General features: G+C 34.8%; 4 protein-coding genes and 2 long non-coding RNA genes across 10 annotated transcripts in view; 1 reads left to right on the top strand and 5 right to left on the bottom strand.

Moving 5' to 3' along the window:
• CHRNA6 (cholinergic receptor nicotinic alpha 6 subunit) overlaps positions 1 to 4,860 on the bottom strand; it is a 20,099-nt gene extending 15,239 nt beyond the window's left edge. Inside the window, exon 1 of the mRNA XM_051973571.1 lies at positions 4,734 to 4,860. Coding sequence (XP_051829531.1) covers positions 4,734 to 4,860 — 127 coding nt within the window. The remainder of the gene's footprint in view (positions 1 to 4,733) is intronic.
• A 16,741-nt stretch (positions 4,861 to 21,601) lies between these two features.
• Positions 21,602 to 29,043, bottom strand: LOC127548284 (uncharacterized). The gene is made up of 3 exons (XR_007950344.1): positions 28,751 to 29,043; positions 24,875 to 25,015; positions 21,602 to 24,382 (listed from the first exon to the last, which is right to left on the bottom strand). It is a non-coding gene; the product is annotated as an uncharacterized LOC127548284 (long non-coding RNA).
• A 5,519-nt stretch (positions 29,044 to 34,562) lies between these two features.
• LOC127548285 (uncharacterized) lies at positions 34,563 to 37,037 on the bottom strand. Its single transcript, XR_007950345.1, has 2 exons — positions 36,938 to 37,037; positions 34,563 to 34,911 (listed from the first exon to the last, which is right to left on the bottom strand). It is a non-coding gene; the product is annotated as an uncharacterized LOC127548285 (long non-coding RNA).
• An 11,602-nt stretch (positions 37,038 to 48,639) lies between these two features.
• THAP1 (THAP domain containing 1) lies at positions 48,640 to 63,693 on the bottom strand. The gene is made up of 3 exons (XM_051975620.1): positions 63,387 to 63,693; positions 53,751 to 53,946; positions 48,640 to 53,408 (listed from the first exon to the last, which is right to left on the bottom strand). Exons 1-3 carry the CDS (start codon positions 63,455 to 63,457, stop codon positions 53,034 to 53,036), a joined length of 642 nt encoding a protein of 213 aa, XP_051831580.1. The 5' UTR covers positions 63,458 to 63,693; the 3' UTR covers positions 48,640 to 53,033.
• A 19,796-nt stretch (positions 63,694 to 83,489) lies between these two features.
• On the bottom strand, positions 83,490 to 139,354 carry RNF170 (ring finger protein 170). 5 transcript variants are annotated; one of them, XM_051975617.1, is made up of 7 exons: positions 139,264 to 139,354; positions 121,818 to 121,958; positions 111,558 to 111,633; positions 109,270 to 109,381; positions 94,759 to 94,832; positions 88,182 to 88,292; positions 83,490 to 86,699 (listed from the first exon to the last, which is right to left on the bottom strand). In XM_051975617.1, exons 2-7 carry the CDS (start codon positions 121,949 to 121,951, stop codon positions 86,430 to 86,432), a joined length of 777 nt encoding a protein of 258 aa, XP_051831577.1. In that variant the 5' UTR covers positions 121,952 to 121,958; positions 139,264 to 139,354; the 3' UTR covers positions 83,490 to 86,429. The 5 variants fall into 5 exon arrangements, with proteins under 5 accessions (XP_051831577.1, XP_051831578.1, XP_051831575.1 ...); XM_051975618.1 differs by having other exon boundaries at positions 109,270 to 109,378; positions 139,220 to 139,305; XM_051975615.1 differs by having other exon boundaries at positions 139,220 to 139,305.
• Positions 139,355 to 140,193: 839 nt separating this feature from the next.
• On the top strand, positions 140,194 to 235,068 carry HOOK3 (hook microtubule tethering protein 3). The gene is made up of 21 exons (XM_051973572.1): positions 140,194 to 140,356; positions 150,143 to 150,228; positions 166,063 to 166,135; positions 172,064 to 172,114; positions 172,433 to 172,565; positions 182,870 to 182,937; positions 183,824 to 183,886; positions 186,397 to 186,437; positions 197,191 to 197,331; positions 199,441 to 199,642; positions 200,708 to 200,818; positions 205,951 to 206,038; positions 207,610 to 207,679; positions 210,489 to 210,629; positions 211,387 to 211,474; positions 216,493 to 216,527; positions 219,119 to 219,201; positions 219,670 to 219,770; positions 221,848 to 221,952; positions 222,264 to 222,335; positions 225,417 to 235,068. The coding sequence occupies exons 1-21, from the start codon at positions 140,300 to 140,302 to the stop codon at positions 225,555 to 225,557; spliced, it is 1,950 nt and encodes a 649-aa protein (XP_051829532.1). The 5' UTR covers positions 140,194 to 140,299; the 3' UTR covers positions 225,558 to 235,068.
• Positions 235,069 to 243,793: the final 8,725 nt, after the last annotated feature.

Raw genomic sequence — 243,793 nt, forward strand, 5'->3', positions numbered from 1 at the left:
TCTTACAATTATCATTGAAATCAATTAATTTGAAGTTTTGCAAGAATAATAATAATTTAAAAAGGAAATACAGAAGGTATTATTACTTTTAAAAACACATTTTCTAAAGAGATTTTTAAAAACCTGACATCTACTTATTTTGAACAGTAGTTTCAAAAACTCATTGCTAAAGGCATTTTTTCCAATGCATATCAAATTTCTTAGTTACTGTCTTCATGATGAGGATGGGATGTGTGGTGTAGATCTATAAATTTCATTAGTATAAGAAATTCCCACTGAGGAAATTCTAACAATGCAGATCTGGTATTCTGACTAAGAGATACTTGAGTAATTAAGTACAGGTACTAAGAAGTTAAGCACCTCCTCTCTTTCCCCTCCCCTCATCTCCCTTTTCTACCTCCCTCTCCCCTTTCCTTCCTTTCTCTTCATTTTCCCTTATTTTCCCCCTTTCCACTCTTCTCACCTTCCTTCCCCTTCTATCTTGCCTCCTCTCCACTCCCTCCTTTCTCCTCTTTCCCCCACCTTATTTCCTCTTCTCTCTTCTTCCCTCCTTTCCTCTCCCCTCTCTCCTCTCCCTTCCCTTGTTTTCATCTCCTTTCCTCTCTTTTCATCCCTTCCTTTCCACTTCTATCCTTCTCCATGAACTCAGGGATTCCTGATTATGAGACTGACTAATGGATGGAAATCCATTACTGCACATGAAAGATCATATACCAAAAAAACAAATAATTAATTTTAGCTCTTCTTTTGGCTTGATTAATTAATTTTCAGTTATCTCCTTTAAGATGAACCTATGAAATATAATTTTTACATGTTATTATTTTATGAATGTATCAATGTGATTATACATATGTATAATAAATAACTCAAAAGTAATCTTACTTATAAGCTCATAAAGTTTGTTGATAAAATGAGCAATAATCACAGTCTAGCTGATAACTTGCCAGCTGTGAAGAATCAGGCGCTTCCAAACAAAGAAAAACTCTATAAATACAGTGTTTTCCTTATTGTCATCATAAGTAATGATGAGGATGAAGTTTCCAAGTTGGAAATTAGAAGAAAAGGGAAACTCATGATTACTTAGAGCAAATACATCTTTTTCTCTACAAGACTGTAGGAAACCTTCATTGGTATGAAACAGACATTCCTCAGCAAATCTAGCAACACATGAGATTACAGCTGGGCTCATTGCATCCTATTCATTTTCTTTACTAATTTTTAACTTTAAAAAAAGGTTCACCTTGTAAGGGTGAAGGACTTCGGACACAGATGATCATGCACAAAACTGATTGAGTGACAACTGGATAATGGTTTTTAACAAGAACTAGAATCAGACCAGCAGCAAATATATCCCATGAGAGACATCAATAGGAAACGTCATTCCTAGCTTGTGATTTTTTAACTCTTGGAATTAATCATCCTCTCAGTGCTATATTCCCAGAAGATAAAGCTTTTTAAAAAGAAAATTAAAACTAAAAAAGCAATAAGCATACTATTCCATTAGATATTACAGTTTTCCCCAATTCTGTCCCAACATTTGGCTAATTAATAGAAATTAATACATATTTGGAAATAGATACAGCAATGATAATTCTTTTTCTTAAATTGTAACATTCTAAATTTTTAAATGCTTCATTCATCTATGTATAAATAAAACACCTAGAGAAAGGAGAGATTAAATACATTTGTTTGAAACCAGGGTCATGAAACAAAGAGGATTAATCCGAACCTACCTTTAAAGAAAGATATGAATACGTACAACCAGAGATACAGACCAGAGAGCAGACACATCTGCCACGTATCCATCAGCATTATCAAAGCACTCTCTGAATTCTCTTTCTAGGTAAAGATATATGACTGAGAAATGGCAGGCAGCTACTTGTACCAAATCATCCAACAGCCCTACTCCAAGCAGACTATAAACCCCCACTGCCTCCTTGGAAATCATAACATTTACAAAACACACACAGTTGTCTCTGATTTCAGAGAGTGAAGCTCTCATTGAGGGCAGCATCAAAAAAAGTGAATCAAACTGATGTCAGATGACTCATCACGTTTCCAGTCACCCTGGCTCTCCTTTAGTGCCTGGATGGGGAAGGAAGGCAGTAAGAGCTACAGGATAAAGCAGGCAAGGAGGAATCCATCTACTTACATAGCCAAACTTCCATTTTCCGAATCATCTAGGGAGGTGATCAGTTAATAGATATTTATTGACCACATATGGTATGTACAAGTCTGAAATATGAAGTTTTGATTGTTTTTCAGTTAACTCTTTCACAAGCTTTCCCTGAGAAGTTTTAACTAAAGACTTAAGAGGAAATCTTCTGTTTTTCAACATGCATTTTTGAAAGCCTTTCATAAATTCTTTAGCAAATATAAATTCACAGTTCCATTGGGGTGGATAATCCCTCCGCTAATAACCTCTACTGATCTCAGAAAGTTCCACCATCAACTCACTCATCACTCTACAGCCAACCTGATCTTAAGCCTCTCCATGCTAATTTATCTTTATAGGACAAATAACTACAGTCCAGTCTGTTGCTGGAGTCCTACTTCAAGCATTTCTAGCTTGGTAGGATTTGTTAGAGTTCGGACACCAGTAGAGTCTGGACGGTCACTTGTTGAGCGTGTCATAATAGGGAATCTTTTCAAGTATGAGTTAGATCAAATGGCCATTGAGATGGCCCTTCCAATTCTAAAAGTCTATGATTTAAGAACCATCACACCATGATAAAAGCTAGGAGAGGATCATAGATTGAGAGCTGGAAGGAACATTAAAATCTGATTCAAAATTCTTATTTTTCAGATAAAGACATGAGATCCAAAAAGATTATGTCTTATCCCTGGTCCCTTGGTGAAGAAGTACAATATAATAAATAGTGTTTTCTTTGATGTTTCAAGGTTTTGCTGTGCCTCAAGATCACCATTTTGAAGATAGCATATTAGAGCTCCTTATTCTTATTCCTTGTTATTGGGAAATAGACCCATAAATATGAAATTACTTGTTTCATCTCAATGATTCTTTACCAATATTGTATGAGGATGTATTTTTATGGAAGTGGATTTCTTTGACAAAGAGACCTAACTGAGTTTCAATTGATAAATGATGGACAGAAGCAGCTACACCCAAAGAAAGAACACTGGGAAATGAATGTGAACTATTTGCATTTTTGTTTTTCTTCCCGGGTTATTTTTTACCTTCTGAATCCAATTCTCCCTGTGCAACAAAAGAACTGTTCGGTTCTGCAAACATATATCGTATCTAGGATATACTGCAACATATCTAACATATATAGGACTCCTTGCCATCTAGGGGAGGAGGTGGAGGGAGGAAGGGGAAAAATTGGAACAAAAGCGAGTGCAAGGGATAATGTTGTAAAAAAGATTACCCTGGCATGGATTCTGTCAATATAAAGTTATTATAAAATAAAATAAAATAAAAATGATTCTTTATCCATAAAAAACCCAGCTCCCTCTCTCCTATCCTTCTCACCCCTGCCCCCCTAGTAAACAATGTTTTTATCTCTCAGGCTGCTCCATGTGGTGGGGCACTAAATAACTCTAGAAGACTTAAAAATGGGGTTGTTTATATAAAGGGGTCATCTTATATAATATTGTTAACAATTCCTCCTAAATTTAGAGAAATAGATGACAATTTTGTAAATTAATTAGCAACTATACTTTTTGTACCTTAAAGTAATAAATTATATAACTTATATGTGTGTGTCTGTGTCTGTGTGAGCTAATCAACCACATTTTATCAGCATTTTCTGATGTCATCAATTTTCTCTATTCTTAAATTGTTCTGTCCGTAATGTTGTTTTTTTTTTTTTTTTTTTTGTTCCAGGTAGTTGTTTATTTGTTTATTGTTCATTCATCCCTGGTAAGATCTGATACCTTCCCATAAACAAAAATATCTCCCCCATCTGTATTCCTGGATGCCTGAAATTATCAACATTCTCTCACTCCTCAATGATTAAGGTAATGTGTTAGTAACCACACTTGCATTCTGCAGGGACGACTAGTTTCACCTATTGATTACTTATTATCAAGTAGCACTGTCCTGAAACAAAGGAAATAGGCTGTCTTTGGAGAATGTCAGTTTCCTGGAATCAGAGGTACGGATAAAACAAATAGTCATTAGATAGGGCTATGTGATACTATTGGGAGAATTCTTGCAAGGTACAGGACATTGGACTTGAGTCTAAGGTTTCTTCTATTAAGTCGGAGTTCTGCGATCCTAAGTTTTGTTTGGAGGTCAGAAACATGGAGTTGTATCTAGAGCTGGGGGCAGGGAAAAAGTGCTTCTGGAGGAGGGCAGAGCTAAACAGGGCATGAGGGGACCAGATAGGTTAGCAGGTTTGGGAAGGTATTTGATCTTCTAAAGAGCAGACAGAGGAAGAAAAGGAGTGATAGACATTTCTTGCTGGCTGCAGAATTCTCTTTAAGGCTAGCAATCACTCATCTACTATCACCTTTAAAAATATTCCATTCTAAAAAGCTGACAAAAGCACAAAAGGGTAGGGGGCTGGAACTCTGGAGAAGTATACTTGAAACAAGGTGTTAACTCAATGGAAATGATGAGATGATATTCTCTAGTTCACATATATACTTAGTACTTAGTATGGTGATAGTTCTCTAGTTCACACATAATCAGTATGCTATAATGATGTAATCATACCAATGTATTTAAGGGCTTAGAAGGACAGGAAATGAAATCTTCCATCTTTGACCATCCTCCTGGTGGCTCTCCTGCCTCCTATACTCCTGCACTAAGCTCAAGGTTGGTCTCCGGGTCCCGTAGAAAGCGAGCCCGAACATTACAATATATGACACCTTGTGGGTGACACAGGGAAACATGATGTTTTGTTTCAACATTTATAAGAGAGCAGGTTAGTGCCTTGACAACCATGCACATTCTGGATTTTACTAAATCCAGAGATAATAACAATAACTCATATTTCTCTAAAGATATAGAGATGGTTTATCATCCAATTTTCACTATTTAAACCATTCCCTAAATGAAATTCAACCACATATCAGGTTCCCAAGGGAAGTTTTACTTAGATTCTTCTTATTGGAAGAATGTTGAGTTATGTTTAATTAGAAAATCTGTTACATTCAGCTTATTTCTTTTCTGGGGGAAAATTTAATTTCCAGCTAATACCTTTTTCAGGAGGAAAAGACTAAAACAAATGAATCACATCAAAGCTATTTCTGACCAGTTTGACACCTGGGGCAAGTAGCCAAAAAGATACCTTCTAATAACCTTTTTAAGAAATAGTCCCTGAGACACTGCAAGCCTGCTACTGAAGAGACATACAGAAGGAGGGGATTGGAAGTAGTTTGAGAATCTGCTTCTTTTATTAATTACTCTTGCTAATCAGGCATTAAGCTGTGCCTCAGAAGTAGTGTAAATGTTGTCAGAATTTTCTGAGTTTCAAGACTAGGACAGAGCCCTGGTTATCCCTACCCTATTTGCAGCTCCTGCTTCCATAAAACTGAGCTGAATGTATTGTTACATAAGAATTGCTTTGGGTCATAATTACTTTTTTTTTTTTAACAGGAACTCTTTTTTCCTACATGAATGAACATTTTGGTGACCTTTCCATAACTGTCAGTTCTCTTCAATCTCAAAAGGAGAAGACTTTTTAGTTGTCCCTAAAGAAATGTAATGGAAATAACCTTGAAAACATGTATTATTTATAAATCCACTATGGAAAAAAACCCAACATCAATAATTTAATGACCCCATATGCTTATTTTTTTAACAACTGCTTCCTTTAACCCTCACATGTTCAATGTCTCCCATCACTCATATTTCACACCTACCACATTTGACATTTCCCACACAGGAAAAACAAAACAGCAGTAGGTTAAATATGCAAATAAAATGCAAGGTGACATTTAATGAATAGCTAGTTAATCATGGCAGAAACTCAGGTTAATCATACAGGGCCCATCACTAATCATTTTAAGGTGTAAGCATAAACCATAAGGCATTATATGTTGTTAAATGGTGAAATATGCAGCCAGGATTGTAAAACATTATGGGAGAAAACAGAATTTATTGCTAGAAAATATTGTACTTTTAATAAGAAATATTAAGATAAGAAAACTGAGGCCAGGGAGAGAGGATTGTCCTTGGTTCTCTGACCATGAAATCAAGGAAGTGATGCCGTGACATGCAGGTGAATTGGATTTAAGTAAGGGAGGGTTGTACAAGGTGACCTGCCTCACTTTCCCTTCCAGAGCCAGACATAGATCAGGTTGACTAGAGATGGCCCAGATGCAATGGGAGAGCTTGATCTTTTTAAGTGAAGGTCTTCAATAAGTCTCAGTTTGACTGAGGCAGGACCCATTCAGTGGTTAAGGTGAGGCAAAGAATTGAGGCAAAGAATCTCCTCTTCATCCTGTCCAAAACAAACAAACAAATGAATGAATGAATGGATGGATAAATCAATAAATGGATGAATGAATGGTTAAATAAAGGAATGAATAAATAAATCTAGGAAGAGAAGACCTCAAGGTTTCTGACCAAAGCAGAAATAATTGCTTTGGAAGAGAGAGAAAGTAATTTGCTCAATGTTGTACAGTAAGTAGAGGGACCATAATTTGAATCTAGGTGTCTAATTCCAATATTAATTCTCATTTCACCATACCATGATGCCCATTTTCATGGATATCACATATAGCCAAGATATTATTATTGTTAACTAATTATTATAAAAGGCATTTAGATGATATAATGAATAGAATGTTGGACCTGGAATTAGGAAAACCCGAGTTCAAATCCAGCCTCAGATATTTACTAACCACATGATTCTGAGCAAGCCACTTAACTTTTGTCTGCCTCAGTTTTCACATCTGTGAAATGGGGATAATAATAGCAACTACCTTTCAGGGTTGTTATGAGGATAAAATGAAATAGTATTTTAAACCAGTTTGCAAACTTTGCAATGCTGCCTTGCCCAAAGGAAGCTCCCCATCAGTGCCCTTATCAAGGTATGGTAGACTTCCTTTTACTGGAAAAAGAACATAGATATTAGACACATACTATTGGTGATCCTGGTCTGCCCATTTGAGAGAGTGTCAAATTAGCTGATAAGTGAAATTGGAAAATTAGATTTTGCCTAGAGGATCATAGGATTTAAAGCTATAAAGAAATTTAGAAATTATCTAATACAAGAAACTTATTTTACAAATAAGGAAATTTGTTTGAGCTAAAAAAAAAATTAAAAAAAAAAAGTAACTGCATGAGAGAATGTGACGAAAAGACAGGTCATTTGACAGTGAACTGGGGGGCAGCTAGGTGACACAATTGATAGAGCACTGGCACTGGAATCAGGAGAACCGGAGTTCAAATTCAATCTCTGACACTAGCTATGTGACCCTGGGCAAATAACTTTACCCTGTTTGCCTCAGTTTCCTCATCTGTAAAATTAGCTAGAGAAGGAAATGGTAAAGTATTACAGTATATTAGCCAAGAAAACCCCACAAGTTTGTCATGAAGAGTGGGACATGATGAAATGACCAAACAAAAGAACATGATGCCAAAACAGATGACATCTGAGAACTCTCCCAACTTTTAATATTCTATGATTTAATCAAGAGTATACATATGTAAGAACTGACTATAAATTTCAAGTTTCATTTTTCAATAAAGTATCTTCCTTAAGTAAGATTGTGCTTTGGGTGACAGTGAACCCTAGAAGGAAGGAGGAGATGGATGATTTTTTGTGAAATAAAAATTCATTACCATCATGCACGAAAATACTATGATCAGCTCTGAGGAGAGAGGCAAGAATAAATAAGACAGTGGTTTCTGCCTGCCCTCATGGAGCTTTCAGTCTCATAGGGGAAATGAGACATGTACAAAAGTAAATAAACTAGAAAATAGAGTACAAGTTCATAGAAGAAAGAAAAAAATGGGTCATCCATTAAGGGGAAATTATCTGTTATTTCTCTGTCTCTTTTTCTATCTCTGTCTCTTTCTTTGTCTATCTCTGTCTCTCTCTCTCTCAGAAATGCTGTAATTTCAAGTTTGTTTATATAATGGCTCCCAAGAGCTTCAGAAAGAAAGTTCTAAGATCAGGTAGTGCATGATTTTGTGAACATCATAGAGTTAGACATTTCTGGGGCAGAATGGCCCACAAAATTCTTGTGCCCCTGGCCAAAAGTGTTAGCTTAGATTTAGAATTCATTTTAGGCAGAAGATAACTTTTGCTCTTGTTTGATCTTAGGTGTAAAATTTAAACCAGATAATCCATCTAAAGTCAGAAGAAAGTAAAAAAACAAATAATAAAAACAAAGGAACTAGAAAGTATATAGTAACCCTAGGGTAGTTAAGAAAGTACTGGCCTGGAGGGAAGGGTCAGAAGATTAAGGTTTGAATTCACTCTCATTATAGAATGCTAAGCAACTCACTCCCTTTCTCTAGGCCTCAATTTCCTCATCTGTAAAATGAAAGTATTGGTATAGAACCTAAATTCAAATACAGATTATGATGTTTATTTCCTTTGTGACCTTGGACAAGCCACATCTTCCCTGTGCCTCAGTTTCCCAATTTGTAAAGACTTAGACTAGATATTTCTGAAGATCCTTACAATTCTAGATATATAATCCTATGATTCTATGACTAGATGATCTCTGAAGAGCTTTCCAAATCTGACATTTCAATAATAAAAGCTGATATTTATATAGCACTTAAACTTTTATTAAGTTTATACATACATTTTCTCATTTCAACATTATCACAAATATAGTAGGTATATACAACAAGTATTACTATCCCCATTTTACATGTGACATTACGAAGACTCAAAGGCAAAGTAACTTGATCATCACACAGCTTATATTAGAAGTAGGAATTTTTAGCCCTGGGCTCCCTTGACTGTAAAACAGTTTTTTTGATTCTACCACACTGCTATGTATACTAGTGAAACAGAAAATTTTTAAAGAAAATTTCTCATGATTCAGACCATTCCAATGGTCTGTGATGAAGACAGCCACCTGCACCCATAGAGAAAACTGTGAGAACTTAGTGGGGATCACAATATAGTATTTTTACTCTTTTTACTATTGTTTGCTTGCATTTTGCTTTCTCTCTCAGTTTTTTTCTTTTTGATCTGATTTTTCTTGCACAGCATGTCAATTGTGGAAATATGGATAGAAGAATTGCTCATGTTTAACATATATCAGATTACTTGCCATTTAGGGAAGAGGGTGAGGGGAAGGGAGGTAAAAAAAAATTTGGAACACAAAGTTTTGCCAGGGTGAATGTTGAAAATTACTCATGCATATGTCTTGAAAATAAAAAAGCTTTAATAAAAAAATTTCTCAGAGAAATTTTCAATTATGCCCAAAGGGCTATCAAACTGTGGATACTCTCTCTACTGAGTTTGTATTCCAAAGAGATCATTAAAAAAGGGAAAGGGAACCACATGTCCAAAAATATTTGTACAGACAAACTTTTTTTTTTGACAAGAAACTGGAAACTGAGTGGATGCCCATCAGTTGGGGAATGGCTGAAGAAGTTATGGTATATGAATACCATACCAACAGAATATAACAGGATGATTTCAGAGAACCTGGAAAGACTTACATGAACTGATGTTGACTGAAGTGAACAGAACCAAGAGAACAAACAAGATTATGTGATGATTAATTGTGATGGACTTGACTCATGAGATGATTCAAGGCAATTCCAATAGATTTGTGATGGAAAGATCCATCCAGAGAGAACTATGGAGACTGAATATGAATCACAACATAGTATTTTCACCTTTGTTGTTGCTGTTTGCTTGCTTGTTTTTTTTTTTTTCATTTTCCCTCCTTTTGATCTGACTTTTCTTGTGTGGCATAATAATGTGAAAATATGTTCAGAAGAATTGCACAAGTTTAACCTATATTGGATTACTTGCCACCTTGGGGAGTGAGGAAGTGGAGAGGGAGGGAAAAAAATTTGAAATATAAGGTTTTGTAAGAGTGAATGTTGAAAACTATCTTTGCATGCATTTTGAAAATAAAAAGCTATTATTAAAAATAAATTTTAAATCCCCTAAAAAATACATGCAAATATAGTTTTCAACATTCACCTTTGCAGAACCTTGTATTTCAAATTTTTCTCCCTCCCTTACCCTCCTCTCCTTCCCTAGACAGGAAGTAATCCAATATATGTTAAACACGTGCAGTTCTTCACACCAGAAAAATCAGCTCAAAAAAGTTAAAAAAAAAAAAAAAAAGAGAGAGAGAGAAAGAAAGAAAAGAGCAAGCAAACTACAAAAAGAGTGAAAATTCTATGTTGTGATCCACATTCAATCCCCATAATCCTCTTTCTGGATCATTTTCATGTATTTTGAAAAATAAAAAAAATTATTATTATAAATAAAAAAGAAAGAAAATTTCTCAGAGTTAAAAACAAGTGACAACCACTTCTAACCCAGATTATTGCATTTATATAATGTTTTAAACTCTGGAAAGTACTTTATATTCTTATCTCATTTTATCCTTTCCATACTCTAGAAAACTATAGTAAATACTATTCTCCTCATTTTATAGAAAAGGAGAACTGAGACAAAGATAAAATGATTTGTCCAGGGTCACATAGTAAGTTGCCTGAGCTGGATCTTCCTGATTCTGGGTCCAAAATTCTATTGCTTTACCTAGCTGCCTGTCTTCCCTCTCTAGTCCCACATTCACTCCCACAGCTGCCAAATTAATCTTCCTAATGCACAACAAATATGACCGTGTGGGATAGGACCAGTATCTAGCACGGTCTTCTTCTTCTCTCACAATAGGCAGAGAAAAGTAAACAAAGCTGTCCTCCAGACTTGATTGTCCTCTCTTTACTCCAATGATTCTTTTTATTCATGTAAAGGCAGAAAAAGTTTCACTTATTTGGAGTCAGGATTTCTCCAATTTGGAAGATATCCAAAAACCTTGGGGTCACCATATCCTGGACCAGTGACTTGATGAATTTCCACATGTAAGGAATGAAGAAGAGACAGGGGTATATAGAGAAATGATTAAGAATACTGTGCCATTGAATGTTAGATGCATTTTTAAATTTAATCTGCATTATTTATAATTTTCCATCACTTTTTTTAGGATCAGATCAGAAGTGTTAAACATAGGGACATTAAGCACTGGCCTACAATGTTCTAGAGTGAAGTCTGCAATTGGAAAATAATTAACAAAATAAGTAAAAATCCAGTAGAACACAGATAATATTGATAAGTGGGTTCTAAGTCAATATATAGCCCATGAGAACTCTATAGTGACCCCATTTCTATTTGATTTTGATACCCCTGATCTAGACAATCAATAAAACAATAAACCAAGCCCTGGTTTGTAGTTTGTCAATTCCCAAGGTATCATCAAGGCTCATGCTGAAAATTTAAGAATCGGCTCTCCATTTCTAGAGAAGAAAAGGACCATGTCTGCAGAAACTAAGAACTTGGGGCAGCTAGATAACATAGTGATTAGAGCAATGGCTCTAAACTCAGGAGGACCTGTATTCAAATCCAGCCTCAGAGACTTACTAGCTGAGTGACCCTGGCCAAGTCACTTAACCCAGACTGCCTCAAAAGAAAGAAAGAAACACAGTGCCCTTGTAGCCTTTCTGTAATTCCTTTCTAAGTTAGGGCAAAATAAACCTTCATTTGTTAAGGGTCCAATGCTTATGGTATCCTCTGCAACTGAACCTGGATAGATGCTGGTGTCTTTAACATATTGTCAATCCTCTGCCCCACTTTTCATATCTTCATTGGCTCTATTACTTATAGGATAAAATATATTACTATCATTCATATACTTTTCAGTCCATTTAAGTTGTGTTACTAATTGCTCCCTGATCTTGTCCTATACTTTCCCACCTATTCTATCTTCACAGGCTATTTCCCACTCCCGGAATCTACCCAATCCTCATCTCAACCTGTTGAGATCTTGACATTCTAAATTAATTTTATGTCTTGGGGAAAAATGAAGAGGAGCAGAAAAGGGACAGAAAAAAGCAAAGTGAACCTTCAGCGTAAACAGGGTAGAAATACAGCAGTCACTGTCTCTCTGAATACAAGAAGCAGAAGAGAGCTTCCTGCTTAGGTGACAAGGGTGGAAACTGGGTGCTCATTTAGGACCTTTACCTCCCAGCTCAGAGCCCAGAGGAAGGAAGGAAGTCTCCAGAAGAGAAATTATCTCATTCTGACTAGATTCAGGCTGCCCCACAGTAGCCACATCCTCCATGGACAAGGGTGCAACAGACTTCTGGAGAGGAAACAAAAAGTCAGATGTCAAGATCAAGACTACTTTTATTCCTCTTAAATAAACTCAACAAGCATTTATTAAGTGCCTACTATCTGACAGATACTGTAGAAGTGCTGAAGATAGAAAGAGAGGCAAAAATTAGTTCCTGTCCTTAAGAAGCTCATAGCCATGCAAACAACTATGTACAAACACTTATATACAGGATGAACTGCAGATTATAATAATAATAATAATAATAACAACAACTAAAATTTATGTAAGTATTTTAAAGTTTACAAAGCACTTTAAAAGTACCATTTCATTTTATGCTCAGAACAACCTTCAGAGACAGGTACTATTATTATGACCATTTGACAGATAAGGAAACTGAAGCAGACAAATGTTAAATAACTTGTCCAAAATCAAATAATTAAGAAAATCTGACGTTATAGTTGAACTGAAGTCTCTCTGATTCTAAGCCCAGTGCTATTCATTGAGATCCCTAGAAGGAAGGAACTAAAATTAAAGGGAAAGGAGAAAAGTGGTCTTTTTCATAATCTACCTTACCTTCCTCCAAATCTCTGCAAAATAATCTTAGTAATCCTGAAACTTCCAGAGTTTCTCTCCAAAATATCCAGTGCTGTGCTTTCTGGGAATTCCTGTTTCAACCTAAAACACATCAGGAACATAATTGAGGCAGAGCTAGTTAGCACAGTGGATAGAGTACCAGCTCTAGAATCAGGAGAAGCTGAGTTCAAATGCAGTCTCAGATATTTAACAATCCAGTCTCATGCATTTAACACTTACTAGGTCTGTGACCCTGGTCAAGTCACTTAACCCCAATTAATCCTTCAATTGCCATAATTGAAATAATTGCAGCTTGTGGGTCAATATCTGTTGCAGAGGAAGGAATTAATTGCATCTTTCTTTTCGAAAAAATTATAATTTTTTTATTTTTTCAATTAACACGTATTTTTTTAAATAGCTTTTTCTTTACAAGTTATATGTGTGGGTAATTTTATAGCATTGACAATTGCCAAACTTTTTGTTCCAATTTTTCCCCTCCTTCCCTCCACTTCCTCTCCCCATGGCAGGTAGACCAATACATGTTAAATATGTTAAAGTATAAATTAAATACAATATAAGTATACATGTCCTAACAATTATATTGCTGTACAAAAAGAGTCGGACTTTGAAGTCGTATATTATTAGCCTATGAAGGAAATCAAAAATGCAGGTGAACAAAAATAGAAGGATTGGGAATTCTATGTAGTAGTTCATACTACTATCTCCCAGAGTTCTTTCCCAGGGTGTAGTTGGTTCAATTCATTACTGCTCTATTGGAACTGATTTGGTTCATCTTCATTGTTGAAGATGGCCACGTCCATCAGAATACATCCTCATACAGTATCGTTGTTGAAGTATATAATGATCTCCTGGTCCTGCTCATTTCACTTAGCATCAGTTCATGTAAGTCTCTTCAGGCCTCTCTGAAATCATCCTGCTGGTCATTTCTTACAGAACAATAATTAGCAAGTATTTTTAAAAGTCACTTCCTCACATTGAGCAAATTAAAAAGAAAAAGAAAGCCCTCAATACATAGCTGCATAGTTCAGAAAATCAAATTCACACATTAGTCACTATTCAAAAATGTGCTATTGCTTTCTGCATTTAAGTTTTTCACCTCTCCATCAGGAGAAGAGAGGAATGCTTTGTCTCCATTCTTATGGATTTACCATTGGGTCTTTCAAATTCATTTTTCCCTATAATGTTATCATTGTATAAATTATTTTCTTAGTTCTGATCACTTTGTTTTGCATCATTTCATAGAGATTTTCTTAATTTCTTCTGAAATTATCCATTTCATCATTTCTTATGGCAAAATAGTTTTCCATTACATTCATATATCACAAGATAATTTAGTCTTCCTAACAAGATTTCCAATTTGGGGCAACCTATGAATATATTTGTACTGATAGATCCTTTTGCTCTTTCTTTGATTTATTTCTTTGGGGATATCTAATAGTGATATAGCTAGGTCAAAGGGTATGCATAATTTAGCAGCTTTCTGGGAATGGTTCCAAATTGCTTTTCAGAATTGTTAAACCTGTTCACAGCTCCACCAACAATGCATTAATGTACTTATTTGCAGAAGGAGGAAATTTTTCTAAACATTTTCCTAAGACTGTTCAACACAAATCAATAAATATTTTGATACTCACTGGGGACTTGAAGGCAAAAGACAGCACAGGGGAAAACACCTCATGTTGCCACAATAGAAAATGTGTTTCAAAATCATAAAAGAAATGGAACAAAGGCTTGTAGACTATTCATAAAAATCATACCTGTACAACTTTCAAGAAAAGAAATAGCAGGTAGTAGTTGTAATAAATACTGAATTATAAAGAAACAACTGGTCTCTGATGTAGAAAGCATTTCAAAATCTGTATCATTCAGATTATGAATTGCAGAATATTGCTTTCAAAAACCATAAAAAGTGCAATTTGTTTACCCTTTTTGTGTCATGGCTGCCTTTGTAAGTCTGATAAAAAGCCTATGGGTAATTTCTCAGGATAATGTTTGTTGCCTACATTTATAATTGAAAGTAATATTAAATTTCAGTTAGTAAAAATAAAGATGTATTTTTCCACTGCCAAAGTTCATGGACCCCTAAAATGTATGCGTGGATCAATTAGCCCCAGGTTAAGAACTTCTGCTTTAGAATAATAAACTTGGCAACTAAGTCAAGAACCGAACAGAGTAAGGACACACAGAAGGCAGGGAGATTTCTTAGACTATTTTTTAATAGTTTAGGCAAGAGAGGTGAGTGGGGGCTTGAACTAGGTTTGTGTTTGTAATTTCTTAATTCATTTGATTCTGCCCCTTAAAGGCAACAACAGATTTTGTATACTATTTGATTGCTTTTGTTGATAAGGATTTAGTAAAGGGACAGCTAGATGGTACAATGGACAGAGCACTAACCCTGAAATCAGGAGAACCTGAGTTTAAATGCAGCCTCAGATACTTAACACTTATTAGCTTGTGTGATCCTGGGCAAGTCACTTAATCCCGACTGCCTTGCCAATATATTAATAAATTTTCATTAAGTTTATAAGTTGAGAGGCGAGTAAGTTTTTAGGAATGAAGAATATCAAAATGCAACTGTATTTGAACCAAGACCACTAAATCACCCTGAATTTAAGACTTAAATATGAAGATTTTGCTCCAGACATTATTTTGATGCAGTTTTGTTTTTGTTTCTGATCTGGAGTACCTCTCACTCACTAGCTTTCACTGCCATCTACATGCTGGATATTGTAATTTCATGGATCCACTTTCATCTCTCTAGAATTGGTGATTGTCAAAGTACAGCTCAATAGAGGAAGTTTTTTCACCAAATAGCTCATTATTCCAAGAAAAAAAAAAACCACTGAATCTTAACCTTATCCAAAATATGAGGAGGTTTTAATGGATTCCATTTCAAAAAAGGAAAAGTTAAAAAAAAAAAAGGAGTAATTGTGTTAGTATTACAAAGAGAAGCAGCTCTGGACTAGTAAGTGGAGAGCTAGATGTTCAGTCAGGGAGATGTGAGTTGAAGTTCTTTCTCTGACACAAACTGCTCTTATGATCCCAGGCAAATAAGACAACTTGCAGAAGACAATTTGGTGATCTGTCTGGATAGAGTGAATATCATCATAAATAGCCCTTTGAATTACCAACTCTGATGCCTCTTCCTTCTTCCTTCCCCTGCCCCAGCCAGTTTTCAATTAGTCTCAACCATTTGGGTCACTTATGTCTTTTCCCTTGTAACAAAAAGTCAATAGACCTTAATTAACTGCACTGGAGATACAAAAAGAGGTGAACGATATTCCCTGCTCTCAGAGAGCTCACAATCTAGTGGAGAGACAACAAACAAATATATAAATATACACAAGCAAGACATATACAGGATAAGTTGGAAATAATTACAGAGGAAAGGTGCTAGAATTAAGAGAAGGTAGGAAAGACTTCCTGTAGAAAATGAGATTTTATCTCAGAATTAGAAGGCACCAGAAAGACTGTCTGCTTCTGTAAAAGAATCCATCTTACAAAATTCCTAACAAGTAGTTATCCAGTCTCTATTTGAAAACTTCTGCTGAAGAGGAACTTATTTACATCCAAAGAAGCCCATTATATTTCAGATTAGTTTCAATTATCAGGGAGTTTTTCAATAGTTATATTTCAGTATTTTTCATTGATGTGTGTCTTCCCTTTATTGCTAAAGATCACAACCTATAAGAAAAAAAACAAAAATGAGATTTTAGTTGGAATTTAAAGAAAGCCAGGGAGGTCAGTAATTGGAGAGGAGAAAGGAGAGCATTCCAGGAATGGAGGACAGTAGAAAATGCTCAGGGTTAAGGGACGGAGTATCTTTTTCATGGAATGATCACAAGGCCATTGTCACTAGATTATAGAGTATTGTTGAGGGAATAAGAAGTGAGGAAACTGGAAAGATAGGAATGGGGTAGGTTACAAAGGGCTTTGAATAGTCAAAAAAATAATTTTGTATTTAATCCTGGAAGAAGCAGTAGGAAGACATTGGAATCTATTACATGCGTTTGCATGTGACATGATCAGACTTGGATTTTAGAAAAATCACTTTAGTGGCTGAAAAGAGAATGAACTGAAATGGGAAGAAACTTGAGGCAACCAGAGCCACCAACCAACTATTGCAATAATCCAAGCATGAGATGATGAGGGCCTGCAACAGATCGAGGATAATGTCAGGAAAGAAGGGGACATATTTAGAAGATGCTGCAAAGGTGAAATCATCAGACTTTGGCAATAGCTTAGATATAGGGAGTGGAGATGGGGGTGCAGAATGAGCAATGTTGAGGAATTGAGGGCTATTCTTAAGTTCTGAACTTGGGGGACTAGGAGAATGGTGTTTTCTACAAAAATAGAGAAGTCTGGATCAGAGAGGATTTAGGGGAAAAGATAACGACTTCCATTTTGGACTTGTTGATGTAGGATGCCTATGGGACATTCAGTTCAAGATGTCAGAAAGGAGTCAGAGATGCAAATTTGGAAGACAGTAAAATGGATAGAACAATATAGGTTGATTTGAAAACCATTAGCACAGAGAATCCAAATGAAGCAATATAGAGGAGGAAGAGAAGAGGACCCAAGACAGAACTCTATCCTATTATAAGAAAGTATGATCTGGGCTGAAGATTCAGAACAGGAGACTGAGAAGGAGCAGTAAGAGGAGAACCAGGAGAGAGTAGTGTCCCAATAATCCAGAGGAAAGAGAATAGAAATGAGAGAATGATCAACAGTGTCAAAGACTGCAGAGAGGTCAAGGAGAAAAAGAAGTGAGAAAAAAGGGTTTGTCAATGATGGGATTACTGATAACTTTGGATAGAGCAGTTTCAATCAAATGATGAGGTTGAGAAGATGGATTGTAAAGTGCTCAGAAGACAGTAGGGGAGACAAAAAAGAGTCACCTGTTGTAGGTGACCTTTTGAAAGGTTTAGCCACAGAGACAAAAGAAATGGGGTAGGAACCATAGAGAGGGAGAAATTGAAATTAAGTGAGTGGGTATGACAGAGGGGGCAAACGGAGGAGACAGGATATAGGCATTCTCATGCAAGAAGAGGGGTTAGCCGCAAATAAAACAAACCAAAAACAACAACAAAAAAAAAAAAAAAAGAAAGAAAGAAAGAAAGAAAAAGGTAACTTTTTCATGTGAGACAGAAGTGAAGGAGAAGAGAGTTGAAAGGCATTTGATGTGAGTTGAGCAAGAGGGGAGATGAGAACTCATGGAAAATTGGCATCTATTTTCCCCTTTAAAATAAGAAGCAAGGTTCTTAGCTGAGAGGGTGGGGGAAGGAAAAGGAACTTGGGAGGCTTGAAGAGTGAAGAAAAGGTTTGGAAGAGCCATTGTGGAAAATCAAGTTGATAATGCAGAAGGATTGTCTAGCAAAAGCAAGCACCCACTTGAATTTGTGTAGCATAAATCTGTAATAGACTCAATCAAGATCATTGTATGATTTTTCTCTACTTTGATAGGGAAATTTCTGGTTCCCCTTTCTTGCTATCATTTACTAAAGTTAAGTAGTTCATGAGTCTGTAAAATCAAACTAAGATATCAACTTGTAGAAATGGTTAGTTTGCTTCTCTCAGGTCTCTTTGGTCATTTCTGGCTTCTAACTTTGAAACAAAAGATGGACAATGCTGACTCAATGAAGGGGAAAATAAGACTTGAGAAGAAACCAACATGAGAGAAGCTGTCAGTCTCCATTATGTCCTTACCCCCTAACTAGGTACACTAGTAACTTTAGGAACTTTTCCCTAGGTGATCTCTCTGTCTCTGTCTCTCCATTTTTCCCTCTCCTCATTTTTTGTCTCCTTGAGCTACCCCATTACCAATAGGAGGGTTCCAGATCTCTGAATATATATCTTATATGTAATACATAATCTTATATGTATACTTTTTCTGACTTATGTTTTGCTATTCACCTGGGTAAAGGAGTTCATTGTGTAACTGGTATTCTATGGGAAGGGATCAAATCTAATATATAAAGCTTGGGATTCTGCTTCCATTAATGAATCAGTCATTAGAAATTAGATTGAACCAGAAATCACATCCCCTCAACTAACAATTTTTAGGGGAGCAGATTGATAGAATTTTAGCTCAGTATCTCCTCTCTCTGAGAAGAGCAGGATGGCCAAGCATCCGGCCCAAACTTCCTATTTCCCCTCCTGGTAAGGATGAAAGTCTTCCTTACAAGGGAATAGGGGAGAAAAAGCCCACAATACCCCCATGCTCCATGTGGGAAACAGCTTTCTTACATCTATATTGCTGAAACTGTTGTTCAGGGCTCATCAATTTTTGTATACAGTAAGTCTAGCATATGATAAATTCATTTCTAAGCATATGATAAATCTTTTTTCCATCTCTTTGTCATTGAGAGTTATAATGAGTAGCAATATCTATCAATAGATCTCTAGACAATTTCTATCACACCATCTTCTTTGAGCCCAGTGTTTCCTAAGTAGCCTCATTGTATTAAATCTTTCACTTCTTTAATCCCTTTTTCACACAACTTTCAAACTGATATTCTTAAAGCATAGTTCTAATCAGTCACTCTTATGTTTAAGAAGCTTTAGTAAACTCCCTCCGGCGTTTAGATTAAAATCCTTTGTTTGGCATTAAAAAATAAGCTTTAATTTTCACTTAGAGTTCATCAGTTTTCTATCATGAGTTCTCTGGAATTGTGGTAGATCATTCCATTGATTAGAGAAGAGTCTTTCACAGTTGACTATCATTATAACATTACTGTTAATCTTTATAATGTTCTCCTAGTTCTGCTTCCACTTGACTTTGCAACAGTTCATATAAGTCTTCCCAGGTTTTTCTGAAAATGTCTCCTTTGGCATTTATTATAGCATAGTACTATTCTATCACAATCATATGCCATGACTTGTTCAGCCATTCCTCCCCACTCATCTTTCATCTAGACAAATTGCTTTGCTTGCGCTTCCCTCATATGACATTCTATCTCCCATATTTAAGCCTCTGCCTACACTGTCCATTTTTTCCTTGTACCTTGAATTTAATTATTATTATTATTATATATTTTATGTTATTTTTATTCTGAGCTTAAGAAATAAAACAAGCATTTTCATAACACAGTATCGTAGGAAAAAAAGTGATTGCATGTGAAATTACAAATCTATTATATACAGCTTGCTATTCCCTTTAAATATATAATAAAGTTATCATATAATTTTTTCTCATCCCCATCCCCATTAGAGGCTCTAAATTTCATCTGGGTAATAAACAATCTTTCCTAAGGCCTATGAAGTTTCCAGTTACTCCAGGAAAAAAAAAAAAAGATAAAATTAGTATTTACATTTGAAAAAAAAAAGGATAGATAAAATTTTACATTTCAAAGATGAGCTTGTAAAACTTATTCCAAAGTTATAGAGAAGAAGGAGGCTTACATGTCAAAAGATAACTGAAAGAAAAAAATTATATCAGAAAAATAGATTAACAAACATAGAGGGAAGCAGTCTAACAAATACAGAACTTTTTTACTAACCAGTTTCCTAACTAGGTTAAAAGAATTGGAAGTCTCAGCTAAATTATACCATAAGGGAAATCTCAGTGACCTATGTGATTTTCCTTATAATTAAAATAACCATGCTGGAGCCAAACAGAAAAAAGATGAAAAATTCTTATTACTCTGCCTCTCTCTTTCAGTCTCTCTGTCTCTGCCTCTCTGTCTCTGTCTGTCTGTCTGATACATATGTACACACACACAACACAAACGTGTGTATTTAATTATAAAAATACATACATATATCTTATTTTTTCTGTGAATTTATTTATCTTTGAATATGTGATCTAGTTTTCTCCTAGAAGAAAATAAACTCCTCGAGGGCAGAGACTGACCAATTTTTGTCTTTATCTCCAGTGCCTGGCAAACTCCTTGACACATAAAAAGTGCCTAATTGTTATCTTCCATTTTTGAAGAGGAGCAATAGGTGATGTCTTAATTCATGAATGAATTGGATTTAAGCAAGGTAAAATTGCACTAAATCATCAGCCTCACTCTCTCTTCCTGACTCGTTGAAGTCCAATTGCAAGACAAAGTCAGAACAATTGGTGATGATCCCAAAGGAAGTGGATGACTTTGGTGTCTTTGACGTCTGATGAAGCTGTAAGCATTCCACAGCCCCTGCTTCAGCAGCCTTCAGTAGCCTTTGGGACAAATTGTTCTTATCCACCTTTTCTGTGGAGGAAAGTATTCATATGGTTGGGGTACACACTTCCCCATTCACCAGTGGGTTTGAGGTCCATAGGTTTATGGTTTCATCTGCCAAAATGGTTTACCAGGGGATGATCACTGCACATGGTATATTTTGTTGGAGCCACAGGTGAGAGATGAATGCCAGATAGATTCCAAAAGTGGATGAGCTTAATAAGTGTTTATTGATTGTTTCCTAGCTTTATTGCTCCCAGAAGAAAGCACCAGGCATTAAAGCATGCAGTTGCATTTCCCTCCAACTCAACCTCTTCTAAGGTATAACCATGTGTGTCAATTTCTGTTAGCTGCTCCACAGTTTTAACTTTCTCTGTTTCTTTGCATAATGTTTTGCCATCATTGTAGGGAATCAATGCAATCAAATTCAATAAGCATTTTTTTCAGTTCTTGCTATGCACAAGATACTAGAAAGAAAAAGGTAAAAATGTATGTAGTAAGTAGAAAAGTCAATGTTCTAAAGAGTTTGTTTTATTGAATTATCTTTACTTTAATCAATCAAAAAACATTTATTAAGCACTTACAACAGGCATTTTAAGAATAAAAATGGTCCCTCCCTTTAAAGAATTCATAATCAAATGGGGAAAAAAAAATAATAATCAAATGGGAATATATGAGAATTGAATGGAGTTTCCGAGTTATGAAAATTGCATTTAAGAAAAACAGAAGAATTGTTAGAAATCCACTACAAAGATTAAAAAGGACTCAGGGGGTATATGAAATTAGTTTATTTACCATTCTTGGAAGGCCTTGGGAAGATCTACCCTAACAGAAACGAGAATGAGCCTTTAATTTCCTGTCTTGAAGCACATGGTCTCTCCTTTATTGCCCCATTGGCTAAGGATTGTATGGGATGGAGTGTTACATTCCCTTACCTAAACTGACTATTCAAAGGTATCTTCAGATACAAACGGAAAACATTTATTTGGTCCTTGCAAGGAGAGGTCCAAACCTTCCAGCTGAGCAGTCCAGAATGGCATGTGACCCCAGGCTGGAAACAGGGAGTGAATTATGTAGTAAAAGACTTGGATTCATTGGATGGGCTGAAAAGGAAGTAACCATTGACCAATGGTCAGCAATTCTGTCTGCTTCCTGTGGGTGATATAACTTCATGAAGCTTAGGCCTAGGTCTGACCTTTTCTGTCCTACAGACTGTAAATTATCATTTATTACTTAACTCGATATTTTACATTGCCAGTCTCTCCTAATTCCCGGGCGTCAGAAAACTTCTGGCCACTGACCCTGGCTACGATTTCTTGAATCGTAGTTTAATAACCGATAACATGCTCAAGAACAGCCACGTGCAAACTTAAAGCCTTTATTATACTTGCTCACATAATGCTCCAACTTGTTAACCCCGAGTGACCATGTGGTCTGCGAGAGATCCACGTGTTCACTCTCAAGCCCCTTACCTTTCTTGGCTATCCATCAGCTTGGCTCAGCTACTCCAGGATAAAGTGATCGACCTCCTGCTGTGGTGGGCTTAAAAAGGGTCTTTGAGGTCACCCACAGCCAATAAGAGCAGGAGCTGTCTCCCATTACAAAGCTACATCACTATAACAAGAGTCCTGCCCATGGGGCAGTCCCTAGCCACAGAAAATTACTTCCAGGCCACTCAAACTTCCTATTGCGCTGTGCCGGCCCATTTAAAGGACCCTTATAACAGACCTCTGGGAATAGGGATCCAATGACTTCCTGAAACTTAGGCCTGGGGTCTTATAGCCTCGGAGAAGTCTTCCCCTGGTCCCATTCAGTCCCTCCTCTTTTTCATACCTTTGAAGGTTTCTCACCCCAATCCTGATATATTTCTTCTACTAGGGCATCTTTGTGATCTGGGCCTTCATGCTGATCCCTCTTCAGTACCAACTGTAACCTGCCCTCTACCATTTAGAACCAACCCAGGCACATCAGTGGAAGCTTTCAGGAGCCATTTTAGCTAAGAAATCTCAAACTATTCTAGTGACTAAGTGCATAAGCAAGCAGGTGACAGCATATTGCTACTTTTTTTATTATAGCTTTTTATTTACAAGTTATATGCTTGGGTAATTTTTCAGCATTGACAATTTCAAAACCTTCTGTTCCAACTTTTCCCCTCTTTCCCTCCACCCCCTTCCCCAGATGGCAGGTTGACCAATACATGTTAAATATGTTAAAGTATAAGTTAAGTACAATATACGTATACATGTCCAAACAGTTATTTTCTGTACAAAAAGAATCGGACTTTGAAATAGTGTACAATTAACCTGTGAAGGAAATAAAAAATGCAGGTGGACAAAAACAGAGGGATTGGGAATTCTATGTAGTGGTTCATAGTAATTTTTCAGAGTTCTTTCCCTGGGTGTAGCTGGTTCAGTTCATTGATGCTCTATTGGAACTGATTTGTTTCATCTCATTGTTGAAGAGGGCCAGGTCCATCAGGATTGATCATCATTTTGTTGAAGTATATAATGATCTCTTGGTCCTGCTCATTTCACTCAGCATCAGTTCATGCAAGTCTCTCCAGGCCTTTCTGAAATCATCCTGTTGGTCATTTCTTACCAAACAATAATATTCCATAACATTTATATACCACAATTTATTCAACCATTCTCCAATTGATGGGCATCCATTCATTTTCCAGCTTCTAGCCACTACAAACAGGGCTGCCACAAACATTTTTGCACATACAGGTCCCTTTCCCTTCTTTAAGATTTCTTTGGGGTATAAGCCCAGTAGAAACACTGCTGGATCAAAGGGTATGCACAGTTTGATAACTTTTTGAGCATAGTTCCAAATTGCTCTCCAGAATGGCTGGATGTGTTCACAATTCCACCAACAATGTATCAGTGTCCCAGTTTTCCCACATCCCCTCCAACATTCAGCATTATCTTTCTCTGTCATTCTAGCCAGTCTGACGGGTATGTAGTGGTATCTCAGAGTTGTCTTAATTTGTATTTCTCTGATTAATAATGACTTGGAGCATATTTTCATATGGCTAGAAATAATTTCGATTTGTCTGAGAATTGTCTGTTCATATCCTTTGACCATTTATCAATTGGAGAATGGTTTGATTTCTTATAAATTAGAGTCAATTCTCTTTGTATTTTGAGGGTATTGCTACTTAAAGCAATGAGCAAGAATCAGAGACTCTGCTTCTACCAACTCCCACCATCTCTCTTGGGAACCCAGTCATCACAGAACAGACTGGCGTCAGGCAGCCATAGAACTCCAGCACTGTGGAAGTCCAGGGGCTTCAGGGCCATTGTCAGGAGCATCTGGTGCTGAATGTCAAAATCAGGTCTCAGGTGATTTTAGGTTGACCAAGTAGTTGTAGTTTCATGTCTTGGAGTCTAGAAGAAAACAACTCTAGCAAGTAGATTAAAAATGCAAGGACTAAATAAGAGCAAAGGAAAAAGAATAAACAAAAGTGGAGTTAATATGGGGGTTACTAGGGACAGTAACAAGAAACCCCACCCTGAGGAAGGCTTGGGGGGAGATGAGGCTATCATAAATGTCTCTCATCCAGACAGCTTTTTCTAGAATAAATACCAAAGAACATTTTCCCCAAATTCCTGCTTTTGTTTCCTCAAAGAAGATAGGGCAATGGGTGGAATATTGTGGCCTTAAGTGAGTATGATCTCTGTTAGCAAAAATTCTAGAGTCCATTCAGTCTTATAAAAGAAGATTTTTACCCAATTAGTACAAATGTCAACAAAAACCAAAAGCAGTTTTAAGGGACATATATGCAAAATCCATCTGTTACTCCTCCTCTAAGTTTGTATCCCTTCTTCATCTAGGCTTCAGGATAGGAGGGTTTAATAGCCCTTTCAGAATTTACTTACCTGGGAGCTACATAAAGGAGTGTAGGAGTCAGTAGTTGGGGAATTAAAGGTGCCATGATCAGGGGCAACGGGCAGCAGCACGGGCAGCTGAATCTGCAAGTCTTTTTCCCTTGGTCTGATGTGAATCCCCCTTCTGTTGTCCTTTATGAAACAACAGAAGCCTTTCTAAGTCCAAGGACAGCTTACAGTAATGACAAAAGGACCCTGAAAACTCCTTCAAGGAGAAATTCTCCTTGACTCCTCCTCTGTGAGACCCACCCCCAAGGAACCAAGATAAAGTGGTTTATCTGGGTGAGACTAGTTGAAGTATTCCATTCCAAGATTTCCTACCCCTATTGTTGGCTCAAAACCACTCCCAGTAAGTGGTCTCATTTAGGCCTGGGGGCAGTGACAGCATTGAGGGAATCTCATTCAACTGAAACTTCTGTCTCAGATTTCCTTATAAAAATGGCAACTTGAGGCTCAATCCTTGCAGAGGACCTAATATGCCATGCCAAGGAAACTCTCCTTCTTCCTGGCATAGCAGCAAACTCTGCCCACTGAAATATTCTCTTTCATGGTTGCCCTCTTTTTATCCTCACCTATATCCCTAACAAGACTTTATATCTCTTGTCGGGATTTCTCTACTAGAAACTTTACTTCTCTGCTAGGATCTTGCCACTAAGGAATTCAGCCTTTCTATTCATGCATAGCAAAGGCTGACTTTCCAATGCCAATAATAAACTTCTTTTTATCAGTCTAGCTTTTCTGATTTGTAAATTATTTTACAAAGGACCTCTGTGCCACCAGAAGAGGATTCCCACAACTCTCTACCTTGCACTTGTTCCCAAAGAGAATTTAGGGGAGCCCAGCCTCTTCATTTGGTTCCCTGAACCCCGAACCCACCACTAACCTCATCATTTAACTCCCTGACCCCCAGGAACTCTAACCTCCTCATTTTGGCTCCCTGAATCTAATCTCATCATTTAGTTTCCTGACTAGGATGAATCCCAAAATCTAGATCTCATCATTTGGTTCCCTGACCGGGAATTGAGGGGAGACTACCCTGATTCATATCTTAATATTCTGAATCTAATCCAAATCAATAATTGTTCTCCTATATTCTTATTGGGGGAATATTTGGTTGTCAAAATAAATAAATCCCCTTTCTTTCCATATAGCCCCATGAGCATGCAAAACATGAAAGTCATATTTGGAGTCAATATAGATATTCACTCTCATCCCTTTCCCCAATTCTAAAGCTCTGATGAGGGCAAAAATGCTTTGAAATTGCTAGGGAGCAGAAGCTCCAACGATTGGCCCAAAATGAGCTTAGGGGCTTCCTCGATTAGAAGGGCTATGGAAGCCACTGCTCTAAGATGGAAGGGTCATCCCAAAGACACCAACTTTCCTTGAGAAGTAAGCAAAGAGTCCGGGATCAGGTCCCAGAGACTGAGTCAAGACCCCTTGGACCTGGCCCCATCTTTCATCTACATATACAGTCAAAGGCTTTAGGTAGGGTTAAAGTAGGGGAAAGGTCAGTTTAGCTTTCAAGGGCTTAAAAAGCCTTGGCCTGATCAGGGCATGATAAACTTGTCTGTTTCTTCTCAGCTATGAGCAAAAAAGGAGTTAATTCATGGTCCAAATACTTAACAAATTGATAGGCAAAATGGGCCTTCAAACAAATTCTCCCCCAGAAATCAAGAAAGTTAAGGGTTTTTATAGCAGCAGCTAGAGAAGCCTCCAGGGCTGGGCTGCAGATCAAGATATGATCTATATACTTGTATTGTGCTCATGTCTTCCGCTGACCACTTTCTCTGATTACAGAACTTTTCTATAAGAGGAAAAAGGAGGGACATGATTATAATAGCATCACAACTGATCCTTCAAGGCCTCAGCCTGAGAGCACATACATGGCAGGATAAAGCATCCTTATCTCTGAATAGCAATCATGCAGTAACAATTCCATCTCATAGCCAGACTCAGGAATAATCTGATAGGAACCAAAGAAACAGAACTGGGAAACTGACTCAGAAAGATCCCATCTTAAGCAGAGACTTAGGTTGTCCTCCCAACTCTTATCCAGAGAAGACATCCACCTGTTCAAGAAGGCATCTCTCTGAGTAACAAGGGGTGGGTAACTGACTTAATGGCAATCATACTCAAATTCGAAACTCAAAATATTAGTTACAGTCCCAAGAGATTTCATCTCAATAGCAAGTTTCACCAATCAGAGGCATCAGATCTCTGTCTGTCTCTGTCTGTCTGTCTGTCTCTGTCTCTCTCTCTCTCTCTCCTCTCTTTTCTCTCTCTCCCCTCTCTCTTTCTCTCTCTCTCTCTCTCTCTCTCTCTCTCTCTCTCTCTCTCTCTCTATATATATATATATATATATATATATATATATATGTAAACTTACAAATCATCATGCATAGCCTATACCATTATGCACTTAAAGATTAAATAATTTTGTTGAAGACAGATGGAGACCTTGGTAGAAGTAATCATTTTCAGAGAATCTGCAGTTCTAACAAATCTCTTAAAAGTTTCTTGCATTACTAGGTAGTAGAATCTTTCATACAGCATCAAAAATGACTTTACTTTCATGCAAATAACTAGTATACTGTTTTCAATCAGCAATTTTAGATTAACTACTCAAAATCCCAATCAAAAACTTCCAGAAACCTAGGGGTGAAGAGACTAAAACTCTACATTCAGAACCCAGCTTTTTCCAAACCTGGCAAGTGCAAAAAGCAGGAGCTGTAGTCTACTTCCCCTGACTGTCCAACTAGAAATCCCAGTCATGTTTCTGAGGCCAAATCCCCCTCACAAAATCTACCCATGGGCCACCCCATGGCTGCTGCCATAGTCAGCCCACCAAGGCATTCCACCTCATGGTGTTTTTCCCCTTCCCCTATGCCACGTGATATCTCCCCTAACTCCATTGTGCTTTTCAACCCTATTTCTACTCATAGCTAACTCTTTTAGGGTGCTAAGTCCCTTTCAGGATTTAGCCTGCCAGCTAAGGACATGCCTCAACCTCCTTTCTCCTAGCAAATGGCAAGTTCCTTCCACTAAAGAACTTGCCCTTTCTTTCCATCATTAACTATTAAAAGTACTTTCTATGCTCTCCCACTCTATTTCATATATACCATTCCTGATATCTATTCTATCCCTCCATTTTTGGGTCCTAAAACCATCTTTTGGTACCAGCCAAAATATCTATATCTTCCCCTTCCTCTCCGCTCTCTAAAAGCTATCAAATCAATAATCTTTAACAATTTTAGGTTTCATTATTATGACAATAACTCCTACTTAATTAGCAATTTTCATAAATGATGGACAAGTAAACATTGCATAGCCTATTACAAAAATAGATAGGAATTTCATGTAATTTGCAGTCATTTTCAATTTTAACATACCGATTTTTAAAAGTTATTTAAAAAATCAATATTTTACCTTGTGATATTCTAACTAGATGTTTCATTCAAACTGTTGATTGCTTTTGCAAATCAATCTTTCTTGTCATTTGTTTTTAAAATCACCTTTAAAAAAATTTTAAGATTCTCACTATAGTTAACATCTAAATAACTTGGACCTAATTTCTTTTTTTTTATTACAGCTCTTTATTTTCAAAATATGTGCATGAATAATTATTCAACAACAATCCTTGTAAAACCTTGTGTTCCAAATTTTTTCCTCCCTTCCTCCCATTGTCTCCCCCGGAGGACAATATATATTAAGCATATTAAAAAATTATATATTCTAAACCTAATATATGTATTCATATTTATACAATTATGCTGCACAAGAAAAATCAGATCAAAAAGATAAAAAATGTGAAAGAAAAAATACAAACAAACAACAAAAAGAGTGAAAATGCTATGTTATGATTCATACTCAGTTCCCATAGTCCTCTCTCTGGCTGTAGATGGCTTTCTTCATCAGAAGATTATTGGAACTGGTCTCAATCATCTCATTGTTGAAGAGAGCCTCATCTATCAGAACTGATCATCATATAATCTTCTTGTTGATGTGTACAATGATCTCCTGGTTCTGCTCACTTCATTTAGCATCAGTTTATGTAAGTCTCTCCAGGCCTCTCTGAAGTCATTCTGCTGATTATTTCCTACAGAACAATAATATTCAATAACATTAATATACCATAACTTATTCAGTCATTCTCTAACTGGTGGGCATCCACTCAGTTTCTAGTTTCTTGCCACTATGAAAAGGGCTGCTACAAACATTTTTGCACATGTGGGTCCCTTTCCTTCCTTTAAGATCAGAACTTTGTTTTAATAACCTATTTTTTTAAACTTAATATCAAATCAAATATAGATTTTAATTTCAAGTAGTAATGTTTAAAACATTACTTTAATGTTTAAATGTTTAAAACATTTGCACACAAATTTCTAAGATCTTGTGCTTCAAGTAAACAAATTTACAATTCTAGTACATAGTGATTGTCTCATATAATTGTAATAGTGAGAGATTCATCATATAAAGTTTACAACTCATTTTGATATCTAAGGAAGTGGTCCATCATTCCTGGTGTAAAAGCCAATCATTAGAAATTGTTCTTAACAAAGTTGAAGATTATCAGTAAATTCATCCTTCATGGGGACTTATATAACTCAAAACAAGTTATTTCTCAGAGATAACAATCTTACAAAATAGTTTTAAGAAGCTTAACAAATTTACAATTGAAGAGGAATTCCAGAAAAACATTCCACTGTTTACTTTCTTTCTTTGACATCTGCTTTCTTTGTTCTCTTTTATTCTCTGACCTTTCTGCCCCCAATTCAGAGCTGTATACTCTCAAGTCTCCAGACTTTTAATGCAAACTTGATCCAGACAAAAGATTGTCCTTCCCCCTTTCCCCCTCCCCCAGATATAAACTTTTAGTTACAAGCCAAATCTCAGTTCTACAATTTTAGAAGGAAACTATTATCTTTCTGTTTTTGCCAGTTCACACATCTTTTTCTCTTTCCTCTGTAAATCAGAAAAGGCTTGCAGACTAGGCTGTTTGCTGCCAGGTTTTAAAAGCAGTCAGGAGTTTTTCTGTTTTCCCTGAAATTCCCAAACTCTTAAATCTTCTGTTAACAGTCGGTGCAAAGAGATTATAATTTACGGAAAACTGGTTTTACTGTCACATTTCAAATAACAAATTTCACTGAAGTGAGTGAGTGTATTTTCTTACTCTCTCCCACTTCTTTGTTCATGTATCCCTGCTGCAGTCAGGGAATGGGGAAAGAGGGAAGAAAGAGAAAAAGGCTCTCTTTATTCTATGCACTATCTTCCTCTTGGAGGCCTTAATTTACTTGAATTTGCTTCCAAATTACTTTACACATTTATCTCAACATTAGCATTGTATATTGGTCACATCTAAAAACCCATATGAAGTTATCAAATATGAGGCAATTAAATCCAATAAAGAAGTTAACACTCATAGAGCATTTGTTTTATGTTAAGCACTTGTGCAATTTTGAAATGACCAATTGTCAAACTCCCCAATCATTTTCTCAAAAATTAGCTAACTTTATTTCTGTAGTCCTCAGCTTGGCCAGAGCTGGGGTCTCCAGAAAAGAGTCAGGCTTTTTTTTTTTCCCCAAATAAGGTGGGAGTTAATAAGGGTATTAAGAAATCTTTGCCATTGTTCTAACTGCAGCATAGAAGTTTTTCTTCTGACTGCATTTTAAATCTTTCCAGGTAACAAAATCTAGCTCACAGAACAAACATGACACAGACATTCTGCACAAAGACACCAACAGAGACAAAAATTACATGAAAGAGGACCATCCCTTCCCCACACAAAACAGCAATATTTCATCAAATGCACTATCTGGTGGTATTTTTTATTTTTGCTCTAAAGATTTGGTTTTAGACTACTCTTTCCCCTTTCCCTCTGGGGAGAGCAGCTCCAGTCTCATGGCTTGTGATCCTGTAATGCACAGAGCAGACCTCTCAACTGGGATCCTCAAACCCAGAGGGGTTGCCCCGATCCAGCAGTCATCCAGAGGGCCCCTGCTCTGGGGGCCTTTTATGAGGACTTCCTTTTGGCTTATTAGGCACTACCCCTTACCTTGGATCCCCAATCCTTGATGATCTCTTCAGTTTTAGGACAAGCCAAGGGCACAGACAGAGCTCTTACCTCTGGATTATGCACATACAAATTACCTGACTGTTCTCTGTGGCTTCTTCAGAGGCTCTGCTTCTGTTTGTTTGGGTGCCTCTCTTCTGGCCCATACTTCACAGAGGAGTCTGAGAGTCTGATCTCAAGGACGATTAGAGAAAATCGGAACCTGGTTCTTGTCTTGCACCAGAACCCAGCCATCTCTCTGAGAAGTCACAGATCCCACAGTGAGTCCCCATAAACTGTGTGGGAGGGGGTGCTAGATCCCCTTGCCCAAAGTGACTACTCAAGATATCTTCATATACAAACAGAAAATATTTATTCAATCCTTGCAAGGAGAAGGCTAAGCACGTCCATTGAGCAGCCCAGAATGGTGTATGATCCTGGGACAGAAACAGGGAGTGAATTATACAGAAAAAAAGACTTGAGTTCATTGGATGGATTGAAAAGGAAGTAACCATTGACCAATGATCAGCAATACTGTCTACTTCATATGGGTCCTGGGACTTCCTGAAGCTTAGGCCTAAAGTCCTATAGCCTCTGAGAAATCTTCACCAGGTCCCATTCAGGATGATGAAATTAATAGACTTTCTAGTTCTACATTGCATGTTCCTCCTTGATATGTTCCCCCTCTTTCATCATACAACCCATATTCAAAAATGGCAGAAAACTCCTCATTTGGGGAAAATTAATATTAACTAACTCATTAAGCTTGCACATTCAGTGCTTGCAATTACCTTTCACCTACTTCTTGTTTTTGAATGATTTGTATCAGTTTATCAGTTCAGTAGCATAACAGTAGCTTTGTATAACTAACTACATCAGCTGGCATAGCCTTAAGTCTTTATCTCTACATGAAAATACAATTCTATTGCTCATAAAATGAAACTTAAATTAGAAAATTGAAACCTAAGAAATGGGAGGCTGGGATTCAAAACAAAGAATACAATCAGGGGTGGGGGATTTAGATATGAAAAAGAACCCTCTGGACTTTGCTCTCTTTTCTGGTCTCTTCATGTGTTATCTTCCCTCATAAGAATGTCAGTCAGTTCCTTGAGGGCAGAAACTGGCTTTCTTTCTGCTTGTATTTGTATTCCCTGGGTTGGTTTGGCACAATTCTTGGTACAAATAACAGGATATAATCAAGGGTGGAGAATTAGAATTGGAAATATTTGTGAGATGTAATGAAAGGTGGAGATTCATACTCTATAACATCTGTAATATCCAATTGGCAGTTTAGTTCAAGAAAGGACCTCAATGTCTGCATCTTATACTACTAGGTGATCTTCAGAAACTTTCTAAGACAATTCAAATGGAAGCAATTCAATTTCCTGGCATAATGCTGGTATACTGTCACAGTATACCAGAGGCATACAACAATAAGATTAGCATAAAGGCTCTGTAGACCTTCAATTTTGTAATTAGTCTAATACCTCTCCTCTCTCACTTTCCTTTGGAGCTTGGCAAACGCTGAGCTAATTCTTTTTTTTTTTTAAATTTTTAAATAAGTTTTTATTGACAAGAACCCATGCCAGGGTAATTTTTTACAACATTATCCCTTGCACTCTCTTCTGTTCCAATTTTTCCCTTCCCTCCCTCCACCCCTCCCCCAGATGGCAAGCAGTCCTATACATGTTAAATAGGTTACAGTATAACCTAGATACAATATATGTGTGCAGAACCGAACAGTTTTCTTGTTGCACAGGGAGAATTGGATTCAGAAAGTAGAAATAACCCGGGAAGAAAAACAAAAATGCAAACAGTTTATATTCATTTCCCAGTGTTCTTTCTTTGGGTGTAGCTGCTTCTGTCCATCCTTGATCAATTGAAACTGAATTAGCTCTCTTTATCGAAGAGATCCACTTCCATCAGAATATATCCTCATACAGTATCATTGTTGAGGTATATAATGATCTCCTGGTTCTGCTCATTTCACTTAGCATCAGTTCATGTAAGTCTCGCCAGTCCTCTCTGTATTCATCCTGCTGGTCATTTCTTACCAAACAATAATATTTCATAATGTTCATATACCACAATTTACCCAGCCATTCTCCAATTGATGGGCATCCATTCATTTTCCAGTTTCTAGCCACTACAAACAGGGCTGCCACAAACAGGCTGAGCTAATTCTAACAATGAGTGTGTCAATCTTCTTATCAATGTTGGATAGTATACTGCCAAGATAAGAACTTATCCACAGCATTCAAAATTTCGCCATTTGCCATAACTGATGGTTCTATATATGGGTGACGTGATGCTGGCTGATAATGTATCTATGTCTGGCCACGTTGTTCACATGTCAAAGGTACACTTGCCACAAAAATTATTTTATGAAGAACAGGATATGTGCTCAGAAGGTGATCAGAAAAAGCATTACAAGGATACTCTCAAGGTATCTTTTTAAAACTTTAGAACTGATTATATGACATAGGAAACATTGGCACAGGACTGTCCAACATGGTGTGTCCTCATCAGAGAAGGTTCTGTGCTTTGTTAGCAAAATAGAATTGAATTAGCTCAGGAGAAATGTGAAATGCACAAAGTTAGAGCGTCTACCCCAAATGTTCATAGGAACTATCTGTGTTCAACCTGGGGCAGAGCATTCCAAGATCCTGTTGATCTGATCAGCCACAGATACACTGTAACTAGACTCTAATATAGTGATGTCATTTTGGTCCTCTTCAATTTATGGAGGATCAGGAAAGGAACTTGCTTCAGGATAGGAAATAAGAGTGGCTTTGTGGCTTCAAAAACGTGTCTCCTAGCTCACTGTGGCAAGAATGTAAAATAAAATCCTTCCAGGATTTCTCAGTCAGTCAGTGAAGTTCTGGCTAAAATAATTTGCTTCTTATAGGATAGAGATAGTGGTGCTGGGGGCAGGGGGGATGCAACAGGTAAATAACTAGGAAGACAATATGTACATACAAGATATATACATAGTAGAGAGAATGATATCTTAGGTTGGCCTGGGATGCTGAGAGGTTAAATGATTTGCTCAGTCACTAGCCAGTGTGTGTACGTCAAAGGCAAGTCCTGACCTTCACTTCAAAGCCAGTTCTCTACTCCACCAGGTTGCTTGAGCCATTTAAGTTTTTTTGGAGCTGAAAAGTGACAGGTCATAGGATTATAGTTTAGAGTTGGAAGGGACCTCTTTGAGGCCATCTCCAACATTCTCAATTCATATATTAGGAAATTGAGGTCTAGACAAATTAAGTGACTTGCCTAAAGTCACACAGGTAGCAAGTATCAGAGCAGGGATTCAAAACCAGGTTCTAGTGAGTTTCCCAGGAAGTTGCTAGGTAGTTCAGTGGATGAAGCACTAAGCCTGTAGTGGAAAAGAAGGGGTCAAATATGGTCTCATATACTCACTAGAGGTGCAAACCTAAACAAGTTATTTAATTTCTGTTTACCTTAGTTTCTTCAATTGTAAAATGGGGATAATAGCATCTACTTCCCATGGTTATTGTGAAGACCAAATGAGATAATATTTGTAAACTGCTTAACACATTAGGGCATGTAATGTTTGTTTCCTACCTTCCTTCTATTAGTCAAGAGAATTAACCCCAAAATATGAAATAGTTTTAGAAAGCAATTTATTAGATTGTTTGATAGAGAAGAATGAACTGGAAGATGGTTGACTCCCTCTCTTCCAGGCTTTGAAAGTAGGCTTTAGACAAGAGAACCCAAACCCAAACCAAATATACACAGTTAAGCAATCTTATCAAAAAGGCATCTTGAAAACAAGATAGACTGAGATGGACATCAGTAAATACAAACATTTAACAAAATTTAAGCAAAGCTAAAGCACAAGAAGAACCCAAAACATAAGCTTAGGTAGACCAGAAGTGACATCTGGGTGAGTGGACTCAGGACCTGAGGAAATCCCAACTTCTCTGTATTCTTCTCTGGCATTTCTGAAGAGTTTCTAAGGATAGAACAACATGCAGTCACTAGTTACATACTGTCATTCTAGTCACTAAAGCTAGATTTCAAAAGTACAAAAACAAGTTTTCTGAACAATATAATAAAGTATTTTCCATACTTCCTTCCATGACTCCCAAGGACATGGTTCCTTCTATTAAATGAACTCCATGTCTTCTGGATATCTGGTGCTATATACACAATCAACAACTGAACCAGCTTTAAAAAAAATTTTTTTTTCTAGCATTTGGATAGTGTCTTAGGCAAGCCAAATAATTATCTATTTTCATAGCCCTCCCTAGAACTCCTAGTGTACTTGAAGTTGAACTCAAGCCTGGACATATCATCCTGAATAGTTTCTCCGCTAACATCTAGAGCAGCTAGATCTCAGTCAGATTTCCTGGACTTTTTCTGGACAGTCTTCCACACCCTCTCAATAGCAGTCCTAAATCATAGTCTCTCTCCATTCTACTGTGAATTCTTTCTAGGGTTCTCTATTGACAGAGAGGAAGGGCACTGTATCATCTTCCCAAATTAGAAAGCAAGCTCTTTGAAAATAGGAACTCCTTTTTTGCTTGTTTTTATATGTCCAGTACTTGGTAAAGCATGGAACATCCAGTAGGCACTTAATAAACACGCATCTTCTAGTAAAGGAATTTGGACAATGCAATAGGAAAGGGAGTCAAGAGGTGTTTGAGCAGGGAAATAACACTATGAATAAAGATGGTTTGCGAAACCATCTTTACTATTTAATTTACTATTGAATAGAAAAATGGTTAGGAAAGGAGTTTTTCAGTCTGAGTCCTTGAAAAAACACAAGGAAAATCTCCCTCACCAGTGGGTCTCCTAGACTGGTGGTTAAAGTAAGTGATCCAGCTGACAAGAAAAAAAATTAATTAATGCTACTATGAAAGAAATATCTCCTCTCTGGATTCATATGGTATAATTGCTCAGCTGCTAAAGAAATATATTTATCATCACAAGTCAGAAACTATAGAGTATAAAAAGCTAGGCTTTTAAAATTATGCTCAAATATAGATTTGGGTCTCAGAGAAAACAGGAAACCTGAACAACCAAGATAGGATTCCATCAAGGCAACTTAAGGCAAAATCATGTCAGAGTGACAGGAAAATAATAATTTTACATATTTCAATCTTATATATACCTTTTAGGCCACAAAATACATACCTCTTAGGCATAAAAGTTAAAGATTGACCCACAACCCCATGCTTCCACTAATATTAAAAAAGTTGAACAAGCTTAGAGTTATAATTTCATAATTAACAAACCTAATTAAATACTCTATAGATAAACTAAGTCAGGATAAAGGGACTGAGAGGGAGTGATCATTTAAGCAAGAACACTAAGAAACAGCAAAGTTGCAACAATCCAGAAAAGGGTCATTAGTGGTGATATCAGTATTATTAGGTACTGTTGAGTGGTCAAGAAGTTGAGGATACAAACTTCTTCAAATTCCTTTAAATAATGACTTTAAAATTGTAGAGCATCAGAACACTCCAGAAAATGGAGTAGAACATTTTCCAGTGGAAGGCAACTTAGAAGTCAGCAGAAAAGATCTTAAACCAGGATGGGAGTCTAACATGCAGACCCAGACTCAGAGCCAGACCCAGACCAAGACCCAGCCCTGGCCTAGGCCCAGCCTCTGAATCAGCAATAGTACTAGTGTTTTCCAGACCTCTCAGCCCAGAGACACCAAACAGGAACAGGAAGGTCAGCAGAAAAAGTCTGTGGAAGCAGAGTGGGAACCCAGCAATCCCAGCCCAGGCCCAGCCTTGGCTCCAACTCCAACCTGAACCCCAGCCTCTGTGAGGCAAGACCTCTGAATCAGCAGCAATGTTGGAGGCTTCTGGACCTCTCAACCCAGAGGTTCCAAGGAGAACTTGGAAGGTCAGCAGAGAGGGTCTGTGCAAATGAAGTTGGACTCTGGTGTATAATCCTAGCATAGCCCTGTTCAACAGAGTTCCAGTCAGCACACTAGATCTTACAGCTACAGTGGGATGGTGACATACCTGACAGCTCCAAGACAGAAACGACTGCTTGTGATCAGATTCCTAGAAGGATTTCTGAAAACAGTTGCACAAAATCCATGATGTTTACGCCAGTGCATACTCCACCCTGGAAACAGAGCCCTACTTTAACCAAGAGTTAAAAGCAGAGTAATAGGCTAGAAAAAATGAGTAGAGAACAAAAAAAAAAGTGTCTGACCATAGAAAGTTATACTGACAAGGAGGATCAAAACACACTCAGAAGACAATAACAAAGTTGAAGCTCCTACATCCAAAGCCTCCAAGAAAAATAAGAATTGTGTGCAGGCCATGGAAGAGCTCAAAAGAGATTTTGAAAATCAAGTTAAGAAAGATAGATGAAAAATTAGGAAAAGAATTGAGAGAGAGGCAAAAGGAAATACAAAGCTAATGAGGAGAAAAATGCTTTAAAAAGCAAAATTGGCCAATTAAGAAAGCAAATACAAAAGCTCACTGAGGAAAATAATTAAAAAGTAGAATTGAGTGAATGAAAGCTAATGACATTATGAGAAATAAAGATACAATAAAGCAAAATAAAAAAAAATAGAAAAATAGAAAAAAATGTGAAATATCTTATTAGAAAAATAACTGACCTGGAAAATAGATCCCAGAGAGATATATTTTTTTTCAAATTTATTAAAGCTTTTCATTTTCAAAACATATGCTTAGACAGTTTTCAACATTCACCCTTGCATATTCCTGTTCTCCAGATTCTTTCTTTTTCCCTCCCTTTCTCCCATTCCCTCCCCTACGTGACAAGTAATCCAATATATGCTAAACATGTGCAGTTCCTCCACACATATTTCTACAATTATTATGCTGCACAAGAAAAATCAGATCAAAAAAAAAGAGAAAGAAAACAAAATGCAAGCAAATAACAAAAAAAGTGAAAAAACTATGTTGTGATCCACACTCAGTCTCCATAGTCCTCTCTCTAAGTACAGATAGTTCTCTCCATCACAAGACCATTGAAATTGGCCTGAATCACTTCATTATTGAAAAGAGCCATGTCCATCAGAATTGGTCATCATATAATCTTTTTGTTGCCACGTCCAATGATCTCCTGATTCTGCTCATTTCACTTAGCATTAGGTCATGTAAATCTCTCCAGGCCTCTCTGAAATAATCCTGTTGATCCTTTCTTATAGAACAATAATATTCCATAACATTCATATACCATAACTTATTTAGTCATTCCCCAACTGATGAGTATCCACTCAGTTTCCAGTTCCCTGTCACTACAAAAAGGGCTACTACAAACATTTTTGCACATATGGGTCCTTTCCTCCTTTTTATGCTTTCTTTGGGATACAGTCCCAGTAATGGCAGTGCTGGATCAAAGAGTATGGATAGTTTGATAGCCCTTTGGGCATAGTTCTATATTGCTCTCCAGAATGGTTGCATCAGTTCACAATTTCACCAATAATATATTAGTGTCCCACTTTTCTCACATGCCCTCCAACATTCTTTTGATATTTTGCTATTATCTTAGTCAATTTGAGAGGTGTGTGATAGTACCTCAGAGTTGTCTTAATTTGCATTTTTCTGATCAATAGTGATTTAGAGTTTTTTTTCATATGACTAGAAATGGTTTTAATTTCATTTGAAAATTATCTGTTCATATCCTTTGACCATTTCTCAATTGAAGTATGCTTTGAATTCTTATAAATCTGAGTCAATTCTCTATATTTTTTAGAAATAAGGCTTTTATCAGAACCGTTGGATGCAAACGTTTTTTCTTCCCTTTTATTCCCTTCTTTGCTTCTAATCTTGTCTATATTGTTTTTTTTTTTGTTTGCACAAAATCTTTTTAATTGAATATAATCAAAATTATCCATTTTGCATTCCATAATGTACTCTCTAGTTCTTCTTTGGTCACAAATTCCTTCCTTGTCTGTATATCTGAGAGGTAGACTATCCTTTGTTCTTCTAATTTGCTTATGATATCACTCTTTATGTCTAAATCATGAACCCATTTCAACCTGATCTTGGTATAGGGTGTTAGGGGTGGATCAATGCCTATTTTCTGCCATATTAATTTCCAGTTTTCCCAGAAATTTTTGTCAAATAGTGAGTTCTTATACCAGAAGCTGGGGTCTTTGGGTTTATCAAATACTAGACTACTATAATCATTAACTATTGTGTCTTCTGAATGTAACACATTCCACTGATCCACTACTCTATTTCTTGGCCAGTACCAAATGGTTTTTATGACTGCTGCTTTATAATATAATATAATAATAGAAGCATAAGGAGATAATCAGCTACACCACATTCATTAACATTTTTTAATTAATTCCCTTGAAATTCTTGACCTTTTGTTCTTACAGAGGAACTTTGTTATTATTTTTTCTTGCTCCATAAAATAATTTCTTGGCAATTTTATTGGTATGACACTGAATAAGAAGATTTTTTTAGGTAGAATTGTCATTTTTATTAGATTAGCTCGGCCTATCCATGAGCACTTGATATTCTTCCAATTGATTGGATCTGACTTTAATTGTGTGGAAAATGTTTTATAATTGTGTTCATATAATTGCTGATTTTGTCTTGGCAGGTAAACTCCAAAATATTTTATATTATCTACAGTTATTTTATATGGAATTTCTTTTTATATCTCTTACTGCTGGACTTTGTTAGTAACATACAGAAATGCTGATGATTTATGTGTATTTATTTTATATCCTGTACTGCTAAACTTGTACAACTTTGTTAAAGTTGTGAATTGTTTCTATAATTTTTTTAGTTGATTCTCTAGGATTTTTTTTTTAAATCGTCATATCATCTGCAAAGAGTGATAATTTGGTTTCCTCCTTACCTACTCTAATTTCTTTAATTTCTCTTTCTTCTCATTACTAAATTTCTAATGCAATGTTGAATAGTAACAGTGATAACAGACAAACTTATTTCATCCCTGATCTTACTGGGAATGTTTCTAGTTTATCCCCATTATAAATGATGCTTGCTGATGGTTTTACATAAATGCTATTGATCATTTTAAGGAAAACTCCATTTGTTCTTATACTCTCTAGTGTTTTTAATAAGAATGGGTATTGGATTTTATCAAATGCTTTTTCTGCATCTATTGAGATAATTGTATGATTTCTGTTAGTTTGGTTAGGGGAATCAATTATGCTCATAGCTTCGGCAGAGATAATTTAAAAATCATTGGTCTACCTGAAAGTCATGATCAAAAAAAGAACCTGGACATCATCTTTCAAGAAATTATCAAGGAAAACTGTCCTGATATTCTAGAACCAAAGCATAAAATAGAAACTGAAAGAATTTACTGATCACCTCCTGAAAGAGATTCCAAAATGAAATTCCCAGGAACATTATAGCCAAATTTCAGAATTCCCAGATCAAAGAGATAATATTGCAAGCATCCAGAAAGAAACAATTCAAGTATAGTGGAACCACAGTCAGGATAATGCAAAATTTAGTAGCTTCTACATTAAAAGACCGAGGACTTGGAATATGATATTCCAGAGAGCAATAGAGATAGAACTGCAACCAAGAATCACCTACCCAGCAAAACTGAGTATAATCTTTCAGAGGAAAAGATGGTCAATAAATGAACTGAGAACTTTTATGCATTCATGATGAAAAAAATAGCTGAATGAAATTTTGATTTTCAAACACAGAACTCTGGAGAAGCATAAGGAGATAATCAGGAAAGTGCTTTGAATGTAACTGGGGGAAAAATATTAAACAAATAAGTAATTAAAAAGCAAAAAAGAAGTTGAGGCTTGAGAAAAAGCCATAAGTTTTGACATTTAACAGATCATATTAAGAGTTCACAAAGAGGCTGACTGAGGAAAAATATTTATATGTCACCATGGAATCAGACATAGTTGAGATTCTTCCTCTGGCTTCTCATCTAAGGAATGTTTAAGACCTTAAGTAAATCTTCACATCTTATGGGACAAGTTTTTGGTTAGGTGAGGAGGTTAATATTAACAGAAGATAAGTTTTTGTTTAACCAAAAGTTGCAGAAGGAAGGGCCCTTATCTCCAAATAATAAACAAACATTAATAAAATTCATAAAATTAATGTTAATAAAACAAAATTCCCTTTACAGTGACAAAAGGAGATTTCTTGTTGGTAGTCGACCTGGTGGTCACAAGGTCAGTCAATAAACATTTATTGTGCCTACATGTAGCCAGACAATTTATTAAGCATTAAAGATCTAAACCTTCAATCAGAGGAAAGAGGACAAGTTCTGAGTACCAAGAGTATAAATTATGAGTATCATCTCACAGGATAATGAGTTTTCAGATAACAAATAAGGTTTTAGATATTATTGATTCTTTCACTTCAATTGTGTAATAATAATTTTAAAAAATCTAATATGAGAATCACTAGAAATGTTGGGTAATGAGAGGAGAAAGAGAAAATAATAATAATTTGACACAACTGATCTAGGTTTTCATCATGCCTAGATTTTCTGTGTAGAGGGATAACAGCACCATTTTAGAAATGTTGCATGTGACCGAATCACTATGCTAACCCATAGCGGGATGACAAGGACCATCCACCACTTTAAATAATTCTATTTAAATAAGATGAAAGTTTTCTATTCTTTTGCAATAAACTTATTTTTAAATAATATTTTACTTTTTCCAAATACATGCAAAGATAATTTTCAACATTAACCTTTGCAAAAACGTGTTCCAAATTTTTCTCCTTTCCTTCTCCCTTTCTCTCCCAAGACAGCAAGCAATTCACTATTGGCTAAACATGTGCAATTCTTCTAAACATATTTCTATATTCATCATGCTGTGCAAGAAAAATCAGATAAAAAAAGGAAAAAAAAGCATACAAACAACAACAACAAAGTAAAAATACTATGCTTTGATTTACATTCAGTCTCTATAGTTTTCTCTCTGTATGTGAATGGCACTTTCCACCACAAGTTTATTTGAATTCACCCACTCGTTCTTTCAGATTAGATTATATTCTATTTTTGGTCTATTTTTCCATAGCCCTTCATTACATGTAAATTTCATTGCATCATGATCTTAAAAGGATGCATTTACTGTTTTTTGCCTTTCTGCATTTGATTGTGAGGTTTCTATGCTCTAATACATGGTCAATTTTTGTGTAAGTGCCATATACCTCTGTGAAAAAGGTATATTCTTTTCTACATCCATTCAATTTTTTTCAAAGGTCTACATACCTAACTTTTCTACAAATTCTTTTCACCACCTAAACTCTTTTCTTATTTATTTTGGGGTTAGATTTATTTAGTTCTGATAGAGAGAGGTTGAAATCCCCCACTAGAATAATTTTGCTGTCTAGTTCTTCTTGCAATTCACTTAACTTCTCCCCTAAGAATTTGGATGCTATACTACTTGGTGTATATATGTTTAGCATTGATGTTACTTTTATTATCTAGGCTATCCTTTAGCAAGATGAAGTTTCCTTCCCTATCTCTTTTAATTAAATCTATTTTTGCTTTTTCTTTGTCTGAAATTAGAATGCTTTTTTTTTACTTCAGCTGAAGCATAATATATTCTCCTCTAACCTTTTATCTTTATTTTGTATGCATTTTTCTGCTTCAAAAGTGTTTCTTGTAAACAACATATTGTAAGATTCTGGCTTTTAATCCATTTTGCTATCTACTTCTGTCTTATAGGAGAGTGCATCCCATTCACATTCACAGTTAAGATTACTAACTTCATTTTCCACCATCCTACTTTTCCCAAATTATACTTTTCTCTCTCCTTTTGCCCTTTCCCTTCTCAACAGTTTTTGAACTTTCTTCTTAACTTTTTGAACTCCCATAGGCATTTAGCCATTATTGTTCTCTTCTGGGTTTGTGTTCTGATCTTCTCTTTCTCTATAGTAGTTCCCGATGATCAGGGTTCTTTTTGCTTTTCTGCTCTCATCCTTTTACCATCAACCCTTCTCAAGGTGCTTCTGACCACCATCTCTCTCAATCTGCCCTCTCTTTTTTCAGCCTCCTCCTTCTTATACTTTTTCCCTTCTACTTCTGTCCTCTCTTCTATCAGCCTTCCCTTTACCCTCCAACTTCCCTATAAGGTAAGACAAACTTCTATATCAAACTAAGTATGTATGTGTGATATTCTCTCTTTCAAACAATGCTCATTCCCCCTTTCTTCTTTCCCTCTACTCTAATAAATATTTTGTGCCTTTTCATGTGACATAATTTACCCCATTTTACTTTCTCTTTCCTCTTCTCCCAGTACAATCCTTTTTCCACCCCATTTTTTTTTTTAATATCATCACATTAAAGTTAACTTAAACTTATACTCTAAGTATATCCCTTCTAATTGCCACAAAGATACAGTTTTCAAGAGTTACAAGTATCATCTTCCCATGTAAGGATATAAACATTTTAACCTTTAAAAAATAAAGTCTTTTTCCCCCTGATTACTTTGTTATGCTTTTCTTGAGTTTTGTATTTGAAGATCACATTGTCTATTGAGCTCTGATCTTTTTATAAGAAATGATTGAGAATTCTTTATTTTATTGAATGTCCATCTTTTCCCCTGAAAGATAATGTTTAATTTTGCTGGATAGTAGATTCTCTGTTGTAGTCCAAGCTTTCTGATTTTCAGGTAATACAATAATTCTTTAATTGTTTCTCCTGGATCTATTTTCCAGGTCAGTTGTTTTTCCAATGAAGTATTTTACATTTTCCTCCATTTTTGGCCAATTGTATTTTTAAAGGAGCTGTTTTGGTCAATGGATTTTTCCCCCATTTCACCAATTCTATTTTTAAGAAGTTTTTTTTTTTCCCCATTTTACCATATTTATTTTTTACAAGTTATTTTCTTCAATATATTTTTTCCTTTTGCCAAATTTATTTTTTAAGAAGTTTTTTCTTCTGTCAATTTCTGTGCTTCCTTTTCCAAACTGTTAGCTTCCCCCTCAAAACTTTCATAGTTCTGATGTATTTCTTTCCCCCATTTTTATTCTATTTCTCTTTGGGAGATACACACACACACACACACACACACACACACACACACACACACATTGTATAGTCCATCTTTTGGATTCTTTCCAAGAGAACTTTTTGAACTCTTGTAGGCCTTTTGCCATTATTGTTCTCTTCGGGGTTTGTGTTCTGATCTTCCCTGTTCTGTAGTAGTTCCCTATGGTCAGGGTTCTTTTTGCTTTTCTGCACATTTTTAAAAGGAGTTATTCCTAGGGCATTTGGGAGATTATCTCAAGCATCTTTTGCAGGGATTTAGGGACCTCTCACTGACTGCATTGGGGCTAGAGGTGCTACAGGCTTTCCCTCTGCATTGGATTGATCTGGCCAAGTCCCACATGTTATGCTTGGATTTAGGGTCTCACAATTTGCTTTCTGTGGTTGCCTTGGAGGTCTCACAGCTGGCCAGCTGATCCACTGGCCCTCTGAACTAGGACACAATAGTCAGTGCTATGGTACTTTGGCTAAGATCCTTCTGCTAAAATTCCCCATATTGGGTTTCCTTATATCACACTACACTAGACTATGTCCTCCCCTGTCCAATTGAGACAGACTTTTTCTAAAGCCTTTCCAAAATATTTTAAGCTGGAAAATAATTATATATTGAATGTTTGTGAGTTCTATTACTCAAAATCTGTTCAAAGGCTTGTTCTAACATTAATTTTGAGGGAATCTGGAGAAAGCTCAGGCAAAGTCCTGTCTACTCTCCACCATCTTGGCTCTGCTCTTTGCAATAAATTTATGACCACTGGGTCTATCACCTAATGCTTTCCTGCCTTTTCTTGACAAGGGGAACCCAGAAACTTTAAAATTCCTTGAAGGACAAATTCTCTTTGAATCCTGGCCTCTGTAAAAGATCCTGAGAAATGGTACCACCCCCATAGATAACACTCACTATTGATTAAGCTTCCCATGGAATTAAAGATCAAGTCTAAAAAGACTCATTCAATTCTATTCAATTCCAGCTCAAACTCCACTCACCAACCCCCATCAGATGCAAGCCTCAGCGTGTAGCCAAGGCTTTCATTATAAAAAGAGCCAATTTTAAACCCAGAGGACCTAATATGCCATTCCTGGCATAGCAGCAATCTCTGTCCACTGAAATGATATTCTCTTTCAGCATTACCCCCTCTTTATCCTCACCTATTTCCCTACCAAGACTTTATACCTCTCTGTTGGGATTTCTCTACTAGAAACTTTACTTCTCTGTCAGACCTTGCCACTAAGGAATTCAGGTTTTCTATTCGTGCACAGCAAAGGCTGACTTCCCATTGCCAATAATAAACCTCTTTTTATCAGTCTGTTTTTTTGGGTTCATAAAGTCCTTTATGAAGGACCTCTGCACTGCCAGAAGGGGGTTCCCACAACTCCCTACCATGTACCAAATCCCAAAGGGTATTTAAGGGAGCCAAACCTCTTCATTTGGTTCCCTGAATCCTGAACCTGCCATTAATTTCATCATTTAATTCCCTGACCACCAGGAACCCTAATCTCATCATTTTGGTTCCCTGAATCTAATCTCATCATTCTCAATAACTTCAAATCTCACCTGTTTTGCACCCTTTTTGGACTGGATTCCATTAGGATTGTCCAACCCAATATATTCATCAGGCACTGTGCTAAGCACTAGGGTTAAAAAAAAAAAAAGGCAAGAGAGTGTTCTCAGAAAGCTCCCAGTCTAATGGTAGGAAATTATATGCAAACAATTATGTACAAACAAAATTCATGCAGGACAAATTTTTTAAAATAACAAAGGAAAAACATTAGACTTCAGTTAGGGTATCATCCAATCTTTTTAATCTGCTAATTTTCTTAAGGCCCAGTTGAAGCCTCCTTTGTTGTGTACTTCCAAAGCAGAAGAATTTTAACCCCCAGAGCCCAGCTCTCTGGAACAAAGAACAGGAAGTAGAAAGTCAATGCTCTTTTCTTTCCAGCTTCTTTCTTGTTATAGATTAGGTCCCCATGTAAGAAGCCACACTAGGGCTAAAAGAATCCAAATCAACATCTAAATTTGCATCTCTGTAAATTAGACCATACATAAGACTGGTTTTATAGCCCAATAGCCATAGAACAACTTCTATGTTCAAGGGCTCAGGATTTCTCAGGTGTTTTAAGTTTTTTTGCCAGCTCTCCTAAATAAGCAGGTGCACCCTAGGTAAAAAAAAAGCAACTTATTTCCAGGAAACAGTTGACTCTGCTTGTGGTTCAGTTAATCTCTGACCTTTTCATATGCAGACAACACTACTCAACTACATCTCTCCAAAATCCATCCCAGACCCGCTTAACCAATTTTCCTCTTCCTGTTCAGAATACAAATCTTGGTATCACCCTTGATTTGTCACATTCATTCTAAATGTTGTCAAATCGTACCCCTTCCACCTTTATACCTTACTCGGAGCATTTTCACTGGCTGTTCTCTCTAAATGGAATACCCATAACTGAAATCAAATCTGCTTTAATTCCTTGGCTAATTCAAGCTGAGGTCCTACTATTAACCAGAAATCTTTTCTAATTCTTCTTAATCTTAGGGCCTTTCCTCAAGACTATCCCACCATTTATTCTGTGTACGTGTATCCTTTATACCTAGTTGTTTCCCTGATGTCTTTCTCACAAAAAAAAAAAAAAAAAGTAGCAATAGGTTTTGTTTTGCTTTTCCTTTGAGCTTAGAACAGTAAATGATACATAGTAAGTGCTTGTTGAAAGCGAGATTTGATGAAAAGGTTAAGTGATTTACAAAGTGTCACAGAGCAAGTAAGAATCAAAGGCAGGGCTTGAACCACCAATCTGACAAAGTAGCAGTGACATGATTGAGTTGTGGTAAGGATACAGAAGTTTAGGAAGATGAAGCATTAGCAGAGATGAAAGCATGGGATGTTATAAAATTGTTAATATAATTGTCAATATGACAGTAATAGTGATGAGGTCTTGGGCCATTGGCAAAGAAAGCCTGAAACACTGATAATGATGCGGGAAAGCTTCCTTTCTAGATTCCCACCCTCTCCTAGTTAATAATGTAAATTGCCCTTTAACTCACAAATCCTGGTCTCTTTGAATTCCAATAGAAGATCTGACCTGTTCCCAGCCCCACCCGGATATGAGCCAACTTTGGGGCTACACCCGAAAGCCCCTCGAGCTAAGTCTCCTATTATAAAAAGGCCCCGCTGGGAACCCCTCTTTGCAGATTCCAAACATGGCTGCCATGTGAGGACCCTCTGTCCACTGGACCCTCTGTCCAGTGCCCTCCTTATCTCTACCTTCGCCTATACTTTAACTTTGCTTATCTAATAATAAACCTCTTTTATCAATCTAGCTCTCTGGGCCAACAAATGCTTTTATTGGGAACTCGTGCCGCTACTAGACCCCTTTGTGCCGAATCTGTACCCCAAACCTGCCACTAGACCTTAAACCCTAATTTCATTTAGGTACCCCAAAGCTAAACCTCGACAAAACTATCATTAGAAAATATGTAACAAAATATATTAAAATGCAATTTTCATTCTCTTGGAAAAAAACAAGATATGCATAGAAGTTAATGCAAAATGTACACAAAATAATTTATGGTATTAGAACACTAACGTGAGGAAATCTAGAAAGGCTTCGTGTAGGTGGCCATACATGAGTTGAACTTAGAAAAGAGGTAGGAATTCCAAGAAGTAAAGGTAAGGAGGAAACACATTCCAGTAATCGGTGGTTAGCTAGCACAAAGTCACAGAAAGGAAACAAAAATATTTTGCACAGAGAATAGAAAGTAGAATAGGTATTTAGAAGAGAGTACATGAAGAGTGAATGAGATCAATTTGGTTGAAGCCAGACAATAAATGAAATTGAATGCTTTCGGAAGCATTTCTATTTTATCCTAGAAGAAAAGCCACAGAGGTTTCTTAAGCAGAACTCATTTGTACTTTAATAACTTCTAGTTATTAGATTTAGGCAGACTATTTTAGAGCTAGCGGAAGTGACTACTAATCTGTGATAGGGGTCAATGAGACCTGAAAAAATATCTCCCTATAAATAGTGAAATAGGGAGTAATCTGCAAATCACATATGTCAGGAAGGTTAGAAAAATTCTGTAGCCAATAAGGCTATTAAGAGCAAGATCTTCTTCTGGGTCCTCTCTTTTCCTCTATGCTATTTGTGAACTGTTGTCAACCTAGTCCTACAAAATTTAACATCTCTCCATCCTCCCTCTTTGTATGTGGGAGAGATATTCTTGCCAGTCATTTCCCTGCCCATAAACAGCAGACCCATCCTTCAACTTCTAATATACATCCCCCTCTCCTAAGAAAACATGGAATTCTTTTTTTACAGTTGCACTCTGGCAAAAAAAACAAACAAACAAAAAAAAAAAAAACACAAACACATAGTTCCAGCTTGTCCTTTCCTCTTATAGTAACAAATTCTAGTTGCCACAGGGAAATTGTTGGTATCAGGATTTATCAAGCCTTGTTTTAGAGTTTGAAGGAAATTTAGAAGTCTGTAACCTCCCCTGGGACCTGGTTCCTCATTTGTAATAAATTTAGCAGTTTAATGACTGACTTAAACTTACACAGATAGTTGGTGACAGAGCTACCAATTGAATTCAGATTTCCTGATGCATTTATAATTATTTCCTATCATGAAGTTTCTTTAGAGCGCACTTTGGAATGTTTTCTGTTCTAAAAATAAAGTACTATTAGAGAGGAATGGTATGCCATTAATTATATGAAGTAAATGACTAGTTGAATGCTTGTAGCCAAACATTTTAAAACTTTTTTATTAAAATATTTAATTTGCTATTAAAGTAGTTTTGAGCATAAGCAAGTATTTCATTTGGTGAAATTTTGTTCTTGAAAACAATGTAAGTATCAAGTCTGAAATTTGTCAGCAACAATCTATTTTATCACCTAAAACACTTTTATTCATTGAATACCACTAATCCTGACACAACTCTAACAGTGTTTATTAATTATGAAACCTTGGCTTAAGAACTAAGACAAGAAGTATAAAATTTCAAGACAGTAGAATTAATAAAATTAAGATTGTCAGCAGGTGGTTATAACTTTAAAAATATTTATAAGATTCCTTCACATGAAAAAAATCTTTTCAATTAAATCCCACACATCTTAGAAAAGGACATTTATTACTTAAGTGCAACTATTTTTGCTTTTTGTATAGTCCATCTTCACTTCTTAAACCATTGTGCAAGTTCTTTGGCATATTTATTGTCACATGAACATTTTAAAATATTTAAACATAGCACTATACATAATACTGACCTGGAATAATATGGTTAAACCAAAAGCAGGACTCTTCAAGGTCTGTTTATTTTTACAAGGCCTCTAGAAAAAGCTGGATGGGCAGCAATGCAGGTACATATCTGTCTGTGGGTCTTGCCTTTATAGATGCTAATGTTATCTATTGGTGACATCTTTCATTTAAAAATTCTGGAATGCCTTATTTATTTTTAAGTAAATCACTTTTTAATGTGATTTATGTTAAAATGAGAATGATGGCAAAGTAAATTTTCGGGAGCTTGAGGAATTGCTGTTTTTAAAATATAATAAATATTCCCAGAATTTGAGCAAATCTCAATCTAGCTTCACCATCACTGCATGACACCACAGGGGAAGGAATCACACATTTGTCTTGTTAAAGGTTTTTTTTTTTTTTTTTTTTTTTTTAACAAAATATAAACAAAACTATTTCCTTCTTTTTTTCGAATAAAAGGAATTGGCCAATCAGCTGACAATTTGTAAACATCATGCTTCCCTATTGTAAGGAGAAAGGGAGCTAATTTTTAGTACATATAACATGAATTCAGTAAGTAAACAGCTAAAATACTTTTTCTAAATTGGATTACAGTAAAACCTCCTTGATTTGGACTAATCTGGAAGATGTTTATTTGAGCTATGCGTTAAAATATAAAAGACTCTATCAGCAAATGTTATATAAGATTATAAAGGGCAAATTTAACTCAAATGAACTGTTAAGAATTTTATTAAATTGCTTACCTGTAAACGATAGTGATACTTACAAATCAATTATATATTCAATGAAACAGATCTAGTAGGTCATTTCTAAGATAAAGGACCCACAGAACATAATAGAAATAGTGCGTACTTAAAAATTTTAACACATTTCTTGAGTCTGAGTCTTCCATCTAGTCCAGTTGGAAGAGTAGTATCCATTGACAAGTTGATCCATTTATTAAGCAATACGAGAACTTTCACTCATTCTTGATCTGGCCCTGCACAGTCTGGTAACCCCAGTCTCTCCCAATACTGGCACTGGACTTACTGTGGAAACCTGATTGACTTTAGCCTTACTGCTGTTTTTAACTCTCAGAGTCAAATGATCCCCCTGAATCAGTCTCCTCTACTAGAAGGGATTACAAGGATATACTACTACCATGAGTGACTGCATCTGTTTTTAAGATATTTTGCAATTCATATTGGTCTCCTCAAATTGTCCAAATTAATGAAGTTTTACTGTATGGTGCTTTTACAAAAACTTTTTCTGACTGATTTTTCAGTCCTATTCTTCTTTGACATCAACATAACAAAGTTTATATCAGCAATTTGCATTTTAATAGCTATCTCAAATCAGAAACAATCAGATGAACTCCAAATTCATCCTATAAATCAAAGATCAACCAGGGTTCCATGAACTTGTTTGGCTAGAAAATGTTTTTATAACTGTATGTCAACATAATTGGTTTCTTCTGTGATCCTTTGTATTTTATTTCATACATTTAGAAACATTATTCTGAGGAGCCAATAGGCTTCACCAGACTACCAAAGGAGTCCATTACACATAAAAAAGAAAGGGGGTAGGGAGTAGGGGATGGAAAATTAAGAATTCCTGCAATAAAACACTAATAGATTTTAAAGATAAATAAATGTTAATAGTTCAGTTCTCTTTCAATTGGAACTTATATCTGGTAAGGCAAGAGAGTTAAAAATGTCATGTCAGTATGGTTTTTATCTCTCTATTAAATTGAATCCTTAGTCCTAATTTAAAGTGAAGTTTGAGAGAAAATACTGACTGAAAACAGTGATAGATTTTTGCATAGACACAATCTCAAGTTGATGATGTAAAGAAATTAAGAGTAAATCATTTACCATCCAAATTCTTTAACAAGTATGGAGGGGAAACACATGAAACAAATTAATGCTTAGCAATGGTTTTTACTTAATAGCCTAAGGTCCAAGCATTGCTAGAGATAGTTTCCTAATTTCAATTCAAAAGTAATAATAACTACCAGAAAAGAATGAATGTCGTTTAAACAATTAATTTTTAACACTTCTAATTTTTTGATGATTCATTAGAAAAATTAAACCATCATGAATCCAAGTCCAAAAGACTAGACCTGTTTAAGTCATTTAGAACTTCTAATTTCCATATTTTAACTGGGCAGTATAACAAAGTGCATAGAGTTGGTCTAGCTGTGTGATTCTGGATTAAATCATTTAACTTCTCAGTATTCTAGGCAATTAAAACTTTAAGTTATAGGCAAAATGCCAAAGTGCATGGGTAGTTTCTTCAACTTCCAAATTCCCTATACTAATGAAGTAACAGCTCTAACCCCTATCCAGTCCAGCTCTAGCTCTAATAGCAAGATAAAATGCTAGAAAGTATCACTACAATATACCTGTTAAGGAGATGGGTAGTCCTGGAAAAGGACAGTAAAGCTGAAGAAGGACTCTCAAATTTTTTACTGCATAACATCTCTTAAATGCTTAAACATATACAAATCTTTCCCAAATAAAAGGTAAGTTCCTTGAGAATAGGGATTTCATTTTTGTTTTTAAATCACCAGCACAATGCTAGGCACACAGGAGGTACTTAATAAACACTTGCTGATGGTCTGGCTGCCCAGGAATGCAGCTCCACTTTATTTCATGAAATGACCCTTGTCTTATTTCACCAGTCTTCTTTATGGACAAATCTAAGTCAAATTTTAGTTCTTAAAAGTTCTACTAAGAATCTAATAACATTTAATTAAAAAAAGTGAATGAAGATTATCAGATTACCTTTTAATCTATTTCCCCTCATTTTTAGAAGACTCAACATGAAGAATTTAGCACTTATACCAAGAAAATTAAGTGCTAGATAAAAAAGTGGGCTATTATAATTCTACTTTTTTACAATAAAGTAGGGAATTTGAAAAACTTTTTTTCCTGTTTGAAAGGAACTTAAGGGAATTTTAAATTACAGTCTATAAAGATGAACTACTTCCTGAAACATGATATTACTGATTAGCACTATTAACACATTATAAAAATCAGCCTAAAAAAGGATGAGGAGAAATGATCTAAGATTATGCTATGGATCTAGTTACCATTTTTACCCCTTCCTTGCCAAAAAATTTTAAGTTTCCTAAAAGGTTGGTTTTTTCCCTTACAGAAATGTGTTATAACAGGAATGGGGTAAAGGAATGGAGAAATAGAATCCTTAAAAAAATTCATTTTATGGTAAAGAGAGTTAGAATATTATCAATCTTGAAAAATTCTTGAATCATTAAAATGAAAAAAAATTATGCAAAAGTATGCAGAGAATGGAAAACAAAATTAACTGTCAAATTCGACATTTTAATATTTTTCTTCCCAGAGACAATTAAACCTTTTATACAAAAACAGCCTGGCAACTGATGCAGAATGATGAATAAACTCTCTAATTTTAAAATATGGTCAATTTATGCTGGCAAGGTATGTTCCATGATTTGACCCATACTTTTTCTATATAAATCATCACTAATTCTTTCAACCAACATATTGCAATAATTTTTCATTTTAGACACATAATTTTTGCTGCATGAATTTTTTTCTCTTCAGATTTTACACTATTTCTATAAATATTGAAAATAGAAAAAACCAAATCCTCTATCTTAAAACAGGTATTAAAACTTATGTCAACTCTGAGGTTAGTCTGTAAATTTTAAAATTTGTCAAATTGTAAAAAAACTAAAATTACTATGGACAAAAAAATTTACATTTTAACATTACATATCAATTTTATTGTTTTAAAGTCCTGAAGTGCTTTTACATAAGGAACTAAAAATAGTTAACTTTTCAAATGAATCTCCTGTTCTTCTGATGAGGCCTTATAATCCTGACCCATCAATGTGTATGGATGTTTTCATGCCGGAACTTCTACTATTTCATAGTAGTCATTGGGCAGAATTACATAGCCCCTTCCAGACAATGCATCCTTTTCTTTCTGAAACTGAACAACCTCCTTAAGCTTTTCAAGCTGCCGCTCTTGTCTTCTGCATCGCTGCTGTGCAGTCTTGAGCTTCTTTCTAAGTTTTTCCACTTGTTCTTCAAGCTGCTGAATCCTTTTCCTTTGATGCACTGTATCTTCTACAGTATAATTGTGGTCACAGAAAACTGCAAGGTTATTAGGGGTGTGAAGAGGTGGCATCAATAATCCAAGAGCAGCATCAACTTGGGAAACTGGAGGCGTTAGAGGAGGGGGCGGGAGCTGTTCTTGTTGCTCCAGAAGGTCCTCATTCTAAAACAATAAGGCAAAGTAATTCAGTCATTCAAAATAAAAGTGACTGCAATAACTAGTATGAATCGCCTAAATACCATTATCTGAAGCACAACTAAGACTTTTCTCTTGAAGGAATTGAAGTTTTTAAAATTTTAAGCTTGTTTTTATTATGTAAAGTAGAGTATAAAATTAAAGATTCTTGGACAATCATTGAAGAAGGAAAAGATATTGAAGTATAGCATCACATTTGTTTAGGTATATAATCTCTGGAGTAAGAAAAAAATGGAATAAGGAACTAAGCATAAAACCATTTAAAATTAATAAATACTTTTTTTTTTAAACTTTAAAAGTCATTATTACCTTGTCATGTGGTTCCGTAAAACAAAATATCGTGGGTACAGCATTCTCCTTCAGTAGCTTATTGTTACACTCTCTCTTAAAGCAGTCAGGAGTAAAGTGTTCTGAACAAATACTGCTGTATTTGCTGGGTTTAAAGTTTTTTCTTCTGACTGCAGCTTCCCATTTTTTACAAAGATCAGGTCGTGTAAGAGGAAACCTACAAAAGAATAATTCAGTTCTGTAATCTTATTCTTCCTGTTAAGGTTTTTTTTTTAAAGGAATTATGAAAATTATCTTTTAAATTTTAAAAGCTCCAAGATTTCATCATTGATACTTCCTATCCAACATTTCATGCAGTTGAAAATGAGGTAATCTAATATGCATTTAGTTAGGCCAGCCCTTGGACATATATAAAGTTTATTTTTGAATGCCATAACTAGTTTAGTTTATGGTCCACTGGGAAAGTCTTCAAGAACCAGGAATCAGTCACCTCCAAGCTAAGAGAAAGTCAATAGGAATAGGGTTTCAGAGAGGAAGAAAATAACAAAGCCAAGGTAGATAGCCTAAATGCATTTCTCTACATTGCCTTTTAAAAGCTTGGTTTTATTTTTTAAAAGGTTCACAAAAAAAAGACTCTCCCCCACCAAAACACAACTTACATAAGAACTAAAATGCATTTGAATAAGTAATAATTAAATTTAATTCCAGAAGAATGTAATTATCTTTCAGAAGACATAAAGGGGGGAGAATTTGAAGTAAAGTATCTTCAGAGAAAAAGAATTATTATTTAACAATCTCCTTTTCCCAAAGATTAAAAAAGTCCCAACTCAGAAGCTAAACATTCTCCAAAGAACTAAACATGTGGAATTATTAGTGATAGTAAAAAAATAAAAAAAGACAACCGAAGCAGCAGGAAATCATTAGCAGTTTCATTTATCAAAATTATGGTGAAAAATTAGTTTTTATGCAATAACATAATGTAAAACATTCAGTTTGATAAAAACTATAAACTCAGAAAAAGCACTGAAAACAAAAAAAAATTTTAAAGCATATGTTTTAGGGATATCATTGATTGTACTTAACTTGGTAATTAGATGCATAACAGCTAGCTATTATTGGCAATGTAGCAAACAATTTTCTAGCTCAGTTATATTGCACCCAGGACAATGAACAATAGGAGCCAAGAAAAAAAAAAGTTATATTATTCTCAAATTATAAAATTTTTCAATACTCATATTCCATATTGCTCTCTAAAGACTTATAGAACATAAGCTCAAGAATGGACAGAACTAAAAAATTTATATTTGTGCTCTTAGAGTAGTTTTTTAAATTTTTTAAAAAGTAGTTTCTTAACAAGTTTCTGTATAAGGATTTTCTCTAGCCAACTTTTAATCATGGCTAGTTATCACTTAAACAGGAAAATAGTAGGAATCATCTAATGGAAAGTAAAGATAAATCTTATGGGACTAAACATACAATGATTGCCTGTGTATTACAAATGCCTTTGACTATCCCAAATCTATATAAACAAATAAGAAAAAACAAACAAACAAAAAAAAACTTCTTGGAGTAGAGTGGGATCTTAAAGGCTATGTGATCTAACACCTCATTTTTAAAGATGATGAAACTGAATCAAGAACTAGTGATTTGCTCAAAATCACATAGTAAGGCATGACTAGAACCAATCTAAAGCTCTTTCCATGATCATAAATTTCTAAAAACTGGAAAAGAAATTATTTTGCCACCTAATTCATTCCTAATCCACAAGAAGAGAATAAAGGCCTTTCAGAATCATTCTGACTACTACTGTTCCTACAACAGGAAGAGTAGCAGAACCAGAAAAACATAACTCCTTTGGCTGATAAACTCTGTTCTCCTGAACTCCTTTCCTTCCATGTCTTGGCCAACCTGCCAGCAGGACTCCTAGGAAAGTAGATTTAAGTTTTCCTATTTTTCTGAGGCCTATCCAAATTTGGTTTCTACTTCCCCAAACTGAAACTCATTCTTGAAAAGTAGAAAGTTTAAAAGCTCCTTTGAAAATGAATATGAAATGGTTGAAGGTTTCTTTACTCTTGGCTTAATTGATCTAATTTTCAAATTTAAAATTCTGGGTGATTTTTTCCTCCACAAATACCTAAAAATCTGTGTTTATGTAAAGGACCAATCTGCTTTAAAAATTTGTGCTGGAAAAAAAAAAAGAAATTTGTGCTGGTATTAAAGGGCATGAAACATTTTGGACACTGATGTCAAAATGTTATCCCTAAAGGCCGAGATTAGATTTTATTCAACTGGTAATTTGTTGACAATTTACTATGTCTAGATTAAAAATAAAACATCTAGTAACAAATCAATTTACTCATCTGTAAAAAGAAGGGGACTGGATTTAAGAGGCATTTTGACATAGTGGATAAACAGCTAGACCTAGTGTTTAAAAAAAAAACAAAACACCAAAATAACCTGTGTCTGACATTAACTACATCATCATGGATAAGTTAATATGTTTCTCAATTTCCAAGTGTATGTAATACCTGGAACATTTCCTTTATAGGATTGTGGTAAAGCTTAAATGAGATAATGCTCATGAGCATTTACAAATGTTTTATTTGCTATGTAAATATATGCTTTAGACAAGAAGATCTTAGATTACAAACTGAATATATCTTGGAGTTCATCTAGTCCAACCCTTTCATCTTAAGGGAAAGATTGAAGGTCAGAGAGATAAATGATACAAGTAGAGCTGAGCCAAAATCTGAATTCAGGATTTCTGCCAAATCCAACATTATTATTTTTTTAATTTTTAAAACTTTTTATTTTCAAAACATATGCACGGATAATTTTACAACATTGATCCTTGCATAGTCTTGTGTTTCAGATATTCTTCTCCTTCCCCCACCCCCTACCCTAGATGGCAAGCTATCCAATATATGTTAAATATGTTAAAATATATCCAACATTATTTCTACCACATAATAACCTTTAAGGTTTCTTCAAACTGTCAAGTTTCATAATTTTATGGCCTTTCCTAAAAAGAAAAAAGAAAAAAAGGAATGAAATGAATCTTGGAGATCATACTTATTTTACTGATGAAGTCACTGAGGCCCAGAGATTGTATGCTAAATTACCAATAGTGAGAAGATTAAACTTCCGGACTTCTGTGCCACGGTCATGGATTAGCCTCATTAAAGTTTCCCTTTAGGATATGAGTGGTATCATATGTGTATTTGCTCATAATTAACATATCTCAACAAAGATTGACACTTGCCAATATGGTAGAAACAGCCCTGAATATGGAGTCAGAAGAAACTTAGTCATTCTATCTGCCCCCTATAGGATTCTGGACAAATTCTTTTCCCTTGCTGAGCCTCAGTTGTCTTGTGTGCAACACAAATGGGAAAGCTGAACAGACCAAAAGCTCTGAGTTAGCAAGCTAACAACTGGTCTCTGTCTGATGCTTCAAAATCTCCTCAATGCTGTTAGTTATCTCAATCTCTCATGTGGAATATACAGTACAGGTAATAAACAGCAAATCTATTTTACAGAAAACAAACATAAAAAAGTATTTGCTCACAGTCCTACAGCCAGCAAGTATCAGTCTTTCTGCCTCCATTACTGACATCATTGACAACATATCATTCAGTAGGACACTGAAGTCAGTTGGGACCTGATTCAAATCCCAACTGGGATGTCACTACTGTGAGCCTAAATTTTATTTATTTATTTTTTGAACTTTTAAAAAATATATACATATATTTTTAATAGCTTTTCATTTTTCAAAATACATGTAAAGATAGTTTTCAACATTCACTTTTGCAAAATCTTGTGTTCCAAATTTTTCTCCCTCCCTCCCTCCATTCTCTCCCATAGACAGCAAGCAATTCAATATAAGTTAAACATATGCAATTCTTCTAAACATATTTCCATATTTGTTATGCTGTGCAAAAAAGTTCAGATCAAAAGATCTGAATCTTCTTTGAATCTGATCTGAATCTGAAAAAGAAAAAAAAACCCACAAACAAGCCACAAAAACAACAACAAAAAGTGTAAATACAATGTTTTGATCCACATTCAGTCTCTATAGTTCTCTCTCTGGATGTGGATGGCTCTTTCCATTACAAGTCTAATGGAATTGCTTTGAATCACTCCATTGTTGAAAAGAGCCAAGTCCATCACAGTTACTCATCATACAATCTTATTGTTGCTGTGAACAATGTACTCTTGGTTCTACTCAATTCATTCAGCATCAGTTCATGCAAGTTTTTCCATGAGCCTAGATTTTAATACCTATCTCAGTGGAATGTTGGGGCTAAGTGGGATCATGAAAAGTACTTTGTAAAATTTAAATTACTATTTTATATAAGGATTAGCTAGGCTGTCCAACTAGTGCTAGAATTAAGAATCAAGACCTTGAGTACAAATCCTATCTCAGAGACTTATAGACGTATGATTCTGGGCAAGTCCCTTGTTTCCTGCCTCAGTGTCCTCATCTTTAAAATGGATACTATGCCCCACATACCGTAATCCCAGCTGCCAGGGAGGTTCAGGATTTGCTGGGGAAGAGAGGGTGTCTGGAGCTGGGGAATTCAAGATATTCCAGGCTACAATAGTGTGATGTGGAGGAGAAGGGAAAACAAAGAGAGGGATGGAAGGTACACATTGCCCTAAGAAGAGCAAACCATTCAGTTGGAAATAGAACAGATCAAAACTTCTGTGCTGATCAGTGTGGAACTTGCATTTCCAGCTTGGATGAAATGGAAAGATTCATATCCAGTCTTTAAAAATAAATGGATGGATAAATAAAATTGGGATAATAGCAGCTACTTCCCAGGATTGTGACGAAGATCAAATGTGAAATATAGAAAAAGGGCTTTGGGGGCAGCTAGGTGGCACATTGGATAGACCACTACCTCTGAAGTCAGGAGAACCTGAGTTCAAAGGTGATCCCAGACACTTAACACTTCCTATCTGTGTGATCCTGGGCAAGTCACTTAACCCCAATTGCCTCAGGGGGAAAAAAAAGAAAGAAGAAAAAGATAAAGGGCTTTGCTGACCTTGAGATGTATAAATATTATTTGCATCTTCATGCCAAACTAGCTATGTAATTCACTACAAAATGTTTTGATCTCTGTCTTAATAACTTTTATAATAACTTAATAACTTACTTTTAGATATCACATAACCAAAAGAAAAGCATAATATGCTGTACCCATATCATAAAAGAAAAACCCTTAAAACATAAAATTTGTCAAAGTCCCTGAAATTCTGGTAATGCTTGTTTTCCTCTCTTCATAGAGGTAACTATTAGTAAAGCTTTAGCAAATATATTCTATTTTGTTATCTATTTCAAATTTCCTTCATTCTTGATAGTCAAGGAAAATTATGTTCTTTTCCCTACATGAAGCCTCTAAAAACAAGCTCCAATACCTTTAATTAACCTTTGCATTTAAACTTCTACAGAAGTGTAGATATTATACAATGACTTACTGTTTTACAGTGTTCTACTATTGTTTCACAAGTAACAATTCTTTCTAACTAGATCTGAAAACCTCTAAAAGCCTACACTTCTGTATTCTTCATAGTGCTGAAAATCTACATAGTATTGTACACACACATATATAGATACCATCAGTGCATGTTGGTTGGTTGATTTCATCTTTTGAACCTTCTTACTAATTGGAGTGTACATGTATTTGTACCCAGTCTGTGTCAATCATAAATTCTGCATATTAGTGAATCTAGACAGTTAAAAGTTTACTTAGGTAGAGCTACCTTCATGTGATCATGAAAACACTGATTTCTGGACAGTAGCCAAAACACATACTTGAAGGAGAAAATATAATGGGTAGGACCCTTTTTGAAATTCTTGTATAGATACTGTTCTTTTAAAGTTAATTATAAAACAAGGGATTTGGACTGGATGATTTCTCAGGTTTCTTCCAATTTTAAATCTTATAATTCTTTTAGAATTCTCAGTTTATTTTTTAACAGCAAAATGAAATACTTCACTAATTTTTTAAATTTTTCCTCCAATTCTTTGTTTGTTTGTTTTGGTTTTGTTTTGTTTTTAGTGGGGCAATTGGGATTAAGTGACTTGTCTAGGGACACACAGCTAGGAAGTGTTAAGTGTCTCGGGCTGGACTTGGGTCCTTCCGACTCCAGGCCCCATGCTCTATCTACTGAACCATCTAGCTGCCCCTTCCCTTTTCCCAGTTTTAAAATATTTTTATTTAAAGTTTTAAGCTCCAAATTCTATCCTCCCTTTCTTCCCACTACCCTCCCTGAGAGGATAAACAATCAGGTATAGGTTATACATGCACAATTATGTAAAATATTTATATTTTGTACAAGACAACTCGAATAAAAGAAAAAAATGAAAGAAAGTGAAAAATAGCACTCTTCAATCTACATTCAGACAACATCAGTTCTTTCTCTAGAGGTAGATAGTATGCTTTATCATTAGTCTTCTAAGATTGTCTTGAATCATTGTATTGCTGAGAATAGCTAAGTCATTCAAGACCATAATGACAAATGTTGGGACACCAACAACTAATATCACATTGTTGGTGGAATTGTGAACAACCGTTCTGGAGAGCAATTTGGAACTATGCTCAAAAGGTTATCAAACTGTACCCTTTGATCCAGCAGTATTTCTACTGGACATGTATCCCAAAGAGATATTAAAGGAGGGAAAGGGACCCATATGTGCAAAAAATGTTTGTGGCAACCCTTTTCATAGTGGCAAAAAACTAGAAATTGAGTGGATGCCCATCAGGTGGAGAATGGCTAAATAAGTTATGGTATATGAATGTTATGGAATATTATTGTTCTACATGAAATAATCAGCAAGATAACTTCAGAGAGGCCTGGAGAGACTTATATGAACTGCTGCTAAGTGAAATGATCAGAACCAGGAGATCATTGTACATGGCAAGAGCAAGATTATAGGATGATCAATTCTGATGAATCTGACTCTACAACGATGAGCTGATTGATGCCAGTTTCAATGATCTTGTGATGGAGCGCCATCTACACCCCCCAGAGAGAGGACTATGGGAACTGAATGTGGATCACAACATAACATTCTCACTCTTTTTGTTGCTGTTTACTTGCATTTTGTTTTCTTACTTTTTTTTTGTTTATTCATTTTCTTTCCTATTTGATCTGATTTTTCTTGTGCAGCAAGAGAACTGTATAAATATGTTTACACATAATAGATTTAACATATATTTTAACATGTATAACATATTGTATTACTTGCTATCTAGAAGAGGGGGTGGGGGGAAATTTGGACACAAGGTTTTACAAGGGTCAATAGTAAAAAATTATCCTCGCATATGTTTTGAAAATGAAAAGCTTCAATTAAAAAAATAAAAATTAAAAAATAATTTATTGAACAAATCAAATTCAGTTAGCTGATACAGTAAATATAAAATCTAAAAAATAATTTTAACCATTAGTGAAAATGCCTTTCAAAGAAGCAAACTTTCTCATTTAGAAAGAACTTTTTAATCTGTTTTGTGAACTTAAAATTACTTTGATAATGGCATTTTACTCTCATTGATTTCCTTTATAATCTTATGTATTTAAAAATATTATTCCAAAAAGAGGAATTTTGGTTTTTACCAGATTGTCATCACACACACACACAAACACACAGACACACAGTTCAGAGTTAAGAAGACTCATGGGCAAAACACTGTCAGCCTATGTGCCTCTGGCTTGCTGAGTGATATTTAGGAATCCCTGGCAGACTGCTTACATTCCCTTCACCCCACCCCATGCTATTCCCTTAATAACAACAGTTGAATTTTATATAGTACTTAAGGTTTGTAAAGAAAATACATGACCTCATTTGAACCTCTCACATCAGATCTTGCCTATTTTGTGGAGGGCACCACCATGCTTCCACTCATCCTCTACTCAAATCAGTTGCCAAATCTTGTCCTATATACCTCCTCATCTCTCATGTCAGTCTGTCTATTCACAGTATCTAGTCTAGGGACATATCACCTATAAATTAGTCTCCTGGCCTCAAATCTCTAACCATTCTAGGCCCTGAGCTCTTGTCAACTCATGGTTCTGCCAGAATCAAATATAAACTCCTCTAACTTTTAAAACCTTTTACAATCCCACCCCAATCTACCTACCTACCTTTCTAGCCTTATAAAACATCACTTCCATTGCCACACTCTGAATCACCTAAACTGGCTTTGTTACTTACTGTTCCTTACATATGACAATCTGCTTTCTCCTAGAACTTGTGCACTGGCTCATTCCTGGAATGCCCTTCTTCATCTTCACTCCTGGAATTCCTTGTTTCCTTTAAAACACAGCTCAACCAGGTCACATGAAGCCTTTCTAGACCCTGGAAGCTGCTAGTGCCTATTCCACTTCCAGATCATTTTGTATGTATTTACAGATGCACATGTTGACTTCCCAGTAGAATGGAACCTCTTTGAGAGGGAAGGCTGTTTTATCTTTGTGTATCTCCACAGCCTCAGGAACAGAGATTTTTAAATATACATTTGTTGATGGGGGATGGATGAGAAATTAACAGCTAAACAAGGCCATGTTTATAAGAACACCATGATTCCCAGAAAGTGACATACCTATAGCTTTAGAGCCAAGGGGGAGACACTCAACCAAAATCACTGCCTCCCAATCAATCATAATCAGCGAGGTGAATGCCCACTAGTCTTTCCAAAGAACTCCAGTGGCTCACCCCCTAGGCTGCATCACTGACATCATATAAAGCAAATGACATGCAGTATTGTATAGCCTATGTGCCTGGCACATTGTGAGCATCTGATAAATGCCTGCCTGCCTTACCAGCCAGCTACTCAGTCTACTAACAACAGTAACAGCTAGGATTTATATGGTACTTTGAAGGTTTGCAAATCGCTTTACAAACACGTTATTGACCTTGTCCTGTAACATTAGGCAAGTGCTATCAATACCCTCATTTTACAAAGAAACTAAGGCAGACAGAGGATATAAATGACTTCCCCAGGATCACAAAGCTAAGGAAGTGCTGAGGCTGGATTTGAACTCGGGTTTCCTTGACTACACTGTGCTACCCAGCAGGAATTCCAGCCGTTTCTGGAATCTCCAGGCCCCAGCCTCATCTCTGCTGCCGACTTCCGGTCATGGTCCGACTTCGGACTCCTTTAGATGGGGAGCACCTGCTATCACTGCAGGCATGAGGAAGCCTGGGAGGCCCAGCCGAATTCTAAGAGATGAGGCGGAACTTCTCCATCCCACTAGGGGTGACTTCGGCCACTAAAGCCTCCTGACTTGGAGGCCATGCCCTGCTCCGCTCTTTGGGGGTATGGCCTCGAACACAAGGAATGGTCACTTGGAGTTTAGATAGCACCAACCCTTCAGGTTATACAGGTGCTCTGGCCCTAAGGCCAGAGTCTAGAGAAAGCATCTTCGAGGACCTAGATCTCGCATCGCGCCTCCTGAAGCCACGCTGGCCCCGCCCCGCCCCTTCGGTGGACCCGCCCCCTCATTAACGCACGCGCTTGCCCGGCAGCCGCCGCCGCGCGCCCGCCAGGACACGCGCCCGGCTCCGCCCCCCTGCCTGACCCTCCGCGCACCCCCTAGCCCCCGGTGGGACTAACACTGATCCCGTTCCCGTGCCGCGCTCCGGAAACTCACTTGTGAAAGGAAACGGGTTTATCCTTGTCGTAGCGGTTCCTGCAGCCATAGGCGGAGCAGGACTGCACCATCCTTCCGGCTTGGGGCCGTAGGGGCGGGCAGGAGCAGCTGCTGCCGCCACCACCGCACACCTGACTTAGACACTTCGTTCCCCTCTTTAGCGCTGACAGAGCGGAGCGGAGAAGGTCCGGCTCACTCTAGGGCGCTTTTAGTGCGCCTGTATTGTTTGCATTAGCAGGACCACAGCCATCGCCCGTCTGCTCCCATCTCCAAGATGGCGGAGGCAGCTTCAGCCTCACCTCTCGCGAGGAGCTGAGGGAGACGGCTCTGATTGGCTTGTCGCCCAGAGGTAACGTTCACTCGAATGCGGACAGCAGGCGGAGTCTCGACACCTTCGCGCAGAGCTGATTCGATACGCGCTGTCCCCCCCCTTAGGAGGCCGAGGAGAAATGGGGTGGAGCCTTTGGAGTTGGCGGGATGGGGCGGAGTCTGCGAAGTTCGCTGCAGCGAAGCCTGTGTTTATTGCGAGAAGGCCGGGTTGTAGATTGGCTTGAGGAAAGGGGCCGTCGTGGGAGGGGGTTAGAAAAATCACGAGGAGAGGGCGTGGCTGACGCGCGCAGGGGGCGGGGCAAGTATAAAGCCCCGCCTGCTTCCCCTGCACTCTCTGGGGAAGTAAGTATCACTGAGACTGAGCTGTGGCAAGCGTTCGGCGTTGTTATTGTCCCTCTGAGAGCACGATAATATCAAGGAAATAGGGCCATTACGTGCAAGTGAATTATATTTAAGTGAGGGAAGGCTTATTAAATGTAACTATATTTAAAACGGAAACCGAGGGAAACATTTAAACATGAAAAATGTGTATGTTATTAGTAGGTACAAACATGTATCGCCCACACACACAACTCTTCTATTTAAGCTCCAGTGGCTGTTCTCCATTATCTCCAAGATCAAATATAAAATCCTCAGTTTGGAGTTGAAAACTCTTTATGATAGCCTACTTCCTCAACCCTGCCCATTTTTCCAATCTTCTTACTTGACATCCTTACTGCTCTTCTTTTTTTAGGAATATTTTTGTTGGTTTTTTCCTCCAACTGGTAATAACAAATTAAACATTCGTTTAATAAGATTTTTGAGTTCCAAATTCCCAACCTCCCTTCCTCCTGCCTCAGAAGAGAAGCACTAGCACCCTTTATATAGATATAGATTATATATGTGCAGTCATGCAAAACATTTCCAAATTGCTGCTCTTTGTTGAAAATAATCTTTTAACTGGCCGTTTTCACTGATTGTCCTCTATGCCTGGAATTCTCTGTCTTCCCATCTACTCCTCCTGGCTTCCTCTTAAGTTCCACGTAAAATCCTGTAGGAAGCTTTTTCTCCATCCTTTTTGATTCCAGTGCCCTCACTCTGTTTATTATTTACATTTTATTTTGTATATAACTTGTTTATACATATGGTAGCCTTTTGACTTTGTGTGTGTGAGGCAATGGGGTTAAGTGATTTGCCCAGTCACAACTGCCTTCAAATGTCACAAGTCCTTTTGAACTCGGGTCCTCCTGACTCCAGGGAGGAGGCTCTGTCCGCTGGGTCACTTAATTACCCTTGCACAAAAGTTGTTTTAGTATTTCCCCCATTAGACTCAGAACTCCTTCAGAGCTTTTTACCTTTCTTTGTATCCTTTGAGTATCCTGTCTTACTTTTCTTTGTGTCTTCAGTAAGTAGCACTTTTTTGGAACAAAGTAGGTTTTTAATAAATTTTTATTGACTGTTTATATTCCCATTTTACAAATAAGGGGAACCAAGGCAGACAGAAGCTAAGTGACTTACTCATGGTCACACAGTTGGTCTCTGAGATCTGAATTGAACTAAAATCTTCTGGGCTCTACATCCAGTTTTCTTTTCACTGTGCCACTTAGTTGCTTACCTGGATTTCTCAAAAGAAATTTTTTTTAATTAAAAAATATAGGATTGGGGGCATCTAGATGGTTCAGTGAATAAAGCACCAGTCCTGAAATCAGGAGGACCTGAGTTCAAATTTGACCTCAGACACTTAACACTTCCTAGCTGTGTGACCCTGGGCAAGTCACTTAACCCCAATTGCCTCAGCCCCCCCGCCAAAAAAAAAAATATATATATATATATATATATATATAGAGAGAGAGAGAGAGAGAGAGAGAGAGAGAGAGAGAGAGAGAGAGAGAGAGAGAGAGAGAGAGAGAGAGAGAGAGAGAGAGAGGATTATATTGAATTACTTATCAAAATACTTTTTAAAAAAGTTTATGTACCCTAAGTTAAAAACTGTTGGGAATTGGCTTTTCCGAGGTGAGTAAAATTGTCCCACCTCATAATGATGAATGATGCCTCACATATATTTCAGAATATTTATGAAACATCTTTTGTTTTCAGGACTTTATACCACTCTCTGGAGGAATAACTGAGATTAAGATACACACAAAGGCCCATTGGAAAAAGCACCAATCCTAGAGTCAAGAATGGGCAAAGCATATAACCTCTTGCTTTCCTCCCACCCCAAAAGATAATGTTAACATTAGATATCATTTAATTGGGGAATATTAACATTTCTCTTGGAAATCTTACTCTCAAGCCTTATCATTATTTGGAAGTAAAAAACACCTTATCAGTGGAGCACAATTTTTGGCGGAACCTGCTAAATTGGATAGATTTAAATAAAGCTCCAGCATCTATTATGCGATTGCAAGGGGGCTATTGCAACCTATGATAATGCTGATTTGGTGGATGCATGCATTGATAATTAGAGGTAGCCTGAAGGAAGATTTAATGGATCTTTTGAGCAATTAACATAAGGGAAAGGAAATAATAAACCTTTTCTCTAGATAAATAGTAAATAGTCAGATCTTGTAAGCAGCATTCTAACCTTTATCCAAATGAATTCAGCAAGTATTTATGAAGCTTCTATTCTACTATGCTAGGCACTGGGTTAGTTTCTGGATAGTCAAAAATTACTTTGTCTTAAGTATTATGTGATTTATATTTTAAATTGTATAACATATGTTGGATTGCTTGCCATTTAGGGAAGGAGATGGAGGAGGAAATCTGAAACACAAGGTTATGCAAGGATCAATATTGAAAAATTGTGCATATATTTTGAAAGTAAAAACTTTTTAAAAAATGTTATGTGATTTTCATGTTAAAATGATGGATGTATCTTGTACACAGATAATCAGAAGTAATTTGAGAGTTCATTAACAAATGGAAATTATGGCTGGGCACACTGAAAGAAGAAAAGAATTATCTGTAGATTTGAGGTGGGAATGAATTCAGGCTTGAGTTTGTGTGTTCAAATGCTCTGACTGGAAGAAAGATACCAGGAATTGTAACCCTGTTTAATATGAATATAATTTAATATGAACTCTAGTTCAGGAAGAGAATAAGGAGATGAGGCTGAAGAATTTATGTTTTATCTTAGAGGCAGGGGGGATTCTTGGCGCTTGTGTCAATAATCAGCAAACATTTATTAAATGTCTACTGTGTATATGACACCATGCTAAGCTGACACTGCTAAGCACTGGGAATTTAAAGAAAGGCATATGACTGGGTTGCCCTCAAGAAACTCATAATCTAGTGGGGATAGTGCCATAGTTAGGATGGAAACTGATCTAAAGTATGAGTTACACAGTTGAATTCATTTTGTAGAATTATGAGTTTCTAAAAGTCATGAAATAATAGCAGTGACTGGAAAATGATAAAGTGAACTCCTTGGAGTGGTGAAGGATCTGAGAGGAGCTCTCTAATGTCTCTCCTCAGAGCTCCAGAAAGGCCTGGTAGGGACTACAAGATTAAAGGGAAGTGTGAGTTTCAGAATTGATTTCATCTTGCAAAATAGTGAGTTTCTAGAGATTACTTAGGAGAGCAACCAAGTGGAAAATGAAGAAGAGATTGAAGAAAGGAATGATTAGAAACAGAGTCCATTTTTGGTGCCTATAACAATAATACAGGCAAGAAATTATGAAGGACTGAATTCTGATAGTGATTCAGTGGAAAGATGGGGATGGATTTTATGGAAGGTGAATTGAGAAGACTTGGCAAATCAATGAATATCAGTGTCAAAATGTAAAAGTAGGACATAGTTATCATCCACCTAGACTATTATAATACACACCAGGGAAAGGAGGATCTATAAATTTGGTTTTGTATTTTTTTTTTTGGAGGGGTCTTTTTTAATAGTTTATTTTTCCAAATACATGCAAAGATAGTTTTCAACATTCACCTTTGCAAAACCCTGTGTTCCAAATTTTTCTCCCTCTTGTCTCTCTTCCCCTCCCCAAGACAGTAAGCCATCTATTATAAGTTAAATATGTGCAATTCTTATGAATTTATTTTTTAAAAATATTTTGTTAACTATTTTAATGTCACTAGTTTCCTTTGTAATATTATGTGGTTTATGTATTTAAAAACATTATTCTGCTAAGGGATCGCTTCACCAGATTGCCAAAAGAGGTGACAGAAAAAAAAGACTAAAAACTCTGATCTCTGCTCTAGTAGCTTCTCATTTCAAACACAATGATTTATACTTACTCCTGAGCATTCTATACTGGAAGAAGGTGATTTTAGAGGCAACCTGATGTAGTGATTTGGTTACTAGACTTGAAGTTGAAAGACTTGGATTTTAAGTTCTAACACTCCATGAACTATTCAGGTGATCTTGAAAAAGTTACATTCCTTACATCTTGGTTGTACCTTTGGTAAAAAAAGAGATGGGGCTAGTAACATCCTACATGATTATTGTAAAGAAAGTGCTTTGCTAACTAAAACACCATAAAAATGTGAGCTATAATTTTCACTCTGTTGTTGTTTATTTGCATTTTGTTTTCTTTCTCATGTTTTTCCTTTCTTGATCTGATTTTTCTTGTGTAGCGAGATACCTGTATAATATGTATACATATATTGGATTTAACATATTTTAACATTTAACATATATTGGACTACCTGCCATCTAGGAGAGAGCATGGGGGAAAGGAGGGGAAAAATTGGAACAGAATGTTTTGCAAGGTCAATATTGAAAAATTACCCATGCATATATTTTGTAAATAAAAAAATTTAAAAATAAAAAAATGAAAATAAAAAACTGTGCTCAGAACTCAAAAAAAAAAAAAGAAAAAAGTGAGCTATATTATCATCTTTGGTCTCCTGTTTAAAGCCTCCTGACTTGCTTGTTTCTGTGAAGGGCTTCCATTTGCTCAGTGTTTTATGCTAGAAACCATAGTATTATTTTTTACTTCATGCTTTCCTCTAACTTCCCACATCCAGTTAGACAACAAATTCTAACATTTGACTGTTGTACTATTTCCCATGTGGTCCTTTCTTTTTGATCTCTGCCATCATCTCTGGAAAGCCCTCATTAACTGTTAGCTGGACTATTGCACAGACACCTAAACCAGTCTTTTCATTTCTAAGGTTGGTAATCCATAATATTATCTGTACTTATTACTGAATTGAAAAAAAAAAATATATATATATATATATATATATATATATACATACACACATACACACACACACACACACACACACACATATATATATTATTAATTTTTTTTTTTTTGCTGAGGCAATTGGAGTTAAATGACTTGCCCAGGGTCACACAGCTAGAAAGTGTTAAGTATTTGAGGTCAAATTTGAACTCAGGTCCTCCTGACTTCAGGGCTGGTGCATTAGCCATCCTAAAGCACAGCTTAGTTTATATTATCCCCCTCCTTAAAAACCTTCAGTGCTGTTTCATTAACTGATAAAATCTGGATTCTTCAGCCTGATTTAGAGGCCTTTCATGCTCAGATTCTACTTAACCTTCCCCAGATTCTCTCAGAATCAAAGAATTAAAAGGGATTTCAGAGACTATTTAGGCCAATCCATGCCTAAAAAGGAATTTTTCCAGACATCCCAGGAGGGAAAACTAACCCTAAAGCATATGTCTCCACTTGTAGACATGGAGCTAATTGTCAGGAAGTTTTTCCTTACCTCCACTTAAATATACCTTTTTGCAACTTCCACCTTTTTTTCTGGGACTAAGCCAGCTGAATCTAATGCACAACTTCTCCCCAGAAGTACCCTGCATTATTATTCTTTTGTCCCTGAACTTTCTCAAATCATTCTGAATGTGTTCCATGCATATAAAAACTCAATTCAAATAACACTTTGTGAAGTTTTAAGAAAACATTTCTCTGTAAGCAACCTTAGATGTTTATTTTTACTCCTTCAAATTTCCAAAACACTTTTTTTGCGGTTTTTTTTGTTGTTGTTTTATTTTTTTATACTGTTTTAATTTTCATTGACCTAAAATTTTTTCTCAATAGTATTTATTTTTTTTCCAAATACATGTAAAGACAGTTTTCAGTATTTATTCATTTATTTATTTATTTTTATTAAAGCTTTTTATTTTTCAAAACATATGCATAGATAATTCTGCCACATTAGCCCTTGCAAAATTTTGTGTTCCAGTTTTCAGTATTTATTTTTGTAAGACTTTGTGTTTCAAATATCTCTTCTCCTTTTCCTTAGCTTTTCCTTTCCCAAGACATTGAGCAATGTGATTTCGGTTAAATATGTGCAGTCCTTTTGATATAATGTGATTTTGGGGTCCCCTGACCTTGGGGTTCTATTCTAATGAGTCCTTGGTCTTCTGGCTTTGGAATCTGTCTCAGGAAACTGAGCATACCCAATCTATCTGAAGACCACCCTTAATTCATATCTGGAGATTACTTCTTAGCCTTACCCTTGGGTCATAGAATTAACATATCTATGATTGAAAGCTGGCTAAGTGTTATCTCCTAGCTTCATTTTCTTTGCTGAATTCTTAGAATTCAGGCTGATCAGTAATGGCTTCACATTGCTTTTAATAAACTTTGCCCCTTGATTAGGAGATGGGTTCAAGCCTGTAAGTTCTTTTGAGACCTCATGTGGCACTAGTCTAGGACTTTTGGGGCCCCCCTTCTCAACCTCAACACTTAAATATAGTTCCATATTTGTCATATTGTGCAAGAAAAATCAGACCAAAAGAGAAAAAGCCACAAGAAAGGAAATGACAAACAAACAAACAAAAAAAGGTGAAATTACTGTACTGTGATCCATTTAATCTCCATAATTCTGTCTCTGAATGGGGAGGGCATTTTCTATCCCAAGTCTATTGGAATTGCCTTGGCTCTCTTCTTTGTTGACAAGAGCCAAGCCCATCACAGTTGATCTTCACATAATTTTCTTGGTTCGACTCATTTCACTCAGCATCAGTTCATGTAGATCTTTCTGTAAAGTCAGACTGCTCATCATGTCTTATAGCACAATATATTCCATTACATTCATATACCATAATTTATTTAGCCATTCTCCAACTGATGGGCATCCACTTAGTATCCAGTTCCTTGTTACTACAAACAGAACTGCTACAAACATTTTTGCACAGGTGGGTGCTTTTCCCTCTTTTAAGATCTCTTTGGGAGGCAGACCCAATAATGACATTGCTAGATTAAAGGATATGCACAGTTTTATAGTCTTTTGGGCATAGGTCCAAAACAGTTTAAAGTATATTCTATCTTATAGTAACTAGAATAGGATTATTTACAAACTTAGAATATATTTTAACTGGATGAAAATCATTTAATCAAACTTTTTCATTTTATAGATGAGGTAAAGCAGGATTACAGTCAGTGGCAGAAGACAAAGCAGAGCTGAGGTCTAAGGTCTCCTGAGCTGCCCAATCTAGTGCTCCTATAATGCCACATTGACTCTCATGTATATTACTGTTTTAGCCCTATCATACCACACTCCAGTACCCCAATCCCCAACCAGGTTACAACATGTGCTACAGTTCTCTTTTGATGTCCTGACCCAGTTTCCCTAATTATCCTACCTCAGTTACTCTGCCTCAGGCTATAACCAGTCCCTCTTAATCATTAGAATGTTTGATAGTATAAAGGTCTTATATCTTAAACATCATTAGAATATCAGGAACTTCTCCCCATCACCAATACCTCCCTCCATTATGTCATCTCCATCCTAGGTGCCTCCCCCATTATGTCATCATTCTTGTTACCTGCAAAAAGAATCTTTGTATCGGACATTAGACCCTGGGTTCTTGGAGATGACAGCCTCCTTCAGCCCTAGGACCAAACCATGGATCCATTTGGTCCCAGTTAATCTCTCCCTTTCAAATAAATTATTATAACTCTCTAATCTCTGTCTAGGCATTATAAACATCCTAGAGGGCAGGCTGTTTTTCATCTATCTGGGTATTACCTGGTACATAGTAGGTCCTCAATTAAGTTATTGAATTAAGAAGAAAAATAAAAATTTTCAAATTTCAAAGCCCTGAACTCTGTCTGTCTGTCTCCCTGTCTCTCGCTATTTCTTTCTATCTCTCTCTTTTTACAATTTTTACAATTCATTGGCCAGACAGAAAATTTTCAGATGAAGAAATTGAAACTATTTCTAGTCATTTGAAAAGGTGCTCCAAACCACTATTGATCAGAGAAATGCAAATTAAGACAACTCTGAGATACCACTACACACCTGTCAGATTGGCTAAGATGACAGGAAAAGATAAGGCTGAATGTTGAAAGGGAGGTGGGAAAACCAGGACACTGATACATTGTTGGTGGAATTTTGAACAGATCCAACCATTCTGGAGAGCAATTCGGAACTATGTTCAAAAAGTTATCAAACTGTGCATACCCTTTGGTTCAGCAATTTCTACTGGGCTTATATCCCAAAGAGATCTTAAAGAAGGGAAAGAGACTCAGATGTGCAAAAATACTTGTAGCAGCCCTTGTGTAGTGCCTAGAAACTGGAAACTGAATGGATGCCCATCAGTTGGGGAATGACTGAATAAATTATGGTATATGAATGTTATGGAATATTATTGTTCTGTAAGAAACAACCAACAGGATGATTTCAGAGAAGCTTGGAGAGACTTGCATGAACTAATGCTAAGTGAAATGAGCAGAACCAGGAGATCATTATACACTTTGACAACGATATTGTATGAGGATGTATTCTGATGGAAGTGGATTTCTCTGACAAAGAGACTTAACTGAGTTTCATTGGATAAATGATGGATAGAAACAGCTACACCCAAAGAAGGAATACTGGGAAATGAATGTGAACTATTTGCATTTTTGATTTTCTTCCCGAGTTATTTTTACCTTCTGAATCCAATTCTCCCTGTGCAGCGGGAGAACTGTTCGGTTCTGCAAATATGTATTGTATCTAGGATATACTGCAACATATTTAACATATATAGGACTGCTTGCCATCTTGGGGGGGGGGGGAGGGAGGGAGGGGAAAAAACGAAACATAAGTGATTGCAAGGGATAATGTTGTGTAAAAATTATCCTGGCATGGATTCTGTCAATACAAAGTTATTATTAAATAAAATTAAATTAAAAAAAATTGAATTGAGACAAATCTAAAGTCATTTATGTACTTAGGTTAAAAAAACAACTGCACAAATAGAGGATGGAAAAGTTGGGATTTAAGTCAAATTTTGAAGGAAGTTAGGAAGTGGAGGTAAAGAAGGACAGCATTCTGTCATGAGGGACAGGAAGTAGAATGTCCTGTGTGAGGAATGAAAAATTGGCCAATGACACAAAATGCTAGCTTCATGAAGAGGAGTAATGTGTTTTAAAACAAACAAACAAACAAACAAACTGGAAATAATAGGAAGAAGCCAGGTTGTAAAGGGTTTAAAAGATAAACAGGATTTTATAATGGATCCTAAGAGTAATAAGGAGCTTTCGGAGTTTATTGACTAGGAGGTGACATGGCCTGACCTGCACTTTAGGAAGATCACTTTGGCAGCTTAATAGAGGATTTGAATGAAGAGAGACCTGAGAAAGGAGACTAACTGGCACATGGTTGGAATAATCCAGATTTGAATGATGAGGGCCTGAACCAGAGTGATAGCAGTGTCAGAAGAGACAGAGTGTATACAGTAAATATTGCAGAAGTTTAAATCCATAGGATTTGACAACAAATTAGCTGTGCAGGGTGAGGGAGAGTAAGGAATCAAGGATAACACATAAATTTTGAGTTTGAGTGAAAGGATAGTGTTGTCCTTGACAGTAATAAGGAAGTTTGGGAGAAGTGATTGTTTGAGGGGAAGATAACAAACATGTTGAATTTGAGGTGCTTCTGGGATATTCAGTTAGAGAAGGCTGGTGATGTAAGACTGGAGGTCAGGTGTCAACTCTAAGAATCAGCACGAAGTTAATAATTGAACTTGTGGGAGCTGATGAGATCACCAAGATAATTGGTTTGTTTGTTTTTTTTTTTTTTAAGGTGATAGTCTTGTTTTTATTTCACATGAATATATATTACATAAGTCATATTGATATTATATTTATAAAGTGATCACAATCCTATATTTTTATTTCACATGAATAATTGAGCCAGGATTTATGCCTTGATCTTCTAGCTCACTCTCTTCCCACTGCACTGCATTGCCAATAATACAAAGGGTATTCCATTTCACTTTTAATATCAGCGTTTCCATCAGTTGTAGGTTTATTTAATCTTATCACTTTGCAGGTTTAATGAAGACTTTGGAGTAAACTTTCAGTAAATGGCTTTTGGAATTATTAAACTCTTCCACTTCCCTGTGACACTGATTCCATCAGAGAAGACCTTTAAAATATCATGTATTCCAAAAGCATGACCATTATCTGGTAGTTATATCTTGAAGTCTGTGGCGATGTGTTCAAGGAATGGGCTCCTAAAATGATTTTGTCTTGACCAGTAGGGAATAGAGGATCAAGGGGATGAGTGTAGCCCATTCGTCTCAACCAAGATAATTTTAGGGAAAAAAGAAATCCAAGACAGATGCTTAAGAGACCCATAGTTAGTGGACGTGACCCAGAGATTGAGGAAGATCCAGCCAAGGGAACTGAAGAATGATCTGATACATAAGTTGGAGAAGCACATTGTGAGAAAGTTTTAATAGATGGTAAAAGTGAATCAACAGTCTTAACATGACAGAAGCAAAAGCTGATAGGAGGTTGCCATTTTTTTTTCTTAACAAAAATTTTTTTCTCTATGACATAAATTTAGTAACATTTGAATTTGTTTTAATTTTGAGTTCTAAATTCTTTTTCATCCTTCCCTCCCAGTTCCTTTAGAAGGCAAGCAGTTTGATATAGATTATACTTGTGCATTCATATAAAACATTTCCATGTTAGCCGTGTTTCAAAAGAAAATATAGGCTCCCCCCCCCAAAAAAAAAAGTATGCTTCTATCTACATTCAGATTCCATTAGTTCTTTTATTGGAGATACATTTTTTTTTCCTCATAAGTCCTTCAGGATTGTCTTAAATCATTATATTGCTGAGAATAGCTAAATCATTCACAGTTCATCAAACAATATTGCTGTTAATGTGTACAGCATTCTTCTGGTTCTGCTCACTTCACTTTTTACCAATTCATATAAGTCTTTTCCATGTCTTTCTGAAATCAGAACATCTTTAAGTTCATCATTGTTATATAGCACAGTAATATTCCATTATAATCATATTCCACCATTTGTTCAGTCATTCCTCATCTGATGGACATCCCCTGAATTTCCAATTCTTTGCCACCACAAAAAGAGCTGCTAGTAGTATTTTTGTACATATTGGTTCTTTTCATTTTTCTTTCATCTCTTTGGGATACAGACATAGTAGTGATATTGTGATATTGCTGGGTCAATGACGGCCCTTTTTTAGCCCTTTGAGCATAGTTCTAAATTGTTGTCCAGAATACCAGCAATACATCCATATCCCAATTTTTCCACATCCCTCCACTATTTTTCCTTTTTTATAATATTAGGAAATCTGATAGGTTGGAGTTATTTTAATTTGCATTTCTCTAATCAATAGTGATTTAGAACATTTTTTTAGATGACTGTAGATACCTTTGATTTCTACTTCTAAAAATTGCCTGTTCATATCTTTTGACCATTTATTAGAGAATTATTTGTATTCTTACAAATTTGATTCTGTTCTTTATATATTTGAGAAATGAGACCTTTATCAGATTTTTAAACTTGCTATAAAATTTCCCCCATGGATGCGCATCAATTGGACAATGGTTGAGTGAATTGTGGTATATGAATGTTATGGAATATTATTGTTCTGTAAGAAATGACCAGCAGGATGAATACAGAGAGGACTGGCGAGACTTACATGAACTGATGCTAAGTGAAATGAGCAGAACAAGGAGATCATTATATACCTCAACAACAATACTGTTTGAGGATGTATTCTGATGGAAGTGGATCTCTTCGATAAAAAGAGCTAATTCAGTTTCAATTGATCAAGGATGGACAGAAGCAGCTACACCCAAAGAAAGAACACAGGGAAATGAATATAAACTGCTTGCATTTTTGTTTTTCTTCCCAGGTTATTTATACCTTCTTACTCCAGTTCTCCCTGTGCAACAAGAGAACTGTTGGGTTCTGCACACATATATTGTATCTAGGATATACTATAACCTATTTAACATGTAAAGGACTGCTTGCCATCTGGGAGACGGGGAGGAGGGAAGGAGGGGAAAAATCGGAACAGAAGTGAGTGCAAGGGATAATGCTGTAAAAAATTACCCTGGCATGGGTTCTGTCAATAAAAAGTTTAAAAAAAAATTTCCCTCAGTTTCCTGCTTCCTTTCTATTTTTGGTTCCATTGATTTTGTTTTTGCATAAACTTTTGAATTTAATGTTATCAAAATTAATTTACATACCATAAATGATTTCTGTTTTTTGTTTGTTCATAAATTCCCACCATTTTCATAAATTGACAGTAAATTTTCTATTCGCTACTAATTTGCCTTTGATATCTCCCATTATATCTAAATCATGAATGCATTTTTACCTTATCTTGGCATATTGTGTGAGATGTTGTTGATTTATACCTAGTTTCTGCCAAGTTACTTTTTGGTTTTATCAGCAATTTTTGTCAGATGGTATGTTCTTGTCCCAAAGGCTTGGATCTTTGAGTTTGTCAAACATTATTAGAGTGCTATGATTATTAACTATTGTATATTGTTTACCTAATCTATTCTACTGACCTACCACTTTATTTCTTAGCCAATACCAGATTTTTTCCACCTTAGGCAATTGAGGTTAAGTGACTTGCCCAGGGCTGGTGCTCTATCCACTGAGCCACCTAGCTGCCCCCAATTTTTTTCTTTTTTAAAAAAAAAATTCTGGACTTAAATAAAACAAGTATTCCCATAACATATTAGAATGGGGGGTGAGGGGAGGAAGATATGGATTGTACATACTGCAAATTATTATATATAACTTGCTATTCTTTTAAAATATTAAATAGTTATCATGTAACATTTTTTTCCTTCCTTCTCTACCCCTCATCCTAGAGGGGACATAAATGTGTATATATGTGTAAAATCATTCTATACATACTTCTATTGGTTCTTTCCCTGGATAAAAATAGCATCTTCATTCATAAGTTCTTTGTAGTTAATAGGGGTAATTATAATTGTCAAAATGCTTTGTCACTTAAAGTTGTTCTTAAAACAATGTGCTTAAAATAATTTTTAAAAATAAATTTTGTGCAGTTCTACCCATATTTTTCTAACAGTATCAAGTTCTTCATTTCTTATAGCACAGTAGCATTCCATCACAATCATATATCCCAACTTCTTTAACCATTTTGACAGAGTTCTTTATATATTTGAGATATGAGACTATTATCTAAGAAATGCTATAAAAATTTCCCCTCCAATTTCCTGCTTTCCTTCTGATCTTGACTACATTTATTTGTAAAAAACCTTTTTAATTATTAAAAAAAGGAAAGAAAAGGAATTGATGAAATCTAAATATAAATAAAAGCATACTGCTTTAAAAGTCTTTAAAAATAAATGTCATTGAAATGATACATTTTACATTTCACACTATTGTCTCTTGTTTATTCATAAATTGTTCATCTATCCTTAAGTCTGATAGGTTTCTATATTCTTCAGATTTTCTTGTAATATCTTTGTATCGAGATCATGTATCTGATTTGATTTTATCTAGGTAAATGATGTAAGATAATACTCTGAGCTCAATTTTTGCCAGATTGTTTTCTGACTTTCTCAACAAATTTTACCAAATAATGAATTCTTATCCCCAAAACTTTAAGTTTTTACATTCATTAAATACAAGGTTACTCTTGTAAATTGCTCCTGTAAATTGTATGTCTACTCTGTTCTACAGATCTAGTTTTCTTTTTTAGCCAATAATTGATAATTTTAATAATTACTGCTTAATAATATCATTTAAGGTGTACTGTTGCCAAACCTTCTTCTTTTACATTATTTTCATTACTTCCTTTGATATACTTAACCTTTTTCTTTTTCCAAATAAATTCTGGGGGCTTTTGTCCTAACTCATTAAAATATATATATTTTTTGGAATTTAACTGGGATGGCATTGAATATATAAATTAGTTTAAATAAAATTGTTGCCCTGCCTACCTATGAACAATTAATATTTCTCTTTAAGATCTAATTTTATTTTTATAATTTTTAAAAAATTTTGTTTATATAGTTACTTGATTTGTTTTGGTGGGTATATTCCCAGGTATTTTGTATTATTTAGAGTTAAAAATTTCAAGTAGGGTATCTCTTAATATCTCTTCTTGCAGGTTTTTGTGATAAATAGGAATACAGATGATTTACGTGAATTTGCTTTATATCCTGCGACTGTGCTAAATTTTTTAATTGTTTCAACTTTTTGGTTGAGTCTTCGGATTTTTAAAATTATTATCATATAATCTACAAAAAAAAACCAATTTTATTACTTCATTCTGATTCCTTTTATTTTTCTTCTTTTATTATAGTACTAAATAATATTGGTGACAGTGGACATCTTTGTTTTCTACTTGATCTTACTTGTAAAGCCATTTGGTCCTAGGAATTTTTTTCAGTTCAATTTCTTTTTCTAAAATAGGTCTATTTAGATATCCCATTTCCTCTTCTGCTCATCTAGGCAGTTTATGTTTTTGGAAATATGCTCCATTTCACTTCAGTTGTTACATGTATTAGCATTTATTTGAACAAAATAACTCTTTACAATTGCTTTGATTTCATTTTCATTAGTGGTATATTTAACTTACCCTTTTCATTTTTAGTACTAGTGATTACTAGTGATATATGTATAGTATAGTAGAGAAAGCTTCTTAACCAGTGGGTAGTGACCCTCTTCGGGTCATATAACTGAATGTGAGGGTTGTGAAATTATGGTTTATTCTCAGTAAATGTTTGATTTGTGTACATATTTTAAATACCTAAATATCCAGGATTATAAAAAAAATTTTCAGGCAAAAAGGAGTCATGAGTGGAAAAAGTTTAAGAAGCCTTGGTATAGAATAATATGTATACTGATACTTCTCTTTAAAAAAAAAATCATATTAAGCAATGGTTTATTTTGTTATGCTTTGTCATAAAAACCATTTTAGTTTTATTCAGTGATTTTTTTTATATTCAATTTTATGAATCTGACTTTTAATTTTTAGTATTTCCAATTTAGTGTTTGGTTGGTGATTTTTAGTTTTTTAAATTGCATACCTAATTCATTGATTCAATTTAATCTCTGTTTTTTAAGTAGTATTTTATTTTTCCAAATACATGCAAAAATAGTTTTCAGCATTTGCTTTTTTTTTTTTTTTTTTTTTTTTTTCAAGAAACTTTTTTTTTATTATTTTTTTCTTGGAAGTACTTTATTTTTTATTTTTTTTTTTAAATTTTATTTTATTTAGTAATAACTTTGTATTGACAGAATCCATGCCAGGATAATTTTTACACGACATTATCCCTTGCAATCACTTATGTTTTGTTTTTTCCCCTCCCTCCCTCCTCCCCCCCCCAAGATGGCAAGCAGTCCTATATATGTTAAATATGTTGCAGTATATCCTAGATACAATACATATTTGCAGAACCGAACAGTTCTCCCGCTGCACAGGGAGAATTGGATTCAGAAGGTAAAAATAACTCGGGAAGAAAATCAAAAACAGCATTTGCTTTTGCAAAACCTTGTATTCCAAATTTCTTTCCCCTCTTCTACCCTTTACCCCTCCCCAAGATAGCAAGCAATCCAGTATAGGTTAAACATGTGCAATTATTCTAAACATATTTCATATTCATCATGCTGAGCAAAAAAATCAGATCAAAAGGGAAAAATACAAGGGAAAAAACTAACAAGCAAACAAAAAAGAAAAGATAAAAATGCTATGCTTTGAACACATTCAATCTCCATAGTTCTTTCTTTGAATGTGGGAGACACTTTCTATCACAAATCTGTTGGAACTGCCTCGAATCACCTTATTGGTGAAAAGAACCAAGTCTATCACTGTTGATCATCACATAATCTTGTTGTTTCTATGTACAGTGTTCTCTTGAATCTGCTCACTTCATTCAGCATCAGTTCATATATCTTTCCAGGCCTTTCTGAAATCAGCCTGCTCATCATTTCTTGTAGAACAAAAATATTCCATTACATTCATATACAATAACTTATTCAGCCATTCTCCAACTGAGGAGCACTCATTCATTTCCAGTTCCTCTCCTCTATTTTTTTGGTAGAAGCATTTAGAGGTATAAGTTTTCCTATGATTATTGCTTTTTCTGTATCCCATATGTTACCTCATTATTGTTATTCTCTTTAATTAAATTGATTGATTAAACTCATTCTTTAAGATTAGGTTATTCAGTCTCAATTAGTTTTCAATCTGTTTCTTTGATCCTTTATTAAATATAATTTTATAGCATTATGATCTAACAAGGATGTTTTTAATATTTCTGCTTTTCTGATTTTAACTATAAAGTTTTTATGCCCTAAAAAAGGTACTCTTGGTACAGGTATCATGAACCCATTTAGTTTTCTGCAAATATCAAATCTAGCTAATCTAAAATTCTATTTATTTCCTTGACTTATTTTTTGGTCAGTTTTATCTAGTTCTGATCCTTTTCAGGATAATAATAGAGGGAAATCCCCTCTATTATTAAAGCTCCCCACTATTATAGTACTACTCTCTATTTCTACCTATAATTTATTTAACTTTTCTTTTAAAAATTTAGATGCCATAGTATTTGGTGCATATAGATTTAATATTGGTATTTCTTCATTGACTATGGCATCTTTTATTAAAATGGAGTTACTGTTTCTCTCTTTGAATTAAATCTATTTTAACTTAAACTTTGTCTGCTATCATGATTACTACTACTGCTTTTTTTTCCTATCAGCTTAAGCAACTATATGTTAGTTTTAAATGTTTTTTAATGATTTTTTTTTGCTATCAGTTTTTTATGAGTGAGCTTATCCATTAGTTATCCTATTTTCCTCCTCAATCCTCTCACTTTTTTTTACCCTATTCCTCCTCCTCACATCTAGTTTATTCTTAACCTCCACTTTCCTATGCCATTTAAAGAATCCCATTCTTATCTTCTCCTTTATTCAACTCACCCTTCTAAGAGTCCTTCCCTTAACCTCTCTCCCCATCCTTTTAAATCTTAATCTGCATACCCTTCTAAAAGTTCCATTTATCCTATCCCCTTGTCCTCTTCTTTATAATTTTAGAAGATTTTTTTATCTTTTAGATGTACACATTCCCTCTTTAACCCAGATCATATAATGTTAGGGGCCATGCCTAAAGTGTCAATTCTCCCCATAACTGTGACTCAATACACACTTGAAGGAATTGCAAATCAGCCTTTACTGAGGGGGATGTTGCTTGGGAATTGGGAATGAAATAAACTGGAGGGAAGAGGTCAGAGAATGCAACTGCCTCTTAGTCTCCTTGTATTGTTATCATCCTCTCACGGGAAGGGATCTTTTCTGCTGGTCAGAATTAGATCCCCAGCAGCTACTAGCAGGTTACTCCCATAACAATGTAAGAGTAAGGTTCCAGCACTATCAGCTCTCCATTCTCACCAGCTTCTTTTCAGTTCTTCATTTCCTGCCTCATTTGGGATGAGCTGATTGCTCTTTATTGCTTTGTTCTTCTGTTTTTTAGAATCACCTTACCACACTCAGCTCAAGCCAAAACTTTTCCTCTAAACTCGTTTTAAGAATAGTTTGACTTTAATTAGTCCCTTGTAATTGGATGAAGTATGTTTGTTGACCAGATTTTAACTGTGTCCAAAACTGAACTCCTTGCCTTTATGCCCAATCCCCTCCCTCCACATCCTCTTGTCAGTTTCTTATTGCTACCATGGGTATCCACTATCCTTCAGTCTCCCAGATCCATAACCTAAGTGTCATTCTTGACTCCTCACTTTTAACCACATATCCAATTAGATGTCAGTTGGCTATTTCTCTGTCTACAATATTCCTCAAATCTATACCATTTCTACTTCTCAGCACAGCCATATACCTAGTTTAGGTTCATATTCTTTCTCTCGTGGTCTCCCCATTATCAGTCTCTCTGTACTGTAGTCCATCTTCCATATAGTTCCAGAGTGATTTTCTTAAATTGCAGGTTCTACTGTGTCCCTCAGACTATAGTAATAGAGCTGTGAATCAAATTCTGTGGAGTCCTTATTACCTCTAGGTTCACATGTAACTGCTCAGTTTGACATTTGAAACTCTTCATAATCTAGTCCCTTTCTACCTTCCCAGTGTTCATAAATGTTACTCTCCTACATTCACCCTGCAAAGCAACTATAAAGGCCTACTTGTTATTCTATACATGGAATGTTCAATTTCCCCTCCACATTTACTCTAGCTTGTCCCCCTCTGCTTAGAATCCACTCCTCTCTTAAGAATCCTTGGTTTTCTTCAAGATTAAGCTCAAGTACCATCTTCTGTAGGAAGATGTTCATATACTTCCTTCGGAAATTACCTTATCTTCATTTTATTAAACTGTGTATATATATGGTATATATCTAGAGATGTATGTGCATGTACATGTGTATATAATATATATGTATACAGAATATATATATACACACAATCTTAAATCTTAAAGAGACCCAATCTTAAAATTAAATTATGTAAGCTTATTGTAAGACTTTAGGACACCCTGTTTCTATTCATGTTTCCCTTCTTAGATGTGAGATCCCTAAGGACAGAAAATGTTTTACTTTTGTTTATGCATCCCTCAGTGCCCATGCATGGTCACATAATCTAACATCTAGAGGCTGAATTGAACCCCAGGTCCCCTGAACACAATGACTGAAGTGATGTGGCAAGTAGTATATTAAACTTGGAGTTAGAAGACAAGTTCATTTTTAGCCTTAGACACTTAATTGTTATGGATCTCTGAACAGGCCATGTTATCTCTGTCAGCCTCAGTTTTCTCATCTGTAAAATGGGAATAGCTTCTACCTCACAGGATTTTGAAGATAAATGAGATGTTATGTAAAGAACTTTTAAAAACTTAAAATGCTATGCCAATGTATTGCTGATTTAGGATTTATGAAAAGGGTATAGAATAGAAATAGAAGGGGGGGTAATAGAATAGAAAACTATTAATTTTCCAAGGCTTACAAAATATAGTTTCTTAAGAACTAGTTAATAAGATTATTCCCAGATCAAATCAGAGGAATTAGCTCTTTTTTCTATTTTAAGAGTTCTATTTTTATGGAAAGGGCAATGTTGAGTAGAAATGCTAATTTGATTTATTAACAATAAATTGTGGAAAGTCAAGCTGTTCTTATTGATCAGAGCCAGAGTACTGAGATAAAAAATTCTTATTTTAGTATGGGTTTAAGACCATTTTTTAAATACTTGTTTTTAAAAATAATAATTTAAGAAATAGGATTGTCATATAATCAACTAATTTGCATTTCTCTTTTATAAAACATGCTATCTGTATATGTCATCAACTAATTGTAAAATCTCTAAATTTTATCTGTAGAACAGTTTACAAATTAAATATCATCATTAGGGATGACAGGGTGGTGCTAATATTGGGTATTTTCTAGAGAGACATACCATTCTGTCCTGGCCCTGCCTTTCTGGCACAGCAGATTAAGGATGTTGTTAAAGGAAGAATGTATGTTTTATTTACCTGTTTTGTAAACATACTTAATTCTGATCACAAAAAAGGCCACAAAGAAAGAAATAGAATACTCTTTTCTTGAAAAATGAATCTGACTCTCAAACACCCTAAGAACTTATATATTTAGTAATTTAAGGTAGCCAAAAGATGACATATAAGCAAATAAGAACATAACATCCAGAACTGATAATTTTCAGAAAATTCATTGAATTTTTGATGAGTAAAATAGTTATAAGGAAAACTCATTTTCTTAGAGTAAGAAGGAAAAGAAAACGTTAAATGAGCAAGGTATAAAGTTCTATATTAGAGAAAATTATACTGTATTTAGCCAGCCTGCTAGTTTTATTATATGTGATAAATATGATGAATATAAATACAAATAAATGAAAAAGCACTTTAGCTTTTGCACATTTGAATTTGGAGCCATGATTAACTAAGCATGAATGTTGGCTTACTTTTCTTCAAAATTCACACATGATCTGGAGTGAGGGTAGTTTTCAAAGTGAAAGCAAATAAAATCTAAAAAGCTATAAATGTAGAACCAATTAGTAAGGGATAACACACCTATTTTTCTTTTTCTTTTTTTTTTTTGCAAATTTTAAGTTGAATGAGATAACACACATTAGTAATAAATGAAGCAGGAACAATAATTACACTGAATACCATTTCATGGTACCATTCCATGTCTATCTTAAATTTTTTTGAGTACATACATTGCAGAAGTAATAGCAAAACAAACATTTGAGATAATGCTGCTTTTATTTGAAAAAGCAAATTACTTTGCACATGTAAATTCAAAGCTTAAACTCAAGTATTATTTCTCCATAACAACACTGTGAGGTAGATATCCACATAGTAATAAGTGATTTAAATCACTTATGTTTTCTTGTTGTAGTAATGAAGCCAGAAATTGTGGTGGTTGTGATATCTGACCAATGGGCAGAGTTTGGGCAACTGCCTGGACTATCTTGCTCCCCAGATAATTGATCTATTTATTACGTACTCCTGGGGGGCACTCTATGTTATGTTATGGGGTGGGGCACACACTTTGATTTGTGTGATTTTTACCCTGAATCATAGGAATTAAGACTGATTTTAAACAGTGATTAAAAAGTGAAGTACTTAACTTTGTTGGGATTAATTAAATACATTAAATTAAAAATCTCTTCACATCCATTGCCAGAATTGAATGCAATGAACATAAGGTCCATAAATTTTTAAAACGTCTTTAACTTGATGTAGTTTCAAATACCACAATACTTAAAATGCTATAAATTGTGATAAAAATGCCTTTATCCAGAATATTAAAATAAAATACTAAAATAAAACCATTATCAGAATTAAAATAATGGGTAGTGTAGATAGAGCATACATACTGAAAATTTATTTCTTTTACAGGATAATTCAATTTTGTACCCTAAGTCAGATTTATTCTTGACTTGAAGGACTCCAGAATCCCTCAGTTTAATTAATGTTAGGGGTAGCAAAAATTCTCATGGCTGCTGTTCTTCCCTTTTCTGATGAGTCACTGTAAAAAATTAAGGTTTTATAAGCAATAGTGAGAAAAGTACCTGGTCCATTGAGACTCATACCTAAATTATCCCATAGAAATATCCCATGGAAATGAATACTATATTAAAACACTTCCAGAGATCTGTTCCATCTTTTGCCCAAAATATTTCCCAAGTAAACATAATATGTATGGCATGTCACTTTTCATATCTATTTTGTTCTGCCCTAGACAGCAACAGTTATTGTCCTCCAGAACCGAAAAAGCTGAAATTAAGGCCATCACTGTTGACATTTTAGAGTCAGTACCAAGTTAATGTCTGTATCTGAATTAATTACAGTGGATATTAAAATGAGAAATAGGACATTTTGATTATTTCCTTCTTGATGCCAAGGACAATATTACATACAGTAGAAGGTAAATAAATTCATCAATAAAGCTAATCGTTTTCATTGTCTGTCACTATCATACATTAGGATCTAGCTATCATTTCTTACCGTTTTGAGGACAAAGCTAAAGAAGTATGCCAAGTTAAGTCAATTGAGGAATTTTTAGATTACATGTCAAAAGAAATATTTTTCTCACTTTGTCATGCCACCAGTGCATAATACATCCCAAGCTTGAATTGAACGAATCAGCAGGTTTTTTTCTGGTAATGTTTAATTAGTATTGTTTATGATTCAGTTATTAAGTTTTGTAGTCAGTTCATTAGAGTTGGCTTTATTCCTATAAGATTGACCCATGATTTAGCCATTTCATTCAGCTTCCTGGATTCAATTTTCCCTTTTCAAATTACTGTTATTTGATTACCCTTTAAGATCAAGCTATTAATTTAATTACAACTATTAATATTAAATGTTTTGATTGAGAAGAAATGTATATGTTTTGACATAAAGATTTAGTGATCACTTACTATTTCTAAGGCATTATACTAGGCTATGAAATTTGGAATTTATTAAAAATTGTTTTATGTTAAGCCAATGTATGAACTAAATGAGTCCTGTGCAACGTTAAAGTTTTTTTTTTAACCTTTAGCTGATAAAAGTAATTATGCTGAAATGGAAAAGCAAAATAGTGTTGCAAATGCACAAAACATAGTAAATGCTAAAAGATACTGACTTTTAAAATTTTATGTATCACTTTACTATAACAAGAAAATTATCCATTATAATATTTATATTTCATATAGGAAGGTAGTAGACAAATTGCATATTTAATAATATCTTTATCCACAGCCAAATTGTTTAGTTTTGAGGGATAGGTAAAATCAAGATAAAAAAATATTCCTGTTCATTCAACAACCCCCACATAGACTTTTTCAGAAGATATTTTATATAGCTAATTATCGAACAAATAGACATTGCTTAGATGGTTATAAATCTAGCTTCAGTATTACAACCTCCAATACACTGATACAGTTCCAGTTAGCCAAATTTCCTAAGGTGTTTTCGAACCTGCAAAATGATATTCAAGTGTTTTGTTATGATTCCCTTGAATGGTTTTCCACATATGCTCAAGCAACATTCATTTATTTCATCTGTTTAGCCTTTGTGTTAGTACTTCTCGGTACATGATGGAGATGTAAATAAGCAATAAAAAGATGACAAAGAAATCATCTAGAAATCCTAGAATTCCAAACAAGGCTTCAGGAACAAAATCCAAGGGTGATATCAGATAGAAAAAAGCTCCCAGTAAACAAAGTAATATCCTGATGCGGAACATCCAGAAAAGGCCCCCGACTGAAAACATTTCCCTGAATGCATGTCTCAGTAAAGTGGGCAGATCCATAATTCTTTCCAAAATCTGGCAAGAGGGAAAAACAAACATATTATATTGATTTTCAATATATTACACAATATGAATTTCTCAAGATTCAGAACACTACTGCCACCATATCTACAAAACTATAATTTACCAATATTTATTTAATTACTGGTTTCTTTTAAAATAGGGGTACAATTAGTATCACATACATATATGTTGGTAATATGAATATATCATATACACACAGACTATGCATTAATACACCAACGCTCTATAGTTTCATTAGGCATGGAACTCCTTCCATCAATACATATTGCATTAATTTTTACTAAATCTACTAAATTATATAAGTCTACTGCCTAAGGTTCAGAAATGTTCATTCCATGGCTACATAACTACTAAAAGGCAAGAGCAAAATTTGAGCCTGGGTTTTCCTGAGCCTACTACTCAGTCACAATGCTTCTCTCTCTGTCTCTCACTAATACACCATTTGAAACAAACTAAAGGGTCACCACACTTTGAAAATGACTTGAAATCAGATGTCAAGTTGCCTATGAGTTGAGGTAAGCAAAATAAAACAATGCATTCATTACGTGGCATTTTTGAGATGTAGCCACTAAAAACCACTTTGGCAACTCTGAAAAGCAAAAAAAGCAATCTCTGTTTGAGCTATTTTGCTTGCCCAGGTCACTAATGATTTCAGTGATTATCTGAATTTGAGCAGGACCTATCCAATCATTTGATTACTGTCTGAAATGAAAGATTTTTAAAGATAGTTGGAAACATGAGTCTCACCAGGTTGTGATGATTATCATCAAAAAAGATAAAAAGCAATTTTGCCTTATAAAATTAATTTGAAGTAAAATTTATGAATTTTATTTTTTTACAAGTAAAATGCAAAATCTTTAGATGGCATGAGCAGTGTAGATGAGGCAAAGTTATCTATAGTAATACTTTATTAAATATTATTATAGTAAATATTACTTTAGATAACTTAAAATATTTTCTATCTAGACAATAAACAAATATACATAATTGTAGAGTTATAGATTTAAACTTTATTAATGCTTACAATATGTTATAAGTTTTGTTAGATGTTGCTGTCATTAAATTTTCCTAAGATTTTTGCCAATCCACAAAATACATTAAAAGTATTCCTTTATGCCAAAGTAGCTACTTTGCCTCATCTACACTGCTCAATGTTCTGTCCTAATTTATGTGGTCCTTTTTGACATAGCTAACTTATGCTCCCATCACCAACCCTCCATTCTCTTGATCCCATATCCTCCCATCTTCTAGACCTTGCTTCATCAGTTGTCCTCTCTTCCAGACATCTTCAACTTTTCCCTTTCCTGTCAGCTTAGTTATTCCCTATAGTCCCTCAATCTATCATACTTTCATCTGCCAAATTCCTAGAAAGTAGTCAATACTTATTAGTCAAAGAACACGTATTAAAAATGTTTGTTTTGCAAAAAGAGAAGATCAAAATGATCACTGTTTTGTCATCTTGATGTTACTTACTGATCTGGGTTGTCCTGAGAATCTTCGATTATAGTCATTAATATCCTGATGCAATTCTGAGACATCCTGAGTCTGATTATCTTCACCAAATACTGGTAAGAGTAAGGTAACCTGTATAATACAGAAAAGAAGTAATTTTTATTACTCCTGGAACTCTTCAGGGATATAAGTGATAAATTATTGCATTTTTCAATAATATTATTGGTTTTCATCAGTGCATTGCATGTTGTCTTTATTCATTAGAATAAAAAATGCTTATTTCTTTTAATGAAAGCAAAACTGGAAAAAAAAAACCCACCCAATTAATGTGTATAATAAAATAGAGTGTACCTATTTACAACTATTTAAATACCTACACTATAAACGTTGAATATACCTACTCTCTAGTTCTAATTTTCTTTTTTGTTACCATGAGGAACTAATAGAAATATTTTTTGGCCTAAGAATACTAGGTGATACAGGAATGATAAGAAAACATTAAAATACAAAATGGCACAAAATTATGATTATTTTGGGAGTAAACAAATGAAGGTAATAACCCTATTATCTAGTGTTTTTAATTCTATTAAGACCTGCAAGAACCAGGAGATCATTATACACTTCGACAACGATATTGTATGAGGATATATTCTGACGGAAGTGGATTTCTCTGACAAAGAGACTTAACTGAGTTTTATTGGAGAAATGATGGACAGAAACAGCTACACCCAAAGAAGGAATACTGGGAAATGAATGTGAACTATTTGCATTTTTGATTTTCTTCCCGAGTTATTTTTACCTTCTGAATCCAATTCTCCCTGTGCAGCGGGAGAACTGTTCGGTTCTGCAAATATGTATTGTATCTAGGATATACTGCAACATATTTAACATATATAGGACTGCTTGCCATCTTGGGGGGGGGGGGAGGAGGGAGGGAGGGGAAAAAAACGAAACATAAGTGATTGCAAGGGATAATGTCGTGTAAAAATTATCCTGGCATGGATTCTGTCAATACAAAGTTATTATTAAATAAAATAAAATTTAAAAAAAAAAAAAAAAAGACCTGCAAGTCACTAATACTTAAGACATTGATCAGTCTTTATTTGTAGCACAAAGTTACCTTGTCTCACTATTGAAATTTTCATACATAATGCCATTAATTCTTGATCTTTCACGAGAGGAAAGAGAAAGAACTGCTAAAAATAATCTATCCCATTGGGCATCAACATATTATAGTAAAAACAAGTTATGATGGTTCCAAGGACAACATACAAAATAGGAGTTGATATTTCCTGTCAAGTCATGAAAGAGAAAATGACTGAAATGTAGCTAGACAACACTTTATATGAAAAATGCCTGGTTTCTAGCAAATTCAGTAAGACATAGCAACCAAAACAGCTAACCTGGACTTAAACTATACATAAATAGAAACATAAACAACAGTGGAAGTAAAACATAGCTCATCTGCACTAAGGTCAAAATACATTTGGAGAACTCAGTTTTGGAAGCCAGATTTTCTAAAAAATACACTGACAAGATGGAAAATAGCCAGAGGAAGGTAACTAGAATAATAAAGACCTTTTAGACCATGCCACCTAAGGACCAGATAAAGGAAATGAGAATTTTTACCTTGAAGAAGAAAAGACATGGGGACCATAAAAGCTGTCTTCCTAAATATTCAAAAGGCCATCATGTAAGAGAGGGATTAAACATTTTTGCTGGGTTCAATAGGGTAGAATGTTAGGACTAATATACATAAGCTACAGAAGATTTAGGCTTAATATAAGGAAAGGTTTTCTTGTAATTAAATCTGTTTGAAAACTGAATATGCTGTCTTTGCTAGCAATGATCTCCCCATATATAGATTTCAAGCAGAACTTAGATGGCTCCAGTAGGGATAGCAGAAATTTCTTTATCAGAATTCACCTACAAAAAATCTTCACTTTGGGTACCACCTCTGCACTATTTTGAGTAGGGTACCAAACCTCATCCCAAATCTCATGTCATTCAGATAGGCACGTCTGCCTTAAGGGAATACTTGGCTTGGAAATGAAAAGATAAAAATATTACCTCCATTTTCTTTTTCTTTTAAATTTTTTTTACTATAGCTTTTTATTTACAAAACATATTAATGGGTAATTTTTCAGCATTGACCCTTGCAAAACATTCTGTTCCAACTTTTCTCCTCCCTACCCTCTCCCCTAGATAGCAGGTAGACCAATACATGTTATATATGTTAAATGCAATATATGTATACATATGTATACAGTTACCTTGCTGCACAAGAAAAATCAGATTTTAGAAATAAGATAAAAATAATCCGAGAAGGAAAACAAAAATGCAAGCAGACAATAACAGAAGGAGTGGAAATGCTATGTTGTGGTCCACATTCATTTCTCATAGTTCTTTCACTGGGTATTACCTCTATTTTCTACTGCATTCCACGGTATAATTGATTTTATGCTGTATTGATTTTTATAACTTCATCTACCTAAGGCTACCTTTCCATGCCCTTGAATTGAACTGAGGAATTCTGCTTTCCCTTTTAGTTTAAAGGTATAATAATAATAGCTATCATTATTATTATTTTCTATTCATCTTCTTCCTGGGAGGGAAGAGCTTCATTTACAAAAGAGGTCTGAAATAAGAACACAAAAATGAACAAGAGTCCTTGAAATCATGAGGGATTTGGACCCCAGGATCCAAATTAGAGACAAAAGATGAACCAAGTGTTTTCAAGGTTTAAAACTTGAATTCTTTGTATTTCTTACTCCCTCTGCAGCTATCCTGGGACTGAGGCTTCTGATTAGCAGCATATTCACCTACTATGTCACTAACGTCCTTTTCCACCTGGGCCTGCTGTTCCCATATATGTTCCTCATTTTTTAGGGACATAGCCATGGGATCCAGTTCCAATTTCTTTGGGGCTAAAGCTGCTTCCATCCCTTGCACTTTAGGGGCTGGGCCCTTCTGGCTCATATTTATGACATGTCTATGATAAGTGGAATCCATTATGGCACCTTCCACAGTGTCTGTTTTTTTCTCAGAAAGCATAATAAACAGTTGAGGGGTCTCACTACCATCCATAGCTCTTTTACTTTTTTTTTTTTTTTTTTTTTAAGTTCAATCATGTTCAGGCGTCTCCAATCCAGCTAGGACTGACAAAAAAGCCCACTGGGTGATGAGACCACTGCATGCAGGGATAATGACACCTGATTTCATCAGGTTTATTTTAATTATTCCTCCTCCTTCTGATTCTTCATCAGAAGTCTCCAGCTCTCCACAAGATGTCTGGTCACTCTCTCCTCTGTCTGGAATTCTGTTATGTTGGTTCCAAATACATCTCCATAGAGCAATTTCCCATCCCATCCCATCCAGGAATTTTGCTCCAACCTCCAGCATGGTAACCAAAGCAGCAGCTTTCAGGAATGAGATCTTCAGGTTAGGGTAGGAAAGACTAGGTCCCATTTTACTGATAGCAATCAACCACAAAAGAGAAATTTGGGGGGCATTTGATCCAACTGGCATCCCCAATGAAATCTACTACTCATTAAACAAATCTCCTGGTGGCTTCTTCGACTGAGTCTCAGACTTTCCCTTCATATTAAAGGTCCCTGTGAATTGTCAGCTTTGGCATAGTTTGCCACTTAAAGAAGGTATCTTGTAGTTTCTGGCAATAATGTCAATTGTTGGAAACAAAATTCTGAGCCCCCAAAATGGTGCAATAAATGAAAACTCAGGATGAGTAAAGCAGTTTAATATGCTCCTGTACAAGCAGGTGGAAACTCCATATGAGTTAGTCCTACTCCTCTCTTCCGAGTTCTGGTTGTCTGGAACCCTTCTGGGGCCTTCCTCATCCATCCCTTACATATTGCTCCTAGACATGTTCCCCTCTCCCTGGTCATACATCTCATGGTCAAAAATGGTGACTATCTCCAACCTCAGAGTATGTCAGATAATACACAATGAGCCTATTAATAAAGTACATTGAAGAAAAGCCTTCTCCTAGTCATTAGCCCCTTTTAAAACAGTTTCAAACCTGGCCCCTTTTTTCAGAAACTTTTGTGATTAGGCTAGTTTCTTCTTTTGAAAGCTCCAGAAAGTGGTGCTTGTTATCTGATCCCATATTGAAACTTAGAACATCTTGTGAAAACCTAACTTTTAGTATTTCTTGTGGTGTTCTTTTTTATAATATATGATGGTTCTCTGGGAGCAGGTTTCTTGGGGAGGTTTTCTGGAGGCAGCCTTAGTTTCAGTTCAAATCAATAATCACCTCAAATGCAGCCAGGTGTTAAAAGTTCAGATCTTTTATTGCTTCCTCCAAAATAGCCCGGTTAGTTTTCTTGGTGGCCTATCCTTGGTTCCAAGAGCTCTTGCAGCTTCTCTGACAGCTTCTGCCTCCAGCTCAACTCCTACTCCTGGCTTCTCAATCTCCAACTGACGCTCCCTTCTCAATCTTTTCAACTGAACTCTTCTGACTGAGCTCAGCTGTTTTTATACTCTTTTAGAGGTGTAAACTCAAAAGTTGACTCCTCTGAGAGTGGGATTATGGGAGATGTGAATGTGGATATCTCATACTGAACCTTGAAGTCTCCCAAACGTGTGAACTAATGTGTGAGCTAATGTGCGAACTCTCAAAGATGTTAACTTAAGCATTGTTTCTATCAATTCCATTGAATTATCACCTTGTTTCAAGTTCTGTCTCATAACAATTTCTCACTTCAGTCTTCCCCATCTTGGGTTGAACCTTTTTTCATATTTATAGTTCACAGTCTTCTATTCTTCCTTCTCCTACAGAACTTCATGCATCTTCTGAATTCCCATTTGACAAAGTCTGGCAAAAGGTGGCTTTTTAATCTCCAGTTAATTGCAGGTAATTGTGCTTAAAGTACCAATGGATTTAACATTGGCACTGAGTTCCTCAAAACTTGGGGTCCTAGGCTGTCCCATTATGCATCTCTACCACTTCTGATTGGGCCACCAGTTGTTTCAGTTCAGCTACTATAAAAAGGTTCATCCCCTGCAATTTCTTCTTGGAGTGTTTGGGAACCGTAGGTTTCTTCAGTTGGCTGTCATTGTCACTATCTTTGTGTTCTTCCTCAAAGCCGTTCTTGGGGGCTGCAGAATTTTCTAACTTTTCTAGCTTGTCTGCTTTCAAATTAATTATCCAATGTGGCTCAACATGCTGCCAAAAACTGTTAGCTTTTAAAATAATATATCACATCTTTGGTTCATTAACATGAATGCTTTACAATTTATAAAACATTTTCACTATATTACCTCTTTAGATATCTAAAAAAAGTAATCCTTAGTCTCACTGAACTCTAATACTAGAATTTACCTCTTCCTTCCAATTCTGGTGGCCCCAGAACTAATTTATAGTGCTGCTTCTTTGTGTTAATTTGTTTTGCATCTCATTCTTAAATATTTCATTACCACTTTGTCAAATTTCTAAAAAGATCATTATAAAGAATAAATTGTAAATGTAAACCTTATAAATATAAGGTGGTGGCGGTGCTGCTGCTACTATTGCAAGGTATACAAATTTAGCACCTAGTAAATATCCCCTCAAGATATAACTTGGTGGCTGTTCGGATTTTATATCTTATGCTCATTCTTTCATGGACTAATATGACATTTCTCCACACTATAGGAAAACATCTTAGATAACCCACTAGACCAAATGTCTAGTCACATAAAATAATTAGACATAACATGGCTGATTCTAAAGCTACATGAAAACTCAAAGTATGGAAATGTAATTTAGAAGATCGAAATCATGTAAGAACAGTAAAAGTACACAGTATCTGTTGGAGTGGTACTGATTATTTCTCAACAAGCCTACAAAAGATGAGTTCTCATGTTAACACTTTTGTTCAATTACAAAAAGCAGTTATCTTCTTGTGCACTAGTCAATAAAACATCTGAATCTTATCAAAAAAAAAAAACAAACAAAAAGAATGAGGTAATAATTATAATGCAGTAACCCTCACTCTAACCCCTTTTCAAACTTTCCTTTCTCCTAGTTAAGATTTAATTATCCAGGCTGACATTTCAATCATGACAGTCTCCCCAAGTTGCAGATATTTAGTGACCCATTTTCTTAACTCATGTTTCCTTTACACAAACAAATACTGATTTACAACAATAGGTATTAACAAATTTCAGTTTATTTTGAGTAGGGCATCATGTTCATGAAATAGAACATTTTTCTGTTTATCTGTTCTTTGTTGAGCTATTCAGACCCTCTCTCTCCCTCACATAATAAAAGCAAACTAAGAAAAAAATAATTTTTTTTCAGGTAGTTTGTACTAAATTTACAAATAAAGGATATTTTCTTAAGCCAGATTAGAAACTTCTTTTTTGATAATGCAGCAATGATTTCTAACTTCTTTAGTTAGCTGACTCTAAGGATAATAAAAAGTTTCATTGAGATTATATATTTGATTTTGATTCTGGAATAAGAAGGCAAAATAAAAGCTTTAGATAAATTTAGTTCTGCTAGCAATACAAAAAATAACTGGTTAGTTTGGATACCAAAAATAAAAACATTTGCAAGTTAAAGTAATATTAAAAAGATTTCATGGATTCAACATACCGTTTGTCTGCAGATTGGACAACTAATGGCCCCAAGCCATGAACCATATCGCCAGTATGCAATAATGCAGGTACCTAGTAAAAGAAAACATGAATGACAGGTGGTTTAAAGTTCATTATTTAATGAGACAGTATCAACTTTGATACATCTTTATATGATCAACTGAATTGTAACTAGAAATATTTGGGCCCTAGACAAATTCAGGTGAAGTAGTAGAATGAGGGGAGGAGGATTAAGGGAAATGGAGTCACAGAAAGTGATCTGTCCCATGTGAGTGCAGTCATAGTAGGAGGATGCAACTTGACCCACAAGTCATCCAGGAAGAATGTGGCCATAGAGGAGAGTGGCCCCACAGTAATGGGTAAGACAATGGAATCAGTCACTCACTGTATGGGACAGTCTAATTGCCGACCACTTGGAGGAAGAACTCTCTTTAGATGTCAGTATCCTTGAGAAAAGAACTGTGGGATATCAGATACTATCCTAGTTCTATTTTTAATAACAGTTTACTATATAAGCATGCAACAATTTAGCAATTAACTTAAAAGTTATTCTAAACATGAATAATCAAATGAACATATAAATTAAGCAATAATTAATATTTAAAATTTTTTTCATTTAAATTACAAATTATATATAGGTTATAGATGCCCTAAAATTCTACTGGTTCCAGGAAAACATGACAATTAAGTAAAATAACAATGGCAGGGGAGAAATTAGTTCTCTTAAGTAATTAGCCAAATGATATTATAGCAGATTTTTGCAAAATTATAATTAGTTTCATTCAAGTTTATTCAATATTATCGTAAAATAACAGTTGTTGGAGCAATTTTATAAGACTGAATATTTTGTGTGAATTAATTCAAATGCTTTACACCTAAATAGAAAGTATTATATTGCATGGAGGAAATATAACATGGAAGAAAAATGAATCTAATTATCCTCTCTATGCTAATGATTCTCAAATCTACCTATTCTGCCCCCAACTTTCGGCTGATCTCCAATTTCACATTTCCAACTGTCTTTCAGAAATCTAAAATTTGATGTTGAATAGATAATCTTAAATTAAATATGTCTAAAATAGAAACCATTATCATCCCCCTGAAATCCTGTCCTCTCCCTCTCCCACACACTTTCCCTATTTCTTTAGAGGGCTATACCATCCTCCCAGCCCTGCCCCCACATTCACAAACTAAAAGTTATAATGGACTCTTCACTGTCTGTCAACTCTTTCATCCCCCATTCAATCTATTCTCAAGGCTGTTGATTTTAACTGTTGATTTAAGAAATGTTGCAACATCTCTTAAATGCTCCCTCTAACTCTCATACTGCCACCATTCAAGTATAGGTCTTCATCATCTCATGCCTGGACTAATATGATAGACTATTGTGACAACTTGCTACTGGGGCTGCCTGCTTCAAGTCTATCCTCACTGCAATATATCCTACATCCAGCCACTAAAGTGATTTTTCTAAAGGGCAGGTCCCATTATGTCACCTTTCTACAATAAACTCTTGTAGTTTTCTACTGCCTTCAGGATCAACTACAAAATTTTCTATTTGGTATTCATAATCTAGCCTCCTACTACCTTTTCAGTCTTAAATTTTTCTCCCTAACACTCTACTCCATTAGTTATGCCACAAATAAGACACTCTATCTCTTTGCTCTGGGTATTTTCTCTGACTGACAACCATCACCTGGAATGTTCTTTCTTCTCAGTTCCAACTACTGATCCTTCCGGCTTCAACTCTCAAATAAAATACTATCCCTTCTACAGGAAGCTTTCCCTCATTTTTCTTTATTCTAATCCCTTCTCTTAATTATTTCCTATTCAACCTCCAGTCAACCTCTGTTAAACTGTAAATAATAATAGTAATAGAGTATGGAATACATGTACAAACAGGGAGAAAACAGAAGTTGGTAAGAATGAGACTACATTACTTTATTAGAATCACTTTTATGTCTGTTGCATTAAATAGTGAAAGTTGATTTTATGTACAATCTTTTGTTTCTATATATTTTAAAGATTTATGTTTAAAGATTATTGAATTTATAATTTAAAACATTTCAAAAGAATGCTATAAGCACAGTTTTTCAGACCAAAGAAACAATTCCTATTGCTTTAAAACAAGAAAAAAATATAGTCAGTTAACAAACTACAGTATTTATTGAGTATACCCTATATCCTTGATACTGAGGAAGTGAAGAGGGATGAATGCTGAGAGAAAGGCTGTATACAAAGGAATATAAAAGTGAGTCCTGCAATTAATTTAACATCTGAATTAGCACCTGAAATGCATGCTCATCTCTGCCTCTTACAACCCCTTGTTTCCATCAAAACTACTCAAGGGACACCATGTGTCTTTCCTTTATCTGTAAATTTGCCAAGTTATTTTACTGATTCCTCCTTTATAATACAGGTTAAAATTTGAAAAAGCTAGTTTCCATTCCTCCATCAGTCCCTTGCCTTATTACTACTTGAACCCAACATTTTTCTTTTAATTTAGGAAATTTCTATTGCTCCAAATGAACTTATTATTTTATTTAGTTCAGTTTTATGTTGTAACTTCTTGGTAATAAGCTTACTATAGCACTAAAATTTTCAAATTGATTTAGTTCCTTTTATTATTTTTATCAGGTGCAATGACTGTACTTACATAATGACATTCAGTTGGAAGGAGTCACAGATAAGATTCAGAGATGAAAGGGAGCTCAGAAAGGCCAGTCCCCTTATTTTACAGATAAAGTAACATATATAGAAAGTGACTTCTGAAGGTTACACAGTAAATAAATATGTGATGCAAAATCTGAACTAGTCACTGTTCTCTATGCAAAAGAGATAAAGCAATTTGAGCTATTCCTAGGATCAAGGAAGTCAAGAATTCAAATTTTTAATCCAGGATTAAAACTCAAAGAACTAATAAAGGAGAAGACCAATCCCTAACATCCGATGGTCTCATTCAATATCTCCTTCCCCTTCCTTCCCTCCCCTCCACTCTCAGCCCAAACTGCAAAAGCCATTCCATGAGCTAGTAATAGAACTCAACTCTACTCCTCTGACCCTTCCCCTTTCCTTTCAGTGCCATAGAGATACAAGGCTAAAATTTTCTCAGACTTCAGTAGCAGATGGCAATAATCTGTTATAGTTGAGTTTGGCCTGAAAAGTAGGAAACAAACAGAATGAGAGTTAGACGTGTGTAACTGTAGTATACACTAAGCCTGATGGAGCTCTGCATCTAGTAGGGGCCAATTCTGTCCTTCTCATAAATTACATGGAGTAGCCCTAGTCTGGTGAATTGTGACTTATCCAAAGTACAAGGAGGCTAAAACTCTGGAGAACTAGGCTTTAGGGAAACTACACTCAATAGGGAGTCAGAAAGTGCGCAAAAGAGGGAAAAGAGAGAGGGGAAAAGACTGACAATTACTAGAGATTGAGGGAGGAAGAGAACATAATTAAAGATCATGAGGATAAGTCGATAAACTGACAGAAAAGATTAGTATTAATAGAAGAGAGAAAGATGGCCTCCAGGAAAAAAAGTTCAAACGCGTAGGTATTATAAGGCAAAGGAAAATGAATCAATATTTGATGAGGCATTCCTAAGGAGAATAGAACCACAGTAGGATGTTGCCAACTGTTTTTATAAGAGAAATAAGAATTATGAAAATGAAATTTATAGTCTATACAGTAGAAATAATTGGCAGAATAGAAAAATTTGAACCCATAATGGAAAGTCTGGCCAAAAAAATGAAAGAAAACTAATTAGTAATGGAAATACATGAAAGTGAAGGATGATCTGGAAGAAGACTCAAAAAGCAATAACATTAAAAGACTGCATCTGCTCCAAACAAACAAAAAATATCATCTTCAAAGATAGATTGTATTAAGAAAATTCAATGATTATAGGGCTGCCAGAACATGACAAGTCAAATCATAAAGCCACAATGCAAAATATAATACATGAAAACTGTCCAGAAACTCTGAACATGGAGGACAAAATGCCAATCAAAAGAACCTAATGATCCTCGTAGGAAAAACAAAAAAGAAAAAATTCTTATGTTGAAAACTTCAAATGACAACAACATATTCAGAAAATAACCAGGAAAAATACCTTAAAATATCAAGGAAAGAAAATGCAAATTACAAAATGGAATAGAAGAACATGTTCTGAAAAGTGAGGGAGCTCAAGATGCAATCTAAGATGTCCTACCTTGCAAATCTGAGCCTACCCATAAATGAAAAAAAAGGTAAATATTCAATAAAAAAGTAGCACTCAAAACATTCCTAGAAAAAAAAAAACCTGAAGAAATTATTTGCAACTCAAAACACCACAACAATAGAAAAAAGAAAGGCAAACTAAAAAAAGCAACCAAAAGCAACAAAATAAAAATAGAGGCACAAGAAGATGTCTACACATGGAACAATATTCTGTCACTCTAGAAATTGGTATTTCTAAGAGTAAGAGAGAAAACAGAATAAAAAAGGGTTTAGGAATAAGTCTACAAAGCAATAAAAAATTGTTTTAGAAGAAGGAAACCAAAATAGGTACCTCAAAACTTTAATTCCATGAAGAATACAAATAACAAAACATGATATAAAAATGATAACAAATACATAAGTTAGAATGAATTATTTTCAAAAAGGAGTTAATGGAAGGAACCTTAGAGGTCTTCTAGTCCCATCCCCTCATTTTACAGATGAGGAAACTGAAACCCAGAGAGATTAATCAATTTAGTGATGGTCACCAAGACAAACTATAGCAAAGCCAGGTTTCAAATTCAGGTTCTTTTATATCAAAGTTGCATTCTGTACAACCTCTCCACCTCCCTTTTTACAAGAAGCCTTTCCTGTTTTTCCTTACTTGTAATTCCTTCCCTCTGAAACTAGCTTGAATTGATCCTGTAGCCATTTTGTTTGTACATAGTTACATGCATGTTGTTTTTCTTCCTCCTTTAGACTAAAAATTCATTAAGAGTTCCTAGCACATAGTAAGCATTTAAGAAATACTTGTTTTTGTATGTATGTACATTTTTTCCTAGTTGCATATAAAAAAAAAATTTCCATATCACCTATGTCGTGAAAGAAAACACACCTCCCCTCCCCCCCCAAAAAAAACTCCCAAATAATAAAAGTTTAAAAAAGTATTTTCTAATCTGCATTCAGACTCTGTTAGTTCTTTCTTGGAGGTGGATAGCATTTTTCACCCAAAGCCCTTTAGAATTATCTTGGATCACCACACTGCTAAAAATAGCTAAGTCATTCAGAGTTAATCATTATACAATATCACTACCATTTGTATAATATTCACTTTATTTTGCATCAGTTTGTAGAAGTCTTTTCTCAAAGTATCCTAGAGTATTCCATCAAAATCATATACCACAACTTATCCAACCATTCCTCAATTAATAAGCATTCCCTCAATTTCCAACAATTTCTAATTCTGTCACCATAAAAAGAGTTGCTGTCAATATTTTTTGTTCATAAGGTCCTTTTCAACTTTTAAAAAAAATCTCTTTGGGATGCAGGCCTAATACTGGTATTGCTGGATCAAAGGGCATATTTCCAAGTTGCTCTCCAGAATGATTGAATCAATTCACAACTCTCCCAATAATGCGTTAATGTCCCAGTTTTTCCACATCCTCCTCCAAAACTGTCATTTCCTTTTTTTATTATATTAGCCAATTTGATAAGTATAAGGTGAATAAATACTTATTGATTTGATTTAACTAGAGACCTTAATCTATACCCCAAATCCAGGGTATATGTCAAACTATTTTTGACTCTCTTTTCTTATTATCACAAACTTCAAAAGAGAATGGTAATTTCTCCCCATGGTTTTGAATCCAGCAACCAGTTTCTCCATAAAAGTTAGAATCAGGTCCAGGTTATAATTTCCCCAATTTCTTTTCCTTGATAAAACTATCATTGAGATAAACATTTATTAATCTTTAGGTCTTTATTTATTAATTTTTGAGGCTAGGGGATGACTTGAATTCAGGAATTCATAGTTCCACTAGGGGTAAAGCTACAGGCAGGGGTTTATATTAAGTCTGGCACCAACATGGGTAGCTCTTAGAACTAGAGACTACCATAATAAATTTATTAATTTATTAATCTTTGCTTTAGGTCAAGAGAAAGTTCTTACACATATCTGAGTAACTTAAATTCTTCTTGGGGTCTCTTTTCCAAACTCCTCATCTATCTCTTCTTTCTGTACATAATAATAGGTTATTACATAGTAATAGGTTCTATCCTCCAGAAGCTTACATTTTATGAGGATGGGATTTAAACAAATATAAGTATTCAAAGCATTGTTGTCAATTACAATCCCCACCCCCCACCCCCCAAAAAAAGAGAACAAAAACTGTTACTTTTTCCCCAGTATGTGCACAAAATCAAGATATTTATCCTTTAATCCAGGACTGTCTTTACTGGCAAAAGAAATCATAAGAGAGGGAAAAGGACCCACATGGGCAAAAATGTTTGTAAGTAGTCCTTTTTGTAGTGGCAAAAAACTGGAAATTAAGTGGATGCTCATCATTTGGGGAATGGCTGCATAAGTTATGGTATATGAATATAATGTAATATTATTGTTCTATAAGAAATGATGAGCAGGCTGATTGCAAAAAAGCCTGGAAAAACTTACATGAACTGCTACTAAGTGAAATGAGCAGAACCAAGAGAACACTGTACACAACAACAAGATTATATAATGATCAACAGTGATAGACTTGGCTCTTTTCAACAATGAGGTAATTCAAGACCATTTCAATAGACTTGGAGTAGAAAATGCCATCTGCATCCAGAGGAAGAGACTAAATGTGGATCAAAGCATAGCATTTCTATCTCTTTTTTGCTATTGTTGTTTGCTTTTTTTTTCCCTTTCTTGTGTTTTTTTTCCCTTTTGATCTGATTTTTTTTTCATAGCATAAATATGGAAATATGTTTAGAAGAATTGCACACATTTAACCTATATTGGATTGCTTGTTGTCTTGGGGAGGTGGAAGAAAGGAGGAGAGGCAGAAAAATTTGGAATACAAGGTTTTGCAAAAGTGAATGTTGAAAACTGCCTTTGCATCTATTTAGAAAAATACTGTTAAAAAAATGTTTTTTTTTTCAATCAGCAAATCTGCTTTTCTCCCTTCCATCTCACCCTGCCCCCCCACAGCAAACTAAAAACAAAAAAAATGCCTTACAAATGTGTATATATGTAAATAATTGTGTCTTTTTAAATATTACATATATATATAAAATATATAAATTTTAAGTGGGCACTTTAAGTGGGCACCTCACTCAGGATAGAAACATAGTGCTTATTTATAAGCCCTGATGCTACCTCTAATGAATATGGGAGTTTTGACCTGTTCCATTTTTGACCTGGGACAGTTTGTCTCTCCTCAGGCAGAATGGTGGTCTCTGGTTCCAGGAACTACCCATATTGGTGCCAGACTTAATATAAACCCCTGACTGTAGCTTTAGCTGTAGTGGAACTATGAACTCCTTAATTCAAGTCATCCACTAACCTCAGTTTTCTCAGTAGCAGGAATTATAAGCATATACCATCCCTATTTGTCTAGAGAAAAGTTTCATTTGAACAATGGATTTGAAAGCCAAATCATTATGCTAGGGTTCAAGAGATCCTAAAATCTGAGTATCTGATTCTCCTGAATTGGGTAACATGGCTTTTCTGTTAACTGAATTCTGTGCTTGATATTGTTTGAACCCAGACTACTTTATATATTGTTATTTTTTAATCTAACATGTAATTCATATAATTATTAGAAGTTCTAAAAGAAAGAAAAAAAATAATGACTGCTTTCAGTTTTGTAAATTCATTAAGACATTTTGACTCATTATTATTCTCAGATAATTTGGCAAGATTTACTTATAGAATTCAGATTACACATTCTATTCTTTTTTCCCTTAAAAGAATATTTGAGTTTTTTTTTAAAGTTTTTTTTAACCCCCAATATCTTACCCCAGTTCCTTTTGTTCCATTTCATTGCATTAGACTTAAATTATATGCACAAAGAGTTCTTATCCACTTAGAAAACTATTGTGGGAATTCCTTCTACCAACACAGATCCCAATCAGCCATGACTTAGTAGGTAAGTCCTAAGAAATGGGCTAACATTATATATAGCTTAACTCATCTGTCCCAAGTCACATGAAGTACTAAGTATAAAAAGCAGAATTAGACTCAAATCTTTCTGTCTCCAAACCTTAGTGTCCTTTGCTGCCACTACATAACTGAATGATAATCTAAGAATTTATCTTCCTCTTTGATATTATCCTCTTTGACAAACATTTAGAGAGATATAATAGATACCATCTAAAATAGAATCTATATCATTTTTCACTTCAAATACTGTAACAATATAGCCATATGGTGGCAATATTTTGTATAAATGGAAATCTGCTGCTTTTATTCTCATCTACTTAATCTTAATTCTGAATATGATCATTAAAAGAGATTTATCACATAACTTTTGCTCATTTTGAAATATTTATTTGCATGGCTAGCATAGATCAATCACAATAAATTAATTAATAAGCATATGCTTGCTACAAATTAGATGATATATAATAAACTAAAAGTCTAAATGTTATGGTTGCATAAGTAAAGAGGAGATAGAAGTGAAAGATGTTGGAGGTAAACCTGACAAAATTTGACAACTGGTTGGATATGTGGGGTGAGGAAGAATGAAAAGGTGAGGATGACATAAAGGTTGTAAATCTGAGTGACTAGAGAGATGTTAATGTCTTCAACAAAAATAGGAAGGTCTGTAAAAATGGTAGTTTTAAGGGTGAAGGTAAGTTTTGTTTTGGACAAGTTGATTTTAAATTACTTATGGGCCAAGTCAGCTTGATATGTCCAAAAAACAGTTAGCAATGTATTACAGAATTTAGAAGGACTAGGGCTAGAAACAAAAATCTAATGTTCAATTCTGGGTATTACAGTTTAGGAAGGAAAGAGATAAGCTGAAAAACAACCAGAGAAAGGCAGCAAGACTGTTAAGAGTCAAAAAAGGATTATTTGAAGGAATTTAGAATGTTTAGCCTATAAAATATAAGGGCAGGGATTATTTATTTTTGTTTTTATATTTTTAGCACCTAATACAATGCCTGATGACTCTATGTGCTTAATAAATGCTTGCTGAATTGAAGTAAGAAGATTCTTGAGAGACAAGATAGTTATCTTCAAGTATTTGAACTAGCTTTGTTTGGACCCTGAAGACAGAACCAACAGGCAGAATCTGCAAAAAAGCTGATTTTAGGCTTGATTTCAGGAAAAAATTTCTTAACAATTAGAGCTACCCACAAGTGGAATCATAAGTAGTAGATTCCTTTCCATTGGAGGTCTTCAAGCAAACACTGAATGGTTATCAGATATATTGTGAGATAGGGACTCTTCCACTAAGGATTGGAGAAAATGGCCTCTGAGGTTCTTCCTAACTTTGGAAAACTTGTTCGGAGAATAAGGATGGGGATTCATATCCTAAGATCATTAAATTTGTAAGAGATCGTACACCTTCATTTTATATGTGAACTACCCAATATTAGAGCTGGGTTTCAAATGAAAGTCTTCTGATTCTACAGTGCATCCTTCTTTCCTTCAAGGCCCATTAACTCTACAAAGTTAGCTGATTGAAAGGCAATTAAAACTAAACCATCCTTTCCCTCTGGTATAAACATACCTTAATATTTAACCCTCCTTATCTCACAAGGATGTTATATGAAATATTTCTACTAAAACTCTGAGGGCAACCTAAAAGCAAGAATTATATACAAACAAGCATTTATTATTATCATTAACATATGACTGTATTTAGTGTAATTGTCTGAAATAATACCTTAGCTTTACTTAGGGATTTTTCAAAGAGTTTAATGAGCTTTGATATATTCATCCTCACATCTCTGTGCTATAAGTTGGGAACAAGATAGTCTCATATTCCAAGGTTATGAAAATAATTTCATAGAAAACCTATTGGATTGGTGATCAAACATCAATCAATTTCAGATATCTACCAGATTAGTTCTGACATAAAATGTCTTTTTGTATTTCAACTTTTCTTGTTCAAAAAATGGAAAGGGCCTTCATTAATATGTTAAGTATAAAATACATGAATGAAAACTCCTTAGATGCTGAGGGGTAGGTGTTAAGTAAATGTCTTATTAGAGAATTAGTTATTTTTACAATCTAGTTAACAGTGATTAATTCAAATCATGTGAGCTTAAAATTACTATAATTCTTTAAATATTTTACTTATTTTATTTTCTAATAATTATGCAGTAAGAGCAATCATTTTTCAGAAACACCTTTCTTACTAAAAGATGCCAAATCAATAATCATTTCTTATGTGCAAAGAACTTTGTTAAATGCTGAGAATACAAATAAAGGCAAAAAACAGTCCCTGCTTACCAGCTCAAAGTAAACAACAATGTATAAAATGAACACAAACACATAATAAAATAAAAATGGAAATATTAACAGAGAGATGGTTCTAATAGTGGAGGGGGAATGGCAAAAGCTTCTTGCAGAAAGTGGAATTTTAGTTGGAACTTAAAAAGAAGTTAGAAAAGTCAAGGAAGCTATAAGGAAAAGGTGATGGGGGAGAGAATTCTAGCCAGGGGGATGGCTAGTGAAACGGCACCATCAGGAGATTGAAGATGCTTTGTACAAGAAACAAAAAGGCCAATTCATTGAAATGTAGAAGAGATGGAGAGTTATAAGGTAGAAGACTGGAAACCTAGGAAGGGTTTTAAAAGACAAAAGGATGGTATTTAATCCCAGAAGTGACAGGAAGCCCTGAAGTTTGCTGAATTGGGGTGAAGTGAACATGGTCAAATCTGGGATTTTGGAAGATTAATTTGACAGCTGAATGGAAAATGGACTGAAAGTGGGAAAGACTGAGGCAGGGAAACTAAGTAGCAGTGTGTGTCCAGAGTCTAGCTATGAGAGGATGAGACCTACACAAAAGTGGTAGTGATAAGGTTTAGGTTTTGGGGTTCCCTTTTAGGGAACCAAATGATGAGGTCTAGATTTAGGGAACTAAAATGAGATTAAGGTTCCTGGTGGTCAGGGAGTTAAATAATAAGGTCTAATAGCAGGTTTGGGGTTCAGGGAACCAAATGGAGAGGTTTAGCTCCCCTACATCCCCTTGGAATTCAGCACATGGTAGGGAGTTTGGGAAACCCTCCCTTCTAGTGGCACAGAGGTTCTCTGTAAAGGAATTTACAAACCTGAAAAGGCTAGACTGATAAAAGAGGTTTATTACTGGCATTGGGAAGTCAGCCTTTACTAGACAAGAACAGAAAGGCTGAATTCCTCAGTGGAGGAGTTCTGGCAGAGAGGCAGAAAGAAATCCTGACAGAGAGGCATAAAGTCTCATTAGGGAAATAGGTGAGGATAAAGAGAGGGTAACACCGGAAGAGAATATTATTCCAGTGGGCAGAGGTTTCCTTGGCATATCATGGCATGGGATGGCATATTAGAACCTCTGAGTTGTTTCAAGTTGGCTCTTTTTAACTATAAGCTGAGTTTCAGCTTAGCTGGAATATGAATAGAATTGAATGAGTCTTTTCAATTCAATAGGGTTAGCTCAGGCCTGAACCAACCCCATCCAGATAACAGAATGAAGCTGTTTATCTTGTTTCCTCTGTGGGGTGGGGTTCCAAAGACACAGGGTTCAAGGAGAATCTCTCCTTCAAGGAGTTTTAGAGAGTTTCAGGCTCCCTTTTTCAGTAGCAGTGTCAAGAGGAGAGAAGGATATATACCTGAGATGTTACAAAGAAAAGAACTGGGATACTTATTTTTATATCCTTTTATTTATATCTAATAACAGAAACACCTCAGTAGCAAGATAACATAGTCTTCCTCTGTGACCAAAAAGATGAGAGAATATGAGAACAAGCTATCAGAATGTAGGGCTAAATGATTCAGTTGAGCTACACAAGAAGGTAACATCTGGAGCCTCCTTAGAAATGACTATGTTGCCTAGATATTCTAGAATCAGAGGGTAAAACAGAAACTGATGAAAAGATATGAATAGATAGTTTTTAAACAAAGTAATCAAAATTATCTAGAGTCATATGAAAAAATGCTCCAAATCACTATTGATTAGAGAAATGAAAATTAGAAAAAAAATTTTAATTCAGAGGTTATCACCCCACACAAATTGGCTAATATTGATAAGGTCTATGGTGTGGGTGTGATCCCTTTAAGATTCCTTTCTTTTGGATTCCCAACACCTCCTAGTTGATGTGATTATTAATCAAGGACCTTTTGATTCACAAATCTTGGTCCCTCTAAATTCCAATAGAAGATCTGGGCCTGTCCCAGTCCCACCCGGATCTGAGCTACACCCACAGGCCCCTTTAGCTAAATCTCCCATTATAAAAGAGCCAAGCTGGGAACCTCTCTTTGCGGAGGTTCCAAACATGCCAGCCTTACACCTGGCATGTCAGGATTCTCTGTCCACTGGAATTCTGTGTCGGTGCCCTTCTTATCTCTACCTTTACTTATTTCCTTAACTATACTTTAACCTTACTTCCAAACCCCATAATAAACCTCTTTTATCAATCTAGCTTTTTTGGGCCAATAAATTCCTTTATTGGGGACTCGCGCTGCTTCTAGACCTTATTTAACTCAGTATTCTTGCGCCAAGGGGTTGCAGGGGAGCTCTATTTGACTCCCTGTACCCCAAACCTGCTACTAGACCTCAATTAAACCCTAATTTCATATAGGTATCCCATATCTAGATTTCATCAGTCTAGATTTCAGGAACCAAAATGAGATTAGGATTTCTGATTGTCAGGGAGTTAAATGATAAAGTCTAGTAGTCAGGGAACCCAATGGAGAGGTTTGATTCTCCTGCTCCCCCTTGGGATTCTGCGCAAGGATAGGGAGTTTTAGGGACTCTCTTCTGGCAGCACAGAGATTCTCTGTAAAGGAATTTGCAGACCCAAAAACCTAGATTGATGAGAGGTTTATTATAGGAAAGGTTAGAAATCCTGTCAGAGAGGCATAAAGTCTGGCTAGAGAAATAGGTGAAGGTAAAGAGAGGATAGCACTGGAAAAGAATATTCCAGTGGACAGAGGCCCTTGGCATAGCAAACATGGCATAGCTGGCATGGTTAGAACCTCTGCAAAGAGAGGATTTTAGTTTGGTTCTTTTTATAAGCCTTGGCTACAGGCTGGGGGTTGCTCTCGATGGGGCTGGGTACAGCTTGAATTGAATTGAATAGAGGATCTTCATTTGAATAGGTTTAAAATTTTTTAGCTAGGGACTCAACCAGTACCACTTAGGTAAACCACTTTATCTGATTCCTTGGGGTGGTCTCTCACTAAGGCAGGGTTGAAGGAGATTTTCTCCTTCAAGGATTTTTAGAGTTTTGGGGTCCCTTCTTCAATCTGGCAGAAAAAAAAATGACAGATGTTGGAGGGGATATGGGAAAATTAAGACACTAAGATACTTGGCAAATTCTACCCATTGTTTTCAGTTCTGCCCTCTGGGCCCAAGTACAAGAAATTTAATCCCTCTTCCTTATAAGAGCTTATTAAAATATGACTGCAATAAACACAGTGATTAAATATGAAAAAGAAAAAAAATGTTGAGATTACAATTGGTTCTCCAGAAAAATATGTACAAAGAACGCACTTTTAAATTTAATCTGCATTACTAACATTTTCATCACTTTCTTAAGTCTTGAATAGAGCTCTGCAAACAATGGGTCAAATCTAACCAGCTGCCAATTTTTGTACAACTTATGGATGTAAATGATTTTTGCATTTTTAAATACAATGAAATTTTATTTAAATCTTAAATACATAGACCATATTTGGCTAGGTGGCTATAGTTTGATGACCTCTACTCAGGACAATCATTTAAACAGATAATCAGTCAACTATAAAATAATCAACCAATAAAACAAGATATTGTGTTTTAGCTTATTTCCATGTGCAAATTGGTCACAATGAAAATTTAATAATTAGCTTCCTCTACACTGCTCAAACTGGTTCCAGGACACCCTTGAATGAAAAATGGAATAGAAAGATTGTTCCTTCCAACTGGCCTCAATCAAGACTGGTTGAATGTGAAAGCTGCTCATTAAGATCCTTTAGTCTTTCTCCTTCAGTAATTTTGATAGCTTGCAGGCTTGTAGGAAGCTCTTAAATTCTACCCCTAGAAAGATCCCAAAGATGTAAAGAACAAGCATATACTTAAAAGAGGGTAGATAGCTGGGGTTAAGTATGGGTTTCATTCAAAGTTTTTGGACTAGTCTACCTTCTCTAAGCAAGATGCAAATTAGCAAAACAGCAATCAAGAGAGGTAAATATGCAGGGAGAATTTACTGTATTAAGCATGAGTTCCTACAGTAATAACAGGTTTTTTCCCCTCTTGAAGTCAATGCACATAGAGAAAATACTTAGAACAGAAATTTTGGAATCAATATAATTAGATGCATTCCTAAATATCTTTTCCTAACAATGATTATGCTTGTTGCTCACCACAAAAAAGATGTCCACAGTTTGTTTCAATAGGAAGAGAAGCTTGATGTAAACAGATTGGACAGGACATATCAGTGTAGAACTGCTGCCGAACAACAGCAGGTGCATCCTGCTAGGAAAAAAAAATACCACACTATTATAATTCTCCATATTTTTTATTTAATGTTACTTATATTTATTCAGAAGCACTTAAATCACAACTTCTTGGGCATAATAGCTTTTGTTTATGTAGCTTTGCAAATACAGATCTGATAAAACTCCCAAACTATGTTCTCTCCACTTTTTAAAAGCCCATGTTTTCAGAGAATAGGAGAATGTCTAACCTATGTTGTAAAAAAATCCTCACTACAACATATCCCAATATTCCCTTTTTAAAGACCTCTAATGAGGGGAAACCTACTACTCCTGAAGGTGGCTATTTTGGTTGCTCTCTTCTCAATGGCAACCTCTTCTACTTTTCCCTTTTAAAAAAGTCTAAAATAGAAAAATGACTTTTTTTTTCTATTTCTATTTTTGTTTAACTCACCTAAAATAAATCTTTAATCTCCTTGGGCATGCAATTATTTGTAAGGATGCTCTAGCACTAATGGAAGGAAGCTATAAATTTCAGTTATATCCTTAAATTTAAAAGTTCTACCACATCCTTTTCACAAGTACGGAATGTCTAGTACATTAAATTATTTAGTTAAGTCAAAGTTAAAATGTCCAATATTGAGTCATTTTTAGAATCAGAATAGCAAAGATTAAAAAAAGATTTTTAACATTAGGAATTTAAATATAATTTTTCCTTCACATACTAAAAATAAGAATTTTTCATCTGATTTAAAACTCTATCACCATATTTATATAGGATCTATAAAATGAACAAATGCAGGAATATCAATACTCAGAGACATCCACAATTAACTACCAACTCTTATGGTCAAAGCTAATTGTGTACAATTGATCTAGAATAAGGCTAACAATGAAAATATTTGCCATTAAGAACTAAGGCTCTCGATCAATTCAAAATCTAACTCTAAATATAAACATATACTAGTCAATCAGGTTGAAGCAGAATTGAACTTATATATCTAGTAAATCAAGTACCAAAACATTCTCTAGTTTATACTATGGGTGGAATGGGAGACAGATGAGCAGAGGACGCTGTTCCTCACTCTATGTCTTATTTATTACCTGAATGACTTTGGCCAAATGACTAAACTTCTTCTTATCCATAAAAGGAAGGTACTGGATTCAAGGACCTCTGAAGTCTCTCAGAGTTGTAAACTAATGACCCAATGAACTAGTATTTCATTAGACTCAAATTCCTATACAAAGTGATGGTTGCAGCATCTTTGCCATTGTGATTATCAAAAGTAAGAGCCTATTTAATTGTGGGGAAAATTGTGGAAGAAGGGACAAAATACCATCACCATATACCTCATCATGACAAACATGGTCATATTGCCTTCTTTCACTGATTCTTCCCCAAAACAGAATTATGTGACCAGGCATAGCTAGCCAACAGCCCTAAATCCCATCTTCCAAACCTGTCCTGAGACAAGTTTAGTAATTATAGAAAGACAAGATAACAATCCCAGGAGGTCCTACTTGACCTGGAAGTTTTCTGAATGGCTAAATCTTTTACAATCTATTTCAGAAGTCTAAGGCCATAGAGATCTTCTCTGGACTAATTCCAGTGATTTCCAGACCAAATCATCCCTAGGAATGATCTGCCAAGGGCCATTTGGATATATGTAACATCATTTGTGAGCCATAGAGAATTAACAACTTATAGAATTCAAGAAGAGGGAGATTGTTGTGCCTAGTTTTCAGTTCATCATTGCATATGGTTGCCTTAGCAAATGACTGTACTGGACATTTTCTACCTCTGACATACAAGGTCTCGTAACTGAATATGGCACACTATGTGTTCTTTCCTAATCAATCCAATGCTAAACATGTAATGACAATATCAAGGGTTGAATACTTACAATTGAATTCTACTACATTTAAAGACACATTAGAAAATAATTATTTTATTTCACTTAACTAAATATCACAAAAGGCAATAAAAGTCTTGACATATGAATGAATTAAAAAGGAACCATTTGCTTAATCTTGAAATCTATAGTCTAAAACAAGCTTTGATATATGATTCCTTTAAAGTCAAAAGAAGTATAACTTTTACAGGTAAATTGTTAGTTTAGTCACAGACTCCTTTGAGTTTGCAACAGCAGTGACATTTACACATTCATTCATTCATCGGCTTGTTACCTTCCCTTATACAGTTGGACATTTATTACCTGATCTGTCTGAAGTTGTTCCCGAAGCACCCGTACTAGCTCTTGGTTATCAGGGTGAATGTTTTGTTCTGCATTTCTGTTGATAGGAACACAAAACCTCTATTAATATTAATTATGGTTGCAAGAATCAGTTTTTCTACACTGAGATTTAATCTAAAACTATGATGAAACTGTAAAAATATATAGAATCATATTTGATTTCAACATAATTCTAGTTTCCTCAGGATAAAATTTGAATTATAAAAATTTGTATATTGTTATATACTTAAAAATACTTTTTCATGTCCAATTTAACTATTCTTCAGGTTTTCATCAATAGATAAAAGAGAAAAATTAAAATTACATATTCCAGAAGAAGGAAAATAACCATAGATCATTACCATAATTACATTAACAAAAATGAAAGAAATTAAAGATAAGTAATTACTGGTTTGAAGCCAGAGAAAGAAAATCTGAGAGGCTTCACTTAGCTTTTTTATTAATTTCATAAGATCTGGGTCAATTTCCTAAAATTAAATGTGGTTAGTAAAAATCCAAACAATATTACTGTTGCTTCAAGAAAAAGGTAACTTTCACCATAGTTAAGTCTATATATAATAGTGATCAAAACACAAATTCAGTATTCTAACTGAAACAAAGACATTACAATTTTAGAAAAGGGAACTATGACAAAATGTTGCCATTTGTTTGAAAAATAAAAAACAGGCATAAACTTACATAAATTCTAGAGGCTCTTTAAAAATGTTTTATTATAAATTCAAGATAAATATGATTTAAAAACACTTTCTCTTTTACACCTTTGATTTTCTACTTAAGTCTTTTTAAAACCTGTCTGTAATTGCTTTGTTTCCCTTACCTTACACTACCTTCTGAAATCTGTAGCCTGGCCTCTCACTTTATAATTCAACTGAAAATGCTCTCTCCAAAGTTACCAATGATCTCTTTATTAACAAATCTAACGGTTTCTTCTTAATCCTCCTTCTTCATAACCCCTATAGTCTTTGATGTTGTCAGTCACACTCTAGGTTTTTATGGCACTGCTGTCTCCCTGTTTTCCCTCTGTTTATTCTCCGTTTTCTTTGTTGGTTCTTCAATCAAATCCTTACTATTAACTATAGGAATCTATCCCAGGCCACCTTCTGTCATCCCTCTTTACTAATTGTCTTGGTATTTTCATCAATTGTCAAGTATTTAATTATCATCTCCAGGCATTCTGAGATTTGTCCAGCCCTAACTTCTCTCCTAATTCTAGTTTCTCATCCACGACCTATGGGACATCTCAATTTAGATGTCCTGCAGCTATCTTTAATTCAACATCCTCAAAACTGATCATCTTTCCCTCTTCCTCATTCCCACTCCTCTTCCTAACTTTCCTATTACTGAGGAGGGTACTATCATCTTCCCAATCATCCAAACTGGTACCCTACCTAGCTATCATTCTCAACTCCTCCCTCTCCTTCACCCAATATATATAATAGTTGCTGATTTATTAATTCTACCTTTGTAAAATCTCTTGTATATATGCCCTCCACTTCTCCCCCCTCCACCATTTCACTATCATTCTGGTACAACATTCACAATCTCATTCCTAGAGCATTCCAGTAACTAGCTGATGGGCTTCTTGGCCTCAAGTTTCTAACCCCCTACGGTACTCCCCCACCTCAGCTGCTGTCCCACCTCCACTAGCTCCGAATTGCCCCTAGGGCCCAAAAAGTGTATTGTTTGGCTTTTAGAGCCCTCAAAACCAGCTCCTTGTTGCCTTTCTAGTCTTATATCTCACCCCTTTCTCTCCCAAACATGTCCTTTATAATCTGGCCTCCTTGCTTCTTTATACTATATTCTTCATACTAAATACTTTATCTTTAGACTGGCAACTCTCTGTGTTTGTCTCTCTGCCCCCTTCAAATCTTAGTTTAAGTCCCACCTTTTGCAAGATGCCTTTTCTGATTTCTTAATTCTAAATGTCTTCCTTACGTAGATAAGTTAGTGATAAAAATACAAAATTGTACATATGTACCTGACTTAAATAACTAGTAAGTCTGGAATAAGACTAGTGCTGGATTAATTTATGAATGTTATAGATTATAAATTAGTGACAAAGATGCAAAATTGAACCTAGGTACCTATTTTCCTTAAACCCTTGTTCTACATTTTTTAAAATAGCTTTTTATTTACAAGATATATGCATGGGTAATTTTTCAGCATTGATCCTTGAAAACTTTTCTCCTCCTTCCCCTTCCTCCTCCCCCAGATGGCAGGTAGACCAATACATGTTAAATATGTTAAAATATATGTTAAATACAATATATGCATGCATATCCATACAGTTATTTTGCTGCACAAGAAGAATTGGACTTTGAAATAAGGTAAAATTAACCTGAGAAGGAAATCAAAAATGGATGCAGATAAAAACAGAGGGATTAGAAATGCTATGTATTGGTTCACACTCATTTTCCAGAGTTCTTTCACTAGGTGTGGCTATCTCTATTCATTATTGAACAAATGGAACTGATTTGGTTCATCTCATTGTTGAACTGATCATCATATAGTATTGTTGTTGAAGTATATAATGATCTCCTGCTGCTGCTCATTTCACTCAGCATCAATTCATTTAAGTCTCTCCAGGCCTTTCTGAAATCTTCCTGCTGGTCATTTCTTATAGCACAATAATATTCCACAACATTCATATACCACAATTTATCCAGCCATTCTCCAATTGATGGGCATCCATTCAATTTCCAGTTTCTAGCTACTACAAAAAGGGCTGCCACAAACATTTTGACACATACAGGTCCCTTTCCCTTTTTAAATATCTTTTGGGGATATAAGCCCAGTAGTAACACTGCTGGATCAAAAGGTATATACAGTTTGATAACTTTTTGAGCACAGTTCCAAATTGCTCTCCAGAATGGCTGGATATATTCACAATTCCACCAACAACGTATCAGTGTCCTAGTTTTTCCCACATCCCCTCCAACATTCAGCATTATCTTTCCTGTCACCCTAGCCAATCTGAGAAGAATGTAGTGGTACCTCAGAGTTGTCTTAATTTGCATTTCTCTGATTAATAATGACTTGGAACATCTTTTCATATGGCTAGAAATAATTCTGCAAATTGTTCATATCCTTTGACCATTTATTAATTGGAGAATGGCTTTATTTCTTATAAATTAGAGTTAATTCTCTATGTATTTTGGAAATGAGGGCTTTATCAGAACCTTTGACTGTAAAAATGTTTTCCAAGTTTATTGTTTCCCTTCTAATTTTGTCTGCATTAGTTTTGTTTGTACAAAAGCTTTTTAACTTGATATAATCAAAATTTTCTATTTTGTGATCAATAATGATCTCTAGTTCTTCTTTGGTCACAAATTCCTTCCTCCTCCACAGGTCTGAGAGGTAAATTATCTTATGCTCTTCTAATTTATTTATAATCTCATTCTTTATGCCTAGATCATGAACCCATTTTGACCTTATCTTGGTGTATGGTGTTAAGTGTGGGTCAATGCCTAGTTTCTGCCATACTAATTTCCAGTTTTCCCAGCAGTTTTTGTCAAACAATGAATTCTTATCCCAAAAGCTAGGGTTTTTGGATTTGTCAAACATTAGAGCATTAAAGTTATTGACTGTTTTGTCCTGTGAACCTAACCTATTCCACTGATCAACCAATCTGTTTCTTAGCCAATACCAAATGGTTTTGGTTACTGCTGCTTTATAATATATTTTAGATCTGGTACAGCTAGGCTGCCCTCATTTGATTTTTCTTTGTTTCCTTGAAAATCTTGACCTTTTGTTCTTCCAGATGAATTTTGTTGTTATTTTATTAAATAGTTTTTGGGGATTCTGATTGGTATAGCACTAAACAGATTAGTTTAGGTAATATTGTCATATTTATTATATTTGCTCAGCCTATCCAAGAGCACTTAATATTTTTCCAATTGGTTAGATCAGACTTAAATTTGTGTGGAAAGTGTTTTATATAGTTTTGCTCATATAATTCCTGACTTTCCATTGGCAGATAGATTCCCAAATACTCTATACTATCGGCAGTTACTTTAAATGGTATTTCTCTTTGTATCTTTGTTGGATTTTGTTAGTGATATATAAGAATGATGATGATTTATGTGGGTTTATTTTGTATCCTACAATTTTGCTAAAGTTATGGACTATTTCTAATGGCTTTTTAGTAGAATCTCTCGGGTTCTCTAAGTATACCATCATATCATTTGCAAAAAGTGATAATTTGGTTTCCTCATTACCTACTCTAATTCCTTTAATCTCTTCCTCAACTCTTATTGCCAAAGCTAGTATTTCTAATACAATATTGAATAGTAATGGTGATACTGGGCAACCTTGTTTCACTCCTGATCTTATTGGGAATGGTTCCATTTTATCCCCATTATATATGATGCTTACTGATAGTTTTAAATAGATGCTACTATTTTAAGGAAAAATCTATTTATTCCTATACTCTCAAGTGTTTTTAATTGGAATGGATGTTGGATTTTATCAAATGCTTTTTCTGCATCTGTTGAGATGATTATAGGTTTTTTGGATGAGGATGGTTTTCTGTAATCTTTTTGCTAATATTTTACTTAAGATTTTAGTATTAATATTCATTAGGGAGACTGGTCTATAATTTTCTTTCTCTGTTTTCAACCTACCTGGTTTAGGTATCAGTACCATGTCTGTGTCATAAAAGGAATTTGGTAGGAGTCTTTCATTCCCTATTTTTTCAAATAGTTTATAAAGCATTGGAGTTAATTGTTCTTTAAATGTTGGTAGAATTCACATGTAAATCCATCTGGTCCTAGAGATTTGCTCTATGTCTTTTTAACAATGTTTGGTAAAACTGCTTAAGGATTATCTCTTTTAACAAATTCTTTTTTAAGCATATACTTATTCTTAATTCATATGAATTATATCTGTAGCAAGTGTACCATGAGGAATTAAAGTGGCATTGCCAGTGTACTGCAACTACCTAATATAAGCCAGTTTATCTAAATTGCAGGCAAAATACGTATTAGGAAAATAAGAAACTTATGAGTCCTAGGCTTGCAAACTTGAACATATGAAAGGACAACAAAGGTCTTGATGGATCATAAGTTGCAATTACATTTAAGATTTTATCCTTCTTATATTTTGCTTTATTTTTCAGTCCATCATTCCAGACTGTTGAGATATTTTTGAATCTTGATCATTCATTTTAAAATCTTAGCTATTCAGCACAGTTTTAACCATCTTCAAGTTTAAAAATAATACCTCAGCTCACATTTCTCTATCTTATAAGATATCTATCTATATAAGAATATAAGGAAACAGACACTCATCTGCAGCATCTATCTAATCTACTAGTCTAGATGCCATAGAAAAAATTGTTTTTCTTGGAGTTTTTTGGTTAATTAAAAATGTATTTGTATTCACTTAGTCATTAAACAATTTTAAATGAGTCCTGTTGGTAGGTATTAAGAGCAGATATGAAGTTATATGATTTTGATAAGATTCTACTCTCTAATGTTATTTAATTTTTCTTGTTAAAAATTTATTATTTAAAAAAACTACCAAATAATGTGAGAAATAAAATTATATATAAGACCAAATTAAGGATAGAGAGATATATTGTGTGTATATATAATTTCTAATAAAATAGTTCATCACTCCTGTATTGCCCTTCTGATCTTTTTGTTATCTTACATTTTTCTATTATTGTTTTAAAATATAGTCTAAATGTTGTAATAGAAATTCTCTCATCAGAGAGAGAATTATAGAGACTGAATATAGACCAAAGCATAGTATTTTCACCCTTTTTTTGTTGTTTGTTTACTTGGTATTTTTTTTTTTCTTTCTTGTTTTTTTTTCCCTTTTTGGTCTGATTTTTTTTTTTTTTTGGCACAACATGACAAATATGAAAATATGTTTAGAAGAATTGTACATGTTCAATCTATATCAGATTGCTTGCTGTCTTAGAATGGAGAAAAGGAAGAAAATTTGAAACAAGGTTTTGCAAAGGTGAATGTTGAAAACTACCTTTGCATATATTGGAAAAATAAAATACTATTAAAAATATATAGTCTAATTGCCTATACAGTTCTCATTTTGCTTTCTTTGCTCATCATTTCATGGCTTCTTATATTTCTTTGTTTTCAATTTTGGTCCCAGTTCTCTGTCCACTAGCAATATCTGTTCAAGGTATGCATACTAATTTGCCTCCTTTATGGGTTGTCCATCCAACATGATAATATATGTTATCAAGATTTCTTTCTTTTTTTTAAATTAAAGCATTTTTATTTACAAAGCATATGCATGGGTAATTTTTCCAACATTGACCCTTGCAAAACCTTTTGTTCCAACTTTTCCCCTCCTTCCCCTCACCCCCTTCCCTATCTGGCAGATAGTCCAATACATGTAAAATGTGTTGAAATACATGTTAGAGCCAATATATGTACACATATTTATACAGTTATCTTGTTGCACAAGAAAAATCAGATCAAGAAGGAAGAAAAAGAAAAATTGAGGAAGAAAACAAAATGCAAGCAAATAACAACAGAAAGAGTGAGAATGCTATGTTGCATTCCACACTTGGTTCCCATAGTCCTCTCTCTGAGTGTATATTATAATTTCAAAAGCATTCTTCATCTAGTTAGTTTAGATAGTTAAGCTGAATTCTCAAGTGATTATGGATCACATTTCAGAGGCACAGTAATATCCCAACATTCAATACAATACCATATCATCTATAAACACAGTCTCTGAAGGATCTCACTAGTTACAGTGAATCACTTTTCCATTTGCTTGGGGTTGGACATCTTCCAGGAAGGTGGCAAAAGTCCTTTCCCAAGAATCAGTTTTATTCATTGATGATGTTAACAGTCAGAAAATTTAAGTTATCTCTGCTGTTGTTTATATTTCAAAGAAGTCTCATATGATTTTTTTACATATGTACAGAAAATATCTTGTCTGGCAACTTGTGGCAACCCATAGTGAATGGACATTGTTATTCCTATAAATTTCTACCAGATCCTTATGGATTTTGGATATGTCACATTTTTAGCAGCTATATTTGCCATAAAGATTTTCCAAAATTTGTTTCTTTTGATTTTATATTCAATTATTTTTTGTGTATTCTATTCTATTCTTCTATTATAAGTTTTTCATTTCCTCAATGAAATGGAAATTTTCTTCTTCTCCCCAATTACAATAAAGATTATTCTTTCCCACAATGTATAACAGATAGTGTGACACATAACAACTGAGAAGATAGTTAGATACTACATTTAAGTCCTAGCCCCAACTCTTAGTTACTATGACCAAGGGCCAGTCACTTAGTATTTCTGATATTCACTGTATTAATTTGCACAATTAGGACAATAATGCTTGCATTACCTTTGTGGGAAAATTGAGGAAAGCACTCTGTAAAACTTAAAAAGTACTATACAAATGTTGTTGTTTAAGTATTTTAATATCTTGGGCTTATTTAATATTAATTTTGATTAATCTTATACCACTGATATAATTTTCCTTCTTATGAATAACTCATTTTGACAATAGTTTATGGGGACTTCATCAATTTTAGTTTTTTCTCAGTATTCCCTTTTTAATGTTTTTGTTTACTCTTCCATATAAATTTTATTATTCTTTTATTTGATTCTAAGAAGTGGTCAATTGGTGTTTTGATTCTACATTATTGAATCTTCAAATTAATTTGAGAACTGGTATTTTTAGTATAGTGTCTCATATGAATTATGTATATGGGATATCCTATTAACTAAGTGCATTTTTATTTGCCAGAATTTTACACTATTTTCATAAAACTGACTTTAATTTTGGTAGGTTAATGTCCACTTTGGGGAGATTAGATGGGTCTATGATTTCTTCTATATAGGAAACTCTCAAAACAATAATTCCCTCAAAATTCATTGTGTGGGGCCAAAAGAATTTAAGTGACTTGCTTATGTCCTACACAATTTATGCCAAATTGTGGATATATTGGGACATTACTATAAATGACATTTCTCTTTTTATCAGCTTTCTGATATGCAGATGAAACTACAAAAATCATCTTATTTTTCTCTATCTTCCTAAGATTATTACCCTCAACTTTTTTTAAATTGACAATTGTATCATCTATAAATGGAGATATTTTGTTCTTACTAATATTCATTTTTTTTAACCTTGCTACTATAAATAAATTAAATATATTACTGAAAACAAAGGATAGTTCTATTTCATACCAGGTTAGTGAAAATGACTCCAATATTTCCTTACTGCATAAATATCAGGACATGGCTTCAAATAAGTACTTAAAATATATATATATATATCATATTACAGTAATATATATTAACACTATATTATCCTATAGTAATAATATTATATTACTACTAATATATATTAACACTATATACACTATATCTTATAGTATAACACTATACTAATATAATACTATATTACACTAGTAATATATACACTATGTTTTAGTTACAATGTTACATAGTAACACTATTGTTATATACAATATAACATTTAATATAACATTAAAGATGATACTAATTAAAATATTAGCAACATGACTTTGTTATATATATATTCTATATTTTGTATATATTTGAATATGTAAATTAAATATGTAAATATTTTAAAATATATATCTTCCTTTTTTTCCGAGGCAATTGGGGTTAAGTAACTTGCTCAGGGTCATACAGCCAGGATGTATTAAGTGTCTGAGGTCAGATTTGAACTCAGACTTCAGAACTAGTGACTTCTGACTTCAGCGTTGGTGCTCTATCCATTATACCAACTAGCTGCCCCAAAATCTATACCATATTAAGGGGGAAAGCACTCCTGAGTTTTTAAAGTGCTATTAGCAAAAATTTATATTGTACAGCTCCTTTTTTGTGATGGTAAAGAAATGGACTGAGAGGACGCCTACTCATTAAGCAATGGCTGAACAAGTTATAACATATGAATATATCATTGTGCTCTAAGAAATGATGAAGGGTATGGTTTCAGAAAAACCTGGAAAGACCTGTGTTAATCAATGAAGTGAACATACCTAGGAGAAAAATTTATACAGTAACAATAATATTGTAAAAATGATCTATTATGAAAGATTTAGTAACTCTGATCAATACAATGACCCAACCACAATTCCAAAGGAATCATGATGAAACATTCTTTCCACATCCAGATAAAGAGCTGATAGACTCAGTACAGGTTAAAGCATAATCCTTCCTTCTTTCCTTCTTTCCTTCCTTCCTTTCAGTGAAACAAAGACATGGTTAGTTCAAAAATTTGATTTGCACATCCACACATATTTGTAAAGGGTTTTGTTTTTCCTGCTTTCTCAAAGGATGGGAGGAAGGAGAAGTGGGATGGAAAATTTTTTTTAAAGTATGCAGTATTTTACCAAATGTTTTTCTCTCTTAATATAACTATTTTTTAAAAATAATTTTTATTGATGACTGTATTTTTTCTCCCAATAATAAATTACCTTTACATTCACAATACAGATCCAAGTGGAAATAATGGATATAATTTACTGACATTTTATTTAACTATAAACATGAAACCATAAATCTGTACCAAAAAATTAATTACATTGGCCATTAGTTTTCTTATTCTGCATTACATCAGGTCTAGAAATATAAATTATTGCTATATAGGAAAAGTTAAGTAAAATTCCGTCTTTCCTTGAAAACATGTAATATAATACAGATATTACTACTTTGATGACATGAGAGAATTTCATTTGTGAACCAATTTGATTCAAGTACCATTTGACTTCTTTAGTAATCTGTTCTCCAATGAAGGTATTTCAATAATGTTTATACATTAGGTGATATGGCATGGGGGATAAAACACGGGTGAGGAGGAAGAAAAATATGAATTCAAATCCTATTTCTGATACTTAGTAGCTATCTGATCCTAGGCAAGTTCTTCTATATAAAGTATCTAAGATTTATATTTAGTTACTTCCCAGATTTATTCATTATTTTTGGAAGTTGTGAAAAAATTTTATTTTGTTAAAGAATAATCATAGCCTTGGACATTGACCTTTCATTTAAAATAAGGTTCACTGTTTCAAATTAAGCATTAAACAATCCATAAGAAGAAAAATATGCAGCAATATCAAGTATGTGAACAAAAATATGTCACTATTTTTTACTTGAATTTTACATTTGATATTAAGTATTACCAGAAGTAACAAACTTAAATGGCCCTTGAAAATATGTATTATTCAATCCTCCTGACCATTAGTCTCACCTTAAAAGAATATATATCAGTGTAGCAATGAAAGCGAAACTGATCACAACTGCCACAAGGACTTGGTCACTTACTCCTTCTATAATTGAATTATCCAGTTTCAGACTCTGAATTCCAGATTGATGTTTGTCCATTCCAGTTCTAAATATTAAAAAAAGAAAAGTAATATAGATCAAGGAATGATCTAAATCTGAAATGAGTTAATTTTTAAAAATACATCAGAAAGGCAACTGAATTTTACTGTTTTTTTTTTAATGTAGCAACAAACATAATTTATAACTTAAGAAAAACAGCAGTTAGTATTTTAATATTAAATCCTTCCTGAATTCCTTAGAATTGGCCAAAATTATCTTGTTAATAATCATATTCACTTCTACAGAATTTAAGAAATTTATATTTTATTTTTGTTCCTAATAATCAGAAAGGAGGGGTTAGTTTTGCTTGTTATCTCAAATAAATGAAGAAACAAATACTTGGAAGTTGGTTCTAAATCACAACCATTTCTTCTTTATATGGGAAATAATAGCTCTTAGTAGAAAAGGTTTGTTCAATCACCCTTGCCCATAGTAAATGTCACAGCGTGACAAGCAAGCCCATTGGATTTTGAGTAAAACAGTCTCATGTGAGTAGGAGCTGAGGATTAAGCAACACTTTGATCTATCCATGTTCTTTTCCTCCCTTCCTCTCTTCTTTCCTTCCTTCCTTGATATATTGGGGTTCATGTACTAGATTTTCTTCTTTCTTTTTTAAAAAAATATATTTAATTAAAACAAATGCAAAATATAGAGGATTCAAAATGTTACAATAAATTTCCAGTTCAAGAAAGCATATATAAGACATTGTTTTCATAACTGTCCATCTTTTCTTTGCTTCCTAGTAAGTTTTCTTTTGTTCTCCTGCTGTATATGTTTTTCTTCTCCTTTCTTGTCCCTCTCTTCCAAGCAAGCTACAATTATACAGGGATATATATATATACACACATACATATAAATACTCACACACATACATATATATACTCACACACATACATACATACAAATACATCTAAAAAGATATTAATTAATAGAGCTGATATATAATGTAGATTTCTATCCTGATTGGGTCTTTTTTTTTTTTTTTAAGTGAAGCAATTGAAGTTAAATGACTTGCCCAGGGTCACATAATTAGGAAGTGTTAAGTGTCTAAGGCTGGATTTTAACTCAGATCCTCCTAGCTTCAGGGCTGGTACACTATCCACTGTGCCATCTAGCTGCCCTGGTTAAATCTTTTTTAAGATTGATTTTGACTGAAATAAGTGTTTACTATCCCTACTTTTTTACTCATCATTGCTATTATGTTTGTGTACACTTCATTTTCTACTCCTGTTAATTCTTAATTCTTCTACTTCATCTCTACTTATTAATTTGACTTGCTATCACCTAACTTCCCAGAGAGTATGTCCCGTACCTTCAACCCCACCTGAAGGAACCCTCCCTTATTTTCTTCCCTGACTCTCCCCTCACTCTTTATCTGTTGGAATCCTTACTAACTGCTAAGTAATTAGAGTTGATCTAATCTTACAAGAAGATGTTTTGGCCAGAACCTGAAACAAGGTACTAAGTAGAACTAATTAAGACAAGGCTTGTGTTCACACCTTTACTCATTGGAGTCCACAAGTATGCTAGCTTCACAAAGTACACTTTCTAACTTCAAGGGAGTTCACACCTCCCTTAAAGTCATTGGGCCAGAGAGCACTATGGGAGAAAACCCATAATCCCATTCTCTCAGAAGAGGCAGATAAAAAGCCAGCGATGAGGGATCTATGGCAGAATACATTTTTCCTCTTGGCTGGCTGATCGCGCTGGACTCGAGAGGAACGACTCTGGTGCAGAGAACACTTTGACAGATTTCAGTGGAGCTACGCCAGAAGCCCTCTCTCCGCGGCAAGTTGGTGGCTGGGCTCCCCAGAAGGAGATAAGAGAGACCTTCCATCTCTGTCTTGGTTGGAGGCAGAAGAAGGCAGAGGCAGAGGCTGAAGGACAGAACCTTTGGATTTGGAGACATCCAAAGGGCTCTAAGCCTCTAAACCGGCTGTGCTTTGAGAAGAACAAACTCCAACATTTGAACTCTAACATTTATCCCATTCTTTTTAATCCACATACTTTATCCCTGTTAATCTGTGAACCTCACTTTATCCTATGTCATCCTTTTCCTCCTTCTTTATCCCTTTTTCATTAATCTACTTCCCCCACTACCTTCACACCCTTCTACAAACAAATCCTGCCTTATTCTATTCCTCCCCCCCCCCCCTTAATTTCTTTGTAGATTTTGGAGAGTTTACCCTTCTGGGTGTATATGTACATTATTCCCTCTTTAATCCATTCCCAAAGTGCACAGGATTTCAGAACTACCAGCCCTTTCCCCCCATCTAATTCCTCTGTATCTTTCTTGCTTTTTAGAGTCACATCATACTCAATTCTAATGCAATCTTTCTTTAGCCTTCCCAATTACTAATGACAACTTTAGATATATGGTTTACTTTTCCGTGTATAAAATAGTTTTTCTTTAATAAGTCCTTTGAAACTAATCTTTGATGTTGGCTCTTATATGTTAAATTTTCTATTGAATTCATGTTTCTTTGAAAAAAAAATCCTAAAAATCTGACTTCATTGGATATTCATTTCTTTTTTCATCCAATATTCTTATTGGATGCTGAATATGATACTTTTGGCTACAACCCTAGTTTTTTTGATTGTCGATATATAGTATTCCAGGAACTGTGGTCTTTTATTGTAGCCATTGATAGGACCCATGCAATTCTAATTGCAGCTCCAGCATATTTGAATTGGATTTTTTTGTTGTCATTGTTGCTTTAAAATTTTCCTCTTTGATCTGAAGGTTTTGAAATTTAGCAATGATGTTCCTGTATGTTTTTCTTGTAAGAACTCTTGAGGTGATAATCAGTGGATTTTTTTCATTTCTACTTTCCCCTCTTGTTTTATCATTTTAGGAAAATTTTCTTTAAGTATTTCTTCTATTATTGTATGAAGGAGTTTTTGGGGGGTTGGTCATAGCTTTTCAGGTAGCTTTCAATTATTCTTATGTCTTCTCTTCATGATCTGTTCTTTTTTATTTTTCTTAAGAGATATCTCACATTCTCTTCTATTTTTTCATTTTTTATATTTTGTTTTATTATTTCATGCTCTCCTAATTTCACTGGCTTCTTCTTGCCAATTCTAATGTTCAAAGAGTCATTTTTTTCTTTAAGATTCTGTTTCTCCTTTTCTAGAGTTAACTTTCTTTTCATAATCTTCTTGTTTTTCCTGGTTTTGGGTTTTTTTTGCTGAGATAATTGGGGTTAAGTGACTTGCCCAGGGTCACACAGCCAGGAAGTGTTAAGTTTCTGAGACCAGATTTGAACTCAGGTCTTCTTGACTTCAGGACTCTATCCACTCTGCCACTTAGTTATCCTCATCAGTTTTTGTTTTTGTTTTTTTAAGTTTTCTCTCAATATCTCATTTAATTTTTTAAAAAATTTTTGAGTTCTTTTCAGGCAGCTAACTATTTGACATCACTCTTTGGGGTAGGAGAAAATTTTTTTAACCTCAGTAAACTCCTCTGAAGTTGAACTCCAGTCTTCCCTATTCCCATCGTAAGTTTCTATGGTTGGGTTCTTTCTCCTTTGCCTACTCTTTTTTGTAAAAATAAAAATCAGTTAGTGTTATTGATGAGGTCTAGATATGGGGTACCTAAGTGAAATTAGGGTTTGAGGTCTAGTGGCAAGTTTGGGGTACAGAGAGTCAAATAGAGACTCTCTATTTGCAACCCTTTGGATTTGGCGCAAGGATATGGAGTTAAATGAAGTCTAGAAGCAGCGTAAAGAGTCCCCTGTAAGGAATTACAGGCCCGAAGAGCTAGATTGACAAAAGAGGTTTATATTGGGGTTTAGAAGTAAGATTAAGGTATAGTTAAGGAAATAGGTAAGGATAGAGAGATAAGAAGGGCACTGGAAACAGGATTTCAGGAGACAGAGGGTCCTGCCATGCCAGGCATAAGGCTGGCATGTTTGGAACCTCTGAAAAGAGAGGATTCCAGCTTAACTCTTTTATAATGAGAAATTCAGCTAAAGGGGCCTGTCGGTGGAGTCCCCGGTTGGTTCCTTTTGGCTTTCGGTTGAGGCTTGAATCTGCTTAGTGGGGGTTGGGAAACCTAAGCAGATCATTAGAATGGGGGCTGGGACAGCCCAAGTTGGCTCAGATCCCGGTGGGGGCTGGGACAGGCCGGATCTTCTATTGGAATTCAAAGGGAACCAGGATTTGTGAATCAAAGGTCCTAGCTTCCTGGATTGATAATTCATCAATCCAGGGATTGGGAATCAGAAAGGAAGGAACAAATCAATTCTTAAAGGGACCACAACCGGCATCATTATCATCTCTAGTTCTGGGGTGGGAGGAATGACGTCTCTGACTTCACTTCAGTTCTCCCTTATGAGTTAGAACCACAAACCAAGAACTTCAATCTTCCCATAGCCCACAGAAACCCTGCCCCACTGGTTCTGCACTCACCAAGCCTGTGTTGGTTCCTTCTTAATCAGGGCAGAATCTCAGCAGCACAATTGGGCCTAATGTTCCTTATCAGCAGAGGTTCCTTTGGTCTTTCCAGACTCAGAACCCCAACTTCCCACATTTACCTGGATGTAAAAGTTCCTGTGATTGGGACTGAAACTACTTCCAAACCCAGCTAGCATTATGGCTCCCAACTTGCAGTTTCAGCACACAAAGCCTGGAATGTTCACATTTCATATATACCAAACCTCAGTCTTCCAGTTCTTCGCATCTTCTCTAGTTTTCCCAGGAGAACCACAATTCTGCCTCCATTCTTATTTGTTTTTCATCAATCTATGTTAATCCTGTTTTGCTTGTGGGGGAAATATGGAGGGCTTGGAATTTTCTGACCATCTTCTCAGAATCCTAGATTTTCTTCTTAAGAACCATACCTTAAACCCAAATCACTCTGGCCAAAAGATCCTAAACCAAGCCTTCTAAGTCTTTGTTTTGACCCTGACTGCCTCAGAACAAGTGTAAACAGCAATTTTTCCTATTTGGGCCAGAAATCCTGAGAGTTTTCTCCTCTTAGATTAGTTGTTTTTTTTTTTTCCCCACTAGGTAAAAGAGGTCATTCTTTGCCTCATTCTTATCTAGCTTTAATCACTGATTGAGTCTTGTTTGAGTCAAACTGAAACTTGTTAAAGATCTTAGCTTTAAAAGGCTGAGATCTCCCATCGAGGACCATTTCTAGCTCTACTGATCTTGCCACTGGACCCAGATAGTTCTGAAGGAGAAAGTAAAGCTAGTAACTTTGCCCACCCTCCTTCATTCAAATGTGCATGTCTTAGCATCATCTCCCTGAAGTCATGATCATCTTTGAGAACAAAGGACAAACAACAACCCACTTTAGAGTACTCCAAGAGAGCAAATCTGCCATTATGAGATAGAAGAGATAATTTCTTTCTCTCCCCCGCCCCAAATTCTCCAGGAAATGTCTGCAATTAGTATTTTATTCTTCCACAATCTTGGAGGAGATGTGGGACAATGGAAAAGAACACTACTCTGGAGCTAGAGCACCTGTGTTTAAATTCCATCTCTGATAATTACTGTCTATATGACCATGGATAAAATATTGAGATCCCTTCCAGTTTTAGAGCTATAATTTCACAATTCACAGTTTCCTGATCATACTAAATTCAAACAATCACACAGAGTCCCAGTACAGAAATTAGAGGAGCACAAAATATTGGCCCAGATAACATACCAAAAGTAGAAAAAATGAGAATGAACATGGAAGTTTGAAATCAGTTACAACTACACAACTATTTATAGCAAAAAAAAAAAAAAAAAAATCTAACAGGTATTCATCAACAACCAGTGAATCAAGAATTCATTATACTACTTTTGTTCTCAATCAAATGACTTATTCATTAACAAATACCAGCAGTCCTAAATGGAGACTATAAGCATATCAAATAGTATTTTTTCATGCTATTAACATGATAAATATCCTTGTATTTTCTGTTTTCTGTTTCCAAGGTTAGCACCAGCCCCTTAGGAAATACCTTCCATAAAGCAGGCCTTAAAAGTTTAATGAGTGGCTATGAAGATTACTTGGGTTCTTCAAACACCTCAGTCTTATACTTTCTGACTTTATTAATAAAGAAATTAAATAATTATCAACATTTAATTGGTTGAAAGCTATATATTAAGTAGGAAGTCTTACAAATGGCAGCCAAAACATATGCTAGGCATGAATTAACTTTCTTGGTAGGATCCATTAGCACAGATATATCAAATGAATACTTGTCTCCTCAGTTTTCTATCACAGTAATAAGAGTTCCAATGACAATTTATTTCTAATTTGACCATAGAAATAATACAATTAGCCATTTCTCTCTATCCTGTCTATTTTTCCCTTTTGAGTTATTTAAACTCATAGGAAGACAATTTTATTTTTTGGAAAAATGATGAAAAAACTTTCCCATTCTTACACCTCATTGCCAGCCTCAAGATTTTTCTACATGACAACTTTTAAAATACTTAAAAGTTATCTTTCAACAACTATCATCCCTAAGTCTCCCTCCCAGTTTCTTTTCCAGGCTAAGCATATTCTATACTTCCTTCAACCAGTTCACATGTAAGCATTATTTCAATTATCTTCAACTTTCTGAATGCATTTTTTGGGGACACACTCCAGCTTGTAAATCACCTTACACAAAGAAACCTGGTACTCTAAACATCTATGATCAATCTCAGACTTTGTTTCTTCTTTCAATAACTAGTCTACTGAAAGCAGAATGTTAAAGAAAGGCTTAGAGGAACATAACAGGAAGTAACCAACTGGCTGTAATATTTCTGTGTGGCAATCATTAAGAAATCCACAGTGGAAGAGGATGCTAAGCTTGTTAAACTCAAAAGAAAAATGAGAGGCTCTCTCATTAATAAAAGTATTGTGAATACACTGGTGTGAAAAGGTGGCCTTGAGATTGATGCGGGAAAGATTCCTTTCTAGATTCACCCTCTCCTAGTTAATAATGTAAATTGCCCTTTAACTCACAAATCCTGGTCCCTTTGAATTCCAATAGAAGATCTGACCTGTTCCCAGCCCCACCCGGATCTGAGCCAACTTTGGGGCTACACCCGAAAGCCCCTCAAGCTAAGTCTCCTATTATAAAAAGGCCACGTGGGGAACCCCTCTTTGCAGAGATTCCAAACATGGCTACCATGTGAGGACCTTCTGTCCACTGGACCCTCTGTCCAGTGCCCTCCTTATCTCTATCTTCGCCTATACTTTAACTTTGCTTATCTAATACTAAACCTCTTTTATCAATCTAGCTCTCTGGGCCAATAAATGCTTTTATTGGGAACTCCGCCGCTACTAGGCCCCCTTGCACCGAATCTGTACCCCAAACCTGCCACTAGACCTTAACCCTAATTTCATTTAGGTACCCCAAAGCTAGACCTCAACAAGATCAGAGACATGGTTCCAACAGTACGCCCTGGAGACTATACAAATCAAGTTGAATATGGATGATCACAAAAAATTTGAAATTATAGTAATTAGCCTTTATTTATGAATGTAAAAGAGTAAGAAAAGACTATTGGGCAAGAAGGACTATCTTACTCTGACAAAATTATGAGCTATATTTAAGTTATACAAATTTTAAGAACTGATTCATCTGTTATGTAGTTTTGATGTAATATAGCTTCTAGGGGAGACAGCAATGATTTTGAGGTTCCCACATCTTAAAGGGCTTCTGTTCTAACAATAAGTCAGTGTTTTAAGTTTTCTGGCTTTGGAGTCTGGCCACACTCGATCTATTTTAAAGCCTTCTGGACTCAGGATACTCCTACAGATCAAATTCCTGAAACAATATTGAATAGACCACACCTCAGTTTATTGATGACTGTCAGATAGATAGTCCCTAGGTCAGTGATAACCAAATTCTGGAGACCATGCTTTGGTCCTACCTCTGGGCCATAAAATCAGCATATCTATAAGAGGAAGCATTAAATAAATAAATAGGCTTCTGTTTCTTTGCTAAATTCTCTTGGAATTTAGACTCCAATTGGCGGTACAATTACAATAAACTGCCCCTTGACTTGGAGATGGATTCAAGCCTGCAAATTCTTTTGAGACACCTCATGGCACTGGTCTGAGACCCCAACCTTTTGGGGTCCCTTTTCAACTTCAACATTTGGATGATGATCAGGAAAAAGAAATATGTTCTTTGAGACACTTATAAGTAGGAAGTCTCATTGGAAAGCTGCTAGTTCCATCTCTTAAGTAAGTCTGGCCTATATAGTTCAGAACTTTTTGCAAGTCCTTGAGCAGGGAACACTTCAAAAGACTACATTTTTATCTTTTCAAGAGGAAAAATAGAGGATAGGAAGAAGGCAGGCATTATACATCCCTACCTAAGGAAAAGTTGTAATATTGAAATTCTGAGATATGAGAGGCTTTGGAGATAAGAGTGGTTTGTGAGTTAAGAGCAGGAAGGTCAGTGCAGCTGGACTGCAGAGTACCTGGGGAGAATAAAGTGTAAGAAGACTAAAGGAAGACAGGGTCACGTTATAAAGAACTTTACATGTCAGAGGATTTTATATTTGACCTTGAAAGTTAACAGGGAGGGGCAGCCAGGTGGGCTAAGAGAGAGTTCTGGTCCTGGAGTCAAGAAGCCTCATCTTCCTGAATTCAAATCTAGTCTTAGACACTTTCTAGCTAGATTCCTGGGAAAGTCACTTAACTCTATATCCCTCACTGTCTTTATCTATAAAACAAGTTGGAGAAGGAATGGCAAAGCACTCCTGTGTCTTTATCAAGAAAATTCCAAATGGGTCATGACACAAAGGTGGAGAAAAATTGTAATTACAAGACAAAAGCTTGATCTTTAGGCAAGTTTCTATGAGATGTAGGTGATAGTTGAAATTTACAAGGGGGAAGAAAGAGAATATTAAATCTAAATTGATTAAGTCAGAAAAATAGAATTGAAAATAAGAGGGAACCAATAGAGTTTATTTTTGAATAAAGTGATAACATGGATTTTAAGAAGACTAATTTGACACTTGAATGGAGGATGAAATGATTTGGAGAGAGACCTGAAGCAGGAAGTCTGCTATAGTCCAAGTTTGAGCTGATGAAGGCCTGTATCAGGAACAGAGCAGCATCAAAGGTGAAGAGGAGATATATACAAAATATGTTACAAACTAGAGCAAGTGATTGGATATAATGGGTGGGAGAGAAGAATCAAGAATGTTACCTAGAAAATTGTGGTATATGAATGTTATGGAATATTATTGTTCTGTAAGAAATGACCAGCAGGATGAATACAGAGAGGCTTGGAGAGACTTACATGAACAGATGCTAAGTGAAATGAGCAGAACCAGATCATTATACACTTCAACAACTATAAATTCTAAATTCTGTATGATACTGTATGAGGATGTATTCTGATGGAAGTGGATTTCTTTGACAAAGAGATCTAACTCAGTTTCAATAGATCAATGATAGACAGAAGCAGCTACACCCAAAGAAAGAACACTGGGAAATGAATGTAAACTGTTTGCATTTTTGTTTTTCTTCCCGGGTTATTTCTACCTTCTGAATCCAATTCTCCTTTTGCACACATATATTGTATCTAGGATATACTGTAACCTATTTAACATGTAAAGGACTGCTTGCCATCTGGGGGAGGGGGTGGAGAGAAGGAGGGGAAAAATCGGAATAGAAGTGAGTGCAAGGGATAATGTTGTAAAAAAATTACCCTGGCATGGGTTCTGTCAATAAAAAATTATTAGAAAAAAAATTAAATTGAAAAAAAAAAAAAAAAAAGAATGTTACCTAGATAAAGTTTGGGTGCCTGGGACAATGGTAGTGCCTTCAATAGTAAAAGAAAAGGTAGGAGAAATGCAAATTAAAATAACTCTGAGGTATCACCTCATGTCTATCAGATTAGCTAAGAAGACAGAAAAAAAGAAAACAATAAAATGTGGGAGGGGATATGGGAAAACTGGGGTACTAATGCATTGCTGGTGGAATTGTAAACTGATCCAACCATTCTGTACAGCTGTTTGGAACTATATCCAAAGGGCTATAAGACTATGCATATTCTTTGATCCAGTAGTGTTACTACTGGCCTTGTATCCCAAAGAGATCATAAAAAGGGAAAAGGACCCACATGTGCAAAAATGTTTATTACTCTTTTTGTGTGTGGTAGCAAGGAAGTGGAAAGTGAGGAGATGCCTATCAACTGGGAGAATGACTGAATAAGTTATGGTCTATGAATATAATGGAATATTATTGTTCTATAAGAAATAATGAGCAGGTAGATTTCAGAAAATTCTGGAAGGACTTAAATGAACTACTGCTAAGTAAAGGGAGCAGAACTAGGAGAACAGTAACAGCAACATTATATGATAACTAACTTTGAAAGACTTAGCTCTTCTCAGCAACATAGTGATCCAAGACAATTCTAATAAACTTGTGATAGAAAATACCATGCATATACTATACTATATACTTTACAATATAGAGCCTGAATGCACATTGAAGCACACTGTTTTCACTTTTGTATTGATTTTTCTTTAACGTGACTAATTTGGAAATATGTTTAAAATGATTGTACATGTATAAGCTATAGCAGATTGTTTGTTGGGGAGAAGGGAAGGAAAAAAATTTGGAATTCAACAACTTAAAAAAACTATCTTTACATGTAGCTGGAAAAAAATAAAATACTATTAATGAAAAAAAAAGTTAGGAAAAGATCAGGATTTGGGGGAAAAGGTAATGAGTTCCATTTTGGCCATATTGAGCTCAAGATGTCTGGGGTAGCTTGTCCCACCAAAATGGGATAACCAGTTCAATAGGTAACTGGAGATGTAAGGAGGTTAGGAAAGAGAATAAGGATGGATAAGTAAATCTGAGAATCATTACTAAGTTCAATGGCAGAAATTAGATACCTTTATAAAAAAGTCCAAGACATTGCCAACACTAGGAAAATCACCCTTTGGTTAAAAAAAAAAAAAAAGATATATATACTAAATAGATCAAAGGAAGCTTTCATTAGTTTTACACATAGCAATATTCCGATTCATTGGAAGCTAATAAAAGGTTTCAAATACTTATTATGAAACCATTGACAAGGACATCTAGAGAAATTGATTTAATCTCAATATATTAATCAAAAAAAAAAAAAAAAAAGAGTAACAAATAGGCCTACAAAAGTTGTGGGTGGAGTGCAAAGCTTTATAGAAGCTGATGAAAATGCTATGTTTTCATCAAAATTTCTAAAGTCAGAGAGTACTAAAAATACTTGCTCCAAGATGCAAAATCCGTATTTCTACACTTTGGAGTCCCCAGTTTTGTTCAGTGGGAGGATCTATTTATCATTTCTCAGTACTGTAAGGGTGAGGGAAATGTGTCTTTGAAAGTACTGAGTGAACTCAATGGAATACAGAATTTAGAACTTGAGAGGACATTGCAGATTATCTAGCCCAATCTTCTATTAAACAGTGAAAAAACTTCCAGATACTCAGAAACTCTCTAAGGTCCAGAAAAAGGAAATTTCTTTAGACTTTTAGTAGTAATATATATATAGTTCTGTTGCTAAAGTCTCTAGAAAACTATGAAAGGTATGATAATGTCCATTGAAATATGCCAAATCCCCAGTAGAAAGTCAAAAGATACGAACAAGCAATTTTTAAAAGAAAAAATTCAACATATCAACAATCATTAAAAAAAGATGTGTTAAATCACTGATGATAAAATTAATGCAAATTAAAAGAACTCTTAGGTTTCTTTTCATATCCAGATTGGGAAAAAAAAAGAAGATGGTCAATGCTATGGGAACACAGATATATTCTGGCACTGTTGATGGAGCTGTAAACTGGCCAATTCACTCTTCTGAGAAACTATTTAGAACTATATTTAAAAAACAAACAAACTTTTAGCTATATTATAAAAATACATACCTCTTGATCAAGAGACAGCCCTAATAGACTTATACCCCAGGGAGGTCAAAGACAAAAGCAAGGTCCCATATATACAAAAATATACATTGCTGGGCTTTTGTAACAGCAAACAATTAGAAGGACTGTAGAATGGAATGACTGAATAAGTTGAATATATGAATGTAAGAAAATTATTATGCCATATGGAACCATATATATGAAGAATTCAGAGAAACCTGGGACCATTTGTATAAAGTGGTGCAGAACAAAATAAGGAGAACCAGGAAAATAATTTATACAATGATCGCAATAATGTAAAAGAAAAACAATACTGAAAGTCTTTAGGACTGATCAATATGATTAATTATCACCTCAAAGGACTTCTAGTAAAGGATATTTCTTGTCTTTTATCAAAGAGACACTGGAATACAGGAGTGGAATGAAGACGACATATATATATGTATTTATGTATATATACACACATATATATATAATCATATGGAAACCATATGTTGGTTATTGTTGGTGGGGTTCAGGTGGGTTTAAATGTATTTTATTTTAGACAACCTACATGAGCTATTTGTAAAAATTATGTCTCTATTCCAAATAAATCAAGGAAATAAATGTAAAGCTCCAAATAACATTAGTCCAAATTTTTCCAATTCCTAATTATATGACAAAAAGCAGCAGTCAGTTATGATGATAAGGTAATCCAAAGTAATTAGCTGGATTTGTTAACATTTCTCCATTTGTAAGCCATCTGTAAAGAAAAGGCAGCTAGACTGAAAAGGGAAAGACTAGAGGCAAGGAGATGTAGCTATGTAATTGAGACAAGACAATATATTAGAGAAATGTTATACAAATAGATTCATTAGGATTTGGTAACCTCAATATGGAAGATGAAGAGAATGAGGAGAACAAGAGGTGCAAACCTGGAAAAGTGGTGCCTTTGACAGAAATAAAGAAGTTAAAGTGGTTAGGTTTGAAGAAAAGATAATGAGTTTTGTCGTAGACGTTCTGGGCATGCATGCATGTATTCCATAATGCAGTAAAAACCTTTTATGATGAGATGCATGTAAGAAATCCAGTTCAAAATGTCCGAATAGTAGATGATGATATAGGATTGGAACTTAGGAGAAAGACATGGGTTAGATATGTAGGCCTGGAGGAAGTAATCTTCATATTCAAGGGAGACTCCAGAGAGTAGATAAAGAAAAGCAGATGACCTAAGTAAATTAGCTTTGGAATATACCCATAGAGGGCAGATCATGGGAGATTATTCCAAGGACAAAAACTAAGAAGGCATGATCAGACAAGTAGGAAACCAAAAAGAAGCAGTCTCATAAAAATCCAGAGATGATGTACTCTCTATAAGGAAGAAATGGTCAATAGTATTTAGTGCTATGATGATTTCAAGAAAGATTTGACAAGTTAGTGAATGTTGGTAAGTTGTTTCAGTTGAGATAATCAAGCCATAAATATTTATTAAAAACGTAATGTGTGCCAGGCACCAAGATCAGAAGTCAGATTACAAGGAGTGGAGAAGCGAATTTTTCCTTATTTTGTCTTTCCAATGACAATGGCAGAATGAAGGTTTTATAAGAAAGAGATTGAACTCCAGAAGCAAGATCTAACAGCATTGTTATGAATATGGATCAAACACTATAATTTTGCAAAGGCAAAAATATCAATATTGCTAATTGTAAACATTTTCTACAAATAGAAAATTTAATATTCACTAATGAATATGTGATAGAATGTGATTACATTTCTCTTTCCTCTGAGACACAGTACGGGTTAAGTGGAACTGAAATGTTATTGTAAAAAATCACATAAATACTTAAATGATCTTCATATTAAACTTTAAGGTTTTGCTTCATATAGAAGCATAAAAAGATAGACAGAATCAGAACAATCTTAAGACTTGAAATATATAAAATCATTTATATCATAAATGTTCCTGATCGGAGTTCCTGATCTTTCTATTACAGTCTAGTTTTCATTTCCTAAAGTTTTGAAAATTTAAAATATAGAAGAGGTGCTGACAGCTAAATACTAGGGTGGAAGAATCATTGAAAATGCTAACTAAAAAAAAGTAGGGAATTATTGATAGTATACATTGCCTAGGAATAAGGGGAAGTAGATGGCTACTAGGTTTGTTCTTACCTCTGAGAATGAAAAATGAACTGAGAATCTATTGGGTAAGGTTTGGAGATCTACCAGTAAATCTTGATCAACTAGTTGTGGGTTCCTGTGTTACAAGTATTGCAAGTATTTCATGCAAGAGAGAGGGTGAAGAGAGAATTATGTGAACTGACAGGTCAAACAATGTGGGGGGGGGGGGGAGAATGTCATGAATCACCTTCTCCCCTACTTTGGAAAAACTTTATCAATGAAATGGAGTCAAACATATATTTTGTAAGAAACTCAATGCAATTAATAAAATGGCTGAGAGTAAAGGATGAAGAAACATACAAAATTTACTCCAAAGATTTGTGCCTTAGAAGCTGAAAATATGGTATTAATATCAATTGTGAAATCATTTAGAAAGGAAGTTCTTTTTGCTTAGCTTACATAGGCAGCTAGGTGGCGCAGTGGATAAAGCACTGGCCTGGAGTCAGGAAGATCCAAATTTAAATAGGCCTCCCCATGCTTACTAGCTGTGTGACCCTGGACAAGTAATTAACACTGCTTGTGTCAGTTCCTCCTCTGTAAAAAGATCTGGAAAAGGAAATGGCAAACCACTCCAGAAAATTCCAGTTGGGATAAGGAAGAATCATATATGAATGAAAAACAATAAAGGCATAGATGAAATAAGAACAATACCTTTACTACCTAGTTGTAAGAAATGAATGAATGAAAAGCATCTATTAGGTGCACAGCATTTATGTTAACTGCCAGGGATACAAAGAGAAAAGTAAGTTGGGCTGTTCTCTCAAGACTTTGTATATATTTCTACATCATACTATGATTTCCCAAAATATACACTAAATATAATATCCCCTACCCTAACTACCTTACAAAATTTCTGGGAGAATCATGTTAGAGATGTTAAAGTACTTTGAGTACAAAGTTCTAAAAACGTTTAATATTATTATGTGGAGTTTTATTAGATTAAAAATCTAATAAAAAAGAGAAGTGAAAGTATGACTAAACCCAGCACAATCCCATCCCTTCCTACCAATGTCATTTGCCTCTAAATTCCAAAAATGCTACACCAAATCTTTATCCAAAATGCTACACTTCAGCTCTAGGGTTGTTGGGACAAAAGGATAAGCACTGAATTTTGTTTTTCAAAACAGTAGTGTTTATTTTTGGTCACTAACAGAAGTTAGACATAGAATGTAGGAACAATGATTACATTCTCCTAACAGGAGGAGGTAGTCCTGGAAACTACTGCCCAAATCTCCTAAGTTTTCTCTTAAACCTTTTCATTTCACATAAGCTCCAGAACTTCCAAAGGAAAAAACTAATGCCCTGTATGCTCAAGTGCAAGGAAATTTATAAGCTACATGGTATCAGGTATCAGTAATCATTCAGGGAGCCTTTAACATACTTCATCTCGCTAGTGTAGTCAGACCCACAAAGAACACTGAGAAAGCAAGGAGGCAGTTCAACATATTGTAGGCAAGCAAGCAAGCTTTATGGATAGAAGGTCAAGATTTTATCAATCTGGCAAACTGAGGTAAAGTATAAGTAGTACTTGCTAAACAAGACCATAAAGTTTGCACAAAGCAAGACACAAAGAAATGCTTTGGGCCAAATTCAATCCCATTTTAAGAGCATTTATTCACTTGAAAATCTTGAAGAAGCCTTTTATAAGAATGAATTAAGCAGAATTGTGAGAAAATTGTTTTGAACTAAGTCAAGTAACAGTGAAATCTATCTGTGGAGATATTTTCTCCAGACCAATGATTTCATTCACTCCTAATAAGCATTGGGTATATATCAAAGCATATGACTAATTATCCATAATTTACAAATATCTAGGGGGCACTAAGAAATGGATTTGCCCAATCTCACATAACTGAAGTTTAGAAAAGGGGGCTAAAACCAAGTCTTCCCCAGTCCACTCCAGTCCTATATCCACTAATACTCTGGTCCATTGCTATTAGATTAATTGGTCAACCAAGCATTTAAGTAATGTGCTAGCAATGGGGATACAAGAACACGGGTCCTACCTTCAAGAATTCTATACATGCAAAATATCTACAGTATAAATGGGAGGTAATCTCAGAGGGAAGACACTTGAGGGGTAGAAAAACCGAAGGGATAAGAAAGGCCTCCTATTAAATTGGGATTTAAAAGTGAATCCTGGAAGACAATCAGGGAAGCTAGAATGCAAAGGCACACACCAATCTAGGGAAGAGGTACTCTTTCAAGTACTGATCTAGGATCCCAAGGTCATAAAAAGGAAATTCCAATTCTGTGACTTCTAAGCCAGGTACCTGAATTGGGGAGAGAGGGGGGAATCCAAGCATTTCGAGGTAAAGCTATGGAAGAGGCATTCTTTTAAACTAACCTATGATCCAGTGGCCATAAAAAAAGTGAATTACAATTCTGTGACCTTCTAACAAAGACCTTGGTAACATACCATAAATAACATGCAACAACGTTTCTTTCCTCTCTCCTAGCAGCCGAGAATCATTTATAAAAAAAGGCAAGATAACCCCACTTTGCTCAATGGTCCAACCCATTCTTCCTCCCAGCCTCCTCAGTCATCATTTTTTATAAACTCCCAAATTCGGGGTCACCTCAGCCGAGGAAGGTTTCTCTTTCCCTGAATCAGACGTGGCTTTTCTTTTCTGCCTTCCCACACTTCACAATACACGTCACTAGTCTTTCTTTTAAACATGTGAATAACTGGTATCTGCTATTTGCAATCTCCCCAAAAGGCTTCACGAGGGCTTGCCTCAAGTTTGAATCTAAGGCAGAGTCCTTGAATGCTAAACTTATCTGAATTCCTTTTCAGCTTAAAAAAAGAAGAAAAAAAAAAAAAAAAAAAAGCGGGGTGGGGCGGATATTAAGAGAAGCCGCCAACTGAGAGCAAAGGTACCTCGATGGGCACCAAGGGATTCCTGCAGAGATTAGGAGGAGGAGGAAGATGATTAACGCCTAAGTACAGTAACAGTTTACGACAACTACATCTTGCCTCCTCCTCCTGGAAGCCCTGAAGAGTGGGAAAGTAGACTAGCAGCACCACTGACAGCGGGGAGAGGGAAACCTCAATTCTCAAGACTGCGCCCGAGAGGACGCGCCAGGCCTAAATACTCACCCACCACCGGGAGTCGCAGCCACCTGCCCACACCGCCTCCCAGTCCTTGAGGCCCCAGAGAATCAATGAAATGGCCCAGGGAAGGGGCCAGCCGGGCTCTACACCAGGGAAGGCCGGCAGAGGCGCGGGATGGGGCCCCCATCACGCACCTCGGGCGGCCAGTCCGTTGCGGGCCTGGCCCCGGGGCGCGCACCTGGTTCAGCCTCCAGTTATCCCCTCTTGGCGCTTCGGGGGCGCAGGCCTGAGCCGCGACGTCCCGGGCCCGGAAGAGGCTCAGGCGCGACGGTCACAGCGACAGGCAGCCAGGCCCCTAAGGATGCGGCAGATGCAAAGGCTTCCCAATATGCCCCAGACCGCCTCCGGGATGCCCAGCAACCCGCAACTCCTCCTCACCAGTCCCACTCCCCTCCAGCTCTCCAGCTCCCCCTGGAGGAGGAGGAGCAGGGAACAGAGAGCAAGAGAGAGGTCCGGAGCGGGGGTGTGACGGAGCCGGCCTAATAGGGTACGTGGGAGGAGCCACGGATCCCTGGCGGGGGACCGAAAAGGCGCGTGGCCGACGTTGCGCGCTCCTGGAAAGCCGATGGCGGAGCGGGAGCGCGCGTACCTTTCTCAACAGCTGACAAAGCAGAACGTCAATTTCAGTTGACAGAGAGAAAGGGATTATTTCCGGAGACTTGCTCTGCTGCCCCTCCCCCAACAACAGTCACTGGTTCAAATTTTATTTATTTATATACTGAGGTTTTCCCCACCACCGCTGGCGCAAGCGCAATTCCCGAACATAGGCAAGGGAGAGGGGGCGGGGTAAAGGTGAGTGTACAATCCCTCCCTCGCGCGTGCGCCTCTAGCACGCAAGAGGCGCCGGGTGTCAGGGTCGCGCGCTTACGTCGTTGACGGCTGGAACTGACTGGCCGGCGAGGAATGTGATTGTGCGCAGTGGGGGCGGCAGCGGCCGCAGCCACAAGCTGGCTGGAGAGGAGGGATACTCCACCGGACTGCGGGCGTGGTCGTGAACGCGCAGAGCCGACGCGCAGGCAGGAGCTGGACGTAGGGAAAGAGGGGTGACGGGCCCGAAGCGGTTGCATCGGCCTGCGGAAGTGTCCGCTGCGGGAGTGGTCAAGGGAGGTCGGCATAGCGGCCCGGACTCCCTGGACTCAGGCCGCGGTAGCGGCGGCGGCGGTTTCCGGCTAGTCTGGGAGGGTGGTGCCGCCGCCTTGATCCCAGAGTGGAAGATGTTCAACGTGGAGTCATTGGAGCGGGTGGAGCTGTGCGAGAGCCTTCTCACTTGGGTACGTGACCCCGGGAGCCGGGCGCTTATTCCTTCTCTGGTGCTTTTCACATTCCCGGGAGGTGGAGGGGGGAACTAAAGAAGGGGGAGCACCCCGGGCGGTGGCACCGTCACATCCGGGCGGGCGGGGGCCGCGAAGACACCGGGGCTAGCCTCCTCTTCTCCTGTCCCACCCCCAGCGCACCCCACGGATGTCGGGGAGATGGGGTGGGAGCCTAGGGACCACGTCCGCGACTCCAGGGGAGCCCGAAGTTGCGTCTGTAGCCCAATCTCTGATGTGAAAACAGGTTCTATGGAGGCTAATGAGCGGGCGTGAACGATTCTTTAATTAGAGAGCTTGTTTGCTGCTTGTGAAAGGCTCCAGGGCTTCACCCTGCTGCTAACGTTGGCTCGCCCAGCGTTCTCCAGCAGCGTCTCCTAGTGAAGCCAAGAGACGTCTACCCAGGATCCGATTTGTGGTAGTGACCCTGGTCTTTGTCTCAGCTGAAACCTTGGAATGCCAAGAAGATGCTAGGGGGCTTTAAAAAAGTGGTGCAGCAGATAGAGGTCTGGGCCTACTGTCAGGAAGACCCAAGTTCAAATGTGCCATCATGCTTTATTAGCTGTGTGACTCTGGACAAGTCACTTACCGTTTGCCTCAGTTTCCTCATCCTTAAAATTGGCTGGACAAGGAAGTGGGAAAGTATTCCAGTATCTTTGCTAGAAAACCTCAGATGGGGTCTTGGACACAACTGCAACAACTAAACAACGAGAACTTGCCCGTTGAGCTCTGGGACATCTTGTGAGAAGGGAAATTATGCTTAAAAGACACAGGAATAGATCTAGATATCTCATCTTAAACAAACTCGGGACCTTTGGACTCGGTACTAGGAGGTACTTCGTGGTTCTGTGCTCAGAGGTCCTGAGTTTGTGGAAGATGCGTGCTTGAAGGCATTTGAAACAGCATGCATTTAGGAGCAGAAAGGAAGAGATAAAGGCAAGTGTGGAATGGAGTAATCAGGAGAATAGAATAACTTTAACTTGATTTATGCTTCTTTGTTCTTAAATTCTCCTTAAGAACATAGACCAGTACAGTGTGCCCAATGGGAACTTAAAAATACTTGCTTGTGAAAAGGCAGTACATTGCTACATTGTACTCTAACAAATAGAGAAACTGTAGTAGTTCATAATACATAAGGAAGATTTTCATACAAAATAACCTCATGATTCATATATTCCAGTCCTTTATGAACTAAATGAGGGGGGGTTGTGGAGAAATGGGGAGACAGTTACCAGCAATAAAAGCTTGATGTAATGTGATAGGGGTTCAGATTGGAAGTTAGATTTTTAGGTTTAACTACATACCCTGTGCCCATCATATATGCCTGCTGCTCCTAATGCCACTGGAAGAAAGGTTCAATTGGTTTTAACCACACATTTGTTAGCATTCTCAACTGGGCCCTCATTGTTGACCACCAGTACTTTTATTCTACTATGAACAGTATTCTAACTGCTCTTTTTCCAGGTATTATTTTTCTATACCTTTTATTCTCAAGCAGCCTACACTGTCATGCTTCTCTTCTTTGACCTTAGGCTTTCCCAGTAAAGGACCTTGCTTCATTCTTCACTGAAAAAAACTTAAGTCATCAATTAGGATCTCTCTCTCCTTTCTAGTTCTACACAGAATTCATGTCAGCAACTTGCCCCTCAGTTATTTCTTCTCAATTTGCAGTCCATTCTTTTCCACTGACTGTACCTTTGTTGCTTTCAATCATACTTAGATCACACCCAACCTTAAATCTTAATACCACCTTTCTTACTCTTTCGCTGTCTATCTTCATTACCTCCTTTTTCTCACTTACTTGCTCCTGTGAGTCTCGTCCCCATCAGTGAACTGAAACTACATTCTCCATAGTCATGAATTTTTTCTTTTTGTTTTGACATTTTGTATTCCATCCTTCTTTTTAAAGAGAGTTCTTCCTTATAATAAAAACTGCTCACAGTCTCTTAATTATTAAATCTCATAGCTTTTTCTCCTTCTTTATTCTTGATTTCTCTGCATTATCTGCTTAACTCCCTTCTCCTTTACACTTTGCAGTTATGGAAGTGTAGATATGCAAAACTTGTGTCTTTGGAGTTCCATCAACAACTAACTGCCTGTAGTATATCTCCATCTAGGTGCCTCCATGATTTCAAAATAAATATGCCTAAAACAAAATTCAGTATCTCTGCCTTTAGACCTTCTTCCTTCTTTTTTTCTACTGAAAGTACTGCCATTCCAGTCACCTTAATTTGCAACTGAGGAGTTATCCTCTACTCTTTATTCTCTCCTTATTTTCCACTAATCCTCAATTCTTCAACATATTTTGCTTTTCTGTACTCACACTATTGTATACTTTAGTACAATTAGTCAACTTTTTCCTAGACTGTTGATTCTCCTGACTCTATATATAATATAGTCTTTATCCTCTCAAATCCATCCTGCCAAAATTATCTTAAAGCACAGATCTGACTCTAACATTCTTCTGCTCAAGAAGCTTCAGTAGTTCTTCATTGCTTTTATAACAAACATTGTTTTTTATAACTGTTTTAGAATAGGCTTCTTTTCATTTAAAGTTTCCATTAATCTAGCTCTAGTCTAACTTTCCAGATTTAATAATCCCCTTCATACCTGATATGTTCTAGCTAAACTGTACTCTTCTTCATATATGACTTAGCATTTCTCATTTACATAGTAGTTGTTCACTGGATAGATTCTGGATCTAAAATTAGGAAAACCTGAGTTCAAATCCTGTATTATATATTGTGTCTATGAGCAAATCACTTAATCTCTCTTTATCTGTTTCCTCCTTTGTGAAATGGAGCCAATATTAGCACTTATCTCACAGAGTACCAGAAGACATAAAACTTGTAAAGCTTTTAGGAAAGTGTCTGACATATAATTTAATAAATTCTTGTTTCTTTCCTTGCACAGGATGCCCATCCCTCTCCCTGCAATCCATGTACTACATTCTCACTTATGCTTCTTGGAAACCCTAGATTTAGTTCTAAGTAACATCAAAAGGACTTTTCTGCTTTTCTTAATTGTTAGTGCCCCAACCCCTCCCATCACTATGTATTTATTTGTGAACATGTGTCCTGTACTCCTTTGGCAGTCCTTATGAATCCTTTATCAGAATAATGTTTTAAAATGCATAAGATTACAAAAGAAACCAATTATATTGAAATACAGTTATCAAAATATTTTAAAACAAGTTCACGATTTCTGGGTTAGAATGTAAGAGGAACTGTCTCTTTGTTGTATTTGTTTCCCAAGGAGCCTAGCACAGTGCCTAGCATATGGGTGGATAATAAATGCTTGCTGATTGAACACTACAAGTGTACAGTGGTTCCGCTATATTTTCTACAATTGGCAATTCTAAAAGTATGACATTAAAAACAGGTGAGAATCTGGGTTTTAAAAGTCTGTTTTGAGGCTAGGAACAGGAGATAGGATACTGGTATAAGAAGGAATAAGATTTAAGGTTTGATAAGGTTAGGTATATGAGAGTAATGGATACATTTGAGTGTTATGTAGAAGTAGATATTTGTCAGTAGTTTGGATACAAAGAGGAGAGGATCTGAGATTATTTGCTTCAGAAACTGGACAAATTGCCCTTCCTTTGGTAGAAAAATGGGGATGCAGATACAAAGCTCAGTTGAATAGTGATAGTCTTAATTGAAACAAATCAGAATAAAATTTAGAAGTAAATTTGAAGATAATCCTCCTAGATATAATTTAATACAAATGTGAAAACCATAGTAAAATATAGTGAAGGAAATGCAGGGTACCAAGAAAAGTACCCCTAGACAATACCAGTTTGGTATTTTTCTAACAGTAAAAGAATAGGCTGAAAAGTACAAAGCAAATAGAATGGTCTAGAACAATATTTCTCAAATTGATGTATCTAAAGACACATAAGGCTTAAAAGATGTGATAAAAGTAAATATTGATTCAGGAGCTCTAGGTTTTGAGATCCTAAAAATAAAGGAATTGTCAGGGAAATTTTTGATATAAAATTGAATTAAAACTTATTTTACTAAAGATGGGTGCTTCTGTTCTCCACACAACCATCATTTCTTGCCTGGACTGTTTCATTAGTCTCCTAATTGTTTTCCCTGCTTCAAGTCACCTCTTTTATCCCTATTTTACATAGGAAAATCACTTTAGTGATCACTAAATTGCAACCATATTTCTTCCTTCCTCCTCTCTTTATAAACTCTCTTACTTCAGAGATTAAACAGAATCCTTTGATTGTCATTTAAAATTCTTTAAAACCTGTGCCATAGTCTTTCTTACACATTTTTACTTCCCTTCATATACTCTGCTGCCTGCTTATTCTGTCCGACTTTCACTTCTTCACATATAACACCTAACCTCCCAATTTGTATACCTTTACCCATCCTTTTGTTGTCCATGCCTAAATGGATTCCTTCTTCATCACCTTCTCTTAGAAGATTTAGCACAGGCTATACCTCTTACATGAACACTTTTCACACACACACACACACACACACACACACACACACACACACGCATACACACTTCTCAAAAACCGCTTTATAATTAGGTTATACACAAAACCTATGTGCACTTACATGTGTTTATTTGGGCTTCCTAATAGAATATAAGCTGAGGAGGAGGAATTGTTGGCTGTTATCTTTACGTCTATTCTCTTTAGCACAATGCCTGGCATGTTACAGTCCCATAATTAATGATTTTTAAAAGGTTTTACATTATACACATTTTGATAATTATTTTATATTTAATATTTTAGAGGAGAAAATTTATTAGTATTTAGAATATCGAAAATTCTTCAAATAATTTGGCATGTCACTAAGAAGTATTCTAGAATGAATAAAAAGATTTAAAAAGGTCAAAATAGTCCATTTTCTGGGCAAGTAGAGAAGTAAGGGAAAATAAGATTGAAAAATAGTCTTTTATGATGGTCATTGCAGAGCAAAGCAAAAATTTCTACAGTGAGGACTATGAAAAATATAGGTAGATTATAAATGAAAAATTTGAGAGGAAGGGTCAACAATCAGTCTTATCATCTCTTTATACGACTAGTTGTTAATTCATTTCAATTATGTCCAGATCATCATGATTCCATTTGTGATTTTCTTGGCAGAGATACTGGAGACATTTGCCATTTCCTTCTCCAACTCATTTCACAGATGGGCAAACTGAAGCAAATTGGGTTAAGTGACTTGCCAAAGGTCACACTGCTATTAAGTGTTTGAGACCAGGTTTGGATTCAGGAGTGAGTTTTCCTGATTCTAAGCCCAATGGTCTGTCCTTTGCCACCTAGATGTCTTTTATAAAATTAAGCAACATTTCAAAATGATCTTTCATCAAAGGCTTGATATTTCTTTTGAAATTGCCTTGTATTCTCTTTTATTTATTAAAAAGAAAAACATTGACATTTTAAAATAATTGGTGGGATAAAAGATCCATCCAGTTTTTCTAGTTAATGCTTACCTTTAGTAAAAAAAAAAAAAAAAAAAAATCATCCTACTAGTTAATCATTGGGTTTTGTATTTGTGAGAAGCATAATCACAGTGTTAGGAGTGAGAGATTTTATTCCAATTCCGTTATTGCAATCCAGAAAGCTTCAGGTTAAGAGAGGATAAGTAATTTGCTCAAGTTAAAGCAAAGATTGGAACTGAGGTCTTGTTTAAAATTCAGTCCTCTTTTCACCATATTTAAAGATCCTCACGTTCTGTATCTTTAAAAAATATTTTTACTTTTAATGTACTGGTATAATATAATATAATAATCGTTATTTTTACATTAATCTTTTCTAGTGGAAATAAGTAGTTTGGTTTATGGGTTACTATTTACCATCACAAAACATCCCTAATTCCATTCTCACTGGCAGGTAATTTTTGAGTCTTTTTCCAGTGCCTAAAAAATAATTCAACTTTCTTGTGGTTTTTAATGAATTAGGAAGTAATTTTTCTTTAGAGAACATGAATAACATAAAGACACAATGTTCATAAGTAATAAAAGTGAATGGGTACTTTCATACAAAAAAATACTTGACAATCCTGTGATATCTTTAAGGATACTGTAAAATTCATTTGGGGTATGGGAATTCCCTCCTCTTGGCCCTCTTTCTCCCTCCTCCCCAAGTCTAGAAATATTATTCCAGCTGTTTGGGGAATTCTTGGAGGATAAGTGACTGCTTACCTATGTTTTCAGAGCTAGTATGCCTCAGACACAGAACTTGAATCCAGACTAAAATAATTAAGTACACACTGAGTTTCAAAAAATAGTCTTTTATAATCTCTTTCAACTTTTGCTATGGTCCTTTGATAGTCCAAACTCTTATTGCCGTTAATACTTTTTTTAAGGTGTTTCTAAATTTTGGGATTTGAATGTTAAAGTTCAAGAGTAGTAGCTCAAGCAAACTAGTCTGGATTGTCAGGGCAAATTGTAAAACAGGGATGTGTTTTTGACTCAGAGGATGGAGAGGAAGAGTTGACATTTTCAAGCATATCCTGCTGAACTTGTCCATTTATTTGGGTATTACCTTTAAACTCAAGAAGGCAAGGCAATGAATGAGTGGAATTAATAAGATGAGAACCAGATATCATCATGAGTGTTTCTTCTGTTAATTAAGATTTGAAGCATTTGTGTTTTGTTCCAGGTGACTGGTAGATTTGCAATAGATAATAGTAAGACTGCATTTATCTAATATTCTTGGTAAAGTAACTGTTCTAGTTACAGCCACAAACTTGGAGTTACGTTTGATTTCCCTCTCTCTTGCATCCCTCTCAGCTTATCAGATGTAATTCTGATAAATTTTAAATTGTATCACTGCAATATCTCTCCATCCATTTCTTAATTTGATCATTTGTTCCTACAACCAGGACTGGTCTAATCTTCATTACTGTTAACAAATATAATGTAAAAAGCACTAATTCAAAAGGTCTTCAGATTCTGGTAGTTTCTCTCCTACCCCCATCCCTTGTGTCCAGCTTACTTTCATGTTTCTGATACCTCAATAATTATCAATAGATCTTGTTACTCCATTATTACTGAATGAATGTAGATTCCTTAACCTGACAATCAAGAAAAAGTGAATTTGGAGTCAGGGGACCTTGAACAAGCCATTTAATCTCTTGACTTTAGTGTTTTCCAATCTGTAAGGGGAGGGGATTGGATTTTCTGAATTACCTTCCAGCTTTTAAATCTATTGATCCTGCATATTTTGGCTTTAGCCTTTCTTTCCCAGCCATATCTCCCTAACCCACAAATTGTTTTAGCACAATAGGACTATTGGCCCTTGAGCTCCCCAGACTTTCTTGTCTGGATGCTTGAGAGCTTCCATCGACTCCATTCCCTCATTTTGCTTGTAAAATATTATAGAACCTTCCAGATCCAGCTCAAGTTCTGGTAGAGATGAGTAGGAAGGAGGAGAATAGCTAACATTTATATATAGCATTCTTGCTATGTGCTAAGTGCTAGGAGACCCTAGCAACAACAACTACCCTAGGAGAAAGTGATTTGCCTAAGGTCACACAGCTAATCATTGTCTTAGGTGGCATTTGAACTTGTGTTTTTCTGACTCCAGCCCCAGCACTCTATCCATGGTACCCTCTAACTGGCCCTGATCTCTCTGGCCAGAAATGATCTTCCTGTAAATTGTTGATACTGTCTATATTTGATTTTTCTATGAAATCTCAGAATACCTATTCTGATAATGCTTCCTTTTGTTTGTGCATTTACCCTTTAAGGTTAGGACTGAATTTAGAGATCAATTCCCCTATTTAAATCCCTCAAAATTAAATCTTGGACACTAGCTGTGTGGAGAACCATTTTCCTCTATCTCAGTTTCCTCATCTGTAAAATAGAAATATTATTACATAGTGCACATATTATCTATCTTATAAATTGTTGAGTAAAACCCCTCATTTTTCAGGAAAGGAAAATGAAGCCCAGAAAATTGAAATGATATGACCAGAGTTAACACTGCTTTTAGACACAGACCAGAACTAAGACTGCAACTAGTAGATTATCTTCTCCATTATCTGTATATTGAGCATTATCCTAGCTCCATTCCAGAGCCATAAAGTACCTTTAAGTTACTATGGCAGGAGAATTTCCAGCTCTGCTGTTCATGGCTCCTCCTAGGTCCCTTCTTTCTGCAAACTATTTTTGCTGTGATCACAAGTTCCAAGGTCGCGCTGCCTTAGCTGATGGGAAGATGGGTGAAACATAGACATATTGGTATTAGTTCTAGTTTACATTTTATTTTCCCAAAAAAATTTAGGAAACAGCAGCAGACACATAACACAAAAAGAAAATTGTCTATAAAATGTGTGTGTTTTAAAATTATTTTTCAAAATTGATTTCTTTAATATCTATTTTATTGCAAGTGAGTGAGGTGTGAGGAATGGGAAAGCTGTAACAGATAAGTATAGTCAAACAAAGAGGTAATCACCTCTGATGAGAAAGGTAGCATGTTTCCTGTCAGTCCAGGAATTGTAATTGTTTTCCTTTTTTGTTATCTTTGCCTTTCCAATGGCCATGAAATGCAACCTCATATTGTTTTGAATTATTTTGATTTGCATTCCTCTTATCATTAGTCATCTGGAGCATTTTTTATAGGTTAGACTAGTTATAGTTAAGACTGGATTTCTTCCCTTGAGAACTGTCTCTATTCTTTGACAATTTATGAATTCAAAAATGGCTCTTGTTCTTTTCCTATATGTCTTAGAAATAGTAACAATAATAGTAATTAACAGTTACATGGCACTTTAAAGTTTGCTAACTTTTGCAAATATCATCTAACTTGATTTTCATATCAACCCTGGGAGGTAAGTAAGCGCTATTAATATTCCTATTTTATGGATAAATAAAGAAAGTGAAGCTGCCACAAGTGACTTGCCCTGGGTCACATAGCTAAGTAAATAGTTAAGGCTAGATCAGAGAAATCTGATGGAGAGATGTTTTTGCCCAATTGACTATTGCTGTTTAATCCTGACAACTTTTAATTTTATGCAGTAATTGTCCATTTAAAATATTATCTTTAAGCTTTATTTGGTCAAGGACTCATCCTGTATCTATACTTGTGAAGTCTATCATTTCTCTTGGTTTATGAAATGATCTTTACAGGTATGTCAGATATTTATTTAGAATTTATTGTAGCATGGTCTAATAGATGTTTTTTTCTGCCACATTGTGTTTCTTAGCATGTTAGTTGAATAGTCTTTACACCACTAGTTGGCATAGTGATTATTTAACATTGCTGCTTATATTCAGTTGTTTCTGAGTCTTGAATAATTAATTTCTTCTACTGGTGAATTTTTTTTCCTTTTTAAATCAAATTGTACCCAAAAAAATTTTTTTATTACTAGTTTATGAAATAGTTTGATATCTGGACTTCTGGTCCTTACTTTGAATTTTAAACTTTTTTTTTTCTTTTTTTACTTAGACAAGGAATAATGTATGTGCCTTGATTGAAATCTCTGATTTATCAGTCAGAGCATTAGCCAATATTGTCTGACTATAAAACTGACTTTAGGGGGGTATTTTATTTTGTATAGTGCTAATTTTTTTGTTGTGTTAAATTTATAGTGTTTCTTTTCAAACTTAAAAGAAACATTTTTGGTTATTGTTGACATGATCTGAAATTAGGGCTTTAGCTATAAAGCATATGGTATATACCTTTGAAAACTAATTTTAATATAATAAAGAGTTACTTTTAATCAATATTATTTGATTGGCAAACAATAAAATTATTTCGTTTCTTATTTGCAGATCCAGACATTTAATGTGGAAGCACCATGCCAGACTGTGGAAGATTTAACGAATGGGGTTGTGATGGCCCAGGTGCTTCAAAAGATGTAAGACCAAAAAGTCTTCATATATAGTAGAAACTATGAAATATACATAATAATTCTGATATTGAGTTTCTTACAGATTCAAAAGGACTGACCTGATAAATTTGCTTTTAATGTAGAATTAAACTGTAGGTATAGAGAAGTTTAGTTTTACACTATTCCTAATAGATCATTAGAAGATATAATTCCACATTGTATTTCAGAAAGGCATGATTAAATTAATTAAGCAAAATTAATTAAAGTAGTACTTTATAGAGAAACAGCTATTTCTTGATGTCTAGCAAACTGGGAAGATTTAACTTTATTGTTTTGGATATGTGAATAGCTAAATTTTGTTATGGTAATGTTTAAAAATGTTTATGCAAGGGAATTCTAAATGTGAGTCAACAAATGCATCTTAGCAATAAAGACTAAGGTGTGTGCCTATCTTTTAACTTAGTAATTTTGTTTTTATCTTAAGAGAATTTTATGAAAATGTAGGTTAATAAATCTGTGGTGTGTTTTTAGTTTAATGTGATTTTTGTGTTTGTGTTATATTAAATTTTCAGGTCTTCTGTTTCTTAAATTCATGATTAGTTTTGATTTATAAGCCTTTACACATAATTGGTACATCAGAAAGAAGTTTCTGGGTGTATTAAATTATGTTGTGAAATTAAGATCCTATGTTAAGAGTAATTTAATAGCCTTATCTGTAATTGATGGGATTATTTGGATTTCATTTCCCTTTTAAAGTTCTTTTATTTAAGCTTCAAAGTATATTATCTTTATTCTCCCAGATAGCTACTTATCATTCTCAAGATCTTATGATCTCTGTCTCCACAGCATCTTCCATGTTCTTCTTTACACTCACATTGCCACCACTTTAGGGCAACCTCTAGTCATCTCTTGCCTGAACAACTGCACTACCCTCCTAGTGCCTCAAGTTTCCATCTAGTCTAATTCATTTTCTGTACAGCTCAACAATGATTTTTCTAAAACACTGGTCCGACCTTGTCATGTCTCTATTTAATATACTACGGGTGGCTCCCTGTTACTTCTGGGATCAAACACAAACTTTTTTGGGGGACAGTAAAAACCTTTACCCTTTGTGATCTCTTTTTACATATCATTCCTCTCCATAAATGCTACATTTGAACCATACAAGTCTCTCTGATTTTCACACATCACACTACTCTCATTATTGTGCCTTTGTATTGGCTATCACTCATAAATAGAATGCTCTCTCACATTTGTTTCTTGAATCCCTTAATTTTCTTATAATTCAAGTGCACCTTATGTGAAGCCTTTCTTGATCTCTCCAGATCTGTAGTTGCTAGTTTTTTCTCTCAAGACTTTTATTCATATCGCATAGAAAGGGTTACTTGTATGGATTGGCACCTAACATGTGCCAAATGCTGTGGTAATTACTTTTTTAAAGTATTTTATTTAATACAGACAAAAATCCTATGAGATAGGTGCTTTTATTATTCCCATTTTACAATTGAGGAAAGAGAGTCAAATTGAAGTTAAATATTAGTGTCCCAGGGCAGATTTGAATTCAAGACTTAAATGTGTATATATTGAACCTAATGTAGATACTTCATAAAGTGTTTGTTGACTGATTGAACCACTTGAAACTTCAGTGGTCTTATTTCTCAAAAGAAATTCATTATAATGTTTAATTATATTTTTTATGAACAAAAATCTATTTTATCCTCTCCATCCACTCTCACCTCCAGCCCTGTAGGGGAATAAAAAAAAAAAAAAAAAAACCCTTGTAGCAAATTTATAGACTCAAACAACAAATTAATCACATTCAAAATATGTGAATCATTCTTTACTGTGTCCATTACTTCCTTTTAGCAGGTATATGGGATGCTTCTTCATGGGTCCTGTGAAGTTTTGGTTTGTCATTGCATTGACCAGCATTCTTTAAGACTTTTATAATTGTTTATTTTTATGATGTTATCAAACAAATTGTTCTCTAGGTTTTGTTTACTTCACCCTAAATCAATTCATATAAGCTTTCCTAGGCTTCTTTGAAATTGTTCCTTTTGTTATTTCTTAGGGTAGAATCTTATTCCATTATATTCCTTTACCATGATTTGTTCAAACATTTCTCAATTGATGAAAATCTTGTAATGTTGGAGAAACTGTGGCAAGACAGAGATTAGTTTTTAATATTTTAATTGTGAAAAATTTAGACTAGCTGGCTGCATGGGATTCTTGTCTCAGATCATTCAGCAGCGAGCAACTAATGCAAGAAACCTTTATAGGGTTTTGGCTGTCGGGGAAACAAAGGCATGGGCCAGAGAACACTGGGTGAATGGACAAGCCATAATTCCAAGAGAGGCTCATAACTTAGTCCAGCAGGATAAAGGTAGGGGGAGGGGGGGGTCAAGAACATAGGGTGAGTGGACAAGATAAGAATGTTGAGGGCAAGAGACAGTGAGACAAGGGGCAATACTCAAATAGAAGGGGAATTATCCCAGCAAACACTTGAGATAAGTTATCTTTTCTTTCTAGTTCTCTGCTGTTGTTGTAATGCCAGGGAAACTGAGACAAGACGGATTAGTTTTTGATTTTATAAGTATGGAGAGTTTAGACTAGTCAACCGAATTGAACTCATGTTCAAAAATCATTTGATCCTGATCAACTGAGTCAGGCAACTTTAAAGGATCTTTAGCAGGATACAGAAGCTGAGAAAGCAGTTAGTCTAACATTTTACAGCTGTTGTCTTTACTTCAGAGAGAGAGGAGTTAACTTAGTATTTACAGACTTGGATCATGGCTCAGTTCCTATCAAAGAAGGGAATAGGACCATTTTTTGATAGATAGGGACTTCTGCTGAGAGCATAGGCCAGAACAGAGTTAATGTAATTCTACTCCAGGGTAGTTTTGGACAAGGATGGAGTCACAGTGCGGGCACCTGGATCATTGTTTTTCTTTTCTTTCCTTCACTGTATTACAATGATATGTAAGACTGAATTTCCAGTTTTAATGGTGGAGGGGGGTTGAGAAGGGGATCCCAAAAGTTTGGAGTCACAGACTGGTTTCCTAAGGTGTCTCATAAGAGAGAGGGCACCTTTGTCCAGCTTTTTATCATTGACATGCTAATTCTGTGGCCCAGAGATAGGGCTCAGGGTCAGGGAGTGGTCTCCAAATTTGGTTCTCACTGACCTATAGATTATCCCAATTTTTGTTTGTTTTTGTTGAGGCAATTGGGATTAAGCGATTTGCTCAGGGTCACACAACTAGGAAGTATTAAGTGTTTGAGGCTCAAATCCTCCTGGCTTCAAGGCACTGAGATATTATCCCTATTGTTTTAGGAGTTTGGTCTGTGAGACTAGTCTGTTGGCCAGAGCTATCTGCTCAGTCAGCAATGAATTGAGGAGTGGTCTATTCAGAATCAGATGGTTTGTTATACTTAGATTGGGAGTGTGGGAAGTCCCTGAGGCAGATTGCAAAACCAAAAGATTTAGGGTTACTGACTTGTTAGAACAGAAGTCCTCCTTAAAATAAGGGGACCGCAAAATCATTGCTATTTACATCACTATTATAAGAAAGTGGACTGCTTTAGACATTTTATACTTAATGATGCTTTCCTCTTTGATCACTTAGTCATAGGCTCTGTACAATTTAATAGTAACTTTTGAGGCATAATTCCAAATTCTTTACAGAATCCTGGATCCGTCGTCAGTTCCACCAGTAATGCATTTGTTTCCCATTTGTCTCTCAACCTCCCTATTAATGATAACCTTCCTTTATTAATAAGTTACATTTGTAACACTGACGGGTATGAGGTGAAACCTGAGATGAATGAAAAGTCTGAGAGATAGACTTCGTGGGTAATTAATAAGCAATGTATTAATCAGGGTAACAAATAATAAATTTATAGTTAGTGGTTTTTCTCAGTAATCAAAAACATGAAGAGACTGCTTTTAGAAAAGCATCTGTCTCTGACAGGTGAAAATCAACCCTAATTGGTGAACAGTTAACAGGAGTGTGGGCTAAAAGTCTTCAGCTCTTCCTATTGAGAATATAGGCTGATGATGAGATTCAGCTATCTCCAGCAGTCTGGACAAAAGAATCCATCTCAGTCCAGACCACTTGGTTTTCTCCTTTCTCCTTCATGAGCCTAAACTCCAGTGGCATGGTTACAGGGGCATGAGTTCATTGCTTTGAGCAATTTAATTATGTTTACACTTTAAATAGAAACAGAAGTAAGATCTCCTAATTGGATCCAAGGACATGGGAGCATATATCCCAGTGATAAGGGCAATCTTTTCTATCAATCATACCCTTCAGATACTGGCTGACTAACTTACAGGGACTAGTCCCTGAATGAGAAAATAAAAAACCTGGATCCTAATTAATAATGGTAATGAGGTTTGGCACAGGGTAGGAGGGAGTTATGGGAACTCCCTTCTGGTCGGTGCAGGTCCTTTGTAAATGACCCGAAAAGTTAAACTGGCAAAAGAAGTTTATTATTAGAACTGAGAAGTCAGCTTTTGCAGGCTAACTTCCTTCATGACAGTAAGTAAAGATCTAACAGAGAAATCCTGACAGAGAGGTGAATAAAGTGCTGTTAGAGAAATAGTTGAGAGAGATAAAGAAGGAGTAACGCTGAAAAGAGAATGTTTTTTCAGTGGGCAGGGAGTTGCAGCTATGCCAAAGAGAGAGAGGTTCTTTGGCGTGCCATGTTAGGTCCTCTGCAAAGGATTGAGCTGAAGGAAAGCTTGATTTATGGGCAACTCTTGGTGGGGGCTGGAGCAGTTTGAATTAGAATCAGAATCTGGAATCAGAATAAGAATCTTGGAATTGAATGAGTATCCCTGGACAAACTTCCAACTCAATAGAGTTGGATCGAAATCTCCATCCTCAGGTTGGGCTGAGTAGAAGTGGTCCTGGACTCAACTAGTCCCACCCATATAACAGAATGAAACCATTTATCTTGATTCTCTCAGGGGAGAGCTTCTCTGAGAGACTTTCTCAAGCTTTCCCCCCAAAGTCAGTGAGAGAGTTTTGGGGCTCCCCTTATCAATGGATTATTAATATTATTTTGTATTATTCAAATCTCAGTTTTAATTTGCATCCTTAGTAAAATTTTAGAGCATTTTACATGAATTTATTTCAATTTGATTTTTTTAATTCAACAAGCACTTCATCAAATCCTTACCATGAGCTAGACACTATACTATGTGTTAGGGATATAGTGGCAAAATAAAAATTATTCAGTTCCCTCAAAGACCTTATGGGAAAGAATAACATCTACCGAATAAGTAAATACATGATAATTTATAGAGAAGAAAAGTACCTCTGTGGGAAGTAGGGAGTAATGGTCAAGAAAGGCCTGGTGAAGGTTAAAGGAAGGCAGTATCAGAAATGAAATGGGAGTGCTTTCTAGATAGATGGACAGTGTCTCCAAAGCTGCAAGCAGCAGGAGAGGAAATGTCTATTTGGGGCTTAGCAATTGAATGACATGAAATAAGTGATGAGGAGTAAATACTGGAATCTCTAAAACTTTATTTCACTAGTGATAGGGTCAGACCTGTGCTTTCGGAAGATTATTTTGACATCTGTTAAGAGGACAGAGTGGAGAGAAAAGACTAGAAACTGCACAGAGATAAATTGAACACAATAGGAAACAAAGAAATCGCCCAAAAGTAGAGAACCCAGGATAATTAAAAGACTTTTATGACAATCCAAACAAGAAGTGACAATACTCTTATTACACAAGGGTGTTGGTAGTGTAGATAGAGAAAAGGGAGCAGATGCAAAAAAACATAGTGGAAGGAAAGTGGATGATATTTGGAAAACTGATTATGGGGGCAGTGAGAGATCATTGTAAAGTGTTTATGGTATCTAGTATACATGGTAAGTGCCATAAGAATATTGACTTATTATTAACAGCTAAAGACAAGTTTGGGAAAAAGGGGGCAAATTTTGAGGGGAAGGAAATGAGTTCTTTTGAATCAAGATTAAAATTTTAAAATGTAAGAAATTTCATTGAGACCCCAGAAGTATCTCAGGTAGAAGAAATATAGAGGTACAAGATGAAAAAATAGAACAGGAAGACGACCAGGGAAAAAAAAGAAAAAAGGAGGCAAGCAGAAGAAATAGGTAGGGGAAAAAGTCAGGGAATTGGAATGGAAGCCAACTAATTTGCTACCTCTTCTTGTTTTGTTCTTTTCCCTCCTTACGTATCTGCTTTAATTGTTGTGCACCTTTTTGTGAGGTCCATTAGTCTGTTTTTGTACGTGAGTTTGAGGTGTTTTTGGACAATCAAGATAGAAATTCTCAGAGCTTCACTATTGATTTGGGACTTGAGTTCAAGAAAGAGATGAGGATTCTAAATTTGGAACTAGAAATAATTTTATAGGGGTAATCCTGTTTAATCCCCCCATGTTTTACTGATAAAGGTATTGAAGCACAGTAAAGTGAAATGATTTCCTCTTGGTCTTCAAGGCATAAGTGGCAGGGCCTGAGTTTCAACCTTGGCTGCACATAAAAGAATCAGGATACAAGTTAGGAGGATACCCAAGACCAGGGATAGATAGGCATGGATGATGGTTGTAGGTTATGTGGTCTCTATTAAATAGGGCTTTTGTTAGCAGTCAAATTTGAGGGTGACTTTTTAAAGGTGAATTTTGAATTTTGAAATTGAAAACAACAAAATTAAATAAGGATCATCACATGTGTCTGACTCAGTTTATATTTTGTCTGGGTTCTATGTCTTATTAGTTCCTACTGACTGCTGAATGCATTTCCTACGATAAATGTCTGACTTTGATGTTGCCCAATTCAGTGAATTCCACAGTGTAACCAAATTGGTTTTCTATTGCTCCTCTCATGCAACATTCCTTCTTTAAGCCTTTGCCCCAACTTTTCCTTGTGTCTAGAATATACCACAGTCCTCACATCCATTCTTTAGTGTCCCACTTTCCTTTTAGATAACACCTTAAATACTACCTTTTACATGAAACCTTTGCTAATTCATTACTCTTTCTTTTTCCTTTCAAAATAACCATGTGTTTATTTTGTATGTGTCCTAGATACATACATGCACATTTACAACTGTCTCTTAAAATTTTTAATTTGAACGAATATATACATATTTCATGTATATTGATATGTCTATATCAAGGGCTCAGAATTTATCCAATGTCATTGTAATGTGTCACTGAACTTATTTTGGAGGCGATTTATTTTTTACTTTTAAGACTTTGAAATGTACTAAAGTATTTTGAGAGAAACATTGTTATAGACCATATAATAGGTATCCTTGCTTGCCATGGCTTAACTTTTTCATGTCTACAACTTTAAAGAAGTAGTGATATACCTGGACTTTCCTGTGGTTTAGTTGCTATGAATTTACTCAGTTTGCTTCACTTACATCAACTTAGTTCTTTTTAGATCCTGTAAGTTCTAGTTTGAACTGCTTTAGGCTGAGCCCCACAAATGCTCCCTAAAAGAAGATTGTGGAATCAGTTTTAAGGTCCTTCTAGGTCCTAGACTTCCTCCCTCCTCTTTTCCTTCTTTCTTGCTTACTTCCCATCCTTCCTCCTCTATTTCTTCTCTTCCTTTTTCCCTCCCCCAATTTTTTCTTTTCTCTCTCCTTTCTTTGCTTCCTACTCCCTTGCTTATTTGCTTCCTACTCCCTTGCTTATTTGCTTCCTCTGTCCTTTCCTTCTCTTTCCCTTTCTCCCTTTCCCTCTTTTTCTTTCTCAAAGACATTTGCAGTAATAGTAATATTGAGTATTTAGAAGCTTGAAATAAGAATAGGGGCACCAGACTGGTTATAGAGTGTTTCCTTGAAGTATAGACAGTTAATTTAATCTGCTTGTCTTGTTTTAAGTCTAGGACATGTAATAATAATTACATATCTTATAAAGATCTGCACATATATCTATAGACTTTTTAAAGGTTGTACTTCTTCAGTTAATGATAGACTCTAATATGATCTTTCTCTGTAGATGAATTGTGTGAGATTTTAAGCTTTTCTGTATAACATTTAAACCTCAATTGTTGATAAGTCTAACTCATTATTACCCGAAATATTCTTGCAGGCACACATGCAGTGTGCCTCATCCCATCCCCATTTCTTTTTCCATTCCCTTATTCCCAGATTGTTTTCTGGCCAGATTCTAGGACCCAACAAAAGGAGACACTACAAAAATTCATTCTCTCCTTCCCCCCCCAGCTTCATCTTGCTCTTTTGGCTAAATGTTAATCTTTCACATCTATATAGAAGGGGATTCAGAGTACCTACTCAAACTCCAAACCTTATACCTTCTCTCTTTCCAGATTGTGGGTGACTTAGGTTTCCATTTTCCAGCCTTCTGTGGAATATGGACATTCAGACCATTGGTTGAGCAGTCATCAACTGTGATGCCTTTGGTAACATAGTGGACCACTTGGCCTTAGAACCTTCAGATCTTGCCATTTTATCTGCCAATATACCATAAGGATATCCTGAGCCTTTCTAACATGTTCATTTGCTCCCTTAGAACTACCAGATCTTTCCAGGTGCCCTGCAGCTGACTCGTGTTATCTCTCTGAATTAGAATGGTAGGGAACTTGAGCATTGATCAAGTAGAGTTGCAGATAGGCTATGTCATTTGATCATATCAATTTGTCAGCTTGAGCAGCAGTTAAAGTGGTTTGTGTTTCATCTTACCAAGGTCTTCATGTTTTTGAGTGTGGAATAAAACATCTGATTTGCCTTCATAACCAAAATGATTTGATAGTTCATAGAGCAGTGAAGAATAAATGAATTACTCTAAGGGGGAGAAAGTGCTGGCCAAGTTTGGCAATTTACTGGGGCTGGGCTGGGAGGGAACAGAATTTCACAATTAAAAAAAAATTCTTTCTTTTATTTTAGATACCAGAGTTGAATTCTTTACCAAGGTTAAGTGAGCAGCTTCTGTTTATAACATTTTGCTATAAATAAGGGTGGTGTTTTTTTTCCCTTTTTATTCATTTAGTGCTTCTCATTTTGTGCCTTTGCTATAAATTTAAAAAAATCAGTCTGTGAGAGGAAGACCCTCAAAATAGAAATGACTGCTATTTATATACACCTTGAGCTAATCTGAGCCCCAACCATTATCCAGTGTGATTTGGATTTAAGGCATGGTCCTAGCCCATAAACTCCAAGATACCTTGCAACATTTCAGCGATCAAATTTACATTTCTTGGTTCAAGCCCCTTCTCAGATAACTTCCTCCACTTATTTTCTCTTCCACTCTAGTCTTGGATTGACCAACAAGTCAAGTTTCTAAGGCCAACACTTCAGTATGCTATACTTTTGCGTCCATTTATAAATGCTTATTTCCTTTACTCTTTCATTCTCTAATATCTCCTATCTTCACCAGTAAATTGCCTGTACTGTCCACACCACTGGTCTCTTACCTTTAGTTTCTCCCTATCAGTTGACTTCTTCCCTGCGATCTACAAACATTCACCATCCTGAAAAAGAAAAAATAAAATAACACCTCTTTTTATCCTTCCTTCTAGCTGACTTTTTGTATCTCTTCTCTCCTTTGTGACAAAACTTCTTAATAAAATTATCTACACATTGTTTTTTGCTTTTTCTCTTCTTACTCTCCTCTAAATTCTTTAGCATCTGGTTTCTGACTTCATCATTTAACTGAAATTATCCTATTCAAAGTTATCTTAATTACCAAATCTAATGACCATTTTTTGACACAATCACCTTTCCTGGATTACTCTCTCCTTTCTGTAATTTTATGTGATTGCTCTCTCTTAATTCTCCTGCCTGTCCCAAAATTCCTTCAAGCTCTCCTTTATTGATTTTTCATCCATGTCATAACCAAAAACCGGGGGCATTCCATATTCTGTTTTGGATCCTCTTCCCTTCTCTTCCCCCTCCTCCCCTCTCTCCCCCTCCTTGGTTCCCATGGGTTCAGTTATCTCTCTGCAAATGATTACCATGTCTACAATCTATACCTAGTCTTAGCTGAGCTATAGTCATACATCTCCAAATGTCTATTGGACATAATAATAATAGTTGTTATTCCACATATCAAGACATTAAAGCCAACATAGGTGAAGTAATATTTCCAGAACAAATAGTATCTGAGACCCAATGTGAACTCAGGGCTTCCTGACTCTAGGTCCTGGGCATCATTCATTGTGCTACTCAACTGCTTATTTTTGTCTCATAACAACTCAGAGTAGATAGGTATTATCCTTTTTTTACAGTTGAATAATTTGAGGCTTTCCTTGGAGAGGTTTTAAATGATCTCCCTAAGGTCACACAGCTGGTAAGTAGACAACCTAACCTCTAACCTAAGTTTTTTCCAAATCTAGTTGTCCCTTCATTGTACCATTGATCTTAAGCTCTACCTTTAGTTTCTCAATATGGTGTAATCAAGAGTAAATATGATTGGATATTTCACATATAGATTATAGAAATAGCATCTGATTTTCTATATTATTCCATTTGTAGTCTAATTTTAATAAATTAGAAATTAATTGCAAGGTGATCTAAAATAGCCATCAGAAATTCAGATAATATATAAAATGCCTTCAAATATTAATGTACTATATCAATGCTAGTTTTTCTTTATTTTGTATAAATTGTGTGTGAGTTTTTTCCTCCAGAACTTTGAGAAACATATGTTCAGCTGTGTTCTTGGTGGTTGTGTGTGTTTTTGTTTTTGTTTGGCGGGGGGTTGTTTTTTGTATTTTAGTTATGTCCTAAAATTTATATACCTTGAATTTATGATTGTTTTCTTATTTAAACAGGATGAGAAACTGTAGTTGAAGTTACATTCAAATAAGTATGCTAGGCAGGAAGCTATTATACGTATTTTATAATATGTCTTGCCCAGGGTCATAAAGCTAGTTAAGGATCTAAAGCAGGATTTAAACAAGCATGTCCTGATTTTGTCCAGTGTCTGGAAATGTATATCACATTGTTTCTTCTGAGAGGAGAATGGTGCAATGGAGGGAGGGCTAGATTTGGAGGAAGTGGAAATGGTTTTGAATCTAGACTCTTCATGACTTAGGGAACATTACTTAATGTCTCTGAATCTCAGCCTCTCTTCTTAAGTGAAGAGATTGAACCAGAATTGAACCTCTTACAGCTCTAAATCTATTATCTTATAGTAAATGAAAAATCTGGTCATAAGAATATTGTGATTAGATAACTTGAAGCAGATTTTACAAAAACAACTTTTATGGATTATTTATATCAATTGGAAATAACATCAACTGGGACTTCTGCATAATACAGTTGCAACCCAGATGTTATCACAGTTGCAAAATGCTTCATCCTCAAAGGAATATTCAAATTATATTTAATACTTGATTTGTTTAGTGCTTTTCAAATTACTTTCATATGTGTTTTTTATTTCATCTTCATAAAAATTTATCATAGGTAAAATATACATTATTATGTTCATTTTATTCATGAAGTAGGTGCTATAGAGGGTGAGAGTAAGTTTATCAAAGACCATGTAGCTGGAATATGATTTAATGCTGGATTTAAGGATTTTTCTGATTTCCAGTTCTGTCATTTCCATTTCATTATTTTGTCTTTGTATACTATATTTTATATAACTTTCTTTAAAAACAAATCATAATCTGAATGTTATGATAAACTTAAGTCAGGATAGGCCACTGTTGGGTTTGGTTTTGTTCCTGTTTTTTATTTCAAAGATTTTTTTTTTTTAATCCTACTGTCTGGAAAAACAGGATATACAACATAGAATCATGCTCTGGTAATGAACTTCTCTGTACATGTTGTATACATAGAACCCAGGATTTGAATAACAGTTCAGCATTTAAATTAGGAATCAGGACTTTGAGTGATCTATGGGAGACTGCAGTTAGTAGTATCTCTAAATTATTCCAAGTTGTGCACTACGATGCATTGTGTATTGAAATCAATGTTCTGCCTAAAAGTTAAAATAGCTGTTATCTGTGGTAAGAAAAAACCGCTAATTTTTAAAACAAGATGTATCTTTGTGGATGTAAAATTTTCTTGGAAAGTCTACACAAGCATCTTTTTGTTTCTCTTCTAAATACTACTTCTTTTTACTGTTTCTAGAATAACTTTAAATGGAAAGATTTTCTTAAGCACTGGTATAGGTTCACACCAACAACATTCTGAACATAGAAACCTGTTAATTAGTTATTGTACAACTAGAAGTAGGGCCCAAAATATGAAGAGAATCAAATAATATCTAAGTTCTGTCATAGTAGTACTTGTTCTTTTGTATGAAAATGTTCTGAAAATGTAGAAAATATTTTAAAAATATTTCCAGTTAACTGTGAGTTGTGTCATTTCTTGATGGCAAAGGAGTTTCTGCATAGGCTTACTAGGGATAAAATGAGCTAATCAAGATAGACTATTGAGTTGGATGGGATTTTTTTGGATTTAAGAGAAAAGGCAATGTTAAATTATTCTCAAATATTTAAGTATCTTGTGATTGTTACACAGGTATTTTACACCTGAAAATGCCAATAATTGAAGCAAAATGATCAGTTTCAATTAACGTGGTAATTTCCTAGGACTAGACTTTTTTGCCAGGTGATCATTGGCTACATATAGCACTTTGTAATTACACTTTAAATGTCTATTCCTTAATAATATTCCAGAAAGATTTAAAATAATCCACGTTTCTTAATGTAACTTCCAGTTTAGAAGATAGGTTTTATTAAGAAAAAGATTTGTCCCCAGTATGTAGCACATATTAAAGGAAAATCTCATAGTAATTTTGGGCATAGTAGTCTATTTTAATAATATTGTTACTGAAAACAAGTCACCAGAAAATAAAAGTGAATTATTTCCAGTTGAGTATTACAAATTCTGATGTATTATTGCTGGTTCTCTTAGTATATGTTGTTCTTAGTTTAGAATTGGGGCTTTTTAAAAGTATCTTATAACCAATATGGTGTTGGTGTCTGATAACTCGTAGTTCTTCAGTAAAGAAATTGATTTAAAAAATATTTTTATCTTTTTTTCCCCTACAATAATTGTTTGCATACCTTTTATAAATCCAGTAAATGTTTATTAGGGACCTAATTTATACAAGGCATTGTGTTTAAACCAGGCATACAAAAGCAAAACAGAAAAGGTTCTCAAAGTAACTTGTGTATTCCCAGTACAATCCCTTTTCCACTCAATTTCTTTTTTATATGGTTCCATCAAAGTCAACTTATATCCATACTCTCTCTCTATGTATCTCCTTCTAACTACCTTAAGAATGATACAGTATTCAAGAGTTATAAGTATAATCTAGGGATATAAACAGTTTAATCTTAAAATAACTTTTTAAACATTTCTTGTTAAACTTTATTTCTCTCGAGTCTTGCATTTGAAGATCAAATTTTCTGCTTTTCATTAGAAATGATTGAAAGTCCCCTGTTTCTTTAAATGTCCATCTTTTCCCCTAAAAGATTATGCTCAGTTTTGCTGGATAGTTGATTCTTGACTGTAATCTAAGCTCTTTTGCTTTTTGGAATATGATCCTTAAATGTGAACCCTGTTACTAAAGTAATCCTGACTATTGCTTCTTGATCTTGGAGTTTTCATTTGGGGATCTCTTTTCAGAAGCTGAACAGTAGATTTTTTCAATAACTGTTTTGCTCTGTGATTCTAAGGTATCAGACAGTTTTCCTTCATGGTTTCTTGAAAAATGTTATTCAGGTCTTTTTTGGGGTCATGGCTTTCAGGTAGTTCAATAATTCTTAAATTATTTCTCCTGCATCTGTTTTCTGGATCAATTGTTTTTCCAATGAGGTATTTCACATTTTCTTCTATTTTTTCAGTTCCAATTTTTAATGAATTTTTTCCAGTTAGCTTTTTATCTTTTTTTCTATTTTACTATTTGCTATTCTCCTTTTAAAGAGATTGATTTTTGTGCTTCCTTTTCTAAACTGTTTTCTTTTCCCCCCATAATTCTCTTGCATAGCTTTCATTTCCTATTTTTCTTTTAATTCTCTTAATTTAGTATTTTAAATCTTTTTTTGAGTTCTTTCAAAACAAACCTTTTGAGCTTAGTTTGTTTTCTGATCTTTCCTGTTGTCATAGTCGCTTTCTTTGGTTAGGAGTCATTTTTGTTTTTTATCTAAGTCCTGTTCTTAGGACTCTGTTCCAGATATCTTTTGCTGCAAAATCACTCATCACTGACTTTCTTCTTTGGAGTTAGAGGTGCTAGTTGACTGGATTGGCTTAATTCAGTCTGTTGTGCCACAATTCTGGGGTTTGCAATTTGCCCTCTGTGCTGAGGCTGGAAGTTTCACAGCTGGCCTACTGAGCCAGGACCAAGGCGTCTCAGATGCTGATCTATTTTGTAGCTAAGAGACACAGCACTATGCCTGTGCTGGGTCTAAACTTTTATCCAACTGAAACAGACTATTTCTGAAATCCCTCTTAACTTAAGCTAGAAAATTGCCATATTCTGTCTTTTTTGTAGGTTCTGTCGTTCTAGAATCCCTTTAGAAGCTTTTTTAGCATTGTTTCTGAGGACAAAGGAGAGATCAGACTTCTCTCTGCCAATTTGAGCCCTAGCATTATTTCCTTTTGGATATCCTTATCCTTTTCCATATCTGCAATATTAATTTGTTAGCTTGTCTATTTATGCACTGAATAATAATAATAATTTGTAATTTCTATAGCAGTTTACCATATAAAGCACTTGACATATGCCATTTCATTAATTAACTTCTCTGTTAATTAGAACGATAGATAGATAGATAGATAGATATGGACTGGTTGATTTCCTTGGTTTCACTGAACCTTCAGTGTATTGCATTGTGATTTGTAATTCTAAATAAGTATTCTAGAATTCTAGATTCTAATAGAATTCTAGAATTTATAGTAGAATTTAGAATTCTAATTCTAAATAAGATGACATGATCCCCATTTTATACATGTAAGCATAGGCTTAAAAAGGTTAAGTGTCTTATCCATATATAGGTAGTAAGGCCTATAGCAAGGAATAGAACAAAATTTTTAACTTAAAAGTCAAGACTTTTACATTTATATGTGTCTTAGTGATCTTGATTCTAATAATGAGATACCTAAAACTTTTTTTTTTTAATTGTAACTTTTTATTGACAGAACATATGCCTGGGTAATTTTTTTTTACAACATTATCCCTTGCACTCACTTCTGTTCCGACTTTTCCCTTCCCTCCTTCCACCTTCTCCCCTAGATGGCAAGCAGTCTTATACATAAAACTTTCAATATGAATATAATTTTTATTGAGAAAGATTGCTGTACATTACTCTGTACAGAAAAATATATGAATTGACCAAAGCACAGTTGAAGCTATAGTATATGTGAGGATTTTTGCATACATGTTTAATAGACTTTAGGTGTTTGCTAAAATTGAATTTTAAAAGTATAAAATAATGACATTATTGATGTCTGAATTATTATAAAATGACATTGTTTGAGGTATCGAGACTAATTTAATTTGTTTAATTTTCCCCCCTCTCCCTTATTTGTAATGTTTTCTTATTAAAAAAGAACATTTTAATTGCTTTTAAATATATTTAAACATTATTGTGCTATGTGTATCCTATCACATTCCAGTTTAGTGTACTTCTTTTTATAAGAACTGATTTTGTTTATTTAAAAATGTTACTCTGCCACTGTTTACCTCTTATTTTGGTTGCTTTGATAAAATTCATCATATAAACTCTTAACACTTCAAGTTGATTTTTTGAAAAATACTGTATGTAGGCTCATGTATATGTTTACTTAATTGACTTTTTTAATAAAACATTTTTATGTTGAGTTGCTACAGTGCTGTAGAGATTCAATTTTCCTATTTACTTTGAGCTTTAAATATTTTCTGTTAATCCAATTTTTTATTTGCAGAGATCCTGTATATTTTGATGAAAATTGGCTAAATAGAATCAAAACTGAAGTGGGAGACAACTGGAGATTAAAGGTATTTTTCTATTTTTCCATCTATAAATGTATTAACTATTTTTCTCTCTGATACTTAGCTCACAGAACAATACATTAAAATAACTATTTGGTATTATAAAGGAGGAGTATGGTATTGTAAAAAAGAGCCCTTTACCAGATTTGGAATCTGAGTTCTAATTCCCACATTGGCACTTATTCTAAAAAGGTACTATACCTTGGTACGTGACTGACATTAGCAGGGCCTGAGTTTCAGAACTTTATGTTCATATATAAAAAGAAGAGAGCAGTGACTCTTTATATTTTTACTTTGGACTTTGCTTCTACTTATGATAACTTAGTGTGTTTGTTTTGAAGATGTCACTAAACCATAATACTATTAAGGCATTACTTTTAACTGCTCATATATATCAAGATGATTTTTGAAAAATAACATGGGTTTTTCCTCCCCTAAACATTCCTTACATTTTAGGATTTCTCTGGTTAACTTAATTGGCTTGATGCTAATATAGCTATAATCCTGGATTGTATCCCCATGTCAACTCTATATTATTTAGCCACAGACTATTCTTCCAACATTAACCACTTGTTTTATAAATACATCCTTCTCTCACAAGAATTAACCTTGAGCATTAGTTTTAAATCGTGACATAGAAAGGCACAGGATTTTCACAGAAATTTACCCCAAAATTGTAAAAAGGGACCACATAGAATGATGATTAAAAAAAAATGCAGAAGGAAAATTAGAAGCAAACTTTATTATAGAGTCCAGAACTGCACAGAAAAATGGCCAGAATACAGAAACTGATAGTGGAATCAGAACAGGAAAGGTAATTAAAGTAAACATTGTATTGGAGCCCAGGAGAGAGGTTTTTACCATGTAAAGAAGCCTAAACTCTTAATACCTGAGCCAGAAGTGAGCAGAGTTGGAGAGAAAAAGGAACCTAAGGAGAATTCTTAAAAGTAGACTTGAGGCCAGTTGGTATTCTGAGCAAGGTATAACAGGCCAGTACTAGATCCTAGACTGGTGTGCTGGAATAGAAGTAATAGACAGAACGAGCTCCAATAGATAACTGAAGCAAGAAAGTGGCTCTGCCATACACTCTTCAGAGCACAGGATCTATGCTAGGAGATAGGGCCACCTCACTACCTGTATGCCAGCAGAAATCTGTAAAAGGCTTCAAACGGGATTTCCAGCAACTTGTTGAATCCTGTTAAGTAAGGGAGATCTGAGCCTCAAACTACACTGGTGTACCCAGAAACCTGAGACCCAAACCAGCCATTGAAGAAGATGGTGAGCTTAATAGTAGCCACCATCCCATCCATGTGGGCGTTACAGTAGCAAATAAACACCAGAGACATCCAAGACTACAAAGAGTGACTAGTCCAAACATAGAATCTCAGTCCTAGAATTGAAGTTGAAAATATCTGAAAACAAAAGACACTAAACAGTGAAAAAATATAGGCATACCTCCTTTTGAATGGTTCTAGTTTATCCCCATTACATATGATGCTTACTGACGGTTTTAAATAGATGCTCCTGACTATTTTAAGAAAAAGGTCCATTTATTCCTATACTCTCAAGTGTTTTTAATAGGAATGGATGTTGGATTTTTTCAAATGCTTTTTCTGCATCTATTGAGATGTTATTTGGTTATTGATATAGTCACTTATGCTAATAGTTTCCTAATATTGAAGCAGCTCTGCATTCCTGGTATAAATCCTACTTGGTCATGCATACCTCCTTTTATTATAGTTTGCAGATATTATATTTTTTACAAATTGTAGATTTGTGGCAAGTCAAGTCTTTCAACACTATTTTTTCAATGTGTTCACATTACAACTCTTTGTCACTTATGGGTAATTCTCACGATATTTCAAAGTTTTTAATTATTATATCTGTTATGGTGATCTGTGATTGGTGATCTTTTATGACACTATTATAATTGTTTTGGGGCCCATGAACCATCGCCGTGTAAGACAATAAATAGGTGTGTTCTGACTGCTTCACCAACCAGCTGATCCTGTTTCTGCGTCTCCTTGGGTCTTTCTGTTCTTTGAGATATAATAATTTTGAAATTAGGCCAATTACAATCTACAATGGTCTCTGAGTGTTCAAGTAAAAGGACAAGTCAATCCATGAAGCATTTTGTCTTATTTGAAAAATTGCTACAGCCACTTCAACCATTAGCAGTCTTCAGTCCAGCTGCCATCAGCAAAAAGGTTGTAACTTGCTGAAAGTTTGAGGTGATGGTTAGCATTTTTAAGCTTTGGTATTATTTTTAAATTATGTAGTATGATGTTTTAGATATAATATTGCTGTGTACTTAATAGACTATCATATAATGTAAACACTTTTTATATGTACTGGGAAACCAGAAAATTTGTGTAACTTGGCTTTATTGTGGTGGTCTAGGACTGAACCTTCAGTATCTCAAAGGTAGTATATGTTGTGAGATAAGAAAAATTCAAGCAATAAACCCAGAAGAATAATCTAATAACATCTACAAATTCTCTGAGGAAAACAAAGTGGCTTGGTTATAGGGACTAGCAGAATAGCTGAAAGAAATAAAGCACTGAGATAAAAAGCAAAATAAGATTTAGGAATTAAAAAAAAAAAAAGAATCATTTAGAAAAGAAGAGAGACGGTATTACCCACTGTAATCCTTGAAAAATAAGATGGAGAAAACTCGTACACTTTGTAAAAGTAGTATTGTGTCACCTTGCTGCATGGGACTGGGTATAGTATTGTTGTTTGAGTTTTAGAAAAGGAATATCTTAGGAAATAAGAGGAGGAAGGAGTTTATTTTGCCTAAGTGGTGTGCTCAAAAAAGCACTTGAACCTGGGGATAAGGGTTCAAGTAGCAACCATCATATAATATGCCTCTTGGATAAATGGAAGGCTGAATACATACAAAGAGAGTTCAGCTGGGAAATAGGTATGAATAGAGGGGGAAAAAAGGTGAGCAAAGGAGAGTAGAATTGGAATGAACAGTTCCAGGTCAAAGAAATATAAACTTGGAAATTGGTTGTAAAGGAGGGAATTGTGATAAAAGTTTGAAAAGTAGAGATTGGAAACTCTGCTTAATGCAGAATGGTAGGGCAGAGGAATAAGAACATTTCAGTTATATATAGTTACAAAGCATAACAGTAAGTACAGTAAACATGAACAGGATGAACTGAAAGTAGCTGAATGAATCAGGAAACACAATCTAACAATATGATGTTCACAAGAAATACTTAAAACATAAGATTCATAGAAGCAAAGTGATTGGCTAAAGCAGAATTTATTTTACTTAACAAGAATTCAAGAAAGCAGGGATAGTTATGTTGTCAGGTAGTGCATCTGTAAAACTGTACGTGATTAAAACTGTTAGCTATTATAAATACTCACATTAACCTCAGTGATCCTATGAAAGATAACGTTGTCTGAATCTAGATATGAATATTGTTGTGATACAAGAAATGATGAGCTGGTTGATCTAGAAAAACCTGAAAGACTTGGAGTTGTGATGGAAGATGCTATCTATTTTCAAAGAAACAGATAATAGAAAGAAATAAGCATAGTACGGTCTAACACACGCACATGTGTGTATTTTTTTTTTTCTTTTTAAACAAATCTATTTTATATATAATCCTCTTATGGTCTGGTGTATACTTGGCAATTTTTTTCCTTTCTCATTTTGTATTTTTTTAAATATTTTTTATTTAAAAGATATATGCATAGGTAATTTTTCAGCATTGACAATTGCAAAACCTTTTGTTCCAACTTTTCCCCTCTTTCTCCCCACCCCTTCCCCCAGATGGCAGGTTGACCAGTACATGTTAAATATGTTAAAGTCTCATTTTGTATTTTAAGTGTAAAATAAAAAAATTTTTAAATAGTGCTAAATAGAAAAGCTACATCATGCTTACAGATAAAATACTACATATATGTGTAGGTATATATATATATTTACATACAGATATAATGAATGTCATAGCAGCTTGTCTTTTTTTTTTTTTTTTTTTAAATAATAGCTTTTTATTTTCAAAATAACGGCAAAGACTGGTTTTCAACATTCACTTTTGCAAAAAGTATGTTCCAAATTTTTTTCCTTCATCCCCACCCACAAACAGGAAGTTAGCCAATATATCTTAAACATGTACAATTCTTTTATACGTATTTCCACATTTATCATGCTGCATAAGAAAAATCAGATCAAAAAGAAAAAAAAACAAATTAAAAATTGAAAATACTATTTTGCAATCCACATTCAGTTCTCCTAGTCCACTTTCTGGATGCAGTTGGCTTTCTCCATTATAAGTCCACTGGAACATAACAGTGAGTCAACATGCCAAAACTTTGGGAATATGGCTAAAATGTTACATATGGGATAACTTTTTATCTTCAAATATTTTAATTAGCAAACTACTTCACTGACCAAGAATAAATCCAGAAGACTTATGATGACTTGTGTTTCTTGGAAACCTCTTGGAGAAGTGATTGGAGTATTGATACAAATACATACATTTTCATACTTTTTTTTTAATAATTATAACTTTTTATTAACAGAACCCATACCTGGGTAATTTTTTACATTATCCCTTGCACTCATTTCTGTTCTGACTTTTCCCCTCCCTCCCTCCACCCCGTCCCCCAGATGGCAAGCAGTCCTATACAGTACATTTTTATACTTGACCAAATGACCATGACATTGTTATGATAGTTACTGATTTAGTACAAAAGAAGCTTTTTATTACAAGGGAAGATAGTTTGTTGTGTTATTTTCTTTCTTTCTTTTTTTTTATTAAAGCTTTTTATTTACAAAACATGCATGGGTAATTTTTTAACATTGACCCTTGCAAAACCTTCTGTTCCAAATTTTCCTCTCCTTCCCCCCACCCCTTCCCTGAGATAGCAGGTAGTCCGCTACATGTTAAATATGTTAAAATATATGTCAAATCAAATATATGTATACATAGTTGTACAGTTAATCAGATCAAGAAGGAAAAAAAACCTGAGAAAGAAAACAAAATGCAAGCAAACAACAAAAATAGTGAAAATGCTGTGTTGTGGTCCACACTCCCACAGTCCTCTCTCTGGGTGTAGATGGCTCTTTTCATCACTAAACAATTGGAACCGGTTTGAATCATCTCATTGTTGAGGAGAGCCACATCCATCAGAATTGATCATCATATAGTCTTCTTGTTGCCATGTATGATGATCTCCTGGTTTTGCTCATTTCACTTAGCATCCATTCATGTAAGTCTCTCCAGGCCTCTCTGAAATCATCCTGTGGGTTGTTTCTTACAGAACAATAATATTCCATAACATTCATATACCATAATTTATTCAACTATTCTCCAGTTGATGGGCATCTATTCAGTTTTCAGTTCTTGCCGCTGCAACAAAAAGGACTGCCATAAACATTTTTGAATATGTGGGTAAGGGAAGATATTTTGGAAGGAGAGCAAGAAGTGAGAGATGATGATGTAAAAAAAGAAAAGAATGTCAATGAAACTTTTCAAAAATACAGAAAAGAGAGCAGAAGGAAGACATATACAAACAGGTTAATGTTCATACTGCCTTAGTTAAATGCAGTTTATGTTAGAATTACAATATGATTAATAAATTTATAGTTTTATGTGTAATCTTTTTTCAGGACTTTGGATATGGAAATGTTTTTGAATAATAATTAATATTCATCTTTATGCTCTCTTTTCTACTGTTTTTTACTATACTGTGCTAGAGCTTAGCCTTCAATTGTTAGCTCTTGAGATTTGTTCTTTTCCTACAACAGTATCAACACACAAAGAAAATATGCTCTTTGATACCATGAAAGTAACAACCCTCAAACATGGTGGCAAGATTTTAAAATCATTTTAAAAATAGCACTTTATCTGACTAAAATAATTATTGACAAGTGTCTTGAAATAATTCAGCTATCTTTTCTCTTTTTTTGAATAGATAAGCAATTTGAAGAAAATTTTAAAAGGAATTCTGGATTACAACCATGAGGTAAGAGGCTTGAGGAATTTGTTTTAAATTTACCAACATAACTGTTGGACATGTTAAGTTTGAAAGAGATGGAAAAAATTAGGAAATAAGGAATCCTTAAAGCAGTCTACACATTACAGCAAATGTTTACTATGTACAGAGCACAATAACTAGATATAAGGACAGATAGGTGTGGGACAAGACAATTGGTTTGAATTATACAATCTACCCCTTACAACCAAGTCCAGATTCTGGTATCAGTATCTCATTTGAAAATTTTGTTTTGATCTCTCTATTTTAAATGGATTTATGCATGGGATTTTTCTCTCCTCTATTCAGATTTTAGGACAACAGATTAATGATTTTACTCTTCCTGATGTTAATCTCATTGGGGAACACTCGGATGCTGCAGAGCTTGGAAGGATGCTTCAACTCATTTTGGGATGTGCTGTGAACTGTGAACAGAAACAAGGTAAACATTTTGGAAGTTACAATGTGTGATCTTAATTAAGAAAAATAAGAGGAGGAAAAAAATAGGGCGGAATATCCAAGGCTTGAACCATTTGAACTACCCAGAGACCCTTTCCTGGTGCCTAGTGTAAAGGATTCCTGAGGGCCAATAATGAAATGATATGCTATCAGACAAAACAAAAAATGATGGCAAATTGTTAAGCACACACTACATTATCAGTTTTCTGTAGTACTTCTGGCAGGATGATCTCAAATACTGATTACATATTTCCTAGTTAATATAACAAACAGTTCCTTTTCCTAAAGTTATTCCTTGACATGTTTTATTTAAGTGATTAACAGCTTAATAAAATTAGGAGCAGTACAGTGAAGTTACAGAACAGCAAGTTTAATCATGGTACAGAAAGAAACTTCTTATCATGAGCTCTATCCAAAGTACAGTGAGGTTTCTTTGGGATATAGCAAATTTTCTCCTCTTAAAGAGCTTCCAACCAAGGTGAGCATGTTGTTGAGGGAATTCTTTCTCAAATATGAATTGTACTATGTGGCTACTTTAGACTTTTCCAACTTAGAAGTATTGTGATTATTTGAAAAGCTTTATGAATCTTGTCAGAATTTGATCAAATTTTACTAATAATAGTTTGCTTTTGCCTTTTCTTTTTTGGTATATGAAGAGTACAAATCTGAATTTCTAGTGCATTTCACTTTAGTGAATTAGGGTAAAGTTCATTTTTTGTTCATATAGTCCATCTGAAAGTTTGAAACAAATTGCCATAAGGCAAACCACCATTTAGGTTTTCATCTCTCCCTACAAAAACTACTCCTAACATCTATACTCAGAATAGAAAGAAAGATTGCCACGGTAGGAATTGGCATGCCATCTATGATTGCATAACTAAAAACTTGCATATAGACATGAATAAGTGTACATATAATGAGATGGGAAAAGCATTTTAACAGCCTCATTGTATGAACTCTGAAGTGGGAAGGGCTTAAAATCTTTCATTTGTTGAATGGAAGCTTAAAGATGAAGGTTTTATAATACATTTTTTTAATTTGTTAACTAATCTAAATTATATTTGAGACAGAAAAAATTCCATAAAATAAAAATGATAATTTATTTCTAAGGCTAAGTTATAGCTATTGTATAGCTTTGTTTTAGATAGTTTTACATTTTTAATTAAAAAAAAAAACAATTTTATTTTTCTCTCTATTTTGTTACTGTCTTACACACATCCTTCTTTCTACTAAAAAAAAGAAAGATAAAACTCTAGTAATAAATATGCATAGTTAAGCAGAATTAGTTTCATATTTCCGTATCCCCCAAAAATGTTTCATTGAGTCTATTGGGTTTTGTTTTTGTTTTTTTTCTGAGGCGATTGGGGTAAACTGACTTGCCTAAGGTCACACAGCTAGGAAGTGTTAAGTGTTCTGAGGTTAGATTTTTAACTCAGGTGGGCCTTACTTCAGGGCTGGTGCTCTATCCACTGCACCACCTAGCTGCCCTGAGTCCATCATTTTTGTTGGAAGGTAGGTAGCATACTTCATTATTGATTCTCTATAATTGTAGTTGGTGATATTGATCAAATAGATTGTTTTTTATAGATGCTGTATAAATTATTATTTCTAGAGGTCTATCAAAACATACTGTGATACAAAGCACATTTATTAAGCACCTATTATGTACACAGCATTTTGTCAGGCAGTAAGCAAGACATAACAAAGTCTTTAGGAGGATTATAGTCTAGTAAAAGATAAGACTAATATATATAGGGGATCCCATTAGTATTAAGGCACTGTTAAGCTTATTAAGGTATAAAACTGACCTAAGACTTTTGAGGGATCCTGTATAAGTGATGCAATGAAAAGTGGATTAAAAGATTATGAAATAAAGTTTTATGAAATCTGGGGCTACTACTAAAGTGTTAAATGGCCCCAAGAGGCTCAAAGAAAGCTTCTAGGAGATGATTTGTATTTTAATTGATGAATAGAGAAATTCATTCAACAGACAAAAAATAGAAAAGAGGGAGCATGAATATGTGTAAGTATCAGCTTAAGAAAAGTATGGAAGCAAGAACACACTGTATGAAATAGAGATACAGCTGTTTATCCAGTTTGGCGGGAATATAGGATAAAGAAAAGAAGTCATACATGTTGTTGCTGGAAAAAGTATTGTCATATTGTAAAGACCCTTGAGTACCATGCATATTAACTTGTATTTAATTATTTGTACTTTAATTAGTAGCCACTGAATTTTTTTAGCATAGTGATGTGATCAGATCTATGCATAAGGTGGTCTGACTTTAACATGAAGAAACAGATTATGTGAAGAAAATACTTAAAGATTCCTTTATAACCATTTAAATGGATAACAATGAGAACCTTAGTGTGGGGTGAAGGCACTAATAATGGAGAGGAAGGAAAGATCCAAAATTTGCTGTAGAAGATTAACAATGCTTGTTAAATATTTGGGTGGAAAAGGTGAAGAGAAGAAAGGAAATCAAGCCAAAGGTTAAGATCATGGTTAAAATGGAGAAAATGGTAGAAATCATTGTCAGAAGGAAGAACTGGTTTAGGGTATTTAAACATTTAACTCAATTTAATAAAACCAGTTGAGTTTAAGAGAGTGATCACATAGCCCGGTTATGATACCCTGGATGAGAGATGTGGATCTGGAGCTTAGGAAAAAAGGTCAGAACTGGGAATCATCACAGGAATGGTAATTTTGTATCATTAAAGTGAATGAGATTGCCAAGAAAGAGATTGCGGGAGGGCTAAGGAAATCCTGGAAGAAGATCGAAATTAAGAGTTTGGGAAAAGAATGAAAGTCACTTGGAAGAAAAAAACTAGTAGGAAAGTTGTACTTCTGAAACTAAGGCATTTAGGTATCAATATTTTTTTTTTAAGAGAAAGTAAGTATAAGGTTTTTTTAAAAGTCTGGAAAGAGAAGTTTAATTGTAGAGAATGAAAAATTTTGAAAGATAGTAGTCTAGCTGTACATTTTAGTATTATAAAAATTTCTTAGGCACCATCTCATATTTATTTTAGATGTCTACTTTATACTACTCTTTTTTTGTTTCAAAACTTTAAATAGCCTATTGCAAATTCTTCTTTGTTTTAACAAATATTTATTAAGGAACTACCATGTACACAGTACTGAGCACGATATTAAAGATACAAAGTATGACAAAAATTGTCTTCTCCAGGATCTTAGAATCCAATGGGGGAGAAAACCCTAATCAGAAACAAATAATACAGAATGGAGTAAAAAGTGAAAAAATGATATAAGCAATTTGATGATGCAGAGAGCTGTTTTGTTTGGGAAAGTCAAGAATAGTTTTAAAGAAAAAATGTCATTTGAGTTAGGCCTTGAGTAAGGAAGAGGGAGAGAGAGGTTATTTGAGGAATTGAAATTGACAAATAAATATATATATATATAAAATGTTTTAGTCAGGAGCATTTTGTTTTTGTCATTACATTTCCATAGTTCCTTCTGGTATGATGCTTAAATGTTTTGTATTTAAGTATGAGTAGTAAGAATGGGATGAAAAATAAACTCTGTATCTTAAAGAGATCCTAAAAAAGGGAAAAGGACTTACATTTGCAAAAATGATTATAGCTGCTCTTTTTGTAGTGGCAAGAAATTGGAAACTGAGTGGATGTCCATCAGTTGGGGAATAGTTGAATAAGTTATGGTATATGAATGTAATGCAATATTATTGTTCTATAAGAAATGATGAGCAGGCTGATTGCAGAAAAGCCTGGAAAGACTTACATGAACTGATGGTGAGTGAAATGAGCAGAACCAAAAGAATATTGTACACAGTAACAACAAGATTATGTGATGATCAACAGTGTGGGTCTTCTCAGCACTGAAGTAATCAAAGACAATTCCAATAGATTTGGGGTGGAAAATGCCATATACATCTTGAGAGAGAACATTGGAAACTGAATGTAGATCAAAGCATAGTATTTTCACATTTTTGGTTTGTTTTTTCTTTCTTGTGTGTTTTCCCCTTTTGGTCAGATTTTTCTTACACAATACAAGAATTGTACATGTTATGACCTACATCAGCTTGCTTGCTCTCTTGGGGTAGGAAGACAGGAAGGAGAAAAAACTTGAAATGCAAAATCTTACAAAAATGAATGTTGAATATTTAACATATATAGGACTGCTTGCCATCTTGGGGGGGGGGGAGGAGGGAGGGAGGGGAAAAAACGAAACATAAGTGATTGCAAGGGATAATGCTGTGTAAAAATTATCCTGGCATGGATTCTGTCAATACAAAGTTATTATTAAATAAAATTAAATTTAAAAAAAAATAAACTATATATGTGGACTGTGGCACTTATATACATTGTAAGACAAACAAGATTCTGAACATTTTAATGAAATAAACAATATAAACTAATGTATTTTATTTATTAGTGATAAATAAAAATTTTTGTATTCACTTAAAAAAAAATGAATGTTGAAAACTGTATTTGGAAAAATAAAATGCTAGTTTGGGAAGGGACAAAACAGACTGGCATCAGGGAGACAAATTAAGATTCTGTTAAAATTAATTTGCCAGGTAGATACTAAGTAAATCTGAAGTAAGGAAGTTTGTATGAAAGTAGAAGGGAAAAAATTAGAGAAATAGATGGTGCCAAGAATTGGCAATTGATTAAAGATGAGGAATAAAAGGAAAGAAAGAACAATTGATGTGTCTTTAGTTAAAATCCTGGATAAACAGAAAAATAGTGGTGCCATCAACAGAAGTAGAAAGATTAGTGAGAAGGGGTAATTGTGGCATATAGAGGATAATTTCAATTTTGAACACATGGCATCCGAGGTACTAGTGAATAAGTAGGAGTTTTCATCTCAGTTGAAAATGTGGGACTGAAGCTCTGGGGTATTGTAATGTGTAATGTCCGAGCTAATTCTCTGGTGAGCCTTGGGATCAGCCCAAAGCCTTGAACTTAGTTGGGGAGTGAAGTGAAGGAGGCAAGAGAGCAGCCAAGTGGCTGGTCAAAGATGGAGTCTGGATTTTAGAGTTTGGAGCCTGAAATCTTTTCTGTGGCCAAGATCCCCACAGCTGGAGAGCCCTCTGTCTCTGGGACTCTCTTAAATACCCCAGCACAACATCACCACGCCACACTGGGCATGTGCAGCCCAGTAGAACATCACATCACCACATTATCCTAAGTATACGCCAACTAGATTGACCACATCATTACATTACATCAAATATGTGCTTAGCCATCATCTCATACCAAGTAGGCACTTAACCACAAGTACCTTGCTGTCTTAGATTCAAGTACACCCTTTCAGAGTTCTGGGACAGCTACAGTTATGGGTAAAAATGCAGATATAAGAAGTACTTGCTTTGAGATAATCATTCAGTCCATGTGAATGAATGAACAAAAAAGAACCAAATACAGCATCTTGGGGAATCCCACATTTAAAGGAGTAGGGAAGAATAAGAATTGTAGTAATTAGAATGGGTGGTGTCATGAAGGCCAAAGAAGGAAAATATCAAGAAGACAAAGGTTTTTCTCTTTGTCAAGTACTCCAAAGAGGTTAAGGAGTTTAAATGACAAAAAAAGACTATTGGATTTAAAAACTATACAATGGTCATTAGTAGATATTGAAACTTTGTTTTCATTAGTCTATGATTTATTTTACTTTTGAAACTAGGTTAAAATAGACTGTTTTTTTTTCCTCTGCTCTAAAACTTTTTTAATACTGCCCATATGTTTTAGAATTCTAGTGATAAGAATATTAGAATGATGAGAGACAGAATGGTTTAGTAAATCAAGGCCCAGTTTTTTTCAGACATTCTAATCTGCATTGGATAGAAAGGATATCCAAAGGAGGGAGTTCCTTATACAAATAAATTCACAAGTCTAGATCTCCCACCTTCCCCCAAGAGAGTGATGATAAATTTGATGGCAGCCAGCCTTGGTGAACTGAAGACATTTTTTTGGCCATTGCTTTAAGTCTTTTGTATTTAGGTTTGGTTTTATCTGCTTAAGAAAATTTTTAATTAATGCATCCTAATTTCTTTCAGATTGTGTATTCTCCATCTGTTAATTTTCTAGTTTACCTATCCAAATCATATTAGAAAATCAACACACAGAATTCATATAGGAGTGAAATCCAAGGCAGAGATACTGGCCAAAAAGCTATTGCACTGATCCAGACTTGAACCAGTGACCTCTTTTCTAGGTTACTAGATATGTCAGTAAGGGGAAGGGAAAGTTGTGAAGGTAGAAACAAGATTTGGCAACGAGTTAGATGTTCTGTGTGAATTTGAGTGAAAAATCAATGGTACCAAAGCTGTGAGTTTAATTGACTAAGAGGATGGTGGTACCTTCACCAGTAATATAGAAGTTCAGAAGAGAGGAGAATTTGTGGAGAAAGATGAGTTCTGCTTCTTTGGATATATTGCATTTAAGATGGCTTTAGGTTATTCCATAAGCAGTTGGTAATCGATTACTAGATACAGTTGGTAATCAATTACTGGATCTAGCTCATCCTCTTCTTGTTCAGTTATAGATCCCACTCATTTATATTTGACACTATCTGTCCCAGATATATATGCTAATGAATCAGTCAGTCACTTACATGAGTTGTCTCTGGCAGTTTCCACAAGATATTTTTCACTAACTTGGTTTAGATAGGCCAAAATTTAGCTAATTTAGCGAGAGATTGGCCATGAATTATCTAATAAATTAAGTCAGACCACTGTCTTGTTAATGGAACAACTTAACAAAATACTCCTGAAGGCATTGCAGGTTGTGGATGTAGGATTCCCAATACATGACACAACCATCTTTCAGATTCTGTGAGTATTGATGCTGATTACTTTCCCTAAACTTTTTGTTCTCATCACTTATAATTAACATAAAATGACATTACCTGTAATCTTTTGCCTTTTTCTGCAAGTTTTTACAAAGGAAATTGTATTCTAGGCTGATTTTATCCTTGGTTGCCATATTTTTCTCCTCAGCAAGAATATCAAGTATATACCTTAGACAGTTTGTTAGTTTCTTTAGTCTCCTCTTAATTAGGTCAGTTTAGCTTAATCAGACAATAATAGTTATGATCTGTTATAGATGTATTTTTTTTCCTACAATCCGGTAGATTGATGTTTTCTCAGTTGCACATAATCTCTTCATCTCAGTTTTATTATGTCTTGAGTTTTTATTGGTTTTTATCTTCCATTAACAAGACAGTGGTCTGACTTAATTTATTAGATAATTCAGAAGTGACTCTTTCTCTCAGAGATCATTTCCTGTTTATTTTTAAATTTTAAAATAATGTTAACTGGTGCTTACTGTGTCTAGCACTTTCTGACTGTTCTCAGAGAAGTAGTCTTCTTACACACTAAAAGCCATTGACCTTTAAAAAACAACTACTACCACTGCCACAATATTAAATTATTTTTTTCCAATGGTAGGGCTTGGGTTTTTTTTGGGGGGGGGGGGTGCCCTCTCTGCCCATCTTTGCCTTTAAATGTTAAATGTTGAACTTGGTATTGATTAAGTTCAGATAGTCTTACAGAATTCTTGATAGAATTTTTCTGCCTCCTTGTGTATTTTAACTGGTCTTGGTACATAATTCACATTTATTTTCATAGTGCTCTTTTTCACAAATGTTTATCATGAGTTTTACAATTCAAGATGACCAAATGTTCCCTGAATTTTTTTTTTTTTTTTACGATAGAATAAAACCATTTCTGCCAATTCCTTTATTTGCTTTTCCAAGGAGAAGCTGCAAGCTATCTATCCATTGTTACAATTTCTTTTGTCTTTTGTTTTTGTAAATGGATGTCAAGTTGGCTAAAATTCAGTTCTTCAATAATATGCATACTTGGACACTGATAAGTGTAATGTCTGGGCTAGCTTTCTGGATGGCCTTGGGACCATCCTTGGTCGCACCAGAATAATCACCACGAGAATAGTCAGGAATAAAGTCCAAAGTCTTTATTGTCTCCTTCAGTCTCCCCCATAATGCAGGAGGCAGGAGATCCCCCATGGGCTGGTCAAAGATGGAGTGTCTCTCTTCCAGTCCTTGTTAGCCCTTATATACCTTATTGTAATTACATCATTACAGCATACTGATTATGTGTGAACTTGAAGAACCATTACATCACCATACTAAGTACCGAGTATATATGTGAACTAGAGACCAATCATCTCCTCAGTTCCACTGAGTTGACATCTTGTTTCAAGTATACTTCTCCAAAATTCTGCCCTCTACAGATAAAGATAGCACATTTAAATATAAAAACAAAGTTAATATTTTTAGAGAGTCTAAAAACTTCATTCTTAACCTGTCCTCCTTTTCTGCTAATCACTTAAGAAAGGAATTGACGTAGGATTAGAGACGTTTTTATTTTTTGTTTCAGGGCATCTTAATGGCAAGGAAGTTTTCCATATTTAGCTAGGCTGATTTGTGGAAATTCATTTTTTTTTTCGGGCACATCCTCAAAGACATTTCAATGGTTGAACATATTTGAGCTTTTACTTTACAGACAGAAACTTTAAGAACACAGAATCACTCATGTCATAATGAGGCAACTCACAATGAAGCATTGGATTTACAAGTTTGTAAAATAAAACATGATATATTAATGTAATACTCATGATCATTTTTTCATTTAGCAATTTACGGTGTTCGCGGGGAAGGGCCTTGACGTGGCAACACCGCTTGTTAACTAACGCTTCCCCTCTCACACCTTACTAACTTTCTACCCTCTCTATTCAAAATGTCATTTTCTCCTCTCCTCCAATATAGTATCATTAACTTTCCTTACACTGTTATTGCTGTTTCTGTTTCTGTCTCTGGAGTGTTATTCTTAGTATGTCTGCTACATTTAAACTTGGAATTAGGTATTACATTACTTTTGTTGCTGTTTCAACAATGATTTAGGAGCTACTTCTTAGAAGTATTGAGCTCAAAACTTAAGAACGTGGTAGAATCTGCTCATCTCATGAAAAAGTATTGTGTGTTTGTTTTCTATATTATTTTGTAAATTGCTGTGTTTTTAATACCTGGCTTGGGCTTATGTTCATTTGATTGAGCTACCATTTTTTTTCCCATCAGAATGGTTTTATAATAAAATAAATAAATATATAAAATAAATATAATAAAATATTAAGCTAGAAGCTTTAAAATGCCACCAAATTACATTAGATTGAAAGAATAGTAGCTTGGATTTTTTTGTTACTTTTAATTTAGGTTTTTGCAAATGGCTATCCTTATAGTAGCCCATATTGATTAGAATCACACTCGTTTGCAATTCCAACTGAGAATCCGCTGATTTTACAACTTACTTTAGTTATCTATACCACCATCCTGTAGACCTCATAATAGGAGATTGTGATACCTAATTATAAACCTGTTTTTCACAATTTAAACTCATTTCTATCACAGTTAAAGTCTCTAAGCCAGTAAACCATTAGCTACTATAATATCTACTACCATATTATCTAAATGATGTTAGAGCAGGCCTTATGTTTAAATTTTCTTATTAAGAAAATTATCAGAAAAAACAACTTTGAAAATTAGGTCTTATTGTCATTTTAGCCTTATCACCAACAATATTGTTGTATTAAACCCCATTATGAAACTAGTCCCACTGATTTTGTAATAAGCAGGCTCAAAACTGTCATTATTGATAGAAATGATTCTTATTAATATCATTCTCAAAATTGACAAATCTGTTTTCAGTTGGAAACATTGAGCATACCAGTTTCAATTTCATTTCTATGAAATGCCTGCCCCCTAGAGTTTGATGGCTAAATAATAACCCTTTTGCTTCCATTATTTAAAAAATGCTGCTTTAAAAAACTGTTTTAAGTTTCTTAGATCTTTAAATTTTTTTCAAGGCAAAGAAAATTTAAAATAAATAATTGTGCGAAACCAAATGCCTTTCATCTACTTGCAAGTAGACTTAATTTTTTAACAATACAACATAGACAAAGATAAAACATTATTTTCAATTTTTAGGGTAGATTAATGTGGAGCTTGATTAACCCTATTATAAGTATTTTTTCTACATTGCTACTTGAAACCAGTTCTCACTAAAAAAGCTGTCGTGGTTTATATCCATTAACTTTATATAGTGAGAAAAAGAAGAAAATTATTTTGTAGTTTAAAAGGTAGCCCTTATTTCATAGTATATACTTGTGAATTCCCTATGAAAAACTTAATGCAAAAAAAAGCTTTTCAACAGATGCATAAGGTATTAGCCTTCAGTCTCTTAAAGAATTCTTAATTTGTACAGTGACATTTCAGAGCGTTCTTCTTTACAGAGTACATCCAGGCCATTATGGTGATGGAAGAGTCTGTTCAGCATGTTGTCATGACGGCTATTCAAGAGGTATGTTTTGAAATCTTTACTTTTCATATTTTTCTGAGTTTGAATTATTTCATTTTAACTAGAATTAGATATAGAAATTCTAAAGGATGTACATTATTCTAAATAATTAAGCTTGGTTACCCCAAAATTGGAGCATGTTTTAAATTATTCCAGTTAAATAAAATTATGTACTTATACAAAAGGCATTTAGACTACATCTTCAGGATACAATAACAAACGTAATGTTGTCTCTGCCTTCAGGTTTTGTTGAATGTAGCATGTAAGTAAGTATGTATGTACAAGGTAAATTGAAGAAAAAAGAAGTATCCATAAAGGTACTTTTGTTTCTTGGTTGATCTTAAAATGAAGCTTTTGCTTAGCTCTCATTTATATTTTATAAATTATGGCTATCTCTTTATAAAAAATAAAAATCTGTAACATTTAATTTGGCTGTTATTGGGTATTTCCTTTGCTTTGTTTAGGTTCCTAAATGGATATAATAACTGAATTTAGTAGTTTCCTACATAATGAATTTTTTGTTTCATTGTAAGACTAAATTATGTTAATTAAAATTATTTTTGGGATATTTGGGGAAATTGTTTTGTTTTTTTTAATTATGTTAGATTATTATGACTGATACTGTGCTGGAATCCAGTTTTGGATTTTAAACCAAATCTGGATTTAGGTCATGGATGTGAACCTGTTATGAAAAGCATATTTCACTAGACAATAGCAAATATTAAAAGGTTTCTGTTTGTATTTTATTTGTATTCTAACCTTAATTATTATTGACATCAATTACTTGTACTTGTCATATAGTGTATTAGAATGGTATGAAGAAGATGTTCCATGTAACATTTCCTAATGTTATCCCTCACAAGTGAAATCATTGTCATCTTCATTTCAGTTGATGAGCAAGGAATCTCCAGTTTCTCTTGGAAATGATGCCTATGTTGATCTGGACCGCCAGGTACCTAACATTGGATGTTGTGTTTTTTTGTTTTGTTTTGTTTTTCCAATATTATACTCAGTATCTTAAAGAATATTTTGTCACTTACAAGTCATGAAACTGTCTCTTTTGATCTTTATAACAACCTTGTGAATTATTCTTCTCATTTTATAGATGAGAGATCTGTGTTTCAGAAAAGTGAAATGTCCTCCCTACTGAGTCCATATCCACTAGTGACAGAACCCTAACCAGGTCCTCTGACCTCAAGTTCAGTCTACTTTTACTGTGCCACACTTTGGTGTTCAAATTTTTCTTCTCTGACAAAAAGTTTACTTTGGGCGAAACTATGTAATGGACTTAACCCTTGACAATGCAACTTCAGAATTAAGATTGATATGTCTTTATTACCAAAAACAAAAGCAGTTCTTTACTGGATGTTGTATGTCTAGTATGTCTATAATTGAATATAACCATCTGCTTCCCTGTATAACTTATTTTAAAAATAGGTCAATTCTTGTTAACTTAGCATAGGATTAAAGGTTTCGTTTTGTTTCAGGTAGTTTGTCCCTTTATTACAGATCTATTTCACTTAAACAGTATGTCACTGAAATGTTTTTTGAAAGCTTACATCACATTTATCAATCAGTTTTTTATAGTTTGAATTGTGTTTAGGTTCATTTTATCTTCATTTTGATTTAACATTTTTGCCAACTGTAGTTGGGCTGGGGGGCGCGGAGTTCCTCCCCAAACTTCCTTCTCCACAGAGTTAATCATCTCTTAGGAGATATATCCTGCATTAGAGTAGCTATAATTGGAAAGAATTATGTAGAAATTTTTTTGATATTTTAATAACTTGTTTAACTTTTTTAATTGGGCTTCCCCCATATTCCCCAGGCAATTGGGATTAAATGACTTTCCTAAGGTCACACAGCTAGGAAGTGTTAAGTGTCTGAGGTCAGATGTGAACTTAGGTCCTCCTAACTTCAGGGCTGGTGCTCTATCCACAGCACCTAGCTGCCTTTACTAGGCAATTTTAAAAATAAATATACTTAAATAAGTTTAAAAGATATGTTACCAGTATGTAAAGCTTCTATACTATTTTTTCAAAATATTCATTTCACTTTGTACTATCTTATCATTTCCCATTCCAATTCCACTTTTTACATCCCCTTCAAGAAAAGTCAGTCATATATAGAAAATTATGACGTGTTATGTTTGTCTAGATTTTATCAGAAATTAGAGAAATTTGTTTCATTAGATGTGTTAAGTGAAAAAATATTTTATTTTTGTTTTTATAGTGTGTGCAAAACAAAAATTAAAAGTAGCATAGCATATTTAATTTCTCTAAATATGAAGTATTACTTCACACTCCTACGAGCTTTTTTCCTTCTAGCATAGTACGTCTTTTTTTTCCTTTTCCTTTTCATTTTCTTTTTTCTTTTTTGGAAACCATTTAGCAAGAAACAAGGGCAGCCTTACTACTAGGATTAAATCCTCTGTCTTGACATTTGGGGTTTTTTAATTTGGTCATATCTTTCCATTTTGAAAATCTCATATCAAAAAATCATTTTTCTTTACTCTGAACTCTATTTTCTTTCACTGTACCAATATACTTTGGCAGTTCTTATTTCTTATTTAAGGAGGAGTGGCAAATATGAATTCTGGGAACTTCATGAATGCCAGGCTTCATAATAGGCATGCTGCAGCTTATCTCTGTTGTAAATATGTCTAGTTATTACTTTTCCAGGTTCTCTTGACAGTTACCTTTTGCCATTCTGGAATGATTGGGTTTGGGACAAATAACAATGAAAGTGTATATAAAGAGAAAAGTTAATAAATGTGGAAACTGCAAAAGTTCTACACAGCTCATTGAAAGACCCAAATAGGTTTTTCCTAGCCAAGAATTTCCAAGTCATTCAGATCCAGCAGTTTCAGTATCATTCTGCTACTCCCTCCTACCCTCAAACCTCGAAGGGATACGTGGTAAGGATTTGTAGAAAATAAGCATTGCCAGGAAAATATTGATTGTTCTACTATGCACAAAACAACACATTTTGAAGTGAGCCTAATTCACTTGATTTACCCACCACTATCATTTCTCTGTGATGTAAACCTAAACCAAGACAATAGAACATAACAGGATTTAAAAAGGTAATTCCTGTTCCTGAAATGAATATTGCAATATTCTAAAGTAAGAAAAATCTTTTTATCTGTTTCTCAAAAACATTGTGATCACATCTCATTGAAATTTAATGTATTTTTGAGGGGAGTTTTTTTGTTTTTGGTGGATTTTGGCAGGGGGAATTGGATTTTTTGTATTCTTTTATAGAATGTAGAAGCATCTCAGTGGCTTGAAAAACATATATCTAAACAAAAGCTGTTTGCTGCCAGTAACAACATCAAGAATCAGATTATCTTGAAGCATCATCATAATTAGTTTGGATGTGAGCTATAAAAAGATACTCTTCAAACTATTGGGTTTGACAGTGAGTTTTTGAAGTACAACTCCCTTACTCTCATGTTCCTCAAAGTGGATCAAAGTGCCTTCAGAAATCTCAAATAATATGCTCAAGTATAAGCATATTGAAAATCCTGCTCTGACATCATCTACTTAGTTTCCAATTATTCAGAACGACAGTGCTGAAAACTGCAGTATAACACTGAAAAGATACACATCATTTCCCATCAACTAGTATATATTGAAAATCTTGAACTGGCTTAGTAAAATAGCTGTGAGCAACTTACATGTTCCAGGATAATCTCCCTAAGTATCAAAAAGGGTACAACAAGAATCTCTTAAATTGAATTTTTCCTAGAGCCAAGCTTTTGAGATTCCAGGTGAGAGAAGTGTGCAAAATCATGTAAAACATTTGTACTTCTAAGCATTTCAACTCTTTGGAGCATTAGTTTTTAATTTTTTTGGCAAAATGAATGGCCTTCATTCGTTATTTATTTATTTAGTAATTTTACCCAGTTACATTCAAAGCAAAAATTTTTTTTACATTACTTTTAAAAATTTTTGAATTCTAGGTTCTCGCCCTTATCCCCCACCCACAATTAAGAAACCACATGTGAAGTTATGCAAAACATTTCCACACAAATCAAGTTGTGAAAGAAAATGTAGATTTCCCACCCTAATGAAAATTTAAGTCTGAGAGGGACTAAATGAATTTTATTATTTTTTTCTTCTTGTATCTCATTTAACTTTAAAGATTTTAAATTCTATGCTATTTGATGCATATGTTTAATATTATTGATGTTAATTAAGAATATTAATATTACATGGTGTATATTTGATTATAATACAGGTATTTGCAATAATGTTGATATTTGATACCAGTATTTATTTTTAGCAAAATAAAGTTTATCTCTTTTAATTAGGTCAGTTTATCCTTGTGCTTTGTCTCAGATCATGATTGCTGCCCCTTTGTCTTTTTTACTTTACCTGAAGCATAATAGATTCTACTCCCATCCTTTAATTTAATTGTGTACATCCTTGTTGAACAACTATACTATATTACTTAAAACTATTATATACAACATGTTATTGGATTCTGTTTTCTAATCCATTTGGCTATTCTCTTTTATTAAGTGAGTTTATCTCATTCATACTGTTATCTTTGCTAATTGTATGTTTGCCTTCTCTTTTTTCCTGCTCTCAAGAATCTCTTTTGCTTCTGTCTCCTTTAATTTGTCCTTTTTTTTTACTTTTCCCTTTGCCTCCTCCCTTTTCCTCCTCTTTTCCCTTAATCCCTTTCCTTTCTATTTGGCCATTGCACAAGATATATTTCTGTGTTACATATGATTTTCCTTCCTTTAACCAGTTCACATGAGGGTGTGATTCAAATGTTGCCTGTTCCTCTTACCATTTCCGAATGCAAATTCCCCTTTATGTACCCTATTTATGTGAGATTTTTTCCTTTCTTCCCTGACCCCTTCTCCCAATATGATGTTCTTCTATACTCCTTACATTATTTTGAGTTCATAAAAATATATCATTCGTTCAAAGGTTCTTTGTCCAGTAGACTCACTCTATGACCCCTTGATACTGATAAGAGTTCTGTGGAACTACATGAATCATTTACCCATATAAAAATGTAAACAGTTTATCCTTAGTAACTTACTATTTTTCACTCATGTTTATCTTTTTATTCTTTTCTTGACTCTTATTTGTATGGTGAATTTTCTACTCAGTTCTTGATTTTCATCAAGAATGTTTGCAAATTCTCCTTTTTGTTAATGGTTAAGGCTCCAGTTTTTTTCGCCTGTAGAATTCAATCAGTTTTGCTTGGTTCTAAACCTGCCTTTTGGAATATTGTGTTCCAAGCTCTCTACTCCTATATAGTTGTATTTGTTAAATCTTTTGTTAGTTTAACTCTGGCTAGTTGGTACTTGAATAATTCTGGTTGCTTTGATCAGAGATCTGGGTTTTAGTTATTTTTGTTCCTGAGGGGAAAATAATTTAATTTTGATATTTCTTTTAAGAGGTAACTGGTATATTTTTTCAATTTCTACTTTGTTCAAGAGATCTGATTAGTTTATTTTAAGGATTTCTTTAAAAACTGTCTTCTTCTTCTTCTTCTTCTTCTTCTTCTGCTTCTGCTTCTGCTTCTTCTGCTTCTTCTTCTTCTGCTTCTTCTTCTGCTTCTTCTTCTTCTGCTTCTTCTTCTGCTTCAGCTTCCATTTGGCCAGTTCTAATTCTCAAGGCATCATTTTTGTAAGTTTTCTTCCTCTTGTTCCAAGCTTTTATTTTTCCTTTCACGTCATTTTTCTCTCATACTTTTCCCATTTTTAGCTCGTTAAATATAAAAACCAAAACACTTGGTTTAACTTTTCTGGAGTTCTCGTGCAAGCTATCTTTTGTTCATAGATGTTTTTGTCTTTGTATCTTGAGCTTCCTCATAGCCATAATAGCTCTTTTTGATATCATTCTTTTTGGTTTACTCATTATTCTAGTCTCTTTCATGACTTTGGGGTTTTATGCTAGTGTTGGGCTCTGTATGCTTCTGAGGAGGATGTCTGGCCTGATCTGCTTTCATAGCACAGGCTAGGGGCCTGCAAACCTTTAGTGCACTCAAAGTGAGGTGAGGTAAGCTGTGTATACTCTGTTCTCCTATCAAGTTCCTGACCCATGTTAAGGTCTTTCTGTTTGTCATAGGAAATTTCAATAGTCTGCTTTTTTTTTTTTTTTTTAATTTTAATAGCTTTTTTATTTACAAGTTATATGCATGGGTAATTTTATAGCACTGACAATTGCCAAACCTTTTGTTTCAATTTTTCCCCTCCTTTTCCCCATCCCTTCCCCTAGATGGCAGGATGACCAATACGTGTTAAATATATTAAAGTATAAATTAAATACAAAATAAATATACGGGTCCAAACCGTTATTTTGCTGTAGAAAAAGAATCGGACTCTGAAATATTGTTCAATTAGCCTGTGGAGGAAATCAAAAATGCAGGTAGGCAAAAATATAGGGATTGAGAATTCAATGTAATGGTTCTTAGTCATCTCCCAGAGTTCTTTCACTGGGAGTAGCTGGTTCAGTTCATTACTGCTCCATTGGAACTGATTTGGTTCATCTCATTGCTGAAAATGGCCAGGTCCATTAGAATTGATCATCATACAGTATTGTTATTGAAGTATATAATGTTCTCCTGGTTCTGCTCATTTCATTCAGCATCAGTTCATGTAAGTCTCTCCAGATCTTTCTGAAATCATCCTGTTGGTTATTTCTTACCGAACAATAATATTCCATAATATTCATATGCCACAATTTATTCAGCCATTCTCCAATCGATAGGCATTTACTCAGTTTCCAGTTTCTGGCCACTACAAAGAGGGCTGCCACAACATTCTTGCACATACAGGTCCCGTTCCCTCCTTTTAGATCTCTTTGTAGTAACCAGTAGCAGCCAGTAGTAACACTGCTGCATCAAAGGGTATGCACAGTTTGATAACTTTTTGAGCATAGTTCCAAATTGTTCTCCAGAATGGCTAGATGTATTCACAATTCCACCAATAATGTATCAGTGTCCCTGTTTTCCCACATCCCCTCCAACATTCCTCATTATCTTTCCCTGCCATTCTAGCCAGTCTGACAGGTGTGTAGTGGTATCTTAGAGTTGTCTTAGTTTGCATTTCTCTGATTAATAATGACTTGGAGCATCTTTTCATATGGCTAGAAATAGTTTCAATTTCTTCTTCTGAGAATTGTCTGTCCATATCCTTTGTCCATTTATCAATTGGAGAATGGCTTGATTTCTTATAAATTAGAGTCAAGTCTCTATATATTTTGGAAATGAGGCCTTTATCAGAACCTTTGTAAAAATGTTTTCCCAGTTTATTGCTTCTGTACTAGTTTTGTTTGTACAAAAACTTTTCAATTTGATATAATCAAAATTTTCTATTTTGTGATCAGTAAAGTAGGCTGCTTTTGTACCAGCCAATATTAGCCTACTAGCCAACTCTACAGATTCATAGTAACTAAACTACTGGCTCTACTGACCTGGCTATTTAATCACAGGCTTACAAACTGGGCTAAAGGATGAAATTGAGGGTTACCATTCTTGGAATCAGAGTCATATAGCTGTAGTTTGCTTTCAAAACTCATTTCCTTTCTCATTACACTGCTAGGACTCCTACTTATGACTTTCTTTCTGCCCTGGATCTGTGACCCAGAACTGATAGACAGACACTTATCACTCATTCCTATACCTGTTGGTTCAGGGATGTTTTTCTATCCCATTGCTTCTTGCTCTGGTACCCTGCCTATCTAGACCCTCTGTTTCTGGGCATTGGAAGAGTTCTTGTTGTATGTGCTCTTGGCCAGATTCCATACCCAGTGTCTGCAAAACCTTTCTATCCTCCCTAAACCACCTTGGACTGGAAAATTTTCTTAGCTTTCCTGATGAAAATTTGGTCTGGTGGATTTTTCAGATCTTTCTCTAGGAGTTGTGCTAGGCAGACTAGGCTAAAATGCTTTTTCCCACTATACCTTCTATCTTAGCAAAGGGTTTTGTAGCCCATTAATACCAATCTCTTTCAATTGATTGACCAAGAGAACTTTGATTAGAGTTCCATTACTATTTCAAGTTCATTCTCAAAACAAAATTCCGTCTTTCTTGAGTGCTTTATTTTACAAATGTAGTATTTTAGCCATTTAGATTTTGAGATATCACACACACACACACACACACACACACACACATGCACGCGCGCACACACATGCATGCACACGCGCACACACACACACACGTTATGTGTGTGTGTGTGTAACTTCCCTTTTCTATGTAGTTCATTTTGTATTTGTTAGTCTTGTGAAAGGTATGGTATGTGTGTGTTTGTGTATATGTGCTTTTGTGTTAAATGTTTAAATTATTCTCTTGATAGCTAGTTAGCACAGTATATGGAGTGCTAGACTTGAAGTGACAAAGAACTCGTTCTGAATACAGCCTCAGACACTTAACTACCTATGTGACCTTAGGCAAATCCTTTAATCTCTCTGTGCTTGATTTGCCTCATCTGTAATATGAGGGTGATATTAGCACTACCTTCCAGAGTTGTTGTGAATATAAAATATAATTGCAAACCTTTAAAGCATTGTATTAATACTGGCCATTATTAATTACTTGGACATTAAATCAAATTGCAAACGTGAGGTTCAGCCTTTTCTTTGAAAATGTACGTATTTTAGGTTCTTGCCTAACCTCTTTTTTGCACTTGTGAATTTTGCTTTTCACATTAGAGCTTACCTCATCATAAGGAAAAGAGATCCAATAGCTCCTTCAGAAATGCAAGGAAACATCCCCAAGTCATCATCTAAAAGTGAGCTGGTGATTTTAGAACTTTGAGTTAAGACATACCTGGCTTTTAGATATAAGGTTAAGACTCAGGGGTAGAAACCAGTTATGGTTGCTCCATTTTAGGAGAAAAATCATTAAAAGAAAATATTTCTATTTACCCACGAAAATCATAAAAGTATTAAATCTGTACTTAATGAATGACCCTTGATATACTACATCTTATCAAAAAGATATTGTAAAACAAAATTTAGTAAAAAGGTGAAGGCAACATTTTTCAAAAATGATGTTGCCCAAAATTTGCTTATTTCTCTCAATAAATTGGCCTTTTCCTAATGCTGGGTAGAATCTGATCTATAGTCTTTCTTTCTCCCTTGCCCTCACCATGAATTGATTGATTTCTTTGAGTTCCCTCTCAAATCAAAATACAATATAATGTTCACTTATGGTACAGAGACTAATCAGATTTAATTTGGTCACTTCTTCCCCAAATATCCTTTGATGGGAGACTGAATTTTGTTTTATTATGCTATCTATCTTCCTTTCAAAGACCTATTGCCCTCAAGCATTCAGCATTCTGTCTTAGTGTCATGTTAGTAATTATGGAAACAAACAATTGTTATTCTCATATTGTGTTAAAATTTGCAAGCATGACCCCAAAAGAAAAGAATTGGAAAACACTGACTGATATAGTTGATGAAATTATGCAGGCTTTGTTCTTATTTCTCAGAGCATAATTGCTTCATGTCTTTATCTTTGTTGTTGTTTTGTTTTCAATTTTGTCTGATTCTTTGGACCCTATTTGGGGTTTTCTTGGCAAAGATACTTTGCCATTTCCTTATTTTATAGATAAAAAGACTATAGATAAAGTACATTTTACAGATGAAGAGACTGAGGCAAACCGGGTTAAATGACTTATCCAGGGTCACACAACTGGCAAGGGTCTGAATCTGGATTTGAACTCAGAAAGATAAGTCTTCTGAACTTCAGGTCTGATACTCTATCCATTGTGCCACCAGTGGATATATATCTTTATCTTGGTGAAAACAGACTCTTTCCTTTCCCGTTTTCCTCAAAGGCTTTGCTTTTAGGTTATTTTTGATAAGTTACGTACACTTTTATTGATCCCAAGTTTCCAATAAAAGCAAAGAACCATCTTGTAATAGTAACATTTTATTGTTGTCACTATATGGAAGCAAACATAAAACACAATGAAAACTCTTGACAGAAAGCAGTGGGAATTTGAAGGGGTTGTTTAACAAATGAGAATCTCCCAAGAGAAAATAATTAAATAACAATACTAAATAATTTTCTGAAAGAAGCTTATGTGGAGAAAATGAAAGATGCTAAGTGTCAAAATGTCAGGCCAGTCAGGAAGTGCTCTAGCACTTCAGGTGAGCGCCCTGTGGTGAATTCCTGTGAGAGCTGGGACAAATGTAAAAAGGATAAACAAGCCTAGATGGGTTGTCACTTGCAAAATTAAAGGAAACTCCTAAATGGGTTTGAATGGGATTCAAACTGATAGCCATTTGAGTGAGAATCATAAAAAAGTTTACTGATTGAAGGGATCCTTAAGAATCCTTTTTTTCCCAATCCTTTCCTTTTATAGATAAGGAAATAGGCCTCAAAGGTGAGACGACATTTGCTTGGTACAGATCATTGTGCTGGGATAGACAGAGGGAGATGGACAGTAAAAAAGATAGAATCTGGCTTTGTGGGATTTACAAAATCTAGTAGAGGAATACAAAACATATCTGTGTTATACAAGAGATTGTGTGATAAGCATGTTAAAGAGGCATTGAAGACAGCTCTGTATTCTGAGGTCTGAGAGTGAAGACAGTTAAGTGAAAAAATAGAGTAATTTATTCCTAAACTTCCAGAGAATACTTCTTAGTCAAAAGACATTGTTGAGTATTTATTATGTACTAAGCACTGGGGGTACAAAGAAGGCAAAAGCAGTTCCTGTTCTTAAGGAGTTCATCTTTTCTTTGGGGAAAGGAAATGCAAATAGGTACATATAAGATACATAGTCAGTAGTCAATATTTGGTTTATTAAATGTCTTCTGTGTGCAAAGCACAGTCTGCTTGACTAGACAACTAGAGTGTGCTAGCTAGAGAGTATTAGAGAGACAGCCTCAGACATTTACTGGCTGACTACCTCCAGACAAGTCACTTAATCCCAATTGCCTTCCTCTTCCAAAAAAGAGAAAAATGAAGCAATAAAGAAGTTGGCTCTCCTTTTCAGCTCTAAGAAATAATAAAGACATTTTACAGACAATTCTAGCAATATTTAACCAAGTTTTTAATCTCAAAGGATAATAAGAGTAGCTAGCATTTTTAAGGTGGCAAGTATTGTCATCACCATATTATAGATTAAAAACTAAAGGCAAGGTAAATGATTAGCCTAACTTCACAAAGTTAGTGACTGAGACAAGATTTAACTCAGATCTTGATTGTTTTCAAAGGCCAACATTAATAATTTCAAGAAACTTGAGTGTTCTAGTCCTAATATTTCCATTAATTTGTCTATGCTTGGTAACTTCTCGTGTTTAGACTTTTTTCCTCATCTGTAAAATGAAAGGCTTGGAAATGGTGGTCTCCAAGGATGCACCTAGTCTAATATCCTTGATTCTAAAGTAATTCACTCTTTGGCTTGAGGGACCTTGAGGATGGGGATGGGGGAATTTTGTTTTCACATGTATAGGTTTATAACATTCTGCCTTCACCTGAATATGCAGTTAATAGAACGTTATGAAGTGAAGCCTGAAAATACAAATATGTATTTCTTTTAAGAAAGCTTCTTTCTCTCTGTGTCACTGACTCATGTCTCTCAATATCCCTAAAAAGAATTTAATAAACCTTCTCTCTCTCCCCAAAAGAGTAGCAGCTAGCTTCCTTAACTTTTTTTTTTTTTAAGCTTCCTTAACTTTAACCTTGTGGGCTAATCTGCATTTTCAAACATAAATTTTATCTGTTTCATCAGCCTTAGAATCAAGGACTGGGGTGACAAGGGCTTAAAGGAATTGAGGCAAAGGAAAATGTGACTTTCTGTTTTAACTAAAATAGAGGTCTGTTTCCAAGGTGCTATTATTCATGTCAAACCCTTCATTTTCTCAACAAGAATGATACAGACCAAGTTTCATTCCTAACTTTATGATAATCTGCAAATGAGGTAATCATCCTCCCTTATATATGACTTATCCTTTTCTACCTTTATTCATATTTTCCCCTATATCCAGAATTTTCTACCCCTTTTCCCCAAACTACAACCTTACCCAACCCCTGACAGTTTCTGCACCATTTTGTCAAACCCAACTTAGATACTTCCTTCTCCACAAAGTTTTCCCTGAGATTATAGTAGCCTTTTTTAAATTTTACTTTCTTGAGGTTGTTATTTTTCCCCCCAGCCCTCATGCATTTGTGCACCCTAGCTATGAAACCTTATGGGTTTTAATTTTTTTAATTAATTGTATCTTCACTTTCAACCTTAACTTTTTTGAAATTTGGTTTTTAATTAGTTTTTAATCTTCATGTTTTCTTGCCTAACTCCTACTTCAGCACCTTGTGCACAATTGCATACTTAATATTTATTGAGTTGAATTGAGGATAAAAAAAAAAACAGGGAAAAATAATGAAAAAACCCTCAAATTTCATCTAAAGTATGGGCCAGATTTACTCTTTACTTCTCTACCTTTCATAGATATATCTATATCCCTTATAAATGTATCTATATTTTTATAGATATTACCTGGCTCTTGGCTATGTGTTTTATAACAAAATTGAGGTGTGCACCTCCATGCCACAGTATTATTCAGTTCTCATCATGAAATGGGCATGTGAGATGGCCTGTAAGCCCTGTATAAAGGACCTAAGGAGATTACCTTTATCAGTCCTTGATCTCTAAACCTAGGTTCAAATCCCAGCTCTAAATTTTTATTAACTTCATGATCATGGGCAGATCACTTAACCTCTTCTCTCTCCTCCCTCCCCAACCTTAGTTTCTTACTTGTAAGATAGGAATAATAATATATAGCCCGACAAAGGTTTTGAAAATAATAATAGACAGTGCTTTAAAGTTTCTGTAGGACATAATTAAGCAAGTCAATTATTGCAATTTAACACATAAAGAAACTCAGGTGACCTAGCTAGTAAATTTATCCAGATGCAGAATTTGAGTTCAGTTCTAAATCCAATCCTCTTTATTATTATTAGTGATAAAAGTGTCAGATACTCCTGTTAAGAGGCATTGTGTATGTTGAATAAAAAATTGTTTCCCAAACCTAGGATTCATCTGGGTTCAAGTCCTGTCTCTTACCCATGTTATTTATGTGGCCCTGGGCAAGACACATAATCTCTTAGTGTCTTGTAAGATAAAAGTAGCATGTTACTAGAGGAAGTTTTATTGAGAGGGAGTTTTTTTTTTATCTCTATCCCATAATACGTAATAGAATTAATAGTAAATTCTAGCATTATTTCAACCTTATTATTGCTTCTATAGTGCCTAAGTAAATTTTAAATAATTTAAAATTAAAAATAATTAAAATTGTTTGTCTTGAGTTTTCATTGTAAAGCAAATAAAAGTTTTATGCAGCTAGACACATAGTAAAAGATAAGTGCTAGTGTTGCAAGTATAAGGAAAAAGCAAAATTGTCCCTGCTCTCAAGGAGCTTACGTTCCAAAGGGAGAAGAATACACATAAAAAGACACTGAAAAACTGGAGAGGAAGAAGACAAAGCATGGGCTAGAATATTCCTAGAAAATCACAAGCACACCCTGAAGGGAAATGAAACATGACCAGTTTGGGACCCATGTCGAGAATGGAGATTCAGGAAAAAGACTAACCAGTGGGAGAAGGGTACCTTCATGACAAAGAGATGTATCAAGATTAGAAGGCAGCCAGTGGTGAAGTCCAGAGTGTTAGAAGAAAGCAAATGTTTTCGTTGTACTAGGTATCTATATTTTTTTGTTAATATATACTATTCTTTATAAATATATGTCCTTTGGATTCATCATTAGACACCTGAATCCTAATTCCAGAATGTCCTTAAACATGCATGTTACAGTGGTACTCTGAGTTTGTAATTTTGATTGTATCAGTTACATTATGACTCGGTAGTTAAAATATTGCATTAACTTCATGTAACTAAAAGGGAACACTTTGAAGATAAAACATTAATATTTTTCTTAAGGTCAATTTCTATTACAAATAAATTTAAAGTTTTGAATTAAAATACTGTTAAACATCTAACTTTTAAACATGTATTCTGCTATTTAAGAGCAATAATTTATTTTCACTGGTCTAAATCCTTGTTTCAGGGGCATCTCTTTTCACATTTGCTGATGAAGGAATAAGAATGTAATCATTAACCATCATTAACATATTCTAGTAGGGAGAGATCTGAGGGAGGATATTTTCTTTCCTTCCTTCCTTTCATGCCTAGTAAATGTTGAATTAAATTATAGTTTTCTACTGTGGTCAAAAGAAATTTGGGCAGTAAATAGTGTTTATTTTGTCTTGATTTCCAGACTAGAAGCAGCCAAAGATGATTATCGAATACGCTGTGAAGAATTGGACAAAGAAATCTCTGAACTCCGGCAACAAAATGAAGAACTAACCACTTTGGCAGATGAAGCTCAATCTTTGAAAGATGAAATAGATGTTCTTCGGTAAGCAGCTTTTTTCAATCCCGTTGAAACTTAAAATCTTTTAGTCAGTTGGGATCTTGACCAGTTGTTAAGCTTTATTCATTGAGTTTATAAGTACTCATTATTGAGCAGCATTCTAGATTTGGATCTGGCCTGCGGAAATACACAAGCATTTGACAATTCCCTAGATCCTGTATAGAAGTAAAGGGATACATTTAAAATACTTAGAAAGTAAATTTTGGAATTAAACTTAGTATGATAGCCAGGAAAAAGAAAGTTCATAAAACCTTAGACCGCATTGAGATGTGCATAACACCCAGGAATAAAGAGAAAATCAAATTGAATTTTATTCCATTTTATAGTTTATTCTATTCTCCATCATCTTCAATATGTTGTAAAATTGCTTAAGCCATATTTCTTATCTCTGAGTTAAGTTCAGAATTCAAAGACTGTGTTTATAGATTTATAGCAATTTAAGGAGATCTGTTACCTCACTAAAAATCCTTACAAAATGCATATTGGCACCAGGCAGAATGTTCTCTCTTCAATGCTTGCCATCCTTCAAGAAGATCTACATTGTTATCACTGCGGCTAACAGTGCAGGTGGACACTGCCAATGAGCTTACCATAGCCACAAGATGGAAGGAGGAGTTAATGCTAGTCCTGCCTTCCTGACCTACATCCAGTCATGTTGTTTTCCATCATTTATGGTACTTCAGACTTTGTAACCAGTCAGTACTGTATGCTTCCCCAGGTTTGTTCTCTTGTCCTTCCTCCTTCCTAAAATTATAGGAAGGCTAGTAAACCTTACTTTATAGTGTTTTGACAGAATGAAGAGTCAAGAGATCCCTTATATTAGTAATTTTTAGCCTTGCCAATAAGCTAATGTTCTTGGAACTTTGTGCCTCAGTTTAACTTTAATTTCAAAAGTGAAAGGTGATAATGCCCCTGTCCCCTCTCCTGGTTTCATCAGCTCTGGGAATGTATCTTCCATTATCTACATTCTAGGAAGGCCATTGATAAATCATAGAATATCCAAGAAACTGACGCCAGTGTTGAAAGTTTTTGAGTCCATTATGTTTGATGGTGTAACTGAAGATGTTTAGCCCAGATAGGAAGTGCTTCTAGCTTCTTGTTAATTATCTTTAGCTATCTAGCTGTCACATGTCTTAGTAAGAGGACAACACTATGACCAGTGAGTGGAAGTTGTTGTTTTGTTTTGTTTTTTTAAATAACTTTTTATTGACAGAACCCATGCCAGGGTAATTTTTTACAGCATTATCCCTTGTACTCACTTCTGTTCCGATTTTTCCCCTCCCTCCCTCCACCCCCTCCCCCAGATGGCAAGCAGTCCTTTACATGTTGGATAGGTTGCAGTATATCCTAGATACAATATATGTGTGCAGAACCGGGCAGTTTTCTTGTTGCACAGGGAAAATTGAATTCAGAAGGTAGAAATAACCCGGGAAGAAAAACAAAAATGCAAGCAGTTTATATTCATTTCCCAGTGTTCTTTCTTTGGGTGTAGCTGCTTCTGTCCATCTTTGATCAATTGAAATTGAATTAGCTCTCTTTATTGAAGATATCCACTTCCATCAGAATATATCCTCAAACAGTATCATTGTTGAGGTATATAATGATCTCCTGGTTCTGCTCATTTCACTTAGCATCAGTTCATGTAAGTCTCTCCAGTCCTCTCTGTATTCATCCTGCTGGTCATTCCTTACAGAACAATAATATTCCATAACATTCATATACCACAATTTACCCAGCCATTCTCCAATTGATGGGCATCCATTCATTTTTCCAGCTTCTAGCCAGTGAGTGGAAGTTGTAAAAGGCACATGTTTATCTTCCATAAAAAGAGAACTTTCCTAGTACTGGGTAAAACTGGGGTGGGCTCCCTAATGAAGGAGCATGTTTTCCACATTGGAGGGGAGGATTCCAGGCAAAGGCTAACTAACCACTTATGAATGTATTTATTTTGGAGGGGATTATTTTTCAGGTTCTGAAACCCTGAGATCACTGAGAGCCCTTTCCAACTCTAAAATTCTGTGGTCAAGATTCTGGGTGGTTCAGATAAGGGAAAAATTAACATGGATCTGATTTTTTAATTCCCAATTTCACCAGGCATTCTTCTGATAAAGTGGCTAAACTTGAAGGCCAAGTAGAATCATATAAAAAGAAACTAGAAGATCTTGGTGATTTGAGGCGTCAGGTGAAACTCTTAGAGGAGAAGAACACAATGTACATGCAGAACACTGTAAGTCTAGAGGAGGAGTTAAGGAAAGCCAACGCAGCTCGCAGTCAGCTTGAAACATATAAGAGACAGGTGAGAGGCTATTCTTTTATGTTGGTTAAATTTGCTATTTTATCACAGTGCCCATTTTCAAGATAATTCTTATTTTTAAAAAAGTGTGTTCTACCTGATTTAACTCTAGAGCTCATTGGCATGGCTCTGTATTGGATAGGCTTTTAAAAATCCTGGATATTGGGTAAAATTGAATCTATCCGGTAAATTCTTAAACCCAGACCTCTTCTGTTACCTTATGCTGGTTAGCTCTCTGAGGCATTAGGTATATTAAATCCATAGTTTATCAGTTTCCTTATTCATTTAAGTTTTAGGCAACGTGGCGTACTAATAATGACAATTCTATATATTTATATTTAATTTCTACAAGCTTATATATGTCCTTCTTGTCCCACCCATTAGATTGCAGCACCTTTTGAGCAGGACTTATTTAATTGATTATATTTATATCCTCCCACTCAGCACAGGAAGTACTCAAATGTCAATTGATTAATTGACATCCTTTTAATGGTTCATTGTTCACAAAGCATTTTGCAAACATTCTTATTTGAGCCTCATAATATTATCTCCATTTTAGGGAATGACTTAGGAACTAGACTAAGTACTATTGTTTCTGGAAAGGAAATATTGATTGATTAATTGCCCTGTGGATCAGTATTAATTTGCACACATAATTTGTCCATAATCACATACTACATGTGCAACACAATAGCAAGCCTCTCTTAGCTTCAGTTTTATCATTTTTAAAATAGTAATAATATTATATGCCACCACCTAAGTCAGCAAGGTATTTTTGAGGAAAGATTTGTAAGCCTCAAAGCATTATGAGAAGTGAACCATTATTGAAAATATAATTAGAACAACAATAAATAAAGCTTCCTAAAGGGTCTCTTAGAGAAAATAATTATGTTGACCTATTTCTCCAGTGCATTTGGTTTAAATCAAACTCTCCATACACATTTGATTGAGAAATAATATTTTAAAAGATATTTGTATGTGTAGTTCTCTTTTTAAATTAATAAAGCAGGGAAAAACTAGTAATTTTTATTACTTGTTATTATTAATAACTTCCTGTTTCTGTAACAGGTAGTAGAACTACAAAATAGATTATCTGAAGAATCAAAGAAAGCAGATAAATTAGATTTTGAATATAAACGACTGAAAGAAAAAGTGGACAGTCTTCAAAAAGAAAAGGACGTGAGTATATATTGTGGTTATTCTGATAAATTGAAGCAACTTGGCATGATGGTTAGAATGTGAAGTTGGAGTCAGGAATGCCTAGGTTCAATTCTGCCTTTGTCACTTAACTATATGATCCCAGGCAAACCACTTCTCTGGAACTAACCTGCCAGGTCATTGTTTTTGATCTTAGTCTAAAGCAGCCATTCTCAAAGTATAGTCCAAAGACCCCAAAGAGTACAGACATACAGGGTGAGTCAAAAGTGTTTCAATATTTATCATAAGAAATTCTTTGCTTATTATAAGATTCCTCCTTTTTCCAACTGCAATTTCTCTGTGAGCACTGATTTTCTAATGTGTTTTAAGCAAAACAAGCAAAAAATTGAATGCAGAAGCACATATAAGAGATTAGCTATTTGTTAAGCCAGAACTTTTAAAGAAATTTGGAAAAATATGTAAAAGTTGTACAATTCTTCTCGTTTTTTGTTAACATTTAATATATTTTTCTAATAAATATTAGTTTTTAATTTTTAGTTTTAGTTTTTAATGAAATAGGTATTGATAGGCATAGCTTATAAACAAGCTCTTTCAAAATCCTCAGTAATTTTGGTTTTATATTTTATTTTTTGTTTTTTTGTTTTGTTTGGAGGCAATCAGAGTAAAGTGAATTGGCCCAGGGTCACACAATTAGTAAGGGTCTGATGCAGGATTTTAACTCGGGTCCTTCTGACTCCAGGGTCAGTGCTGTATCCACTGTGTCATCTAGCTGCTCTGTAATTTTTAAATTTGTTAAGGGGGCCTGAAGCCACATTCATTTAATGAATTAAAAATATTAAACATTTGTAATGTGCATTTTCTTATGCTAAGACTTGGGATACACATATAAAAGTATGAAAAAATTCCTGTCCTCAAGAATTCTAATGCGAGAAGACCACAATGTATGGGGCAGGGGGGAAAGGGGTGGGAGGGGAGAGGGGAGTGTTTTTTCCTAAGGAGTTGTGGGAGTATCAAGTTTCATAGGACAGTTAATTAATTGATAGTCCCTTTTCCCAAAGGTATTAATTGTTTGGTTGCTGTGCCTGGAGCAAGAAATGGGCAAGGGTGTAGTTTTTGAATAGTTGTTGAGTAGAGCCAGATAACCTGAGTATATGACGTTATAGGATGTGAACCAAAGCTTGGTCTTGGGGCTGGCCTACATTTGTAGTTTGTACTTGCCTATTCCCTAATCAGTAGTTTCAAATCAGGAACTGCACCATGGATTCTCTGTAATAGCTCCAGGTTTGGAGAAATGGGATAATGGTAATAGGGCAGATGATAAGAAAAACATTTTTAATAGAGTACGTAATTTTATTTTATCACTTAAATAAGAATGTTGTTTTTACTTTCAAAATCTGTTGATGCTTTTATTTTTTTATGTTTAATTTTCATTTCTTCTTTCTATTTCACTCTGAAGAATTAAAATCATATTTATAGGAAATTTTCTGATAAACTGGATTAAGAATCCCTTTAATAATAAAATTCATTTACTTGTGAATTCCCCATGTTTTCTCACTTGAAGCTCTTAAAATCTTCCCCAGAAGATTTCTTTCTTTCATATATTAGCTCAAACCCTCAATAAATTGCTCTTCTGTCCTACAGATGAAATAAACTGAACTTGATTTTTCTCCTTTCCTTCTCATCTTATTTCTCTCTGACCCCAGTTCCTTAGTAGCTGGATAGGTCATATAGAGGAACATTAATTGGAGAGGGCCTAAAATATTGTAAACTATGGAGAATTCAGGCTACTCCCCATGGCAAGCTGAGAAAAGCTGAAAAGATTATTTTTCCTTAAGTGGGTCTTTATTCAGTCGCCCCCTTTTGAATTTCTTACAAATTCCTTGCCTTGACAAAATTATCGTGATCCCACAGTTAATTGTATCCATTCAGATCAATTTATGATGTCAGTCCCAGAGGTTATTCTTCTCCTATAAAAGAAGCTACTAGTACCCCATTCCTTCTTTAACTTCTTTTGAAATTTAGCCTACCTTATTGAAGGTTCATTAAGAATTGCCTGCCTCATAACAGCAAGTTCATTCTCCCTTGCAAAACCTTGTGTTCTAGATTTACCCCCATCCCCCAGAAGGCAAGTAATCCAAGATAAGTTAAACACTCGTAATTCTTCTAAACATATTTCCGCATTTACTTACTATGCTGCACAAGAAAAATCAGATCAGGGGAGGAGGGAGCAAGCAAAAAAAAACAACAAAAATAAAAATACTATGTTGTGATCTAAATTCAGTCTTTCTCTGGATACATATGACTCTTTCTGATGGGGTGCAGCTTCTAGGGAAAATATAACAGTAATTCTGAGGTCCCCTAACCTTAGGAATGCTATTGTTTTAACAATCTGTCTGTCAATGATTCTAAAGCCTGCTGGCCTTAGGAATAACATAGTATAGTCCTATAAACATTGCTGACTGTCAGATAAACAATTTGTTGGTCAGTGATAGCTAAGTTCCTAAAACAATAGTGAATAGAATACGTGTAAGCCATAAAACTAGCAAATAAGTAACATGAAGCTCTAATCTCTCTAATTTGTCCTATAAATTTATCTTCTTGCTCCTGGTTCTCTGCTAAATCCTTTTGGAATTTAGCCCACTTCAACTGTTGACTAGAAATAAAAGGCCAGAACAATTGACGTCAAAGTGATAAGGAGCCACAATAACAAAAACATTTGCTAAATCAGGGAGGGAAAATGTTTCCAATATTGTGTTGTAATTGAAATTAAATTTACTTTTCACTATTAAATGGAACATGCTACCAAGCATTAAAAAAAAAGCATTTGTTGTCAAACAAGTTATTGATTACATTATCTTACAAATTGATATAGTACTTTAAAATATCTTAAATTTTGTCGTTTCTTATTTTAAACATTAAAAACACTAAGAAAGTTACTTGTTTAAAAGAGTTTAGGGTCTAATTTTTTTTCTTATAAAAACTAATTCCAATCAAAAAGAAAACAGGGTTTATTTTTCCTTAATTTTTAGGACAGCAATGAAATAAGGACCACTGAAAAACTTAATTTTGACTTTTTGATTTCAAAGTTATTTCTTATTTATAAATGTAACTATAATTGCATTCAAAACTTAATTTTGACTTTTTGATTTCAAAGTTATTTCTTATTTATAAATGTAACTATAATTGCATTCAAAAGCAGCACTTACAACTCATTATTTATAAAAGAATCCAAGTTAGTCAAATATTCTACCTAAGCATTCCATAAATAATTATAATTGCCTTGACATTAGCAATACCAAAAGATTATTATGTCAGTTTATTCAGCTTTGTAACTCTTGCCCATGGAGTGAAGAGTTTTGATTCTTATTTCTTTAGATTAAATGAATGAATGAAGAAACATTGTACCATAGTGAGCTATATGCTAAGTGCTATCAATAACAATACAAAAGCTAGATAATCCCAGCATGTGATAGCTTAGCGTAATAATATAACACATATAGGTGCTAGGGAGGATGGGAATTTTTATTTGAGACGTGATAAGAGATGGGAATATAATTTTTTCTTCTTGTTGTTTGTCCTTTGTTTTCAAAGAGGACGATAACATCAGGGAAGTGATGCTATAACATGCCAGTAAATTAGATTTCAGTAAGAGAGGGCTGTGCAAGGTCACCTGCCTCACTTTCCCCTCTAGAGCCATCTGGGTCCAGTGGCCAGATAAAGATCAGGAGGACTGGAGATGGCCCTGGATGCAGTGGGAGACCTTGGGCTTTTTAAGCTGAGGTCTTCAACTAGTCTCAGTTTGACTGACTCATACCAATTCAGTGCTTACAGGTAGGTAGCAATTGAGGCAAAGAATCTCCTTTCACTTCATCCCCCTCAAAAAACCAACAACAAACCAATCCAAATAAAGAGGTAAATCTAGGAGGGGAAGACCTTGGGTTTCTGGTGAAGCAGAAATGATTGTTGTTTACATTCAACTTGAGTCAATCAGGATCCAAACTTTAAGCACATAGAGCTTGGTCTAGGACCTATTGTTGGTCAATTAGAATCCGATTGGTTTTGGTCTAGGCCTGGTCCTTAAGAAAAAAAACTAGCCAGTAAACCCCAAGATATCTTGGGAGGGTTCAGAAGTGAAAAAGAGCGGGGGAAAAGAAAGACTTTTAAGAGCATCTGTAGGCTGTAGAGATATAATATGGATAAGGAAAATGATGAATATTAATATACCTCAACATAGCACAGTGCTTTGTGAAATTTATATTTTCTTAATTGAAATCTAAACAAACAATGCTCTTAAATAAAGAACAAATCAAATTAATTGAAAATTTCAAATCAAGCTTTAATGTTTCCTAAAAAATGTAAGAAACAATATATATGGACAACACTGCTACCAAATAGGTATCTTGTACAGTATCATCTCTGTGAGTTGCCCTTCTGTTCTGTTCTGTTCAGAACTGTCTTCCCCCTCCCACTGTACCTACTCACTGAATGACACTATCCTTTAAAGCCCTGCCTAAAAGTTATTCACTCCAAAGCCTTGCCCTCAACAACCTCTCTGTTCTGACCTCACAGAGTAAACTTTTTCTGCTTCTGTACAACAGTAATTTAATGTTGTGTCGTCTATGTTTGTATCTTCTCTGTTAGCTGAAGTAAGTTTTATGAAAGTAGAAACTACACTTTATTTAAACATATAGCCTGCATATAGCAGGCACTGACTGAGCACCATGTATAAAGGATCTTATTTCAATTTCTTTCTCTATCATAGTAAGAAAATGGAGGGCTTGGATTAGACAGCATTTAAAGTTCCTCTTAGCTCTTAATCTATGATCCTGTGGTAATAAATATTTGTTAGTTTGTAACTGTCCATTTAGAAGTTTTGTTCTGTTTTTAAAAGTCTTAGGGATCAGTTTTTTAATGGACTTGAAAATGTTTTTGTATTACATTAAAAAGTACCTGAGTTTCCAGTAACTATTCTTCTAAATACAATTTAGTAATGTTACTATTATTTCAAACATTATGTATGGTATAATACCAACAGTATGGTATTTCTGAAGGCAAATATAGTGCATCAATAGAACTAACTCTTAATACTTGGGTTTTTGTATTTTATCCTTAACTAATCTAATTTTAATATTCCTTGTCTTTTATTTCTGTAGAGATTAAGAACTGAACGGGATTCTCTTAAAGAAACTATTGAAGAACTTAGATGTGTACAGGCTCAAGAAGGACAGCTCACTACACAAGGTAGCCAACCCTATATACTTTGAGTTGAAAACAATGTTAAACTTAAGTTTTATAATGCAAGTACAAGCAAAATGTTTTCTTTAAATTTTCTTTTAACTAAAAATTTAATTCAAATATTTTTATATATAGGAAAACTTGTTTAAAGCAATTTTAGGTCTCCTTAGAAGTCAATAGATAAATTTCACAGACTTCAGTGAACATTGGATAGAAGAAATTTTACATATTTTCAATAATATTTGATTTCTTTTATAATCCTGTATATTTTACATACTTCTCAGTATGTAAAGAGAATATTTTACATACTTATTCTCAGAAGGATCTGTTCACCAGACTGCCAAAAGGCATCCATAACACAAAAAAAGTCAAGAACTCTTGATTCTTATTATTTAAAGATTTTTCCTTTACTAGAGGGGGAAAGTTAGTCCATTCAAGAAAACAGCAGGAGTTGTTGAACTAATTTTAAACAAAACAAAGATTTGAAAGCTTAAGGCTAGAGCTCCTGAGTTATGAGCATAGTTCCTGAATCTGGTTTTTAAAATGTAATTTAGTAGTATTCTTATAGGAAACATTAAATAGATAGAGTAACATTTGTTCAGTGACTTCACAAAAATCTTTTCAACAATTTTCTACTACTTATTGAGTCAGTGAAGTTAGTTTATTAGAGTGTGAACCAACCTCTAAAGGTAGAAGATTTAACTTTCATCTCATATAAACATTATATGAATGGTTTTCTTAATAGAAAGATACTTTTAGTTCAAGGTAACAAAATGGGATTTTATTATTTTTTTGCAAAGTATTAAAAATTGTGAAAAAATAGTTTTATTTTCATCATTATGTTATAGAAAGAAATTAGGAAATTTGATCAATAATTCATTGTCATAGTCAACTATCTGGTCTCTTTGTGGGTTGTATTTCCCTTCCATTTCCTCCTGCATACAGCTTACCTTCCTATAATGTTTTACTTCATTATGTTCTGCATTGCTAATTTTTCTTCTCTTCCTAGCTCACTTTAGTCTACCTAATATTCTTCATTTTCACTATTTGGTTTCTTGCTGTTTCATTTGGCCAAAGGGAATTTATACTCATGGGACAAATGCAAACTAGCTTTGAGAAAGAGGTTAAGAAAATGCTTGGAATGTTTGTTTTGGTGCTTTCAAAACTGTTCTCTGAAAAACTAATTCTGCCTTTATCAAATATCTGGAACAAGATCCCAATAGTTGATTTATTTAGAAAAATATAAAAAGTACATAAGGAAATGTTTGATCTTCCACAGTTTGATCTTCGTGTTAAATCTTCATAAGAGTTTTTTCATCTTAAATGCTACTAACTTTTATGAACAAGAAAGACCACAACTGTCACTTCTTAAGTAACCCTTCTTATTCTTCCCACTGAAAAACTTACAATGATTATTATGATGAACCAAACATAAAAGACTTTGGCTTTTAGTTGTGCAAATGGAGAAGGGTTTTTTAATCCAGGAAGAAGGATGGAAAAACCTAAATAAGAGGAAAAAAGTCTTTTTTCCTCTTAAACTACTCTGTTTCATCATGTGTATCGTATTTATCATATAGGATTAATGCCTCTGGGAAGTCAAGAGTCTTCAGACAGTCTAGCAGCAGAGATTGTTACACCCGAAATAAAGTAAGTATACTATACTGGTTTGTATCTACCCTATGCAGAGTATTTTGACACATGCTATCTCCCATACATGGAAAGGAATCCTTGTCCACAACTTTCTCTTTTATTGAGCCTTAACTTGAGTACTAGCTGTTTCCCTGATAACCCTCAGGTAGAAGTTATTTCTTCCTCCTTGAATTCAGTTCTTCAGTTGATTTCTTCTGAAAATTGATTTTTTTTTAATTAATGTGGGGATTAAAATTATCCCACCTACATTAAAAGAGATTAAGACAGAGCTCTGAGTCAGTGGCACTTTATGGTTCTATGAAGTGGACCTCAGATCTTCTTATGATGCCCCTTCCTTTTAGGGCCCTATTTTTATAGGGCTGAATGTATCTAGTCAATACAGAACACTTCCGTTAAATAAGCAAAATAACGTCAGCAGGGTCACAAGTTAGGTGAAGCAAGAAATAATTCCATACAAGATGGACAGGGTTCTTAGGTTCAGGACAAGGAAATGGTATAAGCTGTCACAGTCAGTGACCTAAATAATCATAAGAGGGTCTTGTTCTTGTCAGACAAGATTGGTCCAAACATACAAAGCTGTTTTGGGGTACTTGCCATGTAGTTGCGATCTCTGCCATATTGGGCTTGATCATCATGACAAGTTAAAACAAGGAGGGTAATTTCCTATCATTAATGAACTTAGAATCTGCATCTCACAGCTCTGGGACCTTATAGAGTAAGGGTACAAATGAATTACTTCTTTTATTCATCACCTTAATTTCTCATGATATACTTTCTATCCCTCTTATCTCCTCAGTGAACAAAGTAAAAAAGAAAACAGCTCAGGTTTATGTTCCCACCCTTATAGATTAGCACTTAAAAATTTAGTGACTTTTTTGGAGACAAAAAGTAGGAGTATTTTTCTTATTTTCAATAATTCTGAAGTATGAACTTCTATATTGGTAGTTTCTATCTCTTTAAAGAAGAATGGGAGATAAATGTTGAAATCTAATTATTGAGCATCTACTTTGTTTCCAGTTCCTCAGTACTACAAAAAGTGCTGCTGCAAATACTTCATGTATATAGGATGACTTCTATTACTCTTAACCCTAAGAAGAGGAGTCACTGAAAGGACTTCATAAAGATTTAGAGTCAGAAGACCTAGGCTTAATTTCCACTCTGCCTCAAATATACTGTGATTGTATATCTATGACTTCAAATATGTTCATTGTAGAAAAGTCCATTAAATTCTGTGGGCCTCAATTTCCCTTCCTTAAAATAACAAGATTGCATTCAGTGACATTACAGAAATCCTCTTAACTAACAGAAATGGGACCTCTTAGGAAAGATTTACTGCCATGAGTCTAGTGAATATAGGTCAACAATAAGAGACCAAATTGAAAGCAAAGAAATTCATTAGTATGCTAAGGAAGACTGCTTTCTAATAGACGCTTTAGTTTCCCAGGGTACCTATTTAGTTTTTTATCATTTTTCAGGGTCACTTAGAGTATATAGCCAGGCAGCAGTATTCTGTGGTAATTTAGAGTAGATATAGCCTTTCACAGACAGGGGGAAGGATAGAGAAAGGAGAAATAATTCAAAGGAGAAAGGGGAGCTATTTAGAAACTGTCTGTCACAATTTATTATCATAATAAGAACACAGCTTAATTGTGTTCAAGGGTAAAAGACACAGGGTGATGACCAAATATTTTTATGATTGTTAAGCCCATTTAAACAAAATATCAAATATCTCTTATCTAAGGACAGCAAATAGTTGTTACAGTAGCAAATCAGACCATTTGCTTCATCTTGTCTTTGCATAGTTTGTTATATTTTATTCCTCTTTTAGTAAAAGTTGAAGATTTTCTCTGTGAGGCCACTAGGCGATTAAAGGATTTCTGCATTATTAGTAAATCAAGATGTTTTGAAATGATTATGGTTCCTACTTCCCTTCTACACTATAATTTCTAGATCCCATCTAGGTCTATATGCTATGGCCCATTGACTTTATATCATAGATTTGGGTATATATCTCTTCTCCCTATCAGCCTCTAAGCTCCTGGAAGGGAAGAACTCTCTTATTTTGTTTTTGTAGAGATACTCTATGGTTTGTTAAATTGGAATAAGTAACTATATCCTTTTAAAAATATAATTTTAAAAAATATTATGGACATGTTTGATGTCCATATTGAACATGTAAAAATACAATAAGTGTTATGAGGGAATAAAAGAAAAATATTTTTTCCTCTCCTCAATGAAAACATATTTTCATATTTAAGGTACTTATTCTATTTACTGGAATAATAGTAATTATAGCTAATATTTATATAGCATTCATTATGTGCCAGAAACTCTGCTAAAGTACTTTACTATTATTATCTCATTTGATACTACAGCAACCCAGGGAGCTGGGTGCTGTTATCCCCATTTTACACATGAGGAAACTGAAACAAACACATTGTGTCACAGAGCCTATAAGATCTAGCATAGTGCTTTTCTCAGTCTTTTATACAGTAGGCACTTAATATAAAAATTTTCAAAGAATTAATTATGTTAACATATCTAAGACCAAATGTCTAAATCCGAAATGAAAGAACCATTCATTAGAAAAATTCAGATGATGGTATTGATCATGTTCAGATTATCTGTTCTTAAAAACCAAAAATGGTTTAAACACCTTGATCTCATAGCCAATGACTTCAGTAATCCTTTTTCCATTTAGTTGAAATCCAGTCTTTGCTTTGAATACATGGCTATATATTGATATATTTTTAATAATTATATTAAACACTTAACAATTCATTTCAATTTTTTTTAACCTATCCAGGGAGAAACTTATTCGTCTTCAGCATGAAAATAAGATGTTAAAACTTAATCAAGAGGGTTCTGACAATGAACGGATTGCATTACTGCAGAGTCTGCTTGATGATGCAAATCTACGTAAGAATGAACTAGAGACAGAAAACAGGTAGGAAAATATTAATAGTATCAGCTACTTAAGTAATTCCTATTATATGAACATGATTACTTTGAAATCCAGTATTTAAATTTTAAGTAGAGATGAAACAAAGTATTACGTTTCTTCTTCAGAATGCTTTAAACTTTTCCACGACCTTTTGTAGACTCATCTTATTTTCAGTTTTTTTTCCAATTACACATAAAACAATTTTTTATATTTTTAAAAAAAATTTTAGTCCCAGTTTTTCTCCTCCTTTTCCTCCCTCTCCTCTTCCCTCAATGAGAAGGTAAACAATTTAAGCAATGTAGGTTATATAAGTATAATACAGACTCAAGAAAGTGCCTGTTCACATTTTTATGAATTTATTTTATATACTTCCATGTTAGTCACATTGTAGCAAGTATCTGAACCATCCTATTTCTCTCATTTTTATTCTTACTGATTAAATATCAGCAATTAATAAATTATTGAGTTCCAAATCCCCTGGTTACTTTGCTGGGTTTTTGTCAGGTTGTTAGACAATGTTCCTTTTTTTCCCCCCAGACTAATTTGACTTTATTCCTAATGATGGAAATACTAGAATTTTCAATTTGCTCTTTTCTTTTTCAGATGGGGGGAATTATGGGGGAGAGATAAATAGATTATTCATGACAAGACATTTGTGCCTTACTATCTCCTATATCCAACATTGGATCATTTTAAAAAAAAAAAAAAAAAGGTATAAGTTATCCTGAATCCCCAAAATAAAGTATTTGTTTATTTCTAGACTGGTGAATCAAAGACTTCTAGAAGTACAGTCACAAGTTGAAGAATTACAGAAATCTTTACAGGAACAGGGTTCAAAAGCAGAAGATGTAAGTGTTCATAATAAATATTTAAAATTTTTAGCAATTGCATAGTAATAAGAAAACTTAGAACTAATTGTTCTATTTTGTTAATTTTTATATAATTTCCCATGGCTCTGAAAAAAAAATCATAAATATTTCCTATTTTTGAAGCATTCCCTGCTGTATCATAGGGACTCTTTCCTAGATTGACTCTATCACATGTATTGTGAGAGGACAGCATTTTCTTAATATGAAAATGCAGTATTTTTCCCCGTCTCAGCTTTTAAAATGTTTGCCTACAAATAATGTGCTATGTGTTATGGTAGTATTCATCCAGATTCATAAATTCATTAGTTTTCCCTCTTCTACTATGAGAAACTTTGTGATTATGATTAAGATTTATAACTTAATGAATAAGACTTTAACAAACTTATTAACTTCTTCAGTCTGGTATGCAATGGAGAATTTAGTTTTATTTAGTGTTCAGCAGAAAACTAAAGAATAATCATTGGATTGTCTTTTGCTTACAAAGACTGATCTTTTTGGACTGCTTTTTGTAGCATAAATAGAACCATTTGTTAGAAGGATCCAATTTTGTATGTTTTGTTTCAGAATTTTAGGGAATCCAATCTGAACCCAAGTCTCTTGGGCTCAGGGTCTATTTTGATGCTAAGATGGGCATTTAAATCTGTTTGCTATAAAGCAAATAATTTATTTCATGTAACTGTTGCCTTCTAAAGCTCTCTCATATTCCCTAACAGTATATTCTGAGATTTCTCAAAATAGTGGATACACTGAGAAGATATTATCAACAAAATTCTTGTAATTGTCATGTCTCTAAAGGTATAGCAATACCCACAAAATTTTCTCTTTTTTATAAGTGCACTCATTCAATAAAAGCTTATTGGGGCACTGCCTTATTTAAATTTCTAGACTAGATTTTTGTCTCATCTAAATAACCCAATTTTCATTACAATATGCAAGACCAGTCTGGAACCTAATTGATTATAGATATTAGAGGTAATTGAATGGGAACAGAATTTAGCCTTATACTCCAAGACTAATTGTCATTATGACTACTGTCCGCTTAGGGCAGGTATTTTATTCTTTACAGGTGTGCCCCTTTTCTATTTCCATTTAGCTGTACTCGGATATAGAAAACTTTATTTAAAATATTAGTTTTCTATAAGTTTCCAGTCACAATTTATCTAGAGTTTTTAATGTGTGTACACATGTTCTTTTGGGGTTCTATTTTAAAAGAATTGACTAGATTCTTTAATGAAAGTTCTAAAAATATTTGTGGTATTGTTGATTCTCTAATATGAAGCAGTCATGATGTACCTTTGAAACAAGATACTGATAATTCAAATAAATTTTTAAATTTATTTCTAAATACTCTGGTCAGTTATAGCTCTTCTTCTCCTTTCCCCTTTTCCTCCCAGCTAACTTCAGCTCTCTTAAACACAAAGCCTTAGGTAGGACAAATAAGTGAAACTTTCTCCCTCTCACTGAACTGACTTTCTTAATGTTCTCTAAATTGCCAAAAGGTTTTTTGATGGTTTCCCTTACAATGATTCAGTTAAATTAGTATTTTTTCTTTTTTTTGTCTTATACTTTTTTAACCTTAATGTTATTTAAATTGTAATGATTTAATGTCAAACTTTTTTGAAAGGCTAGAAAAAATACTGCTTAGTAATAATACCAGTAAGAGAATATTATTTTGCTGCAAAAGAAAATATGTCTTTAGTTTTATATTCATGTTAATACTTTCAAAAACCAGAGATATTTTGGGATTAACTGTTTTTATCCTCTTTGGAATCCCAGCCTGAAAAACATATATTCTTGAGACTGTGGTAACCAACAACTAAATTAGCTAACTTTATCTCACTTTTAAAATAGGAAATCAATTTTGTATGTACTCAGTGCCATTTTATATCTTCTTTTATGAATGATACTAAAGTACAACTACACTAAATTCCTTCCCTGAAACGTCATCATAATATAGAAGTGATTTCAGGTAACCAAAGGATACATGAAGAAAATATAATCTCCAGTAGATCCTACCATATGGTAAAAATTTTGACAACAGCTAGTCTACAGCTTATATACCTTATTAAAAAACTCATTTTAGCTAAATTCTTAAAGGGTCCTAGAGCTTTAGATTTAAGTTAATGGTTTTTTATAGTCATAAGGAATAAAGACATTTCTCTCTGGATTGATAAAAAGTGTAGATGAAAGAGAACTAACTGATGCATTACCAGAATCATAGATCCATACAAGGTGAAAAGATCTGCCTGGGATACCTAAAAAACATTATAAAGCCTAAAAAATAACTCATAAAAAGATGAATTTTTGAAAATGAATTTTAAGAACTTAGTGAAAGTAAAAAGGAAATGAAATTAACATAAGGCTATTTCTATTTTCTAACTTTAGATTTTTTACTGCCAGATAAGAAAGACAATTTTGAATCATCTGAGCTTTTCAATGTTATACTGAAAACTATTAAAAATTGGTCTCTATTGCTTACTAAATGAAAAATACAGTTGTATTATTTGAACATTTATTTTTGTCATTGACCATGTTAGATAATATCTTCTGAATAACATTTATGTTTTATTCACTCCTAATTAAACCCTTGTCAGTCCTACACACACACACATATATATACACCCACAGTAGCTTCATTGTAGATTTGAAGTATTTTATGAAGTTGATGTTATGCCTGTAATTTTTTCATACTGTTTCATACTGTTCATGTTGTTTTAGGGCTTTGTTTATGCAGAAAAAGCCTATTAAGTAGAATGTTTATTTTATTCTTAAACTATACTTTCTCTTTTAAAAAAAATAGCTTTTTGTTTTTCAAAATACATGCAAAGATAATTTTCAACATTTACTCCTGCAAAACCTTGTGTTCCAAAATTTTCTCTCTCCCTCTTCACCTCCCCTTTCCTCTAAACAACAAGTAATTCAATTTTTTTTGCAATTAAACATGTGCAATTATTCTAAACATATTTCAACATTTATCATTTAATGCAAGGAAAATGAAATCAAAAGGGGAAAAAAGGAGAAGAAAAAAAAAAACAAGCAAACAAACAAAAAAAAAAAAGGTGAAACTACTATACTGTTGTCCACATTCAGTTTCTGTATTCCTTTCTCTGGATTCAGATAACTCTCTTTCCATCACAGATCTATTGGAATTGCCTTGAATCACCTCACTAATGAAAAGAGCCAAGTACATCACAATTAAACTATACTTTCAAGCAACCAAAAAAGTAGTGCTAAATGAAATACAAGACACACGATCTTTCCTTCTCAGGATTTGAATGTCTTACACTTCTTTTTCCTCACTAACATATAGTTGTTTCTTAGGAATATATAACACACATTGCTGCCTCCCAAATCGAAGTGATCTTCTGAGAAAGAGCAGCCTCATTTCTGTTATCAAAAACAGACTGTCCTTTCATGTGACCAGAAGTCTTAAGAGTGGGCTGGTTTACATATTTTTTATTATTATTTTTATGTCATTTGTTTTTAGCATGGATGCAGAAAAGCATTGTTATATCCAATCACATGGATAATTTGAGCTAGCCACAGTGTATAAAACTGCAGAGAACAAAACAGAATGAGGAGAACATAGAAGAAAGAAAAATGTACATTTCTGAAAAAAAATTGCATATCTTTTCCTTCTGTTCATGAGTTACTAAATCGTTCCTTCTCTTGGCTGCTGTGTTTGCTTCATACTAATATGTCCTCTCTGTCTCTTGGCATGGGTTTCTGCTCAAGGCTATTGTAAGTATGGCTTTCTATTTATTCCTGTTTATTAGACACTATATCCTACTTAGTTTTTTTAGTTAGAAATACGTGAATGGAGCATCACAGTAGATTACAGTGATGGTTGAAATTAAAGAATTTTTATGCATAATAGTTACTTAGATATAACTTAACATTTCAGTTTTTAATCTTTGCATTTGGTACTATTATTATCAACTATTAGTAAACATATGACCAAATCAGAGGGTGGGCATTTGATCCATGTTGCCTTAGTTAATTGATTAATTAGTCTACCTTAATTATTCCTTCTCCATTTTAAGTTATGTCCAGTTACAATTGATTTCAGAAACAAATTTTCCATTCCATCAGCATGTTTGAATTATTTGTCTCCATCTTCATTTAGATACGTGTCCAGAGAATACAGATTTTATTAATAGGTCAGACAATATTAGGAAGGTATATCTTCTGAAAAATACAAAATTTTGAACTAATAGGTGTCATCATTTATATCCCAGATTCTTAGTGGTTTACAGAATTATGTGAGGGGTCTTCTAACTGAATGCGGAGTTCACAAAATTATGATTTATTAGCAGTAAATATTTTATTTGTATACCTATTTTATATACCAGAGGTCATATAAAAATTTCTTGGACAAAAAGGGATCACAAGTGGAGAAAGTTTTAAGAAGCCCTGATTTATACAGCCAGTATTCTTTAGAATGGGAACAGTTTTGTAGTTTCTCTTATTTTTGTGATAATGTGGTAATAATATTTTGCTCATAATTAGGAATTATTTTGCCCAACTTTATGTCAGTAAATTTGATGACCTAAGTGAAATGGAGGAATACTACAAAAATATAGATTGCCCAGATTAACAGAAAAGGAAATAAGTTAGTCTCATTTTAGAAAAAGAAATAGAACAAACTATTAATTAACTCCCAAAGAAAAAATCTCCAGGGCTAGATGGATTTAGATGTGAATTCTACCAAACATTTAAAGAACAAGTAACTCCAATATTATACAAACTACTTGAAAAAACAGGGAAAGAAGGACTCCTTCTAAATTTCTTTTATGACACAGACCTGGTACTGAATATTTTGCTATACTAAAAATGTAATATTTTGGCTTTAGTAATAACTTGCTTTCTATAGGTTTATATTTAGCAGGAAAAATGTATTTAGTACATAAAACCAAATCATTTCTGAAATTATTTTATTAAAGTTTGAATTAATCTAAACTTATAGTGTGAAGTAACAGACTATTTTCTATTTTTAGTCAGTTCTTCTGAAAAAGAAGCTTGAAGAACATTTGTAAGTATGGAATTCTTCCTTCTTGTTAACTGAACTCTTTCTAAGTGTCTTGTATATCCACATTAGAGAATTGCTAGGGGAAGCAACAGAGGGAGTGGTAAGGAAACTTTGGTTAGAAAAATATAAAGCATACACCAGGAAAATTGCTATTAAAATCCAACAATTTAGGGTTTGTTTTATTTGACAGATTGCTTTTTTTTGTTTGTTTGGAACAGGTTGTTTTCATGAGGTTTGTAATTCAAATCCTTGTACTCTCAAAAAAGACTGTTATAAGAGTTTTCTAGTTTTACAATTTTAATTTTGTGATTCTAGCTATATTATATAGCAGTGCAAATTTTTTAGAAGTCCATTCTCAAACTGAGTAAGAATGCAAGGAAGATTTACAGCAATTTCCTTCATCCCTACCAGGATTTTATAACATGTTAAACCTGTACAATTCTTCTATACATATTTCCACAGTTATCATGCTGCATGAGAAAAATCAGATCAAAAAGGGAAAAAAAAAAAAAACAAGCCAACAACAACAAAAGATGAAAATACTATGTTGTGATCCACACTCAGTCCCCATAGTTCCCCATAGTTCTCTCTCTGGATGTAAATGGCTCTCTCCATCACAAGTCTATTAAAATTGATCTGAATTATCTCATTGTTGAGAAGAGCCATGTCTATCAGAATTGATCATCATATAATCTTGCTGTTGCTGTGTATAATGATCCCCTAGTACTGCTCATTTCACTTAGCATCAGTTCCTGTAAGTCTCTCCAGGTCTTTCTGAAATCATCCTGCTGATCATTTCTTATAAAATATTCCATTATATTTATATACTATAACTTATTCAGCTGTTCTCCACCTGATGGACATACACTCAGTTTCCAGTTTCTTGCCACTACAAAAAGGGCATTTTTGCATATATGGGTCCTTTTTCCTTTTTTATGATCCAAATTGCTCTCTAGAATGGTTGGATCAGTTCACAACTCCATCAACAATGTATTAGTGTCCCAGTTTTCCCACATCCCCTCCAACATTTATCATTTCCTGTCATCTTAGCCAATCTGAGAGGTATGTGGCAGTACCACAGCGTTGTCTTAATTTGCATTTCACTAGTCAATAGTGAGAATTATCTTTTTAGGAGCATACTTTTATTCCTTTATCTTAAACAGTGGGATTACAGAAAAAATCAGCTATGGTTGAAATGGTTATCACTTTTTTTTCCTTAAGTTCACAGATCCCAGTTCATAAACTTCTCTTCTAGAATATATTTTAAAATGTTAGATCTGAAAAGAATCTAGGCAATCTAGTCTAACATCCTCCTAGCCCTTTTTACAGACATGGAAACTACGTATAGACTGAACTCCCAGTTCAGAGCACTTTTATTAATACCAAATTATCACTGTATGTGGTTTTATTTTTGATACTAAAGAAGAGAATTAGAAAATATTGCAACCATGTATTGCATCTCATTAGCACAAAATCTTGCTACATTTCTTATAAAAATTAGCAAGTATTTGTACAATAGCAAAAATAAAGTAAGGAGAATTTTGTTGTGTTTGGAAAAATATAAAAATATTTTTGAATTTATGAAAGTCAATAGAGTGATATAGCAGCCCCCAAAAAGTAACATTTTCTTAAGCTGAATTGAGAAGTATAGTATCCAATTCTGGGTTGCTAATAGGCCTAATGTACTCTTCTCTAGTCAAATCTAGTCATCCCGGATATTATAATAAGGTTTGGGCTTCAGATTTTGATTAGAACATAAATAAGCTGAAGATAGCCAAAATAGGGTTATCAGAATAGTAAAAAGCATCCAAACTCACATAGAATAAAAACTATTCAGGGTCACTTAAGATGCTTAGCTTGAAACAGATTAGTTTGAAGGAAAACATGGTTGCTAACTTCAGTTATTTATTTGAAGTCCTACCACATGGAAAGCTACATTATTCAGCTGTTCTCCAACTGATGGACATATACTCAGTTTATTTGTGTTTATTCATTTTCATAGTTATATTTATTTCTATCAGTATTTTATATCAGTGTGTTTCTTATGGAGATTTTGAAATTTGATTTTTAAAATGTTCTAATTCCTTGGCAAGTACAGGGGAATAGAAAAGATAAAAAATTTTTCTTTTAGAGGTAGCTAACTTATACAATGGATAAAGAGCAGAACTAAAATCAGGAAGATAGGATTTCAAACCTAGCCTCAGGCCCATAGTAGCTAGGGGGCCTTGGCAAGTCATTTAATTCTATATGCTTTTAGTTTCCTTATCTATAAAATAAAGATAAAATATCTCCCTCCCCAGAGAATCATGAGTTTAAAATGAGACAATATTCATAAAATGCTTTCCAACCTTAGAGCACTGTTATTGTTATTGGAATATTGCAAAATATCTAGTATATATAGGATTGAAAGAAGAGATTCTGACTTGTTTTTATTCATTTCCAGTTTTTTAGAAATCTTATTTGTTGGTAATGTTTTAAATCTTTTTGCTCAAAGCATGCCTTCTGCTGTGCAGCTTCCATTCCAGGAAAATATTCACTTGAGATGGAAAAAGATAAAAAGCAGTAATATTTGACATATGGTTTTACAATAACAGAGAGAAGCTGCATGAAGCTAATAATGAATTACAGAAGAAACGAGCCATTATTGAAGACCTGGAACCAAGATATAATAACAGCTGTGAGTTTTTCATAATGAGCAGGGCTTTTTAAATATATGTAAATAATTTTTTAGAATCACAGAGCTCTCTGATAATTTTGCCTCCAAGACTGTTAAAAGAAGATGTATTATAAACAGCATGCGTATGATAAAACCTAATTTAAACAGCAATCAGCTAGAAATGTGAGACATTTTATTATATATAGATTTCTCTATTAGTATGTTAGTGAAAAGCTCATATTAATGTGTTCCGTTTTCCAGATGTATTCGTATTAGGAATTTTTAAAGACTTTTAACAAGGAAAACATTTTGCATATTCAGCACTTCTGTAGTTTGGGATGCATAGTAGCCTTAGAATCTAGGCTTATAATAATAAACCAGGCAATTTCCCCAAATGTTTGCAAAGTTTTGAAAATTTTCCATTACTATGTAAATTGGGGGTTGTAGAGCCAAAAGTGATTTTCTCATTGTTTGATTTTCTTTGTGCAGCAATAAAAATTGAAGAATTACAGGAAGCTTTGAGAAAGAAAGAAGAAGAAATGAAGCAAATGGAAGAACGATATAAGAAGTACTTGGAGAAGGCCAAAAGTGTAGGTGTTTTCATGTGTCTTCACTTTGTGCTTCATCTTCAGTTTTAATGATGTGTCACTCAGAGGTTTAGAAGCTTCACTTAGGTCAGCCCTCTGGTAGCTGTAAACATCAAGAATTGTACAAATCATAATTAACCTATATCTGCTTGCTTGGGAGAAGGGGGAGATAGAAATTTAGAACATAAGATTTTGTAAAGGTGAATGTTGAAAGCTATCTTCGCATGTATTTGGAAAACTAAAATACTGTTATATAACTAAATAAATTCATGTAGTTATAACCCTTTCTATCTCCGCCCCCCCAAAAAAAAACAATGCAAACCTCTGATTTGTTGAGTGTTGGCAGCAGCCAGAGAAGCTGCTAAGCAGAAAAAAAAAAAAAATCAAAGATCTGAGATGACTCCGAGACATTCTGAGAAGGCCTTTAGAGAAGCAAGATTCACCTTTTTCACTCACCAAAAGGGGAGATTGCCATTCAGCCACTGCCTACCCAGCCTCCAAGGGCTTTAAGAGAAGGAGTAGAGGAAGGAGATGAGTGATATGGAGATGAGAAGCAGATACTGAAAACCTCAATTAATTAGAAAAAACGTGAATGTTCAGTCAGATATATAAATGAAGTTTCTGAGGCTCCTCCAAAAAAATGCATCAACTTTACACACCTCTGCCCATTCAACAAAAGCCCCTCCATCCCTCTGTACCTTGCCAGAGAACCATGGTAAGTCTCCATTATAGCTGCATAGGACAATGCTATATTCATGAATGCTGCCTTCAAGGCAGCAATGAATTTGGTCCAATCGCCTGAGAAGTGTTCTCTGGTTCCAAACTCTCTGCCTTTTGCTCACTAGGATGCTAGTTCCTCAAAAACCTGTTGTTTCTTTTTTGTCTTTATCCCCCTAATATTGATTGAGGAGCAAGTTAATACATACAACTATAAAGTCCTGTAGCCTGTATGTATTAATTTTTGAAATGTGTTTTACATTCTATCAAGAAACTTGATGCAAGATCATTTAAAACAAATAAGAGGGAAGGAGTTTGTGTATTAATGATGCAGGAATTAGAAATATTTTTAATGCTTTTGAAAGTGAAAAAACTCAGAAGAGAATCAGCAGCATTGTAGTGGGAATAGAAAAGTATATGGTGGAAATGAACCACAAATTGGGTTTAGCAGGGCATCAGGCAGAAAAGAGATTGAAATGCCTTAACACGGAATAACAAGAGACTTGTGCCACAAAGGTGATAGACTAGGAGCATGATCAGGTATTGGAGAGCTGAAGGCAATGATGACAAAGGTTAAAATATAATTTAGTAAAAGTAATTATATGGGAAAGGTCAGACAAGATATTGTGCTCATAGAGGACTTTTAACATGTGTTTGTACAGTCAGTCATTCACCAACACTTTATATCCTGATTAACTTGAGGACTTTTTTGTAATGGTTTTTTGGTAAGTTTTTTTAATTCTTGTTTTTGGTTTTGCTTGTACTTATAATCTTGTTACTATTCGGGTGTTTCATATATATCACTTAAGGTTAAAATTTATCAATTAAAACAAATTAAAAATGGCATGTTTGTCAGTGATAATGTTATGGCCATTTCAATGGAAGACCAAAGTAGAATGAAGATGAAATTCATAGAAGCTGAGAAATTGTTCTCATAGCATTTTATATTGCTTTAATGTATTTATAATTTGAGTCATATTTATTTAGATACATGTATTATTTCCCCCTACTATATTGCTTGAAGATAAATTCTATATCTTTATTTTTATATTTCCCCCAGAATCTAGCACTGTGTGTTTAGTGTGTAATAAGCCTTTAATAATTGCTTGTTGAATGAATTTCTTGAATGTTTTGTTCAGGAGGTTGAAAAATTGGAAGCTTGGGTTAATTGTGAATTAATTTGTTATGTGCTACATTCAGACTTTAGTGAATAATTGGTAATTTTATTAAAACTGCCCTTTCATAGTACACATAATTGTTTCTCATAAGACTTAGCCTACTCTGTTTTATAATTTCTCACATAAATATGTTCTACAACTCTGTATTACAAACTTTGACATAATTTCTACTCTCATTTTTATAGGTTATTCGTACTTTAGATCCTAAGCAGAATCAAGGAGCAGCTCCAGAAATACAGGCTTTGAAAAACCAATTACAAGAACGAGACCGGATGTTCCATTCATTAGAGGTAGTTTCTATACTCTTCAGTTAGTATTTGTGTTTTGGGGCACTTTTTATTTAGGTATCTTAGAATCATCATGGGCTTTAAGACCTAGAAGAAATTGTACAGAATATCTAGTTCAAATTCCTTATTTTATAGACAAGAAACTGTAGAGGTGAAACAGTTTACCTTGAAGGTACACAGTAGGATAGCTAGATTTAATCCCATGTTCTTCATTCCACTGCACACTGCAATGTTGTCCCATACAATTGCATCCTATGAATTTTGCACTATTGTCAAACTCTTTAATACCCTTTTTTTTTTATTATTATCATTAGAAAGAATATGAGAAAACGAAGAGTCAAAGAGAGATGGAAGAAAAATTTATTGTTAGTGCCTGGTACAATATGGTAAGAAAAATAACGTTTCAAAAATAGATTTCCAGGTTCCAATAATTTATAGAAGCTCTATTGCATTTACACTAGAAGTACCACTACCAACTGAATCTGAAGGCAGTTGCTTTTTAGTAAAAGTACTCTGTTCTAACCCACACTAACAAAAGCTTGATGCTGCCCTGGGAGCTAAGAAGCAAATCTGTGAATAAATGATAGGCTCACATCCCATAAATTAATTTTAGAAAAGATAGCTTATATATGGCATTATTATAGAGACCAAGGTGGGACTTGAAAGAAAGTAAATACCATTAGTCTGGTACCCTATTTGTTAAGCCATTTTGTGGCTATGTAAGATGGGAAGGAGAGGACTCTATAACATGTTCTGATTTCTGCTTCACTGCTCCATTTTGTAACAATAACATTCTTATTTAGGATTAGACTGGTAGTTGCAGTGCTGTAAAATCAGCCTCTGATCCAAAGTTGTTCCATTGTTATAGGCTGGGAAATTTTTCATTATCAAACTATTGAGCAGATTCTTCTGGGAAAGGTATTTTAAATTGGCTTCCCTTGATATAAATAGTTTAAATTCACTTTGGAACAAAGTGCTAATCTGTAATTCTGGATACTTTATAACATTTTCTTTGTGAATGGCTAGAGAATTTGGAAGCTATTGGTCCTCTTTTTATTGAGTCTATCATTTCTTTATAGTTTCTTTTCCTTTCTGCTTTCTTTTACATCTAACAATTATGTCCTCTCCAAAAGTCATTTATTCTTCCCTTTTCCTATCCCTAATCTCTCATACTAATACTCCTCTATTCTTTGAGAAGGGGTAATGAATTCAGCTCATCAGAAAATAGCTTCCTATGGAAGTTTCTTCTTCAAAAGCAAAAAGGAACGGTGCTTGCAAGAGGAAAGCAATTTTCTCCTTGGTTTCTTTGTAAACTTTTCCCATTCTTCTCCTTGTGCTTGTCAATTATTTTTTCTTTATTAGTTCTCTCTCCCTTTATTTTCTTCCTATTTTTAACTTTTTGTAGTCTGAATGTTGCCAGTGGGCTGTTTGTCAGAATATTCCTTTCTATAATATAGACATATAATATTTACTGAACCAAGAGATTTAATCAAATATGGCTAAAGTTAACATCTTTATTACCCATTACCTTCATTTTTTGCTGTTACCATCAATATCCATTTCCTTCTGGAAGGTTCAAGTAGACAATCCTTGTGGGATTATAATTGGGTTTTTGCCACACAGTCCCAAAAGAAATCTCATTCCATTTATTGTTGTTTGTTTCTGTCCTGCTTTTAACATTTTATCTCTAAGGAATATTATTAGGAATCAACTCAGACTTTCAAGGACATCTTTCTTATTTGACCTCTTTGTAATGCATTTTTTTAATCTTAATTTAAAACCAGAATGTACTATTTGTCATCATCTGTAGTTTGAGTGTTGGATTGCACCATCCTGGAAGAATGATTTGATACTATCAAGTGTGGTTTGTTTGTTTTTTATGTTATTATTTTATTTTCAGGTCTGATTTGTTATATTTTCTGGTGTGATATTCTGGAGCAATCATTTTTAACAAATCTCCAGAGTGGGTAAATCCATGAATAAAAGCAGATTGACTCAATCTTTTATCTAAACAAGGTTTCTGTAAAAATCATCACTAAAGGAATGCACCTAAAAAAACTTAGATAGAGACTTTCTTATGACTGCTGCTTAAGTTGATTAATTCCAAGTGATGATGGAGAATTGGGTGATAAGGGGATGGAGAGACAATGAGCCTGGGCTTTCCTTTCTTTTCTTTTTGGAAAGTATGTCTGCATATGGGCCCAATCCCACTGTGATTAGCACAGAAGTTTTAATGTACTCTGTTTCTGACCTAAGCTAGCTCACCCTTCCCAATGCAGCCTGATGATCTTTAGCTCCCAGAGCCTCATTGTTTAGTGTCTGACTTGTGCACCTCTCATCAACTTAACCTATTGCAGCTCAGAGCTCCGGGGCTTAAAAGATCCACCAGCCTTCATTGGTGATTATGTACCACTGTGTCTGGCCATCAAAATTCTTTTGTGAACAGAAACATTTAGGAAAAAAGATGTAGAAGTGCAATCCCTTCTATTTAACGACCCATGCCTACCATATCTTGCACAAATTCAAATGAACTAAGGTCTCTTCTGGATTGAATCATTTGTTCAAAACAGATATTCTTTTTAGATAATCAAGTCTTTTCCTGTAGCTGTTTTCACATTATTGAAGTTGCCATTTGCCTTTCCTCCTACTTCCCATTTCTTTTTTTCCTTTACTTTTCCTAATTTCTTTTTTCCTTGTTTCCTCCTTAATTGTATTCAACCCTGACAGAATAAAAGAATGTTAGCTAATATTTTTTCCATTCACTTTCTTTTCTGATCTGCTCACAGACTCCTGCTATTGGTATTTTTTCCTTTAAACTCAGAGGTTTCCTTTGAGAATGCTTCCCCTTAGTTTTGTTATGGGTTCAGCAGTTTGGCTCTCCATGAACTGAATATGGTCTTGATGATATGAACCCTTCTTCCTTCCAAGTTAGTCTAGCCCTTTTTTCACATCTTAAAGAAATACCTTTTAACTTCTCAGTTGGACCTTCTGGTATTGAGCTCTCAAGAACTTTGTTAATTTGTTTCAAAACACAAGCATGCCAGAAACGAGCAACGACAGCATAGCGGTATGTATGGCCCCATGTCTGTTGTCCCAACTTCTAAAATACAAGCAATTGTGTTTCCTCATGATTTATAGACGTTTGGAACAAATCAGCTGCTACTAATTGATTATATTTTTTTTTCTTACAAAATCAATATAAGCTTAATTCTGAGGTGATTATGATTGAATATGGATAAGATATATTCTAATATATATTTCTGCCTTCATAATCTATTGCTTGTTCCTTGCAGACTGTAAAATTAAGTACTTTTTTCCAAAAGGAAGGTTTGCACCTAATTGTTGAGCTAAGATATCTGTTTCTGCATTCCTGTTTCTGATAATAAGGCAAAGAAGCAAATTTTGCATGAGGAACTTTAATGATACTATGCTTCAGTAACTTATATTTACATTTTTCAATTTTCTAGGGAATGACACTTCATAAAAAGGCAGCTGAAGACAGACTTGCTAGTACAGGTTCAGGACAGTCTTTTCTGGCCAGACAAAGGCAGGCAACAAGTGCAAGAAGATCTTACCCTGGCCACGTCCAGCCAGCTACAGCAAGGTAGAGAAGCCTGGTCATTATGGCCATTGGAAAAGTAACCGACCTCCCTTCAAAGCAGGCTTCTGTTGCACGTGACAACATTTCAGGAAATTCAGCCAGCTTCTTTTCTGTCTCTGTATGATGGTAATAACTCAATTATTCTGCATTTCAGGCATTTTTTTCTATATCTGTAATGAGTTTCTTCTGCTATTTCTTTTGGAGTCTTTTTTTCTTCCTTTTAATGTGCCAAAATTTTTGAGATATCCAATAAAGAGTGTTGTATAACATTCTCTTTATTTGTATAAAAATGTCACCACTTGCCCAATGATATAAGCTTTGTAATTACACTAAATTTCCTGTCAATAATTAATGTGAAATTGATATTTTTCATCGTTCCTATATGTTATCATGCTTTATAAGAATGTCTTTGTTTAAAGGGAAATAATTTTTTTAAGATATATTAATCTGTTTTAAATTGTTTTCTGAAAGCTCCTCAAATAATAAGTATACTTTACTTCATAAAATGATTAAGAAATGTACTTTTTTTGCAAAGACTTGACTATATAAGCAGAGGTGCTAAAAATTCAAATCTTATCTGAAGCACCTGATTGAACTTTCTTCAAAGAAAATGAATTTTTCCTTTGATTTGCAGAATTTCTTGTTCTCTTACATGAAGCATTGATTGAAAAACAAAATAACTTTGGCAACTAGCCAGATTTTTTTTTTTATTTTTAACACTTTCATTTATTTCCTAGTATATTGTTTATTGGCAGAAGTGAATATTTTATTAGAAGCAAAATGAAGAAATATGTTTTTTTGTGGTTATTGCATCATGAGTTTAAATGAAGGCTTTTATTTAACTCTTAATTGTAGATTATTGCAGTAACAGATTCAAGCTCTATTTGGCTGTTGTTAATGTTGATGGTTTCACCTATCCTCACCAACTAAAAGATTCTTTTAATATATTTACAAATAGTCTTCTTTCTAAGCATTTTCATTGTTGACTTTTCCCCACATTTGTTTGACTGTTTTCCTGATCATTTATTTCTTAATCTCTTATTTAGTACCTTAAGATAGATGACTGGCTTCCAGTGTTTATATTCCACTTTGGTTTCATCTTTGTAAAGTCTTGTATAATTTGTGCATATATATAATTTTTTGCAGGCTAAGAATTTTTCTTAATACCATCTAAGTCTACTAGTCTGGGGGTTTGTTACAGAATATCCTTTTTTGGCTTGCCTCAAAGTGCTTACATTTATGACAAACAGATTGTAAGTCATAATTACCTGTATAAGGAATGATTGTAAAATAAGTGTTGATTGGAAAGCACTTGGAATAAGTGTATGAGGTGCTATATAAATGCTAAATGTCATTCATTTAGAAATTGTATGCTTTCGGTCTGTTGAATTTAAGTTCCGTAATTTAATTGTATAATTTCCTTATCGTCCCTGTTGTGGTTTTTTTTTTCTTATAGGGTGGCCCACTTTAAAAGAGCACAATGTATGTAAAATTGGGGGTAATTTTTTTAATGAGTGTCCTTATAATAACTTCTTTTTGAAAGAAGCTGTTCATTACTCATGAATTGATCATATTTGTTGCCTGGGTTTGGTTATGTTGAGTACCTCTGTGCCCAGGTAACATAGAGATAGAAACATTATTTCAGTAAACATTTATTAAGTAGTTATATGCAACAATTTATGCTTAGTTTGAGTTTGAATTTAACATTAAACACTACATTTGAGCTTCTAAACACAACTCCATACATGAACTAATAAAGTTTGAAAAATTATTTTATAATTTTATTATCAAGATTGAAGTTTAGTTCAGACTTTCAAAAACTATATATTTAAAATTTTTATTTCAGTAATTTACTCTTTGATATATAGCACCCATGCAAATATTTAAACAGTAGTAAAAAAAAAAAAAATCTTTTTAAACTCCCAAGGAAAGAATAATCTATTAGAATGTATTTTTAAATGATTCAAAAGAAGCCCTAATTTTGTTATTTGTATTGTAATATTTGCCTTGCAAGTTTAAAAGCAAAGAAAGTTGCATTCGATAGTATGCAAATTGTTGACATTATAACACCTTTTCTGTCAACTGTCAGCTGAGAATCTATATTTTCGGTTAGATCATACATCAGCAAGAAAACAGAGGTGATGAGAGGAGAGGAGATATGCACAGAGGAATTCTTGGAGATCCATAGATTCAGGCTACTAAAATTGTAAAATGCATAATATTTTAATGGGAATAGAGTTTAACAGGGTTTTTTTGGTTTTTACTTTTGTTTTGTTTGTTGCAACTTACTCTTGTATCTTAACACAGAATTGGAAACTGAAACTACTTTTAAAGGTAGGCCTTGGCAAGTCTAGTTAAGATAAGTGAAAGTGAAGGAGGATCTTGTGAGTTAGTTAACAAAATAAGGTTAGATTTTAACTGTAGTTTGCTATTATCTTTCTGTAACCCCTGTCAGTCCTAGGGACAGATTTTTAACTTGGCTTGGGAAGATGTCAAACTTAAAGCAGGAAGATTTATTTCTGGTGTTTCTTTGGCATCTTTTTGCATGCTATTATCTTTGTGTTTATATTTGTAATGCTGGCCTTCTTCTTGTTTCCATTTAGTATATAGTGTCTTGATACATAAAAGGAATTGTAAAAATTCTATTTTTTCATAATGTTTTTAAGAACTAGGATCTAAATATGCTAAGTATGTGATTGAGGGCCAAGAGTAACATTTTTGACTTTTCGTTCTCTCAGCTTTCTTGCTCCTAATCACAAGGCTGTTGAGAGTCTTATCTCCTCTTCTATAAAATAATGGCTCAGGATCATGAGGTTAGAAGTTAGTAACTTTACATTTATAAATGCTATTACATGTGACTTTTTTCCTTCTTTCATAAATTTCTTATGGGTATTGTCTACTTGCGTTTATAATCTATTTCTGTGAAACTAATTATGGTATGAATAAAAATACAGTATTATTCTATTTAGTTGGGGTGAGCTATTAGTATAAGCAAGTGGAATTTATAAGCACAGGTGTCCATTTTTACACAAAGGATTATTTTTCTGAGCAGAGGAATAAGATGAAAATAACAAAAGGTGAGAGTAGAATTTGAATGGCATTGAAGTATCACTATGTAAACTATCCTCTAGAGAATTTTATCGTGGCAATCCAGTTATCCAAGGTTCCAGATTGTTTAAAAAACTACTAACATCTGGAACTCAGTACCATTTGCTCACATTCTCCACTTCAGAAATAGATTATTTCTTATCTCCCAAGCGCCTAGGATATTAATTGATATCCTTTTTAAATTAATTTTGCTTTCATTTGAGGGTAGAACATGTTCTTTTGATGAATTACTTCATTGATTTTTTTTAAGTACCTTTTTGGCTAAATCCCAGTAATTGTTAAAATTAGATGTCATTTTGAAAATCTATTGAATGTATAGAAAGTATTTATACATTTAACCCTTCTAAGATAACAGTTCATTAATCAGAGGAAAGAACAATTGAATCTGAAGTCAGGAGTCCTGGATTCAGATCCTCCCTCTGTAATTGTGTACTCTTGGATCTATGTAATCCATACTTGTCTTTCCATAACATCCTGGATCTTAGTTTTTTCATCCATTTCTAAGGTCTTCCAATTCTAAATCTGTAATCCTCTTGTTTAGATAAGTGCCATTCTTATCTATTAATCTTGAGAATGTGAAACCTACTTTGTAACAGAAATCTTAATTTTACAAATATATAAATCCTAGGCCTCAGAAACAGAAAAGGTCTTTTCCTCTCTCACATATTCAATTGCTATGTTTGAAACTTATCTGAAACCGTTCAAACCGAGTCAAAAAAGAAATGAACAAACTAGTTTTACAGCTATATAGAGACATATTTGTTATAAAACTGTGTGGAAAAAGTACCAAATTTTCCAGGCTTTGAAATATTCCTGCATTATAAGGTTATGTTTGCTTAGAGCAAGTATGCTTGTTAAAAATTAAAACAGCTTCACATAAATTTAAGAGAGACTTTTAAACTAAAGGGAAAATAAGAAAGCAAAACTCTTAGCATACTTTTTCGGTGTTCTTTCTGTGTTTTTCTTCATGAAAACATTAGCAAGCTAACTTAAAATTGAGAAAAGAAATAGAATTTACCTTAAGAGAGTACAGAGTTTCTGGACTATCATTAAATCAAAATAATATGATTTCCTGCTGAGTCATCAGCTTGCCAAAATGGCAGCTTATTTCATGTTGGTTCTTCCTTTTATTGTATAATAAAATTGGGTTTTGTGTCATTCTTTATATTTATATTTGACTAAACTCTTTTCCATCATATAGTTTGGAAGGAAAAATATTCTAAATATGACTAATTTTTTATTTCTTTAAAGCATCATTCCTTTTGTTGGAAATTTTCATCTAATTTCAAGGGTGAACTATTCCATTTAGGAGAAAAAAATCCTTAGTCTTTACTGTTTAGTAATAAATTGTTCTTTGAACTCACCCACAGAAAAGATAAAGTTAAATGTGAAGATTAGGCAAAATAAAAGTGATCTTTTTGAGGGTAAATTGTAATATGGCACAAGTAATAATGGCTTCATTTTTTTTTTTTTAATGTCTACATATTCCCTGGGGAATTATGTAATCACTATTGATAACCTTTTCCCACTCCTAAAATTGTTTATTCATCAAGTGTTCATGCACTGTTATCTTTGTGGATATGAATACTTATTAAAATGTTGCATGACACTTTTAAAATAGGGAACTACTTGGTTTTCTTGTGTTACAAGAAGATAGATCAAAAATATCATTGATTCACTTCTTTAGGAAGTGAAAGCCAAGCTGGCCTTGGCAATTGTATGAATTTTGGAAATGCTGAGATCCAGAAATTTTATGTAACACCACTAGTCAGGTGTAATTTGAGGCTACTTTTCTATAACTAGGAGAATGTGATATCGAGGACAAAATGCAGGAGAAAGGAACTTATTTGGATAAGAAATAGATAATGTCCAATAACAGGGGAAAATAAGGTTTAATACATTATATACTTATATACATTCCCAAAGGTAATATTTCTGTAAAAAAAAGTTGTGCTTCTGTTGCAGATGTGAATTAGTTCTGTTAATATTTTCATGCATTGTTCCTTTCATTTATTACTTAGAGAAACAACCTTTTTTAATAAATCTTTGGACAGAAGCACTGTTTATAAAATTTTTAATTGTTTACATCTATGTACATTAATCATGTTTTTTGATGAGCAATTCAAATGCTTTTCAAAAGTCATTTCCAAGATTCTCCTTAGTTTATTACAGTCCATGATATGGTGAGAATGATTTGATGATTGGAAAGCATGGCCAAATTGGTTCTCAGGTTTCCTTAAAGCAACTACCTTCTGTTCCTGCTACTTTCTTCTTCCAATTTTCAAAAGGACTTCTTAAGAACTATAGGTTTCCACAGAGTAACAACTTAAGAAGCACCTTAAAAATCAATGTGGTCATTTAATTTGTCTGTGCTGTCTTTTCCAGGCCCTACCCCAAGACTACACTAGACATTAGAGTGTAGGTACTAGTTGTTAAAGAGTTCTGAGGATTAAAATGAATGAATTTAATATGGTTGGAAAATCTCTAGCCTATATGCCTATTTAGAAGATTAAGAATTGTTAATAGTGCCATCGTGAGAAGAAAGTTGTCTATCACAGCAGGGAAAACAGGAAGAACTAGGCAAAAGGATAGGCAAAGATATATATGTGTGTAAACATATATCTATTTCTAAAGATGAGTAATGGCCTTTCTGAGCTCTAAAAACTGGTGATGATGGTTGATGTCTTAAGATTAGGAAGAGGTGCTAATATAAAAATAGAAAGGGGGCATTGGGAGTAATATTCTTTATAGTATATTTGTTACATGCTGTGACACACTTTATATGTACTCTCAACCTAAGTTGTATAGGCACTCATAATAATACAAGTGAGTGAGTCTTTAATGTTTTACCTATTAATCATTTACATATTATTTATACTTCAACACTCAATGCACTTTACAAATACATCATTAATTCTCCCTATATTTCTCCACATATATTTCTGTCTTTTCCACAAGAATAATCTAGAGGGATGGCCCAAATAAATGAACATTTTATGTCTTGCTAAATGGATGAAATTCTAAGCCTAGAACTAAAATATCTTCCTTTTCAGCAATTAATTGACATTTTAATAGAGCATATCAATTTAGCAGAAAGGATTTTTAAACTATAGGCCTGGTAGCCATGTTTTTCTGATGCTATAATTATATAATACTTATTTGCCAGCTTTGAATTGTTAGATTACCAAGCTTTGCATTTGCAGAGCTACATCAAGTCAACTTTAAAAGGAATCCTTCCTGAATCTTGCAGAATAAAACCAAATTATTGATCACACCTTAGAATTATCTTTTCTGCCCCCTGAAATTTAAGCTATACTCCTTTAAACTTCAACCTTTTCTTGCCACCTCCCATCCCCAAAGAAGAAACTAATTTGTAAGAGTCTCTTTTTTTCTAAATTGTTAACAAGGAAAAGTACTTACCAAGCACCAAACTCACTCCCCATTGAATTGATGATTTTAGAACTTTCTTTGTAGACATTTAACATAGGGAAGTTTTTTAAACTTTTTTGTGTGTCTTCCTCACAAAATTAAAGGTCTATGAAGGGAAGCAAAATTTAAGGAGCTATGGTCTCCTTAAAGTGTTTTAATGTATTTGTTGGTAAACTTGGCCTACTATGTTAATGTTTTTCTTGCCAAAGTTTTCAACTCAGTCTATTATAGGATTTTTGTGTCAACTGCCACCCTTACCCCTCTCTTCCAAGCACATCTCCAATTTTATATTAGAAATCAATGAGAAGGTAAAAGTCACATTATAATCAAATCACTGGAATGTATATGCTCCATAGAGCATTGCTTTTTCTAGTAACTGCCAAAGAGTCAGTCAGTTAATAAAAGAGTAATAGACAGCATTTTCTTGGGCTTAGTATCTGTTCCACTGTTTGTCTGCAGTATTGTTTCTTCTTCTGTGGTAATTAAATGAGTCTGATCTGGTAGAAAAGAGGCAGATAGTGGGGCAAAAGATGTCTATTTTCTTTCAACAGCAATGCTATTTTATAACTAAAATAGGAAATCTGTTATTTGAAATCTGTTCAGAAAAGGAATTCAAATTGTTTTGGAATCAGCATCACTGAGCATGAGTTTGTCTAGGAATTGCTCAGATATTTAAGTGAATGAACAGACACTTAATATATTTTTTAAAAAAATAACAATTGGGGCCAAATAGCATTTTTGGTTCAAATCCCTTCTCTGTGTAGCTTTTAATGTAGCATATTGTTGAACTAGGTAGCATGCAGTTGTACTCCATTTTTGGTGTTCAGAGAACTACTAGAAAAATGTCTTATTCCAGAAGGATTAGTTTAGGCCATTTAGGGTATTTTGTACCACAGATTAAAAGAGCTGTTTTACCTATTATTCCTGAAATTCATACCTAGCCTTTTAAGTCACAAGAAGAAGCTCGCACCTTTTAAACTCATTTTTAATATGGTTGGTTTTTTTAAATTATGTGGCCTGTACTGAAAGTTAATGTTTTCTTAGCACTTTATTTCTCAATGAAGTAGATCTTTATCCATTACATAAATATTGTGAGCAGTTTTCATTTTTAATAGTGGTTAACCGTTAATTGTATTATTATTATTTCTGGGATAATGGTTATATAACTATAATATGATTTATTCACCAACAATTGTTAAATACATAATCTCTTTTCAAGTTTTCTTTACAACTTCACAAAATATTTTGTTTCTGTAGTACATTACAGCATAATGAAATTTGCCGCCTTTTATTTTTCTTTTTCAACTGATTTAGTGCTCTTTCAGTTGTCTTCAGTTTTCAAGTTGTCTAATGCCTCTCACTCTTACTGAAGTATAGTGAGATTCAAGCAAACTCTTAATGTTTTTATTGGTAGTTTGTATCTTTGTGGTCTAATTTGAATTATTATTAAGCATATCATTTTTATGTATAAAGCAAATAATTCAGTTATTGGGATAATACATCTTTTAACATTTTTGAAATAGCATAAATCCTATTACTGAAGCACTTGTATATTCATAAAGATCTATGCTGATCTGTTAAGGATGTTTGGTGAAGTGATATAGATTACTAATGATTTTTCCATTAATTTAGTTACTGTTACCTCAAGCCATCCTATTGTCTTTGTGTTTGTCTATTCATTTTTAAAGAAAACAAATTAGATAAACAACAAATTTTCCATGTAACTCAAATTCAAATAAATCAAATCATGAAAGTCTTAGAATTGAGCATTGGTTAATAGAGTACTTAGTTTAATATCATGTTTTACTGAAAAACTTTTATTTTTGGTTAAGGAAATATTTCAATTTGCTTAAGAGAAATAAATCAGCAAAAATTCCAAAATTACTACATATGCATTTTTTTTTTCCTTAACAAGTCTTGTTTAATTTTAAAATGCACTAAACTATTCCATTTTCTGTTAAGATGTCACATTTGCCAGTACAGAAGCACCACAGTTCTTTGTACTATCAGGGGAGATTCATTTTCAAAACTGTCTTTTATTATTTTTAATATTTCAGCATCTACCAGTTTACATCACTTAAGATTTTAATTTTGGACATGAAATAGTAAAATTCAAACGTGAACTAATAATTTGCCTTAATCTACTTTTGCCTTTGGGTTGGGGGGAAGAAAAATGAATAGTTTAAAAAAAAAAAAACCTGAGTTTTTAAAAGGCCTTTTTTTTTTTCTTTTTTGGGGGGGCCATTTAGTGCTAAAAGCTTTTCAGATGATCTGAAAAATGACAGTACATTAGATTTGGAATTGTATTTTACTTACAGTTCCAATTCTGGTATAGCCTTATTTTTGTCTTAAATATTGTAGAATTTTCTGTGGATTGTTGTTTATTTGTAATCTGACAGTTTATAACCACCCTGAATTTTGCCACTTTCTAAATGAAAGTTGCTGAATATAGTGTTCTAATTTCCTGCTGGAAATCAAACATGATGCTAGAATTTCATTCATGATTGAAAGTGATGGTTGTTATGATATAGGGCTCTTCTTGATGATGGAGTTATCTATATGTAATTGAGTATAAGCATTTTTCCAACTTGCTGATTTATTATGTGCTGAGTATTGTTGAATTTGCCACTTTTATTTTCTGAGCAGGAATTTGTTTGAAAGTCTTCAGTAAAACTTTGATTAATGTACCACCTCTCCCTTTCCCCCAAAACTATCCAGAAATCTATCAGAAAATGGATTTGTAATATGTTGAAATATTGTATTGCTTTTTGTCTTCATTTTAGTCTTAAACTGCCAAATTGTTACGGTATTATTAAGGATATTGTGTGTTTATATATATGCATATAAACTATATGTATATGAAAACTAAAACAAGATTTGGTCAAACTATATTTTCCCATTGAATACATTAATGTTTTCAAGGCTGCAAAAAGTGTACAGTTGTGAAACAAGTTGTAAATAAAGACTTGTATAAAAATTCAGTTTGGATTTTTTGTGTTTATGTGGTTAAGATGATTTTTTTCTAAAAAGATGTTTGTCATTTAATAAACATCTATTTCACATAGCTTATATTTAATTTATGTAGTTAAGGTTTACAAAACACCTCTCAAAGTCTTTTGTAATTCAAGTCCTCTCATTTTACAGAAGATAAAACTCAGACTCAGAGAGATAACATAGCTAGTATTCTAAACTGGTACTTTAAACCAATGTTTAAGTATTCAGTATTTGTGTTTTAAATAGTAAACACCATTTTTTTTAATTATAGCTTTTTATTTACAAGATATATGCATGGGTAATTTTTCAGCATTGACAATTGCAAAACCTTTTGTTCCAACTTTTCCCCTACTTCCCCCCATCCCTTCCCCCAGATGGAGGTTGACCAATACATGTGAACACCATTCTTGATGGTATGATTTACATTGTTCACTGACTGATCCCTGATTTAGCCAACAAAATCAAGGTCTGATTTATAATATTTGCCTATTTCTAAGGTACAAAAGTATACACTAAACACAATATCTAGCCAGTTCTGGACCTAGGTCACATGAGGAGTTAGAGGTATAGGTTAGATATAATTGACAGAAATAGAAAATTAGTTGTAAATACTAAAGAGAAGGTCACAACCACTAATTATACTCTTTTTTTTTAAATAGCTTTATATATACAAAACATACGCATGGGTAATTTTTCAACATTGACCCTTGCAAAAACTTTTGTTTCAATTTTTCCCCTCCTTCCCTCCACCCCCTTCCCTAGATGGCAGGTAGTCCCGTACATGTTAAATATGTTAAAGTATATCACTAACTACACTCTTAACTGTTCACCTAAGAAACACTGACAAACTCTGGGCATTGTGATTGCAAATTAACTTTATTTGAGCTTCATAACAACCCTATCCAGATGGTATTATCCAGTTTTATGGATGAGGAAAAACATTCAGTGACATAAAAATAATTTGCCTATTGTTACACTAAATAACAAGAGCAAAATTCTCGTGTTGGTTTTCCCAACTCCAAGACCAGCAGTCTCTAATTTTTCTTGTCCTCTATTTGTAAAGTGCTTCGTACAGAGCTTGACACAGAGTTAGCACTACACAAATGCTTCTCCCTTCCCTTCCCCTTTCATCAAGTCTAAACTTTGCTCCTTGATGCTATATACCACCTATATAATCTGTCCCCATCTTACCTATTTTACTATCATCTCCAGCACAAACTTTTATTTCCATAAAGCCAGCTTTTTAATATCCTATAAGCACATTTATCCTTGCTACAAGTATATTTTTAAGCTGGATTCATTTATCTTAAGACTTACCTTGCTCAATATTTGCATTCTGCCTATTTTTCCAAATCCTGCCCATCTTATATCTCTTACAAACTGATCTGACTCTTGTTTATTAAAGTATCTACTATATTCAAAGCACTGGAGATGCAGATTGTATACTAGATTTTTATTGTTCTCTAACACTAGCAAGAAAGAAAAGAGCAACAATGCAGTTAATATTAAGGATTTTTAAAAGATTATTTGAAAGAACAATTTAAATCATCAAAGCCCCTTAGAAACTAATTCATCTTTGAAGATAATAGGCATAAAAGAAATTAAGGAAATTCTGGCGTAACATAAAAATGAGCTTAAATTGAAAAGGAGAAATAGTGGATGAAACAAGTTGGAATTATCTATGGATAATGTAATAAAATTATGGATTAACTAAGAAATAGAAGGCAAAGTGATTTGTGACCAGCATCGCAGAGGTTTCTTCATCTGACCTCATCACCCATGGGGAGTATTCTGTCACTGCTAGACATTGTCAGAATCCATTATTTAGGAGAGCAGGCCAGCAAGAGGGTGATGGGGAACATTGTGACTAGAGCACATATGGAAAGGCAACTTGAGTCTGTCTCCTAGTGAATGTTATTGCACCCTCTTCCCCTGGATATGAAATCTCCACTGCAATTGTTCCCCAAGTGCTCCCTATGCTTGAATGCCAGTGACTGTGTTGAGCTTACAGTTTGCGAATTGCACTACTGATATTGTGTTGGCTGCTGGGCAACCAAAGTTGGAAGCAGCCTCAGAGGCCACTAAGCCTAACACCATCATTTTTCAAATGAGGAAACGGGTTGAAAAAAGTTGACTTGCTCAAATTCACATAGCTAGACATTGAAGCAGGATTTGACCTTGGCTCTTTCCAACTATAAGCCCAGTTCTCTCTCACTATGATCTTCAGAACTACCTGAAGGCTCTGTCTCAGCCCCAAATTTCTAGGATGGAGTGACTAGATCCTGTCTCTGTGAAGGATGAGTGGAAAGCTCTTTAGTCATAGCTACTACAGTCATTTAACAAAAATTAGCTGGATTGTGCTTTAGACCTACTATGTGCCAGTCACTGGACATACACAAAGACGAAAATAAAATAGTTTCTGCCATCCAAGCATTTTTTGTTCTTTCTGGAGGAACATGTAGTCAAATAAGTTAATGTAAAATACATATTTAAAAAGAATTTCCAAGAGATGGGAGATCCAAGCAACTAAGCAAAACAAGAAAGACTTCCTAAAGAAAATAAGCACTTAAAATAACATTGGAAGGAAACGGGTGAAATAGGGGTGCATTCCAGGTGTTAGGAAAAAATGACATGTATGAGGAATATCAAATAGGCCAACTAGCTGACCTATAGCCAAATCCCTATTTCATGATTAAACATGTCATTAAATAATTAGATGAAAGATTGGGCTAATTAATGAAAGAGGTTTCAATTTTCATTAATAAGAAACTTCATTGATGCCCCCAGATTTCTTTGAAGCTCAGAATGATAAAATTAAATATAGCTTATTGCTAAATACCAGCCTAAACAATGATCTATAGATTCATAGCCCCCCAACATAACCTATCCTCCTAACTAGGTCCATGATCACTTTCTGGACTTCACTTTCATTATTTGTAAAGCGCATAATTGGACTCAGTGATCCTGAAGTTCTTTTTATCTTTCTAGAAACATTTTAGCTCCTTATGTGCCAGGGACTGTGCTGTTTTGAAAAAAGATATACATTTCTGTCCTTTTACTGGTGGGGTATATTTCACAGAGGAAACAGATACTGGTTTCTATGCCCAAAGGGCTATCAAACTGTGCATACCCTTTTATCCAGCAGTGTCTCTACTAAGCTTATATCCCAAAGATCATAAAAAAGGGAAAGGACCCACATGTGCAAAAATGTTTGCAGCATCTCTTTTTGTAGTGGCAAGGAAGTGGAAACTGAGTGGATGCCCACCAGTTGGAGAATGGCTAAGTTATGGTATATGAATGTTATGGAATATTATTGTTCTATAAGAAATGACCAGCAGGATGATTTCAGAGAGGCCTAGAGAGACTTACATGAACTGATGCTAAATGAAGTGAGTAGAACCAGGAGAACATTGAACACAGTAATAATAAGAACGTGTGATGATCAACTGTGATGGGCTTGATTCTTCTCAACAATGAGGGGATTCAGACCAGTTCTAATAGACGTGTGATGGAGAAAGCCATATGTATCCAGAAAGAGGACTGTGGGGACAGAGTGTACATCACAACGTAGTATTTTGATAAGGTCTAGATTTAGGGAACCAAAATGAGATTAGGGTTTCTGATGGGCAGGGAGTTAAATGATAAGGTGTAGTGACAGGTTCAGGGTTCAGGGAACCAAAATGGAGAGGTTTGGCTCCCCTGCAAGGATTTGGTACAAGGGTAGGGAGTTTGGGGGACTCCCTTCTGGTGGTGCAGAGATTCTCTGTAAAGGAATTTACAGACCCAAAAACCTAGATTGATAAAAAGAGGCTTATTATGGGGATTGGAAGTAAGGTTAGAAATCCTGATAGAGAGGCATAAAGTCTCATTAGAGAAATAGGTGAGATTTATAAAGACAGGATAGCATTGGAAAGAATATTCCAGGGGACAGAGGCTCCTTGGCATAGCATGGCATAGCTAGCATGTTTGGAACCCCTGTAAGAAAGGGTTTTAGTTTGGCTCTTTTATAACGGGAGCTTTAGCTGAAGGGAACTCATGGTGAAGTCCCAAGTTGGCTCATTGCTGGGTTTCAGCTTGAGCTGGAATTTGAATTGAATTCAATGAGTTTCAGGACTGAGCTGACTCCACCCAGATAACAAGGATGAAACTGTCCATCAGGGCAGGGTCCCACAATGAGACAGAGTTGAAGGAGATTTTCCCCTTTAAGAATTTTCAGAGTTTTGGGGTCCCCTCTTCCCCCCTCAAGCAGTCACCTCCAAATGCATTTAGGATAAAGGGGCAAAGATCTCTTCATGTAACTGCTTTGAGCTGGCAAGGGTCGTAGAGATTTGGGGGGGGTTCATGCCAGGAAGTGAGACATGAGGTGTGGAGTCTGGGAATGGCAGCAGAGCATCTAAGGGATGTTTGTCCCAGTCAGTTGTCCCATGTTTTCCTGACTGAAGGGCACTTGAGAATCCAAAGTTTGAAGCCTACAGAAAACAGATCTCAGGAGCAGATTAAAACTGGGATGTCATCCAGGGTGGAGATGGTGACATCCGGCAATTGGGCCTTTAGTAGTAAATGCATCAGGTCCCTTCTGTAGGCTGCCTGTAAGAATGCTGATGGCCCGTCTAACAATATGGAATGCCAAAGAAAAGTATAAGAGAAAATACTAAGAGCAAAAAGTTTAGCTCTTTCACTCCAATTTCCAGGAAAGCTAGTTTCTCCTGAGGTTGGGTCAGGGTGGCAGGGATTAAGGGTATGGACTCAAAGTCAGGCCAGACAAGAGGCCTTGATACCTATTAGATTTAATAAACCACTGATGTCCATAGGCTTTTTTTTTTTTAATGCTCTGAATCCCTAGGGTTAATATGTAGACCTCTTTGATTGCAAGACTTTTGATTAAAAACACCCACTGATCTTTTTGTGAGGCAGGGTCTAAGGATGGGCATGTCCCCACTTGTCAGGGCTGCAAATCAAGAAAAGAATGCAGTTTAAGCTTTTAGAAATCTCTTAACTGGTGGATAAAAGGGGGAAACAGGGCCAGACCCCAAATTCCTTCCAGAGAGCAGGACACTGGGGGAGCTAATCCAACCCCTATGGTGCTCACTGTGTGGAGCAATTCCTCCAGTGCTCCTCCTGCTCAAACTTAGGACAGGGACTGGGGTCTCCTCAGACAGTTTCCGTGACACCTACAGCACAAACTTTTGGAGTTCTTGGTCTACGTCTGAGATGGATTTGCATTAACAAGGCATCTCTGCTCTGAGTGTCCTTTCAGGAGGCAGAAGTTGCTCTGAGAAGAAAAGAGCTGAGAGTCTCAGGATTTAGTTCAGGTGAGAGAGTTAAAAGAAAACCAACAACTTTTTTGTAGCAGCAGAGTGGGAGAAATATCGATGGCTCAGAATGGGCTCCTATAGTTTTGGCCTTAGTATATTGGCCTTGGACCCCTGAAAAAGTTGGGGGGGGGTCCCAGATTTCTTATTAGGTTGAGAGGGTCTTTTATTTTTTATTTAATGATTACTTTATAATGACATTATTCCTTGCACTCGTTTCTTTTCCGATTTTTTTTCCCCCTCCCTCCCTCCACCCCCTCCCCTAGATGGCAAGCAGTCCTCAGTGCATTCTTAAAAGTGCTTTATTTTTCTTTCAAATCCTGGGACTGATACTGACTTCTATCCTCAGGCAGAAGCAGCTGTGGGAGGTGGAGGGAGGGAGGGGGAAAAAAAATCGGAAAAGAAACGAGTGCAAGGAATAATGTTGTCATTATTAAATAATCATTAAATAAAAAATAAAAAAAAAAAAGAATGCACTGAGGGCGGAGCCAAGATGGCAGAGAAGGCACTCACAACATTCTAAACTCCTCTTATACCCTCACTACTAGTTACTAAATTCAGTCTCAAAAATAGCACTTGACTGGTAAAATTCACAAAGATTCGAAGTATAACAACTTACCAGATAAAGATGATCTGGAAGATCACCAGAAAAGGTTTGTTCTGAGTGGCGGGAGCAGACCAGAACAAACAGGGAGATAGGAGAGGCTAGCGCTGGGAACAGACTGGGAGTGGGGGGTGGCCTCCATGGCTGGAAAATTTACAGGAAGGACTCTACCACAGGTTGGCTGTTCTGCTTTGGTTGCAAAGCAGTAGACCAGCAGAGAAATTAAAGCCAACAGTGGAGGGTATTTTAAGAAATGCCAGAACTTAACAGTATCTGGCTATACCCACCCAAAACCGGAAGTTTGCACAAATCTGCATGGCAGGGGGGCACAGCAGCAGCCTCTAATCTCCACATTGGAGAGCTCAGCCTAGGGCAATAGAATTTCTGCAGCATGACTGTGCTCCCTAGGACAGAGACACTTCCAGTGCCGTACAGAGCTATTCTCAGGCAACTGCTTTTTTTTTTTTTAAATAACTTTTTATTGATAGAATGCATGCCAGGGTAATTTTTTACAGCATTATCCCTTGCATTCACTTCTGTTCCGATTTTTCCCCTCCCTCCCTCCACCCCTTCCCCCAGATGGCAAGCAGTCCTTTACATGTTGAATGGGTTGCAGTATATCCTAGATAAAATATATATGTGCAGAACCGAACAGTTTTCTTGTTGCACAGGGAGAATTGAATTCAGAAGGTATAAATAACCCAGGAAGAAAAACAAAAATGCAAGCAGTTTATATTCATTTCCAGTGTTCTTTCTCTGGGTGTAGCTGCTTCTGTCCATCTTTGATCAATTAAGGCTCTCTTTATCGAAGAGATCCACTTCCATCAGAATACATCCTCAAACAGTATCGTTGTTGAGGTATGTAATGATCTCCTGGTTCTGCTCATTTCACTCAGCATCAGTTCATGTAAGTCTCGTCAGGGAAACTGCTAATACCCACAGTGGGCCTTTGCCTCTGGTAGTGACACTTTCACTGCTCAGACGCTAGCCCCAGGGCAGTTGCTCATCTGCACAGCAGGGCTATTCGTGCAGCTTGCTTGTCCAGACCTGAGTCACTTTCAGTGCGAAGCTTTTACCAGAGAACTTCTGTAGCTTGACTGCTCTTTGCAGCCTGTTGGCAGGATAGTTATTGTCCATATATCTATCCCAGCTCTGCAGAGGAAGCTGTAACCTCTTTGCCCTGAAGGCAGACCATAAAGGCTTTTTTAAAAATGAGTTAAAAAATCAAAAGAATGAGATCGATAGCTTCTATACAGAAAGAGAGCAGGTTTTCAACCCCAAGGAGACTAATAGCAGACACTCTCCAGACAATACCCCAAAGGGGGATGTGATTGGTCCCCGTCACACAAGGCTCTTCTAGGAAAAAGCTATTTAAAAAATCTTAAAAGAGACCTAGAAAAAAAAATGGGGAAAGGAAAGAGAAGCTATGCAAGAGAGTAACAACTTCCTAAAATGTGAATTGGAAAAGGTAAAGAACTCCCAGGAAAGTAGGATTTGTGAATTGGAAAAGATAAAGAACTCCTAAGAAAATAGGATTTGTCAAATCAAGCCATTCTCCAATTGATAAATGGTCAAAGGATATGAACAGACAATTTTCAGATGATGAAATTGAAACTATTACCACTCACATGAAAGAGTGTTCCAAATCACTATTGATCAGAGAAATGCAAATTAAGACAACTCTGAGATATCACTACACACCTGTCAGATTGGCTAAGATGACAGGAAAAAATAATGATGAATGTTGGAGGGGATGCGGGAAAACGGGGACACTGATGCATTGTTGGTGGAGTTGTGAATGAATCCAACCATTCTGGAGAGCAATCTGGAATTATGCCCAAAAAATTATCAAATTGTGCATACCCTTTGATCCAGCAGTGTTTCTATTGGGCTTATACCCCAAAGAGATACTAAAAAAAGGAAAGGGACCTGTATGTGCCAAAATGTTGGTAGCAGCCCTGTTTGTAGTGGCTAGAAACTGGAAAATGAATGGATGCCCATCAATTGGAGAATGGCTGGGTAAATTGTGGTATATGAATGCTATGGAATATTATTGTTCTGTAAGAAATGACCAACAGGATGAATACAGAGAGGCTTGGAGAGACCTACATGGACTGATGCTAAGTGAGATGAGCAGAACCAGGAGATCATTATACACTTCGACAACGATATTGTATGAGGATGTATTCTGATGGAAGTGGATTTCTATGACAAAGAGACCTAACTGAGTTTCAATGGATAAATGATGGACAGAAACAGCTACACCCAAAGAAGGAACACTGGGAAACGAATGTGAACTATTTGCATTTTTGATTTTCTTCCTGAGTTATTTTTACCTTCTGAATCCAATTCTCCCTGTGCAACAGGAGAACTGTTTGGTTCTGCAAACATGTATTGTATCTAGGATATACTGTAACATATCTAACATATATAGGACTGCTTGCCATCTAGGGGAGGGGGTGGAGGGAGGGAGGGAAAAAAACGAAACATAAGCGAGTGCAAGGGATAATGTTGTAAAAAATTACCCTGGCATGGATTCTGTCAATACAAAGTTATTATTAAATAAAATAAAATTAAAAAAAAAAAAAGAAAATAGGATTTGTCAATTGGAAAAAGAAAATAACTCAGTTAAAAAAAAATTAGTGAAATGGAAAAAAATTCCATAGAGAAAAACAAATCATTTTTATTTAGCAGACTGCATCAAAAGTCAGAACCCTACAATACGTTGTTTATAAGAAACACATTTAAGGCAGAGAGATACATACGGAGTAAAGGTAAAAGGCTGGAGCAGAATCT

This window comes from Antechinus flavipes, chromosome 2, assembly GCF_016432865.1.
Source record: "Antechinus flavipes isolate AdamAnt ecotype Samford, QLD, Australia chromosome 2, AdamAnt_v2, whole genome shotgun sequence".
Taxonomy (NCBI): Eukaryota; Metazoa; Chordata; class Mammalia; order Dasyuromorphia; family Dasyuridae; genus Antechinus; species Antechinus flavipes.

Coding starts and splice junctions, on each gene's coding strand:
- THAP1 (XM_051975620.1), bottom strand. CDS start 63,457: ATGGTGCAGTCCTGCTCCGCCTATGGCTGCAGGAACCGCTACGACAAG. Junction 53,947..63,386: donor AAACCCGTTTCCTTTCACAA/GTGAGTTTCCGG, acceptor ATTCTTTTGTAG/GTTTCCTCTTACACGACCTG. Junction 53,409..53,750: donor TTACGGAACCACATGACAAG/GTAATAATGACT, acceptor TTATTGTTTTAG/AATGAGGACCTTCTGGAGCA.
- RNF170 (XM_051975617.1), bottom strand. CDS start 121,951: ATGGACAAACATCAATCTGGAATTCAGAGTCTGAAACTGGATAATTCA. Junction 94,833..109,269: donor CTGTGGACATCTTTTTTGTG/GTGAGCAACAAG, acceptor TTCTTTTACTAG/GTACCTGCATTATTGCATAC. Junction 86,700..88,181: donor TCTCAGGACAACCCAGATCA/GTAAGTAACATC, acceptor CCCTCTTGCCAG/ATTTTGGAAAGAATTATGGA.
- HOOK3 (XM_051973572.1), top strand. CDS start 140,300: ATGTTCAACGTGGAGTCATTGGAGCGGGTGGAGCTGTGCGAGAGCCTT. Junction 206,039..207,609: donor AGGACAGCTCACTACACAAG/GTAGCCAACCCT, acceptor TTTATCATATAG/GATTAATGCCTCTGGGAAGT. Junction 211,475..216,492: donor AGGGTTCAAAAGCAGAAGAT/GTAAGTGTTCAT, acceptor TTCTATTTTTAG/TCAGTTCTTCTGAAAAAGAA.